The 288,358-nt window shown below is 44.4% G+C and overlaps 1 protein-coding gene across 3 annotated transcripts; it reads right to left on the bottom strand.

The window, feature by feature from the left end:
• Nucleotides 1-5,136: 5,136 nt before the first annotated feature.
• Nucleotides 5,137-234,156, bottom strand: NEDD4L (NEDD4 like E3 ubiquitin protein ligase). 3 transcript variants are annotated; one of them, XM_065889715.1, is made up of 30 exons: nucleotides 234,083-234,156; nucleotides 151,209-151,290; nucleotides 148,427-148,465; nucleotides 145,903-145,956; nucleotides 87,069-87,119; nucleotides 78,737-78,798; nucleotides 78,462-78,564; nucleotides 76,634-76,800; nucleotides 70,596-70,728; nucleotides 69,265-69,441; nucleotides 67,045-67,119; nucleotides 65,432-65,491; nucleotides 60,248-60,379; nucleotides 59,628-59,747; nucleotides 58,365-58,562; nucleotides 52,208-52,285; nucleotides 50,728-50,782; nucleotides 45,032-45,090; nucleotides 35,658-35,723; nucleotides 33,654-33,883; nucleotides 32,071-32,192; nucleotides 30,077-30,147; nucleotides 28,337-28,432; nucleotides 17,683-17,756; nucleotides 15,500-15,560; nucleotides 13,936-13,995; nucleotides 12,344-12,451; nucleotides 10,658-10,754; nucleotides 9,802-9,874; nucleotides 5,137-5,239 (listed from the first exon to the last, which is right to left on the bottom strand). In XM_065889715.1, the coding sequence occupies exons 6-30, from the start codon at nucleotides 78,781-78,783 to the stop codon at nucleotides 5,137-5,139; spliced, it is 2,565 nt and encodes an 854-aa protein (XP_065745787.1). In that variant the 5' UTR covers nucleotides 78,784-78,798; nucleotides 87,069-87,119; nucleotides 145,903-145,956; nucleotides 148,427-148,465; nucleotides 151,209-151,290; nucleotides 234,083-234,156. The 3 variants fall into 3 exon arrangements, with proteins under 3 accessions (XP_065745787.1, XP_065745788.1, XP_065745789.1); XM_065889716.1 differs by lacking the exon at nucleotides 65,432-65,491; XM_065889717.1 differs by lacking the exons at nucleotides 60,248-60,379; nucleotides 65,432-65,491 and having other exon boundaries at nucleotides 234,083-234,150.
• Nucleotides 234,157-288,358: the final 54,202 nt, after the last annotated feature.

Genomic DNA, 288,358 nt, shown 5'->3' on the forward strand with positions numbered 1-288,358 from the left:
AGGGTTAGTCAGATGAGAACTAGAGGTGAAATATGCCTTTCCAGGAATGGACTTTATATTACCACTTGGGTAATCCATCAAGTCATTAATTCTCAAATTTAATAAAAAGACATGGCTAATAATAGAGGTGCATCCCATTAAGCTCAAGCCATGTGTTCTGGGCAGCCTTTAATGATGTTTTTAAAGATGTGGAACTTCTAGGGAGATTAAGGAAGTGAACATACTGTCTATAAATCTGCAGGCATTTAAATAACCTCCCCGAGACAATCAAGGCGATGCGCTCACAAAGAAGCTTTAAATCAGACAACCCGTAATACTTGATGTAGAAAAAGTTCCAGCTTCCATAATTCTTTATTAAATATTTGACAAGTTGCATCACTTCTTTACAATGACTTCATTTTGTCACATTACTCTTTTGCTGTCAGGAAAACAATCCACAATTTCTCTTTAGATCTCCCAAGAAAAACGAAAAGCAAAAAGGATTTGTCCTTCAACTAAACGTTTTCTGTCTGTATCAAATTCAACCGTATTTTACAGCTATTCTGATTGTGAAAATGAGCATTTATCCATACGTTGTCTGTTAAAAAATTTCCAAGTTGTTTGGTTTTTAATCACTGTATCAAATGGTACTTGGCTTTATTTAGGAGGTGTGTTTATAATAAAAAGTTATGAAACATTGAGAATTCATTTGGAATGCTTGAAACTGTTTTTCACCTTAAAAGTCACTGTTTTTTCATGTTTCCTTTGATAATAGGTGCTGAGTTAAGAGATGACGGCATATTATATCATCTTCCTGGGGTGCTCTCAGACTCTGAGGGTCAGAATTCTCAGGACACAGCTTGGAGAAAACTGTAGAAGGGACTAAACTCTCACTCCCTTTCGAAACCAGATTCCTCAAGGTAGGTGTAAAAATGCTATACAAATATGTAAAGGTATATTTGGACAGCATATGTACGTATATATATTACATACATAGTAGTGAAGGAAGCACAAAGATATGCTAAGTTAACATGAAGGAAACCGTGACAATCTAGGTGAAATTAGTCTGAGAAAGAGGGGCAGACTGGTTTATGTAGGAGCACTGATGTGTGGACACAGGGTCATGGTCATGAGAAGGCTTACGATGCACTGATACAGGTTGAGAAGGTAGTACACAGAGGTCTGTCGCCAATGTTGTTATATTCTATCATTACTCATACAAACACAAAACCAACCAACACAAAGACATGCATCTTAAACATGCGTTGCTCTGCACCTAACACCTTTGACGAAGGGGGGCGGTCTAATGAGAGATTTTCTTGGAAAATTCCATACCAACGGAAAGCTCTCCTTTTCTATGAAACATACCAGCTCACGTCCTAATGCTACAGCTTTGTCTCCGACGCACTGAAAACACTTTTGGGTCCGGGTGTGTGTCTATGCAAATGTATATACACTGTTCATTAAGGCTTCGATAAATTAAAAAAAGTGGTCCAAAGTACGTCACATTTTCTTCCCAGTTTCAAAATCTAAAGTACAAAGTGGAGTCTATAAGGATTTTTAAAAAAACACATCTCAGCCCTAAAATTGGCAGTTTTGACTTGACTTATCAAGATGTACCCTGAAGTCTGAATAAGACGGAGGTAGTGCAGGACCTCCTGGGGGGGTCAGGAAGGGAGCAGGCCAGGCAATTACCCTGCACAGCAGTGCCCCCTACTGGCAAGGCAGAAAATGACACCAGAGTCAGTACAGGGGTGCAGAGTCAGGGTGAGGAGGAAAGAGCAAACAAAGAGAAGCGCTAGCACAGGGCCTGGGTAGGGGCTTGAGAATTGATCAACCCAGGCTCTCTTCATAGAGTGTAATTTCGGAGGTGAGCTACAAGAGCTAGGGAAATACTGGAGTCACGTGTGGAACAACTAGTAACTGTTAGACAACATGTACCACTGCTGTGTGGTCTTGCCAGTTCCAAACTGGTTCTCTTGAAGAGCAAGTTCATATGCAGCAAATCTAACTGTTCTGTTTAACAATGTGAGATGTAGAAAGTGGTTCAAACATTTTGCAAACCGTTTCTCTCAGAATCTGTCACTGCATCCTTATGTGGGAGGAATAATCCATGTCAGGTTGCTTTAAGCATCTGTCATCTGACCTTAGGGAGTATCTGACGTTAGCTACCAATGGGCCTTTGGGAAATAATGGCAAGTATTTCAGGAAAAAAGATAGAGCACTGAGACGAATGCCTCGCTGTTTCCTGTTCCAGAGGCAGCAGGTAGAAAAGCGGCACACTCTCTGAAGCTAAGCCCACTGGGTGGACTTTCCAAATTCATCTTTAGGCTGACAAGAGTCAGAAATAGAAATACCCAGGACTTTACAGGTGGCTGTGGTAACCGATGTTTAACATGCGATATGTATGTAAACCCTGGCACGCACTTCTTAACCTCAAGGCAAAATGGCCCATAACGACTCTGTTTCAGCGAACTGAAGAAGCTAGATTCAGGTAACTTCTAAGAAAGCAGAAGCTCTAAGAGACCCTGGGCTGCTAAGGACCAGATGAGGTGACACCGCCGTCCTGCCGTCGTCCCCCAGGCCCGCTGACCGGAGCAGGCAGAGGCCCAAGGGACCGCCCGGCAGCCTGCCCCCATGCAGTGCATTTTCCTTACTGCCTTCTGTGGTTACGTCGCGAAGGTGATGGAGAGTGGTCATCAGGGTTGAGAGAAAACAAGATGGGTGACTGTTTTAGACAAAGAGTGAAACGCTGAGAACTGATGAGAGCCAGGGAACGTTATTTGGATTAAAAAAAAAGAAAACCAAAACCCCCAAACAAACTCTAGACCCGGCACTTTTGAGCTGTCACTGAAATCAGATACTAAGGGATAGATGAGCTGGATTGTCATTCGCAGTTACTGCCTTTCAAGTATTCATGGGGGTCTATTTCGGTAATTCTTATCTGTCCTTGGCACAGAAATTATCTTAGGATGGGTTTTCTTTCTTATTTTCAATACTTTGCCTAATTTGCATTTAGTGAACATTCTGATTTTTTGGAATATACAGTTTACAAAAAGAAGAATCCCAGTTCTTAGACAAGAATCGTTGGATTTCTCCCCCTATAAATTACACACTCATTCTCAGAACCCATCCAAGCATACTGCTCTCCCAGGCTTTGGCATAAGTCATAAAAAGAAAGCCGAGTCTGGACTTGAGGGGCTACAAGAAGGGGGAGGTTTGCCACTGAGACATCTGTTACATTGAGTGATGGGAAAAGAATCCCACCAATAGGTAAAAATAATGAACAATATCGTTTTTTCGAATTACTCAATATCTAGGTTTTCTGATCACTACTGGATTTTTAAAAATCAATACGGAAAGGGAACAATCCTCAGCTCTGTAGAAATCCACCTTCTTTTAGACACGCAGGCCTCTGCGCCGCTTCAGAAAACTCCCTGACAAGCACAAACATTCGTGGCTTCCCACGAGCCACCCAGAGCCGGGGTAAATTGAGTTTGTAACGCTAAAAGATCCTAAATGGAGGCCCTGAAACCACGATTTTATTGTCTTATCTACAACTGGCAAGAGGTGAGACGGCTAGTGTCCCCTGACTGCCACCACGGGTCTAGGACAACACAGGTTAGGAAGGACAGCAGGATTGCTGGGCTCCCGCCCTGCCTCAGGCGTTCTCTCAAAACAAACATGACAGAATTCTGCAACAAGGACTCAGAAGCGGCCAAGAATCGAATCCCACAGAACCCTCCATCCCCGCCAGGACCAGCTGAAGAGCCGGACGTCAGGGGATCAGATCAAGCCTTCTCTCGCACTTCTAGTCCAGCACGCAACGGACACAACTTGGGCAGTACACGGTATGGAAGCATGCAACATGTCACTGGGAACAAAACCCGGTTAGATTAACTGTCTATGAATCTTTGCAGTGGCACAGAAATCACAAAACGATTGGTGAGGACAGGTCTGTAGGCTGAGCTTTACAGCCAGGCTTTATACACCAGCAGCCAGCTTCACAATTGATAGCTATTGCACCGGAAAGGCGTGTGCAGAGGGAAGAAATCAGCATCACAGTCAATGCTCATGACAAAACCCCCCCAGGAACCAGATGTGACCTCCATGTCGTACGTAAAGTGCCTTCAGAATTGGCGCGGTTAGAACAAAAGTTGGTTATTTAGCTACCGTCAGCAAATGTGTACAAACAGGAGACTGCACAGGCCTGGTGCCCACAGTTTCAAATCGCGCAGTGCCAAGTTTCGTTCAAGTGTCTCTACTGAGAACAGCAAAGAGGAAGACATGACAGAAGAAGGACTGTACAGCAGCAGGAAGGGTTAAGTAAATAACTTCTCTTACGAGAAACGATAGTCCGACCCTGCCTCAAGTGTGTTCTAGCACACGTAATTACCTCTAAGGAATAATGGTGTGATTCCTTCAAGTCAACACAAAGTTTGTCATGCTATGTTACAGTTCTCTCAGCCTGCAGCTATTATGCTAAATTGGTACAAAAAACGTAATTATCCAGTTTGTTTTCATTCTGAGCATGGAAAAAATCGTCACGATGCCTAATGTTATGGTTTAAATTCTCTCCAAGTATTTGTCTGTAGAAGGCTTTTGGACAAAAGTCATTCTTCCAATGCTAATCAGGTAGGGCGTGGGGCTGTCCAAGAACTTTAAAAATGTCACTGACATTAAACCTGGCGTGAAATTCAAATACAAAAAAATAATATGCTCACTTTTCCAAGTACATGAGACATCTTTAATTGTAGTGAAATAAAATCTGCAAATCGGTCTAAATCATTTTAAAAAGTAAACATGAGTTGTAATACTATACCTGTAGAGTGATTAATTCCATTCGCTGTCATTATAAAGTATGTAAAATATTTATTAAGGGCTTGGCCTACAGAGGCACAACATAAATAGAATAAGTCCTCCTAAAATGTAATTAGTATACACATCAACCAGTTGGTAATTTGTGGTGGAAAATGCAGGAACGCGACCTGGGACTGGGTTCCCATGTTGGCGCGTGGGCAAGTCGCGGGCGAAGGCTCTGCTCCAGGAGTCCGCGCCGTGCGCTGCTCTCTGCCAGCATCTCTGCAGAGTCTTAGGCGAATGCAAAAGTGCAAGCAGGACTTGCGTGAAGAACAACCCTCCCGAGGCAGGGGGCACTTAATCCACCCCCTCGAATCCTTGGGCATTTTCCACAGCCATGAGAAGCTTCTCTCGTAAATCTTCAAAGGTTTCATATGGAGGTAAGTCAAGGCGATTAAAGCTGCAAAAGTTAACAAGGAAGCGTAGGTAAAAAGCCATCATCACTGCCCTTTAGTTACCGCAGCACTTCCTAGATCTGGCTAAGGGGGCACTTGGTGTTCCAGCAAGAGGATGTCAAAGTCTCAACTCGCAAAAATATTTCTGATTATCGAAAAGTAAATTCCAGCGATGACACTGCCCACACCAAACATGCTACAGTAACCTACGGGGGAAGAGAAAGGAATTTTCTGATCGTCCGTGAACCCTCTCTACTGGGACCAAACGTGGATCCTGGAAAACCCTGCCAGGAAGGGAGACAAGACAGGCAACGTAACTGACATACACACAGAGATGTCAAAACCCTTGAAACACAAGGAACTTCCGCAGCGGGATGAACTGAGGCTGCATCTGTTTTTAACGCTCTCCTTCATTCAACGCTATTTTAGGAAGCCCCAGCGCTTCTCCACGTAGCATATCGCTTTGTTTTTAGCGCAGCCCTGTGAGGCACGTTACGTTTTCTCAGTCCTGCAGATGTGGGTCCCGGAGCCCAGCGGTGGGTCAGTATGCCCCAGGTCTCACCCCTGACAGCACCGCAGATGCGAGACCAGAACCCAGGCTGCCTGCAGCTCTGGGACCCCAACACTGAGCTACCCTCTAACCAAAGTCAGGCAAGTCATCAACACGTGGAGTGAAAAGCCTCACTTATAAGAAGCCCCTACATACCTTGAGGCTTTGGCAGGGGTGTTACAAGTCACCTCGGTGACAGTGAGGTCTCCATACACACATGTGACCTCTGTGAGCAAAGGACTGCACTTGTCCACGGGACTGAGTTCAAAGTCTGTCTCTGCCACCGGCCAGCTGTGTGACCTCAGACAAGTCGCCTCCGTCCCTAAATCTGTCTGCTCTTCTGTGAAATGGGGAGACTGCTGCAGAGTGCTGGGAGGGTCAGATCAGAACATATAAAGGGGGTCTGGCACACAGCAAGCCCCAGAGCCAGCGACCATTGCCATCACTCGCACACCATTCACCGCCGGCCCCCACTGGGCATGAGGAGCTAGAGCCCCAGACACAGAACTGGTGCCCGTGCAGGTGGGCTGCTGGCGGGCACCTGTCATGACGATAGCCACACGCACACACACACACGTACACACGTGCCTTCGTTCATGATGCTTTAGTAAGAGCTAACATTTGTAGAGCATTTGCCCCGTGCTAGAACCATTAAGGACTTTTCATCTATCACCTCAGTGAATCCCAGCAACCAGCCTGTAAGGTAGGTACTGCCTCATCCCTATTTATAGAGAAGGAATTCGAGGCACAGAGAGGTTGGGTAACTTGCCCAAGGTCACACACAGTAAGTGGTAGAGCCAGGATTCAGCCCCAGGCTGGCTCCAAAGCCCAGATCTGCTTCTCCTGCCTCAGTGCTCGCTCCTGGCACTGACACAGGTTTCCAGGCACGAGCAGAACAGCTTCTTATGTTTTAAAAGCTAATGATTATCAGCAGCAACAAGAAACGGACACGTGTCTATGGTGGGCCCTTTAACAACCCCTAAAGTATTTAATAAGACACACTGAGCTCTGAGATTTTTTTTTTTTTAACAGTCAGTCACCAAACATCAAAAGACACAGCAGAGCCGAACACTGTGCCTCTCAAAGCAGAGCCTCAGAAACCCAGGAATCCTGAAGGCGTAAGTCTAAAAAGTTTTCAATTTTGGGTTTTCATCATGATAATGATTTCAAACATCAATTTCACCAGTGACAGAGACAGAATTCCACTTCTGCAGGGTATACTTAAGAGAAGAGGTGGCTGTCGTCTTGATTTTAAGTCGGTGTTTCACAGTCCAGGGCCTGCAATCCCTGTGGGGTTTCAAGGATCTGTGGCCATTTTTTCCCTTTAAAAAAGGTCCATACATTATTCAAGTTTGAGAAATACTGGAGTAATGGAGAGAGAGAGAGAGAGAGAGGCAAACGGGAATGTTAAGAGCTGAGGTTTGGAATTATGTTAGCGCTCTGTGTCTCAGTTTCTTCATCTGTAAGGAGAGGGCAGTAATACGACCCACCTTTTAGAGTCGTCGTGACGATGCTACGGGTTAATATACACGAAGGGCTTAGGACGATGCCTGGAACACAGGAGTGCTTAACAAGTGTTCCCGTTACTTCTGACGTCAGGAGACAGGGCTGGCCTGCCACCAACTAGCTGTGTGACCTCATTAACCTCAGTGGCTTCAGCCTCCTCGTGTGGGCCAAAGGAGATTATTTTTAGGTGGGTCTGTGATTCTTAGTAAAGCGGAATTTTAGATATCCCAGCAGTGACCTTTGACAGAACAGAGGAGTGAAGCCCTTTAATGTTGAGACACTCAGCAGTTACATCTGAGAGTTTCATGAAAGCTCAGAGAGAAGCAGCTCCACCAGCCCTTGCTCTCCTAGTAAATCAGGTTTTAATTTTGAAGCTTAATTGTGTATTTTATATTTTCATAAAACATGGAAGAGATTAAACATACGTGTGGCTAGGTTTTATTTCGCCACACACACGGCTGTCGCTGTGAAGCAGCCAGCAAAGCGCCCGTTTCCTACGTTACAGCGGGAGGCGGGGCTGGATGGAAGGGAAGCCACAGCAGAGAAAACAGAGTAAGTCCCACCCCACCAGCCAGTGTGGCTTCAGTAGAACTAGCGCTCTCCTCTTGGTCGGGGGAGAGTATCATTGAAGGAAAAACTCCTTGAATGCTTTAATCCTGTGACACACAGAGAAGAAGCCAGGCTTTGGTAAGAGCTGGCGGGGTTGCTTTCCCCCTGTGTGTAGACCTCTGGGCTGCTTACGAAGAGCAATGATTCTACACCCTAGCTCTCCTCACCAACCGCCTGGGCAGCTCTGAAAACCCCACAGCCCAGATCACACACCAGGCCAACTAGGTCCAAATCTCTGGAAGTGGGACCTACCCCGGCACCAGTATTTTTTTTTAATGCTTTCTAGGTGGTTCCAACGTGTATCCAAGGTTGAGAACCGCTGAGTTCAGGGTCTTATCTGGGCAGCCCCGTATTTTAGTGGTGGCTCAGCACGTGAACTCCGAAATAGAAGAAGAAGAATCCAACAGCAAGATATCTGTCTATAGGGCCACAGAGGGTCATGGGATGAACACTCAATTACTCGGTTCTCTTTGAAGAGTCTGGAAAGGAAGTGAACCGTATCACAGAGGCAGTAGCTTAACTGAAGTGGTCAGGGGATCGGAATCGTGGCAGACCCGAGTTCAAATCACAGGATCTGGGAGCCTGTGCGCTACGGGATCACGAGGAAGCTTCCCAACAGCCCACAGGAATGCTAACAGTGTACTTCAGGCTGCCAGCAAGGTTGAGGGTCTGACCCATGCAGGACAGCCGCACCCAGTGAGGCAGCTGTGCCTCCAGCTGAGTTCGGGAGCGCTGCCCCCCCCATCCCGCCAGTGCTGGGGCTCGGTTCAGTGCTGGCTGCCTTTCAAATGAAGGCTACTGAGCCCGGAAAGCTACACCTGACTGATTATCGTTTGGAACAAAAGCTCCACGGCCAAAACGTTCTACCCCAAGAATAAAGGCAGAGGATCAAGGGACACTGCCTGCTCTGGCGATCGGCCAGTTGTAGCGAGAACCAGCCCGCTCTCCCAGTGCCAGCGGGCAGGGACCGCATCCGTTCCACTCAGAGTCCTACGAATGGCAGAAATGGGGAAAAACGTGCTTTCCGGCGAGACGAGGGAGTCAAAGAGAAGCAAAAGGCCTTTCACAGCCCATTTTCCACAGACGCACCTTGATGAGGCCTCTCTCCTAGCTGTGCTGAGCGGCCCCGGCAGCCCCAGTTCCCGCGGGAAAGGAGGATGCTGGGTGCTGACCAGCCACAGGGCTCCCCCTCCACCTGCTTCCTAAGAGCAAGAAATCAAATCCTGTGGGGTGACCAACCCCGGGGACACGGGAGCCCGAGTGACAGGAGCTCCAGGAGAGCTCCTGAGGTCATCTCTATGCTGGGTTTCACGAAACTCCTGGGGTTTCCCTCCAGGAAGGCCTCCTTCCAGCCCTGCACCCGGAGGCCTTCGGAGTGCAGCCGCGCCCCGCACGTGCCTCCCCGAGCAGGGGTCCTTGGTCGGACCTCCGACACTCCTCTGGCCACACGCACGCTGCTAAATCTCAGACTTATGGGTTCTGGATGGCCACGGGAGGCCTTTTAAAAACTGTTGTCAAAGGGAATTTCATCCATGGTTCTAAACCATTTAAGGTTGGGGTAAAAACTCAAATCTGTTCAGAGGCTGGGAGCGGTCGTATCCACATAGGGGGAATATATAGTGAACTCTCTGCTTCCCAGAATAATTAGGGAAGGACGGGGTTTGGAGGAGGAACTCCCCTCAGGAAGCAGGAACGGGGATTTAACCCTTCACCTATCAAAAAAACCGGGCCCATTCAAATCCAGCATCCCTGTACGATCTGTATTTTTGCCTGTATCACTGACAGTTCATACGCTAAATGCTGAATGGTCAGGGAAAGTAGCGCTCTATAGCCCAGCATCATCCACAGCTAAGTGTTTTAAAATACTGTCTGTCAACAACTGTGTGGTTTTCCGTCACTCACCATGTGTGAGCTCTGGGCAGTTTTTCAGGACTTCCCCATTGCTCTATTGTAAACAGCTGAGGACCATTGGAACCTAGACGAAAGAAAAAGGAAGAAAAAGAAATGCTAAGAGTGCTCAAGGCAGTAGAACAAGACGAAGGAGGGGCTGAAGGAAAGGGAGGGGTGGGCAGGGCGGGCCTGGGGGTGAGCCTTGGGACACCCTCTGTGGCTGGGACGTCACAGTCAGTACTTAACAACGGGGGGGGGGGGGGAGGGGGGGGGACGCAAAGGGTCTGCACGACCTCAGGACACAGACTCCGTGTCGCCATCAGAATGGAATCGCACCAAGCTGAACAGAGCCGACACAATAACGTAAGGATGTGCAGACAACCACAGCCTTTCAACCCAACCCTGGAAGTTTAAATTTAAAACTACTTCCGGGGGAAAAACTGAACCGTGATGACCTTTATATGTCGAGCAGAGCGTGACTTTCTCATCTATAGTGAGCCCTGAAGAATTCTGCCTCGTGGAGGGGAGGAGTGCTTTCAATGCTCAGTTTACAACCACGTGGATGATTCTGCAAAATCTAGTTGTTTTTTGAATATATACCAGAAAACAAAAGAGAAAGAAAAAAGAGACCAATCTTATGGCTCTCTGTATAAAAACAAAAACAACCCCCTGCTTTTATATACAGGTAACTGCACAGACAGCTGAGGTGATGGCACGCTGCCCCATCTCTTTCCGTGACGTATGTCTGTTGGGTCCAGGCGAAACCCACATGGCTAGAAGCCCAGGAGGCAGAGTCTTCTGGGGTCACAGCTGATGTCTGGGTAGAGACTCACGGTGGGAGGACGAAGTCTAATGGTACCCTGCTCACCGTAAAGTTCGGCAAATCCATTCATAGGGACTCGGGACGTTCCTGTGACAAACTGGAGTAACCGGATACGCTTTTCAGCGTCCATCAGCAGCACAGCCTATGAACGGAGGCAGAAGGTCATTACGCTCATGTAACACGAGGCACGTCTGCTGCCGTGCAGATGGGCAAAACGTCATCTTATTTATAGTGCAGTGGGAGACCTAGACAGTTGACTCTGCAAACTTTTTTTTTTTTTTTATGGACATCACAATACCAGCCTCTGCAACCTCAGACTGAGTGATCACAATGTCTCTTTCTTCTTCTGCCAACTGGTCAAAATAAGTGGTAAAAAAAAAAGCACACTTGGGACTTCCCTGGTGGCGCAGTGGTTAAGAATCTGCCTGCTAATAATGCAGGGGACACGGGTTCAATCCCTGGTCCGGGAAGATCCCACATGCCGCGGAGCAACTAAGCCCATGTGTCACAACTACTGAGCCTGTGCTTTAGAGAGCCTGCGTGCCACAACTGAAGCCCGTGCGCCTAGAGCCCGTGCTCCGCAACGAGAAGCCACTGCAATGAGAGGCCCGTGCACCGCAACGAAGAGGAGCCCCCACTCGCCGCAGCTAGAGAAAAGCCCGCGCATAGCAAGGAAGACCCAACACAGCCAAAAGTCAACTAAAAAAAAAAAGCACACTTGTTGATGGCACCGGGCTCATGTTTCTGTATGGGAGGCCTGACGGTCCCCCTGAGCCAGTTAGAAATACACACGGTTTGAGAGGGGGAACCCAGGTTAGGAGGCAGGATATTTGACTGTAGCTAAATTCTCTAAAGACAACATTTTAGAAAAAGAAAGAAAAACAGAGGCCAGGCTAGGCTTCTGAAATCATCTGTGTATCTTACATATCTGAATTATTCTAAGAATCGAGTTGGCTTCACTGGTAAAGTTACTTGAACTGATATTAAAAAAAAAATATCCAAAATCAAGGCTGAGTGAAACCTGGACTCAGATGTTGGGATCTGAAGATTCTGCTTTACTTCCTTCTCTCTGCTTCTCTGCTGTGCTTGGAATATTATTAATAATAGACATTTGGAAATTAAGACAAGGTCAATGATTTCTTATTTCTGTAAGTAAATAATCAGCGCTTTTTCCCCTGTAATTGTTCTTTCAAAGTCAGTTTACTGCCCTCCTTTGGACCCGCTCGTTACTATTTCACTTCTCTTCTGCAATGAAAAGGATGTAAACACTGGTCTTTAGAGAGTAAATCAGATTTCATTTGCATCTTTGATTGAAAGATGTAAAGATCAAAGTGTTTGTTGGAATTAACAAAAAAAGTTGGGAGAATGGTTTTTGAAACCAACACGGCATCTTGGAAAAGTCAGCCCCAAAGCATGCTTTTGCCCTGAGAAGCCTCCCATTCCTATTCCCACTCTGGAGGACTAGTTCTAATTGTTGAATCCAATTATCTGTCTTTCAGGATCGTCCTACTCAGTGGTTTCCTCAAACAAAAGCACTTTAATAGGCGGTCGAGGAAGACAGTGTAGCCTATTCAAGACAGCCATCCACCACAGTTACAGAAAAGCAGCGGTGAGGGCTGCTTCTGGCTCGGCGGGCCTCTTCTCTCCCCCAGGAGGCCAGGTACCAACACAGCCCCAAATGCAGCAGCAAGACCACGGGAAGACAGCACAGGACCCGGACTCTGGCCTTACCTTCCAGAACCACTGAATCACAGGGTGGTTCGGGCAGTAGCCGTTCTTGTAAATAGAATGTTGTCGCCAGTCGTTCACATCCACGTCGCCAAGGCCGCACATCAGCAACTGGGAGGGAGATGGACCAGATTTACCCAGAGGTAAACAGGGCACACCGTGAAAGCCGAAGAAATACACCGGAGAAAAGGCCTCTTCTCAGTGCCGGCATCACGTCACGTGCAAAGCAAGATAAGCCAGCGACGCATAAAAACAAATGCAGGGGAATACGTCTTCCACATCCTACCTGCCCCTGCAGATCAGAGACTGAGGGGTAACGAGGGAGACCCGACTCTAAAGCTTGTACAGGCCACCACGTTTCATGCTGGAAATTAGAAGTCCCAATCAATCACCTTCCCCGCCCCTCAAATCGCAGCTCGGTGCTCGTGGATTTTCTTACGCTCCATTTACATCTGCTCTTTCGTTACCCTGGCTGTTTCCTCTTCTGAGAGGTTATCTGTCTCAACAGTTGAAAATAACCTCCCCACCCACAGTAGAATTAGTGCTTTATGACAGCAAGAACTCATCTTCCCGGACCGATCCACCAGGTGAGGGCAATCACCTCACCTGCCTGGTGGCCCACGGCTGCAGACCTGTCCTGGCGCTATAATCGCAGCTCTGACTCACCAGTCTTGGGTCCACTTTTCTTATCACCTAACCCTCCTAACGAAGGAATGGTACTCCCGCAGAGGTGCCAGCGTACAGTGGAAAAAGAACGAATCCAGAGGCCTGAAAACCGGGTTCATGGGCCTGACTGTGACGAGACCCTGTGAGGTCATTAACCTCTCCCTGCCTCAGTCGCCCCACCTGCCAAACAAAGGGCTTCCTCTACGTGATGTCTGTGACATCGTCTATCTGGATGTTTCCATTTTAAGGTAAAAGAACAAAAGCCAGTCTACGGGAGACACGTCACTGGACAAATGGCCGGAGTCCTGTCAACAGCCTCTCAGCAGACAAAGCCTTCCTCCTCCTGTTTCTCTCAACATAAGGCGGAGAGACTCCTTTGCTTTTCAGGTTCCAAGTTCTCATCCACACCGACACAAAGAAGCTGGCACCAGCTACCATGAAACCACCTCCTGCCACTACCTTCTTGCCTCTGCCGGGCTTTCACTCCGCAGCACGGAGTTCAGGGTCTTCCACTTCGATTTCACGGAGCCCCCTGCTCTACAGCCCCTCGGGGTCGCCCACCCCCTGGCCGAGTCCCCACTCGGCTGCCACGGTGGGTGCGTGGAGGACCGGGGTCCTCAGCCAGCCCCACCCTGGGAGCAGGGTGCTGCCACCCCAGCTCCAGGCTGTGAACCCAGCTCAGCGAGCCTCCCCCTGTCTGCTGCGTCCCTGATCTGCCCTCTCCCGGGCAAGGAAGCTACAGGTGACTATTTCTGCTATCCCCTGGTCCCTGATCGGCAAACAAGCAAGCCCCTAAGAGACCCGCAGGAGAATTCACCTAAGCTTACTCGCTAGGACATTATGGATCAGAGAATACTAAAATACCAAGTTGGGAAGTAATGAGATACTTTAAAAAAATCTCCTTTACAGAAAATGTTTACAGTACAAACCTCCAGTTCATTTTCATCAAAAATTTTAATCAAATCAATAGGAAGCAGTTCCGTGAATCCCTGAAAGAAAAAAAGAAAAGCACGCTCAACACCTTTTTCCTCGAAAGAGACAAATTTTACAGGATAAACAAGCTTATTTTGGTTAGCCAGGAAAAATACACCGTTCACTGACGATTTATATGACAGTATTCAGTAATTTTAGTTCAGATAAAAACAGCAGAGTCACAAAATGAAAGTTTAAAAAGCAGTAGACTCCAGAAGATCCAGGTACTTGAGTAATTTTTGAAATGTTATAAAAATATGGGTTGCTGCAGGCAGGCGGATTCCAAAAGCCACTTATGACACGTTGCTGTGAGTCAGGGTGTTCTCAAAGGCACAGGCCACAGACGCGCAAGCGGACCATTTAAAAATAAGGCAAAGATGAAATACGAGAGGAGGCGGTGTGATGGGTGGAAAGGAGCCAGGGAGCACAGACAGCCTGCCCCGGTCCCCAGGCTAGGCACCACTGACTAGTCAGTGACCTAGGACGGACGCTCCGTGTCGCTGGGCCTCGCGTGTGGCCAGTTTCTGAAAGTGTGATCACCTGGGACAGGGCCGGGTAGGTTTCTCGTGTAAATACAGCATGAACCCTGCTGTTCTCCGGCGCCTCTAACTCACACGTTTCACCCTAAGTCCTGGAGTTTTTCTGAGTGTTCTGCCTGGGCTGGCGCTATATTCACCACGAGCAGGTAACTGAACTGGGGTGAACTTTAGAGAGCATCGCCCAGCGAGAGCCCTGCATCGATCGGTTCTTGTAATGTGCAGCTGGGACTTGTTCGCTTTAAGTAACTAATATCCATTATCAGGATTTAAAAAGGAATTGCGCTTTGGGTCAAAGGGAGCCGGTTTTTAAAACGAGGAAGCCCCTATTCTCTGCGAGGGGCCTCCCTCCTCAGGGGCCTGGGAGTATCACTGACATTAAATACTTGGGTCTGAGTAGTAACCACTTCACACTTTAATAAGGTGAGGAATTATTCAGATAGCCACGAGGAAAGGGCAGGGGATTTAAAAAAAAAGAAAAAAGAAAAAGAAGTTCAACCAATGAGGCGGAAGGCATTATCACGGAGGCATGGCGTGACTGGAAACTGTCCCGAGTCCTCGCATTTCTTAGAACCCGTCACTGCAGCAAAAGGCAGAGATGCTCCCAGCCTTCCCCGGGGACCACCAAAAGCTGCAGGATGATGGTTCTAGCCTCTGTGGGGGAACCTGCCCTTCTGGGTCAAGTCTGTAAAGATTTCTCTTTCAAAACAGTTAAGGCAAATTAAAACAGAAGAGCAGCAAAGCCGGAAAACACTGACCAAAAAAAAACAGACGAAAAGGTGGCAGCGCAGTGGCTCAACGCTCCTGCCCTGGAGACTGGAGATGCTGTCGGCAGCGCAGGCCTGACGTCCCTGCCCTGGGTCCCACACCCACGCCTGTCTCTGGGGGTGTGATCGCGTCTAATACCCTCCTTGCCCCCCAAGGAGGAGACCCGTCCTCTTTCAACCTAAAGGCACAGGCAAGACTCCCGGAGAACACGACTTACCTCCAAGAAGGCGTTCATTTGCTTTTGGACCCTGTTCACGAATCTCCACTGGATGACTAGGCTGTGGGAGGAAAACGGACAGCCCTTAACCATGTTGCTCATCACTGGTGTGCAGTTCTTTCCCCCCAGCCGCGACTGCTTCTCGTTAAGCGGGGCGGGGAGAAAAGCCCCACGGCGGCCAAGGAGAAGGAGGGTATATGCTGTGGTACACGCTGCTCGTTCATGGACTCTTTCGAGAATAATGAGCACATGTGGAACCTAAAATCTCACTGAGGATTTCAGAAGAAAGACTGATTTCTTTATTCCCCCCAGATCGAGGCTTCGTTTTTCAAAGCTGCTTTATAAACGTGACTGTTTGGAGAAAAAGGGAAAATGGGGTTTGAACACATATGTATATGGGCATAATGCGTGCGCGCACACACACACATATGTACACACCCACATTCATGTACAAACATGTACATATTTTTAAGGGGAATACCCACTACAACGTATTTTATCATATGATAATTCATTCTAGTATTCAACGTACTGATTTTCAAGGATGACGTATAATTTATCAGTACGTTACCACGAATACTCTTATACCAACACTTGGAGGATTAACGGTAAAATCTCTGAGTCACAGACAGCCACTGAAACCACATTCCCCGTGACAACATTTAGTGTACAGCAGAATTTACTGCCAGGCGAATCCACTCTGGATTCCACCTAAGGCGTCCTGTCACGAAATAGCACAAGGACCCCGTCGTGGAGGGCTCTCACACTCGAGGTGGCACCATGGCAACGGCCCTCGAGGACCAGCCTGCTGCCCACTCACTGCTCAGGGTATCAGGTTTTACTGGTTGTGCTTCACTCAGCAGCCCGACAGCCTACTTGCACCAGAGGATACGGGTGGCAGGGAGCAGCCGGGGATTTCTGTCCCCTTTTTGCAGTGAAGCTAGTGGAGGCGCCCCGCGATTTGAAACCTAAAAGAATTAACTGCAAAGAACGACGTACAACGTGTATCACAAGGTGCAAATACTCAGTCTTTCAAACCCAGTCACCCTGGGGTGTTGTTAAAAATCTATTCGAAGTCTACACTTTCTGAATGAAGACAACGGTGCCCGTCAGGACGTCGTCTGCTTGCTGAGACTGTCCAAGCTCAGCACAAGCGCCAATTGAGGTGAACAGGCAAGAAATGTAGTATCTTACTTCTAGTTTTTGATTAAGTGTAGCAAGCTTTCAACCTGCAAGTGGAGAGGTCCACGCTTTGTCAGGGTCTCTAAGTAGAGACGCCTGATTAGAGAGGAGAGTAGGTTTTTTGTTTGTTTTTTTTTGGCAGATGCTAAGGAAGGATGCTAAGATCCTCAGCCAATTCTCTGAATTCAAGTCCTGTGATCAACTATGATGAGAGAGGACGGAACCCGGCTTGTTGAAATGGAATTCTGAATGCAAACAAGGAGCCCAGGCCATGGCTGTAACCCACTAGATGAGCAGAAACTAGGATCCGGGAGCCAACCACCGTTAACGCTGACCTCGATCCTGTTTGAGGGCTAGCAAGGGCAACCTGGCAATCCTTGGAAGATACCAGAACGGTGAGCTCGAGGCATACGTATACACCAAAGGAGAAAATGTAAGCTGTCCAACTGTACCTTCTGACCAGTACAGACCCCTAGGGTTACCCAACAGCTAGATTTCCAAGGGGCTCAACATTTTGTCCCACCAAAGGACGCTGAGATTAAGAAAATTACAAACAGCAGGAACAATTCTTCATGTGTCCATGTGCTGAATTCTCCATATCCATTTTAACTCTTCTCCTACATTTTCATTATGGAAAAGAGGTCAGGAGAGAGATGGACTATGTTCTCTTTGGTTGTTCCCAATTTTACCCCACTGCTCCATTGTTGTAATCCTCAATTTTAGACGAGATGCCCACAGGCTCCCAGAGTATTTGCCAAGTTACTCAACAGTGGCCCCTTTCTCTCCTCCCACTGCTCCTCTGTATGGCAGCAACACGAAAGTCATGACGCAAGTCAAACTTTGCATCCCATAATTCAGCTTCCTATTAGGCCAAGCCTGAAAGGAACTCATACTGTTAAAAGTGTGTCCATAATCTGCACGAACTGTTCTGGCAAAGGACGGCAACCGAACATGCTGTTCAGTTTAATAAAAGAAAAGGCTGTAAGTAAGTGTGTACGTACTCAATGTATTCCCTTTTGTTTTCATTTGTTACCATTATTTCTGACCCATTGGGCTTCAGATCCACTTGATATGTCTGTAATTACAAAGATAGAACAACATCACCATCATGAAGTTACTGTGCATATCATCACTGAGTAATAACGTCTTACTGTAAAAGGAAGATAAGTAAAATTTATTCAGAACTCTTTCCCAGCAGATGGGCTCTGTGTCCAAGAGAATGTCTAATGAGGCTTTTAAATTGTTAAAATGCTACACACTTAAAGATGTTATCATTGAAGGCAAATTATTTTATGGTTATTTATGAGTTTTAATTATTCTTCATACATTAGCAACAACGGAGAACAACAATTTTTCCATCTGCTATTGACTTATCAAGAAATGTAATTATCTTTAACAGAAAAGATAGGATACAACCATCAAGACTGCAGAGATCCAGATTTGTTGCTGAAAATTAGATTTTATAGCCATAAAAAAAAGATATGTGGAATTTCTTTCAAAGGAGCAAAACACAGGGACTTAAAAAAAGAAAGATGCTGAGAAAGTCAGGCTGAGGGATGGATTCACCTGCCACCCCTGGGAACCTCAGGCTTTGATGTGCATCCAGACACCACCTCCTGGCTCATCAGCCCCGAAAGCCCCCCCCCCCCCCTCAGAGTGAGCCAGGAGTGAAAAGAGCAAAGCAGCTGAACTCGAGGCACAGCCTTCTCCTCTGCTCTGAGCCAGCCCTGGCTTAACATCAAAGTGTATAAAGCAATAAGTAGCAAAAGGGAAGGGAAGGGAAGGAAGAGGCCTACTGACCTAACAAATAAAATGTTTACTCTCATGGATATTCCAGGGAAATAAAAAGGAAAAAAATACCACTCACAGCTCCCCTATTCAAAGGTAACCACATGTGTGTTCTGGTGGGATTCCTTGTGGTCTTTTTTCCCACATCCACCCAGCTACATCTGAGAGGAAGCCAAGCCAAGCCTGAGGGAGAGGGTTCTCCAGAGTAAGCATCCAGGCTGCATCCATCACAAGGGACACAGATTCAAACCTGCAACAGATCTCCTGCTTTGGCAGAGGTCCCTTTTCAGGGACCCCTCCCCAGCCCTGCCACACACGCGCGGGACAGATGGCCTCTCTGGCCTCAGTATCAGATCCTGTTCCTCTCCGAACGTTTTCTCTGATGATGCACTTGATTACTGTTCCTTTTCACATGGAGACAGCCTTTTCAATCAAAGCCCACTGATCCTCTGTCTCGGCCCTTCATATTTTCTTCTCTGTCCTTTTTTTTTTGTTATTCGGGAAGGGATCTCGTTTCCCTCCCACGTGACTGAGCTCCACTTTCCACAACATCAATTCAACGTTTTTACTGTCTGCAGTACGGACTTAATTTTTTTATTTTTTAACATCTTTATTGGAGTATAGTTGCTTTACAATGTTGTGTTAATTTCTGCTGTACAACAAAGTGAATCAGCTGTATGTATACATATATCCGCATATCCCCTCCCTCTTGCATCTCCCTCCCACCCTCCCTATCCCACTCCTCTAGGTGGTCATAAAGCACCAAGCTGATCTCCCTGTGCTATGCAGCTGTTTCCCACTAGCTATCGGTTTTACATTTGGTAGTGTAATATGTCAATGCTACTCTCTCACTTCGTCCCAGCTTACCCTTCCCCCTCCCCGTGTCCTCAAGTCCATTCTCTATGTCTGCGTCTTTATTCCTGTCCTGCCCTAAGGTTCTTGAGAACCAATTTCTTTTTTTAGATGCCATATATATGTGTTAGCATATGATGTTTGTTTTTCTCTTTCTGATGTACTTCACTCTGTATGACAGACGCTAGGTCCATCCACCTCACTACAAATAACTCAATTTAGTTTCTTTTTATGGCTGAGTAATATTCCATTGTATATATGTGCCACATCTTCTTTATCCATTCATCTGTCAATGGATATTAAGGTTGCCTCCATGTCCTGACTATTGTAAATAGTGCTGCAATGAACATTGTGGTACATGGCTCTTTTTGAATTATGGTTTTCTCAGGGTATATGCCAGGAAGGAGGCATGGAGGGAACCTACCTCAACATAATAAAGGCCACATATGACAAACCCACTGGCAACATCATTCTCAATGGTGAAAAACTGAAACCATTCCCTCTAAGATCAGGAGCAAGACAAGGTTGTCCACTCTCACCACTATTATTCAACATAGTTTTGGAAGTTTCAGCCACAGCAATCAGAGAAGAAAAAGAAATAAAAGAAATCCAAATCAGAAAAGACATAAAACTGTTACTGTTTGCAGATGACATGATACTATACATAGAGAATCCTAAAGGTGCTACCAGAAGACTACTAGAGCTAATCAATGAATTTGGTAAAGTAGCAGGATACAAAATTAATGCACAGAAATCTCTAGCATTCTTATACAGTAATGACAAAAAATACGAAAGAGAAATTAAGGAAATACTCCCATTTACCACTGCAACAAAAAGAATAAAATACCCAGGGATAAACCTACCTAAGGAGACAAAAGACCTGTCTGCAGAAAACTATAAGACACTGATGAAAGAAAGATGATACAAACGGAGAGATATACCATGTTCTTGGATTGGAAGAATCAACATTGTGAAAATGACTATACTATCCAAAGCAATCTACAGATTCAATGGAATCCCTATCAAAGTACCACTGGCATTTTCCACAGAACTAGAACAAAAAATTTCACAATTTGTATGGAAACACAAAAGACCCCGGAGAGCCAAAGCAATCTTGAGAAAGAAAAACGGAGCTGGAGGAATCAGGTTCCCTGACTTCAGACTATACTACAAAGCAATGGTAATCAAGACAGTATGGTACTGGCACAAAAACAGAAATATAGATCAATGGAACAGGATAGAAAGCCCAGAGATAAACCCACGCACACATGGTCACCTTATCTTTGATAAAGGAGGCGAGAATATACAATGGAGAAAATACAGCCTCTTCAATAAGTGGTGCTGGGAAAACTGGACAGCTACATGTAAAAGAATGAAATTGGAACACTTCCTAACACCATACACAAAAATAAACTCAAAATGGATTAAAGACCTAAATGTAAGGCCAGACACGATAAAACTCTTAGAGCAAAACATAGGCAGAACACTCTATGACATAAATCACAGCAAGATCCTTTTTGACTCACCTCCTAGAGGAATGGAAATAAAAACAAAAATAAACAAATGGGACCTAATGAAACTTAAAAGCTTTTGCACAGCAAAGGAAACCATAAACAAGACAAGAAGACAACCCTCAGAATGGGAGAAAATATTTGCAAATGCAGTACGGACTTTAATTGCTACTATATTTTTACTCTTCTTCAAATCTTTCCCTCCTGCCGGGTGCCCCCTTCCGGCTGCTGTCTTCCATTCCATCCAGTTGCCCCCCGTGGTGACCTGCTCCTGTCCTGCGCAGGTCGTGGCACTTTTTTGAAGATATTAAACAGTTCCACTTAGGGAGTGGGATGGGAGGTCTCTTATAGTAAAACATCTTTAGTTCTTTGACATTTATTTGGAAGTCTGTAAGCAGTACTCATTTACACTTTTGTAGTCGATTATCTGGGGGTCTGTAGTCAGTATTCATTTACACTTTTGTAATATTTTTTAATAAGACAGTTTTTCTTTCTCCCCCCATTTATTCCTCGAAGATTGTCTTGCCGTTCCCTTCCATGATGAGATTTTTCTATCAGATCCACACCAACTGACAAGTTAATAAATCCAAGCCCGGTTCTGGATTTTGAGAGGCTTTCAGTACAGTTCAGCTGTGCTAGAACAGAATGTTTTCTGGGAGCTGCAGTTTCCAGAGCTACTGAATGAGAGGGTCAACCACAGATGAGACAGGGTGGGGAGGGGAAAGGAGAAAAACACTTCTGGCGCCTCCAAAAGCAGCCCCTAGTGATGAAAACTGGCAGAATCAGCCAGCACTGCTGAGCGTAGAGAAACGGTTCTTATCAGTGCTGGTGGTGAGGATCTAACTGGTTCAACCTTTTGAAAAGATAATTTGGCAACAGGAGTCAAGATTTTAATGTGCATATATGCCTCTTCCTAATAATTTCTCTCTTAGGACTTATACCAAGAGAAAGAAATTGGTCAAGTGTACAAAACGTATATTCCAGGATTATACTCATCGTACTGTTTACAGAGTGAAATACTGAGATAGCCCAGATGCCGACCACGAGGGCACGGTTAAAAAAGGTACAGTCTGTGAAACGGAATTCGGTGTAGCCATTAAAATGGTATTTACTGACATGGAAAGGTACCTACAATATATTAAGTTAAAACTGTATACACTGTACAATTCCATTTCTGTTAAAAAGATAAAACCTTGTGTGTGTGTTTACAGAGAATCATTCTGGAAGATACAAATCAAAATTTTACTCGTGATTTTTCTCTAGGTGGTAGGAACTATGAGTGACTTTAATATGTGTTTATTGTACTGACTTTATTTTTATTACTAAGATTAATATTTTGCAATCAGATAAATAAAATTGTTTTTGAAAGAAAAAAAGAAAAAACAACAAGACCGGACCATACTCTCTGTGCTGAGTAAGGAATCGACGGCTGGGGCAGCCGTGGGTCACATGGTTTCTCCGGGTAGGCAGGGAAGGGGGCCTCCAGGCCTGCTCCCTAAGCTGCTCCCTTAGAGGAAATCCTCCCCAAGCCCTAGGGGCCTCTCAGTCAGGCTTCCGCTGGTGTTCCACCCCCATCTCCCTCTCCTCACACACCACTTGTGGGCTGCTGTTCAAATTCCACTTTTTAAATTTTTTTTTGGCTGCGTTGGGTCTTCGTTGCTGCGTGCAGGCTTTCTCTAGTTGCGGCGAGCGGGGGCTACTCTTTGTTGCGGTGCGCGGGCTTCTCATTGCGGTGGCTTCTCTTGTTGCAGAGCACAGGCTCTAGGAGTGCTTCAGGGCTTCAGTAGCTGCAGAACGTGGGCTCAGTAGTTGCGGCACGCAGGCCCTAGAGTGCAGGCTCAGTAGTTGTGGAGCGTGGGCTCTGAGGTGCGCAGGCTTCAGTAGTTGTGCCACACGGGCATAGCTACTCCGCGGCATGTGGGACCTTCCTGGACCAGGGATCGAACCTGTGTCCCCTGCACTGGCAGGCGGACCCTTAACCACTGTGCTACCAGGGAAGTCCCAAATTCCACTTTTTAAATATAGTTCTCGTCTTGTGTCTGAACTCCTTCCTCAAGGACCCAACATGAAGACACTAACCCAGTGCCTGGCACACAGAAGGGGGTTAATAAGTGCTCGTAGAAAAAAACGGCACTTTCTTGCAGTCTCCTGGCCCAAGTATGAACTCCTCTCTCTTCTTCGTAAAGACCACAAAGATCAGAGGAAGCTCCGGGATGCAGCTCTCACAGAACTGGACCCCTCTTCTGTGGCAAGTGACAACTTCAGATTCACACACACCTCCCCGATCTTCCTCAGCTGCTTTATGACAAATGTCTGAGGAGTCCACCAAGAAACTGTCTAGGTCAAATCGGGTATCCTGGACCCAGGCAGAGGAAGGCCTGACTGCTTCTGCTCGTGTTACTGGGCGCTGTCCTCATCCTCCCCAGCCTCTCCCAGCGGCCGGCCCACCTTTCTGCTTTCATGCTTCCTGCAGCTGCCACCAGCCCCACTGCCTTCACCTGGTCTTTGAGGAACTACCTCCTCACTGGGGTCTTGGTCTGGTTCTGTCCAGCTCCAGCCACGACCTCGCTCTGCCTCTCACCTCTCTCTCCTTCCTACTTCCAGTTTCTGCCTCTTCCCTTATCCCTCTCCCCAACTCAGCCTTTTTCCCCATTAATTACCCCCCAGGAGCCTTTTTAGACCCCCCAGTTGCCCCTTCCCTCCCACGCAATCTTACCAAAGAGACCCACGGTGCACCGTGTTATGTTCTGTGGCCCCCTTGGAGGACCACAGGCCATTGTAATGGCTGAGACTTCCTGTCCTCCAAGACAAAAAGTTGTCCAGTTTTTGCCCCCTAGCGGTATCGTCTCCCCAGTTGAGAATGCATATGCCTTCACCCAACTCAGGCCAGGTCCTCAAGAATTTTCCGACAGGCTGCTGCCCATTCTCTTCCCCGCCCTACTGCACAGCTTCTTGGAAGTCCACACCGCTAGCGCCTCTTCAAAGCAACCAAATCAGGCGCCGCTCTGCTGACTGCAGTCAAGAACTTCTGCTTGGCGCGGCTCTAAAAGGATGTCTCCTCCTGGTGGGGCATGCGCGTGCAGGGCTGTACGTGAGTGTATGGTTGATTCTTTCTGGCTGGCATACGACGACTGTTCAAATATTGAAGTTTGTTCATCTGAAACATTGTCAGTCGGCCCCAGAAACCAGCAGCTGCGGATTCTCACCAACCAGAAAAAAAGCAGACTGGAAAACAGCGGCAACAGCTGCAATTTCATTACATGAAGTGACAGCTGCCACCGAACGTCATGGCCTGGTATTTCTAATCATGGAATGAGAAAAAGAGCGCCTAAAAGCACTAAGGAAGGCCGATTGCACGCACATTTCACTTCTGTGGTAACTTCACTCTAGTGAAGAAATGACTTTATCTTTTTGCACAAGGAGGCGTGGGCTTCCTCTTGGGTTAGAAAATGGCAATGCACGGTCAGCAGTTTTGCAGAGGGCTGGGGGAGGGGGAGGCCTGCACAGGCCTCTGGCTGACGTCCACATTTTTGGTTCAACACCTCTATTTTGAGTGTCTACCCTGTACCAGGCACTGCCAGATGGTGAGTGCACAATGGTGAGCAAAAGGCAGACCCAGGGCAGCCATCACCGAGACTGAGTCTGACGGGAGAGAGAGAGATACTAAACACATAACCATACAAATACATGCAAAGTCACTTATGGTACCTGCCATAGGGAGACACGGAAGATACTCTGAAGTACTATGGTCCTGGGTCAGAGCTAGCTTTGTCTGAACTGACGATGGGAGTGTGTTCCCCACTGAAGGAATGGCATGTGCAAAGGTCCTGCGGCAAGAAGGAGCTTGGTGTGTGCAAGCAGTCTCGTGGGACCAGACCCAGAAAGCATGAGGGGCAGCACTGATGCAAAATGCACCTGGAGATGAACAGGCAGGGCCCAGCCACGCAGGACTTCATGAGGCAAATTAAGGACTTGGGTCTTTATCTTGACAGTGATAAAGTGGGAAATCTCTGCATGTTTTTAGCAGAGGAATGGAATGATCATTTCACATTCTGAAAAGACCACTCTGCCATTGTAGGAGGCCAAAGGTGGATATGAAAAACCAGTTAGGAGTCTACGAGAGAAGATGGTAGCTTAGGCTTGGGTACTGTTGGTGAGACAGACAAGGAGAACAGAGAGAACTGAAGAATAGTCAAAATGAACAGGGCCTGGTGATGGATTGGATGTGGGAGATGAGATCAATGTATGGCTGCTTAATTCACTCTACATTTCCTCCCAGAACGCAAAATAGATACGCTAGTTCCTCGTTAATCAGGTTTCGCTTTCGAAAAAGGAAAGCCAGTAATTTCACAAGTAGGGCACCTCATTATCTTACTCATCTCGTGAGTCTGTTTTGATGACTGCATTTACTCTACCTGATTCAATCCAAAGTCAGAAAAACCCACATTAAATGAGGAGGTTTAAGAATTGTTTTTAATGAACCATAGACATGAGCTATAACGACCATCAGAATCTTTATTAGAAGTCTACTTAAAAAATGCAAACATCTTGTGTGGTTTGTACTTATTAGGTGGAAATAGTTACATTTAACTGTAACTAAGGAAGGTTTAGTCTGCTTCTAACTTTGGCATCACTAATGTCTTCTGAACTGTGTTAAGTTAGTCATATGGATTTCTACAAGTGGATATAATATAAAGAGACCTTTTTTTTTTTGCATTTGACACCCAAGACTGATTTTACATCTTCCTTAGTTCTTTATCTCTACTCCTCCCTACATGTGTTAAAAATGCAAAGAAGACACAGTTCTAGGATGGTTAGCCATGTGTTATCCTTTGAAAATTGGCAGTTAAGACCCTTAAATATGTCCAGCTTAAAAAAGTCATTGCAATTCCAATTATTTTGTTGTCTCACACTTGGAGCTTCCATTACTTATAACATGAAAAAAAAACCTAGGCAGCATGATTCATTCCTTTGCTCACTAAGCATTTAGCAGCCATCGCTACACACCGGGCACTGGAGAAACCAAGGAGCCCTCAGGGGGCTCACAGCGGGCGGCAGGCCGGGGATGGCTAGAGGACAGAGCATTATGGCGGGGGAGGGGAGGATGGGTCGGCAAGGAGAGGGTGCCACGCAGCCAGTGACAGGGCACGGGGCATCCTGGGGGACGCCGAGGCAGGCACCCCATGGCTGTGAAGGTGAGAGGACGGAGGTGTTGGGAGGGAAGGTAAAGGTGGGCAGCGAGGGGTCCTAAGCCATGCAGGAAAGGTTTTAATTCACACTGAAGTGCACAGGCTGGCCAGTGAAGAATGTGTGTCGAGCAGAAGAGTTACAGGTCCAGGTTTGCTCTTTAGAACCACTACATCCGGAGCATATGTGTGGAGGCATCAGAGAACGGACTGCAGCGAGGGGCGACGTAGGGACCAGGGAGACTGCTACACGACACAGCCAAGGAACCGGCAGAGCCTCAACAAGGGAAGGGGGCAGACAAGGGGAGCGACGAGCAGGCTGGGGCTAGAGGACGCAGTGACCGGCTGGACACGGAGGGAGAGGGACGATTCCAAGGGGACTCCAGTTTCAGGCCGGAGGGGAGGGTGTGGCCACTGGTTAGACCGGAGTGGAGATCGGGGGTCGGGAGGACAAAGTGGCTTTTTCAGTTCGGGGACCTGTGGGTCTTTCAGGAGACACAGCTCAGGAGGCAGCCGAAGCAGGGGGAATCTGGACGCTAGAGGAAGGGTGTGGGCTGCAGGTAAGAGGCTGGCGGTGAGCAGCGCAGAGATGCGCAGAGAGAGGCCGCCCAGCGAGCGAGGGCAGGACAAGGAAAGAAGTGGGCAGGGGAGCATCGGCGTCGCGGGGCCAGCAGAGCAGCAGGGCTTAGGAGAGGTGGAAGGAGAAGAGCGGAGTGGGGAGTGGGGGGAGAAGGGGTGAAGTGGGGGTGACTTGCAGGGGCTTCAGGGGAGGGAGCAGTGGAGGAAGGAAGCAGACAAGGGCCAGAACCCATTTACATTCAGTCCTGGGCAGGGGGGCCACCGCTAACCTGGAGGGGACAGCTCTGGGCGTGGTGCAGAAGAGATTTCCCTCCCCCACCCCACGACAGGACTCCCACAAGGACAGCAGTGTCCATCGGTCTGTGAAGGTTTGGGGGCATGAAACACAGTACGGAGCGAAAAAGGATGGGGAGGGCAAAATGAGATTGTTAATGGACTCGTTGATGATTTCCATTAATCCCAGGGTCTCTCTCATTCCTGGTGCCTCAACTCAACCAACCAGGAAGGAAAGAAAACACAGACTCCCTGAGACCCACCCACTTCTGGGACTCACACGAGTGACGGTTTCCTGGCCTGAGCGGATGTAACAAGTGATTTTGGTGTGTGTGATCACGTTCCTTCGCAACAGTTTTTACCCCATGTGTCATTAATTTCTTTGTATCCAGCGGCACCAGCTTCTTTTTTCTGAGACTGCGAACCCAAGAGGGCAGGGACCTGATTTCCTTACCTCACCTATAAAACTGAGCACAGCATCGTGAAACGGCAGCCAACGTGAGCACACTTTTTGGACAGCAGAGCCAATCAATGTCATGTTCCATTAGCAACCCTTAAAACGGGCTCCATGGTCTCATGAACGCCAAGGCCACGTACACTTGGTCTGGTAGATGGGAACTCTCTCTGGGCTTTTGTGAAAGGACAGGTACCAGGGGTTGGATAATCCTGAGAAGTCCTTCCCAAAAGCACCGTTATCACCGGGGGACAAATGAACCAAAGGTTTCAGGTTGAAGACAAACACATCCTACAGAACTTGAGGATGATGATGAGAATTCCAAGAAGGCAACTTTATCTTTGAAATTGATCTTTATGGTTAATCCAGCCTTAAAGACAGTATTGGTGCAAAGCAAGAAGGAACATTAGAAGACCCTGAGCCTGCTGAGCCCCCAAAGACAAACTTCACCATGACAAGGGAACCATTAAAGCAGAGGGAAAAAAACCAAGGCCCTCCCCAGGCATCACCTACTCCTGGTCATGTATTTATAACACTAAGTAAACATTTACACCATTTTTTTGAAGTATCTAAAATTTAAAACCAAGGCACAGGGCTTCCCTGGTGGCGCAGTGGTCGAGAGTCCGCCCGCCGATGCTAGGGGACACGGGTTTGTGCCCCGGTCCGGGAAGATCCCACATGCCGCGGACCTGTGCTCCGCAACGGGAGAGGCCACAACAGTGAGAGGCCTGCGTACCGCAAAAACAACAACAACAACAAAAAACCCCAAAAAACCAAGGCACAAACATTCACATTCAGATCTGCTTTAGATGTGAGAAGTAGGTGCTACTTCACACACCAGAGGCCTTAGAATGTCTCTAACTTTGCAGGAAGAGAGGCAGTTGTAATTGGGACTTGGCTTCCTGGCATGACAATAAGATACTGATACAATCAGATGATAATTAGCAAAGACTCAAAGAAGCAAAGACTCTTTGAAAGTCAAGGGGGAGCTCGTGGGGTTACCCACACATACCTGCCCGAAGTTTTCTTCATCAATGCAAAACATAAGGTCCAGTTCAGTCGGGTCGTTTTCTAAGATCCATTTCAAAGAGTTGTAGTATTCACTATCCTACAGAAATGACACAGAAATTAAAATTAAGCGTTTTTCCCCAAAATACACACTCACTTCTTTAAATAATTATGTCCTTTAAATGTAATTCCATCCAGAATCTCAAGAAATGCCTGAGTCACTAATATGTTTCCAGCTCTACCCCAAACCTTCTCTTCCACTTTAATTTAAAAATACAAACTAAAAAACTGCTTTGGTAGTAACAGGGGTTTGTAGTTGGATCCTGTCCTCTGTCAAGAGGAAGCAGCCTGCTCTGGATGGCCGTCATAACATTACGGAACTGAACATGTAGAGATGAACATACTCCCCATCTTTTAAGAGTGAAAATATCAGAGGAAAGGAGGAAGGATAGAGAATGCTCTACCTAAATACCAATGGTTTCAAGTTACGCCCCTTCCTGTGCTTCCAGCACTCTCTGCAAGTCCCTGTGAGCAAACAGGAAGAGGCTGCCCTGGTGTCAAAGCCCAGAACACAGGCCCCGAGAGCCTGGACCCCTCTGTCTCTTGGGCAGCCCCAGGGCTTCGACGAAGACCAAGCAGAACGTGTGCACCGACTGTCAACATGGCGAATAAAATTACTTTAGACTTGGAGAGAGATTTTTATACTCCTAGCTTCCTCACCATACAGTAACAAAAGCATAAAGCCTACGCTACAGGTAAAAGCTGAAGGGAAACTCGACACGGGTACCATGGATACACAGAGCTGCCCGCCCGGGGAAAACCCAGCTCAGTGGACTTGTGTGCACTGCTGGCCTTCTACTCTCCTTCCACACCCAGAGGATGAGCTGTGAGGGAAGGGTACACAGCTCATATAGCCAACTACACAACACGTACAGTCAACACGGCAGCGAGGCTGAGGGGAGGAAGATGCTTTCTGACTCAAGTGACAGAACGTGAAAGCAGAGCTGCAAACACCCCAAATGGACGAAGACGCTTCCTGATGGCCCCGTGTGTGGCTGGTGAATGGTGAGAGGTGCGAGGTGAATGGTGGGAGTACAGGTAAATTAAACGAAAAACGGAAGCAAAAGTATATCAGGAAAAGAGCATCAACTTTTGTTCTTTATAGAAAAGCCTTTCAGCTCTAAAATGGTCAGCCTAGATTAAATAAGTTAACTACGGCATGAAAACCCTAATCAAAAGCTAGCAATTAGTTTCTAACTTTTCATTCCTCTCCTACACTGTAGTAGTCCCTTACCCTTCTTCCGTATCTGGGATGAGTATAAATAGTCTTCCCTTCATCTACTGTTTTGGTCTGGCTCCCTGCCATTCTTTGAGGTCAGAAAACAGAGCGATAGCAGATGAACCTCTAAGTGTGCAGTATTAGCAGTTTTCCATGGAAAACAAGGGCAGCAATGAGGTCTCCAAATGACCCCTGGATTTAATTTGGTCAAACCAGTTCCGAGTAAGCAGAGGTAACTGAGATGTGGGTGTACCCACCCTAAATACCACGACTCTAGGAAATGTGAACAATGATTTGCTTATTAAAAAATTCAGGGAGATCAGTTAGCCTCTTGAACAATCCCTGTTGTCCATACTGAATGGCGATGCCCATAAAAATTGCTGTGACTACAGCATGGTCTCAGCTGCCTTCCCATAATGCACAAGCTGCTGGTGCGGCCCGCGGGAGTGACCTCTGTTTACTCACCACAGACTCCATGTCATTCAGAGTTATCTGCTTTCCCAGCATCATTTTGTAAAACGGTCGAATGAAGAAACCTAAAACGCGGTGAAAACTGAGTTAGTTTCAAATCTTTGACGATGCCGTGCATCCGAGCATGAAATAGAAGATTAACCTGCTTTCATCTGAATGAGAGACCAGGACAGAACAATTGAGGGTTTTCTCCAGTAAGGTGAGGGCCTGGTTTGGGGCGGGGTTGGGGGAAGGGGTTTAGGAAGGCACCTCCTGACACAGGTGCCCCCGGAACCTCAGTCCTCCCCCTTCACCCTCAACTCCCATCCTCAGCGCCCCCTCCAGGTCTAACTAGCCACCCTTGCAGCCCGTTCCCGCTCCCACTGGCTTCAGTGTGGCCCTGCGGCTGAGGCTCAAAGCCCCTGCTGTCTGGGGGGGTGAAGCCACAGAAGGGAGTAGGGGCTGATCTGATGTGCAGCGTGTCTGCTCTGCCTCCAGGGCCGTTCATGGTCCCGGGAAACAAAGACACTGCTGGCCACACACCTGGGGGGCATTCGGGCTCTTCTTCTTGCAATTCCCGAGGACACGGTTACCTCCTATCTCCTTTTGCAGCAGGGACCTAGATGCCCCCATCACTATTCCAGGCAGCCTTGACTCTTGGCCCGTCCTTGCTCTTCTGAAACGATCCCAGCTTCTAAGTGCGCCAACCCCACCACAGCCTCCCGGCGAGGCTAATGCCGGTAAAGCGCTCCCCGCCAGAGACCTCCGTGTGCTCCCTTCTGCTGGACTCTGGACCCATGTTTCTCGTACCCTCCCTAGAACATCGGTCCCCTGAGGTCAGGATCTCAGCTTAAACTTCTATTTCCCCTGTAGCAACTAAGAACGTCTTCTTTCTCGGCGGAAGGTACATAACGGCCGTTCTAATAATCTATGGCATGACTTCAGTGCTGCAAATTAAAATACATTCACTGTATATACCTATACAGAGTGAGACCAGCTTCCCCCAATCAGAAAAAAGAGTGTTTACTCCTGCCACCAGCCCCGCCCCCCGTAAAAAATACAGTGTTGAAATTAGAGGATCAAAATCAGCTAGCCATTACCAGTAAAAATTTATTAAAGGAGAAAGTACACAGGGTACATCAACTAGCATAGTTAAGGTTCCACAAATGCAATTCACATAATTCTCCTGGAAATGTCTCTCTACAGTAACTGCAGTGTCAATCTTAAATCTTGATCTGTCTTCTACTCTCAACCATTTCACACCTAAATTCTTCAAAAATATTTCTGATTCTCTTTCCTCACTGATGATCTCTGTAATGTTCTCTTAAGGGCACTACTTGTTCAATGACCAAATCCATAAGGAGTCTCTATTATAAGCCTATTGATTCAGCCAGGGAGGGGGGTTTCACTCCTGACTTCCAAGGTACCTTGAAATTCTTGGTACTTTGCATGACTTACGTGCTTTAGATAATAATGAGATTATTCTGTGCCATCTCTTTCAGCAGTGATCCCAGGGGTCAAGGTCTTAGCTGAGTTATAACACTGCTTTGAAATTATTTACAGTCTCTTCACGTTCAAAAAAATGGTAATTTGGGGACAAACAGGACAATGGCAGGATACTGGCCGAATCAGACCATTTTAATGAACTTTTCAATCAACACTTTCCATCTATCATCAAATCTAGTTCCTGCTAAAGAAATGTTATTCTGGAAAACATAGAAAATGCACAAATACAGAATGTTCTGTGTTTCACACTTAAGTTTTTCAAAAAAAAACCTTTTTCAAACTGTGTGTAGACACTATGTCTTCAGTGATCAGATTAAGATGACACCAGGAAAAAAAAGCACCTTCATTATGGACAAAACATTAAAGAAACTACTGATTTACAGAGGGAGAACCAGTGAAGCACTTTTGCTTAAAACCTATGATGTGAAAGATAAGACACCTGATAAGAGACCACAGACAGCACTGTCCAATTTTTATTACTTCAACACTTTTTAATAACTTACCATCTAAAAGTTTCCCATGAAATACTGCCAGACCAGCAACTCTTCCAATAAAAGTGAAATAGGACAAATGATCTTCATTACAGAGGCCTGAATTGGGATTGATCTGAAGTGTGTAGTTGTCCCTTTTTAGGGAGGGAGAGAGAGAAAAAGAAAGGTGGTAAATAAATGCAATAAATAAGACATGCAAGAAATTGAATTTTCCAGTGCTGCCCATCATTAAGCTTTTACAGCGTGCCTACAAACATCCTGTACCTGACAGATAAGGCATAAAAGCTAGACAACGGGGCTTATCTGGTTAGCCCTTTTCCGTGACCAAGGACGGAGGTCTACTAGAGCTGGTGAATATGCCGTTACGTTAAACCGTGAGAAACTGGAGATCTGACTACTGCTGATCGACAAAAATCTCAATTTCACACGGTTCAGCCAAGGATTTTGGGAAGCTGAGAAGCCCCACATACCAAAGGGGCTGGACATGGATTCCCAGCTATGTGTGAGTGCAACACGTTGTCTCTGTGAGAAAGGGGGTTAACTCCCTTGAGAAGCTTTTGGTTCGGGGATTAAAATTTTTCCCAGGGGTCCAACCCCTGATCCATCTGACCAGCATTCTGCCCTGAAAGGCCTGGAGGCCACTGGTAGCAACATACGGCTGTCCCAACAGTGCAAACCTCAAGATGTTGACGTGCACCTCATCGCCCTTCGTTGATCTCACCATCAGGAGGATAGGTGGTTTGCAAAATGGGCTCCGGGGCCAGATTCTTCTGGGGGCAGCTTTGGGGATGTGGGTAAGAGGTGCAGATCTCGCCTCTGGATCCTCCCCTCCACTTCAATGGCTTTTATCAATTTTACAAAATGGGAAATTCTTGGCCGGAGCATCGGAGAAGAACACTGAGACTGCCTTCCCAAAGAGCTCCCCAGGAGACCGGCACCAGGGGGAAGACATGGGAGAACCCTTGTCCCTGCAGAGCACAGGCTGCTTTTCAAGGTCAACTGTTTTACTGGGGGCTCGGGTCCTGCCTAAGCCTTTGGAGAAGCCACAGCCTGGAGGAGGAAAGGGTGGCCTTGCAAGTAGCAATGTTTGATTCCCGAGAAAGCAATGGACTCTGCCTCGGTCTGCATGCCTGGCAGTGATGAAATCCTAATGCAAGGTGGGGTGGGCATGGTCCTTTGGATCCTAAAGGACGGGTCCTCAGTTTGCCTTTAAGTAATTTGACTTCAGAAACTATTCTTGTTCGTAAGACAACAACCTTCTGAATTCTGACAGTGACAAATTCTCCTAAATTAACATAACGTTATGAATGAAAATTGCCTTGTTCCTTACCGTTAAGTACCCAACACATTTTCAATCTCAGTTACATGAACACAACAGACAAGAGAAGAATTATTTTTAGGTGTTCACAGAGTACGTGAGTTCACCATGTGGAGTCAGACCTGTTCTGGACTTATAAGGGCTGGCGGGGAGGGGCTGAAATCAGCAGTGTGAATTCACCTCTGAGTGAGCTGCTTATTCTTTCATTAAGTTTAAATTCACGAAGAATAAAACTGCTTCAGGGCGGACACCTTCTGAATGCACTCCAGACACTTACGTTGCAGAGTACTCGAACAGACCGTAATAGGGGTTGAACATCTCTTTGGACAGTAAGAAGAACCATTCTCTGGCCACGCCCCCGTAGTCCAGACCTTTTTCTGATTCAAATTCAATCCACAGCCTAGCTTTCAGGACATCTGGTCTTTTCACAGACATGATTCTCCGATAGGACTCTTCAAATATGTTATTTCTGTGAAGTTTCATTTCAAACCTATTTGGAATATCAGCCTAAAAACAAGAGAAAAAAAACCCCCACACACCATCAGACAGTAAATATACACCTTACTTCCTAACAGAAAAAAAAACAAAAACAAAGAGCAGAAATGATGGCAGCCTTCAAATAAACAAGCAATGATGAATGGTTCCAACCGAAACTCTCTCCTTTCTAGATTGTTCTTCACACAGACAGAAAGCCTATGTCAGGAGGAGACACACAGCATCCACCAGCAGGTGTCAGACTGAGCCAGCAACACGCGCTGCAGAAGAAACTATACTGAGTGAAGACAGTCATCCTCTCTCCCTTTTATAAGCAACTGTGGGGCACTTATCCGCCCACTGGCAACTGAAATATGGTCAACTCTGTACACTGTTTTAGTCAAAGAAAGGGACTATAGTCCAGGGGATTAAAACCCATAGACAATCCCCACCTGGCCAGGCTGGGACGACCCTCAGCCCTGGTAGGGACTCCAGCTGGTAGCTGTGACCATGATGCCTACAAGCTAGTTCTGTTGCCATGGGGAGTGGGACCCTGATTATCACGGCCAAGTTGTGGGAAAGCATCCCAAAGGCAACAGTTACTAAATGTGAAAATAAAAAAGCACTTGATTGAAGTTGTGAATAACTGCTTCCTGGCAAAACAGGTCCAGGGTCAGCTTTGCCAGGATGATGGATCTACAGAGTCAGTTTCCAGGCAGAAGGTACCACGGTGCAAGTGCCACGAAGTGAGACAGCGTGATATCTACAGTCATCACATCACTGGAGGAAATGCAGGCGACTCACAAAGAAACACTGGAATTCCACAGGTTCAAATTTGAGTCATTTCAGAAGGAGTTATCCAGGAGCTCCTTGAGTCAGGATGTTAGAAGAGAGAACAGAACCCGTAAGGGGGAGCTCCCCGAGGCAGAGGCTGTGTTTCAAGCGTCTCTGCATCCCCAGTGCCTCCTCCATAGCAGAGGCCAGGAAAATGAGGCAACAGCTGAGGGAGTGGAGCGCGGTGGGGGAGATGGGGAAGGAACACAGGCAAATGGGGGTGATCTGAGCTGCAGCTTTCCCCAATGAGGAAGCCAAGAAATGGCGACGGGAACAAAAACACCCCCAAAATAGTGAAGGCACAAACTTAGGAGAAAACTGGTAAAATTTACACCAGAGAGGTGAAATCAGAAAGTAAAACAGAAGACATAGTATTAAAGTATCTGGGGAGAGATGTCAGTAGAAAATATAATATTGTATTTTAAAACACTGCCTGTAAAAAGCCTTATAGGGTTTCTCAGTTTTGTCAGAATCTTAACGGGTTTCCTAGTAAGAATTTTAATCTGAAAATTACACTTGGTCTTAATATGTCAAATATTATAAATTATATTTTTGTTGTACATATCATCATTAAAACTGTATTTCTGAATGTAAAGGGACTGGAACATTTTTCGAATTAGGATCTAGGTTTTATTAAATAGGATAGCCATAACTGATTGCATAGGCTTCTCCACATTTTTTCACTAGTTCCTGAATTATTTTATACCTCATAAAAATCGTTTCTATTTTTTAATGTATTACATAAGAAATTACCTTCAGGTGATTTGATATGTAATACTAAGTTAATCTTCACTTACCATGTCTGTTAAAAAGAAAATTCAGATTGAAGATCCAGGTGGATCAAAGTGCAGTGAGAAAAGGAAGGTCATATTTTTAGTATACACGTAACAGTAAGAAACGAGTTGTTCTCAGTGAAGTAATTTGGGTAACTTACAAATGACTAAAACGGCATTTTTGGAAGATATGTACTCACAGGTTTCTTTAATTTCTTCCTAAAGTAGTCATATTTCTGCTTAAATTCTCTGGAGTAAGGAACAGCCTGGAAGACAAATGTATAAATATAGATAATATGAACAACATGTTTGAAATTTTATGTGTACTAAGCCAACATTCAGAAAATTTCATGAATCATGAACCTTAAAATCGTCACTCTCCATATAACCACTGAAATTTACATAATGTCTATGTAGCACATGCGAACGTTCTAGAAATGATTAAGGTTAATCAGCACTGAATAGGGCTTTCACCCCTGAAAACAACAATACAGATATTCAAGGAATCATTTAGAGGTATTATACATAAACCGAATAGACTTTCCATGTGACTTCTGTCTGAATATGCATCAGGGTACATTGTAATCTTTTTATAGGTTGTAGTTTAGGTAAGTTATTGGCTATCATACTTTAACACACAACTCCAAATGACCTACACTGTTGTTCAGAAAAGACTAATTGTGCTTTAAAAATCTTTGGGAGATGAATAGCCAAAGCAATCTTGAGAAGGAGAAACGGAGCTGGAGGAATCAGGCTCCTACACTTGAGACTATATTACAAAGCTACAGTAATCAAGACAGTAAGGTACTGGCACAAAAACAGAAATACAGATCAATGGAACAGGATAGAAAGCCCAGAGATAAACCCACACACATATGGTCACCTTTGATAAAGGAGGTAAGAATATATAATAGCGAAAAGACAGCCTCTTCAACAAGTGGTGCTGGGAAAACTGGACAGCTACATGTAAAAGAATGAAATTGGAACACTCCCTAACACCATACACAAAAATAAACTCAAAATGGATTAAAGACCTAAATGTAAGGCCAGACACTATAAAACTCTTAGAGGAAAACATAGGCAGAATACTGTATGACATAAATCACAGCAAGATCCTTTTTGACCTACCTCCTAGAGAAATGGAAATAAAAACAAAAATAAACAAATGGGACCTAATGAAACTTAAAAGCTTTTGCACAGCAAAGGAAACCAAATAAAACGAAAAGACAACCCTCAGAATACGAGAAAATATTTGCAAATGAAGCAACTGACAAAGGATTAATCTCCAAAATTTATAAGCAGCTCACGCAGCTCAATATTAAAAAAACAACCCAATCCAAAAATAGGCAGAAGACCTAACTAGACATTGCTCCACAGAAGATATACAGATTGCCAACGAACACATGAAAGGATGCTCAACATCACTAATCACTAGAGAAATTCAAATCAAAACTGCAATGAGGTATCACCTCACACCAGTCAGAATGGCCATCATCAAAAAATCTACAAACAATAAATGCTGGAGAGGGTGTGGAGAAAAGGGAACCCTCTTTCACTGTTGGCGGGAATGTAAATTGATACAGCCACTATGGAGAACAGTATGGAGGTTCCTTAAAAAACTAAAAATAGAACTACCATACGACCCAGCAATCCCACTACTGGGCATATACCCTGAGAAAACCGTAATTCAAAAAGACACATGCACCCCAATGTTCACTGCAGTACTATTTACAATAGCCAGGACACGGAAGCAACCTAAGTGTCCATCGACAGATGAATGGATAAAGATGTGGCACATATATACAATGGAATATTACTCAGCCATAAAAAGAAACGAAACTGAGTTATTTGTAGTGAGGTGGATGGACCTAGAGTCTGTCATACAGAGTGAAGTCAGAAAAAGAAAAAATACCGTACTGTAACACATATATATGGAATCTAAAAAAAAAAAATCAAAATTGGTTCTGAAGAACCTAGGGGCAGGACAGGAATAAGGACGCAGACATAGAGAATGGATTTGAGGACACGGGGAGGGGGAAGGGTAAACTGGGACAAAGTGAGAGAGTGGCATGGACCTGTATACACTACCAAATGTAAAACAGATAGCTGGTGGGAAGCAGCCGCATAGCACAGGGAGATCAGCTCAGTGCTTTGTGACCACCTAGAGGGGTGGGATAGGGAGGGTGGGAGGGAGACGCAAAAGGGAGGGGATATGGGATATGTGTATACATATAGCTGATTCACTTTGTTATACAGCAGAAACTAACACAACATTGTAAAGAAATTATACTCCCATAAATATGTTAAAAAAAATCTTTGGGAGAAAAGTAACAAGCAGAAAGGCAAGCGAACTGATACACTTGTCAAGGAAAAAAACTGGGTAAACAGCATGTTGGAAACGTCCTCATTTTAGGAGTTGACTATTTAGAGGTCGTGGGCAAGGATTTCTTTAAATCTGGAATGCTGTATCTATGGAGCAGAGTGATGATACCACAGGAGTGAGCTCAGTAGCTGAGCTAACGTTATTCATAAGTTCTGGAATCTCTTCAGACAAAGTAATTACATTTTTATAGTCATTTAAATATTCGGTACTTGCTATGATGTCAAGTAGCTTACAGTATCCGAGAGTCGGAGCTGTGACTTCAGGCGATGGAAAAGGCTTACAATTTTTTTATGAAGCAGAAAGGATTGCTTATGCACACACCTGGATGTAACTGTGACAGCCTCACAGTCAGAACAACTCGTTGCTTTTTAGCGCACAGTGTGAATTTGGGCAAGAATACTTCTGCTGATATCATTTTGTGCTATATTAATAAAATACTGATCCTTTGCAAAGTGTCTCCAGACTCGAAACCTTACACCTTCACCATGCTTACTCCTGACAGGAAAGAGGAGAAATGAAGAACAAAAGCTTCCTCCCTTCATACTGTTTTAAGACTTGGTCATACAACAAATAATAAGTAAGGCAAAACAAAAACATGTTACAGGGAGGGAGACGCAAGAGGGAAGAGATATGGGAACATATGTATATGTATAACTGATTCATTTTGTTATAAAGCAGAAACTAACACACCATTGTAAAGCAATTATACCCCAAAAAAGATGTTAAAAAAAAAAAGTTACTACTCTCATAGAAAACAATGATCATGTCAGTATTTTGCTTTGTAATTCAAGAGCAAAAGACAACATATTTAAGTGTCTTAAGAACATTCTAAAGACAATACTACCTACGGTCTGTTCTTAGTTTTTAATTTTTAAGCCAGTCTTCATGTGCCTCTTCACTGAACATTAGATTTGACTACATATCGTATTTATTCTGGGCAGTGTTTAGTCTGATGAAACACTGTAAGAATTCTGATTCCAGAAAAGGTAGACATTTTATCACTATCTGGACAACCACCAACCTAAGGAAAAGGATACAATGGTCTGACATAAGCCAATAAAGGCATTATCATGCTTTTTGCTCTGTAGCTTTTTTAGAAGCTATTGTGAGCAACAGGCAATAAGAAATAAATGAATACATAGTGGTAAATGCTAGGTGGAAAAATGATAGAGTTCCTCAGTGGTTGTTTTACATGAGATGGCTGGGGAAGGCAGCTGAGAAAGGGAAATCTGAGCAGAAACCAGAATGACAGGAGGGAACAAACCACGACAGGAACAGTGAGTTCTCAAAAGAGGAAAAGTATTTGATGTTCTTAGCTATGATTAACTGTAACAGAAGAAAATTAAGCTGAAAAAAAAAAAAAAGGTTTCCTTTTATTATCTCATGCCAGCTTCAGAAGACATGACTTCCAGGGCAGACTCTACTGCCAGCTAGCTCTGTGATATAACTTCTCCACTCCGGAATTCCTTCACAGTTAAGCAGAAAGACTTGACTAGTCAAATTTTAAGGCTCTTCCCTTTCCAAAAATCTGTGATTCCCAGCAATTACTTTTTGTTTTTATTTCCCTGCCTGAAAACGTTGAAAAAAGGGTTAAACATTCATCACTGTGAATGCAAGTTCAACTGTCTTAAATGACAAGTTTCCCAAAGAATATATTTCAAAGTGTTGCCCCCCGCCCACGGGATCTCTGCCTTTGTCCGCGTGTAACCTGGTGGGTGCTGACTAGATGTCGGTGGAAATCAGTACTGAGATATTTCTGGTCTTTCTTCTGGGGAATGATGCGTGAAAGTTCAGAAATACCCCTCCTCCTCCAATACTCATCTTTTCTCTCTAGGGATCGTTCTTATGATGGCCTAAGAAGAGTAGGTTTTTATATTCTTCTCCTTTAAAGATTCCAACAACATACCAGGATAAAGACATCCATACGTTGCAGCCTCTGAAGAGAATTACATTTCTGCATTGGACAGGCCAAATTATTTATTCTCTCTTGAAAATCTGGCATTTTATTTTCTTACATGCAATATAATGTGTAAGATAAGCTATTTAAAGAATTAACATATCTGTTGATTAAAGTTGCTCTCTATTAAATATGCTTTCTTTTTTGAACAAAATGAAAACCTGACATTGTGTAAGTGGGGTCTAAAGGTTTTCATGCCATTATTGTCCATTACGGACACTGGAGCTCCTTGCAGAGAAGGGCTCAGGCCTGACACGGAGACATCGGTAAAGCCAGCACATCTGGGGCTCTGGCCTGGATTCTGACATGTGCCAAACTTTTGGCAATTAGCTTTCTGAGCTGCTGACAAATTGGGAATCCCAACTTCTTCCCCACCATACTGAGAGGATTGCTGTGAGTTTCAAAGCAGTTGATTATAAAGTTCTTGAATAAGTACAAAGTGTTACACAAGCATGAGATAGTGTTCTTGAGTAGCAACTACAAATAGCACTTCACGTTTTTAATGCTTTTAATGGTGATGCTTGTCACACAGACAGCATACTGACTCACAGTAATGCCACAGAAGGGTCCCCTCTCCCCTAATATGTAGGTACTTTTAAAACTTGGGAAAAAAACTCTAGGTACCAGATATGCAGAAAGACAAAATTAAAGAAGTGGGCTTTGGACCTAGACTTGGGGCTTGGGCTTGGGTTTTTAATCCTCACATGGGGACACAGAGCACGGCCTACAGTCTGTAATGACCAGGGGAGTCAGACAGAGTTCCCTGCCTAAGACCTACATCTGAACAGGGTTCAAGAAAATTCTACTCACAGGCCTGGGAGAGTTGCAAGGAAGCTTCCCTTCTATCCAGGATGGTAACCGGAAGAAAAACAAACAAAAAAACCAGACCTCTAATAAATTCAGACTCCCAAGCCTACACCAACGTAAGTAGGAGGTCCATAGTTAGAGTAACTAAGGGGGCATAAACCCAAGCTAAGAAGTTAACAGTAAATACAAGTCAGGATGTATAAAAGCCCCATAAAGAAAAAAAATGAAGATGAGCACACACACACTTAAAAACACAAAATTATAAACTGAACTAGGCAATCAACTACCACCGAGGAGAGTCTACAGACATAACAAGTGGGAGATTTAATGCCCCTAGAAGCAGAGATAATAAAATAATCTAGAAGAGGCACTGGAACAAATATTTTAAGAATGATTAAAAAGCTGTAAGTACGAATAGAAAAATAAATAAAAGGGAAGAACAGGACCAAATAACAATAACTAAAAAGACCAAGCAAATCGAAAAAGACCAAATAGAACTTTGAGCAATTAAATCCAGTCACTGAAATAACAGACACAATGAACTGATAGAGTAGATTATAAAAAGCTTAAAAGATAATTAACTGGAAGAGCTGAGCCCACAATACAGCAATGAGAAAGAAGATCGGAAAGCTAAAAGATAAGGGAGACAGAATGTAAAACTGAATCAAATACCCAATAGGAATTACTGATGCAGATAATAAAAATGGGAAAGGTACAGTAAGTGAAGGAATAACTGCAGGGAATTTTCCTGAATAAAGGAGAGACACCATCCCCATGTGGAAGAGTCACAATGAATCCAGAGCGGAATAAATAAAAAGAAATCCACACTTAGATTCATGAGAGTAAAACTGTAGAAAATCAAAGACACAGAGAAAAATTCAAAATCACCAGAGAAGAGAGATTTACTCACCAAAAAAATGACAATTAGAGTGACAACGAACTTCTCATCATCAGTAATGGAGGCCGGAAGAGACAAAAAAAAAAGTCTCCAAAGTACTGAAGGAAAGAAATTGTTGACTAAGGATTCTATAATCAGCTAAACTATCATTTAACAGAGAGGTAGGTAAGCCCCCCTCTCTCAGACCCTCACTGAAATTGTCACCAGAGAAGAGGTTCTCAAACTTGAGTCAGCGTCAGAATCCCTGGGAGCGTATGTTAAAACACAGACCGCAGGGCCCACAACCAAAGTTGCTGCTTTTCAGTAGGTCTGGGTTGGGAGACCCAAATTTACATTTCTAGTAAGCTTCTGAATGATGCTGTTGATCTATAGGCCACACTTTGAGAACCATGAACTAGAGATTAAACTTTATTAAGGAGAAAACTTAACCTGGAAAAAAGTAGATGCAAGAACCAATGGTGGGGACGTGGAAGCAACCGAAGTGTCCATCGACAGATGAATGGATAAAGAAGATGTGGCACATATATATAACGGAATATTACTCAGCCATGAAAAGAAACGAAATTGCGTTATTTGTAGTGAGGTGATGGACCTAGAGACTGTCATACAGAGTGAAGTAAGTCAGAAAGAGAAAAACAAATACCGTATGCTAACACATACATATGGAATCTAAGAAAAAAATGGGTTCTGAAGAACCTAGGGGCAGGACAGGAATAAAGACGCAGACGTAGAGAATGCACTTGAGGACACGGGGAGGGAGAAGGGTTAGCTGGGACGAAGTGAGAGAGTGGCATGGACATATATACACTACCAAATGTAAAATAGATAGCTAGTGGGAAGCAGCCACATAGCACAGGGAGATCAGCTCGGTGCTTTGTGACCACCTAGAGGGGTGGGATAGGGAGGGTGGGAGGGAGACAGAAGAGGGAGGAGATATGGGGATATATGTATATGTACAGCTGATTCACTCTGTTATACAGCAGAAACTAACACACCATTGCAAAGCAATTATACTCCAATAAAGATATTAGAAAAAAAAGAACAATGGTGGGCAAAGGAATTTGTTTACATATAAGTAAATTAAACAAGCATTGACTGTTGAAAAAAAGAGAAAATATTAATGATTATTTGGCAAGTTTAAAGACAAGGTAGTTTTTAAATTCCACTGAACAATGGAAAGTAGGAGTGGGAAGAACAGCACTGAAGTTCCCCAAAGTCATATATTATCCAGGAGAAGAGTAGAGAGTGATTAATTTTGACAACGGTCAAGTATATTGGTTAAAAATTTTAATGTGAGCACCAAAAGAACAGAAATAGAAAATACAACGTCCAAGCAAGTATAGCAAATGAAAGAAAATAAAGAGTACTCTATCAGTCCAAAAGAAGGCAAGAAAAAAGATAAAACAGAGATAGTTAAAGGACAGGAAAGATATACTAGGCAAGTACTAGTGAAGAGAAAGTGAACATAATGACTGACAAAGCCACAGTCACCATGGGAGATGCTGACCCAGCTGACTCGGTTAGATAAAGAAAAGCCAGGAAAAATGTTGTCATGGAAATGGAAAATTTGAACACCATAGGCCTGATGTAACAGACATATATAAAGAACTCTATACCCAGCAAAGACAGAATACACATTCTTTTCAAACACAAAAAGAACATTAACAAAAAATGGCCAAGCCTCCAAAGACGTTTCAAATGTCTGATAATATTCCATAGACAATGTTATATGACCACAATGCGATAAAATCAGAAATCAGTAAGAAACAGGTAAAAACCCTCTCACACTCTCAGAAACTAAAAAGCATATTCTAAATAATTTATAAGTTAAGGACAGAAAGAAACCATTATGGAAATTACCAAAAATTTAGAACTGAATTAAAACGAAGATTTAACAGATTACATCTACACTAAGGTAAACAGATTACATCTACACTAAGGTAATAATTACCTAAATACACATGCTCTTATTGAAAGAAATACTACCAATAATAAAAAAAAAGAGTAAACAAGGCTCTTTTGTTAGTAGAAAACAAAGAATCAGCTTTCTTCAGGGCACATCTACCTGGATTTATGATGCTAAATAATTTTCAATAGTAATTATAAAAACTAACAGTGTTGCATGAAGACATGATCAATAAGCAGTAGAAATATTTGAAAAGGCTTCATCATTGTCAAAAGTCTTCTGTTGCTTGAAAACAGCATCGTTTCTTGAATTTACCTTGTTTCTCATGATGGAGAAGAGAAAATACTACTCTAACTTATTGTGACTGTGAAGGTAACAAAAGGAGCCGTGGTAGTGAAGCAGGTGTTTGTTAAGCTACATGCAGAGGAGCTGACGCCTGTTTTGACCCACGTGGCATTGGGCACTTTGCATCAACCGCTAAGCAAAGCAGCTGGACAAATCCAAATCCAACAAGTAACTAAAGGGATGTCAGGTATCAAGGTGCGTTTGCACTGTCAAGTTTTCAAATGGACCTATAATTCAAAATGTAATTTGAACCAAATCAGATTAAAGCCACAAAATTCGTATTTTAAATATACCTATTGGTGCCTTAGCTCAGCACTTGATATAACAAACACCCCTTCCTTTAGCTCCTCCAGTTATTAAAAGATTCCCCAATTTGCAATCTTCTGCTCATCCCAGTACAGGTCCTGCAATTCCAGAGTCTCTCCTTGAACTCACGTAACCACTGACAAAAGACTCTGGAGTATTCCACAGACTCCTTTCAGGTGTTTGATACCAGGTGTCTGCTGACCAGTGCCAGGGTGTCACTCTTCCTTATGAACACACATAAGGGGACTATGAGAAAGTTAGTGGGTCAGCAGAGATAAGATTCTTAACTGCCAGTTCTGGAGTGCAGCTACCCCCTCACCCAAACCTTTGCAGAGTTTTAGAGCTGGAAGAGATTCCAGATCCAATTTAAATTTGTTAGCATACATATACTACCCTTGGCCTCAAGAAACGTTAAAACTCTACAAATACAGGACAAAGTTTTGCTTCATATAAAAAGGAAGAGAGGTGGGCTTCCCTGCTGGTGCAGTGGTTGGGAGTCCGCCTGCCGATGCAGGGGACGCGGGTTCATGCCCCGGTCTGGGAGGGTCCCACATGCCGCGGAGCGGCTGGGCCCGTAAGCCATGGCCGCTGAGCCTGCGCTCCACAACGGGAGAGGCCACAACAGTGAGAGGCCCACGTACCGCAAAAAAAAAAAAAAAAAAAAAAAGGAAGAGAGGACATTTTGTTTGTTATACTTTTAATCTACCCTTTTATAAAAGACAAAAGAGAATGTTTAGTTTGGTTACCACTAGCAAACCATTTTCTTTTCCTTTATATTGAAAGCCCTGTGAAAAGGCAAATGTAGCTGTACCTCACCCAGAAATTCCGGGAAGGAGGAGACGGAGTAAAGCTAAATTCCTCACGGACACCAGTCAGGCCCTTGGCATCAAGGTAAGCAGGAATATACAAGAAATGTGTGTTTAGATGAAACCAAAATATTATACTGAAGAGTCAGAACTTGAGAATACTAACCGGACCAGTAATAGCTGGATTCTGCAGTCTTGGGTCTTCCCACTGAGTAATTTTGCTATCTGGAAATATTTAAAAACAAACACAAAAGCCGGCTTATTAGTTCAATCTATTTCATGTCCAAAATGTTTTAGAAAGAATTATTTCTGGATTTTCCAAAAGTTCCCCCAGTTCCTCATCCTGACTCCCAAGGATAAATAACTTAGTATCTCAGGGTTAGAAGAGAACTATACTCTGTAAGGCAATCTGCACCACAGCCCCCCATACTGTTTAGTTAAAAACAATCAAAAATGCACAACTAAAGTAAAACCATCTATTCACACTGTTTTGGGCAAGCAATCTGCTGAAATTTCAATTATAAACCCCTGTACCTTCAAGGATTTATAACTTGAGGTTGACTTTCATTTAATTAAAGAAAAGCATAAAAGATTTTAGTTCCCCAAAAGTTAACACACACACATGATTTTTTTCTCATTTCAAATACTCTTTCCTTTGCTTCTGGTGTTGCAAACGGCTTTCAATTAAAAAGCTTAAGTTGAACAAATGAATAATCCATGACATGTGTCACTCATATGCACACAAAAATCAAAACAGCTAAGGCAGTCCAAAAAGTGAGAACTAGATACCACAGAGGAGGATTCCAGAGAAAAGTTTCCCTTTTGGTCAGGCTGGTGAGAAGTGGTTCTTTCTTCCAAATGAGTCAACGTCAATAAGATTAGTAAATGGCACCTATACCACTGCTTCAATGGTGTAGGTGGAAACACACATTAGCTACCTGGATCACTTGGGATTTGTGACCGTGCCTTAACTGAAAAGACTTTACGCTACTGTGTGTATATATGGGGGGGGGGGGCGCGCAGGAATGAACTCACGCGAAAGATATGGGGAGGGTAGACGGGGAAGAATAGGTTTCTCTCTGGAGTGTTAGGAAATCTAAGTTGGTTTGTAAAGAAGGAAATGATCTGTTTGAGAAGAACAGTCTGTTTTTTTCTGGTATACTTCGTAAGTGGACTGATAAGAATAACTAATAAATTTGGTTTTAATGACTATCCCAGGAATTTTTCGAAGTCTGGTATGATAATTATTTTAACAAAAGCAGTGGTGAAGTTTTAAAATTAAGCTACCAAAGCACATGACGATTCTAGATCCACGCTGGCAGAAAAGTTACAAGAACTGTTTCAACTGTTTCAGAGAACGCTGATGGATGAAGCAAAAGGTATTTTTGGGTCCCTTACTTTGAAGACAGAGGTTTTTGGAAATTAAGAGCTGTTGCTGTGATGCAAAACAGGAGAAAAGGAAATAAAAGAAAAAGAATATAGCTGAGTAAAAACTGCCTTAGACTATATATAGACTGGGTACCATCATCAAACCAGAAAATAAATTACCTACTACCTCCATATGATGGCCCCCACATCTGTCCAAACCAGAACCTCGAGCTCCATCCTTGACACCTGCACCTGGATTTCCCCTGGGAAACACCTCAAACCCTACTCTGTCAGAATCTGACCCATAATCTTCCACTACCAAAATGGTCCATACAACCCTGCACTCCTCAGCAACAGCACCACAGGCCATCCGTCCACTGTTCAAGACGGCACCTGCCATACCTTCCATCCTCGCTTACCTTTCACTCCGGTGGTCACCACCTGTCCCCACCTCTCTGAAAAGGCTTCTTTCCCGAGCGCTCATCTTCTCCCTGGACTACTCTCTAGGTCTCCCTGGCCTCAGTCTCACTCACCCCCATTCAAAACTTCCTTTGAAGCTCTGGCAAGGGGATCTCACCCCCGGGCCGAGGGCCGGCGAGCGAAGCCTCACCTGCGGCTCCCCAGCGCTCGCAGCACCCCCGAACCACCCCTCCTCCCCCACCCCCATCCGTGGGAAAACTGTCTTCCACAAGGCAGGACCCTGGTGCCAAAAAGGCTGGGGACGGCTGCTCTAGAGCACAAACCTGACCGCGTCAGACTCCCTTCTGCACCATCCCTTAGGCGCTCCCGCCTGGCTGCGGAAGGGACCCGAGTCCCCGTACCAGCAGACTCCCTTTGGCCGTTTGCAACCCCACTGCGCTCCTCTGAACATGGTGTCACCTGCACAGCTTCACACACCTGCGCACGCTTTCTCCCTCCTAGAATTGCTCTTTGCTGGGCGTGCCTGGCTAAACCTCACTCATTATTTGGGATCCACCTGAAAAGTTCTACAAGGCTCTTTTGCAGCCTTCTTCCACTGCTGGAGCCCAGACACTCAGCAAGTATTTCTACGTAACAACCGGTTCACTCCCCTAAGACAACACTTAAATACCTCCTGGCACTCCCTACTAGAACCTAAGCCCCTTGAGGACCAGAAACTGTGTGCTGTTCATCTCCACAGCCCCCTCTCCACCACTTAACACATTTCCCAGCATGTAGCAGGAGCCTGACTTTTTAAATGACCAAATGAAGCTGATGGCGAAAACAGATTCTTTTTAAAACAGTCTAGGCTTTCAGAACCACATATGGGTCTTGTATGATTACGATAATGATCAGTTTTGCACTTAAGAATTATCGACATATGACTGTCGGTGGCCAGTTACCCATTTTGTCCTAAAACTTTTGAATCTAAACTTGCTTTTTGTCTTTGAGACACAATATTTCAAATAAAGGGGCGGGAATGAAGTAGAAGAATAAAAAACTCAGTCCATTTAGCTACTATTAACAGGTCTGGTAAGACTGCTGGCAGGAAAGATTAAAACAGGATCTTACAGCATCCCTGGAATTTTATTTTCTAGCTCTGTATATAAACTGCCTGTGGCCAAGTACTCAGTGGCTGGGCATATCGGGTCTTTAAGAAGAACTACGCTATTCCTAAGGGAGGTAGGGATTCAGTTCAAGACCTTCCCACACCCTCTGACACCATGCTTGAGACATAGGAGCTTTCTGATAAATGTCAATCAAATGAATCTAGAAGTCTAAAGAGCAGATTAGTATTGAGCATTCATGCTCTTCTGAAAGTAAATCTTTAACATTTTTAACCTTGAAAATGTCTCACTTCTCAAGAATTTTTGAAGCAGAAAATAAAAAAAACCTAATGAATTAGGAGACAAGCGCACTGCTGCCTTTTATATTCAGTGTGCAGTCACGTGCCCCAGTGAAGTGGAAGACGGATGACTGAGCACCTTACAAGTTGGCTACTCTCACGGTCAAATGGTGTAGTAGGGATGGCCTGGCTTCTGTCCTGCAGGCAGCAGGAGAGCAAAATGAGATGCTGAATTTTGCCAGAAATAAGATTCGGGAAAAACGTTTAGAAGCAGAGACTCGTTCGGAAGGTAAGGAAATTCCAGGTAATGAAACCCATTTTGGAGTGGGTTTGAGTACCTGATACAGCACCTTAAAAAAGATAGATATGCTTCATTTTTCACAGACTGGAATTTGTTTTTTTAAAAAAGGCATATGAATTGAACTCTGTTTCATTGATATGTACACCGCTCTATTGCTTTCCACTGAATAAACCTTGATGAATTAGGGAGACCTGGCAGAAATGTTACATTGTCAGCTAATGAGGCTCTCCTAAACAGACCTTTTTCTTACACAGTCTTTGGTTATTTAATTTACACTGTATTTGGTTAAGAGAACTTTTCAGTATAGTTGAGCAAAGGCAAATGTTAATCTCCACGTAAAGGATCATAAATCTCACACTGGCATCGCTCAGATCAACAAGGCTCTGTACGTGGTCTATATCCTATCGTTTGATTCCCAGGAGTGAAGAGGGGGAGCCTCCCAAGTGCTGTGTGGTCTGGAAAAGAGGAATGGGGGATGTCTGAGATGAGCTTGGAGGGACTGATTAGGAATAAGGGAAACACCCAGGCATTTAGCAAGGAACCGCCCTTTCCCATCGCCTGGAAAACAGGAGCTGGGCAGGCCTGAGGCTGGAGGCACGGCTGCTGTTGCCTCTCAAGGCAGGTTCTCTCCACTTTCCAACCAAGGGCATCAACTTCCTAACACAACACCGGCTCCACTGGCCCTCCGTGAATGGACTCCCAGTCACCATTTAACAAGCGTTTACCACATATCACACTAGGTCTACGCACGCCTACAGAAAAACAGTCCATGATTTTTCTAATTTCTAATGTATACTAGGATGGCCCTTTGCAATCGTGTTTTTCTTGTTTCTGGGTCCTTACAGTACATCAAGAACATTTCATAAAGTTCTTTTTCAGGTGGACCTGACATCAGACCACCAGCTGGAACATAGCCACAATGTTGTGTGAAGTACTCTCCGTGTGGCGGACCAAGGCTGTGTTACCGGTTAAGACCTTGCTTTAATAAAATGCTCATTATTACTCGTACCTCTCTTTGAAAACTGAAATTGTAATGCATGAAAAAACTGAAAAGGAAACTTTTGTTTTTAGTGGGAAAAAGGCAGTGTGACTCCTCTTCTGTTTCGGCAACTTCTGCTGAGAAAGAGGATTATAACTAGCACAGGAAGGAAGGAAGTGGGGGCACCCGCATATGGTAAAGCATTCATGGCAGCAGTGCTATGCTCACTGTAAAATTCTGGAACGTAGGCAAGAATCAGCATTTTCACCGGTCGAAGACAAAAACTAGGCCTATGTACTTTGAACTATCTAATTTTAAGCAAGGGTAACCCACACCCCTAAATACACCCAGGACTTCTACTTTGGTTTAATTCTGAATTGTTGGGCTTCTTGCTTACTTCAATTTCTAAAAACCCCTCAATCTCCCGTGCCTGAAAGCGAAGGTGTCTCTACCATGCACTGGTCGCTTAGGAACCCAGGAAGAGGCCCTGAAATGAGAGACAGTGACAGGCCCCACCCACATGAGGACCCCTCGAGGCCACGCTTCCCAGTCAGTTCAGCGACATGCTTAACTAACCAATGCAATCAGTTAAGAAAACGTGAGGCTGGGAAATCCGGTGTAGACTTAATGCTCATGTTTATGAACCAAATGAAAACAAAGATAAATATATTCCACCAGATCACACACGTATGTGAACTTTAAATCTACTCGAAGACTTCTTTGCAATATACATTTTCAGAAGTTTTAAGGGATATACTAATATGATCCCATGGAGAAAATGTCACTTCAACAAGGGGGGAAAAGAAAAAACAACAACACTGGCTAAAAGCAAACCTTTATTAGTTTAACTTTTAGTTGGCGTGAGAAACCACACGTTTATTCATAGGAGCTGGAGCAAATGTCTGCAGCAAATATAATTTCAAGAAAAGAACCGCACATGTATTAGTGTGTTGGGTGCAGGGAAACATGCTGTGAATAGAAAATAAGTCAGAATGGGCATCTTGCCCTGAGACCTCTGAAGGCAGCTTTTAAAAAATGTAGCGGCTGCTTCAAGCACTGCTCATACACAGATTTCTGACATAATCATCGCTTCTAATCTTATTTTCTATTACCAGAGTGTATTTATTAAAAGCGCAGAAGTCAAGGGGTCATCAATCAAAAAAAATTTTTTTAATGAAAAAAAACAGTTAATAGGTCACAAGGTCAAACTGGAATGGGCTACTTTAAAGCAAACTGGGCTGAATGCACAGTACCGTACGAGGGCACTGAGTCTCTGGTACCATCCTCGCCACATAACACCTGGCTGCCTAGATGAACAGTAAAATGACACAGCTTTCACTGTCACATCTGAATTACCCTCATCCTCCCTTCACCTGCAACACCTATGCGTCCATAACAGCACCTACTTACTATGATCAATGTAAAACGTTCGGCCATCCAAGTGAATTCTTTCTTCCCAACCAGGCTGGTATCAGGGGAAGAGAGGAAGAGAAGACAAACATTAGCCAGCAGTTCCAAAATCAAAGGCAAAAGGTAAAGACTCTAGGACACCTTCTTACTCTTCTCCCCTGGGGTACATTTTTACATAAAGAATAAACTAAATAGAAACATTTCAAATGGACTCACTCAAATGACAACACCCAGCAACACACTTTAGCACATGTTCTACAGTCTCAGATGCACTCACTGTATGATGAACAAGAAAAACAGGGGTTATTATTTCAAAAGCTTCAAAGGGAAACTCCACACACTGTGAAAGTTGAGCCTGGGGCTGAATAGCTCATTTAATTAAATGAGTATTTATTGAGTACTAAAGGGAGGATGAAGGGTGATATAAAATGTGAGAGACTGACGCTTTACTCATGTCATCAGGTGGTTGAACAATCGAATACTGAAATCCTCTGCTGTGAACTCTCACTACTCAGGAACCAGACTTGGATAATTTTTCCAAGATCAGGCTGGTACGCTTTCATGATCTGAACTGTGCCTACTTGTTACCTGAAAGTCAAGAATCCAACAGATCTAGACAACCTGCAGTCTTTCACTTACTAAACTCTCTCTCCAGTCTCTCCCCAGTCTCCTTCCATCTAAACCCCGGAGCCAAATATTTGGAGGGTGTGGGGTATTTGTATAACCTGATGAATAAAGACTGCACCCTGATCTTTCTAGCTTCAAATGTTGCTGTAATATACCATACACCAGGCAACAGAAAGGTTCTTGGAAAACAAACACCAAAAAAATTCCCAGCACCCTTCCATTTCCATCCCACCTTTCTAGCCTGTAAGGGTTTTTAAAAAACTGGGGGTGGGTCAACACGAAAGCATGTGTGAAGGTTCCATTCAAAATCTAACTTGGAGTAAATAGCTTGACTCTCACTCAGGCCCCAAAAGAGAACAAACTAATAAAAAATTAGATTTATAAACAGTCACTGACAAGGGAGAAAAATTTAAAACATCTGCTGGATAAATGACTTATAGAAACCTTCTGTGATTACGTACGCCCTTTACTTCCACTTTTTAAAAAAAATTTTTGTTCCTATGACTAAATCAGCAAGCAATATGGATGGAAATTAGCTGGTTGCGAAGTTACAAAATAAATGTGTGCTGCTTAAACTGTCACCTGTAGAGAATGCCTCGTCCATCATCCTAGTTGCAAGGTCTACCTCTCACTAGCAGTCAGCCATTCAGAAACCTCTTTCAGAAGAGCTAGGTGTGGTGTGAACTGAATGAGCTATCAGTTCAGTCATGTACCCGATTCTATTAAGAAACGACAGACCAAGGGGATTCAAAACGTCTGGAGAAAGAGAAGGTCACAGGGCTTCCCTATCAACACTGGGCCCATGAACGAGTAAACATTTTCAGACTGGTCCGTGTGTCTCCAGTGTACTCACAGGAAGAGGGCCGAGGTCATTGGGGTTTAAAGATGCCTTTGACCGCATATGCACTGGAAATTTCAGGCGTGGGTCTTCCTGCAAGAAAAATGTTAAGAGGCAGATGTTAGGAGTGATCTCTGTGAGCGGTACTTGTCCTCCCCTTCTGGAGGTGTGTGTTCCACAGCAAGCAGGTTGCCTGTGTATTGCGGCGGGGGGGGGCTGCTGCAGTGGGGAGTGGAGGACCCCACCTCCGTACAGGAGGCCTGGCTGACCATCTCTCCAAAAAGATTCTACTCTTCCTCCTTGAACTTGATGAAAGGAGGAGAGTAAGAATGTTTAAGTAAAAGGTTAACCATTTCCCCAAGACCCTGGGCAGGTGAAGAGGAAGAGGGTTTCAGCAGTGACATTACCATGGAGACCAGAGTAGAGGATGTCAGTGAAGATAAGGAGGATCTACTCCACGGAGAGGGAGTGAGGACAGGTCGGACAGCTCCCTGTGGACCCTGAGCTCGGGCTGAGGGCAGCTAGCCTGTTAGAAACACCCATTCCATCAGCGCTTGCATCCGCTGTTGCTCCCTTCCACCCTCTCTTGAGCCGAAGCCGAAAATCTGAATCTGGTTTGACTGTCCAGGCATGTCCTGCCCCAGAGTTAGTCGGCAACATCCCAGAGTGGCATCCCGATGAGAGAACTTTACTGGGATTCTTGATCAAGTTCCACAAATTAGATCTTAAAAGTTTAGGGCTTCCCTGGTGGCGCAGTGGTTGAGAGTCCGCCTGCCGATGCAGGGGACACGGGTTCGTGCCCCGGTCCGGGAAGATCCCACATGCCGCGGAGCGGCTGGGCCCGTGAGCCACGGCCGCTAAGCCTGCACGTCCGGAGCCTGTGCTCCGCAACGGGAGAGGCCGCAAGAGGGAGAGGCCCGCGTACCGCAAACAAAACAAAACAAAACAAAAAGTTTACAAAATATTTTTCTTAAGGGATATGCTTCATAAGATACCACACAGAACCAATGACAGAAAAATACATACTCTGACATCTTGGGTCATGCTTTATATTTATAACTTACAAAGAACAGTCAGGTGTATGATCTCGCAACCCCCCTGTTATGGGGGTTGGATACGTAATCTCTGCTCCTTTAGATGAGGAAACGGAGTCTCACAGAGAACAAGAACTTGCCCAGAGGTTCTGGTTTAGAGTCTGGCAGCTGTCCTTCACTTCTACAGACCCAATTAAAATGCAGTGTAACTTAGAGAACCCCTATTTGAAACCCAAAAGATTAGAAAACAAAATGATAAAACTCAGAATAACACATTATTAACCAAATAAGCCTAAGATAATAAAAAACAAAACAAAAAACCCCTAAAACCTTAAAAAAAAACCCCTTTATTTCATTAATGTTAAAGCCTTTGTTGCTGTCAAACTACTAAAAGGTTTACTGCCTCAGCGTTTTCCCAAGTCAGCAAGAAAATGAAATAGTTGGTATAAAACTGGGAAAATAATAAAACTCACTTTTGTTTGGATATGAAATTACATATGATTATATACCAAGACTATATTAAACATCCCCTAGATTACAGAGAGTGACAGCTAATGGGTATGGGGTTTTCTTTGGGGGTGATGCAAACGGCCTGAAACTGATTATGGTGATGGTGGCACACATGTGTGATGGTCTAAAAATCATTCAGTTGTATTATTTTAAATGGGCGAACTGTATGGTATGTGCATTATACCTCGATAAAGCTTTAAAATTATTTTCCCCAAGTTAACAGTCTAAACCATTAGTATCAAGGGATAGTAACAAAGTGATAGATTTCTGGAGCTGGCAAGAACAACAAGAATCATACACATACAAATCAACCTTTGCTCATTAGAGGCATAAAATAGTCCAGTATTCTGTAGTATACTGGAACGCCTACAGTGTAAACAGATATGCTAGGTAGATCTAGGATTTAGAAGGTCTAAAAAGCTGATAACCTGGTAAACATCTGTGACCGCTTGGCCATGGACCAAGGAAAACCTTAGAGCCCCGAACCCCACTAAAGCTACCTAAGGCCATCTCTGGGCTGGCCCAGGTAATGCCGCCACTGCAGGGGAAGCTTGGGCAGACCACAGCCACTGCTCACGCTGGGATTAGAGAAAGGCTGAGGCTGCTATTCCACGGGTGAGGACAGGGGCTTCTGCATGCTGCGTGTGAGGGCAGCCATGCCTTGGAATCACACACACAGGCTACTATGAAAGACAATCGGCCCTTTTGGTAAAGAGCTGGTGATTGAAAGAAAAAAAAAAAAAGCTGAAATTAAAGAAAAGTGACAGGGGCGTAGGAGAAGGAGCATAAGGCATAAAGTAAATTCAACTTCACAGGCCTGCTAACGTGGCCTTGCACGGAAACCCGGAATTCATAGAATGTGAGGGCTGGAGGCCCCTGGGGGTCACGTGATTTTACTATACCAACAAAAATCAAAATAATGGCAGCAGCTACCATCCGTCAAGCTCTGCAGGCTGAGCCTGGGGGGCAGCACGGAACCCACCCTCCCACGGAATCCCGAGTGATGGAGGGGCAGCTAGACGAGCGGAGATGGCAGCCAAGGCCCCACAGGACTTGGGACAGCTTTAGGAATGACAGTCAGCTGGAATCCTAACGAGGTCTCAAACGATACAAGTGTGAATGAATAAAACACACACCACACGTGGCTGTTTCTCCCTTTCCTCAGCACAGTAGGGGCACTTCTTCGCAGTTATGTCAGTATCTCACAACTGCTTCCCACAATTACAGCTGAAAGCGTTTTTAAACAGAAGGCAAAGATCAACATCTTATTTAATTTCAAAAAAAAAAAAAGAGGCTTTGGGGCTTCCCTAGTGGCTCAGTGGTTGAGGGTCTGCCTGCCGATGCAGGGGACGCGGGTTCGTGCCCCGGTCCGGGAAGATCCCACGTGCCGCGGAGCGGCTGGGCCCGTGAGCCATGGCCGCTGAGCCTGCGTGTCCGGAGCCTGTGCTCTGCAGCAGGAGAGGCCACAGCAGTGAGAGGCCCGCGTACCGCAAAAAAAAAAAAAAAAAGGCTTTGGGGACTTCCCTGATGGTCCTGTGGTTAAGACTCTGCGCTTCCAGTGCCGGGGCTACGGGTTCGATCCCTGGTGGGGGAACTAACATAACACATGCTGCTCAGCACCGCCCCAAAAAGTTTTTTCGCGGAATCATTTAAAAATATATAAAATATGGGCATGCTGGCTAGCTGAAAAGACAACTGTGCTTTTTCGATCCTGGAAGGGAACAACCACCAGGGCTAGACTACAGTGAGTTTTATTAGTTTGGACCTGAATAGAAAACAAACCTGAAACTTAACTGAGGTATAATCTTTGTTGCCACAAAAATAAGCCAAGGCTTTGTCCTGTAAAAGATATAAATATACTCTTACACACATGCTTTGAGCTGCTTCCTCAGCAGAAGGAAGGAATGCATGAGCTGAAGCCCTCCTGTAATCTCTCCCCAGCTCCCCCAGTGGCCTCTGCCGTGCATCCACAGCCCGCCTGATCCAGGTGGGGACAAAGTGATGCTCGTTTGCTGTGTCAGACTTGATTCCTGATAGACGGCTGGCACACGGCCTCCACTATTTGTGTGTGCGAGAGGCCGTGTTTTATAAATAGACTTCAAAGGGAATTTTCCTCTATCAATGTATACGAGGGAAATGCTGGCCTGAACATTTTCCTGCTCTGGTTAGTGCAGGAATCAAGAGGACACAGGGTGCTGGGGGAAGAAGTACAATTTTCCTTATTCTCAACCTGTCTGACCAATTTTTTTTTTCCTTTTCCTATGAGAATGCTCAAATCTGAGAACAGCTGTTCTCTCTTATTTGTTCTCTCTTTAAAAAACAAAGCAAACCCCAAACAAACTCAACGCAGGTTTTAAGCCGAAAATTATCTTTACAGTTCTCTCCATCCTTCCACCTTTTGTCAAAATAAACAAGCAATTTAGAGCCTGCGTTCCACGGTGAGAATTCTGTATGGGCCTTTGTTTAGCAGGGATAACGCGGCTGTGTCAGCACATCCGAGTTTAGAGGAGAAGCGTGGCGGTTTGTGGAATTCCCGGTTGTTACCTTAAGGATTTTCAACGACAGCAGCAGCAACAAAATGTTGTTTTAACCAATTAAAAATTTAAATCAGTGAATCACAAGTATCCGGTGGAAAGGGGCAATTGAAAATTCAAACTGGGTTTCATTCAGCACCAATGCAAGGCAATAAATAAAGCTGGTGCTATTTTAAATAAAATCTGCCCAGCTGCAATTACACTGCAGTTGTGGTGTGAAAGGCTGTGAAAAGGTTAGGGGATTTGATTACTAAGCTAGTTCAGATTACTAAAATCATAGCTTATGTTGGCAAGCCACAGGGGCTGCATACACGAATCCAGCTACTTTTACAATATTTACCCCCTATTTCTGGAGCTCCCATTCCTGGCTGAGGAACAGAAATCCCAGCAGTGCTGTAGGAAGTAGAAATGGGTACACTAGCAGGACTGCTACAGGTTCTATGTCCACGAGGGAAAAAAGGTTTTCACACCAATCTCTCTCACTCTATTTCCCAAGGAGCGACCTATCTTTTACTCTCATCTTGCCAGAAACCTGTAATCTTATCTTCAAAGCTACATGTTATCATATATGCCTTAGCAGCAGTGACGCGTTTACCAAATGAATGTTACCAGATCTGGATGATAAATTCTCTTGGCAGGTTATTCCTTTACTTCAAAATTGGAGTGGCTCTCACTACGGGGTGTTGGGAAATGCGTGGGAGCTTTTGGGTTGTCACTAGGATAGGGGTGGTGGGGGGCGGCGACAGTGGCTATTAGGATGCAGTGGCAGAAGCCAAGGATGTTAAATGTCTTGCAAATAACAGGCACAGTCCTGCCCCAAATGCTAAGATTGTCCTCGTGGAGACACACTGTACCACGATCCATGAGGTCTGAGAGAGTCTGCTGGGCCATCTAATCCAATTCTCAAGGGACTGAATTACCATCACACCACGGGCAAAGTGTAAGTGACAGTCCAGACCATTTGGGTCCAGGTCTCTTCCTTAACACGATACTGCTGTTCTTTCAACTGGGTATACTTGGTGTCTACACTAGAAATGGGAATTTAAAGCATGTGTTCACTCTTGGTCCAAGACCACAGAGCTAGGGCCAGTGACAATCGCCAAAACTCAACCAGCTTTCACATACCATCAGTTCTGAGCAAGTAGCCCAGAGGACAGAAAGACTTGAGTTACGCGCGGTACCCAGACAATCAGATGGGGATATAAGGGAGAGGAAGGAAAACAAACCTTCGGTGGTATCAGAAATAGAAACATGAGGACGCATTTCAGGCTAACCATTGGTCTAGAGATCGCTCAGTAGAAAACTACCACTGACTTTTAAAAGAACTCTATGTTACATTAAATGAGCCACCACTGACTCCCCTGTAGAAATGAAGAGTGAACAGAGGAACATAAATATATGCATATGTACTTTTCATTAATCTCATTTTTCTCAGGTTAACACAATACACGGATCCTCTCTCATGCATGATTCAGGGGCACATGGAAGAGCCCTGTGATAAGGAATAACCAACCGTGATAAGATGTTCACAAAAAAGAGCTATCAAATTTACCAAGTCTTTAGTATACCTCCTGATCCACAATTAAAAGAAAGTAATGTAGCACAGAGTATAAAATACTTATCTGATGTAAACAGTAAAAACTAAAATGACACATCAAATAAAAATAAAGATGGGTAATGTCAACACAGTTGCAAAAAGAAAGTGACAAAGAAACATCATTTCTAAAAAGATTAGAATTCCTAATAAGGTTACAGCATCCTGAGATGGGAAGCAGTAACATCAAAATCCTAGCTATATGTAGCACTACCTTTTTTATTCCATATATGGTAAATTGTCACAACTGGAGCTTTCCTGGAGTGCTCTGAAGAAAAGGCACCAGTACCAAAGGTGGCCATTAGCCTGTGCCTGTAAGTCACCTGTTCCCCGCCAGCCCCCATGTGCGGAGTCTAGACCAAGCTGAGAAGACCCTCTGGGGACATGCTTCACTGCCAGGAAATTTCTCTGCAAGAACCATGGATACTGGGTAAGGAAATAAAGGAATGAATGCCAGACCTCAGGATGAAAATGGAGCCAAATAAAAGTAGCGACCTTACCCATGTTGTAGTCTTTGTGTTATGGTCAATGAAGAAGGGCCGGCCGTTGGGCGCTATCCTCATTTCCCAGCCGGGCGGCAGGAAGCTCTGTGTGACTTTGTGTTGTGGTTTGGGGGAGTTGTAAGGTGATGGCTGTGGGGACTGTGGATTGGAAAGGGTATCTTTCACAGCCCGACGTATGGGTGAATCCTTGGCACCCTAAGGAATAATAATGAGCATTAGAAGTCTTACCAGGTGCTAGTCCAGAGGGGTCAACATGTACCTGGGGGTCATGGAACACTCCTCTTTGAAGAGGGACAACGGGGAAGCTCCTAAGAAACCTGCTTGGTTTACTTTTAAAATTAATCTAACTGTAAGGTGTTTCTACTGGTTAAACACACAATATGAAGTACGTATAACCACCATCCTTTGACAGCTACTTGGTATGGACCCAAAATACTGTTCTGTAGTGAGCATTATGGCTGGAGATTTTACAGAAGGTGGAGAAGGACATGCCCCTGCTCTTAATGAGCTCACAGTCTAACGACGATGGACTGGCGATCTTCAGAGCAGAAAAGAAAAACCCCTATCAACCGAGACAGCCACCTGGAATTGCATAGTTGTTACCCAGGACATTTACATCACAGTTTGGAGGAGATATCGCCCATTCCCACTTATCAACATCTTCAACCCGGGCATGGACAAGCCCGCAGCCATCTCTAAGATGCAGTCACGTTTAGAACTTCAAAGCTTTCGTCTCTGGTATTTGTGATGTTAAGGGATGTCCCTAAAACCACACAAACAGGAGGGCGCAAAGCAGATGCCCAGCAGTGACTCAGAGACGCAAACAGGCATCAGAAACTCGGAGGCTGATACAATGGAAGACCTCACGGTCGAAAGGAAAAACAGATCAAAGCAACAGAGATGTTTAAAAACTCAACGTAAGCATTGGTATTTGAACCAATACGAGTTATTATGCGAGTCTCATGAGGTAACAGGCAGTAAGGAGTGAAACACAACACGAATGGAGAAAGTTCTGAAAAGGGGAGCCCATGTCCAGTACAAGCCACCATGGCCTCAGCCCAATGAGAATGAGGATCAGGTGAGTCCAGGGATGGGCAGCATGGAGTGAGAACGCACGAGGACACCCCTCACCACGAACACAGAGACTGATTATCAGAGCGAAGGTGGCTGCAAAACCCAAGTCCCAGTTCAGAGAGAAGAGAGAATGAGGAGAAGCCACAGGATAGACGTGACCCCAGTTAGATGACGTAGCCTTCTCACCTCCAGTGGGGCAGATAAAGTTACTGTTGGCGAACTGAGGCTACGAGGCCGGCGGATCTGAGGCTCGATTAGATGGTTGTTACTGTTTGTGGCGGATCCGGATGCACCGTCTTCTGCAAGCTACATTGGAGGCAAACACAAGTTAGCTTCGTGTGAGGCTCTCCCTGCGCGCGTGACTGGAGGGTGGACTCAACAACACAGCCAGCGATGATGAGAGGTCTGGCCTGTTTAACGCACGGAGGAAATGACTACGCATAATAATGGGGGGAAGGATGGGGAAACACTCCAAGGAAATAAAAAATGAATCACCGGCCGGCATAAAAACCAGCCTCAGAAAAAAAGGGGGTTCGGAGGGATGCCACCCATTGTAATAAGCGGGCTCTTACTTTGAAAATACCCTTTCATGTCACATTTTTTAAATGGACCATCTAGGGAGAGACTGAGTCAGGGACCAAATTCTTCGTTCGGGCAAATACTATGTTTAAAAGGAATGCATTTGCGAGAAAAATTTTCTTAAACATGGGTTCTTCAGAACAACACATAAACATCGGGACCATGGGATTCGCGTCCGCTTTGGCTTCTACTGCCTGTGACCATAAGCTGTGTGGCGATCTGCATACCTGCATGATAGGTCGAGTCCAAGTTGTGGTTCGATTGTTATGATTGACATAGTATGTGCGTCCCTTAGCATCTTTTCTTTCTTCCCAGCCTGAAGGTAGGCCCGGCGTGGTATGTACATAGGCCACTGATGGCTGTTTGTGTAAGAAATCATTATTATTTAGTATCTTGCATTTGTTTTCTGATCAACTTAATAAAGCAATACGTACCCAGAGTTATTTGTGCTAGACAAAGTGAGTTAATTCTAATGGTACCGAAAACATGAGTGCCTGGAAAACAGCAATATGTTTCCAATAGCTTTAAACCTACTGTGAAATGAACTCCCACCCAAGCCACAGGGTCAAAAATCTTACAAAACTCAGTTCCAGGCCATGCAGCCTTCAACATAAAGGGTTGCCGCCAACGTGATCATAAGGAAAGAGAATAATACGACAATTCGTTTTAGTTGCTGCATTTTACTGTCAAACCACGTAGAGCCTAAAAGGTACTTCAAATTATTAAATGTTACCGACTCTGAGAGGGATGCCCTGAATATTGTTTCCTCAATCTAGCTGTCACAGGGATGCTCTCCTAGCTTATTCCTAAGTTCTTCACCAGCTTAGGGCCCTTACACTACGTAGCTTTCGGCACGGGGTGGGGACGGACACACACACACACACACACACACACACACACACACACACACACACACACACACACACACACACACACACACAGAGTCTGCTCTCTACGAGGCCTGCTTTCACGCTAGTGACTGACCAGAATATCTCAACTATTCCAGCCCGGGACGCCACCTGGCAATCTGAGGCCAGAATTCCAAAGCAGCGTGATAACTGAGGCTGTATTTCCCCCCGTCCTCCCATATGGAGTTTGTCTCCTTAAAGGGTGAATGGAGCACAGGTAGCTTCTGGGATTAGAGACATGTGCAATACAGAGTGACTATGGTTGGAGAGCTCAAAGTGGATTGCAACAGGTTTCCTGCGACACGTTTGCTTGTAAGAAGCAGTCTGAGAAATGCAGGCGGGGTGGAGAGCTGCTGGAAAGCAGGGTGTCTCAAAGACTCACGGAGGCAAGGGGATGTTTGCTTGAGGCCAGTGCCGTCCAGGACGTCCTGGACGTCGGGGTGCTGCACATGAGATCTGTAGCTGGGAAAGGGCTGCTACTCTAAGGAAGGGGGTAGGACCAAGAAGCCAACCATGACTACCAAGGCTCTCGGGAGAGCGTAAAAGAAACAAGAGGCCGAACGTTAGAAATAATCTCTTACGTGCGGTTACAAAAGGAAACCACTTCTTTTAGGGTACCGTCTTCCCTAATTAGGATCTTCTGAAACTCCAGACATTTTACCAGATGCAGTTTTCTTGATTAGGCTGAAGATGTCAACCTCTTAGCCCAATCTCTCCTTGTACTCATCCCATCTTTCGTGTTCTCTGCCAACAATGTACCTTGGCAAAGAGGGTCCCCCAGTCCACTGCAAGACCTTGAACTGAAAAGCAAGATCAGGGATGCAGCCATGTAATTTGGGGACTGCAGGCAACGAGGCTTAATATCTTACTTCATGAGCTCAAATAGCACGTTCCAGAGAAAAACAGACCAGGTAGCAGCTGCCTTGATGGTTATTTCTAAAACACATTTACCCAGCAGGGCAAGTGCACTTATCTGAAAGACAACTTTCTGCTAGAACTGCAGCAACTATTTCCTTGGCATTATTCCAGATAAAGTCCCCAAGGCCCCATAATGGCAATTCCAAGACTCCGAGTACATAGAGTCCTAGATCTAGCTGTGGGGATACAACAAGAGTGGAAGAAACATCAACATGCAGACCTGATCCTTCCATGAGTATTAAAGACAGATGAATCTGTCTACAGCTGAAAGCTCTTTCCACCCTCCTCCTCTCGCTGTGACACCCACACAAAGGAGCTATTTCCAGGCTACTTTTTATCTGGGCACTACAGCAATGGATTCTGCTGACCCAAAGGACTCTGTAACCTAAGTTAGTGGTTGATTAGTATTTTTGGCCAAGTACATGCTATCAAGCCTTGACATACTGTCTGTTTATACGAGGACCAAAAATGTTTTAGCTGAATGGAATACTAAATGCTAAATGCTGCTTCTCGGCCTCCCCGTTGAATTATTTTCTGCGGAAAGGCAATTACATGTGCCCTTAGAAAACTCCATTTTGGAAACCTTAAGGATACTTTTACAGTTATAGTATCCCTGGAAAGGATATTTACAAGGAGGCTAATAAACTAAAATAACTGGCATGTGTCATGGATAATCTCAGCACTGAGTTCCAGCAGAGTATTCCAGCAACCAGGTCACTTTCATAGATCCACAGTTAATAGGGCTAATCAGTTTATGGAAAACTAGGAGCGTTGTAGAGAACACTGAATTTGATTAAAATGTTCCTTCTACCTTCTATTGAGAATTGAATTGGCAACCTACGATCTAGTTCCATTTACGCAAGATGGTGTTATTAAGATGGTTCTTTATAGGGTTCTTTCCAAATGTCCATGAAGAACAGCCTGTGCTGATGATTCCATCTGTGACTCAAAACACCACCTCCCACAGCTGGGGAGGCGGTGGGGCTCGGCTTCTACGAACAGACCATGGCAGGGGCGCAGACCATGGCAGGGGCGCAGCCCTGGAGCCAACGTCAGCCTTCTCCTGCGGTGTGCGTGGAGTGCGTGCGCTTCTGCACACGTGCATTCCTTACCACCTCAAGAACATGTGAATTCATCAGGAGACAAGTTAGAGAACGGCCAGTCAGCTTAATTTAACACTTCACAGCTTTTCATCTGAATTCTACCGCCGTGTTTCACAAAGCCAAGGAGCCATTTAACTGCAGCTTCATGGTGGCTCCATTTATTTCATTAAAATGAAGAACTCAATTACATTGGAGCTGTAAAAGTTTCAAAATGCTTTTAAAGACGATAAATGTTTGGCGCTATCACAGACTCTCCAAGATTCACTCAAATCCTGCCACACTCTTACCTCAGTGTATTATTAGGGTATATATAGCAAAACCCCCAAACTGTGCTATGCTTCTCAGCTTCTCTCACAGAGAGGGCTCATGCTTAGCCAGCTGGAAAGTGGCACCAGTGCGTATTTATTTGTCATACATCAAAGGGTTGCGGCGGCTCCGCAGAGGAGAATCGGGGCTTGTTCATTATACCGTAGAAATAAAAGCACTACCATGGAAAGAGAGCAACACCAGGATGGTTAATAAAGCCACATGGCGAGCAGTGCCCAGGGGGTGGAGGCTGAATTTCTTCGATGTGGGAAAATTATATAAACTGCGGTGCACTCACATCACTGACTACTATGTAATAATTAGTATGTCCCGAAAAAATGACCACGAGTGAATAATATCAAGTTGATAATTAATACGTATACGAGATCCCACTTGTGTGTGTGTGTGTGCGTGCGTGCGTATGTGCGCACGCGTGCATCCACGTGTATGTTTACGAGAGCACAGAGGAAGGAGTGGGATGGGGAGTCCCAGGGTAGCTTCAGGATGACACAGCACACTTCAGTGTTGCGGCTGACAGGGAGAAGGTGTAAAAGAGGGGAAAACACATGGTAGGAGATGGAACTGGAAAAGCAAAAGTAAAGGCTATTCGTCACGAGGGATGGTGAGGGTGCAAAAGAAATAGACGTGATAATTTCTAATGCAGCCATAAGGTAAGTTTGCTTATTCCAGGTGAAAGATTACCAGGTATGTAGAAAGCATGAGAGTAGATAAAACATTTAGGAAATATTACTACCCAGTCATTGAAAATAGAAAACAAAACCAAATTCCTAATTTTAATTCATTGCTGGGGGAGGGAGAGAGCACAGGCAAGAAGAAAAGCACAGTGGCAGGGCCACGGGGAGCTCATTCACATGGATCACTTCGTCCTGCCAGGAGATTCTGACCATGGATCCCAGGACGATCATAATTCAGTTTACCCCGTCATTTAATATCATCAGCTCTCGCAACACGCCAACACTCACATCAGGTTCCAAGGCCAACAAAATGCAAAAATGATAGTAGATGCTCATCAGCCCTGCACTCTATTAAAATCATTTCATGAAGTGATCTTGTCCGCCTTGCAGCTCTACTCCCATGGAAATTACTAGCGCACAATAGGAAATATACGAGTTTATCTGAACTTTCTTGAATTCTACGGGAGGCTGAGCCTGGCCCACCCAACACATGCCCTTCACTGCAGCTCAATACTTTAAACTGGGCTGATTTTTGCGGACTGCCACTTTGATTTTCCAGTGTACGAGGCTGAGCAGTAAATTCTAACAATATAACCAAATTGTTCCTTTAAATCAACATCCTACAGGAGTCAGCAATCGTATATGTATTTAAAGGTGTTCTCGAGTAATAAGCAGTTACAACAAACATACAAAGTTAAAACAGTAAGGAAAATTCTTCAAATAGCTACAGCAGCTCCAAGCATAAACTATCAACTAGCCTGTCTTTAGGGATCAAGGAGAAAACAGGCAACTTAGTACACAGTCATCCAAGTTACCCACAAACATGAATAGTAGAAATTACTTAAAATAATGAGTAATAAGAGTAACAGATACTTGGCTTAAAAACACCATTTTTCTAGATCTTTTCAATTTCTTAATTATACTCTTTCCTCTCTCCTCCTAAATTATATGAACACTTGTTCATACCTGTGAACCTGTGAGTAGGGGCCCCTGGTAGCAGAGAAAGGTCACTGGTTCACGCTTGTGATACAAAAAATCGAACCCAGCCTTTGAAACGTGGTACGGGAAATGTATAACTGAAAATTCACATGTATAATTGCATGCAATTCCTGTGGCTTCCTTGATTCTCCTCCAACCAAAATATTTTACCCAAGTCTTCTAAACACATGGGAAAAGCTTATCAGGAGTACAAACACTAAAAGGCAGAAACAGACTCTAAATGATCAGATTAAAATGCACTTTAAACAAAGCTTGACAGTATTCCTCATAAAACTATACGGGACTAAAAATCAATTCGTTTTACCCAGTACCTTCAAACAATGTGAAAGTGAGAGGTTTAAAATAAGAAGCATGCAGCTCCGTGGCACATAAGAAGCTGCTCTTATCAAAAAAAGAAGAAAAAAGTGTATATTCACCATTACCCAAAATATTAAAACCAACCCCCAGTTTGGCCATTCATGTCTGAACGAGGGTATCATTACCGTTGGCGCCTCACCACCCGTGACAGTTGATGAACGTGCTCTCCCAGCTGGGGCACTGGGCTGTTAAATGATAATTTACATCAGTGAAACGCATTTTGGGAGACCACCCATTGCTTATTGAATCAGGAATCAGTGCTGGTGCAGCCAGTAAGGCAGGTGACATGAATCAAAATCTGTGCAATCCACCCGGTCCAAATAAAGTTGAGCAACCACTGATGACCAGAAGGAAAAGAGGAACACGATGACCCTCCCATCCAGAGAAGGCTCAGGTTGCAGCCCTGACCTGGGTAAACGATGAATTGACAACCTCAACAATGTGAGATGTCTTATGGAAAAAAAATGGAAAGCACCACTATCGTGCCCCCACTGTTAAATAATGAGCAGATTATTAAATCTGTCAAACTCAGAAATTCAAGTAAGAGGCCACTGGTGATCAGTGAGTTCACAGCTTCACGGAGCACAAGGAAAGAGGAAAGAATCATCAGTTTTCAGGGAAGTGAGCTCTTTTGGCCAATAAAACTGACACTGATTTTGGAAAAGGAGAGAAAGCACCATTAATTCATCAAGGAAAATCACAGCGCCATCTGAAGAGTATCCCACTAGTCCATCACAGCTGACTGTTCTGTTTTGGGGGAGGCCTGAAAGGATCCCAGAAAGGATGCTCTTGTCAAGCTTCTGACCTACCAGCCCTTTCCATGTATGTCACAACTGCATCTACTATGTTGATTACTCAGTTGACTAATGTACTATTCATTCTGTAAACATAAAAGACTTAAAGCCTAGGCAAAAAAGATTCTTTGAAGTTGAGCAAAAATGTACACAATGGGGAAGACACTATGATTGCAAAAACTGTTAAGTGCAATCTTTCTTTCCCTTCTTCAACTTTATATGCAATAAACAATGATCATTTCATTGCAAACAATTTCATATGCAATAAACAAGCGCTACCAATGATCAAGGATTTGTCGTAATACAAATTTACATAAAATTTACTTTTAATGTGTTTATTAAACATCTCCCAAAGCAGTTCTGGCCTGCTTTCCAATCAGAATATTCCTTTTTATTTATGTGCTATGTTATTAAATACCCTTTACACTTCTATATTTCCTGCTAGTTATGAAAACTGTGGGAAAGTGGGAACAAATTATAGCCAACTCTTGAGTCAGTAGAGCGGCTTTAAAGAGAAGGGACAGAGCTTTGTGGGTTAAGAGCTTAGGCCGTTAGTAATGGAAAGGACTTCTTGCTGCCCACCCAGAAGAGTTCTTCCTATGTTCTTGAGATACAGGTCACTCAAACACAGCTTCAGGGACCAAATGAAGTTTTTTAAACAAGGAATTGTTAATGTTTAGGTCAAGTAAGCACATCAGAATTGGTATTAATTTGGATGGAAAAGCAAAACAATGGAGTTTTTAGCATTTCAGAGACTTTGGTGACAAGGACAACAACTCTTCGTATTGGAAATTCACTCTCCTTGGGCAATTTGCTAGGACATTTTAATGTCTTACGTATACGGTAAATGGATTGGCACAGGAAAAACTCTTCCTCAGTAGCCCAGATGATTTTAAATAAAAGCCCAAAGAGCCAATTCACGGCTGGAAATGAGCATGGGTTACCGGTGGCAGATGAGCCTGCTCTGCGACTGCGTCGGTGACACTGCAGGACCTCAACCTCGAGGAAGGCTCTCTCTGCTGAAGGGGAGGAAAGGACGCGGAGCATCAGGGACACATATTCTGAGAAACGAGTTTCACTGGATTAAAAAATATATCACTCAAGCCTAGTCACTGCTCTTTAATATTAGAAGGTATAATTAAATGAAACATCATCTTTTCGGGGTAATGCGAGTAATCTTTTAAGGAGTCAAGTATCTTCCACTGTCACTTTCAAGTGTCTTAAGCAGATGGGATAGAAATAATGTTAAACATAAGAGGCCAAAACAGGAAAGGGGGCTCCACAGATGACATCTGAGTGCTGCTCTAATAATGGAAAAGAGAAGCTAGAAGTCCTGAATTCTGCTTTGAGATGCAACCTCTGGGTAAATTCTAGTGGAACACGAATAGAGGAAGAGATACTGACATGCAGTTATTAAACATTTATTGACTACTGTGACCAATGACAAAGAATCAGTTGGATTCTATTTCCAGGGGAACTCAAATATAGTCTTCGGCTACTTCTGAAGGGTTAGGTATTTATAGCTTCAGCTTCTGAATGGAGTTCAGAAGTTGTACAGAACAGGAATGAAGGAAAATAGGTACGGTTAAACTAAAAAAGAAAAATCTATAGAGTGCAATGTATAATATGTTCCTCTCACTTGTTTGTATTAATCTATATGGTTAAAAAAAAAAAAAAGGACCACAGGTCAGCAGCAGGTCACACACACACAAGGCAGGGGTCTAATTAGCAACAGGTCTGTACATGGGACAAATCTGTAGCATCTCCTCGCTTTTAATATTTTGCAATCAGGAAAATGGGGTAAGGTCAAAGACAGACCCTGCAGCAGTAAATGGGAAGCTTTTCAAGTCTTTTCACAACGCTTAGCATGAAGGATTCATCCTTTAGTAAAAGTTCATGCTGTTGTCCTTGAATACAGAGTGACCTTGACAAGCAAAACTGGAGAAGAACCCCCTACTCCCCTACTTCTCTCTTTCCTAGGCACTGTTATTTAATAGTTGAACCAGACTCAACATGAACTTAACATAATTCCGACACTTGCACTTGGATCTTAAAGATATTTTATGAACCTAGAATGATTAATGCAGAAGCTCCCTATACAAATAATAAGAGATGATAGTTTAATATCAGCGCTGCCTAAAACGATGGCTTTTCACTTGGTAGACTAAAGGTGCACCACCGCTACGCTTCCGGCAGTACTTCCTTCCTTTTATAATGTTTAAAATATACGGCTTCCTTGCTTATGTTGTTTCCGTAGCAACAGTTTTATCAATTCAAATATCCCATATATGCAAACTCTTTTTTTCCCTGCCTCTTCAGTACTAAACTTTCGTCTCAGTGATATTTCTCTTTCTGAAGAACATTCATAGAATTTTAATACAAAAGCACATTAACTGAGTAATCAGTGCAACTCATGATACGGGCCAATGGTGTCTTTTAAAACAAAAATACATAACTGAAGGAGTAACAATTTTGTGAGTACTTACTGGCTTTTACATTTTATGTAGTCCTCCTATTCATTTACATTTGATATGGCTGTAATGATGACTATTTTTCTAGGATGCCACTTGCAGCAGAGGGACTACCATCGTTTACTACAGTACATCTGTAGGTTCAATTTCTCAAGAGACACTGAGACTGCATTGCTTCTCAGTTTTATGCATGAGCAGGAACTTTCTGTGGGCTTTTTCTGCAAAGCTTTGTGTTCTCAGACACAGGTCTTCATGGCTGATTCTGTCGGTCTCATTGGGGCTTAGCTCCACCTGAAGCGTCTACAATGAATTTCCCTGATGGTTAAGAACCCAAGTTCAAATGCTACCCTGGTGACAGTGTCACAATTTCACAACCTTTCTCAAGGATTGGTACTCTGGGACTTGGGAGATGTCTATCTATCTCCTGTTCTAACCTTGTCTTGGATGGGTCACTTAAAATCACGTCTTCATCTGTGAAACGAGAATGGTAAAGCACACAGAGTATGACGTAAGAGGATTAACCTGGAGACCCAATGTCTCCCAGGTCCCAGTGCGAACACCACCTTTATGACAAAGGTACTCTTTATGAACCTTTGGCTGGGAAAAGAAATTCTACAAGGTTAAAGCTGATGAAACACAAGTCATAGATTTGAGTTTTTTTATGCATCAAGAAAGATTTTCACTATTACTTACAATCAAAGAACCAAACTGCTCCCCGTTGGAGTCCGGAGTGATCTGAAGCCGTCTGCTCAGTTCCTCAGACAGCTCCTGGGGGCTGGTCCGAGACACAGGCGAGGCTGGTGGTGGAGGCAGCACCAGGCTGAGGGAGTCTCCACTGATGCTCACTTCTTCCGAAATGGTCTCCCAAGGCTACCAAGGAACAAGACGCTGTGGAAACTGCTAGGACGAGGGACCCTCTCATTCCCCGCCCCAGTAATAACCCTTATGATAACTGTAATTCACATTTACTGAGCACTCAGGAGGCACACAATATTCTCAGGATCCATAAGGAAATAAAGACTACTACCCTGATCAACAGATGCGGACACTGACGCAGAGGGAATAACTTGCTCAAGGTAACAGAGCTAGGAAGTGGTGGGGTCAGGACTTGAGCCAAGGAAGCCTGGTCCCAGGGGCCGTGCTTTTAGTCCCTTTGTAATAGCGCCTCTCTGAGCAGTGCTTTGCTTCTAGCACTTGAAACTACCTGCATGGGTTAAAAAAATACTCTCAGGCATTTGTTTATGATTTTTGTGAATTTTCTTTTGACTCTAACCGTTGAGGATTCACAATGAAAACAGCAGAGATGCTATAAGCTGTAAGTAAGCCCTGGTATGAAGTAACTCTTAGTGAATTTATTACAGCATCATTCATGTTGCTTTTCTAATTTTGATCACTGGAACATTTTGTGAATGATCTTCCTAATGCAATGTTTAAAAAGAATGGATTTCTAATAAGTAAACAGAGTTGCTAAGGCAGCATGGAAGTTACGGTTTGCTGCCTTGCTAATTTGCTGTTCAATTTATATACATTCTTCCACAGTAATTTACCATAAGCATTTAAAGGTTAACTTATGAACATTTCTATTCACCCAAATTTCTATTTTCTTGGTAACAAACCTCTTTCGCTATGTCAAAACTACTCGGTAAAAACTTGTATTTGGTACCCAAACAAGTTACAGGGCTACTTCAACTGCTCAAAGATGATACCCATGTTGCCATTTAACAAGAGATGGTTAGACTCTGGGGAAAAATAAAGGATAAAGTGAAAACATCTTAAGATTTCCATGCTAAAAATAATGTCATTCCCTTTTGTAGTAATGGAAACTATGTGTACTCGTCAAAGATGGCTTTTGTAAGCACTTTCTAAGTTAATAAATATCTCGATGGTCATCAATCAGCCACGAGACCATGAGCCTTCGTTTTTACACAGATTTACTGAGACAAGAAATTACAACATAGGATCAACCTGGAGAACACGGAAAGGAGGAGCTCCAAGGAGTGTGCAGGCAGAGCGGGAAGTCCTACCTCAGGGCCGTCCCCGCCCTCGCTGGGCTCCAGCTCCAGATCCTCGCTGATGTGTCTGCGTGAGCGGAAGCGCCGATGCGCTGCCTCCTGGTTGATCTGCCGGATGTTGCTGTCGGACTCGGAGGACACATCCCTGGGAGCGCGGGGTGAGGGTGGGAGTCAGGAGAACCGGTACTGACACCTGGCCCTTCAACACCAGCCAACACCCACCAAGGGCCTGACGCCTAATACAGTGTCACTGCTCTCTCGCGTAACACTGACGATCAGCTGGCCGTTCAGAGAATCTGCCACCATCTCTTGGCTGAAGCATTCTCCTAGGTCCCTTTCATTGAAATACACTCTTTAAATGCATCTGTCCCAATATTTCTGAGTATCTTTCAGGCATATACTGCAGCATGTACTTTAGTGTTTAAGAAAGAAGAGAAATCAAAGTCCTCCATCCATCTGCCCCAGTGACAAGGGAGGCCTCTTGAAGGAGAGGTGACAGGTAAGCTCACACTCATGGCCAGTCCGTGGTGACCCCTCTCTAGGAGTCCAGCAATGACAGGGCCACAACTTTTGGTCACCAACAATTAACCAATGAGTACAAATAGTATAAACTCAAAGCTGGGGTCTGGGGGGAAATGCTCCTGACCCAACGTGAACTTTTTCGGCCTCTGAGGATCTCATTTTGACACTCTCAGATGCATGACACTGCATTTCTCCCCATTCAACTCCTTTTTAAAATCCACAAACATCAGGCAATAACCTCCCAAATCAACTTGCATTTGAGGAATGCTGCAACTTCATAGTCTCTTTTTTTGGGGAGGGGTGGCGGGGGGGGCATCATGTAACTCTCTTAATTCAGGATGTGAAAAGCATTGAGTCAATCTTGAAAACTTTTGCACTAAATTACAGGCAATTCTCCTTTGGGAGAAATACTACTTGGAGACTTTTAGAGTAGAAGTTTAAAGGTCAAAATTTTTTCAGAGAAAACCCTTACAGACTCTTTCAATAAGACGCCATATTCAGTTAAAAAATGACGCTGCAGGGCTTCCCTGGTGGCGCAGTGGTTGAGAGTCCGCCTGCCGATGCAGGGGACACGGGTTCATGCCCCGGTCCGGGAAGATCCCACATGCCGCGGAGCGGCTGGGCCCGTGAGCCACGGCCACTGAGCCTGTGCGTCCGGAGCCTGTGCTCCACAAAGGGAGAGGCCACAGCAGTGAGAGGCCCACGTACCGCAAAAAAAAAAAAAAAGACGCTGCAAATTAATATTTCAAAATATTTGAAAACATTATTTCAGACTAAATGAAATCCAATATTAATCAAGGACCCTCATTATAGACTCTTCCTAAAACATAGGTTTTAAAACATTCTAATGACTCTCAAGGTAACTTATACTATTTTCCTATATTCCCCCCAAAGAACATGCTGGGCCCCTGTAACAGTGAACAGTCTGCAATAAGCAGTGCTGTTTGCAAATAAACAGGTGACTCTTTAACGCCAGTTTCCAGGAGAGTCTGAATATTTCCACCAAAAATCTTTACATTTTTTAGCTTTACTGGTAAAGGGACAGTATGAAGGTTAGCTTTCTTTAATCCACATTAAAATAAAAACTCTTGTTATTAAGATCTGAATGAAGTTTTACTGCCCAATATACAAATTTTTAAAACCTAACAGAAATATACATTTTGCGTACTTTCTAGCTGTATTAAACTATAACTGGACTAAAAATAGTATGTTAATAGTATGTTAAGCAGGACTCCTCAGAAAAAAGTCGCATAAGGCCATAGAGAAACTAATTAAAATCAAGGGACACACAAGTATACTAACACAATTTCTGAAACCACCAAAACAGGATGATAAAAAATAACACTCTCTTGGATATGTTAGAAAATATAATATTGTCTTTGTGATTTTATACTGCTGCCGTGATTTTTATAGGACATTCAATTCAATTTCACTTTATAATGACTGGCCTTACTTTAAAATATTGTATATAGAAAAGTTTCATCAAAATTTTAAATCTTCACTTGAAATGTCAGGTGTCACTTAGTCAATACCGAATGTGTGTTCCGGGTTATAACACACACTTGAATTTTTACAGGGATTTCGGAGAGGTTGAAAAGAATAAGGCTTTAATATTGCTATGTTTGCATTTTCTATCTCTCAGAAGTATATAAAAATTCCATTATTCTGGAAGGACTTATTTTTTTTAAAGGGGCATTTAAAATCAATTATGCTAATCCTCCTTATCCAACATGCTTGAATAATCAGTAATCAGTGCGAACCAGAAACAACTAAATAGCATAAAGAAGAAAGATATCTCTGATTCTGAAATTCCAACCCTGGGCTTTTTTATGGTCTTTAGTGATAAAATGAAAATGTTCATACAAGGGAGGCCTTTTGCCCTTAAATAAGCAATTGAACAAGAGGGCTGCTGAAACTGACAGGAAGTTTAAACGGTCACTAATAGGAAGATGAACATTTAAAAATATGTCTGAGCTGGCAAATTAAAACAGAAACATGATTTTATTAGAGGCAGGGAAAAAATTTAAGAAGTGGCCATTTCAATTTTCTTCAGTCATTAATTTCACATATATATTCTTCATTTGACTTTCATGGGAAACATACAAATTAATAAAGAGAAGAAAACCCATAAATTTATCAAATTCAGTGCCAATTAAGATCAGTGTGTCTGATCACTTACATTCATATACATCAGTGACTAATGATGACCGGAGTCATTAAGATATGATTAAATTACTGCTAAGATGGGAGACTGCCAAAGTGGTTTAGAAAGAGAAGTACTGAAAAGAGTTTAAGTGTTTTGAGTCTAACAAGTTCATCTATAGTCTTAATGCAATTCCTTCATGATTTTAAACTTGCGCTTTTAACAGTAAAATGTTTACAGTTTACGTTTAAATAGGATAAGGACTATTCTAAAATTAGAGGCATTATAAAGGCCACTGTCTGACCTGAGAGGGCTGGGGAGTGTTCTGTAGCTGCCTTCCATCTGAGAGCTCTGCATCCAGGCCTGGACAGTTCACTAAACCACGTGCCTGTACCCACTTTCAGAAGTGACTCATCTGTAGTCATTCGTTCAATTAAAAGCTCCTACCTTGTGCCAGGTGCTAGGGGTTGATCTGTGAGTAGGAAACCACAGTCCCTGCTCATACAGGCAGTAAGAGTATTATGCGCTGTGTCCTGACAGGGAGGCACAGGGCTCTCAGAGAGAGACCGGGACAGAAGACGTCCGGTGCTCCCAGAGGAAGGGATAGTAGGGTGACATCGGAACGTTACCTTACCAGGGGAAGGGGCACGTTCTGGCTTTATTTTTTTTGCGGGGGGGGGATTGGGGGTTAGCACATCCATGGGGCCAAGAAGAAGAGAAAGTAATCAGAAAGCAGCTATGCATGCATGATCAGACCGCTCTACGTTTCTGACTGTGGCTGGCAAGAGGCAGGGTGAGGAGGACCCTGTAAGAACAGCCTGAGGGCAACGGGATGTCAATGAGGACTTTTCAGGGGCTGAAGTCTGGAGTGCAAGTCTGCAGCAAACCGGTTAAGAAATGAGAGTCTCCACTGCAGTCTTAATTCTCTGCACAGCGTGTGATCGTCACTTCTCATCTGACTTCCTCAGATGTAGCCTTTTAATAAAGACCCTTCTTTTTTTTTTTTTTTTTTTTTTTTTTTGCGGTACGCGGGCCTCTCACTGTTGTGGCCTCTCCCGTTGCGGAGCACAGGCTCCGGACGCGCAGGCTCAGCGGCCATGGCTCACGGGCCCAACCGCTCCGCAGCATGTGGGATCCTCCCGGACCGGGTCACGAACCCGTGTCCCCTGCATCGGCAGGCGGACTCTCAACCACTGCGCCACCAGGGAAGCCCATAAAGACCCTTCTTAGCATCCATTCCCCCCCAACCCAAACTTGCAGTATTCTGTGAAAACTGAGTTACACAAAAAATCATTTTTGAATTAAAACAACACATTAAAATAACCTGGAGGGCTTGAGGGCTTCTGGTCAAGCCAAATAATGTTAAGGAAAAACACCCCCAAATTCTCAAACAGTTCAGACGGGATGAGGAGGTTATTGTGAAAACCGAATCTTTTTCCTCATCTAACTTTTCTCTTGCTTTCTAGAAGTCATGCTTGGTGGAAAGGAGGTACCTGGCAGGTCCCACCCGGAGCTCTGCAGACGTCCTTCCTGGCTCAGCTGCCTCACTGATGTGGACCACCATGCCACTGATTTCTCCCTAAACTACAGGTGAACATGAACTCGGAAGAACCACAGTTTCCCTACTGATGAGCCAGCATTTATACAAGAGAGAGCTTGTATAAATTCCCTCATTAGAGTTTTCACAACTCTGTGAGGCAGAGAAAGTAGCAATTGTCCCCAGTTCCCTCCTAAATACAGACTTCGGCTGCATAATTATTAATGAAAGTGAACCTTTTTCTGTATATGTACTGGTCATCAGTCTTTCTTTGAGAGCTGCTAGTAGTCACTTTTCTACAGAGGTCATGACACTGTGGTCCCCAGAGAGTGCTGTTTTCAGGTATTCCTTTCCTATGACCTTTAGCAAAGGTAGATAAAGGTACTTGGCTTAGGGTACTGCTACCAAGATTCTTCTGATCACTACACGTAACCAAGCCCAAGGTGGTTACTTTGTTTATTTTAAACTACAAATAACTAGAGTAGTCAAATGGCTTACAACAGTTTTAACAGCTATGGTCATTAATCAAAGGGAAATAGTAAAATAATAATAATAATAAATAAATTAATTAATTAAAGGAATCAACTAAACCATTTCCATTTATATTTCTGTGGGAAAAAATTACAACAAAAAAGAGTTCAACATCATCTGGATGTTGGGATATTTATGCTGTCCTGGGAACAAGGAACTGATGCACACACCGTGTGGTCCAAAGCTGACCAAGGACGGCTGATATTCACGAGAACCCACGTAGGGGCTTAGGAAGGATTGGCTATTCACTGCTGCAGATTCTGCTTTTTCTCTAAACCAAACAAAATCTAGACTATACTTCTTGGCCACCTTTCCCACCTATGCAGGTCATCTTTGCAATCTCTAAAGATAAAAGGGTTACTGACAACACCATCCATCCCATTGCTGATACCCGCTAAAAACCATCATTAGCAAATTTCCTTCAGAGTCTGGGTTAAAGAGAAAATTATCTCACCTCATATACTTGCTTTTATTCATATTGAAAATTATACAAGTTAGTGGTAATTACCTCCTTGTCTTGACTGCTAGGGAGGTCATGATTTCTAGGACAATTTTTTCCTTTTCTGTTTTTAATATTTTGTTTTTGCTTTTTATTGTATATTAATAGTTTTAGGTCTTGCTGTATACTATCACTGAAAAAACAAGCTGCTTCAAATCCTTTTTTTATAGTACTTGAGGTTTAACCAGTGTTTATTTGCCATCATTAGACCAAAAATTGTCGAGTGAACAAAACAGTAATCAATTCACTGTATCCCTGAGGCTGGCAAGGGATTAGAACAAACTGTAATTACCAATTGTGAGTTAGCAACTCTCCCATGTGCCTGTAAGTATATCAAGGGGGTGATCTATATATTTTCCAAAAACGAAAAGAAAAATTTTGAGAGAGTTTCCAAATCAAATAATTATGGAATAAAAATGCAGAAAAGTTAAAGAGCCAGTATGTTTGCTATTTTCCATGACGGGTTAGCCAGGAGAGGAAGCTGAAGAAGGGGAAAGTGATGTAATCACCAAACATAAGATAAACCAAGGAAAAATAACCCCTGCTCTACATCTCACGAATCTACATAAAGAAGTCCTACAAAATAGATTAGCGCATGTTTACAACAGGAGAACCTGATACGAAGGCAAGAGCTTCTTTACAACCTACAAACTCAGGCTGCCACGCTCTGTAACTCCACGAAGAGGAATCCTGTTGTTGCACAACCACGTGCGTTCACCGGTACAAGATGTACTTCCCAACCTCCTCCCAAAGCGCTGCCATGTGTGCACCTGACTGCAGAGTGTGGGGACACGTTCCTGACCATCGACGGTACTCACATTAGGCTGGGTCGGTGCCACTGGGTGGTCCGGTTGTTGTGGTTGACATAGTAAGTGCGACCCAAGTTGTCCACCTTTTCTTCCCACCCGGGGGGCAGGGGAGGGGGGGGAAGTTCCTCCTGGTGCTGAGACGCCGAGTCATTCGAGTCAACAACTTCCCAGCCGGGCTGTGGAGCACAATCAGAGGGGAGATGGTAAGGCTGCTTTGATGGCTACAGAGCATCTGTGCCCTTCGTCCTCGCTCCTGTGCTCTCCGGCTCTGACGGTGGCTTCCTGCGCCACATTTAAAGAAATTCCCAAAATAGGGCAAAAAAAAAAAAATCAATTCTAGGAGCGTCTCAAAAATATTCTGAGCCATGGCCAATGAACTGTGCTGCCCTCTAAGAAGATGACACTGCAGGGTGCCACTCGGATGGGGATCTGCACAGGCTGTCACGTTACCTAAGTCACGTTACACTCTTTTCGTATTTCGTGTTTGTTATTTTGACCTGACGGCCCCCGGGGCCGTACAAAACCTTGCCAATGATACGGGTCACGCTACAGCTGTCATCTTTTCAACACCTCCGTAAGGTAAGAGGGAGCTGGGAAGATGAGCCCTGCAGCATGTGTGTTCTCGCAGAATCCGTGGCCTGCCCGGGCATCAGGAGGCCCGGGGCGCTCTCGCTCCCCAGGGAGGACAGCATGGAGGCGGCTCCAGGAGGAGGGGAAGCTCCTGGGCTGTAGGAAGCACGAGCTGCCAGGCAGCCAGGAGCAGCCTGGAAGCTGCCGCTTCCTACTCAGCCATTCCCCACCTGCTGCCGTCGCATCAACAGGCTTCCTGGTACCAGAGTCAGAGGTGCTTTTTCTGCAACACATATTTTCGGCGTTAAGTATTCCTTCCTGACATTCCCTAGTAAAGTCACTGGAAAATTAAGTAATTCACTGATTATTACAGCTGGAAGGTTGGAAGAGTGTGAAAAAAAAAAATTCCTTGGATTTGAGATAAAAATCTGTGGATGTGCTTATGAAATCTTAACGTTCAAGACTGCCTACCACCCACTTCAGTCCTTCTCACAGAGAGAGATGAAAGCTTGCACATGAAAACACTGCCTGGTAATGTGACCTCTGGGTCTGAGGGGGGGTTCCGTTAACTTGCCCATAATGCATTATTCACACATCATGTATATGCAACAGCTGCAAACAGATGTGCAAATAAGCCAGAGAGGTCTTGTAAACGGACATTTTCTGAACGATACGAGAATTTGTCTAACAAAACAGCACCATCTGAAGCCTGAGCTGAGAAGGTACCCATGGTAGAGGTACGTGACTGGAGAGTTAAAAGGTGGCCTTGCCAGGAGGGAACAAAAGAAAATTCCTCTGGACAGCTAATTTCAAAACGGCATTTCTACCTCATGCACGCTCTCACCTGTGGGTCAAGTGAGTAAGAAACCTGGATGAGTCCCCTAAATTATTTTAGCCACTTGAAGCAATTCCAAGTGCTAAAAGGAATTTACAAAGAGCTGCAAGTCCAAAGAAGTAAGAGCATTAAATATGTGGGGAGAATTTCACATGGCGGTGGGCTGTTAATAAAACAGGGGTATAGCAGTTTAGAAAGAGACCCCTCTTCAATGATTAGTGTTATAACATGAAATGAAAAGTCTATCTTTTTTGCTAAAAACCAAACACATCGGTAGATCTGTCAAAGACGTAGATTCAGGGACACATTGAAGTTTCTTCACATTTAAGCTTGATAAACTTTTATTTCCTTAAATTATAAAGTCTTAGAGTGAAACATCAATATGCTCTTAGGCAAGGAAAACAGACCACGGCCCGAAGCCCTGTAGCTTACCTCCATCTCATCCCTCTGCTCGCTGTTTTCTTCATCTTGACCTCCATTTTTGGGCATATAGGCCATTTTCAATCGCAAAAATCCCTTAACTCGAGATTTATGACTGCATGATGGAAGAAAATCGGTTATAAAGGATGTGACTTGGTTACATCTTTATGATGGTTCATATTTATGATGCTTTAAAAAAAAAAATGCAATAGGAAAAGAAGTTGGAATTCTCCTCAGAGAAAACCAAGAGCCAAAGCATAAGAAACGGCAGCGGCCCGAAGTCTCACCTTCTTGGTCGGAGGAGAAAATCCTTAAATGTGTAGGGTCGCTCCATCGTTGGATCTTCTGTCTAAAGGAAGAAAAAGTAAGTTTCAATACTCCTGATAGTTTCGTATTTCAGATACACCCGAGTGGATTACAGAGAATACATGTGCAGGTTTTAGAACGTGAGCCTGGCGAAAACAGAGTTGGTTCCTTACCCCAGTACTTGACAATTAATTACACATTTCATAGGTCACAAAGCTTTACTCAAGATCCACTAGATGTCACTATCAACACCCATTTTTAGGAGCCAACCTCAGCCTGAGACAAATGACAGAACTGTAGTCGTCATTGCCAAGTGTAATTTCTAACTGCTGGGTGCAGGGCTCAATCTCACACTGCTGGAGAACCAGGGGTCACTGGTACCTGCCTGCTTGTCCCTGTGATTCAAGAAACCTAAAAATGCAGTTAATAGGAAAACATGCGAGATCAATCTGTGAATGCAATTTTACTTTACTTTTAACATTAAAATATCATGTCATCTGAAAGACGGTTTCCTCCACAGAGACTGTCCTAGGTGGCGTCATCCATCAGCCTTTTGCTGGTGCTTATTTCAAGAAGCTATGAATGTAGTGGTGGTACTTATTCATTTTTGAAAGAAGTCAGTATTTTATTGTGCAAAATCAGATGGTCAAAGCAAGCAGGCAACTGGAAAAATAAATGTTACTATTTCATTAATTTAAAAATACTATGTGCAGTAAAACTTCAAATACCTAGACTCTTTAATTAAACACAATTAAGAACGTTTACTTCGGGCTTCCCTGGTGGCGCAGTGGTTGAGAATCTGCCTGCCGATGCAGGGGACACGGGTTCGTGCCCCGGTCCGGGAAGATCCCACATGCCGCGGAGCGGCTGGGCCCGTGAGCCATGGCCGCTGAGCCTGCGCGTCCGGAGCCTGTGCTCCGCAACGGGAGAGGCCACAACAGTGAGAGGCCCGCGTACCGCAAAAAAAAAAAACAAAAAACGTTTACTTCTGTAGCAAGAGAGACAAACCACAAAATGATTTATTATGTATCAGAAGGGTATGTGTGTATATACATGCATTTATATTTGTAACATTATCTGTTTATGTCACTCTCTGCTTTAAACTCGCGATGGCTTCCTACTCTGCTATTATATGCTGAAAATTCTTTCCTATGGACCTATAAGGTTAAACATGATGTGGTTCTTTTTTTTTTTTTGGCGGTATACGGGCCTCTTACTGTCGTGGCCTCTCCTGTTGCGGAGCACAGGCTCCGGACGCGCAGGCTCAGCGGCCACGGCTCACGGGCCTAGCTGCTCCGCTGGCATGTGGGATCTTCCCGGACCGGGGCACGAACCCGTGTCCCTTGCATCGGCAGGCGGACTCTCAACCACTGCGCCACCAGGGAAGCCCTGATGTGGTTCTTAATTACCTATAACCTCACTGTGAACCAGTCTCTCCACTGACCCCACACTCCACCCGTCCTGACCTCCTCTGTCCCGCGTGCACATCACATCTAATCCTGCTCTGGCAGGTCCTTCAACTGAACAGCTCTGGCTCCAGATGGCCACAGCGGTCTCCACTGTGTCATCCAGGTCTGGGATCCCAAGTCACATCTTCAGACACCACATCCTAAATCGCCCCCACAGCCTCCCTTTATTATCCTCTGTCACAACATCCTGATTTACACCCCCTCTTCACCATCTGAAATTATCTTGCTCATTTATTTATTAACTAGTTTATTAACATCCATCACCTGCAGAATATAACCTCATGAGATCAGAGACTTGGATTTGCTTGCCACTGTATTCTGAGTGCCAAGAGCACTGCCTGACACAAAGTACCTGTACAAGTAGCTGATCAACCCACCTGATCTACAGTAAAGTACCGAGGCCACAAAAATTCACCATCACTCAAGAAAGTCAGTTATATTCTCTAGACTATTTTCTAAATTCAGACAACAACAAAAAAAATCAGAGAACTTACCGGGACTCTAAAAATGGAACTGTCCATACACTACGTAGTTTAAATGACAGACACCACACACATCAGGAGGCAGACGTCCTGGGTCTGTGTCTTGGCTTTGTTACCTAAGAGCCATGTGGCCAAGGACAAATTCCTTAGCTCTCTGTGCCTCAGTGCCCTCATCTACAGAGTAGGGCAGTAACAGGATCTTACAGAGGTGTGACGATTAAACCAATCATCTGAGCTGGTATCAATACACAGCAAGTTCTCACAAGGGTTCCTGGCAACTTAACAAATGTTGGCCATTGTCATCATCAGCCAATTCTACATTTTCATGTCACCTGTGAGCACTGCCAACTCAACACTCTGCGAAAAGGCAGGGCGTTACAAAATGAGAATTCACCTCCATGGACATTCTCCAGTGTGAACAAGACTGTTATCTTGCAGATCACAACGGGATTCTTCCTGGCACTACTCAGGCTCCTGCTGGATCCTATTCCCTGGAGAAAAGCCCAGGGGAGACTCCCAGGACAGCCCTGAGATGGTAGAAAGCCATCTCAAACAGGTGGATGCTAACAGTATTATCGGCCAAAACAGATGCTGCAACCCCCTGTCCCTTTTGAATGTCCTGTGAGCATTCAAAAGAAAATCTTCTGGTTACACAGCAATTTCATCTTAAAAAGATTTGTTGCTTTCAACAGAACTGCAGTTACTTTGACATATATGTAATGAGGTAAATAACTTTGTGGGCAAGTGGAAGGGAATGGCCTTATCAGGACCTTAGACTCGAAACAGGGATGCAGCAGCTAAAACCACCCAGGCCTTAGACTGAGCCCCCCTGCCCCCTCGGCCCTTGACTACACCACAGATCAAGGCTGAAGACCCAAGGTCTGGTCAGCCCTCTGATCACTAGGAAAGTCAACTCCCTCTCTGGGCCCAGGTGTCCTCGCCCGTAGAATACAGGGAGTGGATAAAGGGTCTTTAAAGTCCCTCTAAGGTCTATGCTACTGAATCCTGTACACGTGAGAGGGAACCATTACCCTGGTACCAGCTGGAATTATAAAAGGGGTGTTCATCATCTGAGTTACGTTCAAGCACAATTAAGGTGCCAAATAATATCACCACCACCCCAAAAATGTCTCACTGTAGGAAAACTGAAATTTTTTCAGTTGCCTTGAGTGGCACTTGACTAAAATAGGAGAAATTAATGTTTTTAAAATAGCTCTCTCAACCCCAGCGTGTTTCCCATAGATACAGAGATTTTGCATCTGGTAGGGGTAATGCGCTGGGACTCAAAGGGCAGGGGAGACGCGACTGACGGACGAGGCAAGGAAAGTTTCCGAGGCATAAAAGGCAAACACCCACCAGAAACGTCATTCTGTTGTTAATACGAGTCTTGGAGTTATTTTTGTCTCTAAGTAATTATTAAAGACAAGTCATAAAATCCTGTATGAGCTTCTGGGCAATGACACAGGATTATCAGACAGATGTAAAAATGATAGTGTTCTTTAAAAGAAAATCAGTAAGAATAGGACAGTTACAGGGACTTCCCTGGTGGTCCAGTGGTTAGGACTCCACGCTTCCACTGCAGGGGCACAGGTCTGATCCCTGGTCGGGGAACTAAGATCCCGCGTGCCGCGCGGCACGGCCAAAAACAGAGTAGATCCTGAAATAGGAAAAGAAAATGCTACAAGAACAGGACAGTTATAGCTACGTTCACTTCTGGTGCCACACTGTAAAAATAAAATAGAGGAGCTCAGTTTGAGTTGCACTACAGACGTCAGGCTGGTGGGACTACCTTGCTTAAAATACAGTCCCCACCTCCTCTCTCCTCTACGTGCCTCCAGCTCGTCACACTGCCCAAGTCTCCCAGGTAACAACGTATGTCATCACAGTCGCCGTGCCTCTGCTTACAGCCAAGGTGCTGTTTCACAGAGCTGGATGGAAACTTGGTATCATCTATGTGTATGCCCTCATTTTATAGGTGAGAAAAACAGACGCCCGAAAAGGATTGCTAACTTATTAAGGTTACCAAGGCAACCTGCCCATCTCCAAGCTCGGAGTCAACTATTCCTGAGAGATCTTTTAAAGCTTGACATTTGGAGACTTCCGTGAATATGAATCTATGTTTTCTTAATTCTCAGATCTGCATAAAAGGTCAGATGACTAACCTTATTTACTCTCCCTCTTCCCTCCTCATCTTTTACTCACTCCCATCCACACTCAATAATAAATAAAATGGAAAAAAATATTAAAGACAGGTGGCATATTTGGAAAAGAAGCAAAGGAAATAGATCCCTACCATTCTAAATTCCTTGGGTCTAATTTCCTATCCTTTTTCTTCCACAAATAAAACTGGGAAAACTGGTCTGAGGGCCAAGAATGAAAGTGAATGGCAAGTCAAAATTATTTTCTTTCATCTGGAAGCGTCTGATAAAGCACCGAGGAACCCATGATCGAAGGGGGAAAAAGAAGTTTCTTTTCTTTCCATTATCACTCTTTACTCTTTCCTGTTTAAAGGACAAAAACCTAGCCAACACTGGCCTCCTCGGTAATCGAGGTAGTGAGGCTCCAACGCGCAGAGGGCACCCCAGCTTCACACAACCCTCCCGGCCCCGTCCCTCTGTTCCAAGTGGCCTCCTTCACTTGTCTCCCTGGCAGAACTCCAACCCGGACGGTCCCAATGCTCACAAGGGCACACAACTGTCCAGAGACCCAACAGTGGGCAGTGGGCCGAGAAGGACCCGTGGTGCCCCAGTCTGAGGGGTTCAAGTGCCCTGACCCTCTGGCTCTTCCTGGTAGGCTTCTCGGGATCAGGGACTTTATAGCTGCAAGTAAGCACAGCTTAGGAGAGCCATTCCTAAGATTTTAAGAGCATGGTTTGATACTGCAAATGCCACTTTCCACCAGCAGCTGCACCCACAGGCCTCTAGGACTGCAGCAAGGGAAGAAGGTTCTTCAGCGAACATCAGTTACTAGGTCTAAACTATGTTTTTCAAAAAGCACACCCAAAACCCACAAAGTAGGGTATTTAAATGATTAAAGATAACTTCCTAACAATCGGGAGAGGTTACATTAACTTCAGTTTTGTGGTCTTGAATCTTCTCCATCAAGTTCCTGATTTAGAAAAGAGCTTCATTCAAATGCTGCAACTTCTTAGACCAGAATCAAGGCAGAGATGACTCTTTTCTAAAGGAAGAAAGGTTCATGCTATCTTGGGGCAACAAGATAAAGCTTAAGATGCCTTGTAGTAAATAAGTGTGTATATATGTCAAGATGGAAGTGCGCTAATATAGATTTTAAAGATAGTAACAAAAGATTGCTTCTCTTCTTTATCTTAATTTCTATGATTCCAAATCTCTGGGCCTTTTCTCTACCTAAATTAAATATTCTTGGCATATTAAATAGGTAGAACTACAGAGAAACAGCCTCAGGTAGAGGAAAAAAGCTGAATGAAAACTCACCACGTAAAACTTGGTGTGGGAATCCCTCCACCCCCAGTTCCCTCCAACAGCCAGAATTATTATCTTAGGAAAAGGGCATCCAGAATCGTGTATTTTTCACCTAAGCCAGAGAACTCTGGTCTCATCTCACCTGAGCCACCTAATAGGGTGCCATTTGCCACGTGTGGCTTTTTAAATATAAATTTTAATTAATTAGAATGAAATAAAATAGATAAATTCCGTTCTTCTGTCACTTTAGCTACATTTCAAACGCTCGACTACCACATGTGGCTACGGTGATGGTGGCCCTGCTAAGCCACGAGTGAGGAAACTGCTTCACGGATTCTTCATCAGAGAGCAGAATTATGCCTATCAGTAAACGTCTGTTCAAGGAATAAATTCTCTATCAGCAAATGGGGCTGTAAAGAGTTAATTAATAACCAAATACCCAGTCCGATGTGTTAAACCTTGAGAAGGCTTGGAAGGGTGGGCAACGGCAACTTCACCACACAGGACTGCTCTCCACTACCTTCTCTCATTATTAGTAAGACCTAAGTTCTTTAACCTAAAATTCGATGACATCAAACAATACTGAATCCACAGGCCACATAGCCATGTATATATAAACTGCCTTGACAGTGGTCATATGGCTATCAAGAAAAGAGCATCCATGATTTATCCACAAATTATATTCAAATGCTAACATCCATTTTACATGCCCACACTTGTGTTATCATACAAAGTTAACTGTGCTATCTTCCCATGAGTGTCCTACATGTATGATCAAATATACATATGAGAGCACCTCAAATCTTGGGACCAAAGCCATATATCCACTCAGAATATGCCAGTTGGGTTCTCCTACCACTAAGAGGATAAAGAATGCACCTTCACCTCTCCTTCTGCTCCCTTTGTGGTCCATCTTGGAGACTGCAGTGGGCTCCACAAAGCCAGTCAGTTTTAAGGAGGAGATATAGCACTCCAGTGTAAGCTCATCTGGGGACAGACTGAAAACTGGGAGGCTCCACTTCTCAACCGGCTCAGCTCCTGTGAAAGTCCTCAGTCCTCTCTGGTCTCTCCCTCTTCCACTCTTTTTTTTTTTTTTTTTTTGTGGTACGCGGGCCTCTCACAGTTGCGGCCTCTCCCGTTGCGGAGCACAGGCTCCAGACGCGCAGGCTCAGCAGCCGCTCTGCGGCATGTGGGATCTTCCCGGACCGGGGCACGAACCCGCGTCCCCCGCATCGGCAGGCGGACTCTCAGCCACTGCGCCCCCAGGGAAGCCCTCCCTCTTCCACTCTTTAACCGGCTGGCTTCTATTCCAGCCTGGAGCCTCGGCACCGCTTCTTTCTTTGAAAGCTCACTCTTGCCTCCACCGAAACCCAAAGGTAAAATGTTCCCTCTACTGATGTGGTCTCTGAAGAGGAACACTCTTCTATTCTCTGTGAGTTCCACTCAACCTTTCAAAACCAATCTGCACTCAATCACTCAAGGGATTGTTGGAGCAAGTTGTTTAAAAATTTCACCTACACCTCTTAGAGTTAATACATAATTTGCCTTGACTGTGATGTGGTTTTCATGTTGGGGAAAAGGGAGGTTGGGGACACCCATGAAAGAACTGGCCAACCAGCCAACACTGCCGAAAAATGTGAGGCGGTTACAGCTTCAACCTGAACAGCATGAAGAGAAGACCCACTGATGTAGAAATACGTGAACAGTCTTCCTGCACAAAGGCTGAGACATCCATACGCTATCCACGTGACTTTAAAAGAACAGTCAGGGCTCTGACGGCTTATGCCATCAAGCATAAGCCCACCTTCCACAAGCACCTTGGAGCTTCAGGTTTTTATATAGAAACAAACAAAAATATTCTAATGATACTACTTTTGCTTCCAATCTTTTGGAAGGGAAGGCGCTTGAAACCTTTCTTCCTTAACAGCTCCCCTGAGTAAGCAAGAACACAGTGCTTGCCATCGCGTTCCTTCCCAACAGAGCTTCACAGCTTCCTGGGTGAGACAGTCTTTCTTGGTCTTTAACAGCCAATAGCTAGAGCTTCAACACAGCAGGAGGCTCACACTAGGTGGTTTGAGTTCTTTTAGTGTATAGGCTACTTACACTATTTGCTCACATGAAGCGTTTAAAAACATAATAAAATGCCCTTGGAAGGCAGAAATGTGTGACTTATCCTCTCTCAGGTGCTACTTTAGACACTTGGTGCTGCTCCGGGGGAGGAGGGCCGGGAGGTGGAGCACGAGACCATCTACCTCTCACCAAGGAGGTCTTGGACCCCCATCCTATCGATACTGGAACGTGCGAGAATCACCTTTAAGCTCAGTTAATGTCAACAGCCCCAACTGTTTTGCTGCTCGTCTGAGTGGAGAGGAATGGTAGCAACGCCACACATGCTAACCCAGTACAACTTCTGAAGCCAGAGTGGGTGTTTCCGGCTGACAAGTTCACTCAGTACCAATAGCATCTTTTCTTTTGTCTCTGTGCCGACTGAGAAAGGCCATGGAAACACTAGCTTGTATAGATGTAGCCCAAGAGAAACAGCAGGTACCATTCCAGACAAAGGGAACAGGCGTTTGATTAGACCCAAGAGGTGAACTTGAAAGCAGGGACATTCCAGTGACAAGGAGAAGGGGTCTGACAGAAGCAGGTAGCTGACAAAGGAAGACAAACTAAGGAGCAGATGAGAAAGCAGCCAGTGACGCTGCCAGGCATCCGTGGATGGCTCAGATGCACTTGATTTTTACAGTTAAGCTATCTCCTATCCCCTTGAAAGGACCACCTTCTAGAAAGGGCCAGGGCCAGGGTACACACGCTTCTCCACTGTGTTGAGGAAATGCCGCCCTGAAAATACACCCAAACTGCAGACGGTTAGAAACTGCTGCTCAGAGCACGCGCTGTAAAGCAGGTGACCGTTCTTACCGGGAGATGACTAAGGGGTATGTCCACCTGTCCCAGGAAGTCGTCTCGTGTCTGTTGAGAAGAGAGAAAAGAATTAATGTTTCCGTCTATTTGCTGAGTGTCAGCATTCTTAAAAGTGTTTCTTTACAAATAGAGAAAGGTCCAGGGCCTGACATGGGAGAGCAGGGGGGATGGGTTGAAGGCAGAGACCCAGGTGAGGCACAGACAGCCGTCGCCTCGGAGACCAGTGAGCCCAAGGCCTCACACACCTGACCTTGAGCTGCCTGAGACTCTGCAGGGCATCTACACCCAACCCATTGGAGACAAATCCTCTCTCGGACCTGGGGAGCATGCGATCAGTCAGGGAAGGGACACCTGGGACCCCAGAGGGTTTGGGGTCACAGCTTGCCCAGTTTAAAGAGAAGATGGTAAAGAAATGTTGGGACCATTTTCACGAATATTTATTAAGTGCTATAAACAAAAGAGCTCCTTGAGAGCTGAGAGTCTTGGGAAAGAGTCCAGTTATTAATATACCTTATACATTACTTATTAAAAAATGGCACGGAACTTTCAGTCTAGTAAGTACACTGCTTCAGAATCCAAGATCACGCATGAGCTACTGGTTACATTTTTGGACACACTTTGCTTCTTCCCCTCTTCATCTCCCACACAGACCTCGATGAAATGCACGTGGAGAAGCTCACAGGTGCCCTTTCAGACTCTGGGAAGCACCGGAAGTCATAACTCAGGGTCAGGGGTCCCTGGTCTAGACCACGGGATGTCCAGTAGGTCATGCTGACACAATTTCCTGCTGTAGGAGGGCTTGTGTCAGAGCCTCTGATGCTTAGATGACCTGCGATGTGAACCAGAAGGAACACGACGACTTCTGTTACCCGTAAAAACACGCAGTTGCTTCTACCACATTCAAAATGCCTACTATAGCTGGAAAGTTCTTCAGACATATCAGACGTGTCCTACTGCTAGCCTGGGGAAAAGCCCAAGAGACAATCCTGACCTCCTCACTCCGGATCCTGGGCTCTTGTTTTCACTCCTTACTGGTTTCCTATGAAATTTTCTAATTTATAAAACACGCTTTTGAAGCACACTTGAAAACATTCTCTTCTTGCATTTGAAAAGCAGCAGCAGATAAACGTGAACAAGATTTACTGAAATGATTTGCTCCACGCTTAGAATTTCCTTTTATGTGATTAACTAGAAAACGATCTGTGTCCTCTAAACAATACATGAAGGATAATGAAAAATCAGTTACTACTGGCTGAGCGTGCACAAAGCAGGAGGAGAGCCCCCATCCTTCTGACAAGACTCCGCTTTCTTGTATTTTCTCAGCTACGTCTGCCTCAGCCCACCATGGATACCTCACCGAGCATATGGCCGTCAGGTGCCGACGCTGTATATCTTAACAAGCAGCAGTCAGCACAAGGCCCAGAAAGTGGACATCTTCACTGTCCAAAGAATTAGGGAGCAGTCCTATTCTGAATTTGTCTGATTTAACTGTAAAGCCAGTGTAAATGTCAGTTAATTCCACGATCAAAAACACAGAAATGGGGACTGCCCTGGTAGCGCAGTGGTTAAGAATCCGCCTCCCAATGCAGGGGACACGGGCTCGAGCCCTGGTCCAGGAAGATCCCACACGCCGCAGAGCAACTAAGCCCATGCGCCACAACTCCTGAGCCTGAGCTCTAGAGCCCACATGCTGCAACTACTGAAGCCCACGTGTCTAGAGGCTGTGCTCTGCCACGAGAGAAGCCACCGCAATGAGAAGCCCGCGCACCACAACGAAGAGCAGCCCCCGCTCACCGCAGCTAGAGAAAGCCCGCGCGCAGCAACGAAGACTCAACACAGCCAAAAAAAAAAAAAAAACCACACACACACAGAAATGTCTGATTCCTGACCATAAATTGTGTGTCCACCTAATGAGAGTAGTGAGGTCCTACCACTTGTCCCCTCTCCCCTCCTGCTACTGGTACTGATGCTGTGAAGGAACAGGACACGGGGGTGCAACCATCAGAAGAAGACAGTCTTACCTGAAGCTCCGTTTCATAATCTGCTCTGTTTGAATAGCTATCTATCGATCGTTAACCTAAGTGCATTTTAACCAAAATTCACAAAACATCCATGTGCCCGTGTTGTTTTGCTTGGGAGATGTTAGAGTTCTAAACCCATCAGATGAGTTCACCATCTGAACCAAGAGACAGGCCCCTGCTGCTCAGGGCTACAGTAGCAGAGCAAGTGCTATGGCAAGGCCTCATCTAATCCTCACGGCAGCTGTAGTAGGTGGGCACCATTATTATACCCATTTTACAGATGGGGAACCTAGAGACCAGAGAGGTTCCTAGCTGGGTAGACTGGTTCCAGAGTCTGGGCTCTTAACTAATACACTGTCCCCCATCTCAATAATGGGCAGGAAAGCGTGGCTGTGTACCAGCTGTGGGCTTCTCATCGGGATGCTGGCTCTCAACAGTGTGGATGAGAAGGGACTCTGATGAGAGCACAGTTTATGAGACTTCGGGGAAGGGGGTTCTGCTAAAACGCTCATCTGGGATGTTATCCTTAACACAACCTCCTGTTCCGAAGTTTATGGGATCCCAGTGGTACTCACTGCAAAGCTAGGCGGCTTCACTTGTACCTTCACAAGTTTTCTCATTACACTGAAAAAACAACTCCTAAAACAGACGAAGACGGAGCAACCTCACCCTTAAAGTAAACAGAAGGCTCTTATTTTCTGGTTTACATCAAGGGCGACTGTAATAAAATCATTTTAAAAATAAAATAGGTATCAAGTGTATAGAACAGCACATGGTCAAGAGGTACTGGCTTAAAGAAGTGATTCACCAGTCAGTGGAACATGTTGGTGAGATCTAGGTTTCAAAACATCCCACTGTTGCCAAAAGCACAGACATTTCAGGCGATGGAAAATATTTAGGTTAGTGACACTACACCAACATTAAATGTGCCTTCAATACCACAGAGGAGATCTAGGAGGGACCAGAGGGCCTACTAGTGGCCTTGGCACCAAAATGAGAAGCTGGAGTATTTCAAGGCCACCTGGCTGTGCTGATATGGCAGGATCCCTACCTGCGGGCCCTGGAGAGCCAAGGTTTGAGGCCCTCAGAGCACCGTGAGGTCATCACTGCCACAGGATGACACCTTGCACCAATTTTATAAAAATACATTAATCAAGTCACTTAAATAATTTCCATTACAAAATTATTTCCATCAGGCATGTTAACGCTAAGAGCTTACAAAACACCAAATCAGTTTCAACTCACACAGTAGGTACTGGCGTTTCTTGTGCTTATTTTTAAGTGGTAACTGTTGTCAATTTCAACCTCAATTACCTGTCACACTATCCCAGAGGCTGAAAATGTACAGGTTAGTACACAATTATAAATGTTCCCTTCTGACAAGCCATCAATATTTTCCCAACATAATGACAATGCAAAATGGAGCCCTTGAAATGTGTCACATAAGGTGAAACAAAAATCTATATTCCATTACTGGAAAAGTGAAATAAATATACCAAACAGTCTCTCTCTTAGAGTTTGTGTTCCAAATGACGATTAACTACATTCAAGACCATTCCTCCGAAGGAAAGGGACAAGTGTGTGCCCTTGAGAGGCCATGGAGAGGTATGTGAGAGGTATGTGTGAATATCACCGGACCCCAAAGCCTGGGGATGATCACAATAGCTCCAGTGAAACCCTAACACAGCCCTCGGGCATTTCTCATTGTGCGCACCGGGCCAGAGATGCCAGCACTGAAGTGGACACCAGGCTTAGCTTTCCTCACAAAATAAACAAGAGGCAATTTCTCAAAGAACACATCCATTCAAGAAATACCACAGACTTTTGATCTTTAGGTTAGAATTCCACTCGAAGGATATGATCTGAATCTTACTACGTACTGATGCCCACAGAGGTCACTGTGCAAGAGCTAGGCTCGGACTCTGTGCGTTTCACATCAAAGCTGCACGGAGGAGGGAGACTATGTGGGGAGCACATCACCAGAAGTAAGGGGTGCTGGCACGTAAAGCTGGGGTCGTGAAGGCTCTTTAGGAAAGGTATATCAGAAAGGACGGGCGATTCTTGGAAGGTAAAATGACCCGTGTGTAATATAGGAGCTATACATTAAAGCAGCGCTTTTTAAACTGTGAGTTGCAATCCCACTAGTAGTTCACAAGAAGCATTAAAACAAACTAGATATAATGGAATAAAAAATATTAGAGCCTCACATGAAATGTAAGTAAGTACTGTTTCGAGGAATTTCTTTCAATTACATACACAGGTGAGTGCGTGTACTAAGTTGTGATGTCAAATTAATTTCTTTTTGCGTGTCACCATCATGAGTTTAAAAGCCACTTAACTCCAGCAAATGATAACCATCCAGTGCTACCCATGTCCTAGAAAGCATTAAGGAGCAACTTCCAAGTAAATTATATCGAGAATTTCTCAAGACAAATGGAAGAGAAGTACCAGAGGCATTAGAACGTAAGCCACAGAAAAAGAATTTAAGAGTAAGGACATGGAATGATTACATCTTCATGTATTACAAATCAAGGTAAATCTCCCAACTCTAAACAGAGAGACAGAAGAATAACCTTTGCTTTGCTGCTAAACCAGTAACTGCTTCTTCCTTGCGAGGCACGCAGCCCACACTCGGGCACCAGCACCGACCAGACAGGGGAAACGGGTTCTATTTTTAGAGTGACTTTGGAAGCATGCACTCTGAATTATCTAAATAATGAATGGCTTGAGAAACTTTTGCAAAAGCTTTTAGACAAAATGTTATAAATATAGTGACTCTTCAACAGTCTACTGTCTGGAGAGTCACCTGGGTGTCGAGATGCACTTAGTTTTAGGTGCTGTCTCATTCCTCAAGAGAGCATGAAGGCAGCTTTACCATCACACACGAAAGGACGGAGGAATATTCTTTTTCTCCGTCCATACACTCCAGCCTGTCCTCCGACAGCGGAGCTGCTGCCGTTCAGGAGGAGAGCATGAGTTTGGCCTCCACCCACACCACCCATCGCATAATCCAACGTCTTACCACCTGGTGCCTCTGGCTTTTCAAGGTGAATTGTTTCAAAACGCAATGTCAAAATTACCTTAATGAAACAGCCAAGTGGAATTCCACTAAAAATAAAGAAAAAGGTCCAGTGATGACATCCTCTGAACGCACACGCTCTTACCAAAATCCACTTGGGTAAGCGCCAGAACACGAAACCCAGACAAAATTCAGATACTTTTTTTGCAAAACACAAAGAGCTTGCACTCCGCCAGCCTCTCTGCCATTTCGTTTAGAGGTTAGGGCTGAAACCTCCCATTCACTGAAACGGAATAAGGTGTGTCCTGGAGACACCGGCTGTTATTTCTAACAACAAATAAGACCTCCCTGTCAACAAGATGTCAGAGCAAACTCAAAGGACAGTTACAGGCTCTGTAAAATCACGCTGGGTAGGCGGGCGGAATGAAACCATGCTGGCTGGATGTGTGATCATGAAGGCCTCTATTTTAAGGGACACTTGGCTTGAAATACAGAAGACAAAACAGAAGGGGTAGACAGAGCAGAGAACCGTCCTGCTGGCAAAGGCTACGGTAGCTCGGCAGTAGCCGCCAGGGTTTAACCAGGAGCATAACTAGACCAGTTCAAACTGGGCTGTGAGAAGCCAGCGCTCTTCAGGTTCCAGGGGAGTCCCCACTGCTCCAGGTGTCCTGCTACCACCTCAGGGATGAGGTGCGCTTGACGCCACCTCCTCCCTCCGGGTGGGTGGAGGAAGCTCCAGGGCACAGTCCAGACCTCTCTCCCCTCCAAATGTAAGCATCTTCCAGGCCAGGGGTCAACTGAGGGCCACAGGAATTACAGCCTTCTGCCAAGCTTGATACTCTGAACTTAAGATCCAATGCAAACACTGGGCAAGAGATTTGGGAACCAGACTCACAAAATGGGAGCCGCACTGCTGAGGTCACTGGCTTCTTCAGGCAGGGGGTCACCCATAGGCAGATGATGCTACACTGTGTCCGGCCTGAAAGGCACAGAGACTAGGTGCCCTCACCTCCTAGGGGCGGAAGCTAACTGGCACTGCACTAGATAGAGACATGTAACACGAGCCACATCTAGAACTTGAAAATTTCTAAGTCCCACAAAAAAAATAAACAGGCGAAATTAATTCTAAGAATATATTTTAGTTGACCCAATATAGCCAAAATATTCATTCCAACATGTAATCAATATGCAAATTATTACTAAAAGTGTCTTACATTCTTATTTTTGTGCTAAGTCTTTGAAATCTGGTGTGTGCTTCTCGCCTACAGCACACCTCGCTTTGGACCACTTGCGTTTCAAGTGCTGGATAGCCACAGGTGGTGGGTATCTCTGTACAGACACTGACCATGACTGCCACATCTCAGAGGCATGAACAGAATGCTGCAGGGATACAGCGGGGGGAAGTGACTAATTCTGTCCAGGGTCAAGGGCAGGCATGACTTTACGAAGGATGAAGTCTTCACGCAGGGTCATTTCTTCTCTGGAGAAGTTTTACGATCAATTTTTCTGCAAGCAATTTTAATGATAGATTAAATGTATAAAGAACGAAAGAAAGTAAAGATACCTCTAGATTCTGTTGTTTATCTGTGAACTCAGCTACCAATAAATAGACTTTAATAATCTGAATGAAATGATCCACACCAGACACGTTTAGTAACCAGAGCAGGGTAAAAGAATGATCGAAGGATGGGGAAAAGGGCACCTAGGGACACCATGGGTTCAAAGTCATTTTTATAGTTTGATTTCATTAACAGGTTTACTGCTAAAAGCTCTTCCTCACACTTCAAGGCATTTGAGACTAGCAGCCCATCTCCTTGTCTCGCTGGACAGTAGTTTGGGTGTGCGGAATATCGTCCTCAAGCAAAAACAGATCACGTGTAACATAAATGCAGTATGGTATCATTCTTGGAATTTTAATGAGTGATGACTCCGAGCTACAAGAGGTACTAGAGGTACTGGAGCTACAAGAGGATGCTGACTGACTTTTCAGAGGAGCTTTGGCATCCCAGGTAGGTCCTGATAAGTCTTTTTCTGCAATGGCTGTGTTTTGGCTGAAACCACATCTCTGGCCAATGGCCTCTATCAAAGTTTGCTGGGGGGAGAGCTCCATCCAGCCATACTCTGGTAAGAACCTCAAGACCGCAAAGAATAATAAGCTTACGAGCAGCTCACCAATCGTGTCTCAGAAACCTGTTATTAGCAGGTTAAGAAACTTGCCCAGGGTGACTGAGTTAGTGAACAGCCGCCACAATGAGAACGCAGGCAGGCTGGCTCCAGGGTCCATGCTGTCAGCACCACAGAGTAACGTCACACTCCATGGACTTCAAAACGAACATTAACAGGCTCCCCCTACCCACAGAAGACTCCGATGTGCTGCTGACCCCACCTCCACATCCCCTCAGGTGACACTCGCCAGATACAGTTCTTGCAATCTGTAAACTCCCATGGAACATAATCTCAGCACTGTCTGTCCTGTGCATATTCTTACATGTGTCCTTCTTTCCTTACCTGTATATTAATACAAAAATGAAATGAGTGAAGTATACGTTTGAAAGAGAAATGAAATGGAGCTAAAGACTTCTTATTCTTTGATTAATCCCCTCCCCCTGCCCCAATATCTTTTAAAGCTGAGCTCTTCAAACTGCAGCAGGCAGACCTCGGAGGATAAACAAAGACTTTCCAGGGAACTTGGGCATGCGAAGTTTTAAAGAAATCATTTTCTAGACCCCTCCGTAGGTCCTCTTCCCTAAGCTCGATGTGCCTGAGAACAGAGTCTGTCTTCTGCTCCCTCGCCTTTCCTAAATCACAACCCCCTTCTCCCACTTTCCAGAGAAAGGTGTACTTCTCACCCTTCCTAATCTCACCACAGTGCAGTTTTCTGGGTACAGTTTGAAAAGGCACAGCTCCCGAGCTGAGGGGACACGAGACAGACTCTTACTTCCCCTGGACGACAGGCTCATGGAATGACAATGTCTTGCATATTTACCATCCATCCAACTAATTTTGTTATTTATTTGATTTAAAAAATGAGGTCAGATTTTTAAATGACAGGAAATAAGCCTGATATGGCTGACGTGTTTTTAGCAATAAGGACTGATTTGGTTTAATTCAATTTCATGGCAGATATTTTCCATAAAATGAGCTGTATCTGCGATCACAAGATAAAAAAGAACCAAAATACTGGATATGTTATGAAATATATTTAAAGCACACACAAAATACTCAATACATTAAAAATTACATCTTTTGCAACTATTGGACTAATAACTTATCAAGTTACTGATAAATTAGAGATGTCATCTTAAAAAAATGTGTGAGAAATGGTTCTTCCAAATTCTTTATAAGGTTTACTGAGCAGAGACGTTTGGAGACCAGAGTTTAAAGCACACAATCGATCATCAAGTCAGGTCATTAACTGGGTTGTTATTAAAAAGTTTCCCTCAAAACTCATTAAATATTTAAAGCTTCCTCCTCCAAGGGACAGGGCTGCAGCCATGAAAAGGAAAGGCTTCCCCTTTCCACATACTACGCTGGTGAGAAAAACAGCCTGGAGAGGAAACCTTCAAAGCTTTGTGAAAAATTAAGCAAATGATTCCATGCACCTTCAGACTACACCATTTAAAATAAGGAATTTGAAGGACGAAGAGGAATGTCAGTTTCAGATTCCAGCAGGTGCAAATTTAAGAGCAGCAGCGAGTGGGTCCTCTTCCACTCCAGCGCCTACGAAGGACACCCTGGGAAACAATGGCCCAACACCTCCTCCTTCTCGGCTCTTTAGGACAGATCAACATCCACGGGTACCTGAGCGCAATTCTTCTGAACAGAAGCAGCAGGACTCAAGTGTGGAGGTAACCAGGGGCTCCTGGCCTGGCTGGACGTTACGATCTCCTGGGAAGCTCTCAAAGCGCTGCTCTACCCAGGCCTCACCTGAGACAATTAAATTTCTGGTAGAGAGGCCCAGACCCATGTGTGTTTTAGAAGCTCTCCAGTTCATGCTTATCTGAGGCCCGGGTTGACAACCAGTGAGTAAACCCTCTCGGTTTTCCTTCTTCACGAAAGAGCAACTGTGACTACCTGTTAAACTGGTAGAATTATACTGATTAGCAAACTAATATTAAATCGCAGCCTCTAAAGGTATAAAAGAGTTCGTGTTCCCTGCGTCCCAACCCCAGAGCTCCCCTCCTTTGTGCCTCTACTGTCCTCCCAGAGGAGAACTAGCTGGACCCATTTACACGTGTTGGTAAAAATAACTGCCCGGGCCCGGAATGTGGATGAGATGGGGGAGGGGGACGATTTCTGGCCACCCCTGTTTGGAACCCTAGCCCTCTGGCCTGATAGGGCTGAGATATTAATAGGACTGAGACTCACAGGTGCACAGACAAAGCACAGAGATTTCACTGGTCATGGCCAAGGGCTATCTGCTTGCCATTCTAATACCAGGGCTAAAAAGACAAATCCCATTTCAAAATAGAATCAGAGAATGTGGTCTTCAGGAGGGACCTCAAAAGTCATTCAGTGCAAAATATCTGAGACTCCTCTCTCTGTCCATCCTTCAAGTGGGTGCTCACCCCGCCTAGTTTTAAGCACCATCAGTGATGGGGAGCTCACTACCTACTGGGTCAGGAGAAAGGGTATAGGCTTTGGACGCATATACGCCTAGTTTAAAAGTCCCATGTCTATCTAGAAACAGCTGAATAGCTAGAGGCAAGTTTCTTAATCACCACCAAAGGTTGATCATCTCGTCTGTAAAACGGGGATAGAAACAACTTTATTTTGCACGGTCACTGGGTATTAAATGGGACAACTGGATTCAATAAGCATAATTCCTAACCCAGGGCTTTTTACCCTCAGCACCACTGGCATCTGGGGCTAGATAATACTTTGTTGCAGGGGACCGTCTATGCTACGCATTATAGGGTTTTAGAAACATCCGGCTTTTATCCACAACATGCAAAAGCAACCCCTGCCCCTCAGTTATGATAACCAAAAATAGCTCCAAATACTGTCAGATGTCTTGTGGGGGGGGGGGGGTCGGGGGTGGGACGAAACTGCCCCCAGTTGAGAACCGCTGTCCTAATCCACTTCCCCCCCTGTACTCCGTAAGGCGTTCATGGCATCTTTGGGCAATTCTGTAAGAATGTTCTCGTGATCTGGTGTTCGTTTTTCTTTCCCTCCCACCCCCCGAAGCACCAGGGAAGAAGGAAGCGTAAGTTAAGTTTCTGCACCTCGAAAGTGGCAAAGCTGAGACCTGAACAAGAGTCCCCCTGACTGCAGCACTTAACATTTGTTTCTACAATACCACGTTCTCTTCAGGGCTAGCTAATCTCTCACAGGGGGATGTGAGTGGCTTAATCGCTCATTTGAAGAAAGTTCCGTCCTTACCAGTTCTAGCTGGTTTCCCTCTCCCCCTCCCCCCACCCTGCGAGCAAAGCTTCATGCACTGGACGATTTCCTAATTAATGTGTAAAACAGAGAGTGGGACAGAATTCACTAGATGGCTGCCAGGAAAATCCCTGAGAAGCTGAGACTGGTGGCTGAGCTCCTTCTCCGAGTGAGCTGTGTTTAAGATCAACAGCAAGAGCTATGCAGTTATCAGGAAGGAACTGAAGCTCTGGGCCAAAAGCGTTTCCAGAACAAGGAACCGCGCTGTAAAGAGCTATAACTGAAAGCAGACAGTTGGGCTGGCGTCCAAGCCAGGAAGGCCCAGGAACATGGGAGAGAGAATGTGCGCGTACTTTAGATAAAAATCACAGGGGAGAAAAATGCCCCCAATACTCCCTTCCATGTCGCATCAAAAGTCTTGAACAATCAAACCAACGAAGACGGGAGTTAGCATCACGGGCACCAAACCTTAAGTCTTCAACTGATGTCTCGAAACACAAGGCAAACCTGGGAGAAGAAAGCTGTGACTTTTTCTGAGAATCGCGGGGCACTAACACTCAAATGCCCACATGCGGTGCAAGAAGTGGTCGAATATCCATGTTATTTGTGAACCCCACTAGCACTGGAACCAGGATGAGGCCAGCGAGGCCCCGAGAGCAGAGCTGCTTATGCTGATTTAAGTGCTTACTTAAATGCTGAACTCCAGATGCCTCTCTTGCTCCCCCTCAGTCCTTGCCCTGAAGCCCACCTTTGTTGCCATGTATGCCCTGCACCAATGACTCAAAGGAAGGGGAGGTACCGCCTTTGAGAAGCACACGGCCTAGATGCACGGGTTCTGAATTACAGGCATGGACGTGAAGTGCGCCAGGGAAAAGAATCCCAGAGGTTGGCCCCTTGGGTGCTAGTCCTGGCTCAGGAACCAACGAGCTGCATGACCCTGGGCACTAAGCCTTCCCTGCACCAGGTTCCTCATCTGGAAAATGGGGCAAGGACCACCTGTACTTCCTGTTTCATAAACCATCACACACCTCAAACGTCAGTGTGTGTGGAAGCTACTGTGAATGTGATTAAGCTGCCCTATTAATGAATACTTCGAGAGTTGAGAAATGGGAGGAGGCGGGAGGATCCCTGCCGATAACCAGCCAACTGTAAAGCACACGGCTTTTTTAGAAACTCGATGGTTCAATCAGTCTGGTCGTCAATCAGAAAACTTCTTGTATTGCCAAGAGCTCAGCACAGACAGTCTGAGAAACCCTGTTCCATCCTGAGGGCAACCCACACGAAAGAGCCTTAAAAATGAAATGAACTGTTGTAAAGTTCATTATCCCTTAAAGAATAAATACATGAAAATGGAATGTAATGTCAAGGACTGAAGGAAGACTAAATAAGCATAAAAAGGTTAGTCTAAGCTTCGAAACGACTTCTTTTTTTTTTTAAAGATGATCTGCAGTGAGGCTATTCAACAACTTTTAAGAAGCTACACAAAAGAATCCATTTATGTATATGTTGGTTGTGTGGAACATGAAAGCTATAATCCTAAAGAAAACTGTATCATAAATAGTGATCCCAAGGCTAGACTACAAAGGCTCAGGACATCTATGAAGTGACCGGAGCGTGAAGCAGCACTCACCTGGGGGCTTCAATTACCCTCTGCCTCCACCCTGAGCTTCTCGGCTAACATCCCTCACTAGCTGGGGCGACATGGGGCCAGGATGAGCCCCTATCGACATCATCCCACTGTCACCCCTCCAACTTGCACACTGGTGGGCACTTCGTAAGGCACCTGCAGGGAATGGCAGGGCGTGGGGGCAGTGACTCTGACAGCAGAGGTGAGTCACCTCCGGAGCTGGGTTTGGGGCCAGGGCAACAGTCTAGGTCATCTGTTAATGAGAACTCTGCATTACCCTCCATCATATTTCCATGGCTTATTTTAATAGGAGTTAAAATTTCCCTACAAAAATCTTTAAGTAAAACTAAGGTCATTACTTTACCTTGGGATGTGCAGGTACCAGCTTGAAAAAGCATAGGCTGCATCAGTGACTGCAGGGACCCAGGCACAACTGGGGAGCACTGCTCTCTCTCTGACCTCGAGCGAGCTACTTAGCTACTGGAGTTGTGAAAACAATACGTGCAAAACTGGCACCAGACACTGAATAAAGGAGATGCCTGACAAGTAAGTTAAACCGTTGTTATTCTACAGTATACTTCCTTTCCCAGAAAGAAAACCAGGAAGTCACAAATTGGAGACTGCCTTTATGAGCTGGTCTACGTGTTTATAGCCATAAACTGTACAGAGGTCTATACAAAAAAGGCACATAAAAATATAATTACATTCCCATGTAATTCTTAACCTTCTCATTGATCAGAGCATCCGACTGCATCAAAATTAAACTTCTAGTGACCACCTTCCTGGGCCAAACATTAATTACTGGAACACTGAAGTGGGTGTCAATCTACAGCAATGGCCCCGGGAATTTGAACGCTCTCAGGTAAACAGATATAAGGTAAACACTTAAATGAGCTTTAAACTGTCATTCTTTTTTATTTTTTTAATGAATGAATTAATTAATTTTTGGCTGCGTTGGGTCTGTTGCTGCACGCGGGCTTTCTCTAGTTGCGGCGAGCGGGGGCTAACTCTTTGTTGCGGTACATGGGCTTCTCATTGCGGTGGCTCCTCTTGTTGCAGAGCTCGGGCTCTAGGCACACGGGCTTCAGCAGTTGCGGCACGTGGGCTCAGCAGTTGTGGCTCGTGGGTTCTAGAGAGCAGGCTCAGTAGTTGTGGCGCATGGGCTTAGTTGCTCCGCGGCATGTGGGATCTTCCCAGATCAGGGCTCGAACCCGTGTCCCCTGCATTGGCAAGTGGATTCTTAACCACTGCGCCACCAGGGGATTCTCCAAATTGTCATTATTTTATCTATTTTCTTACTTGAGTTTTTCTCCATACTTCAAAGGAAAAAGTATTGAAGGAGTTACCTGGGGCCCTAACTCATCATGGATCTAAGGAGAATTCTTAGATTTCTATGCCTTATTATCTCCATTATAAACTACAGTAATTCTAAGGCTCTTTATGTGTGTACAAGTCCCAGAACTTAACAAGATAAACTTACTGTACCAGTCTGTCTTGTCTTTAGTGACAATTTTGGATAAAATATTAACTTGAAAGTTTCTATAGTAATCTGTAAATCAAGCAATATGCACCTACTTTCAATTTAGAAACTGACAGAAAAACCTAGAACAGTAGAGAGAGTGGCACATGGCGCAAACCCTGCCCACTGGAACCTCACACTGCATCATGGTGGAGCCCCTCCCACCCAGCAGAGCCCAAAATACACTGGAATTCAATCGTGTTTATTACACTGAGTGGAGCAGGGGCTGTTTTGACTACCACGTCCAAAGAAACTACAAGCATGACTTCTTCCACAGACCGAATTCTTTTCTTCTCCTTCTGGCATGACTCTGAGGACCAGACACCTGTGCACGGCAGCACTGAGAGAGGGTGGCAGTGGCTCTGTCTCTGACTTTCACTCTACTCCCAGCCCTGCATCTTATTTTGATGGTGACTTGATGCAGTTACTTAATCTCTCTAAGCCTCAGTTTCCTCATCTGCAAAGTGGGGATGATAATAGCAACACTGAGATGTGGTGTGCGAACCAGCAGTAACTTTCATACGGAAAGAGCCCAGAGAGTGTTAGCTGCATCAGGACCAATAGACGGAAGTGGGTATTAAACCCGAAAATATTTTTTCAGGTACAAAGCGCAGCAAAAACTTATTTTAAGCTGGGGGTAGTAACCCTCCCGAATGTGTGCATGACACAATGCCTTGAAGCTGTAAAGCAACAACGGTTAGCACACATGGGACACTCACTCTGTGCCCAGCACATTGTAAGTGCTTCACGTAACTCACCTCCCTCTATCCTCCCGACAAGCACATTACGGACACGCAGACTAAAGCATGGAAAGGCTAAGTAATCTGTCCAAGGTCAGACAGCTGGTAAGTAGCTCAGCCCAGATCTGAACTCTCACCCAACACGTACAGTCTCTGAAGAGTCACGCAGGCTTAGCTGCCTGTATTCACAGTAAAATCCCCAATTCTTATGTCCTTTGTTTTCTTGCTGGATAAAAAACTCTTCTTACCCAGGCACTAGCTCATCTTTGCCTGTTCCTTCAGGAGCCCGTGGGACATGTGGCAGGTCATTAAGGGACCCACTTAATTACATTTTGAGAATAAATTACAAACTTGAGCCTTACTTTGGATGCCATTCTGAGAAAAACTGAGAAGAGTTACAACTATGACTCTTAAAATCGTATGAACGCCAGAGAGTCTTTTCTAAGCTCTCCACCACCCTCATCCCAATTCATCTCCAAGAAGGGCCAGTGGAGGCAAGGGGACTGCTTTTCTAAGCAATGTATTTATGAAATACGTATAACCTAATTATAACTGTTTCAGACCCTGTCTGTTAAAAGCTGTCCACGTTTTCTCTACCCACCCAGAGAAAACAATCTCGGGCGTTTCAAAGCCACAGTAATGGAGACTAGCTTTACAGTTAAATTTTCAAAAAGAAAACAAAATATATCCAATTTATACAAAGGCACTGGAAAATGTTTTTGATTCACTAGTACATATTGTGTTTTTCTTTTTAGGCATCAATGTGTCAAAAAAAAATCTTGGTATCTTGCAGTCAAGAAATCTAACAGCTTTTCATATCAGTCTATGCCTCTCTCCCCGCAAAGGGGACAAAAAATGGTAACTGAACAAAGGCACTGAAGTGGCACCTTCCCCAGTCGCTTATCATGCAGGGTGCACACGCTGCATGAACCATCAGCGCCTCTGTGTGGGAGGAATCTTTTTATTCTGAAAATTCAGGTAAGAACTTTAATAAAATAGAATGATCAACTCCAGAACGACTTTGTTCAAAACAGACCAAACTGTGCCCAGCCACATGCTTTCTTCAACCTGATCACGCACGGGGGGGGGGGATGCATGTGCGCACACACGCATTTTAGAAGCAAAAGTACACGCACACCTTCCAGAGACTTGATTAAAGATAATGTTTAGAAGACAACTGTCATGGCTATCTAATCTGCAATCATGGTACGAATCACTCTTCGACAAAGGCTGCAACGGAACCACTTACTTATTTAATTTTGATTTTTACTGGAAGGAACATGCTACGTTGCAATTCAAGAAGCCCGGGGAACAAAAATACGGGGAGACGTTGTCATATAAAATGTAATTTAGGGACTTCCCTGGCGGTCCAGTGGTTAAGACTTCACCTTCCAATGCAGGGGGTATGTGTTCGATCCCTGGTCAGGGAGCTAAGATCCCACATGCTTTGCAGTCAAAAAACCAAACACATAAACAACAGAAGCAATACTGTAACAAATTCAATAAAGACTTTAAAATGGTCCACATCAAACAAAAATCAAAAAAAACCAAAGTAATTCAGAAGCCTGGTTGACATCCAAGGTGAAACGGTATCCCAAGAAATGTTCCATTTGTCATCACGTGCCTGTTGGAAGGGACCAGGTGGGGCAGTGTTTGATTACTCAGGGCAGTGCGCTAATCAGAACCAGTAAACTCGCCCAGTCCACAGACATTTTTTGGAAAGGAAAAAAGGGGAGAGAGATGGAAAAGACAGACTTTAAGGACATGTTTTAAGCACTTTATATGCATTATCTCATTTAATCATCCTAATAACCCTGAGGGAGGTACCATCCTTAGCCCCGTTTTGAAGATGTGAGACCTGTGCTTTAGAAAAGTTCAGTGACCTGCTCATACCATCTGGTCCACTAAGCAGGGCCAGGATCCAGGTAGTGATGGACCCAGGATTCACACTCGGGCTTGGCTCATCTCTCCATGTTTTGTCTCTGTGGATCTAGTTAAGATAACCAGGGTCCCACAGATAAACTCAACAGCAGATAGCCCTGGACTCTTATCAAAATCATGAATTACAACTCAGAGACATGCAGCTTCTCTTAAAACATATATACAGAAAAGATAATCACTTTTCTTTTTAAAGGGATATTATCATAGTTTTCACCAAGATATGTGACATTCATGTAGACAGACTGAGCTAGGGCAAATTCCAATTACCCCAAATGACAGTACATGATACTGTAACAGATTGATTCTACTGTAAAGTTAAGTTTCCTAGATTTTATTCTTCTGTATCACTGATTCACAGAAGAGATTCTATTTGTGTTTGCTAGCACAGAGGCATTACCTTCAAGAATCTGAACTGCTATTATATTGGAGAAAGAGACACTGAAGCCTAGATAATGGCACCATCAAAGTACAACAGGAAAGAATAAGACACCCAGGAAGGCACACTTGCAGGAGGCAGCTCTTGGGAAAAGACCTGGAGACAGCAGAAAACAATGCAACGGGGAACGGTCAAGTGGTGAGTTGGACGTGATCATTTAAATCTCTCCTAGGTCTAATGTTCCAGCACACAGAGCCATCCATGCCAAGCACACAGGCTCAGGGCTGGAACAACCACTGTTGGTACCACTCCCTGGCTCTCTGGATCTAACCATTTTCTTATGACTCATTTTACACGTACGTCTTCCCTTCCAGCAAAACCACAAGCAGCCTCAGGACAGACACAGTCTTATACATCTTTGTATCTATCTCCCACTGTGCCTAGGAACAGCAACAACACATAGTACGTTCTCAATAACTGCTTGATTTAACTTCAAGAGTAAAACGACCCCTGCAGGATAGAATCTGAATCCTTTGGCTTTCTCTGTAAACTGTCCCAGGTGTTGAAAATGGGGTGTAGTAGTCTGAGTAATGGCTTACAAAGATATCAGGTCCTAAATTCCTGGAACTTGTAAATGTCAGCTTATCTAAAAAATGATCTTTGCGGATATGACCAAGTTAAGGGTCCTGCGATGGGCAGATTATCCGGGATTATCCAGGCAGGCACTAAATGGAATTACAAGTATCCTTATAGGAGAAGTACAGAGGGAGACTGAAGACAAAAGAGGAGGTGGCAATGTGACCTTGGAGGCAGAGACTGGAGTCATGTGGCCACAACTTAAGGGATGCCACGTCCACCAGAAGCTGGACGTGGTAAAGGACTGATTCTCTCCTCGAGCCTCTGGAGGGGCACAGACCTGCTGACATCTTGATTTTAGCCCAGTGATTCCGATTCTGAACTTCCGGCCTCCAGAACTGTGAGAGAATTCATCTCTGCGTTTTTAGGCTAAGTCTGCAAGTAAGTTGTTACAGCAGCCACAGGAAATTCATACATGGGCAAAGACCAGTCCAAAAACCTGTTTTAGGAGAAGAGAACCGGAGGGCTAGGAGGATGCCTCACCCTTGGACCGACAGGGATGTTTTCTGTGAAACTAGCAGAGACTGAATTGCCAGAGGAATCCTGTTTGAACCCAAAGAACTTCCTGACCAACAGCCCTGTGAGGTTCCATTCAAACCTTTATCCTGGGCACCACCAGAAATAAAAATGCTATTCATGGGCCAAACTCAGATTCCATGAGAGCGATCAGGGGACCACCGAAGGTTGCCCCCCAACATTATTTTACAACTGACTCATTAATCGGGTTGAGATGCACACACAATACATTTCCCCTGCCCTGCCCAATGCTTCCGGTCTGTGCTCACACACCAGGAGGTGCTTTCTTCCTGGAAACACGAAGACGACACAGGCAAAAAGGAAATACCTTTCTTTTCCAAACCCCTTCAAAGTCTGCTTAAAACAACTATTTCCCCCCATAAAACCTAAAGGATTCTGAAGAGAACCTCTACTACCTGCCAGTAATTTCCTGTCTCAACATCCAAAATCCTCCTCCATTTTTATGCGCCTGCCCTGAGAGCCCAGGCACAGCTTGGCTGATTGTACATCTATTTACACACACGTCTGCTGCAATCGTCTTTCTTCACAGTGTTACACAAAAGCGCGACGCAAAATGCTGTAATATCCCTCACTATTCTGAGTTCATTAAACTGTGGTTTCTGAGGCCACACGATTAAGTGAGATATTTAAAATACTGAAGTACTTAAATTTTATTTGAACTACGGTTTCTTTTAAAATAAAGCTCCACTGGCCATCCGAATGCTTGAAGGTTTTGTTGTGGCTGCTTTTACTGCTGTAGTTTTAATACTATTTAATAATTAGTTTAAAACGGAAGACAAGTACACAGTGTGAAACCTCTCAACTGCTTTTACCTCCGACCTCAAAAGTTGAAAGGAAGAATGGAAGCTGGTCGGGCAGTTTAATCCAATGTCTCGCGATGAGAATAAACCTAAGAAAGTCCAGCACTTGTGGCACAGAAAGCGCGTGCCGGCAGCTGCTAGTTTTTGACAGAGCAACCGTTTCTGTTCATTTCAGAACTGCCATATTTTTATTTAGCCACTTGCTAAGAAATCTGTGTCAACAGCTGCTTGGTTGAAAATAAAAGACTATCAACTCTACTTCCATTTCTTTAAAAAAGCAGGGAGATAAAAAAAATTCAAGAAGTTGAATTTGGAGCCATTCAGTGAAAGTGCTTTTTCCCCCCCCAATCCCAGATGCAACTTGTTCTTAAAAAAAGGTGAAACCAAAATGAACCCACGTCAAACCAAATTCAACAGGCTTGGTAAGACATCCCACCGAGGATTACAAAAGCTTCCTGGCTATCCTGGTTATTTAAATTAAATGAGAAAATATTACCAGACGGTGGAAGGAAGGAGAATCCTTCAGTTTATTTTGGGAAAAAGCAGGAAGTGTGGTGTGCATTGCCAAGATATTGATTCATGATCAGATTTCCCACGTGCTAATGTGAAGGTTGGTATAAAGGTTACAAAGGTCGGTAGAACACAATTAGTACATGAAATATTTCCTAATACCCAAACCCTTACTCAGAGTAAGGAGATCTTATAAACAAATCCTGAGAACCCATTATTACACATCAGAGAATACATGAGTCAGAAGCAATAAGATGTTTTGCGAAGACTAGGTTATGTTAATTAAAACTTTAAATAAATAACGGCATAAATAAAAAGCAGTTTATCATTACATGATCAGAGCACACAGCTGATGTATGCTTAAAAAGTAAGAGCTCTATTGTACACAACCTGGGTTACTAAAATTACTGTGCTTTCTAATGACATCTAAGCACACAATAATAACCCCATATCAACAGCTGACACCTTCTTACTATTCCAAAGGGGTATTTATTACTCTTTTAAGATAATTTGTTTTTTTAAATTAAAACCCAGCTAGGCTGGTGCATTAACTACACTGGCACTGCTTCTGCCAGGAACAGAACAAGCCATTTCTCATCTTAGCTTCATAAAATAATTTTATTACGAAACATGATTCAACAGTTAAGGAAGAATCCAAGGATGCAATTACCCCCGCGAATGAAAAACAAACCCATGCACAGCATGTACCAGGTAACCATCAACTAATTTTTCTCTGGCTAAGTACAATTTTTCTTGTCTTGTTTGACAAGTTTGTCTGAACCACTAGTCTCAAATTCCTGGACATCACCCAGTTGGATATGAAATAACCCAGCAAAATGATTTCAGAGAAAAATATTACTTTAGGTACACCCTTCTCCAAAGTCAGTGTTACCTTCAGGCTCCCAATACACTAAACTTATAAAAGAGAATAAAAAATTACACGAGGATCAATTCCTTTGTTTTTAAGATAAATGTTCTATGGGTCAAAAGATCTCACTTTTCAGAGTAAATTTTATTGGGTTGGCCAAAAAGTTCGTTCGGATTTTTCTGTTAACAGCGTGCCAAAAACCCGAACGAACTTTTTGGCCAACCCAACATTTTAAGCATTCATTTACTAAGTACATTGTATGTAATCTAAGCATGCAAAGGATATTAATAATGGTGAACTAACACTCCATACACTTGTTTGTACTAAAAACTAACATGATAAATTCATTCAATACTTAGTGAGCATTTAATCAGATATAAAGCACTATACTAGACAATAAGGGTATAAGAAAATGCATAAAAAAATCCTTGACCTCATAAGAGCTTAGAGAAACGGATGTAAAGGGAGAAATATATATAGAAATATCTATGACTGCAAGATAGAGTGTAATACGAGCCACAAGCAAGGCAAGAATAAAGCACTGACTTGGGTGGGGATGGCCCACGGGGCGCTGAGGGGTGAGGCGCCCGGGGAGAAGAGAGCAGGAGGGAGGCCCCGTCTCAGGCAGAGCCAGAGGAGGGTTCTGCAGATCGGGGAAAACCCAGGAGAGCCCAAGGGAAAGTGCTACCTCCAGGCACGGTGACCTGACGGTGGAAGGCCTGGAGCACCAAAGGCATCTGGAGTCCAACTGGAGGGAAATGGGGAGTCACCGAGGCAGCAGTGAGAAGGCAGGACGAGGTTCAGAAAATCACTCAAGGGCAGCTCATCTGAGGAGTCCCGGCGGACCCTTGGAACCGAGGGGGATACACTCCTCAGTTTAATTTTCTGTGTGCCTTCACGGGTGAAAGCCACCGGGTTCACTGGTCGGCACCCAGCAACTACGAGTTCCAGCTCTAACTCCGCTTTAGAGCTGTGAACTGAGGTGCCTCTGGTGAACCCCCAGACCTGTGATCTTTCATGTTACTTTCTGCACTTGGAGATGATAGGCAATTCACGGCTACACGGCTTACTCACTCTAGCTTCTCAAACTGGTTATATCCCAGGTAAGAGAAGACAACTTGGATTGCTTCGTTCTAAATAAGCAGGTCGCGTGCGTGCACGCGTGCGTGTGTGCGTGCGTGCTGTGGTTTGAAGGAGAGGAGGGAAGGGGAAAATTAAATACATTTTAATTTTATTATTTATTTAATTGTTCACCGTATCCACGGGGGCAAAAAAAACCCCTGAAAATTCTTGTTTCACTTACCAACGATCATTTGCGGCACTTTTTGTTTGGTCCTTAGTTTCACCCAGCTACGCTCTAGCTTTAAAAATGGATATATCAAATTAGCTTACCGGAAAATACCAAACAGAAATGAGTGCTGCCCTTCTTAGGCAAGGATTCTACCACGGGTCAGATTCCATGCATTGTATGCCAATTAAGTTGGTACAGTGGGAAAATGAACCAGATCCATTATTCTCAGGGCTCAGGAAATAGCCACTTGCCATGGACTTAGACAAATTAAATCAGTCCATTTAAACCTGAAAAACATGGTGCTGGATTTATTATACCACACTCTCATTAACTGATTTTAATATGAGAATGTTACTCACCAATTGCAAAAACCGCTCAGCACTGAGCAGTTCTCTCTCCTTCCTCGACACAGAGAAGACTACGTTTCTGCCTCAGGCAGAGCCATATTACTAGTTTTGGCCAGTGCACTCTGAGAAGAGGTGACAAGTGGCACCTCCGAGTTGGGCTCCTGTGCAGCCTCCTGTCTGTCTGGGTCTCCGAGTGACCACGTGGATGGGCATGCCTGCTGACCCATGTTGGCATGTAGCATGAGTGAGAAATAACTTGTAGTGTGTTAAGCCAGTAAGATTTGGGGGTATCCTAATATACCTCTCTTTTTCAAGGACCATCACCACCAGTGTGTTTCTCAGTGGACATCCAGTGGAAAAACAGGGTGCCACTTTGTGGGCAAGGGACAAGTCTCCATGGGACAGAATATTACATGTCTGCACAAACAAACAGTTTTTCATCAAAGAGAAACTGGCTACAATTCTGCTCCACATTCCAGCAGTGTTAATCCTGTGCTTCAAAGTCACATTAACATACTTTCTCGCTCTAAATTGTAAAAGACATTGCCGGGATTCTTTTCTCACACATCATTTCTAATAATGTTGCCTTAACATAAACACTATTTTCACATGCAACAAGATAAGGGATTATCTATCTATTTTTAGATGCTCTACCAGCTCTGAGCCTGGCCAAGGTTGTTTATATACATGTGGAGGAACCTCCAAGCTTTCATGCTGGTTATTGTTTCACATTTGCCAAGGGTGGGATTTCGTCAGCAATAGCAGTGCATCATGCAGATGACGGGAAGTATAATCTATTTTATCCTGCGTTTATGAAGCCCAGTCAAACAATGGGTTTGGATCTATTTTAGACTATCCAGCCAAACAATGAAGGTGGATCTATATTTAATAACAAATCCTTTGCACTAATAAGATTTGCAAAAGAAATCTGGTCACTGTACTTCCCTACTGAACTTCCTGATTACTAAACTGTACGATAAGTGGTTGGTCCATTAGTCATTTCTTTGCTTCTTCATTCAATCATTTATTCATCCGACAAATATTTATTTAGTGCCTGCTTTGTGCCAAGCATGTAACAGGCTCCAAGCAACCAGAGTCTAACGCCAATCTATGGGTTTATAATAGTATTAATTTATTAAAATATCTATCTAGCTAGCAGTTATGGATGTTTTAATAGTACAGAGGGATGCATATTAAACATGCCACTTTTAATTGTTACGTGGGAAATTGACGAATAAGGAATGAAGTACATGAAAGTCAATTAATTTTATTATGGAAACCATGAGCATCATTGGGATACAGTGCTACGGGAAGACCTCAGGTTCAGGAGAGCAAATTCAGGTAATTTAAGGGAGAACCTGAAAACTCGCCAAGAGCTGAACAGATATTCACACTTAGCACATACAGATTTCAGGGGATTTTACAACTCCGGTAACCCTAAAACGTGTAAAATCCGTAGAAGACACTCTCCTGCCTTGGACACTGAGGACTCTCAATAAAGACTTGGCGGTGACGAGGTGTCCCGTGGCGGCTTCCTCCCCTCCTCACTAAAGGCTTCTCTTGCTTCAGCTGCAGTCACCATCAGCGGTTACCGGAGCTGAAGGAACAGGCTCTGAGTGTGCACGACTGATTCATCTTATACCTCGAGAGGCGTGCTCTGCACACTTCTGCCAGGAAACTTATTTTAAAAGCACTCGGAAAAGCAGATTCTAGTCATTAAAATATTAAGAATTCAGTAAATGGCATGCTTAGGCTCACTGGTTCCTGACCTTTTTCCCTCTCCAGACCTGACGTCTTACTGGCCATGCCTCCCAGGGACGCAAGCCAGGAGCACCCGGAGTCATCAGCAACTCCCCGAGACAGAAAGCTGCCCCTTCCTCCCACCGCTCTCCAGCAGAGCCTTCCGAGACACACCTGAGAGTGCAGTGACTGGGCCCAAAGCCTTGAATCGGAGCTAGCTGACACGCAAAGCAATCACCTGTAACCATTAGCAATCTGTGATGTTTACTTGGGAAAACATTCGCAACGGATCTAGCACTCATCACTGCGGCACCGTGGGCCACTCATTCATTTATTTTTACATGCCATCTAGATAAATGAATACGTACGTTAACGTAGTGGTACTGCAGCAGGAATGTTTCAATTGTCAGAATAAAGTAGCTAACGTTTCTGATTGTAACTATACCTAAACCCAGGATGTGGTGCCGAATCATGGGTCCGGTCTTTTGTGTGGTTCCTTACATTTGTACCTCTAGACGCGCGGTGCAAGGAATCAAGCTGAATCTACGCTGAGAACACGGCATAACTGGAACACTGCTCATTGGACACTCCGATTTTATAACTGGACAGGGTACAAGCCAGTCATTAGCTGAGCCTTTCAGCTATTTTGGTGGCAAGTTAGTGATATTTATCTAGACTGTGGAGAAAGTGATGCAGCGAACGTTCAAGGTTTAAAACACATTTTCACTGGGACCTCAATATTAAAAAGCCCTCAACGGTGCTGTTGGTATATATTTGGTTAGCATCTATCATAGGGTTTTGGAAATAAAAATCAATATTTAACCAAAACATTTTATTTTGCAAGCAGCAAACCAAAGGTCTAAGTAGACACTAAACTGTACAACACAGTTAAGTCTCTCCCTTTTCTTTCCTTCCTTATAAAACAAAATTCTGTCATAAAACTAGTACTAAATCATGTTAATGCCCACCTCACGGCCTTACATAAACTGCCTGATACTTCTCTCCATAGTTTAGTGCTTTTAAAATTTTACTGTACAGGGACTTCCCCGGCGGTCTAGTGGTTGAGACTTTGCCTTCCAGTGCAGGGGGTGCGGGTTCAATCCCTGATCGGGGAGCTAAGATCCCACATGCCTCGTGGACAGAAAACCAAGACATAAAACTGAAGCAATGTTGTAACAAATTCAAGACATTAAAAAATTTTTATAAATTTTTACTATACAATATGAAATTTTATGGTAGGTTTTCTTAAACTAGGAGACTACTCACAATTACTCACATTTCTATTTTGTGTATTAAAAAAATCCTACAATCAAAAATAAGGAAGAAAATCGAATCCAAGCTTTTCAGCACATGTTTTCCCTCTCTTGAGGGTTTGGCAAATAGATGTATATTCTCTTTTATTTGTTTATGATACCTTAAGATGTATCACTACATTTTCCACAATGAACCCAGAAATAACAAGTAACAGGAGGGACTTCCCTGGTGGCGCAGTGGTTAAGAATCCGCCTGCCAATGCAGGGGACACGGGTTCAAGTCCTGGTCCAGGAAGATCCCACATGCCGCGGAACAATGAAGCCCGTGCGCCACAACTACTGAACCTGCGCTCTGGATCCCACGAGCCACAACTACTGAGCCCGCGAGCCACAACTACTGAAGCCCGCGTGCCTAGAACCTGTGCTCCACAATGAGAGAAGCCACCGCAATGAGAAGCCTGCACAGCGTAGTGAAAAGTAGCCCCCGCTCGCCACAACTAGAGAAAGCCCGCGTGCAGCAACGAAGACCCAACACAGCCAAAAATAAAAAAACTAATTATACAACAACAACAACAACAGAAGTAACAGGAGCCTTCTCCACAGCCTACTATCAAATTTTTCTCAGTCACAGAAGATCCACAAGACCTCAGTGAGAACGACTGGGGTGGGCAAATTAGTCAAACTTGAATTAGCCAAGTTCTACAGTAATTTGATTTTAAAGCCTATTTCCTTGTAATATTCAAGATGATGCTCAGCTGTAAGTGAATCTGGAATATGAACTAGGCACATGATTATTGCCTTTTTCTTGCGTTATTTTGCTTTGTTAGCGGTTGTAAGAGTTTTCTTCCCACCATCTGTGTTAGGAAGAGCAAACGGGTTTTGCCCTTACCTTACTCATCGTTCTTCCAAGCAAAACCCAGACATGGGCGCGCGCGCACACACACACACACAACTTATGTAACAGGACACTCACCACAATTAAAACCCCAACACAATGAGTCAACTGTCTACCAAGTCTGATGTTTTCTACTGGACAAAACATAATGCATAAGGAAGCCAATGGAAATTTGCTCTACAAAACTCTGTTAGACCTCATTCTGCAAAACTATATATCAAATATTTATGTGTAGCCTAAGAACATGAAAAGCAGTGTGAACAGAGGTTTAGATTCTGCTATGTAAAGTCAGAACTCAATTACTTCAATTTATTCAGATGCCTTATAGTATAGACGTGAACTCATGGTCATGAGGGCAAACGTCACCTTGCAGGGCTGATGGCCCCTGTAAGATCCCAACCCCCAATTTCACACAGTGGACTCCATGGGCAGGAAGCACATACTGGAGGAGATACGTATATTCCACTTTCTTTCCTCTTGTGGATTTATTTTACATAAACTTATTTCCACTCCATATTTTAAACACAATTGCTGATCAACGCTTTGTCCTCTATTTGTAAGTCAAGCAGGCAGTTGTCTGGATTCTTTGGCAGAGGGCAAGCGAAAATAAATGAGACTGGAATTTCATGCTGGGTTAAGAGCTGCCTTTTTGATCATATAGACCTTTATTAAGCTCCTTAGCATTTGTACAGGATAAAGTTAAATGAGGACAAAGTTAAACCTGAACAATGTCAAACCAGAAGTGTCCAGTAAAAAAGCCATAGAAGGAAATGTTTTAAAATAGCTCTTCTAGTTCTTCAATTAAATATTATCGGCACATTAAATTCCTTTTGTGTAAATGTTAGCCCGCAGTTGCTCATTCTGGGCCAATAAAAAGGCTATATCATTATGGTCACAGAACAATCCAATGTTCTCATATTATATGCTTGGACTTCTGGGAAAACTTCTATTGGCCCCCATACGTGACCCTCAAACCACGGAAATTTCCAAATGCAGGTGATGTACATGAGGAACAGCTCATGTTTTCATCACTGCAGCTCCAGTGTCCAGCAGAGCCCTTAGTGGTGTCCCATATTCGACTGTTTACCCAAACTGACCTGTCTCAATTAGCACTACCGTGTGCGACGCATCACCAAGTCAACATTCCAAGCTGCTGGGACTATCGTTACCTTTAGGAAACCCTCAGTGTGCTGGGCTTCACTCTTCCACATACTGAGACAGGTTGTTTTCTGCTAGGGGTCACTATGTCCATGAGATAAAGAGTATAGACTACATAAGGACTGTTAATTATTTTCATAGGATGCCTTTCTCTTTAAGACACCATCCACTGACAGAAGTCTGTGACAAAATTAAGTGCAAACAAGTTAACAAAATTAAAATTAATTAATTTTATGTGAAGTATATAAAGTATTTTTTAAATACTTTATATAAAACTCATTTTTCAGAAAAGGACAGCACTTTTTGCAGACGTCAGATTGACGCCTCAAATATGGCACCTTTACTGGAATGTTGACCACACTGTTGAAACATTGAGGAACAGGGTGTATCTGCTTACAGTCTGCAGAAGAGTACTTCTATAGGCATATACTCAGTGACTGTTAGTAGAGTTCATTATATATACCTAAATTATGACTATGTACTATTTTTAAAACTTTAGAATTGGATATGTAAAGATTCTGATGAATACAATTTCTGTTCTTTACCACCTTATCTTATACTTAAATATACCTGTGGTGACTGTAAACACGGACCCTGTATGGGCAGGAATGTGCACCTATATGCAAAATATTCCAATATTTCTGAAATATCGTATAAATAATTAAGAACGTAAGGTATGGAAACTGTGTATAGCTACTTATAAAAGAAGTTAAATTTTTTCAGAGGCGAGGAGACTGCACCTTAATAAATAATGTTCTATTTACTGTGTAAGCAGGAAAACAGCTTATTAACACATGTTGTTTGAATAAGATTTAGAGGGTAAAGGGCTGAAAGAATGAGGTATCGAACCACTAGAGATACAGTTCTTCTAATATTTAATTTCTACATTCTGCTTCTGTAAATTTGCTTCATTAAAAATATTTGATTCTTGGAAAGAATCATTTGAAAAAGGAGGACAGGTTTTAATATCTATGCAAAACTGACTTCCCCACTTCCAGAAAAAAACTGGACTGATCTAGAACTTCTCCTAAATAGGAGTTAGAAACATCCAGTATGACTGAATGGGACGGAATGAGAGCTGACTATTCATTCCATCAATTTTACAGGTAATCTATTATCAATTTTTCTTTCTATCTTAATTGAGCCTGGTCTCAGGGAAAGGCCTCATTGAAGGGGTGGAAAGTAACCCTAGGTTAGAAAAACCTAGAAGGCAAAACACGTAAATTTGCCTAGTGGACTTTTTGCCCTAACAATCCGGACAATTAGGATTGTCCAAACATTCCCAACAGACAACTCAGAATACTGAACCCCATCTAGCCAAGGAGGTACACCTACTCCTGACCTTCCTGAAAACAAAACAATAGCAACAACTATATTAAGTCCTATAACACGGCAAAATGTAGGCGTTCGCAGAAAAACCTGCTAATATACAAGGCCATCCTCCCTGGAACTGACAAATAATAAGAGTTGAGTTTTTCTATTAAGTACTTCAGGCATATTTAACTCATTCATTCAGTCAACAAGCATTTACTGTCTATTACCTTCAATACAAATACTAGGTGGTAAGTGATGTTAAGTCTGAGCAAATGAGTGAAAATGAGGCAAAGAAAAGGCAAGAAAGAACCAACATATAACCCAGAAAGTCACCCAGCATCTTCACAAACACCTTTTCCATCTACAAACTTCTTTCAAGGTGTGGGCAGAATAATGAAAACAGAAATATGTCTACTGTTTCTAACAAGAAGAAAGCTAATTGGAGTTCACCACAATGACTCTGCCATATCTAATAATGTGATCAGAGCTGGATTAAGGGGATTCAAAGGGGCCCAGAATTAGATGGAAAAGAAAAAGCAGCAGTGTTAAGAATCATTACGAAACTGAGATAAATCTAAAGAAATCTGGCGCGCCTGAAAGCTGTTACCCAGCAAAGTAAGAATGGAAGTTGGTGAGCAATTCGGCTAACTAGAAATTAATTCAAGGAGCCCCAAGTAACTATCCTCTTATGACTTCTTCTTAAGACCAAAAAAATTAATGGGAAGAAAACTACAGAGGGGAGAGTGGGGATTTAATACATCCATAGGCCAACCAAACAAGGATGTCATCTTGAGGATATTTCTGCACATGACCAAAAATGACACAGGAACTCTGCTACGATCAATCGGATTGCAAAGAGATGTCCACAGGCTTACTGGAAAGGGAAGATATAATAAATCAGTATAAACTCAAAAAACCAAAAACTTACAGCTGTCGGGAGAGCTGTTTATAAAGCTCTGGTAACTTACTATACTATGAATTGAGTTTCTGTATTTTTTCCTCATCTATTTTAAGTAAACGAGAAGGCTAAGAGTAGATTTAAGAGCACTCATTTACTCTCATCGTCGAGGCAAAACTTTTTCAGGGTATGCCTTAACCTGCTTTTCAACACAGGTATATACACATATTCAGCCTTAATTTTAATAAAATTCCAAAAACAAAGACTTATTATCTAATGTTTGTCTTATCTTTTCAAACAGCATGTGCATTTCTTGATTGCAGAGGGCATTTATTCAACTTCAATTCCCCCCATCACAGCCATTAGCAGAGCCAGACACAGGGAAGGATGTTTAGAAATACTTCATGTTAGTAAATCGCTCATGACTTCTCTGCTATGAAAAATGCAGTGAGCCACTCAAAGCTAGAATCCACTGTGTCCAAAACAGCCTTTCCAATGGCTTAAGTTTCATATTTTGCTTCCCTTACTATATTGCTATCCAGATCAATTCAGAGAATTTCTAAACAAAATAAAAGTGAAACTTAAGGAGCAAATCGCAGTTCTTTGAATCAGCGTCTAGAGTAAAGTAAGAATGCTGATGAAGAACTGCTCATTTATGACTGAAGTAAAAGCCTTCCCCTGTGAGCGTGCGCGGTGTTCCTTGAGCAGAGCAGCTTCGTAACAGGGAGATGGCTCTACTAGTTGGTTACGTAATGGGAACAAACAGAGAGAAAATGGAAAAGCAAGTCAACAATAAACCCAAGCAGTCATCTGGTTAGAGAAGAGAAAAAATTCTACAATCCTTGCTACATAATAATCCACTAGAGATACATGAGGCAGAAGCAGGGCCTCCCTGGAAACCGACATGATGATGTCAGGGCAATGGTCCAAGTTCACTGTAAACAAAGAGGATGATTTTGCAGGATCAGTCATGGACACACGTGCCCAGGGGCAACCACCATGTAGTGCCAAAAGAAGTATGCGAAAACTGTTTAACTATAATTCCGAACAATACTACAGTATCCGGAGGAAATGCTGCAACGGTGTAAGAACAGAAAGTTCTCTACTTCTCAAAGCAAACAGATTTTAGAATCCCTAAACTAAGTCAGGGGTAGAAGGAGAAAGGGCCCATCAGTCGTTTCGCTGAGATTTTGTGTTGAAAACCACCCAGCCACAGACCTGCAGACCAATTTTCACGTTAGCTGTCAAGAGAAACTCTAAGAGATGATCCCAAATTACAAAGAAATGGCTCTCTGATTCTTTCCAGTTATTATTCTGCCACTTCCAATCTCGACCTGAATCTTTAAGTCAATTTTTGCAACATGACGGCCAAGAGACGCTTTGCAATTAAGTTTCAAAAGCAGGATAATTATGTTTGCCTAAAACGGCTCCCTTCCAACGAGTTCAAGTTCTGTTCTCACTACTCTTTAGCAAAAGATGAACCAACTTGTAGCATTTATTTAACCCCTGAATAAGAAATTTTTTCAAAAAGTATTCTTGCTTTATATTCATTTCTTTGGTGGCTATAACGAAAGTCTGAAGTATTCAGTCAGTTAGAACAAAGTATTTCAACAACAGTTTGGGCAGCATATAATTTCAGGATAATGCATGTATCCGCAAAAAAGACTAGAATTTACTAACTTTAAAACAGTTAAAGGATTTACTAACAGAACAGCATGTACTAACTTTGAAAAGCACTTATGGTGGTTATGCAAACATAAGCAGATATGACTTGCCTTTTTAAAAAGATCCAGTAAAATAAACAAACACAAATCTTCACAAAAAAAGCAAGGTATCATTAGAACACATGCGGACTTGAATATGAATTCTACCATTTTGAAATTTTAAAATTTCACAGCACAACCAATCTGTGCATAGAAGGGCATCAAGAATGCATTAGACTGACGTGGATGTTTTGTGCTTCAAAACACACCGGCGTACAGCATTTCACTGGTGAGTTGGCTTCTCAGGAACTCTCTGAACGGGTCTGTTTACTGGAGACATAAACCACTTTACCACCCGTCCACAGGCCTCAGCACCAGAAGCATGTGGTAAGCGCACACACAAAATCTGGGGTTCACAAGCAGTAGGAAGGGGGAAACTGCAAAAAGGATACCTTGGCAACCGTTTAGCACCTTCTTTGCTAGCACTGATCAATTAAGAAAGCCTTTGCTTAAAGCATCTACTCAGAATTGTTTAAATTATATAGTTGTTTTTCTTTTTTGGGGGGCTGCATCCAGTCTTAGTTGTGGCGTGTGGGCTCAGTAGTTGCGGTGCGCATAGTTGCCCCGAGGCACGTGGGATCTTAGTTTCCCGACCAGGGATTGAACCAGCATCCCCTGCGTTGTTGCAAGATGGATTCTTAACCACTGGACCACCAGGGAAGTCCCTAAGATTATATATAGCTCTTGACTCTGAAATATAGTAGCATGTGTGCAAGGGACAGTGTGTGTGTGGGTACGTGCACGCACGTGTGTGCAGTGCATGTACAGAAGGGAGAGCGAGCATAAGAACGCCCCGCAACAACACACACATGGAGAAGCACAGCAGATCACCAGCGCCTACAAGTACCAGCCTGGTACCCAGCCACGCAGCAGTACCACTCACTCACTGAGCTGCCCATAACCGAACAACGTCCACGGCACTTTTCTCTATGGCAACAGTGAAAAAGCAGGTCCGCAATTAAATAAAATATCCAGACATATGGTTTAGCAAAATAGTTTAAACTGGAAGCATCAATTATATAAAAGTTTTTCAAAGCAATAAAATTAAGTATTCGACAAACCATCTTTACTGAGAATAACAAGATGATGCAAAATCACCCTGTCCAAAAGACCAGATGTTGCCACAACAATGGAGATAATCACTGATGGAAGCTACCGGCACGTCTGCGGATATACAATTCTCCCTTCCCCATCACTGACAAAAGCAATTCCAGTTCCCAAAGCTTTTTATCCCACAGGAACTTTTTCTACACTGATAACCACCGGCAATGGTATGATTAAGATAGATTCTTCATATTGCTACTATCATCCCTAAATTCCTCTTCTTCTTATTAACACGGAGTTCCTGCTAACATATTTTACTCTTTGCTTCCAGGGCTGAGACACGAGAAACATTGGCTAAAAGTTACTTCCGAGATGGGGGATCGAGGTTATGCAAACAGAATTTCTCTGTAAGCAGCTTCACACGTCATCTTGGCTAGAATTCATCCAACTTTCCCAAGGTGGCCCTTGTTCTGGTTTCCCCAGTAGGTCTGCTTGCCAGGCCCAGGAAGAATTTTTTTTTAAGTATATTGATTAGTGAATTAGTTTGCTAAGGTTGCCATAACAAAGTATCACAAACTGGGTGGCTTAACCAACAGAAATGTATCGTCTCATTGTCACAGAGGCTGGGAGTCCAAGATCGAGGTGTCAGCAGGGTGGGTTTCTTTCTGCGGGCTCCGTTTCAGGCCTCTCCCCAAGCTTCAGGCGGTCTGCTGACAACCTCTGGCATCCCTGGCTTCTGCTGCATCACCCTGAGCTCCGCCTTCATCTTCACATGGCATTTCTCCCCGTTTGTATCCAAAGTTCCCTTTTTTATACAGGTACCGGGCATACTGAATCAGCGCACACCCGATTCAATCTTAACTATGGCTGCCAAGACCCTGTTTCCAAATAAGGTCACGTTTTTATATTCTCGGGGTTAGGACCTAACATATCTTTTGGGGGGGACACAATTCAGCCCATAACAAGTAATAATGGTGAGATGGGTCGGGAAGCCACTTTCTCAAAAGGGATTTCTCACAAGTCAAGCGTATGGTGTGCAACATCAACAGCTGGCTGGGGGACTGACTGCTGGGACCTTTGTAAGAGGAAGGATTTTGCTATTGCCCCAAAGCCTCATGACCATTAAGGTGGATAAAAGGCTAGCAGCTGAGTCCTAAAGGCTCTTCTCCAATATCCCACTTCTCCTCCATCTGGGCAACGGCAGACGCGCGTTGCTTCGATGTGAAGTTGGGCACAGCCAACACGACTTGCTTTAGCCGACGAAGTGATGTCTGCGGCTTCTAGGCAGAGCCTTTAAGAGCAACGTGCAATTTGCCGTGCTCTTTTCCCCCGTGGCAGGGGTGGAGGGAGCACACCATCCCGGGGGTTACCTGTCATCATCCTGGGGACTCTTGGTGACCACACTGAGCACTGCTGCCCTGCTAACAAATGCTGGACATCGATCATGAGCAGAAGTAAATAAATACATCTTCACGGTCTCCGCCACTGAGGTTTTGTTTCTGCGGTACAACCCAACCTGAGACAGATGGGAATTTCCTACTTTGAATTCATGCTCTCCAGAGTGCCTTGGGTTTCTCTTTTTTATACGTAACCAGGAGAGGGACATCCATTTCATGAGCTCATATAAAGTTAACAGGCCTAACTGCAGAATGTCACACCAGTCTGAGCTACTGTGCCCCAGCCACTGGGAGTGTTCAAACTCAACTGAGACACCAGAGCCTGCAAGAGAGCTACAGAGACCCAGCCCGTCGGGGCAGCTCATTGACATAAGCTGCACGGAGCAAAATTCACTTGTTCGTTCATCTGACCTTTCAGTAGGTGTAACTTTTTAATTTAAATCCACTGGACTGATCCAAAATGGACTGACTGACCTTTTATTTAATTTCAATAACTGCAATTAATATTTCACAAACCTTTTTTTTTTTGCAATTAATAACCACGCTCACTTAAATTTCTTGGAGTATAAATTTCAGTGGCATTTTATTTTATTTTTTTTCAGTGCCATTTTAAAATCAGATAGATGAATAATGGGCCACATAAGATAATGAGAAGTAGTTCAATCCTCCTTTTTAAGAAAGAGTTCCTGCCCCTCTGAGGTGGCAGCACCAGATTTACCAGCTAATGGACAGCATTTTAACCAGGTTAGAAAATACTCCTTATTGCCAGAAATGAGAGGATCAGATGGAAAAATAAGCAAGCAGAAACTATGTACTACTCACATGGGTATACTGTTGGAATTGTAAAACAGACACGTCTATCAACTTTACCTTTTAATTAAAGATTATGTTTCTTAAAATTCTTAATTTTAATATTGCTCCAATAGGTCAGTTGTAATATACTAAGGGGGAATAAGGCTTTTTTATTTTTCCCCTAAAACAATTTTCCAAAGGTTAGGGGAAATTTTTATTGACTCGTTTATGAAACATGGCTTATCTATAACATTGTAGGCACGGAGAGGAGGAGAACTCATTACCTAGTGATGAAAAGAGACTGCATAATATAAAGAAGGGAAACATGAGGGTAGAAGTTGAGAGAAAAACATGATGGAAAATGTGCCACAGAGTGGGCGAGTCACAGAACAAGAAACAAAGGCCACTTCAGAAGGTTTTAACATTCTGCATTACACAGCTGTGCTAACGTATTCCACTGTAAGTCTCACCATTTCCATCGGGGCTATTCCTCCCCGATTTAAAAAAAAAAAAAAAAAAAAGAATTGAATTAGAGCAGAGTTCAGGAAGTGGCACATAAGTGGAAAGCAGTTAATTATGAAAGAAGTCATTTTTTGATTATCCTTTTACCAAATTCCTCTGTTCACCTTTTCAATGCCTCTCACATAGGTAGCAGAGAATAAACAGTGATTATCTCTGGTGGTGGGACTACGAGTGATTCTGTGGGTTTTTTTTTTTTTTTTTTTTTTTTTACTTTTACTTTTGAATGTTTCCACGATTAACATATATTAATTGTGGTTGAATACAGGAAAAAACAATGTACCTACAATAAGTTGAAAGGACTGTTTCTCAGCTTCAGCCCTCATTTCCAATTCCCTCCGCCGCCCCCCTGCCCCCATCCCTGGCACTGGTAAGTTCCTAGTGAAAACACACCAGCAACTTTCTGGAAAGGCTGCAGAAGTCAGCCTGTCTTAAGGAAAAGTCTACACGATTTACCAGCCCCCAGAGACCTATCTTATTTGTGCCTCCTCGATCCTTGCCGTGTCAGGTCCTCCCACCCAAGCTACCTCTCTGCAGTGCCCGCCAGCTTTTCACTGTTTATTCAGATTAAACTCAACGCTACAGCCCAGCTCAAACCTTCCCCCTTTCTCTCCACTTACCCTCCCCACTGCCCCTGCCAGGAAAGCTTTCCCAACCAGGCCAGCCCCACAGGTCCTCTTTTCATTACCCAGGAGAACAGGCAAACAATCACACTGTAAACACAGAGGCATACCTAGTACACCGCACACTCCGAGTTGGAGGAGTTGAACGGGAGGCCTGTTTGCAGGGCAGGCTTCAGGGATGGAGGGTGCGGAGTCCTGCCAAGAACACTTCGCCCAGCTTAAAGCAGAGACCAAGAAATTCAGAGGCTTTCTCTCCACTCGAAATGTGTGTATTTCACAACTAACAGTATATAATGCGGTCTGTTCTAAACAGGCTCTAAACAGAGGCGTAACATATTTACTATCTGGCCCTTTACAGGAAAAGTTTGCTGACTCCTGATTTAGAGCATAAAACAAATTCTTATTAAATCAAGCAGAGTCAACCATGTCATGTGTCACGGCAACAATGCAAAATCCCAGCCCTCACGTGGCAGAGACGGAATCCCCCAGACCCCGCACGAACGAGAAATGCCTACTGACACCCTAGCAAATAGCATCTACGCACCTGCTTCAACCCAGCTCCACTTCCTCTCTACTCAGCCACTCACCTAACCACTAACACAGGCCCACTTGCCTGAGATTTTTCTCTCCTCCAAGCCGTCTTGCTAGAAATGCCCTCTCTGCCTGCCGCCTCAGCCCCACGCATTCTTCAAGACCCCATTCACCCCTCTCTTCCTTTGCAGCTTTCAGGCTTTCTCGATTGTGGGAAGCAGTAGCTTTCATCCATTTCTGTCTTCCACTTGGTTTGAACTCTTACTTCCATAATTGGTACATACTGTCTTGCATGTATCTTTTCCATACCTGTCTCTCTCCCTAGACTGTAAGCTCTCTGACAGCAAGGGCCAGATTACTTTGGACTCCCTCACGTTGATAAACATTTTTAAAGTAAAAGAAGCCAAGTATATAATCACTGTGTGAACAGATTATTCTGAAAATCTGTCTTTGAATTTAAAAATTTTCAACCTTGCTTGAGAGAAGACAGATCTGCAGACATATGCAGGTACGAAGGCGGGGGTAGAGGAAACAGTGCAAGGGAGTAAAAGACGTGTTAGCCAGGGACTGTCAGGAAAGTGGGGGAGGGCATCCTCGAGGGGCAACGGGGAATAAAGGTCTAGAGAAGTGCCCTGTACCTGGGAATGTTTGAGGGGGGTGGGGGGATGGAACCAAAGAGATACGTAAGGTGAGAAATGCGAGCAGGTTGATGGACTAGAAGAGTCAGTCTGGAGGTGGTTTTAACCATCTAACCAGTTAGGACACTACTGCCCTGGATAAGAAGTTGGCCACAGCAGTGGTGGGAGGGCAAGAGGGGAGGGGTCACCGCAGGAGGCAGAAGGGGCAGGGCCTGGCCACCGGGTGGATGTGGAAAAGGGTACAAGGTGCCTCCAAAGTTTCTGATCTTCAAATGGCTTTGGCCATACGGAGAGGTCAGACCTCCAACTCCAGAACGAACTACATTATACACTGTTAGTTGCAAAGTACATAGATTTCCAGTGTATATAATGGAGAGAATGCCTCTCTCAATTTCACAGGCCTACCTGAGGTTCAGTGCTCTCAAAGAACTAGACAGGATTATGAACACACTTCAGCATTTTTTTGGTTATGAAAAAGAAAGCATGTTTGATATTTCTCAAACAATGGCTTTGCAGATGAAAATAACTAAGCTAGGGAGAAAGTATTTCCAAGGTTGTCAGTTCTGAGTGAGGCATCATTCAACATCTCTCAGCCTAAGGTTTCTCAAAGCAGGTCATGGACCACCTGAATTGGCATCACCCTTGATGCTTATAAAAACTGAAGTTTTTGACCATAACCTGCCTAGCCAATTCAACCAGTTAAGATATAACAATAATCCAGAAGTGGTTAAAAATAAGCCAGCAGGATATGCCAATGGATTTCACACAGAACATAATCTCAGAATATAAAACCTACGGATATTTTTTTTTTGTTTTTTTATTGCAGTACGCGGGCCTCTCACTGTTGTGGTCTCTGCCGTTGCGGAGCACAGGCTCCGGACGCGCAGGCTCAGCGGCCATGGCTCACGGGCCCAGCCGCTCCGCGGCATGTGGGATCTCTCCGGACCGGGGCACGAACCCGTGTCCCCTGCATCGGCAGGTGGACTCTCAACCACTGCGCCACCATGGAAGCCCCCTGATAAGATATTTTATCTCACACATTTTGTATGTTTGAATTTATGATCACATTTTCAGAGTTGTAAAAAGTTAAAAATAATAAAAATGACATTTAGGTGAACGTTTGCAGAACCTCAGAATCAGCCTTGGGAGCAAAGTTTAAAAGCCATAGGTTTGAATTATCTCCTTTATACCCACCAAGAAACAAGCCAAAAATGCAAATGTAACCAATGATCTAGCCAGCAATTAACATCTAGCAACCACCTATTGGAGGAGGACAATCTGTCACAACCCCAACTCAAGATCTACCATGTGAACAAGAGGCCTGGTCAACAACCTTTCCCTTCCCTGCTGCCAGGCTTCCCAAACCAACTCGACGTGCCCAGAGTATACGACCCCAGCCAAGCGTGCCCACCCCCAGGAACCGAGCTCTTGACACTCAGCCTAGAGCCTGCCTTTCTCTGCTGCCTCAGGGATCACGCCAGAATTACCATCCTCTATTTTATTTATTGCTTCTGTTTTCACCGAAGCATTTTTTCTTTCCCCTTCTTAATGCTCCTTCCCCTCCCCCCCTGGAGGGAACCCACAGGATCCAGTGCTCAAATCCAAGCCCCCAGGGCAAAGTGGGCCCAGAGATGCCAAGGCTAACATGCTTCCCTTTCAACAGCCAAGTCCCTTTTCTTCTCCTCGTCTAGTGTTCTTACCCAGACCTGCCATAAATTCCCCCTTATGACCTGGCTGCACGTCTGCCAAGCAAAAAGCCGAGGGTAGTACAGCCAACCTGGAGCCTGGCACTAAGAAATAAATCCTCTCCAGGGAAAAAAAAACAATTCTCTCTACACAGAAATGTTTAATAAACAGCAGGACATGGTCTACTCCAGCAAAATGCCTGAGCACAGTGATATCAGAATTGGTGACCGTGGACACCCAACGCATTCCAACAATTCTGCAGCCAGCACCCAGCCCTATACACAGTTCAAACCAAAGACGTTGTTCGTTACATCATGGGGCCTTCCTTAATCACTTAATTCTGAAATCCTTCTCAAGCCATCTTAAGGGGGAAAAAGATTTTTTTTGGTATTTTTTCTAGTAAGCATTTTATCATTAATAATAATATAATCAACCACATTTGTACAGCACTTTAGCATCGCCAGAGCTCTTAAAGTTACCTCATTTATTCCTCACAGAAAGTCTAATGCAGGTACTGTCATTTAACAAATAAGGAAGTGGGTTCAGAAAAGTGACATGACCAGGGGTCACAGAAACTGTCAGCAGCAGAAAAAGGGCCTTAGGGCTTCCCTGGTGGTACAGTGGTTAAGAATCTGCCTGCCAATGCAGGAGACACGGGTTCGAGCCCTGGTCCGGGAAGATCCCACATGTCGCAGAGTAACTAAGCCTGTGCGCCACAACTACTGAGCCCACGTGCCACAACTACCGAAGCCAGGCGCCTAGAGCCCGTGCTCCACGACAAGAGAAGCCACCACAGCGTGAGGCCCGCGCGCAACAACGAAGACCCAACGCAGCCAAAAATAAATAAATAAATAGATTTATAAAATAAATAAATAAAAAGAGGTCCTGTCCTCACCGGTTCCATCCTTCTCGAGATGAGGTCCCTCTGCCCCACAGTCTGGGGCAGGGAATGGGTGAGGGGTGTGGCCCAAGGCTGCTGAGGCTGCAGTGACAGAAACGCTGGCGGTCATCAGCAGCCCCCATAACGTGTAGGTGATTCAGGCCCCGGCAAGGGGAGGGGCTGACACGACTGCCAGGCTGTGGTTTCCCTCGAAATGAGGACTTGCACACAGTCGTGCTCGGGATGGTTAATTTGGGCTTTGTATCTTTTCAAATCACTCAAGAACCATGAAATGCTTTGCACGTCTAATCTGTTTTTTGGTCTGAGGGTGTGTTTGTGTGTGTGGTCGCAGGCACACATGTGTGTGTAGTGGTTAATCACAGGACACGGAGAAAAAGCCACCGAAGTGCGCAGGTGGGCTTTGTAACAGACGTCATTTGTTGTGATTTTAAACATAGCAACAGATTTTGCTTTAGAGCGAACTGAACTAAATTACATGTAACGTGAATCAAATTACTATGGAAACTAAACTGATCCCGCTTACTGAGCACCTGCTACAGAAAAAAACAAAAACAAAAACACTTCAGCAACTGCTATGACCACAAGCGCCTACAGGACAAGGTAAATGAAATTTTTCTGGCCCCTGAAATTCACCAGCAATTCAGAGGGAAGAAAATTGAGACTGTCATCCTATATTAAACCATTCTTCATTATTTGGAAGAAGTCCTTCACCACCCACCTCCTAAACTAGAGTTTAACAAATAACTGGATCTTGGTGCAGGGCCTAGGCTAAGAATGCTTCTCTTAGTGCAACTTCTAGAAACGTGATGGATTTCTTTAAACTATACATCTTTTCCCCTTCAAGTTGAATAACTCCATTCCTGATAGCAAAACACCCACTCTCCCCACTCCTTTGGGCCGCTGCAGTTGTCTCTCAGCTATCTGAGCAAGTGCATCCCTGAGCTATTTGGTCTGCCCATCGTGTGCGAGGCTGCCCTCCTCCAGCTTCCGGGGAAACAGCTGTCCAAGCACTCCATCACCCCACGCCCCGCCGAGCTCACCTACGGAAGGCGGCTCTGACAAACAAGCAAGGTTTAAATTCCCCACGACTGAATATCAAGGACGCTGTCTCTTTTGGTTATCTACTGCTAACAAACCACCCGGAAATTTAGAGTCTAAATCCCACCAGAGCCATTTAGATGGGGACTGGGGCTGGAACGTCCAAGGCTTCACTCACCTGTTGGGCACTCTGGTGGGGATGGCAGAAAGCCGGAACTTTTCTATATGTGGCTAACTGAAGCTTCTTTACACGGCAGCCGGATCCTGAAGGCACACACTCCCACAAAGGCAGGAAACGAAAGCTGCCAGGGCTTTCAAAGACTAAATGTAGAAGGACCCCAGCCTCACTGCCACTGCATTCACAGGGCCAGCCTGGATTCAAGGGGACGGGAATACACGCTACCTTTTTTTTTTTTTTTTTTTTTTTGCGTTACACGGGCCTCTCACCGTTGTGGCCTCTCCCGTCGCGGAGCGCAGGCTCAGCGGCCATGGCTCGCGGGCGCAGCCGCTCCGCGGCATGTGGGATCTTCCCGGACCGGGGCACGAACCCACGTCCCCTGCATCGGCAGGCGGCTTCTCAACCACTGCGCCACCAGGGAAGCCCTACACGCTACCTCTTGATGGGGGAGGGATGAAAACATCTGCAGCCAGCCTTGCTCCGCCACACTGTCTTCCCATGTTCACTCTAAGAAGGATGTGCTGATATAATCTCTATGGCCTTAGGGCCAGACCTAAAATCTGTGCTTTAAAGTCACACAGCCTACCTACCATTTTGGTCTGAAACAGAGCACCGTGCAAGGAGCTCACTGAACGGATACATACATCAGCCCAACTTGTTACGAGGTCACAAAGCCCTGTCTGCAACACCCAACTGTCAACGACCACACAGCGTCTGATGAACCAAAACCAAACAAAACCAGCTTACGCTTCTCTGTCAAACATTTCAAGAGTGAAGATGGAATCTAAAGACACGTAAGGAAACCTTTACGTCCTCACACATTCCTGTCTGTCCTGTCTTTATATCTCAGCAGAGGCAAAATATGTGACACAGAATTTTGAAAAGGAAACAAAAAGTGCCTTCCGGGGGGTGCGGGGGAGGGATGGAGTGGGAGGCTGGGGTCAGGAGGTGCACATTATTATATGCAGAGTGGATACACAACAAGGTCCTGCTGTATAGCACAGGGAACTATAGTCAATATCCTGTGATCAGCCACAACCGCAAAGAATAGGGAAAAGAATGTATACACACGTATAACTGAATCCCTCTGCTGTACGGCAGAAATTAACACAACACCGCAAATCAACTATACTTCAGTAAAAAAATTTTTTTCTAAAGGTGCCTTCCTATCATCTGTGAGAGGAACAACTGGAGGGAGGGACCCTTCATAAATCTCAAAGGTGATATTAGAAGCTGATTGTTTTTCCTCTAGAAAATCAGATGCTTTGTACTTTTAAAAATAGCGACTTTATTTTCCTAGGCTCCAGGGAAGCTGGGTTAATTCAAGTTTTGTATCTACCAAGGTGGCTCCATGTGATTTACAGACAGGACATATTCTCTGATGTGAAAGGCCTGGGGTCCTGGCATGTCTTGCGACTCCCCCTGGGCCAGTACCCCCTTCATTCTCTACACTCCAGCCTCATCATGATCCCTTAGTTCCTCCAATGCACCCAACTCCCTTCCCCATGCAGGACCTCCGTGTGCACGGCGCAAGGTTCCTTCCTCCTGGACTCCCTTCCATCCACGCAGCCCACACCTCACACATCAGGCCTCGGTCATAGCTGGCTCTTGAGAGGGGGTTCTCCTGATCACCCTTCTTCAAGGAGGCCTCCCTATTACTTTCTCTGTCTCAGACTCCTGTTTACGTCCTTTGGCATATTTATGGAAATAACTATTTAGTAGTGTCTTTTTACTATTTATAATAACCACAGCAGCTAGAACGTAAGCCTCCCAGAGCAGTGGCTATGTCTCTCTTATTCAACACTTGCATCTCTAGAACAGCACCTGGAATGTTAAAGGAATTCAGAAGGGTCACTTATCCTTGCTGACCTTCATGTTCATAAAGGAAGCAACAGCAGGTAAATCACACAACCTCTCTGGAGTTAATTATTTTTTTGTTAAAGCAGGGGAGGCTGCATTAAATAATATTAATTTCCTGCCAGCATTACCACTGAACTGTAGCTTATTCCACAGCTGTCACCGAGAGACTTGGGCTTAGTAAATAAACAGCTACTATTTCATCCGTAAAGATTTGTTTTCTAGTCTCTAATTTCCAATAAATTTAACACTGCAAAACCTTAACACGAATAAAATGTCTGGGGTGAAAAACTATCCATGATATTATGTTAGACTTTAAGTATCTTAAAGGCATATAAGAAAAGTCTAATATATGAAAAAAATATCAGAAGTAATGAAGTTGTTGTATCTTTCATACGTTTGGAATTTCTCTTCTACACCAGGGATGATGTCCAATCTATAACAAACCACAGTCCTAGGTTTGAAGTTGTAATTTGCTGACAATCTCATTTCAAGCACATCCAAAATTAGCAACTAATTCTTTAACACATACTTATTAATAGAGTCCTGAAATTCACAGATTAGATTAGAGAGAAGCACACTTGGTGTGAAGTGTGGAAAATACACAAAAAGAAAAATAAAGACTGATTTTAATTATTACCAAACAAACACGGTATCCAATGAGGGAAACTACTCAATTCCTACATTTTTATTCTACTCAATAGCAAAATACACAGTTAATATGTGCAACTACATAACTGTTGATAAAACCACTGATCTGTAATCAACTGTACATTTTGGTTTATAATTTGGTTTTCATAATTTACAGATCTAAAGGGTAACTTTTAAATTATGACAACTCTGTTTGGGTTTAATGAGAATCAGAAAGAACTCTTCCAGAAATACCTCTAGGGGAAAGGTAGCCACTGTCATAAAGTGATCTTGGTTTGGCCTTTAAAAAAGAGAATAAATCACTTTGCTATACACCAGAAAGTAACACAACACTGTAAATTAACTACACTTCAATTAAAAAAAAAAAAAAGGCAAATAAACCACTAGAGCCCTGAAAGTCCTTTTAACTTAAAGTCTAAAGTTGGCTGACACCTGGTAGTTTAGTGAATCATAAAATCTTTTTTTAAGAATACTTTTCATTGATTTTTTTTCATAGTTCTTCCATACAGTCCAGTAGAAAATTCATTAACTCTAAAAGAATAAGGACAAGACCCAGGCAGCACTAATAATTAAGATGAACCACAAACGTGTTTGCCGATATAAATTCAGCTGACAGGTTTGCTGGGTATCCAATCCTTAAACATCTGTGAAGAACTTTCATCTTCTTCAGAGGGAATAATAATAAAAACACCTAACACTGATTAACCACTAAGTGCCAGGAACTATGCTAAACAGCTGGCATAGATTCTATCCCACTGAATTCTTAAACTTAAACCATAAAATACTCTGATTCCAGACATGCTCCAAGGACAAAGAAGAATAAAACAGGCAAAGGGATTGGGGAGAAAGACAAAAGACAGACCAGTGCCCTTTATTCAAAAAGAACGACTCAAATCCTTACTCTCAGTCCATTTAGTCTCAGTTCATAAACAATCCTAACAAATGTCCCTAAACACCTTCTAAGTCCTTAGCAGGTAAGAGGGAGGCGGGCTGCTATACTCACAGCTCTAAGAAGTGGTAACTGATGAGCAAGAGAGATGAGAAATCAACAATAAGCAGCAAACCCATCTCAGAGATGATGGACATCTTGAGAACTTTAATGACGAAGCAAAGTGTATTATAGACCTTATTAAGCCCTGATAGCAACATTAATAAAACATTTCCATAAAGAATGACTAGATCATACAATAATCCATGGCTGTGAGGGTAACAGTGAGTCCAAAAAAAAAAAACCCCACTGAGATATGCTTAGAATGTTCTACTTAAGAAGGCATGAAAAGGAGTAAGAGAATCATGTGAACCACCCCTGGACAGTTCGCTTGTAAAAGACCCTTTAAGACATAGCCGGAGTGTAGCAGGGAGAAGGGCGGTTCCGGCATCAAGCCGCCTGGTACTGAAGTTCTGCTACCCTCTTCCCGTGTGTCTCTGGACAAGCCACACACTTTCCTGTTTAAAAAAATGAGACACTGGCCCAGGTAACCTTTAAAGTCCTTTGCACTTCTGCTTTTAAACACTACAGGGAAGTGTGCACCTATTACCACTTCTCTGAAATTCATGAAAGTCTGACGCCCGGTCAACACTTTCAAGAAGCGGAGCTTTCAAAAGCCACAAAAATGCGCTCAGTTAATATTTACAGAAGGAAGATAACTTCTGTTGCCTGGAGAAAAGTCATATTTGCAGGTAAGATACAACAGGACAGACCGGTCTTGCCGGTCTACAATTAGAATCCCACTTTCACTTGCTTCTTGCAGCTGGAAACTGAGGAGAAAACTACTGCTTTCATTTCTAAGCTATTTTGGGAGAGAAGTTTTTCTCCATATACATGGCAAATATCTAACTGGAACACTCTGTTGCTCTTAACATAGGTATCGCACAGCCTCCTTTGCACGGAAACTTACCTTGTGGGCTGAGCCACAGAAGAACACCCCACCTCCAGAAAGAGCCACCGCAGGAACAAACAAAAGTGAAAGAACATGTGAGAATAAATGCGCTACATCAGTATTTACACCAGGGGTTACTGACCAACTCAAAGCCCAGGTTTAGGCTGTCACTAGCATCAACTGCTTAAACTAGCTGTTCTCAACCTTGACGGCGCGTCAGAGTTACTGGGGTGCCGCTCTCCCCCGAACAGTCAATCCACTCCTAGCCGAGGGGTCCTTGAATGAGCTGAGCAATCAGAATCAGTAGGATTCTCCTTACCCAGTCTGCGTCATCCCTGGCAGATTCCATTCCATTAAGAGTCAACCGATTAATAAGCAGAAAGGGCAATACATTCAAATAAAATTAAAAATCTGATAACCAGTGGCTTAATTCTTCCTGCTGTACTGAGCCATTTAAACCCCATTCTGAATGCAGGGTGGGAAATGAAAAAGAGGCCTTCAATAGGCCTGGAAATGCTCGCAGGAACCTAGGATGATTTTTGAGAGTTGTGAAGCAATGACTTTTTAAACCTGTGTTAGACCCTCTATTCTGCAGATAAACACCATTTAGTCCTGCCCCGCCCTGCCCCCAATACAACCGACCTTCCCTGCCCCCCCTTCCCCCCACTTCAGGCAAATCTTCCTGCATCTGTTTTGCTTGGCAACACACACCAGCATTCCAACACAGGCCACCTGGCCACTGAGAGAAGATTGCGACACATTCGGCAAAATAAGAAACCTGTTCAAAAGGAAAAACTATCTGGAGGGAGGGTTCTGGGAGCAAAGATCAGCGGATCGCAGGGCTCCACTTAGTAAGGGAGGCACCTCTGAACCACTTCGCGTCCTGCCCTGACCCTTTCCTGGTTGTAACGTTGAGAGACTGTTCCCAGGCCCGCTCTCTCCAAGGAAACTTTACACTCTCCGAGGACTCCACTGGCTTCTCCAAATCCAGAACCTCTGCACAGGCCTTAGTAGGTCAGTTCAAAGAAACGAGGATAAATGGCTGTGGCCGCCTTCTGATGCCCACAGGAAGGACATCAGTACAAAAGCACGACATCTGGTATTTCCCTCTGTCTCAATCCACATTATCAGGGAAATTGACAGTGGCTGAGACAAAGGAACATCAATTTCCTTAGCAGTGACTTCAGAATTCTCTCCCCTCTCTGGTGTCTTCTCCATGAACCGAGACTGTGACCGTGTTTCAAGGCCTCAGCCCGTCAAGGAAACACACGATGAACCAGAGGGCAAAACCAATGACCTCAGGAATCGGGGGAAAAGATGCAGAAACCCCTGCTCCCGGACGCCACTTCTCTTCCCGGACGCCACTTCTGAACGGACTGCCTGTCTCTGAGGCTGAGGCTTGCAGAATAAATGAGCTATTTTAAAAGCTGCATATCTCCTTTGTAGCCCACACATTATTCATCAGTGGACAATATGCCTTATAATAAATGCAATCTGCAAATCAGAAGCAGACTCCCTGGTGCAAACCTGCAAAAATAAATCCGCCCACATCCTGCCGTGACACAGGCTGCAGAAAGCATCTTGAGATAACACTTGCTTAAGGAGAATAAATGCTTCCCATTTCCTAGGCGCTGCAACATGAACATGACAGTCTAAGTACTAAGGTTTGACAGTCTAAGAATTGAGGTTAGACTAACTCCTGAGAAAAGTGATGACTGTTCCTAGGATCTGGAAGGATAAATGTGTGGAACAGGGACAAGAGCCAGGGCCAGGGCTCGGGCTCTGCCACCCTCTAAGGTGACATTTACGACTACTGTGACCTCGCTCCTCCGACTTTGCAGTCCCCGTACAGGAGCCAGCGTGGGCCATGACGATATAAATGGGATCACGTCCATCACCCCTGTGCTCACTGCCTGCCAGCCTCGCATCCTCACAGCAGCCTTCTCCCTCCGTGCCATACCCACTCCATCACCACTGGCTTCAAAGCCTACACATCTCATCCCACTGCGCCCATTTTAGCCACGTTCACCTCCATGCTGGACCTCCTACTCTCCCAGCAGATGCTCAAAGAATAGCTCTGTGGAAGGAAGGCAGGCAGGCAGGCAAGGAAGGAATTCATTCAACTCCACATTTGATGCGAAAGAAAGGAATTATTCATGCCAATAACCATACCCCCAAGTTCCTCAGCCACATTTCACATTAAAAAACAGTTGGCTGAAAGCTGCTAATCACGATCGAGGAAATTCTTGGGCAAATACAGAAACCACATCACTGGTGCTTTCTACCTTCCGTCTTTCAAAATACGGTCCCTCCCACTGACCCACTAGGACAAATCTTAGTCATCTTTCCAGACCCGGTTCCAATCTTCCCTTTGCATGACATCACTCCTGTCCATCATGACCCATGGTATCCTGTCCTGTGTGTAAGCATGCCTTATAATGTTGGAATATAAAAGGTTGGGAAACCTGGTTTGTATCAATAGAACTTTCTGTTCAGTGGACACGACGGCTCAGATGAGGCATGCGTATCCAGCAGAAGCACTGATTTCACGAGAACAGGCACCATGCAAGCGCTGACACCCAGCAAAGGCAGCGGGTGACAGGCTGCTGACAGCGCTTCACATGCTGTATATTCAAAAATAATTATTGCACACTTGTGAGATAAAAAGAATATTCTCTGTAAGTGTGAAGATGATGCCCTCCGTTTCCTCATCTTTAAACTGGAAAGGAATTGGGCTACATAGTTCCTAAGGAAACTCACAGCTCTAAGTTTATGAGAGTAAAATAAAAAATGGCTCCTGCATACATTCGTTGGAGAAGAGTGCCATACTGCAGAACACAGGAGTATCTCTTGCTAGTATAATTTCACCCTAGGGTGCAGGCAGGCCCTTAGGCAGGCTGGCTGTGTTTATATAAAACTATTTTCATTGCTTTGTTCTTTGCTGCAACATCTGGGCATCCTCACCATATATGCTAACGTGTAGAATATCAGGATTTTAAAAAACAGTTTCTACTATGATAAGAGATTAAATAAACTTAAATATTAAAATTGCGTTAAAATGTTTAAAGTTATACTACAATTTAGTATCTCTTTTTTTAAGTGGAAAAGCATAACTGGTAAGTACATAATGAATACATACTAAGCTTAAGGCACTTTTACTCATGAGAGAGAGAATGTAGGCTGTTAGCATGCAGTGCTTAACTCAGCCTAACTCCTTAGGAAAGTTAAAGAAAGCTGTCAGTCCTACAACAGAATTCCCGGCCTGAAAAACTCCCCGCTTTGAAGAAGCACTAGGTTCTCTGGTTGGAGCTTAGTATACGTGTTTCAGTATTTCTTTTCCACCTCAACTCTTCTAGTCAACTCAACTGGACCACAGCAGCTTTTTTGTCCTCCTTGAAGAGTCAAATACCCAGTCGTGTATTTTAAAAGAAAATGGAAAAAAAAAAAACCTCAACAAGTATGATTATGAAGCTTTAAAAAGTCTCTCAAGGAAGTGGATGAGTTATGACATATGTGGGTCATTAAATATATTTTAAGTCTGTCTGTTCTGGATTGACCCACAGAGTAGGAAAGAGAAACTGTAAATCTATCAAACTATTTGAATCATCAAATACGGAACGATAACGTTCCCTACCCCATCCCAGCCCCCAAGAAAGAGGTAAACAACATAAGAAGAGGACGGATTGAAAGCCGATTCCTCAGAGTTATTACATGAGCAAAGTAAATGCCACCTGACTTACCTTGATCTATAAAAATTAAGTCCCAAATTAAGTCCCAAAAGAAGGCTGTGTAAATTCTGAAAGGCAGATTTGCTTGGGGAAGCACTGCTCTTGTCCTCCCTGGAGGAATTTCCTCACTTTCTGCTTACCAAGTACAGGGAACAATACGCAACACTAAAATAAACACGGAGTTTTTCAAAGAATAGGTAGTTGGGGCAGCCACCTAAAGGAACCAATACAAAGTATTTGTAACATTAAGTGTGGCCACAACAGTCAACCCAGAGAAGGCAGGCAGGGTCCCTTCCGACTCAATTTACGTTACTTTGATTTTATTTTATGACCTCTCCCTTCACACGGAGCACTCTATTCAAAAGTGTCAGAACAGTCCTTGGTTCTAAAATGATCAGGGATTAAAAAGCAGCCTTCTTGAAATTCAATCTACTTCATCCTCCACCCTGAAAGCTAAACTTCCTGTTAAAACGTGGTGATGCCTAGAGACCACCGAGGTGTCAATCCAGGACACAGCACAAAACAGGCAGGACACTGACAACTTCATTCGGGCCCACTAAGGCAGGCCACCTGTTTCACTGACTTACTTTCTTATATTCCCTCTGCATCCCCATTTGCCCAAGTAAGCTGTAGCACAAAAAAAATAAATAAGTAAACAAGAGATTTAAAAAGGAAAACCCATTGGGAACATCCGTGATGCATAATGGGTCAAGATAATTTCTAAAAACCTTTCCATAATCTCCATCTACCCAGAAAACTCACCAAGCTCTTGCAATACATATTTTAGCTAATATTTTCAACACTCTATCCTTTTAGCCCTTTTTCATCTTTAAACTGGAGCTGGGTCTACATCGCGGGTGGACTGTCTTGGCGTCCTCTCTCGTGTGGGACATGGAGTATTATGCTGCTGGGTATGGATCAAGGGAACTGGATGATCGCAGACAGGATACTAAACCTCTCAATAATCACCAGCCAATTCTGGACTGGGCTTCCGGAGCTTCTTTTGGCATTTAGAGTGGAAACTTAGATATTCTGGTATTCGAGCATTCAATCAACAGTTTCAACACCTTCCATGAATTTGCAGCTTTTTCCTCATTTTTGCAAATCTCTTGGTAGTATCATTAGGAGTTAAAAAAGGTCAGTATATTTAGGCATTAATCCATCTCACCAGTAATAATATGCAGTTAATTAGTTTTATTAAAAAATCTGCTTATAGACTACCATTTAGATTAGCCTCAATTAATTTTAAACTATCAACTATACAGAGACAGCCAAGATTTATTAAATTTAAGATAATTCTTACATGGAGTAAATTTCTTCTGGTATTGTGAACTTTTATGTAGAGATAACAATTTTCTTATTAGCACATGTTATAAAACTGTAGTTTTATTTCAGTGCCAAGGAACTCTGCTTCCAAGCTTAGCCAAGAGAAGCAGCTGCAGCATTTATGAAAGCCCTCTAAAAGTCAGTATCTAAAAAGGCCTATTCCCAAATCCTGTCCTCATTTGTAAACCACATAATGTGAAAATTTTGTACAGATAACATTAGATTGCTGCTCAAAAGCCACAGCCCATAAGAAGGAAAAGTAAACAACTGGAAACATGGCATGGAAAAAAAAAAATATATATGTGTGTGTGTGTGTGTGTGTGTGTGTATATAACCAAAATGGCATGGTAAACAAATAACGTGTCTGAAATGCCAGCAGAAATAACTATTTTTAAGTTTCAAAATTCAATAGCGCAAATACAACTAAAGGTCCTGTTCTACGACGCACAGCTCACGAATTAATTGAAGTCTTTTCAAGGACCGCATCGTCGCAGGGCAATGTTAAGGCTCTGTGATGCTGATTATCCAAGGGGCAAATACTCAGGAAAGATGAGATGACAGCAGAAAGGAGATCAAAGCCCATTACTGAAGTAAGCTTTTCCAGGTATGCCTTAAATTCATGTTGCCTTGCGTCTAATACCCTGTGATCAAAAACCAACTGTTCACAGTTAACCTAATTACCTTCCTTGGAGAATGATTTGTACATTACAGAGACTTGGGTAAGAAGGGAAAAAACAACATAACACCTCATTTAAACCTCACGGTAAACCTGTGAGTTGGACGTTTTTAGCCTCCTCTTTCACTGACGAGAGAGAACACACAGAGAGGGAGTCTTAACTCCCCCGGGACACGTCAGGAATCTGCACAGTCCAGTCCATTAGGCCAGTGCTCCAAGGCACCAAATGGAGGGGCCATCTCCAAAATTCTCAGCATTAAGACGTCACATCACAGAACGCATTAAACTGCATTTTGGCTACACAGGCTTCTAAACTGTGCAAAGATACACATATTTTTTAAATTCCTATTCTGTTATATACGCAAAATGATAGAATGTGATACTGTCATGAGTTATCACACCGAATGATAGTATCACATACCTTGGTTGGAAACAGTAAAGTAACACTATTTCACGTGATGGTTGGGAGTTGTCACCTGCAAGCCCTATGTGTTTGTGTGTATACAAACCTACTGATGTCATCACCTACACTTTTCAAAACATCTAAGTTGAAATTTCAAGGTCCAGAATATTGGAATGTGCCCGTACAGAACCACATTAAGAGAGATAGCCAAGAAGAAAAAGTTTACAGAATCCAATCAGAGGCCAAGTCAATGAAAGGAATACTAGCTTTTTTTATCCACCGCATTGTTGTGATGGTGCTTTTAAATAAAGGGGTGGTTTATAAATATTTTCCTAGAGTTATTTTTTAAGGTAAAAAAGAGACAACAACTAATACTAATTTCCAAATTGTTCTGTATAGTCAAATCACCTTCTCTGAAAGAGATTCAAACTAAAATTCCCCCCCCAAACAAAAATAGTTTGGGTATTCCTTTGTCGTTCAGTGAAATGGATTTTTAATCACAGAAGACTACCATGCTACTTCTGGGAAGTGTAAGTCCATGGAGAGGGCACAAGGAAAATTCAGAGAACCTGGGACGAAGGAAAGAAGGCACACTCCTTCCCTGTAGTATATGTAGTGGGTGTCAGAATATGTGTTTTTTGCCCCCGCCGTGGGCCCTTCTAACTCTGTTTACATTATGAATTTTGTATCAGCAAGAAACTGAGACAGTCCCAGAAACTTTCCAAGGACCCAGGGTAACGTGGGATTAGAAAACCGGCATGACAGCATGGTGAAAGGGGACACAAACGCCTGGTAAACAGTGATCCCACTTCCTCAAAATAACTGTCATGCAGTTAAGAAGCTTATAACCAAACCAAGGAACCCAAAAACTAATTTAAGAAAATAACTAAATTATTCGTAAATGACCACTAAAATGCTACAAACTGAACTGATGAGTTGTAAGAATTCTGAAATATTACAGCTGATTATAACTGATAACTCTAAAAAGCAATTCTACTTTACAGAGGTGTCAGACCAGGTAGAAAATGATCACATGGGATCCCAGGAATCTGATCAGCATTTTTTAGAATCACGTTGCATTTTAGATTTATTCACGACAGTCATGACAGGATGTTTGGGAGGCACAGACAGAGAAAATTTCTCAACAAGGTAACCTTGTAATAAAGTCTAAGGCGTAGATCATGACATATGAACACATTCGCAAAAAGAATCTTGAACGGTTTTCTCCGAGAAAGATTTTTGACATCAGTCAAAAACCAGACTGTAATCGATTTTTCACGTAAACTAATAATGAAATGCCCTTCTGTACAAAGCAGCAGATATTTGAAACGTCAGAAAAGCTTGGTGGCAGCCAGACTGTAGACGCCCAAGTGAATGTTTTCCCTCAAGATAAATAAGGCTGTGGCAGCTGCTGTCTACACTTACCACCCCTGCCCATATGAAACACGTACAAAGTGTTGAATGGAACAGACGGTTTTGTTATGAGACAAGTTTTGTTTTTGCTTCTTGAAGAAACAAGTTTTCTCTTAAAAGAAAACCAGCTTCCTACCAACCATTTACAAATTTCTGTAAGTGTACAAAAATACAAATATGAAAATAAAAACTACTGTGCACAAATGGAACTTACTTTCCAAGAAAAGCTCCTTATTCTATAACTTGCATTTCCAAATTTGAAGAAATTTATTTTCCACTCTAATAGCCCTTGCAAGTTAGAATGGTCCTTGCATGTAAATTGGTATGTTCTATTTGTTTTTTAATCTCATGAGAAACTTCAAGCCAAATGAGACTGGAATTATATAAATGCGTTTGTCCTCAACATCTAACTGCAAAACGATTTAAATTCTGATAACTGAACAGTTGTCAAAACTTTAGGAAATGCATTTCGTCAATCTTCATGTGGTAGGTGGTCCAAATTCAGCATGGAACTGTGCTGCCCATTGAAGCCTACACCTGTTGTGATGGTACTTTCTTGAGTTGAAGGATAGAAGCTATTATCAAAATTTTATTGAAATTTGTACCACTGTATAAAAACGGTATTGGTTCAGCCCAAGACAATGTGCTCAGATATTTCCTAATAGAAGGGCTAGAGATGATAAAAGGGTTTATAGAAGGGAAAAGAAGAAGGAACAGTTATATAACACCAAGAAAAATATAATATTTGCATTTAGCTCCTGATTACGCTTTCAAAATGGTGAAAAACAATGATGGAGCAGTGATAAAACTTACTCAAGTGGCGCACAATATTTCTCAACACAAAAGGCGATATGATTCCACAGTCATACTCAGTCATCCACTTTGGAAAGTCACCATTCACAACTGAAACCCAAACAAAAAGTCTCCTAGACATTTCATTGTTGTATCCTCAAAACCAGCAATCACAGGAAATTCAAAGAAAAAAATCCAATTCAAAATATAAGGAGCTTGTCCTTTTAAAAAAAAGCACTCGATGGCTAGTGACTACTAGTAAAAGAAAGCTAACTGATGAAACTTTTCATCCCACGACAAACGACGAAAGCTGCAGTCATCATTTGCCGTGGTGGAGTTAGCAGCTGTCTTTCTGTGCTCCATTTCACTGAAAGGGAGACAGCAAGAACACAGGAGCAATAAAGGCCAAAATCTGTTGCAGGGCGTCTGTTTCCACAGCTGGAGACAGGGCACTTACTATTCTATATACAGCAGTCCAGCTTAGACACTCAAGTGGGCCGTGTTAAATTGCAGGGCTGTGCAATCTGACCATTAACAAGTCCCCAATCAGTTTCGCCTTGCCTTGGCCCATAAGCCAATCTGCTTCAAAAACACATTTCCTCCTGTCCCACGAGTGTGACTATGCTTGTTCAGTATTACTTAATGGGACAAAAAACCAAAGACAATACATTATATAACAAGGGCTGGCCCTCTACAGCTAAAGGCCATTAGGAAGAACTGGTCCAACTTGACATAACACTCAATTATTAAGAAACTAGACAAGTTTAGCGTGAGATTCTCTCACCTTCATTAGAACTGATTATTTTTTAAAGGCGTGTGTTGTCACAGGCTGTATCTGCAAGCAGTTTTTAAATGCATTTCCAACGTCAACACGTTGGGGCACTGCAGATTAACTTAAAAGTAATACATTTAAAAAATTCTTTTATTCAGAAGGGATGAAAGGGGGGGGGAAGGGGTTGTCTGGATTTTTCAAAACAGTTATTTGACTTTGAGGATATTTGCTAAAACGCTAATTAGTTTCATGGACCTCCACCAAAGGCTGGACCACAAATCATGGTCCCAGAAGCCGGCCAAACATTAAGTTACACTGACCCGAAACAGGGAAACTCCCAGGAGGGAGGAGGATGGAGTTTATTTTAATTACACTGGAGAATAAGCTTGCTGGGCTTGAATCAGTCCCTACCGACCGGCCGGCACACGGAAACGCGCGCTCACTTACCGAGGCGCAGGCTCCCGTGGAACCAGGGCTGGCAGTGTTATTCTCCTCGGGACTCAGAGGGGCTTCCTCTGGCCCCCGAGTCACAAGAATTCTGAAATGCTGTTGCCCCGCATTTTGATCTTGCCTGATCTTAAACGTGCAGCCCTGACCCTGTGGTGTCCTTTCCACGGAGTTGGTCCTGTGGATTTCGGGAGCCACCCTGCGGCCCCGAGGTGGCGTCTCCGGGTGGCCGCGCTCTTCCGTGGGGCTCCCATGCTCGGCCCGGGGCTGCGTGGGGTACGAAGTGCTCCTCTCCAGACGAATGCGGGGATACCTCACCAACCTGTCCCCCTTGGTGCCAGTGAACCCGAAGTTGAAGTCACCGGCCAGCCCTGGCGCGCCGGCTTGCGGCTGCTGCAACTGGAAGACAAAGCACCGCTTCCCGGAACTTCCAGAAGCATCTGGAACATGCTGCAGGGACCAGCGCCTGGGCTCCGGCGCCGATAGGCCGCTCTGGCCGTCGGCCCCGAAGGGCGTCAGCCTCACCTGTCGCACGTCTGCACTGGAGGCGCGGTGCTGGATGCGGAGCCCACTGCCGCCCTCCCAGCCCCTGACGGCCAAGGGCTCGGCCTCCTTGAGGCCGTCGGGGGCTACAGGGCCCGGCACTTGGCGGCCACACATACCATTGACCTGCGGGCCCAGAGCCCTTGCCGCTCTGGGAGGGGAGCTCTCGGAACTCTCGGGCTCCGGGGGCTCCGGACAGCCGCCCCGAGGCACCGAGCCCGCGTCGCCGTCCGGGGCCTCGGGCGGCCCGCACCCGTCAGGGGCCCCGTCGGCCGCCTTGCGCTGCAGCGAGATCTGCACAGATGAGCTCCGGGTGGGCCGCGCGTCGAAGGGGCTCAGGAGCTGTGGGATGAACATGGACGTGCTGCGCTTGAGCGCGCCCATGCCTCCCTGCAGGCCGCCTCCGCCGTCCTCTGCTCCATTCGGGGTGAAGGGGTGAGGGCCGCTCCGCCGCGGGAGCGTGTGGAATGCCATGAAAAAGTCGTCTTCTCTCTCCTGGTCTAGAATCTCTGATTCGGGGGCTGTGTTGCTGCGACCTGAGCCAAAATGAAACCGAAGCCGATGGGCCATGGTGCCCAGAGGGCCAGGGAGGGAGAGGACGAGCGTCAACAAGAAGCCTGGTGCTGCCAGAAGTCAAAAACCAAAGTCACAAACTCCAAGAAAAAGTGTCCCATCTGCCAAACCGTTAGCACTGCAGCACCAAGAGCGACAGATAGCAGAAATAACCCAAGTGGCAAGCGGCATTCCAGGCATGATTGGATAAGAGCAAAAAGCTCTCATCCACACTGTGACAGAGGGTAGGATGGCCAGAACCACATGACTGCGGTCTCCCCCTCCAATGCCAGCTTGTGGACTTAGTGGAGTTTTCCCCCCTCTCGCTCTCAATTTTTTTTTTTTTTTTAAACAGCAAGAGCCTGAAACAGCACCTTCCCAGCTGCTGCTTTTCCATCAGACAGGAGTGGCCCCAGCAGGGAGCTCTCACAGCTGACTAAGGCAGCAAACACACTCCAAGCCATGCTGCTATAAATCTAACCGCACGGTGCTCACCGGACAGTTCTTTCCGAACCAAGCAAGGCACCGCGACTCTCTCTAACCAATGTGAGAGAAACCTGGCATCCAACACAGAAGCACACGCAGTATATCCGCCCACTTCCCCACCACCTTACCCACTGAACCAGATAATGACAAGTAAAAATGCCATGGCCGCTGGAAGACTCTTTCACGAGCAATCGGATGTTATGCTCCCCTGTTATTTATGATGTCACCACACTACCATGATGGAATGCAAACTCATAAAATGTACTATAAATACGATTACACACCCCACAGGATGAGTGTCCCTTTAACACGAAATAATTAGACCATGATCTACAAGTAACAAAATAGCTAAATGGAGGGGGGTACAACTTACAACACTGCCAGTTAAGGTCTGCCTCTGGCTACTACAGCATTTTTCATTTAAAAGATTGGGGGGGAGACGCAATCTCATACATAATATGATTCTCAGACATGGCGGTACCAGAGGAAAGGAGCTCAGCTGGAGAAAACATTCTCTCCCCTATGCCAGACAGGAAAAAAAACAACCACCCTTGTGCCACCACTGCACCCCCCCCCCCCGAAAAAAAGGGGAAGGAAAGTTGAAGAAGGGTGGGCATGTGGAATAAATTAACTTAAATACCATGCAGAAGAAAGGCTGCCTGGAGCTGACTGTTTTCCGGTAAGAAGTCAGTATTATCACCCCAGTTGGGATACAAACATAGAATCTTGCTGTTTTTGAAGGACCAAAAAGGACCTAAGCAATAAAAGTGAAAGTCCACGTTCAAAAAGCTGTCATCGGATTTGTAGCTAACTTGGAATATATTCTGTGTGTTTTAAACATACTCTTTTCCATGATCCAGAAACATCAGTTATTTAACAAAGAGGTTTATTTAGGAGGGAGTAAAAAATAGGGGGCGGGGGGTGGAATACCAAGCTGCAAAGAGTGACAAAAAGTTTATTTTAAAATCCGCAAAGCATGACTGTGTCAACAGCTCTGGAGTCCAGGGTGTGGAGCATTAACCTGTGTTTACATACATCCAAATCTGTTTTCTAAAGGCATGTGTTTTAAATGCCAAAAATGATCTCTATGAGAGAAGTGGAAGCCAGTTTGTTTAATGCGAAAACCGCCTAGCACCACTACAGTCAACTACGGTCACGGATAGTCTTAGCTGGGTTAATAGCCAACAAAGAAGAAACCACTGCCAGCAGCATTCGCTTCATAGTAACAACACTGCAGATGGCCTGGGGCAAAGCTAGGTACATAAAACACCACTTTTCAGATAAAGTTTATATTCAAATGGGATTTCTTAGAGCTCTGCATTCATTCAAAGCCCTCTTGGGCTTGGAAGTATAGTTTAGGGCTCATGGCAAGGTCATCTCAACAACACTCATTCTTTTAGATATTGGAAAACAAAATTTTTACAGTGAATTTCCTTTAATATCAGAAAAATAATGAGTTAAAGCCCATATGACAAGAGGCAATTCTTCCTCAAAGTTGACCATTTCTTCACCTTGAAGTGTTATTATGCTCAATAAATGAGAGAGTAAGGATTAGTCTTGTGGCTGCATCTATGTCTCCAGGGACTTACTGTTACTCTGCTGAACATTGCTGAATTCAGTGTTTGCTGGATGAAAGATGGAGTGCTAAGAACTGCACCCTCAATCAGAATTTCTTATTCAATTTAACAAGAAAATAACTGCATACACAAAGCAAAAGTGATTTTAGCTACTCAGTACTACTAAGTATCACCTAAGGTACAAAATGTCCAGTTCAATGCAACCACCGAGAATCCATATATTTTAATAGAAAAGCTATCAGGATGGTGGGCCAGCATCTATTGGCTTTCTAATTTGGAGAGTAACACAAGGCATAGGAGATCAAATATACCCCCAAGTTCCCTAAGGGTTGAAGGCCTGGCTATTCACCACCACTGGCCTGAGACTTAGGAGACCAGCAGTTACATAATTACATAAGGGCTCTAGACCTCAGTTCTCTTTCTTCATTTGCAAGGACAGAGAATTAAATGAGTTAACATTATAAGGTTCCTCCAGACCAAATATTCTATTAAACTCAAGCTATTCAAAAACTTGTAAGTTTCAGTTGAATTCTGCAGAAAGAAGGGTCCATAAGAACATTTCTTTTAAGCAAATAATATACGGTTGGACCCACCGTATCTGCGGGTTCCACACTCATGGATTCAACCAACTCGAATCAAAAATATTCAGGGGAAAAAAATTCCAGCAAGTTCCAAAAAGCAAAACTTGAATTTGCCTCATACAGGCAACTATTTACATAGCATTTACATTGTATTGCGTATTGTAAGTAATCTAGAGATAAATTTCAAGTATACAGGAGAATGTGTTTAGGTTACATGCAAATATTTCGCCATTTTATATTAAAGACTTCAGCATCCTTGGATTTTGGTATCTGCAGGGGTCCTGGAACCAATCCCCCCATGGATACTGAGGGACGACTGTACATAAGTTTCAGGGAAAGCAAATTTGAGTACAACTGACTCCACTGAGTTATAATACCACTTCTGAGAGTACCTTAAAACATTATACATATCATAATAATATTCATTTTCATAGTTGGAACACTTGGCTCATAGGTATTTGATGTATACATTCTAGGGAGTTAAATCTGGCAAAGTGCTTTAAGCCAGATTTGCTTCTGAAACTCCATTTCTAAAATGAAATGTAAGTTGTATCAGTTACATACATACACATATGTATACCTACTTACCTATCAATCTATATAAAATGCATGTACCAGTTTTATGCCTCAGGCATATTTCTGGTTCTTTGAAGTTACTATCTATGAATTTCCCTCGAGAAAGTACCACTTTTAAAAAACAGCTTAATTTTACCTCCTAAATATAGATTCACTTTTTGCTATATACTGTTAATTAGATTTTTGTTTTCCCAGAGAGATTCATTATTGAACATGTCACAGTCACATGGTCTGGCTTATACATAAAAACCATGAAAGGTTCATTTACGTGAGTAATGGTGGCGACAGATTTGCCTATCGTTTGCATCCCCAGAAGAAGAGCATAAATACATGGTTTGATAAATCACCAGTGTGACTTTCACAAATATTAACTACGATACAAACATACACATACACAAATTAATTGTCCTACTCATATAAAAATGTTTGAATTATGAACATTAAATTAGTAATGGGACAAAAATGGTCTTATTGAGGGACATGTATACTGGCAGAAGTACAACATAAATACAGGTTTTTAAAAGATGCTGCTCTAAAAATTCAGGTTTTGAAAAAATGAAGCAAAAATTAAAAATTGGGACCCACTTACCAGTCTGTTTTCATCAAATACTTCAAACAAGAGTCTGTGATTAGATGGGTTTACCTATGAGGGACAGAAATAATATTTTTTAAATGGGCAGAAATAATTCAAGGAATGAAATAAGAGACTGAAAGAATAAAATGCTTTATAACACACCCAAATCAACAATATAAACAATTAACTTGCTCTTTCATCAACTAAATCAAGTTTTCTATTATTGATTTCTATTATTATTCTATGCCTAATATTTAGACATATCAGAAGAATAAAACGCTTAATTTTAAGCTGCTTTTCTAACATAAGAAAGGATAATTCTAAGTAGTTTTTAACAGTTGCTAAATCTCCCCTAAAAAGGCATCCTCGTGCCTGTACACCAAAGGCTACACCCTCGCAAAGGTCTACGCCTGAGGAAATTTCTTAGGTCTAATAATAAAAGCAATGATTAAAAAATAATGAAGAAAATAGTAAAAAGTGGCCCTTTACCATTGTACGAGTACTTTTTAGGCACTATCTCCTTTATTAAATATCAAAACCACATGATCTCGTTTATTCTCAAAGCAGCCCTATGATGTATAACTGTCACCCCAATTTTACAAATGAGGAGCTGAGCCCAGCAGGGGAAAGTAACTTGCCCAGGAGCTGGTTATGCAGGGCAACCAGGAGCCCCACCAGGTCTGGCCTGTGAGTCTCCAGAGCCCATGGTTCGAGCCATTAGAGAGACAAAGAAATAAAAGATGGCCCCTCTTCCAGCAACTGTGGGGTCAATGTCAGAGCTACTGGGCTTTCGATGTCTTTTTGCTTCTTTCTGTCTCTTTACCCAAACCTCACTGAAATAGCAGAAATCATCCTTCGGACTCAAGTATTCAATATCATTTAGTTAAGGACCAACCATGTGTGGGACATGGTGGGAAGTGTTCTCATTTCTATCATTGTATGTAAATCCTGGAAAACAACCTTACCAAGTGAGGATTCCTCTCTCCTAGTGAGAGACAAGGAGCCTGTGGGGAGTGTGAGTCCTTGGGGCGGGGGGGCTATCTCCAGGGTTGGAAAGGATGTAAGTGGTAGGACCCAGGTCCACCATCACTAAGTAGAGAGAGGGAGAAGGGAATGAAATAACATTTGATGGTACAGAGAACACGACTTGTGCTTCTGACCCCTTGGCTTGCTCTTAGCCTAGTGATGGAGCAGGCAGGTGGGCAGGGGGCTTAGTGTCTGTTTGAAAGCTCAGTGAAGGGTTGTACTGCTGACCAGTGCATCCACAGGCTGTTGCAGAAGCTGGCATACAGTAAGCACTCAATAAAGATTTGTGCAATGAATACAACAAAAATGTTTTTTTTAATGACCCCCCCCAAAAAATAGAGTTTACATATATTTAGAGCTTATATAAGTTGAAAAAAACCTTGGATGTACTAAAATTTACAGAAATGCGGCCAAGGTGTTAAACTGAAAGAAGTCTAAGTAATTTGGAGTATTACAAGTGGAAAGCTGTATCTGAGAGTTAGCTACGGGCCAATAATATCTATCTGCCCCCATTACTTTTTCAGCCCTTCATGAAGTAATTTAAAATACATCTGGTAGAGGCTACACATAGGATCTCACCAAGTATTAAAATATCCATGCCATATTTTAGCTCTGAACATAATAGAAAACAGATGTCGTATATAGCGATCTAAGTTCGGAGCACATAAGATACCATTGTGATTGAAAGGAAGAAATCAGGACCAATTATAACAAGTCTAATGGTAATATTGTTCTTTGGGAAGCTACACGAATCAGAAGATCTTATTTAGAGCATTTCTGGAAGTAGAGTAGTTTTTAATATCACAACTATACAGATGATAAAAATTAATTCATCCTGAAGAGGAAAAAACCCTCTTTTCCATTAAATACTTGAGCAGCTTAATATTTTCAAAATTTCAGTACAAAAAAAAAACAACTGCAAAAATTCACTGAATAGTAGTCTCCATTAATTCACAGAATTCAGTCTTTCTACACATAGCTCTTCTAGATATTAAATATAAAAGGTTGAGGAAATCTACCTAATTTGGTGATATTTAAACTCCAGAAGTAGTTTTATATTACACACAAACTCACACTGAATCTCTGAATTGTAAAAATTTTCTTTCCTAATTGGAACACGACTGGCAACCTTTAGGCTTCTTTTTAATCATGTTGCTTCTACTGGGTTCGTGTCTCATAGAAATAAATAAGCTCTTGTTTTAATTATATTTTACCTTATTTTTTTTTTTAAAGAAAAACTTGCATAGAAAAGCTAAAATATGGTATTTGGATGACTTTCTTTTTGTTTCCCTCAAACATCCCAAAATGAAACAAGTCCAGATTTTGTTACCACTAGTCACAGTCTTTGAAAATTTGGGGCACATTAGGAAGCTACCCAACCATTTCTCCTCTTAAAAGGAATTTCATAATAAAAATTTAACAGATGTCACTCAATGTGAGTCTGTTGTGATAATATATCAATCTAGTTATCAATGACAATTATTATCCGCCCCCCAAAAAAAGAAAAACTTACTCTAAAATAAAATTCTTCATTCCACTTTGGGTTCAGGGTCTGGAAGAAAAATCATCTTGTAATTTATTTTACAGTCTTTTGAAACATTAACAGTTACTAGTACAATGCAGTCCACACAGTTGCTTAAACTTTTTCTTCCCCCCCCCACTAAAAACACAGCTAAGAGATTTTCAAAATGGCAACAGAGGAAGCATTTAGTCAATTATCTGAGACTATTCTATCAATCAAACTAGATGGGGATGGGATGTATTTATGAAACAGATGATTCACAGGTAAGAAACCATAAATTTCATGCTATCAACCAGAAGGAATAACGTCAGGGACCTAACAAAGAGCCATCATCATGAAAACAAAGATATTCTTCAAGAAATTAACACTGATATGATTATTCTATCAAGAAGGAAATGAACTTTGCTTATTTCCCTCAACCTGCTACAAATCTGTCTTGGAGAGCAAAGAAGCAGGTGGCAGGAGGGTGACAGTGTTCACTATTTATACAAAAACTGAAATCTGAAGACTATTTTATAAAGAACAATATTGATGATCAGATTATATAACATGAAAAAACTCTGCCAGTTATAAACCAAAAGTGAACTCTTTTCCCCCAAATACCCAGGTTTAAAAAAACTCATCTACCTATCCTCCAATCCTCCTCTCTACCCATCCACACCCATCCATCCATCCATCTCCACATCAATCTATATAAATATACATCTCACAAGGACATGGAAAGATACTTTTGTCCTCAGCTTGGATAAAAGATGGACCACCAAACAGCCTTTGAAACTAAGATGAAACATACTATGGGAGAATACATTTACACATGTGTTTGTGCATTTGGACATGCATCACACTCTGAAATAAACACGTCTCTCAAAAATTCTATGTAAAAATTTGAGACTGAAAAATCACCACCTCACCAAGGACTACAGATATTTTAAACTTAGAATGCTATTTGTCTTTATCAATCTTTTTCCTTTAAAACCTAGTGCAGGAAGCAGCAGCAAAATAAAAGCAACACAAAGCACCATAAAAAAATAAACTGAATTTGTAAAACACTGAACTGGCATTACAGAAAAAAAAAATCAGCAATTTCCCCACCCACAACTCAACGGGGCGTTTAACCCTAAATAAAGGGGTTTCACACTTCTAGCTGTGAATCGAGCCGGGGATGGTAACGAGTGAGAGGGCTGGGGGGAGGACGGCGGAGAGGTGGGAGCAGGCCCAGGTCCGCCATGGGCTGCAGCCGGTCCGGAGCCCAGCTTCATGGAAATGCAGAGGGGGAGAGGCAAAGGACAGGTGAGGGAAGGAAACAGACAGGTGAGACCACAACACGCATGAAGGACCAGGCACCCGGCCACGAGGAGAGGACGATGAAAACAGTTCTTAAACCCCGGGCGCAGCACAGAAATACTAACCAGGAGGCTGGCTGCCGAACGAGGCAGACAGCGCAGCCCCGGCTACGGAGCGACACCCTCTACCGTGGAGCGGAGGGAGGAGGACCTCCCCTCGGAAGGAAACACATTTCAGTATCCCCGATCGCCGGCTGTGGTGGCTTTGGTGGCTTTGGTTCTCTGCTCCCTCCGTGTCTGGCAGGCAATCAGGTCCCCGACTGCCTTCCCTGCAAGGCGGGCCTCCCGCCCCGCTGGAAACTCAACCAGCGGCAGCGCCCAACAGGGAACAATGGCCTCCGTCCTTCACAGGAATCCTCCCCACTCATCAAAATACCGGCTCCCGTTCGCTAAACTGATTTTCAGTGCCAGTCGGAATGCCAGGTGGAAGACACGCTAGACTGCTGTGTCTTCCTTACAGAAAATGACCTGGCCGCAGACCCCTGGCGTCGTCTGCACGATGGCAGGAGAATTACCATTTTTTAAAAGCCATCACGCTCTCCAGGAACTGCTTATCACATAGAGTGTTGAAACTGTTTACCCCGCAAAGGTGGGGAGGGAAAGATAATAGGAATCTATAAGTAATACTGAAGCACAGATAAGAACAGTACTTCTGATAGAAAACATGCATCTTCAATAAATCCTCCAAATATGGAGTAAATATGTTTTAATATATTTTATAGATAGATATACAGAAACATGGAGATAGATGAATTAAGATGTAATTATGGATATAAATCTATGTTCTAATATATTTTATAGATGTATATAAAAACATGGAGATAGATGAGTTAAGAGATAATATGGATATATGCTTTAGTATATTTTATAGATGTATATAAAAATATGGAGACAGATGAATTAAGGTATAATTATGGAAACAAATCTTTAATGAAATCATAGGTGTAAAATTTAGAAAAGTGAAACATACACACAAAATGTGTAGTTTTATTGTTAATATTTTTTATTTGTTTTTGTGTAGCTAAGCAAGTATTTTGCTTCCTTTGGTAATACCTGTTTTAAGTTAAACCATTCCCTTTGTGACTACCAAATCCATAAGCCACTCCATTTCATTAAATGTATTTTAAATTGCTTTAACTTTCTTTTCGTAAACTAACAAGCCAACAAGAACAAGTCCTTGTTTTGCTTTATTCTTTGCAGGGAAAAAAAAATTCTACTTGTAATCATGCATATTTTAATACTGTTTTTATAGTCATTTAACTAAAAGCCAAAACCGGTATCTTGGGTTAACACTGAAAAGTCTGAATTGAATTTATAGAATTAATGCAAATACGGCCATCTTAAAATATAAACTTCTACAGAGCTCAAAGACATAACTTAATGAGATTTAATTATGACTTAAAAGATGTTTAATTAAGGATGGACCTTACCTTTTTAATTGTTTTTGTCTGTACCAAAGCAAGTTCTCTATTCTCATCTGCTACGTACAATGAAAGTTTCACATATGGATCACTGTAAGAAAAAATAGGATTATACTTTTCATTTTAAAAATACAAAAAGGAAAGTAGCCATAACCTAACTGAAAACGCAAAAATATCACTTAATGACCAGCTTGTATAAATTTCACAAACTAAGCAGTAACATTTTTAACATGCTTATAACTAGGTAAATATACTGAGGAAAGTTTCTATCACCTAGAACCATGGATGTTTATTTAAAAGCAAAACCAACATCAAACTCGTATTCTAATTTAAAAGATCATCTTCTCTACTCTTAATGCAAAAGAATTAATCTCCCATAGTATTTTTTCTAAGCACAATCAGATTCTGAAAAGATTACAAGAAAAATTATTAAAAGGCATATAAAATTTGTTCAGACTAGTAAAATCTAGCTAGAAAATTTAGTTTGCATCTTATTTATATTCTGATTTCTATTACGTTGGTAAAAATTACTTTTCTTTCAGTAGAGGTAAAACAGGCATTGTTCATCTAAGTCAACATATATCATCTTACACATTAAAACAAAAACATACACACAAAAAATTAAAGCCCAGTAAGTCAACAGAGTTGCCCAAAGTTACAGATTTTAGTAAAGTCTTGATTAAATTTCAGGTTTCCTGACTACAAGTTCCAGAGTTCCTATCATTTCCTTGGGAAACTGAAAACTTTTAGCCAGAAGTATATTGAAAGGATTACTTAATGTGAATTATCTACGAAGAGCTTGGTAAGTCCACTCCTCACACGTTCCGGAGTTGCTAACACTGGGAGAGCTCAAATCTAGTTAAACTATAAGAATTTGGGATCCAGGTTCTTCTGTTTTACACTTGAGATCCTTAAAGTCATAGGAAGGGCCTTCGTGTATTCAATCCCCAAATTTTCACTCATCTAATTACCGATAGTGGATGATTTATTTCTATCCAATTTGAGAGTTATCCTTTAGTAGTTATACATACCACAACTATTAACCCTTATTTTGCAACTTCCAGGGTATTTCTAAAGATTATACAGAGTACCATAAAATGCTTAAGACTATATTTGTGTTTATTAGATAGCTCAATAAATATGCCGTGAAATCCCTTAAGGAAAGAGAATGGTGTGATAAAATGAAAAGTTTAGTACTAACAGGACTATACTTGATATCCAAAAAACAGAAATCAAAAGTCAGTGAAAAATACTGTTGGTGTCTATGTGTAGTATTTATTACCCATAAGATGCATCTCAGTAGAAGTTATACCCCCCCATCTCCTTAAACAAACACACAAAAAAACAATAGAATTTTCTCAGTTATATTCTGAGTAAATATTTTTATTTTTAACATTCTGGTTTAGAAGAAGGTATTAGTCAACCCTCTGTCACTTAACCATAAACCACAGATTCTGTTTCACTAAAGAACATCTAACCAGATGCACCTACTTCTCCTTATCTGGAGATCACCCTCAGCCTCAGAATAAAGATGAACCAAGAACCAGAACCTAATCTAGGTCTAAAGACCCTAAGAACGCCTTCCTAATCAGAGCCATGGTCTGGGTGATGGACCAGGAGTATAATTCTAGGTCAGTGGTTCTCAGATTTGAGCATATCACAACTGCCTGGGGGCGGGAGCAGTTAAAACACAGATTGCTGGGCCCCAGCCCCAAATACCCGCAAAGGATCTAGTAGGTCTGGGGTAGGACCATAGAATTTGCATCTCAAATAAACGCCCAGTGATGCTGGTGCTCTTGAGTCAGGAATCACACTCTGAGAACCACTGTTCTACATGGTATTTGAAAAGAGTATTTTCTAGTTATAGAAACCCATTTTCTATTTCCAGCCACCAAGCTATTGCTAAAAAGAGCTCACGGCCTGATATCTGTTATCTCAATAGGCTCCCAGTATGCAATGGAGGTGATTGCACGCTCGTACACACACACACACACATACACACACATCACAGAGAAGACAAAAAACTCTGCTGACTGCCATCTCTTCTTTTCATGCCCCCTGGCTGTCACGATTGCTGCCTGTTATATAACTGCAATAAAGAGCTAGGCACTCACTTTAATGAACATCCACATTCTTCCTCTAATCATTTACTGACCTCAGTTTATATCCCCTGAATAGTTCACAATGAGTGACACATACAGTTGGGGTTTGAGGGTGGGGTCTCTGAGGACATTGTCCCCCAGCTGTGACAAGGAAGGCATGTCTGGGCCTGTCTTGAGTGTTCATCCAGGCAGAAGTAGGTACTACGGTGACGATGTGAAAGATTGACCAGGAAACTTCCTGGAAGAGAATTCAAGGTGAACAGAGAACCAAAGGCCAAGGGTGGGAGCTGGTGAAAGGACAGTAGGAGCAAGTTCACGGGAAGGGAGCACAGGGCTTGGGATGGGCTGGTGAAAGGATGGTAGGCTGTAAGTTCAAGAGTGGTGGGGCTGGAGTGGGGAGGGGAGCCAGCTGTCCAGATCCATCTCCCTTTCCAACAGTACAGCAGTACCACTCCAATCAACAAATGTTTACAGAGCACCGACTACACTCCCAGGAGTGGGCAACAAAAAGGATTAAACAAAAAAGGATCAGGGGCTTCCCTGGTGGCGCAGTGGTTGAGAGTCCGCCTGCCAATGCAGGGGACACGGGTTCGTGCCCCGGTCCGGGAAGGTCCCACACGCTGGGCCCATGAGCCATGGCCGCTGAGCCTGCGTGTCCGGAGCCTGTGCCGGGAGGGGCCGCAACAGTGAGAGGCCCGTGTACCGCAAAAACAAGCAAACAAACAAACAAGTGGTTGGACTAAATTAGTGGTTTTCAAACTGCTGACTCGACAGAGCCTTACTTAGTTCTGCGTAACTATCTCAGGATAACTACAGGCTACCTTTTCTACCTTAATCTGTTTTATATATGGGTTGTTCATGTTAGAATATTTTTGGACAGGGCTCTATAGCTTAAAAAAATGAAGTTTAAAGCCAGTAGACTGGATGATTCCTTTTGGTTAGGATATTCTGAATCTCAGAATAATTCAAACTCACTTCTCTTCATTCGTAATAACAATAGCCCAGCCCATCCTAAGTAAATACGGATTGGCTTCCTAAAGATATGGCAGGAAGAGGGAATAACACCCTATCCTCTCCACCAGGGAATGAAGGGTGAAGCCCACAGTTGTATGAGAACCCCCCCACCTTGATCATCACTGGGCTGGTATTTTCTTATACACATTACCAGCTTTAACCAACTTACCTATGAGGTATCAAGAACATATCACCTGAGCAATAACTGAAACAAAAGGCAGGCAGGTGTGCATGTGTGTCAGGGGGAGGGGCAAGGCTGAGGGACAGCAAGCCTCATCACCAGCTTCTTTTCAAAAGCTTGCTTGTTGTTCTAACCCCTGACGGCCTTCATCTGAGTGTGATGCTCCGCAGAAGTGGTGGGAGGAAGAATTCAGTTCCCAGAGACTTTTTCACACTGACTTGAGCTGTCTGATAGAGGCAGCAGCTCTGGAAGAAGCTTCTGCCCTCTGAAGCTCTACTTCTCAGATCTCACACTCTCCACACCTTTACGACGAAAGGCCGGCCAAATCCTGAGGTCAATGGTAGGTTATGTTCAAGACTTACCTCCCCCCAGCTAGACCACCAGAAGGTTTAGGAAAGACACATAAAAAGCTCATCAGGGGCTTCTATTATGGGGAGTAGACACAGGGTACAGCTATAGGGGCAGAGGTTCCGGTTTTCATGTTACTCCCTGTACACTGAAGATTTTTGTTGCTGTTATTAACCAGTAATACATAATACTTTTATTATTTAAAAAAAAACCAGGAGGGCCATGGAGGGAAGTAGGCAAGAAGACCATCTATCTCCTCAGCTGGTACTTCTTCATTTGGTGCCCTTGACCATCTCCACTGGAGTCTCAAATCTCAACTTCACCAACTCTCTAAGTGACCTTCAGTCACTTAACCGCTCTTAACTTAACCACTCTTAACTTCAGGTGGTTCATGAATGAAACGGGAATAATTCCTAACTCAGAGCATCACTGTGAGGACCAGAGAATATTATGTATTAATATTAGTAGTCACTTCAGCACCAAACACACAGTATGAGAATGACAGCTGTTGTAACTGAAGTCTGTTTTTTCCTCTCTTTCGAGACTTTTGAGGTTCTCTGTTGCTCCTTCCAAGCCCCCTAACTTCTGCTGTGATTGCTGATCTAATCTGACACTGATTACCTTATAGTATAAATTGGGTGCCGGCCAACCACAGCACACTAAGTGTCCCATGCTCCCTCATTATTCACGCTGCGTGGAAGCCCCATGGGGATCTGGGTGGAGATGATCAAACTGGTAGTATTATTTACAACCGAACTCAACAGGAGTCACTCTTGGCAACCAGTTACTGCCCTAGTGGCTGGTGTTCAGTGCAACTCATTAACATTACTCTCTAGGAAGCTCAACGCTTTGTGGATTAGAAGAGAAATGCTGTTTTCCAAACCTTTTGTTTTCTCTGCATAGTGAAGCTATTTGGGTACTACATTCTTTCTTTTCAGCCTTTATAAGGAGACAAACTGATGTTAGGATTCAAATAACATCCTAGTATTAACTGAGTACCTATATTCCAGGCAAGGACACAGGCATCGGAAATAAAACGACACTGTCCCGGCCCCATTCGAATGGGGCACAGAAGCAAAGCGATGATTGTGACACACTGTGCAGAGTACCCTGGCACACAACACTTCTAAGAGAAAGACTGCAGAACTACGGGACTGCGCTGATCTTAACCTGGCTTCAAGAATTCAGAGATGGGTCTCATTCTACCTTCGTCACCATTAAGCGAAAACAGTACAGACAAGGTCATTTCTTGGGAAGAGGTGGAAATAAGATTTTCTGGGCTTCCCTGTTGCTCAACCTCCCGGGACACACTGAACAAGGGCAGTTAGTCCTGATGTGTCATTAATAGGGTGACCCCCTCCATCGGAGTCACCCAGGTGTTCCATGACAAACAACTACGTGGAGAGGCTAGTCCTTTCGCACTGATCACTCATTTTCATCAGACTAGTCTTTGATGAGATTGGTGTACTATTTTCAAGGAGGCAGGGCAGTGAAGGGGGAGGCAGAGAGGCAGGTGGAGGGCAGAGTTGCCTCCACAGGCAAAGTGTTCAAGGGGGATTACGTTCAGACTGCGGCCAGGCTGGAATGGCACTGCCTCGTCTACCAGCTGTAAACCTGTCTTTCCAAGAGACTTGGATGTTATGAGAACAGTGAGAACGGTCTTCCTTTTTCAACCGTGCCTCCTGAGGGAGTACTCCGCCATCACCTGAGGGAGTACTCCGCCATCACCTGAAGGAGTACTCCGCCATCACCTGAAGGAGTACTCCGCCATCACCTGAGGGAGTACTCCGCCATCACCTGAGGGAGTACTCCGCCATCACCTGAGGGAGTACTCCGCCATCACCTGAGGGAGTACTCCGCCATCACCTGAGGGAGTACTCCGCCATCACCTGAAGGAGTACTCCGCCATCACCTGAGGGAGTACTCCGCCATCACCTGAGGGAGTACTCCGCCATCACCTGAGGGAGTACTCTGCCATCACCTGAGGGAGTACTCCGCCATCACCTGAGGGAGTACTCCGCCATCACCTGAGGGAGTACTCCGCCATCACCTGAGGGAGTACTCCGCCATCACCTGAGGGAGTACTCCGCCATCACCTGAGGGAGTACTCCGCCATCACCTGAAGGAGTACTCCGCCATCACCTGAAGGAGTACTCCGCCATCACCTGAAGGAGTACTCCGCCATCACCTGAAGGAAGCAGTCATTCTTTCCTATAAAATGAAGCTGCTTAATGTGCTGCTGGGACAGTCTGTGAAAGGATTGTGTCTTTGTTCCCTGTGAGCAAAACGCAGAGGTCCAATGTAGCATATCACACAACACTATAGGGGAAATTTTATTTTCACTACCCCATGTATGACACACTAAACCTTAGCCAACCCAGAGAAAATTTCATTGGAAAACCTGTTTTGCTGAAGGTTTCCTCATACCTTTCCACTTTTACTATCATAGTTAGTGTTACATAAATTACTGGTATCTGTAATAAAGAAATAATGCAAAACACTTACAAAGCAATAAGAAAAAAAATTACCTGGAAAGTGTGAGAGAATAAAACACATGAATGTATGTGATAACATCAAAACTGAAGTTCTCATCTAACAGGTGGTCCCAGATGCGAAAATAGCTAACACTTTCTAAAGAGAGGCAGACGTTTTAATACCCTACTACCGCAAAGAAATTATCACAAGTGTTTCTGGAAAGCAGTATGACAGGAGGTATCAAAACATTCAAAGAATTGATGCCTTTGATTCAACAAATCTATTTGTAAGGATTAATCCCAAAGAAATAATCAGAGATGCGGGCAAATATTTATCTGCAAAAGATACTCATTACAGCATCATATATAAGAAAATACTGGAAACAACTTTCCAGTCCAAGAGAGAAGTGATTAAATTATGGTATAATCAGGCGCTAGAATATTATAAACCATTAAAGCATCTTTTCAAAGAATATTATTAATATTATTTTATTAATTATATTATTATTTCTCCCAATATTATTAATTGGGAGAAAATATTCATAGTATAACATTAAGGAATAAGCATGATCTAAACATGTGACTAATTCTATATAGTCACTTTTTTTGTTGTTGTTAGTCAATAATGCTATTGTTAATAATATTGTAAATATTGTTATAATTATATTATAATAATAATATTAATATATATAATAATAATAATAATATAACAATAATATTGTTATAATAATATTGTAAATAATGTGATTTACGTGGGTAGCACTTAAAATCTGTTATGCTTTCATGGTTCCACACTAAGCATATATATATACAACATATATATATATAACATATATCTATATAAAACATATATATGTAACATATATATATATATACACGCACGAAAGCCACTGACACATAGCTAAAGTTAATAGTTGTTCTCTCTAGATTACAACTTTATGAATTAGGTTTATTTTCTTCTTTGTGGTTTTTATTTTTTTCTAACTTTTCTACTGTGAGCAAGTACTACTTTTATAAGTACAAAAATTATGAAAATAACTATAGTTACACATACGCTACAACTATAACATACTCTTCAGTGAGCCATGGAACCCTGTAATTTCATGGCTAGCCTAAAACCTTAATAACAAACACAAAAGAGCTTCAGATGTTTTTTCTACCCAGAAAATTGCCTTAAATGGGTGACTACGGAAGATATTTGAAAGAAATATGCACATATATTCTAGCCCTTGACATTTACCGAAAGGCATGAATTACACTTTGAAATACATCACTTGTCACCAACACTGACAATGAGTTGCTCATAAATATGTATGACCTTTCAACAAATGCAAGAAAGCAATGGGTCTACTACAGACAGAGGCATTTTTACCTTTGTCCAAAGGTAAAGAGGCATTAAAACTTTATAGCTTAGGTGGAGGCATAACCCTCCCAGACTTCAAAGCTCCAGTAATCAAAACAGCATGGTACTGGCACAAAAACAGACATGTGGATCAGTGGAACAGAGTAGAGAGCCCAGAAATAAACCCACACACCTACGGTAAATTAATCTTTGTCAAAGGAGGAAAGAATATACAATGGGGAAAAGACAGTCTCTTCAGCAAGTAGTATTGGGAAAGCTGGACAACCGCATGTAAATCAATGACGTTAGAACACACCCTCACACCATACACAAAAATAAACTGAAAATGGCTCGAAGACTTAAATATAAGACATGACACCATAAAACTCCTAGAAGAGAACATAGGCAAAACATTCTCTGACATAAATTGTAGCAATGCTTTCTCAGGTCGGTCTCCCAAGGCAACAGAAATAAAAATAAATAAATAAACAAATGGGACCTAATCAAACTTACAAGCTTTTGCACAGCAAAGGAAACTGTAAACAAAACGACAGTCTACGGACTGGGAGAAAATGTTTGCAAATGATGAGACCGACAAGGGCTTAATTTCCAAAATATACAAACAGGTCGTACAATTCAATAATAAAAAAACAAACAACCCAATCAAAAAATGAAAAGGCCTCAATAGACACTTCTCCAAAGAAGACATACAGATGACCAATAGGCACATGAAAAGCTGCTCAACACTGCTAATCATTAGAGAAATGCAAATCAAAACTACAATGAGGTATCACCTCACACCGGTCAGAATGGCCATCATTAAGAAGTCTACAAGTAACAAATGCTGAAGAGGGTGTAGAGAAAAGGCAACCCTCCTACACTGTTGGTGGGAATGTAAATTGGTACAGCCACCATGGAAAACAGTATGGAGGTTCCTTAAAAAACTAAAAACAGAGTTTGTATATGATCCTGCAATCCCACTCCTGGGCATATATCCGGAGAAAACTGTAATTCGAAAAGATACATGCACCCCAATGTTCACAGCAGCACTATTTACAATAGCCAAGACATGGAAACAACCTAAATGTCCATCAACAGATGACTGGACAAAGAAGATGTAGTACATATATACAATGGAATATTACTCACCATAAAGAGTGAAATAATGCCATCTGCAGCAACATGGATGCACCCAGAGGTTATCATACTAAGTGAAGTAAGTCAGAGAAAGACAAATACCACATGCTATCACTTATATGTGGAATCTGAAATATGACACAAACGAACTTATTTACAAAACAGAAACGGGCGCAGAAAGCAAACTTACGGCTACCAAAAAGGAAAGGGGGTGGGGGAGGGACAAATTAGGAGTCTGCAATTAGCAGATGCCAACTATTATATATAGAATGGACAAACAACAAGGCCCTACTGTACGGCACAGGGAACTATGTTCAATATCCTGTGATAAATCATAATGGAAAAGAATATGGGAAAGAATGTATATATAACTGAATCACCCTGCTGTACACCAGAAACTGACACAACATTGTGTATCAACTATACATCCACTCAAAAACCCCAACAACTTTACAGCTTCGGCACATTCTGTGAAGCTGCTGAAAATATACTTTTGGATATTTCAGGAATGACTTGGCTGTTTGGAGCAGCTTGTGGTTTGCCCCTATCCCAGCACCTTTGCAGTCACCCAAGTCTTAAAATGGCTAGTCAGGACCAACTCTCTCCTTGTCCTCTGCCATCCGCAACCAGTCACTCGGGGGTCCCAACCCTGGGTCCTAGAGACCCTTTGGAGTCGGGGGGTGGGAACACTGCATTGGGCATCTGTTTATCTCTGACACATAAATACACAGTTCTGTTTATATCGATGTAGATATGCAGTAGCCCATGAAAATATTTAAGCCAGAAGAGTTTGTTTTTAAAACAATTCGAATTAAAACCAATGTTTTCTTATCTTCTGCTAGGATAAATATCATTCAGTCACTAATAGGCAAAGGTCCACCTACAAATTACTAAAACGTTCACACAGCTGTCAAAGGAAGTGATAGCTGTGACATGCCTTTGTCTCCAGCATTTTCTATCACGTGTTTTTCCTGTATACATGCAATCAGCAGAGATTAAGAAACCACTTTTCTTTTATGCTAGTAATAGTTTAATAGAGGGACTTGCCCAGCGGTCCAGTGGTTAAGACTCCATGCTCCCAATGCAGGGGGCACGGGTTCAATCCCTGGTCAGGGAACTAAGATCCCACATGCCGCCCAGCGCGGCCTGAAAAAAAAAAAAATTAAAAAAAAAAAAGAGAGATAGCAACTCACAAAGCCATAAGGAAACAGGGAAACCAAAAACTGCTCCCTTATCAGAAACTGTTCGGTAATTAATTCCTCCAATAGGGTGTCCACCATGTGCAAAGGACTGTGGTGGACACCAAGGGGGGGAGGTCAAAAAAGTGGGGGGCAGGGGGATAGAGGTAAACAGATGCTGCCCTCAAAGAGGCTGTCTACCCCTGCTCCAGAGAAACCAAAGTCAGACAAGAGTGAATGCATATAATATGCAGATGTCGCCTTTATGAAAGTTGGCTATATACATATATTAAGAACTCAAAAAAGTCATAAATTTTTATGTTTATTAGATGATCTGAAATGCAGGGACCATCTTATGAACAGAAATAATAACTTCCATATCATTTATTAAGCACTTTCTGAGTTCACAGCATTGTGCGTGGTGCCTTATGTATACACCATCTCTGATCTTCAGAATAACCCTGGTAAGCAGGATGTTAGTAATCCCCATTTCATGGATAAAGAAAAGATAATATCCTAGTACATACGTGCACATGAAATGCTATGGAGCCATTAAGATGGTATTGATGAGGAACTTGATGTAGTTGCCTACAAAGAAAGTTGTTTACAAAGAAAGTTTAAAATTTTTAAAAAGTTTAAAAATTTAAAAAAGTTTAAAAATTTTTAAATTTTTAATTAAACTATATTAGAATTAAACTGTAAAGGCATATACACCTACTGCATTATAAATATACCAAGCTATAAACTAGTGTTTATTACCGCATTTATGAGACCATGAGTGATTTTTTTCTTCCTTTCATTTCTCTCTATATTCCAAATGATAGAGATGGTCACTATTTAGGCTGGAACACTGAGACCGCAAGGTGACATAGGTAGTCCCTATGGCCAGCCTCTCTGCCCCTCCCCACCAGGGAAGTCTCACTGGAAATGGTCCCAAATGGCAACAACCAGAAAATTCAAGTTAAACATACCAGACTTGTGCTGATAAAGTACAGTGGGATAAACGTTATAAATTTACCATCAATTTCTAATTGAACCACCACCTTCCTTTTCAAGTAACAAGGTCAAGACATCTCAAAGAGCCTTTAAAGAAAGGTATATAAACACACTCAGTGGAGTAAAAAGGAATGCTCTTTCTTAGTATCCCTGTTAGTATCCTGTTGGTGAAATATGCTTCATCACCACTGGAATAGTGTCTATTTGTGGGACCCCTGCCAGTGAAGTGATGTTTAATTACCATGTCCCCACTCAGCAATTCAAATCATGCACTTGTAAGAGAAATTACCAATTTTCCAAATTGATTAGACAAGACTGCACGAAAGCGTATCTTCTGAAAATACAGTTCAGAAACACATCACAGCACGTGCACATACTCAAACCACATGCACACAGACAGGTGTTATTCAACAACCTGAGAGTGTTTACAAAGCTTAGAGGGTTTTACTGCCTGATGTAGGTGGAATACCCAAAAGTAATCCATGATGAGATGCTTTAAATGTGGATTTCTCTGATTAGAAATGGTACAAGAAAGGTAAAACTACTTTGCATGACTCCTCATGTAGTATAGTAGTCCTGTCTCTTAATATGCAATAAACATTATGGACATTATGGAAATCTTCAGCCAAATGAGACCATTATAGCAAATACTATAATTACATACGTCATTCATTTCAAATTGCTGTAGGATAGTTCAGAGGGAGGTACTTCTATTTATTTTTTTTTTTTAAGATTTATTTATTAGTTCTCTATTTTTATTCTGGCTGCATCAGGTCTTAGGTGTGGCACACGGGATCTTCGTTGAGGCATGCGGGATCTTTAGTTGCGGTGCGCGGGCTCTTTGTTGCGCCACGCGGGCTTCTCTCCAGTCGTGGCGCGCAGGCTCCAGCGCGCATGGGCTCTGTAGTTTGCTGTACACAGGCTCTCCAGTTGAGGTGTATGAGCGCAGTAGCTGTGGCGCACAGGCTTAGTTGCCCCGCGGCATGTGGGATCTTAGTTCCCTGACCAGGGATCGAACCCACGTCCCCTGAATCATAAGGCGGATTCTTTACCACTGGACCACCAGGGAAGTCCATCAGAGGTACTTTTACTCACTTTCTTCAACCTTTACTCGAGTAGTCATGTTTGTTACCTTCCGAGGACTAGTCCAGCATAAAGTAGTAGGATCCGAACCCATAGGATCCCTACTTTAAGCACTCAGGATAACTAAAACCGCAGGAGTATATACAGGTACTCACACCAAGACTATGTAGAGCTCAAGTTCACTTTATATAAACTTTAAATAGTCCTTAAAAGCTCTGGCTGAACAAAAATCTGTATAATGAATCATTTCTGCATTACCTCCCACCACAGCCCCACAGACATGGTTTCACGAACAGAGATTTTATCTGTAAAACAAGTGTTTTTAAATACACGCACATACATACACACAAACACACAAGTCCTACTATTGTTAGTTAAAAGAGCATTTGGTCTTTGTCAATACATTTACCTGTGTGCATTTAATTCATTAAGAAAAGGTCCCAGAAGACTGTCCAATGGGAAATATATCCACAGGACAATATAGAATCAGTATAATATATGCACACTTTCAAATTTACCACACAACTAAATTCTTATTTCATTATCAGCTTTTACTGATCTTAATTATTTAACTGGAATAATTAATATAACCTCAAAGCTGTAAGTTTTCAAACAAAGACCAAGTTATGCCTAATATACTTGTATATTCATTTACCAAATGCTCCACAGACTTACTGTAATTCTTGCCTAGAGAAGGGTTATCAGCTGGAAAATATTTATGCAAATTGTTTAGCACAAAGGGTAATAAACTTCTACAACGCTACATAAGTAAAACCGACAGGAATTCCAAGAGGTAGGTCAGGCAGGAGCTCTACAGATGAGGCAAATGTGTTAATAACAGATGCAGAAATGGCTATCAAGGAAGAGTTCACTGTACATGGCTCTCCCATATCACCATCAGAAAGGAGAGCCACACCCTCTGCCAATATTTTCCTCCAGGTCCCACCCTGGCAAAAGAATCCTGGGCTGGCTAACAACAGGTTTGAATCTTAGGAGTCCTATGGATCTGAAATGACTGTTGGACCTAAATGCTAAATCTTCCCTAAAGACGTTCTTTGAAAACCACAGAGCCCAGTTCTACTGTTTACGTAATATGTACTCTATCCTCTAGCAGAAAGAGAAAGGACATGTGCTCAATCTATTAACTATCCAGGCCAGAGAAGGCAATCTACGTGGGGCACAGGCAAAGTCACCACATCAGAAGTCTTGTGTCACAGAGACTACGAATCCTACGACAAATTATGAGGTTGAATAGATTTATCATTGGAACTTTTTTTTCCATTGAAGTACAGTTGATTTACCATGTTCTGTTAGTTTCTGGTGTACAGCAAAGTGATTCAGTTATATATACATATAATAGTTTGCGACTGTTAATCCCCAACTCCCAATCCTTCCCCCCTCCTTGGTAACCACAAATCTGTATCATGGAAACATTCGAATATTCCCCATCAGCGCCCCTCCCCCTTCTTAAAACAGGCTACTGCTCACCTTTTCCCAAATACCTGTTGAGGGCTTCATTCTTACGTTCACTTGGCAGGACCTACACTCTGATGGTGTTTGCTCACAGTAATGATTAACTAGAACAATTCAGAACACCTCCATACACCCTCCCCGTTGTACGTGCACTAAGACAAGGATTCTGCTGCAGTGCAGACGTGTGGATTCCAGCACACGGCATCACCACGGTGGCTGGACTGCCTGCAGAAGGCCTGCAGACGTAAGGAATTCCCGTGCAGAGGTTCTCTCGCTGTGGCAGGCATCAGAATCACCTGGAGGGCTAGTTAAAACACAGATTGCTGGGCCCACCCCCAGAGCTTTTGATTCAGATCCGAGGTAGAACCTGATAATCTGCATTTCTAACAATGTGCTCATTTGGGCACCCCACTTTGGGAACCACTGAGACTCTGTCTTTTCATCTTTCTTTCTCCAGGATCCAGGAGAATGAGCTCATTCAACTCAGTACTTGTCTCCACTATCCAGGCCATCACTCCTGAGAGGATGGGAGGAGGGTGCAGACAGCTCCTATCTACTGGATGCCCAAGACTCTGCCTCTCTGGGTGGGCTTTCTCTGACCGCTTGACACTGCCCACATTTACTGGGGTCATAGAAAGGGCAACTTACAAGGCCTACCTGTATTTACAATTTACAATCAGCACCACTTTGTTTATTAGTTCAATGCGGTGCGGTGGGGCAGCTGAGTAAAGGCAAGTCAGTTCTTGTCTATGTTTTAAAAACACTGTCTTGTAATAAGAGGACAGTTGCAAGTACCCTGTAATTATAAGAGCCTATCAGGAACTCAGTTCTGAAGGAAATAAGGCAAGGGGACAAATTCTGAGATGTGATTATCTCATCCGTCTCTCTTTCCTGACATGAGTCTGGTGGGCACTGATACCCACTCATCTATTTCCCTCATAGTTAGAGAAGTCTAGCCAATTCAAACTTCTTGTGAAGATACCTTTGTAACTGCTCAATTATATTTCTTTCTTTCTTTTTTTTTTTCTTTAATAAACTAGCTCCCTCCACTCCCCCAATTTATAAAGTCGGTAGCCTAAAAAAACAGGTACGCAGACACATTATCACACTGAAATCACCAAGTACAGGAACAGACTTCCAAAGTCATCACTCTAACACTGAAGCCCATTCCTCGGCTCATCTCACCTGTGTTCTTAGGGTGGAAAAGAAGCAACGCTGCTCAAGCAGAGGAACTTTGACCTTGATGCCAAAGTGGAATCAACACCGAGCTGTGTGGAACCAGAAAAGAGGGCAAATTCTAAGGCACAGAACTACTCAGGGAATTCAGCCTTTATTAACTAAACAGGGAGAAAAAGATGCTTTTAATTAACTGTGGAAGAGCGGTGGGTGTCCAGGGCACAGCCTGCGTTCGACGTCTACTGTCACTGCGTGCTCTGGGTGCGAGGACTGAAGGCGGGCGCAGGTTCGGAGGTTCTCAGGGGCCCTCAACAGCAGCGATGGACACTGCTGAGACCTGCAGGGCTGGCGCTCAGGAACAAAGGTCTCCAAGAAGGAGCTGCCATGCAGATAAGTAAACAACAACTATGCTGAGAACAGCCTTATAGGACCAATACTCCTGGGTATACAGGGCAAGTGGTGGAGAGAAGAGGAATCCAAGGACAGCCCAGGAGACAGGTCAACAGCTCCTATGCACACCAATAGCGACCTCTCTACCTAAGTGTTTACTACGTGCCAAGCACTGTCTTAAAGACTTTCTGCACAATCCTTCCTTTAACGCAGGTAGGAACCTTCTAGACTTCTCAGGGATGGGAGTGATGGTAGTGCCAAAGGTACCCAGTCCAGTTTTTTTTTTTTTTTTTCTGCGGTACACGGGCCTCTCACTGTTGTGGCCTCTCCCGTTGCGGAGCACAGGCTCCGGACGCGCAGGCCCAGCGGCCATGGCTCACGGGTCCAGCCGCTCCGCGGCATGTGGGATCCTCCCGGACCGGGGCACGAACCCGTGTCCCCTGCATCGGCAGGCGGACTCTCAACCACTGAGCCACCAGGGAAGCCCCCCAGTCCAGTTTTCAATGCAAGAATCTTTCTTCTCACGGGCAAGATTCTCTGAGGGGAAGGGATTCCTGCCCTACAGGAGGTTAACACGAGATGTGGCAACTTCTCAAATCTGAATAGACAGCTCCCGAGTGACAGCCATTCAGTGAAGCAGCTGTCAGGGCACCAGGAAAGTCAGGAGGCAAGGGTCTCGAAATCAGCACTGGTCTGAACACAGCAAGAATGGAGCAGCTCCTTGTGAAACCATTCCCTGTGTTACGGGCTCCACTGTGTCCCCTCCAAACGATATGAAGCTCCAGAGCCTTAGAATGTGACCTTATTAGAAAAAAGGGTCATTACAGAGGTAGTCAAGTGAAAATGAGTTCATTAGGTTGGACTCTAATCCAACATGACTGTGCTCTCAGAAGAGGGGAAATTTGCGCAGACATGCGCACAGGAATGAAGACACAGGGAGAAGATTGCCCCGCGACCGGAGGGATGCTACGGACTGCTCCAACACCAGAGAGAAGAGAAGAGGAAGTTTCCCCTAGAGCCCGGGGATAGCATGACCCCACCAACACCTTGATTTCAGCTCTGTAGCCCCCAGAACTGTGCGACAATTCATTTCTACATTTTAAGCCACCCTGTTTGTGGTACTTCAAATGGCAGCTTTAGGAAACAAGCCACCCTTTATTGGAAACACTTGCGGCCAAATGTGTTCCAGAACTCTGATTTTTTTCTCATTTTAGATGGTCCTAACTATTCCAATTACTGCATAACATTCCCAGTAGGGGCCTGGGGGCAGGACCCACAGCCAACATGTACAAATACTTATCTTAAGTGTTTTAGATAAAACCAGAAATACTCCCAAGTCCACTGAGGTCAGATTTTGCCACCAAATGAGTTAGTTTCCTACAAACCTACAACAATGTTTTCTTTCCAGGGCTTTTTGGATTTTCCAACTGCATGGGATTATGGGCCCGTATTAGGTTGCAGAATAATACTTAAAATATGTTTACTACAGATGCCGCCCTGCCCAGCACGTTCACACTGCTCTCAAAAGCGCAAAAAAATTGCGTGTGAAATCCTAGAATTGCTCAGGGAAACAAAAACATCCCCTCAACTCTTAAGTAATTGGTCAAATATTTAAAGTTTTATCTTCAAGACTGTTAAACACACAAACCACTAGACACTTGACCTTCCCATTACGGCGAGTTCTGTACTATATCACCATAAGGGTTTTTAGAATAGAATTTTAAAAGAGAGGCGCCATCAATTATGCTTCACAGCATTATGGCAGGAAGAAAAAACTATGATCAATAGAAAGAGGGCTGGGTTATGATAAAGCTCCACCCCAATGGCAGGAAGATGAATGTCATGGAGCACTTTTTTTTTTCCCAGTTACGCAGATAAATACATGGTAGGTACATTCGGATCTCCAGGACCCACATGTTGTCAAGACGGGAATTTACAGAAGAAATGAAGCCTTCATCAGCATTGAAACTCTTGATTGACTTCCTCACCAGTGTGAAGAGCAGAGTCCCTTACCACATCTTCAAAGTTGGATACACCCAGGAGATTTCTCCTTGCGTTCAGGTATTTTTAAATCCTCCCTTAAGTTACCAAGTTGGATGAGACTAGATATCAAAGGACTTCTAAAGAGAGCCTGGGGTAGGTTCTAGAATTACAGAAGGTGTGTTTCCTACCCACACCACCCCCACCTTGTAAGGGTGTTACAGTTTATGCTACTAGATGACTTTGTTATTTGTTGTTTTTTTCTTGCGGTACATGGGCCTCTCACTGCTGTGGCCTCTCCCGTTGCGGAGCACAGGCTCCGGACGCTTGGGCTCGAACCCGTGTCCCCTGCATCGGCAGGCAGACTCTCAACCACTGTGCCACCAGGGAAGCCCTAGATGACTTTGTTTTATGGATATATGTGTTTCTCCCTGTCCCTGCGACCCTAAAGGAGAAAGTGTTAAATAATCATGGGGTAAGAACACAAGGGACAGATTAAGACAATTTACATAGAATAAAACGTGCCTTTCCCATAATAACTATGGAGGTCAGACCTCTGGCACACTTAAACACAACACAGGATCCTTGTTTTACTTTTGCCCTATGCTTCAGAATTTCTATTAGGCAATAAGTGCAGAATCCAATTAAACCTCCTTGTCAGTAACGGCCACATGTGTTTGATTCCCCAAATATGCCTATCTACCACCTTCAAAGTTTTCAGCCCACTCACCCCTGGTGCACACTCATTTGTCGGAGATCCCTTCTGTTCTCTCCTCTTCCTCCTGTGGAAATCCTCGATCCTTCCAGGCTCCAGGCAGCCAGCACCTCCTCCTCATCTTCCCAGAACAAGCCACCCTATAATAACCAGCCTCTCTGTGCTCTGCGTTCCTAAGTCGTGACTACTGAGGCCACTCCTCTGCTGCTGACTCACGTGCCTTTCTGTATTGTTTGTCCTTTTTCAAGTGTGTAAATCTTAATATTATACTCTTAAACTAGCTGCAAGTCACTTACAGCCACTGTCTACTTCTTGGGCAAGTCTGCCTTCTCCATAGAACTGTGCAGAGAACACGCCCTGAGTAAGTATCTCTCCACTGCTTGACTTCTCACTCATCATATGATAGGGTAACTTCTTCCCAGGGTCACACATTTGGAACCGTCGTCTTGCCTGAGTTGCCAAAACATGGAATGCTCAACACATACCTGATACTGATCAACTAGACACAGAATGTATTTTCGGTGCAAAGCTCATTTTCTTACACTTCCTTCATTTTCTTCACTTTTCCACAGGGTGGGAGCCACAGGGTCATTTCCTAAACTGTTCTGAGTTATAAGCTCAAGTAAATGCAAAGAAATAAGAACACGAAAAAAAAAAAAAAGCTTCACAGCAAACCTCATTTTCAGCAATATTACCTAATACCCCAAACTAACATTATGAGTCACTTACAATTAACAAAAGCAAAAACTTTTTAACAAATGACTTACGGAATTCACACACTCTTGTGTGAGAAACTTAAATATTCAAATCTAAAGGACACAAAAAATATTAATGTTTGAGGACTAAGGGAGAAAATAACAGAACAGTTAATTCCAGATACCTGATTACACTGTTGATAACCACTTAGAAACAGGAAAGGGAGTTCAGACTTTTAAAATGTATCATTAATTCAACACCCATTTATGATAAAAACTCTCCAGAAAGTGGGCATAGAGGGAAACTACATCAACATAATAAAGGCCATATATGACAAACCCACAGCAAACATCATTCTCAATGGTGAAAAACTGAAAGCATTTCCTCTAAGATCAGGAACAAAACAAGGATGTCCACTCTCGCCACTATTATTCAACATAATTTTGGAAGTCCTAGCCATGGCAATCAGAGAAGAAAAAGAAATAAAAGGAATCCAAATTGGAAAAGAAGAAGTAAAACTGTCACTGTTTGCAGATGACATGATACTATGCATAGAAAATTCTAAAGACGTCACCAGAAAACAACTAGAGCTAATCAATGAATTTAGTAAAGTCACAGGATACAAAATCAATACACAGAAATCTCTTGCATTCCTATACACTAACAACAAAAGATCACAAAGAGAAATCGAGGAAACAATCCCATTTACCATTGCAACAAGAAGAATAAAACACCTAGGAATAAACCTACCTAAGGAGGCAAAAGACCTGTACACAGAAAACTATAAGATACTGATGAAAGAAACCAAAGACGACCCAAAAAGATGGAGAGATATACCATATTCTTGGATTGGAAGAATCAATATTGTGAAAATGACTATACTACCCAAAGCAATCTACAGATTCAATGCAATCTCTATCAAATTACCAATGGAATTTTTCACAGAACTAGAACAAAAAATTCTACGATTTGTGTGGAAATACAAAAATCCCCAAATAGCCAAAGCAATCTTGAGAAAGAAAAACAGAGCTGGAGGAATCAGGCTCCCTGACTTCAGACTATACTACAAAGGTATAGTAATCAAGGCAGTATGGTACCGGCACAAAAACAGAAATACAGATCAACGGAATAGGACAGAAAGCCCAGAGATAAACCCATGCACCTATAATAGGTCACCTAATCTATGACAAAGGAGGCAAAAATATACAATGGAGAAAAGACGGCCTCTTCAATAAGTGGCGCTGGGAAAACTGTACAGCTACATGTGAAAGAATGAAATTAGAACACTCCCTATCACCATACACAAAAATAAACTCAAAATGGATTAAAGACCTAAATTTCAGGCTAGACACTATAAAACTCTTAGAGGAAAAGATAGGAAGAACACTTTGACATAAATCACAGTAAGATCTTTTTTGACCCACCTCCTAGAGTAATGAAAATAAAAACAAAAATAAATAAATGGGACCTAATTAAAATTAAAAGCTTTTGCACAGCAAAGGATATCATAAACAAGTTGAAAAGACAACCCTCAGAATGGGAGAAAATATTTGCAAATGAAGCAATTGACAAAGGATTAATCTCCAAAATATACAAACAGCTCATGCAGCTCAATATCAAAACAAAAACAAACAACCCAATCCAAAAATGGGCAGAAGACCTAAATAGACATTTCTCCAAAGAAGATATACAGATTGCCAACAAACACATGAAAGGATGCTCAACATCACTAATCACTAGAGAAATGCAAATCAAAACTACCATGAGGTGTCACCTCACATGGGTCAGAATGGCCATCATCAAAAAATCTACAAACAATAAATGATGGAGAGGGTGTGGAGAAAAGGGAACCCTCTTGCACTGTTGGTGGGAATGTAAATTGATACAACCACTATGGAGAACAGTATGGAGGTTCTTTAAAAAACTAAAAATAGAACTACCATATGACCTAGCAATACCACTACTGGGCACATACCCTGAGAAAACCATACTTGAAAAAGACACATCACCCCAACGTTCACTACAGCACCATTTACAATAGCCAGGACATGGAAGCAACCTAAATGTCCATCAACAGAGGAATGGATAAAGAAGATGTGATACACATATACAGTGGAATATTACTCAGCCATAAAAAGGAACGAAATTGGGTCACTTGCGGAGATGTGGATGGACCTAGAGACTGTCATACAGAGTGAAGTAAGTCAGAAAGAGAAAAGCAAATATCGTATGAGAACGCATATGTGTGGAATCTAGAAAAGTGGTACAGATGATTTTATTTGCAAAGCAGAAATAGAGATACAGATGCAGAGAACAAACATATGGACACCAACGGGGAAAGGGGGCTGGGATGAATTGCGAGATTGGGATTGACATATATACACTATTGATACTATGTATAAAATAGATAACTAATGAGAATCTACTGGACAGCACCAGGAACTGTACTCAATGCTCTGTGGTGACCTAAATGGGAAGGAAATCCAGAAGAGAGGGGATATAAGTATACACATAGCTGATTCACTTTGCTGTAACAGTAGGAACTAACACAACATTGTAAAGCAACTACACTCCAATAAAAATTAATGAAAAATAAATAAATTTAAAAAATGTATCACTAGCTCATTATGCACCACTATAAACTTTTATTCCAACTGTACAAGTTCTCACTGTCTTTTTTCATGCTTTTGTCGTCTGTTGCTGATCTTTTCCCCAAGCCTGAAAAGGTTTCCTTTCAAAATAAAGATGTGTAAACTTCATCGTAGATGTGAATTTTCACATACCAAACAAACTCTTAAACAGCCCTTAATAAAGGCACATCATTGAGAAAACATTCATTGTAATTAACCTCAAAATTTTTCATTGAAGTATAGTTGACTTACAATACTGTGTTAGTTTCAGGTGTAGAGCAAAGTGATGCAGTTATATATATAATGTATATATATATACATATCCTTTTGCAGACTCCCTTCCATTATACGTTATTACAAGATATTGAATATAATTTCTGTGCAGCTGACATGGATGAAGGTACCATCCAACAGTGATCATAATTACATCAAATATAAGCTTCTTGGGGATGTGGCCGGTGTCACCACAAAAGTGAGATGCAATCTCTCTCTTCACTGGGTCATTTGGGGGGAAAGTGTGTTAGATGACCCCAAGCAAGTGAGCATACAGGTAGCATGCCTGTTTGCAACGAGCCTCCTTATAAATGAACACAAAGCGATCAGAATGTGAGAAACAGCATGGAGAGGGAAAGCTCTGCATTCTAGCCAGATGCCGCTTATTAGCTGCTAATGAGATTTACACTCTATATATTCGACAGTCTGTAATTTTGAGAAAATTTTAAAAGGCAACTAGGTCCTCCTATGGAGAACACAGAAGAAACAAGCCCCCTGATTTTATGTGATTGGGAAAGATGTTCTACAGCAGGGCTTCCAGCACTTTGCCATGCATAGCAATCACCTGAGGATTGTGTTTAAATGCATTCTGATTAAGGAGGTGTGAGGTGAGCCCCGAGAATCTGCATTCCTAACAAGCTCCCAGGCGATACTGCAGGTGGGTGTAGCAAGGCTCTAAGGGTGATTAGAATACAACTCATTCAGGAGAGAACCGCAGGTGTGGAAAAGTGCACGGATCTCACATAAAGAGCGCAGACTGGGACGTCCAGACCGGAGAAATACAAGTTTATATGTTGGTGCTCCCCAAGGCCTTATCATTTTTTTTTTTTTTTTGCGGTATGCGGGCCTCTCACTGCTGTGGCCTCTCCCGTTGCGGAGCACAGGCTCCAGACGCGCAGGCTCAGCGGCCATGGCTCACGGGCCCAGCCACTCCGCGGCACAGGGGATCTTCCCGGACCCGGTCACGAACCCATGTCCCCTGCATCGGCAGGTGGACTCTCAACCACTGCGCCACCAGGGAAGCCCCTCAAGGCCTTTGACTGCTTTTCATGCTACAATGCTCACTGGGTGGGCTCACATCCGGCTCCTTTTCCATGACTATGAACTGCTAAGTGGCAGCCACGTTGACTCCAGCCAGGACCCTAAGCTTGAGTACCAGAAAAGCAAAGAGGGACCCTTCTGGCGATCCCAACCCGGTGATGATGCACCCCAGCCGCAAGCCCTCACGTCCTCTGTTCCACATCTTCTTAATGCAGCCAAGTATTAACCTAATCACCCAAGCCAAACACATGGGAATCACCCACTCTGAATTGGTTCTTTGTAACCTCAAAGATAGAGTCCAGACGACTGTGGCATCCAAGGTCTGCCCGGCTCTAGCCTCTGCTTGCCCCTCCGAGGTCATCTTCCATGTGCCTTCCACACTTAGCCAAGGGGGAACTTCGTTTAGTTCTCCGATCACACCATGACCTTTCTCCTCTGCTGGAAATGCCCGGATCCCACGCGGTCTGCACTTGACCCTCACTCGACCTGAAAGAGCAGCTCAACTGTCTCTGAGAAGGGCTTCTTAATGCCAAACCCCACGCCCGCTGGCAGAATCCGCCCAGTACAGCCGTCGTTTACTTATGTGTCCGCTACTGCGACTGGCCTAGAAGTTCCTTGAGAACAGGGCCATGGCCCGGTCACTTGTGTACACGACATTCGGTCACACAGTAGGTTCCCACAAGTAACTGCTTTACAGGGTACGGTGATGGCCCAAGGGCAGGTTAGGCACGGGGGGTAGTGGTGATGGTGGTGGTGATGTGTGGTGCAGTGGGTAAACCTCCAGCTCCGCGGTAAACAAAGACTGGAAAATATCACTAGACGAATCACGGAACACCCAGAATTCACATGCTGGGCAGGGGCCGTCTCTATTATTTGCAAGCATAATACCGCTAAGAGAGGGATAAATCGGACGGAAATACAACAGCCTCACTCACAATTTCTTGGTTCTTTTTCTCATGTCATGGCTGAAACCAAGAAATCCAATAGTAATGGAGCGGAAGCTGAAAGTGAAGGCTTATTTCCTCTGAGGGAGTCTGAATGAGAGGCAATTAATAAAGGATTAAGGCTAAGTAAGACCACAGTGGAACATGTAACCACAGCACGCTGAAGGCCGAAAACCAGAGTGGCAATTAGGCAGGGAAAACCCACGATGGGTAAAACCCTCGCCACGTCGAGGAACAGCTTGCAAGGAGCCCCACGGAGCCAGTCCCCTCTGTGAGCAGAGCTCTCTGTGTGACCGAAGACGGAAGCTCGACCCTGACCTGTGGAGAAAGTCTGTAAGAAAGGTTGGCGGTGAGACTTTCCCCTCAGGGTCCTGAGAGCCACCCAGCCAATTCCATTCTACTAATGCTTAAAGGTGGGGCGAGGCCACCTCCAGACAACTCACCTCAAAGTATGGACGACTCAGAAGAAATTACAGCCTCCTGATTACCCAAGTCAGGACCACAAGGGCACCCGGTGGCTCCCCTCACGGCCCCTCAAGGCTCAAGTGTCTGGTTTCCTCTGCGGATCCTTCCCTCAGTACATTCAGAAGCACCTACTACGTCACAGACACTGGCCTAGGCCCCTGAGATACACCAGGGAAGAAAACATGTGAACCCCCTACCTTTGCGGACTTTCCCCGCTCGCAAGGGGAAACAGGTGGTAAACATACAGATGACACACACTAAAGAGAAGAGAAACACAGCAGGCAAAGGGGACTGACACTGGAAGGTGGAAGGGGGCACTGGTTGCAGCTTATTAGGGTGGTCCCGGCACCTGTCTGAAACAGCGATTTTTGAATGACTTGCAGGAAATGAGAAATCATTAAGTGGAAGACGCTCACAAAAATTTAACAGTTGCACATTTGACAAATATAGGATTTTTTTTCCCTTCTTTAGTGGCTGCCTTGGTTTACTTGATTTAGGGCAACACAGCAACGTCACTGAGGGCATGCATCCTGGAGTAAGACGCACCAAGTTTGCTTTCTAGTTCCGCCACCTGAAACTGGAAATAATCGGATGTCATGATGGCTATCAGTTAATCTCATCAAATGGTAAGGGAGGCCTCCAACCCTTTACTTCAGTGCTCAGTGAGCTGCAGGTGTCTGCAGTCGTCCCACAGCTTCCCTGCCCCCGAGCACAGCACGGGAACTTGTGGCCGTGACGACCTGAGAAACGCGGAACACAATGTCTCATTCTCAGGGATGCTGGATTAAGTGCGGGAAGTATGGACGGCGTCTCATAAATGTACTGTTCTACGCGTGTTCACATTCACCCGTCCCTCGCAGTATTTCACCTATACTTTCAAAATAGTAACAAGCCATTCCAAGGCTTGGATCCATAAGTTGCTAAAATAAATTTTGACTTCAAAAATGAGAGCTCAATGTTGGAGGTCACGTAACTCAACATGACTCCATTTGACAACTGACAGAACTTGTGTCATGTCAACGGTACAGCCCCGAGTTCAACCCTCTGCCTCCGTATCTAGGCTGCCACACCGCTTAGAAGGCGGAATAATTCGTTCATTCTGGGCTACTCCATAGATGAGCATGTGCTTGGCTTCCGACATGCATGAGATGAGATAAACATGTCTGATGGGCAGAATTTTTTTTTTCCAGGAAACATCTTTTCATTCTGCTCTAATAGATCAGTGGTGGATTTTTACCCTTCTAGGTATAATAATGCATAGCTTTCTATGGGAAAGATGTTTTAAAGGCCTTTTATTTATTTATTTATTTTTTGTGGTATGTGGGCCTCTCCCGTTGCGGAGCACAGGCTCCGGATGCGCAGGCTCAGCGGCCATGGCTCACGGGCCCAGCCACTCCGTGGCATGTGGGATCTTCCCGGACCGGAGCACGAACCCGCGTCCCCTGCATCGGCAGGCGGACTCTCAACCACTGCACCACCAGGGAAGCCCATAAGGGTTTTTTAAAGCAGGTTTTCTAACCACTATCCTAGAGTCAGCCACAACTTTCAAATTAACCAAAAACCAAGATGTTAGAATCTACCATATGAAAGAAAAGGAAAAAAGGCTTGTCCACCCATGCAGTTGTTATTCCCATGCTTGGTTGGTTACTATTGGCTGAAGCTCCCTGCAGATGCTATGCGGCCCAAGGGCCCGGGCACCGATGGGCACTTGGCCTCCCCAGCACCCAGCTCCCAAGTGGCCCCCCGAGGGGCTCCAGGGCACATTTGTTGAATAAATAACCAAGCCTCGCCTCAAGAATGGGAGGCCGTTTAGACCCTTACTGGTGTGCTCTTCATCTGGAGCTCACAAACTGCTTTTTATTTTGTTCTCTGCCCACACTTCTCCCCTCCCCCACAAAAAGCAGCCAAGCCAAATATAGATTGTTCACAAGCATGACAAAAGGGTGATTTAATTATGATGCGGTTCATACCTAGGATGGGGCAACTGCAGGAGGCCTGCAGCTCAGGGCAGATGCCAGGGAGGGCCGGGGTGCCTCACCCACAAGTGCTCTGCTGAGTCTTGCTGGGGAGTCTGTGGGTCTCAGCCTTGAACTGGTGGTTATTGCTGGCTTTGTCATCAAAGCTCTCTGTACTGTGTCATGCTCAAAATCTAATTTTCATGGCAACAGCCCTGCAGTGGGTGATGCCTCATCTCTCGGGATTTGCAGTTCCGGGTGAGTGACAGGGCCCTGGTTTGGTCTTCCCGTTCTCACTCACTCTCTCTTTCTCTGACAGGCATACCTTTCAGCTGACATAATCCTTCTAGCCATTAAGTTCTTTATTTCCTTTGGAAACAGAGTTCCACTGGCACACACACACACACGCAGGGAAAATCACTCCATCTTCAGTGTGTGGCCTCCCGTTTATGAACAAAAAAATTTAAAAGAAAAAAGTTTTTTAACTAGCTAACGAAATTAGGGGACATATTTTTGCCAGTTTGATTAATCTCACCCATCAATTAAATCATAATTGTCTTTGATTGCCATCCTCACTCAGCCCCAAGCTTAAGGGCTGTTCAAGTATGTGTTCAAAAATAAAATCTAAATAAAATCAAGTGAAAACAGTGAGAGACAGGGGAAGAAGCAATCAACCTTTTAAAAGAATTTTAGGTCCACAAAAACTGCCAAGCATAAGTGAAAAACAGGTACCCCTCAATGTCTAGCACAAAGATAATAAATACTCAGTCACTGACAGACTCAAAGAATAAGGAGAAGACGAATTATTTCAAAGTAACGAACACAGTATTACAAATGTCCTCAATAACCTTGTCGATGAGTTAACATAGTCACACACCCTATTCTCAGACAGGACAGTGTCCTTCAGACATATCACTCACTAACCTCACATACAATTATGCCCTTGAGAAACCTCAACACAACAGGGCAAGGAAGAAAAAGTGAGACATGTTAAAATGCCTTAAAGCCCGCCACACCATTTCCTTTAACGAAGCTGGAGACTTCCTTGAGTCTCAGGCTAGTCTACTTAGCATGGCAGATCTCGGCCAAAATCAACTCGCCAACCCTGTTAATTGAGTTGCACGTTCAAATCCCTGCACTGGAAAATGCTCCCACAGATCACAGCTGCAGGACTGCACCTGGCCTCTGGTCCAGACTCTGTGACCAAATGCCCTCCACAATGTGACGGGGTTTCCAGTCACTGACCTGAGTCAGAGGTGCTTTATGATCACATGTGACCCAGTTGCCTGCAGCGGCAGGATGAGTAACAGTGCAGTGAGCAGGACAGCTTACATCATTGCAGGTGGTGCTTTTTTAATGGGTTCCTATTCAACTCCATTTACCCCACCGGAATCTATCATCTCTGAGTTCCCACTTAGTGTGACGTGACACCGCTAACTGCCTCTGGGAGGTGACGCTCTGTCACGTGTCCATGTGCTGTTCCAAAAATTTCCACGGACGTGTCCGTCCTCTAGGAGAAGGAGAATCAACGCTTTGTTTTCAGGGATAATGTCAACCGGGAGCTGGAACGTTAACCTTTTTCCCAGTAACTACTCTTCTAAGATGAATAAGCAGCTCGCAACTCGTCAACAGCTGAGGGTACAGCTGGTGGTTATCTGGAAAGAGCTCGTGATTCTTTTGGCTCACACTGTTTTGGCGACAACACTGAAGCAGGAAGGATTTTCTCTACGATCTAGACCTCAGGCCTTTAGAGGAGCCAGGAACAAAGCCAGCCATCTTTGACTCCAGGAGGGCAGCTGGGGGGTCTCAGCCAGGCCTGACCCCCAAGTCCTGGCCAGCGGGCGGGATGGCACGGGGAGCTGCCTACCTGTGACCCCGTCTACCTGGATACAGAGAAAACCCAGCCAAGGGTGGAGGGCACACAAATATTGACTGTAGGTGAAGGCATGCCAAGTGAGCCTCGGTGGAATTCTGAGCCACTGAAAACATGGTTGAGATAGGTTTTGAAAACACCAGGGAACCTGTGCTTCTGCCATCACCGTGAAGGTGAATGAACTCAGATGCCCCTGGGATCCGAGGGGAGAGGCCGCAGGCAGGCTACGAGCCTACCTGTACAACGAGAAGCCCTCGACGTTGCTAGAGCACTAAATCATCATTAACTCCAAACACACAGGAGGGAAATCACAAGGCGGAACAGACTTGTGCCAAGGTGAGAAGAGTGGCAGCTCCTGAAAATCGACTCGGAAACGCCCTCAGAAGTACAGGCTGATGTACTACCTCGAACGAACCACAAAAAGTCAGAACAACCCTCCCGCCCCAACGCAACCGTCATAACCCCCAAAGTCTTATCAACTGCCTCTAAGATGCTGTCAGTAAGTACAGAGGGCTCCCCATACCCACCAAACAAACCACTTCAGAATAAAACTCTTATATTCCTCAAGTAACAAATTCCCATCATTCTGTCCCTGCCTTCATTTGATATCTTTAAGTTACAGTCCACGGTGATAAGAGAATGTCCTAAATGTGGTGTTTTCTAAAATCAACATTTAGTTGAGCTACAAGACTGCCCCCACACGCAAAAAAAAAAGCCTTTTTAAATTAAAAAAAAACACCTGCAACAACTGTACATGAGAATCGTTCCCACTGCTTTTCTCCTGTCTAAATAGAAAGAATTTCCTTTTCCTGTCTTCTTAAAAATTTCACCATCATCTTCCCCAAATTCCCATGGGAATGAAAGTTCACCTCTTCCTCACAAACATTTAGAAAAGGTGGTGGGGGGAGGGAGGCACTACCACATAAGTCCTTTGAACTCCGTCTTATAGTTTAGTTGCTTGCTTTTTCTTTGATGGGCACAATCTAACTTGAACACGTGTAAACAACATACTTCACAATGTGAAATAAAGAATAACTCGGATTTGACCACAGGCTTGGATATTTCACCTTGCTGATACCTTTTCGTCATCATTTGACATTAGGAACACTTTTTTGAACGTAATCTGGCTCGTTAATGTAAAGGTGTGACCTGCACTCCAATCCATTTTAGCAACACACAGACATACACTAACTAGTTAACAGTTTTTGAATCATCATCAAATGAGACAGTAAAGAAACAAAAATCACGTGTTAATCGTAACGCATATCCATACATATGAGCAGTAAGGGTGGGAAAATGATAAGAAAACCTAAAAGGAAACCAGCTGAATATGTTCTGGGCTTAAACTTTTGCTCTGTTCAATCAAAAATAACAATAACACTAATAATAAATGCATTTAGAATAAGTCATGTAAGTCAAACATTAAAGATTTCTATCACTACCAACCAAAACTTCAGATATAAACCATAAATCATTCTCCAAGCAAACCATTTCATGACCTAAGATGTTATTTCATCTGAGGCCAAGTACAGCTGGTGTCTCCCTCTTCTCCAGTGAGATTGTTAAGTCAGAAATAGTCAGAGAAAACAGAGATCCAAAACAAAACAGGAAGAAAAACATAACTGTTTCCTCCCCAACCAGTGATTTCTAAATCAGAGAACAACATTCACAGAACTTAAGTGGTCGGCATTTTCCATTATTTCCAAAAAGAAAACAAGAGTACCCACGGTGCTCTCATCTTCGGAATCAAAAGTGTACCTTTTTCTAAATAGCCAAGACAGAGATAAGAAAGCTGAGAGGAGAATCAGGAGAATTCAGACCACAGTTCTTTTCGAGTTTCATTTTTTGCTGCCATCCTGTCTATGTATACGGAGAGCAAAACTGATCAACTACAGCGAACTCTGAACACCAAAAAGAAGTAATTTACAAAGGGAAATCTTGCGCTAGAATAATGCCACCGATACAAAAAGTACATCAAAAGCAAACTCTGTGCCAACAGCAGACGTTGTGCATTCATATAATAAAAGCAGACAGTGGAGTCTTTAGCCTTACCTATAGCTGTCCTCAAGGCTCATGAAAAGCAAGCCATCTCTCCCGCTGGAAAGCGTCTGGGGGGCTAGTGCTGCAGTCACAGTTGGGACTCTGCCTCCACGACCCTTGGGCTCCCAGCCCCAGCTTCCTTCCCGGTTTTGAAGGGCTGCCCACTCACACCTCTGCTGATCCTCGGGAACCACCACCAGCAAGTTTTAACACAACTGACGAGGAATGCCCCGGAGCTGGCTACTTATAATGATGATTCACTTCAACGACAGCTAGAAAGAAATGCTTGTTGGTGGAAAAGGAGTTGAGTCAACTCCACCCCTACCGTAAGGATTAAGTAACTCCACGCAGCTCAGCAATTAGCTTAAACAGCCTCCAGGTGCCCTAACCTGAGATTACCCGCAGCGCCGCTTCTCCCCGTGGCAGTTCTCAGCGGGCAGCGAGAGGAGCCCAGGGCTACCAAACAGGACGGGCAATAACGAGCGTGCACATGGTTCCGTGGATAACTGTAACTTGGGCTAGACTATTTAAAGCTGCTCATTTAATGCTGTTTCTGAGTTTTCTGGGAAGACAGGCAGTAGAGGTCTGTCCTTCACCTTCTACAGTGAACTCGGCTTCTCTCCAGTTCCCGCGTGGGAGGCTGCGCACCAAGCAGGCGGAGAGCACGACCTGCTACCAGCCCTACCGCGCCCACCAAGAACTTAAAGTCTTCGTGGGGGAGGGGGGGAGCAGGGCAGAGTAAAGGTAACTATGATGCAAACGACAACAGCAAACACAACTGACAGGTTGGGGGCATTTGGTGTCATGAGAGACAGCACCACTCCGTAAATCCACCATCTCTGGTGTGCAAGCCCATCTTCAGATGAACTCATTGGGTGCCCTACGGTATAGGTCAAGGGCAGAGTGAGGTCGGCAGAGCTCACCTGGATACTCTTCAGCACCGTGTCCTCCTTACGGGGTACAGCTCAGCCACCTGACCACCCTTTAGTGAACTCCCGAGGCCAAGTTAAGACATGTCTTATTTCCTAGGCTGGTGACCAGCACACCAGTTACACCTCTGGGCTCTTACTGGAAGCAAGTCAACTCCCACTCTACAACCCCAGCAGGTGCAGCTGCGACAGGAAGTGCTCCCACTTGTAGCAAAAAGCTAACTTTCCACATGAACCCAAACGTTCCTGGCATGTCAGCTGAGAAACGATAATCTAGACTTTCAAGTTCCCACAGGTGTTGGAAGGCTGGGATTCCCAGAGGTGCTGGGACGACAGAACAGGTCACCAGGGGAGCCAGTGACCTCTAGTGGCTGGAAGGATCACTGAAGGCTTGCTGGAGAAAGTCCACACCTGGTTATCCAGAAACCCTGTCCCCAAACACACCCTCAGAGACGCAGGCTGACAGGTCCAACCATTTTCTGTAGAACTTTCTAAACAACGAGAGAAATACCCTGAGTTTTTAGTACTGAGCAGGTGAGGACACACAAGTGCAAAACAGTGTAATTTAAGAGCAGGAACTCTACCTTCCTTGACTAAAATTAGTATCTAAAATTATAAAATTAAGAGGTTTTACATTCACACACTGACTGGGAGGTTAAAAAAAAATAAGAACCACAATATAGTATACAAAAATATACCTAAACAAGCTGAATAACAATTTTCCTGATGCCTTAAAGATAAAAGGCATCTATACTTCCCATGAAATATCACCCAACTGCTACAGGCTGAATCGTCCACCCACAGATTCTTATATAGAAGTCCTAGCCCCAGTACCTCAGAATGTGACTATGTTTGGAGGCTCTAAAGAGATAACTGAGCTAAAATGAGGTCATGAGCATGGGTCCTGACCCAGTATGACTGGTGTCCTTATAACAGAAAACTTGGACAGATAGGTACAGCAGGAAGACAATGTGAAGGGACAGGGAAGAGACAAGGCGGCCGTCTGCAAGCCAAGGAGAGAGACAGAGCAAACCAACCCTGATGACACCTTGATCTCAGACTTTCAGCCTCCGGAACAGTGAGACAATAAATTTCTGTTGTTTAAAGCCACTCAGTCCGTGGCACTTTGTTATGGCAGGCCCAGCAAACTAATACCCTAATTAAATGATGATTGCATTCCAAGTGTTCATACAAAAAAATGAAGATAGAATTCAGATTTCTGAGTAACGACCGTTCTCCTTTTAGTGTGTGTACTCCCTCTGGGTCCACAGAGGCTCTGCCTTGAAAAGTGCATAGAAAAACCTTATTCTGGACGAAGCGGGTAAAAAGCCTACACGCCCTTCAGACTCCACTTCTGCCTCCTCGATTTACAGTCAGGCTCACCGACGAAGTGGTCTCCATCCGCATCTTACTTACTCCCCAACGGACAATCAGCTTCTGCCCAATCTCCACTAACAACGCAACCAAACCTCGGCAACTACAATCCTGGCACTGAATTAGGAAAGGCTAACAATGAAGGAAATGCTAGAAGTCTCTTTAGTTCAAGTCCTTCTGTCTAGAGAAAGAAGTGAGGACCCAGCCAGAGCAGCACCACAGTCTCGGAATAAACGCTAAAGCAGATTCAACCCAGACGCGCAGTCCTAATCCAGCGTTACTAGCCCTCATTCTGCTACACTATTCACTGAGGACAGCCTGAAATGATCAAATCTCTCCAGCCCCACAAAGAAAAACCACTGCTCCACGGAGCAGCTGTAGTAAAGAGGATGCAGACAAGGATGCAGACGCTGGATGACAAGATGGAGTATGACCAAGGTCACAGACTAAGGCTACAGGCTTTCTTAACCTGGGCTCCCCTGACATTTGGGGTAACTCTCCACTGCAGGAAGCTGTTCTGTGCATCGTAGGAGGTTTAACAGCATCCCTGGCCTCTACACACTAGATGGAAGCTCTCCCCGGTGTGACAGCCAAAAATACCTCTAGACATAGCTAAGTGTGTCCTGGGAGGCAAAGTCATCCCTAGTTGAGAAACACTGGTTTAAAAGGACAGAACCCTGTGCAGAGCGAAGGAGTTGGTGGCCTTGGAGAAAGAAGCAGGGGGAAGTAGCATCTGAGGTGATACGGAGGAATAAAAGGACAAGCGCTGCTGCAGACACACCAGGAAAAAGGAAGAGGGAAGGCAGGGTGTAGTATTTCCCCAACGAGGGTCTTTTTTGTGTTTTACTGTTTTGTTTTTTCCAAAGAAGCAGAAGACTGGGTCATAAGCTGAGGGTAAGGGGATTAGAGATTGAGTTGGTAATATCCAGGTCTGGGACCACCAGAGAGCAGAAAGGGTGCAGAGGTGGGGCTGAGGCAAGGATGCCTAAGGGAAGACAATACCATAAACAGAGTGGCCCCAGCAGGCACAAAACTGAAGGCTCCGACTGCAGTCAGAGGATCCAGAAAGAAGGTGTGGAGGCTGGCTAGATGAACGTAATTGGAGCTCCTCAAGGGTTATGGACACAGTGCCGCAGATGTGCTGTAGTTTCCAAGGTCACTGTGGTCAGCAGTGGAGCAGACCCAGCATCAGCTGAAGCTGAAAACAGGGAAACCAGCTAGAATCTGTTGCAATAGAAAGCCTAAAGACGGAGTATCACTGAAAAAGAAATTAAGAGCCTACTGACAATCTAGAGGGCTAAATAAACTCATCCCCTTTGACTTAATTCCAATCCACGGAATCTTTGCCAAGGAAATAATCAGCGGTGTGAGTTGAGCGTCAAGAAGTTCACTACAGGGCTTCCCTGGTGGCACAGTGGTTGAGAGTCTGCCTGCCGATGCAGGGTACACGGGTTCGTGCCCTGGTCCGGGGAAGATCCCACATGCCACGGAGCGGCTGGGCCCGTGAGCCATGGCCGCTGAGCCTGCGCTCCGCAACGGGAGAGGCCACAACAGTGAGAGGCCCGCGTACCGCAAAAAAAAAAAAGAAGTTTACTACAAAAATAAAAACACTAAGCAACCTTAATGTCCAACCACAGAGAAAATAAATTACAGATATCTATATGCTCACGTCCTCAAGGAATATTTTAAGACATGGGAAAACATTCACAGTATAATGTTTAAAAATGTGAGCTATTAAACTATATATGACGTAGCCCAATTTAGAAACTGTTCTTATTTACATGAACACATTTTTAAAGCACCTGAGTCAGTCTCCACCAAAGCAATAGAAGTCATTATGAGATTTCCAAGGTTAACAAAAAATCACCAGAAAATGGGATTGCGGTCTTGGAGAAGGTGGTGCAAGAGGAGGAGTGGTCAGAGAGGAAAGGAGGGGAACCAGCAGCCAAGAAAGACAAGGGTCAAGGGCTAATAAGGTTAAAGGGGAGTGTGCTGAGCAAATCAGGCTCTCTGGATTTGATGAACAGGTAGGTGCTGGTATCTTAAGACAGATACATGAGTTTCACAGTGCTGGCAGGATGCAGTTAGCGAAGGGAGTGGAAGGGACAGCAGTCTTAGAATTCCCCACAGTCCTTACTGACAAGGAGAGGCCGCGGAAGGCACACCTGTGAATGACGAGGTGTGGGTCTACCAGAAGTCTGCCAAGAGGAAAGGCTGCTTCCATCCCTTGGCATTTCTTTTTTTTAATTTAAAATTTGAAATAATGTTAAAACTGCATGGCAATTCTTTAATTCTGTATTACCTTCATATGGCTCCTAGCACTTCTGATATGTTACCCCCAAATTTTGCTCACTATCGCTTACTACACTTAGAAGACTGGGATGGTTTGTAAGATGGGATTTTATGAACCACCGCAAAGGGTCACCTTGGATCAGTATGTTCCAATGGAAAGGGGAGGAAATACATAAAAGGTAATTAAATTTTAAGTTCACACAAGCAAAAAGAATTTTAAAAAAGTACAAAGACTGACTTCCTTCAAAACAAGATCTTATTAAGAATAGAAAACCTGAATTTCAGAGCAGCATTCCAAAAACTTCAGAGTTTCTACTTTGTTTGCTTTTGGTTTTAATCTTAGGAGGATTTGTCAATTACTGAGGTCATCTAGAGATTTTTTTTTCCCCATAAAAGCCAGTATAAATTTACCCATACTCTGCAGCCTTTGAATATTACTCAGCCATAAAAAGAAACGAAACTGAGTTATTTGTACTGAGGTGGATGGACCTAGAGTCTGTCACACAGAGTGAAGTAAGTCAGAAAGAGAAAAACAAATACTGTATGCTAACACATATATATGGAATCTAAAAAAAAAATTTTTAAAAGGTTCTGAAGAACCTAGGGGCAGGACAGGAATAAAGATGCAGACACAGAGAATGGACTTGACACGGGGAGGGGGAAGGGGAAGCTGGGACAAAGTGAGAGAGTGGCACTGACATATACACACTACCAAATGTAAAACAGATAGCTAGTGAGAAGCAGTCACATAGTACAGGGAGATCAGCTTGGTGCTCTGTGACCACCTAGAGGGGTGGGATAGGGAGGGTGGGAGGGAGACGCAAAAGGGAAGGGATACGGGGATTTATGTATACGTGTAGTTGATTCACTTTGTTATACAGCAGAAACTAACACCACAATGTAAAGCAATTATACTCCAATAAAGATGTCAAAAAAATAAAAGCATGCTTCTAAAAATAATACAAGTTTTTATAAAATGTTCACTGTAAAATATTTGTTAAAAAGCTTCATTGTAAACAATACTATAGCATTATTCCAAATACATAAACTATTTCCATATGCACATATAAATACAGCCAAAGGACTAGAAGGAAATAAAACAAGATGGTAACCAACGACCTCTCTCGGGCTATTCAGATTACAGGTGGATATTGTTTTATACTTCATCTTTTCCAATGTCTAATTCTTTTATAATCAGGGGAAAAAAGAATTATTTAAAAATTGCTAAGAATATACTATCACTCATTTATAAAGAATGAGTAATCAAATGAAGACTCCAAATGCTGGGGAACAAAAAAAAAAACCCAAGTTTCTGTTTTGTTCAAATCCAGCTACAGTTAGAAAAGAAACTAGGACACTTGGAGGGGGAGGAATAAATTGAACCAAACAAGGATGACATGACACAGGCAAAAATCTTTACATAACACAGGCAAGGTTTGGTGATTAAAACACAGTCTTGAATTTCCTCACAAGGTCTTAAATCCTCCTAACTTGGATTAGCCTTTTCTTCCAACGCCTTACAAAAAGAGGATGATGTGGGTTTACATGCTTCACAGGTTAATGCTGAGAAGCAAGCACACAATTAATTAACCATTAACACATGCAATCAAGTTGCTAGTGACTTTATCAAAACATCTGAAAAGAAAACTGTCTCATCAAGAAGGGGGAAAGGTCTCTTGAATCTTTAAACATCACTCAGTAAACATCGTATCCTGCATCTACTCTGCTCAAGGCGTTAGCCAGGACCCAGTGATTTGTATCCTCCAAGCGTTTATAAGCTGACAGCTTACAGACACACATGCCCAATTCATGAAGCGCTTGTGGTTCCTAATGTTCATTATTTTAGGGCAGTTACTCAGGAACCTGAACACGTTTTCACATGGAAGAAATACCTCATCCTTTATGATACAGTCCACGTCCTTTGCTGTAAAGACCATCTAAATGCAAATGACTCCTCCCCAAAACCTATGCAACCCTGATCTCTCTCTTGAGCTCCATTCTCATTTACCATCATCTCCTTCACATGTCCACTCGGAGGGCGAAGAGACCTAATGAGCTTGTGATTCAGCCTCCACATCTGTTCCCAGCAAACCCTTCACATCTCGGTGGCCACCATCCGGCCAGCTGATCAAGCCAAAGTTTCCTTGATTCTGTTCCTCTGTGTGTCCCTCACACACCAGTCCATTGGCAGGCCCTAAGGACGCAATGGCCAAAAAAAATCCCCAAACATCCCCTTCTCTCCATCCTGGGTGTTAGTTACCACCCAGGTGTTCAAGCCATCCTCTCTCACACAGGCTACTGCAACCGCCTCCAAACTGGCCTCAAGGGCCACTCTTACCTGCAACAGACAGTCACACCAAGCCACTCCCCTGTCTGTCTGGCAGCTCTCTTTGCTGGCTTTCCACAACCTTAGGCATAAAATGCAAATTCCTCACAGTGGCCCACAAAGCCCTCAAGAGCCACGGCTCCCGCCTGCTCCGTTCCTCTCCAAAGCCCCACCGGCCATAATGCTCTTCCTCAATCTCTGAAAAAACTCACTTCCACGTGAGGCCTTGCATCACGTTGGCTGTGCCTCTTTCTGAAGGCTCTTCCCCTACGTGTTCAGGCTGGTTCTCATCTTCTGATTAAAGTGAAGTGACAGTCTTTATGCTGAAAGAAGCATCAACTGGTACCACTTTGCTTTGGGAAAGCAAACTGGTAATACATATCAAAGTACTTAAATCCTAACATTCTTAGATTCAGTAATTCCATTTCCAGGGAGGTATAGAACTTAATCCAACTTAAGAATTTTTGCACAGATATTCACTGCACCTTTCTTCTCTTATATGAGAAATGAGAAATTTATTTCTCATTTAATCAGAAATGATTAATTGATTAATGATTAATTAATTAATGATGGAATTTCTCTTAATCAGAAATGATTAAGATACTGCACAGAGAGAAACTGGAATGCTGTATACCACATATGGGGATGTTAAGTGACCAAAACAAAGGCTATAATGTCTACCTACATTATGATGCTAATTGTGTAAAAATACACATTCCCTACCAAAAGACAACTAAAAGGAAAATGCCAAAATATTAAGAGTGGTGTTCTTTCTGTTGCTGGAAACTTTTTCCTTCTGATTTCTTTTTTCAGATTGAGAAAAATGTGTATGCGTAACTTTCACAATTATAGGGAGAATACCCCTTGTTTTTAACAAAGAAATAGTGCTATATAAACAGTTGTTAGCTTTCCAGGAAACCACAGAAAAGGCATATTTAAAAGCACAATGTTAAAATGGAAAGCTTCTATATAAGGTATACAATATTTCAAAAACATGTGTAACGTATCACAGATATGGAGTTAAACCCCCTATTCTTCAAAGACTTCTTACAAATCAATGAAAAATTAACAACCTTAAGGAAAAATGAACTAGGACTGCAAATTAGCACTGAATAAAAGAGGAAATACAAACATATGAAGAGATACTCAACCTCACTGATTAAAGACATAAAATATTTCTACCTTCCATATTGGCAAAGATTAAATGATTGATAAAATGGAGTAACACTGAGGATGGGAAAAACTGGTACTCTCATCAACTAATGGAGCCAGGGAAACTAGTATAATACTTCGGAGGGCAATTCCTCAATATCGTTGAACATCATACTGTATATGTTCATGTCCTTTCGTCCAGAAATTCAACTGTAGGGATTTATTTACAGAAACACGCACACATAGATACATCAATAGACACCACAGAGCTTTTAAAACATGGTGTTGGATGGCATCATGGATATATTAACTGGGAAGAAAAAAACATACTGAAATCTGGTATCTCTATCATGATCCCATTTTTTGAAAATAGCAGCAGCTAACTTTGATGGAATTGTTCCTACAGGACAGGAACTGCTTTAAGCCCTTTAAGAGCATCACTTTTTTTTTTTTTAATTTAATAGTGTTTATTTATTTTTACTTGTTGACAGTTTGCTTTATTTATTTACTTATGGCTGTGTTGGGTCTTCGTTTCCGTGCGAGGACTTCCTCTAATTGCGGCAAGCGGAGGCCACTCTTCATCGCGGTGCGTGGGCCTCTCACTATCGCGGCCTCTCTTGCTGCAGAGCACAGGCTCCAGACGCGCAGGCTCAGTAATTGTGGCTCACGGGCCCAGCTGCTCCGTGGCATGTGGGATCTTCCCAGACCAGGGCTCGAACCCGTGTCCCCTGCATTGGCAGGCAGATTCTCAACCACTGCGCCACCAGGGAAGCCCGAGCATCACTTATTTTAATCTTAACAATAACCTTTGGAGATAGGTATTGGTATTATCCCTGCTTTACAGAGGAGAAAACTAAGGCTTAGAGAGATTAAATAGAAGTTAGTATCCAGATGGCCCTCTGACCACACATTCCTACCTCCCCCTCTTCCATCCAGACTAAATACCACATCCACAAACGTTCTGGGGAAGGAGGAAAGACTGCCATCACTATTTTTTTTTTTTTTTCCGCACCACGTGGCTTGCAGGATATCTTAGTTCCCCGACCAGGTATGGAACCCAGGCCCCCTGCAGTGGAAGCGCAGAGTCCTAATCACTGGACCACCAGGGAATTCCCCCAGAAAGACTATCATCAGATGAACATAAATGGGATGGGTTGAATGCACAGAAAAACAAAACCAGAGCCATCGAGTGCGCAGGAGAGAGCCAAACTGGTGGAAATATTTCTGGGTGCCAGAAATTCAGCAGTCAATTCATACAAGGGACTGGAGAGACCCTGGGCAACAATCAGGGTGATTAATCAGGAAACTCCGCTTCCTCTAAGCTTCTATGGTCACTGCCTTCTTATGCAGGTGAAAACAGGACAGTGGTCCTAAGTCTGGAAAGTGCAGGTAGCTAAAGAGGGCCAGGAAGCAGCCATACTTAAGAGGCCACCTGCTGCCCGTCCACCAAGTCCTACCCAGGGCCTCAACCTGACACACACCAGTGCCAGGCTCCTCAGATGCAAACGGGGCCAACAGGACTCACAAATGCCAAGACCAACAGACAACCCAGAATCGTCAAACACGTGAAGAAAACCAGGCCATGAAACACCAGGGGCACGAGCTTGCATAGGGAGCACGCAAACAGAGTCGGAAAAAGAAGAATTTTAAATATGCATAATTAATATCCTCACAAAATCCAACAGGGCACCAGGGCATGAAAACCAACACAGGCTGGTATGAGAAAGAAAAAGAATTAGAGGTCTAAGAGAAGGAACCAGGATTTTTAACTTCAGACCGCAGTACGGTTCAGCTTGCTCCACAAGGAAAAATATGAAATGTGGTTAACACTTAACCGCAGGTGGGATTTTTTCCCCCGCTTCCTCCCAACCCACCGTCATCCACACCAGCCTCCACTCAGCCCCTCTTGACTTGGAGAAGGAGTGCTTTCAACGGCTTCCCATTCAATAGCCGCATAATATGACATTGTACAAATATTCCATAAAGCTAGCCATTTTTCAAGCAACGGGCACTTGTGTTTTCAAATCTTGCCACTATGATGGTACAATAAACAGCCTTTTACATATGCCTTTGTGTACAGACACTTTTTTTTTAATATTTTATTTATTTGGTTGTGCTGGGTGTTAGTTGCGGCTGGTGGGCTCCTTAGTTGAAGCATGTAAACTCTTAGTTGCAGCATGCATGTGGGATCTAGTTCCCTGACCAGGGATAGAACCCGGGCCCCCTGCATTGGAAGCTCGGAGTCTCAACCACTGTGCCACCAGGGAAGTCCCTAGACACTTCCATTTTTAGAAGACAGGTATCCAGCAGAAAGGCTGCTAAATTAATGTTTGATTTTAATATGCATTTTACCACTTGACTTTCCAAATAAAGCATGATCATTCACATTTCTGTCACTATTATGAGAATACCACTTCTACTATCCTTGCTAGCAAGAAGTGTCTCTTCTCTTTTTTTTTTTAACCAGTCTGATGAGTTTAGAGTAACTTCTCACTGTTGTTTTAATCTGCAAATCCCTAGCAAATATGGATTGCTTTTCACGGGCTTCCTGGCTGTCTGCATTTGCTCTCTGGGAATCGCCATGTTTATACTGTTTGTCCATTTTCCCCGAGTCGTGTTTGTCTTGCCATTTCTCAAGAGTTATAGACAGTAACCCCTTGCCTGTCATACATGTTACACATTCCCCTCCCCAACTGTCTAGCTTGCAGGTACTGTCTTGCTTAAGAAGTTCTTCCTCATTCCAAGATCATACAAGTCGTCTCTTATATTTCCTTGTAAATTTGAATTGCTTGTTTACATTTAAGGTTTTGAAGATTCCATAACTTATGTCTGATTATACTATAAGATAGAGGCCCATCTCCCCCCACTCCATAAAGAGATGACTGTGCCAACACCACTGAATAACTCGTGCATTCTTTCCTCAACGGTATTGAACTGTCTATCTTATTATAGATTAACTTCTCTTGCTTACAGATACACAGTCCTGGATCCTCTGCTCTGTCCCACTGGACCATTTATGCAATCCTGTATTAATAACACACTGATTTGATCACAGACTCTCTTATTAGCATATTGTGGTCACTTGTCAACCAAGTTTGCCCCCCCTTCAATGGTTTTATTTTCCATATTTGAATGTGCTCTTCACAGGTATTATGCATTTATTTTTCTACATACACTTTAGGATTATTTCATTTAGTTAAAAAAAAAGAAAACAAACAGGAAAAACTTACTGCTTTGGAAACTCTAAAGGGAATGGCAATAAATGTATTAATTTGGGGATAACTGATGTATACATGGTATATATTTTTATTTCAAATCCTTCACTGAAAAGGATATAGGCACCATTCTTGGTCAACTTCTTCCTAGGTTATTTGCTGCTATTGAGAAAAGAGAGGTTTAACTTCCATTTCCAGGTGCTTGTTTTCAAAACAGAGAAACAATCAATTTTAGAGACTTGTTTTTATCCAGCTACCATGACAATTTTTCCAATTGACTTTAGATTTTTTTCCCACCATAGGCTCTTGCATTTTCTAGACATGCAAACATTTCACTGTCTTACAACATTTACTAGAACCTCTAAGACAATGTCAAATAATTGTAAAAGCAGACATCCTTTTATAATTCCTAATTTTAATTGAAACAGTGCTTTTTGCCTTTTAGAAAATATTTATTGTTGGTTGGTTTTGGGGGGGGTAATAAATAGCCTTTAAGTAATTTATTTTTATTCCTATTGGTTTTATTTATTTGTTTGTTTATTTTTGGCTGCGTTGGGTCTTCGTTGCTATGCACGGGCTTAGTTGCTCCGCAGCATTTTGGATTTTCCCGGACCAGGGCTCGAACCCATGTCCCCTGCATTGGCAGGCGGATTCTTAACCACTGTGCCACCAGGGAAGCCCTTCCTATTGGTTTTTTAGGTTATATTAGGAATGGCTGCTTAAATTATCAAATGGCTCTTCAGCCTCTACTGACCTGGTCATAAACTCTCTCCTTTAAAATGCTGGGGTACAGAAGTGGATGATGGTGATAAGCGTCCTTAACACTTAATCACGCTAGCATTATTGGAATAAACTATTGAGTCTATTTGTTAATAAGTTACTTTGAATTTTTGCATTTGCTTTCATAAATATTGGTCTGTAACATTTTCTATTTTTTAAAGGTCAAATAAAACTCAGCTCGAAACCCATGGAATCCTAGTGCCTTTTTCAATAGTAATTTTAACCACGTTTCCTACCTCTTCTTTATTAATTGGTCTTTTCACATTTTCCATGCTTCTTGAATCAATTCTGGTAATTTGTATTTTACTGAGAAGTCAACTCGGCGTTTTCAAATGTGTTTCCAGAGGGCTACATGTAGCGTTTTCCTGCACAGTTAATTAATCCCTCCTGTGTCTCCCTTCTCATGTCTGTTAGCTATTTTTGCCTTTCCTTTACCTCAGTTAGGATGATGGGAGTTTAGTGTATTGGTCCTTTCAAATAAGCAGCTACTGGATTTACTTATCCTTTAAAATCTTATCTTCTCTTTTATTAATTCTAACTTTTATCTTTGTCACCTCTTAATTCTCCCTTCCTAGTTCTTCATTTTTGTTTTTTTAGTTGGGATTTTTTTCCCCCCAAATTTCCTATGATGCATATTCTTTTATTTTTCATCTTCTTTAATAATGAAGGTAGCTTTCCCTTTCTAGGTGATATGTTCCTACAATATTTAGAACATTCATGAAGAATAAGAAATAAAAATAGCTAAGATGAAAATTTTACAAGCCACAATACAAGCAGGCAATGGAACTAATCCACTCGCTGACATCTGACGAGCAGAGGGTTAATAAACCAGTGAAGGAGGAGGAAGCGTCATCACCATTTCCTTAACAGAGGCAAAGCTTAAACAAAATTCTATCATCTCCCTTACTGGCAGGTTTTCACCCTGCATTTCACATTTTGGGGAAAGTGATTTGATTCATATACAGGTTTTTTTAAAAAAAATTACGACCAGAATAAACGTTTCAGTCAGTATACATTTAGCCTAATACTAAAACTTCTATCTGTAGTCAGAACAATGTTCCAAATCTAGGGCACCACAAGATCCTGAAGCAACAAAGATCTGTCATGATAGCGAACTTAAGTAATGCAAGAATGCGGCCTAACACATTTGAGCTGCATCTTCAGGACAGGTTGATACAAAACTCTCAGGTGATCAGAACTAATTATTCAGAACCCACTCTGTGCCCAGGTTCAGCAATGTAAGAAGCAAACTGTCTGCGTGACTGCTTCAGACAGCAACTCTTAAAAATCAATGCCGAAGGGACAGAGAAAGGGTCTGCTTATCCCAGGGTGAGCGGCTCTGACCTAATTAGAAAACTGTCTGAGGCCAGAAGCAAAGCAGCTACCATTTCCTTAATCGTCACTACAGGGAACTTTAGAAGACTTACAAGGTCCCAACATGGCTGGGGGAACTTGAAGATGACACTCAAATAAAACCACATTCATTTATGCTCTACTAATTCAAAATTATTTTTATGTTCTGGAAAGAGTCTGGACTCATGTTTCCACTTTTAGACCCTAGGACAACAGGCAGAGAAGAAGGCTCAACCTACTTATGGGAACAAATTTTAGAAGCTCTGACTCGTGTCAACGACCAATGTGCTAATAATTTATCTGTTGGTTAAAGCAAATACTTCTATTTGGGTTGCTACCCCTAAGTCCTGGTAAGGACCAAAACCCAAAAGAAATTTTTAACATGTTCTCTGTTTAATTTTTTTCTTTGTTCCTAGATGTTTTCCCCAGTGAATCCCAGTAAATAAAACGCTACTATTAAAACCCCATTATAACAGGAACTCTTTGATAATAGGAACCATTTAATGTTCCCGAGGGTCTCTGAAACCAGTGAGGAAATAATACATCCCTTCCCTATGCACTGCTTTCGGGGAACGGACCACAATTTCACCTCATATAACAACCTGTCTAAGCGATCTGCATATCCTGATCAACAGCCAGATGTCGAGACACCAGTGCCTGTATGAGTACAGAGGCAAAGGCAAGGGTGTGCCTGGGTCCCTGAGAATATTACAGGGGGGTTGGCATGGGAACCCCTGCTACTAAGTCTCAGATGTGTTAAAAAGGTGCAGTAGGGACTTCCCTGGTGGCGCAGTGGTTAAGAATCCCCCTGCCAATGCAGGGCACACGGGTTCGATCCCTGGTCTGGGAAGATCCCACGTGTCGCGGAGCAACTAAGCCCGTGCGCCACAACTACTGAGCCTGCGCTCTAGAGCCCGCGAGCCGCACCTGCTGAGCCCACGTGCCACAACTACTGAAGCCCGTGTGCCTAGAGCCTGTGCTCCACAACAAGAGAAGCCACCACAATGAGAAGCTCACTCGCCACAACTAGAGAAAGCCCATGCACAGCAATGAAGACCCGACACAGCCATAAACAAACAAACAAATAAATAAAAAGTGCAGGAGGGCTTCCCTGGTGGCACAGTGGTTGAGAGTCCTCCTGCCGATGCAGGGGACACGGGTTCGTGCCCCGGTCCGGGAGGATCCCACATGCCACGGAGCGGCTGGGCCCGTGAGCCATGGCTTCTGAGCCTGCGCGTTCGGAGCCTGTGCTCCGCAACAGGAGAGGCCACAACAGTGAGAGGCCCGCGTACCGCAAAAAAAAAAAAAAAAAAAAGTGCAGGAGGTCTTGGGGGCCCTAAGCTATCAAGTCTACATACCTGTCCTGTGTGCACATAACCCTGCCTGCCTTAACCCATCCTTCAGGAGGGGATACTACTCCAGAGCTATCAGTCATAGGTTCATATTTAAGGCCCAGTACTGGCTATAAACAAGCAATTGTCTTCAGTTCTCCAGAAAAAAATCTTTAAAATGAGGTCTTTGGTTGGCCGGCTCTTTTCTGCACGGCATTCTGGTTTCCATGGGTCAAAAGGAAATGGAGTAATCTGTGTTTGCCAAGTTCAATGGCAACCAGCTCCTTGTCATGGTCAAGGAATAATCTGACTGAGCATGTTGGAATTTCCAGATATTCTCGTATTATCTTTTGAAGTACTTAAAATTCACTTTCTGGCGGAAATACTTCTGTTTCTATTCTTAGCAAACAATTACATGCTAAGGCTTAAAAAGAAGAGAGGAGACAGCAGAACTAGAGTGTATTTTCATAGGGCAGAGGGCAAGAGGGAAGCAAGGCACTTGGAGGGGCTTTTTCTTGGGCAGGGAGGGGTGGGAGGACTGTATTTGAGGGTCGCCCCATCCTCCCATCCCATCAATGGGGACGGCGGTGATGATGTGCGAGGTGCCCAGGTGGGAACGTGATTGCTTCCTGCAGGCTTGTTAGTGCTGCTCTGCGTGCCTAATGAGGCCAAGGAGAGATGGACCCCCCACCCCCAGGCCTCCCCACAAACATATACACCCATAACGCCTCCAGACTAGCCAGCAGTTCTGCTGTCACCTCAGTGGTATAGCCTGTCCCCTTGCCTCTGCTCTCACTGTCCTCTCTCCACTTTTTGGTATTATTTCTCCCACAAATCTTAAACCGTAGCACCAGCTCTCTACTCTCGAATTACTCCATCAGGCAAAGATGGATTCATCCCCTCCTCTAAGGACTGAGGTCTGAAGACAGGAGGGTCTGTCCAAATGGAAAACTTGGTGTAACCTTTAAACTGATTTCACCAAACTCAACTAACCACGCTTATGCTCCAAGTTTCAAGGAATCCCATACTCAGTGCATAGGGGAGCATGATTGATTCCTGTGAGAATCGCCCTATTTCAATTATGAGTAATGAAGAGAATTCCTCATAATTCTTCATACAGAAGAAGTTGGTATAGGAACTGGGGCTCACCAGGTGAGCTGGGCTCAGACACACGGGAGGGGGAGGACCTGGGGCGTAGCCTGAAGAATGGCACAGAGGAAAAGAAACTCAGGACGTACACAGGGAACGCAGGCTGTTCAACCTGCCAAGGACAGAGTGGAAAAGAGGTGAGAGGGGAATTGGGCTGGACCAGAACTACATTCTACCTGAACACCAGGAAAAGGATATGGGACCTTTTTTTGCAATAATTTTCTTTCTTTTCTTAATTACTGGTGGTTTCCATTATTTTCTTCTAAGTCTTCAACTAATGACTAATGCAAAGCCCTGAAATTTCAACATTTTACTTCCCACGTTGTTTTCTATTCTTATTCGACACCAATTAACTTAATCATCTCGTTTCCTTCTCCCAGCTGACAAATGCCACAGTGCCTGTAGCAGCTGCTCCTTTCCTTCTCTCCCCGTTCCTCTCTTACACACACCCCTCCTTCTAGGCAAAATAACCCAAAGCTACTTATGACGATAAAACAAACTTTCAAATATTTTTCCCCAAAACACTTCTCCTACATATGACTTCCATCATTTTGAGAAAGGCCAAATATCTTTGCCAGATGACTGTATTTATCTTTCTTTAATCTCTGTTATTCCTCTGGCCATTTGTGAACATAACAGATTACCAGAAGGGTTAGTTAGCTCAGTGTTTTAAGTACTAGCTAGATGCTGGTGGCCATAAAACCACCTTAGTTCACCAGCAATTAAAGAGGACTAATGATCTAACTAGCAGAAAGCACAAATGGGTCGTAGTGAATGAGGATACCTACCATTGAGTCTACATTACTCACTATACTGGATCTTAGATCATCTTAGAATATCTTGAGATTACTCATAAGATAATACGTATTCAAATAGTTTAACTCTCAACCCAAACATATCGAAGAGCTCACAGGCTATTGGATATTTGCATCTGATACACACTCTACTTGATATAATGTTGAGTTCCTCTCTTTCCTACTTTTTATCTTTTAATCTATTTTTTCTTTTCTTTCTTCATTGTACTCTGTCAGAGTTTACAGTTGGAGAGTTTCATTTCATCTCACAAACTATTTGAATTTGATCTCCTTTCCAGTGTTTTAGTACCTTCTTCAAATTTTACATAACTGACTCTCACAAAGATGTACAATACTCACGAAATCTTTTATGTGATGAATGTTTAATGCTATCAACATGATGGAAATTCTTAACCTAATTTTCAAAACACTAGCTAAAGCTCAGAAACATGCAATTCTCATACATCACAACCTGTCAGTCAACATAATGTCAAATATTGTAACAAGAGTAACTTTCATCTATTTAGATGCCTATTCATTTACTTGGCTGGAGTGATCCCAAGATACCTTGCCCAGTGAAGATTTTAAGGTTTCTATTAGTCTAAGTATCTAGAAGTCAAAGGACTTAATCCTCTTTGTATTCCAGATAATCACCTGTCACACCAAAAGCAAAAAAACACTTGTGAAAAAAATGAATCATCCTGAACTATTTCATAAATGTACTAGTACCTAAAAAGTGGAGTGCAGATGTTAATAAGGTCACCTAGGCCTTTGAATTCAAAAAAGGTGAAATTTTTTTAAAAATTAAAAGTCATTCTTTGACACTGGTTATCATCTGTGACTAGAAGCAACGACTTTTTTTTCACAGCAGCTGACTTGAACTGGATTCACCTAAACCAGGATCCAATTTACTAGTACAAATTTTAAAATACTGAAAAATTTTCTTGAATTATGCCCTTATAAACTGCAGTACATGGTTGTTATTTTTCAAATGCTACAAGATTTTAGGGTCTGATTCACTATCTCCTCAGACAGTCTGGCAAGACTTAATTTATCTGAGAGATCAACTACTAAATGGAGAATTTCATTTAATTATATAAAAAGTAAAAAGAATTTGAAAAATGTTTTTACCAGTCATAGTTATTTTAACATTTACTAATTTGAGTGCAGCTGACATAGTTTAGAAAAAAAGATCATCTGTTTCTTAGTATAAAAAGCTGCCTTTAAAAAAAAATTACTTATTCTTGTACATTTACCAACACTGCGTATTATTATACTAAAATCTTTCCTCCGGTGTACTGAACCTCAGCACTGAATCTAGATAAATTATTACTTCCACTTTCCAAAAACTGACCTTCCAAAACTCAAACGTAAGAGAGACTGGAAATAGTGAATCCCACAGTAGGAGGATCTTGTTTTTATTCAGACAATGATTTCACCACTTGTAGTCACTGTAGCTGCCAACTCAGTTTGTGGATAATTTAAGGAGTAATTTCCAATTAAGTGTATCAAGTATGCATTGAGGCCAAGTATCAGTTATAGTTATAGGTATGGATATAGATACACACACCCCACAGCAGTAGTAAAGTGAACAAATGGAACTAATAATGGTAACAATAACAATACAAATAATGGAACTCTTACACAACAGCAAGCATTTTAAAGCCCTTAACAGCAGTAGTGAGCAGATGTACACGAAACTCAATAAATACACAAACTAGCATGAACAGAGTCCTGAAACAAAAGAGCAGTTTCCTGACATGAGGAGCTGAGAGAACAGAGGTAAATCCAGAACAAAGGTTGCATGTGAAGGGGAAATGGAAGCTGAAGAACCAGAAAAGACCCCGCCCCTGAAGAGATCAATGCTGAACCCCTTATAGGGGGCGGGCGGGGGGGGGGGGTCAGTGTAGGGCAGGGACAGGCAGACGGGAGGGGTGCATCAGGAGGAGGGGGTGAGTCTACTTGTTGGAAATGACCTGTACCATCCCTGTTGATAAACCACAGCTGTGTCTGAAGGCAGCTACCACATCAGCATTCTCAAACTTGACTGTTAGTCATCTGGGAATCCCATTAAAAGTAGACTCTGATTCAGTACATCTGGGGCAAGGCCCGAGATTCTGCATCTCTAGCAAGCTCCCCAGTGATGCTGCCGGTCCGTGGACCAAGCTTTGAGTAACACTGCCTTCAAGGACAGCCTGGCCAATGGAGGGCAGAGAGGAGGAGAGGGGGGCACAGGAGAACTGGGCTCAAAGCTCTCCCCTTGCTTTCTGGGTCTCTGGTTCTTCATCTGTTAACACAAGGAAGATGGGCCCGTCCCCAAGGTCTCTTTCTAGCTTCAAAAACTTGGAGCAGGAAGGGAGGTTTATAGCCTGAAGAGCTTCACCTGTTAAATCTGGTATCAAAGGGGAGGCCAGAGCTGGAGGGAATGAAGGGCTATTGAGGAGCTATCCTTCTACAAGACAAGAGAAGGAATTGATGTACTTGCCTCTTTCGTCTTATCCCCTTGTCCCTACTGGAATGTGTAGACAAAAATACAAAATGACGTGCACACAAGGCTATTTATTGCAAAACAATGGACAAGTCTAGGAACAACCCGAATGTCCATCAGTAGGGGACTGACTGAATAAGCTCTGGTATATCCATATGAGGGCGTACTAACACAGCTGGGAAAAACACAGGAAGTTCTCTATATACTGAGTGAGCTCTAGGATACAGTTCTAAGTTAAAAAATAAATAATTCGGGTTCAGAACAGTATATATATTCTGCTACTTTCTGAGTAATAAGGAATACAAAATATACTCATACATTTGCTTACATTTGCAAAAAGGACAATGGAGGGACAACCCCAAATCTAACAAAAAATGGTTACCTGTAGGGGGATAGGGATGGAAGGCTGACTTAATACAACTAATATTATAGTTATGACTCAGTCAATTAGAAAAGAAAATTAAACTTAGAAAAAAACAAAGTGGAACATATAAAACCAACAATGTATCAAGTTGGTGGTGCAATCATACAGAGAAATATTATTTTACTTGCCTTTGAAACATGTTTTTAATCTTACATCCCTAATGGGATATAATGCTAAGGTTAAAAGAATTGCAAAGAAATATTAAACTGCATTCCATAGCAATAAAAATGGCAAAGTGTTAATAACTGTTGAAGTTGGGTGATAGGATTTCATTATGCTGTTTGCCATCATGTAATTTTCTCCATTATTGTATATGTTTGAATAATCTTTTAAAAATCAACCTTCTAAGTAACCTTCTTTATCCAACATTATTAACACATGCACACCAAACAAGAACGAGAGAGAGCACGGGCTGGCACCAAAGCCAACCTTTGTCCACCGAAGTGAATGCCAACGTTCTTAATATGACCTCTACCTACAAGTGCAGAGGGAGGCTGCCTCTTACTATTGTATAAAGTAACATATTCAGCATCTGTACAGATCTTACTTTATGCAAATGTATCTTATCTCATTCTGTTTTCACAACAAAATTGCAGGATGACAATTATGCCCACTTATAGCTGAGCAATCGCCTCAAACCGATTCAAAGTCAAGTCTGTCTATCTCCACATCCAGTGCTTTCTGGACTGTCCCCAGCACCCACACAACAGAGCAGTGGGGTGGTGGCTACCACCTGAGGGCCTGAGGACGCTGCCACCAATTTCAGGCAGAACTTTAAAAATTCATTCTAATTTTTATTTACTCCACAATATACCCATGTTGGTTTTAACACGAAAATAACATTTTTAGTGACTTATCAACTACAATAGACCCACATATATATTTAATGGCTTGATGAACCCATGATTCCTTATTCCAGTTTTAGAGGCATTGAGTTCCACGAGGCTGCAATGAGACAGGGACATCTGTCACCCAGATGCCTTTGGAGGCCCAGCAAAAAAAAGAGGACACGTCCCACTGTCCAACTAAAGCACATTGCTGGTAGCATTCCCAGCCAATAGTAATTCAATTGGCACCTACAAATACACTTTCTGTTGATGCAATTTTTTAACCTGAAAATTCTGTCTAGTCTTTTAAATATACCACCTAGAAATGAGTCAGTGCAACGGCCGGCAAATTAAAATCACATGATATGGTTTGAAAAGTTGCTCAAACTGATGTGGGCACATTTTGGAAAGGGGCACTTCATGGCTATCCTAAGCAAAAAGCTAAGAGGCAAACAAGGAATTCAACTTTGTAGCAGCAGTCTATCCCAAAGAAAAATGAAACAATAAAATTTACTACTTTATCCTTTAATAAAATGACAGCAATTTTTTTAAAGATAAACTTTTAACCTTAGAATGTTTTACTTACAGAATTATTGCGAAGATAGTACACAGAGTTCCCACATATCCCATATCTGGTTTCTCCCATTATTAACAGGTTACATTAGCCTGGTACATCTGTCATAATTAATGAATCAAGGTTAATATATCATCATGAAAGTCCATACTTTATTCCATAATGTCCTGTTTTTCCCTAATGTCCTTTTCCTGTTCCAGGATGCAATTTTGGTTTTCTTTCAATTTAAAATTCAACCATAGGAAGGCTAGTTAAGCAAATATAATAAATACAAGCATAAAAGACTAAAATGATGCTTCTCAAGGCATGCTAAGCCCAAGAAAAATGCAAATATTGGATGAAATCACCATCAAGACTCAGCTCTTCGACAGACCAATCCTGATCTATAGCTACAGTAACCACCATCTTAAGAGAACCTACATTCATCAAATACATAATGAGCTTCCATGTATGAAAAGTGAGTTGTTATATGAAAAACACCAACCTGAAAGTGAGTTCTAGGTACTAAGACTGGTTCAGTCGCCGCTAAGCTGGGTGTCATATAACTCAGGACAACAAATAGCTTCTTGGGGACTGAAACTTACAAAACACTTCTCTGAGTGAGTAAGCCATTGTCCCATTCCTAAGGTTAGTTTAATCTAATTAAGGCATCAAGAAGTAAACACATAAAAAGTTAACCTTGAAGTTTTCAAAGAGCAAAGGCAGGATGACAACAAAAGGTGCCGAAAATGAACACATGACTAATGGAAAGTGAATTCAATAAACAGGCAAAATTTTCCCCAAGAACTGAATTGAGGGAGAAACCACATCAGAGTGATTCGAAAAGGGAAGTTAATCTTTCTGGGCTAGAGTTTATCTCGAAATACAAGGTGTTAGACTAAACTGACTCTTAAGATCCCCTTCTGTATCTAAAATTCCACAATCCTTTCTTATTTCAGTCTCTACAGCGAGGTTAATGCCAGGGATATCCCTATACCATCTCTGGCCACAGAGGGACTCAGACAACATGACCACAACAGGGTCCTCCCACCAGCTGCCATGGAGTGATTTCCACCACAAATGGAGAGCGCTTTTCCTGCCTGACAATGAAAACTAACCCTCCATTCAGGTCGTTCATATTAGCAAACTACCAAGCAACTACTAAATAAATTATGTTAAAATAAGACACTGGCCAATAATCTGAACTTGAAAGAAATGTACTACATCACTGCTATGTTATATAATCCACATGCTCCACTAATTTGTTAATTCAACCTGGCCCAACTGAGCACTTTTCGCAAAAATCAAACGTTTACTCTTTATGAATAAGGCTCCTCAGAGCTCTCAGATTTTCCATGGCATTTCTCATTTTGCACATTCCTTAAAGCAAGGTTGGACAGCCTTGCCACTACTGAGGCTGGCTGGATACCTGTTTGTAGTAAAGGGCTGTCCTGTGCACTGCAGAAGGCTGAGCAGCATCCCTGGCCTGTCCTCATTCAAGGACAGTCAAAAATGTCTCCAGGGCTTCCCTGGTGGCGCAGTGGTTGAGAGTCCGCCTGCCGATGCAGGGGACACGGGTTCGTGCCCTGGTCCGGGAAGATCCCACATGCCGTGGAGCGGCTGGGCCCGTGAGACATGGCCGCTGAGCCTGCGCGTCTGGAGCCTGTGCTCCGCAACAGGAGAGGCCACAACAGTGAGAGGCCCGCGTTCCGCAAAAAAAAAAAGGCTCCAAAACACTGCCCAATGTCCCCTGGGTGGGAGGAGGCCAAATCAACCCTGGTTGAGAAGCAGTGCCTTGAAGCAATTCATGATACATATAAATAAATAAATGTAATATTATTTCAATAGCAATGTAAGACTTCAATGTGGATTAAATGGCTTCTAAAAAATCTTTTATTAGACCATATAAACCAGTATTTGTCTCAGAAAATATTATCACTATGGATGACCAAAGAGGCAAAATTATGTTTTTTTCCCCTCAACTGTTACGAGTTAGTATTTTTAAAACCAAAAAAAAAAAACAAAAGGATTTGATAATTCCCTAGAAACAAGGGTTAGAGATCATTCTTCACCCTCTCCATCCCAGGATTCTAAAGTAAACATCAGATTCTACAACCAGCAGCCAGACCAGCCAAGCACAAGGCAGAAGTTGGTCTCGGAAGGAGGCCAAAAAGGACAACTCATGACCACTGGGCGCCACCCAACCCACCCACATTCTGCCTCCGAGGACCACGGCGACACGCTGCCCAAGGATCATTTTGCCACCAGCAATTAGAACACACCCCACTCCCTAGAAGAAAATTAAGGCCAGGGAGAGAAGAAAGATCTAATGGGAGTAGGTGCTTTCCTTATAAATGCTTTCAGCAAAAGTGTCGAGGTTTTTTTTTATGTCACTGCTTAATTTAGGGGTGGGCTGGAGAGGAATATTTTATAAGCAACAGTGGAACTGGATGAGTAAGTTCTTAAGGGAAACCTGAGAGATTGCGGGTTGCTGTCACTGGATTTATAATAACTGGTTTTAAAAGTTGTTTCTTATAATAAAAAAGGTCATTTCTCATTTTTCTGATTATGAAAGCTGATTTCTTCTCTTTCTGTAGGTATCAGTGTGACCATGTAGAAGTCACCTCCACAACCTATTTAGGTCAGAAGAAAAGGGCTAACTCTATCCACCCTGTAAACTGCATCCAAATGCCTCCTTCCTTCATGGAAGGATGCCAACGGGTGTCTTAACAGAAAGAAGCTGGGAAGCACAGATGGTTGCCAAGGTGACTTTAAAGGGACCCAGGCAGTCAACATCTGCGGCTGGGAGATGCTGATCACCCAACATCACCACCACCTGGACACAAGTCCCTAAAGCAGGCTCCTTGGAAAGGCTCACAAGGTCAGCTCTGGATCCCAGAGCCTGAGAGCCAGCCGGGAGTCCTCCGTCACGCAGGGCGCTCTGCAGCTGATCCTTCTGCTGAAGATCTTTGGTCCCACCTCTTCTGGCTCCCACCAAGTCCCCACCCCCATGGAAAGAGCACACATCAAGGGAGAACCGGCTGTGCCCAGCTCCCCCAGGTGGGCAGACGGCGGGCAGAGACTCAGTCACACAGAACGACCACAGAGTTCAGCCCGTGGGGCACTAACCAAGCTAAATGCTAATCATGGCACAGAATCATTCATATTAAAGATCATTAACCAGGCGCCCGGGCCCCTTGGCAGGGATGAGAGTTCACACAAGTTGCAAAAATTCTTTTAGATAAAGTTACAGCCTCTTGTTGTCAAACACCCGGTTTGGGTCATTTCAGAAGGGCACCGCGATAGCACGGGAGGGGCAGAGACAAACGGGGGCGTCTCAGGAGGGAGGGGGGCATTTCTTGCTTTTCTTCCGCCACTGTTCTCCATCCAGAGCCGCAGCTCATTCTCTAGGGTTTACTTCCTGTTTTCTTACCCCTCATGAGGTGCAACTGTCCCCTCACATTCAAGGGAGAGTACAGGTGAGGAAGTATAAACAGGTGAAGTCTGCGGGGTCTGTGTCTGTGATTTCCCATTTCTCCAGGGAAACATCTCCTTTTAAGGTGATGGTTTTGACTCTAGAGTTGCCAGTCCCACATCAAAAGGATGGCAGGTCCCTCTCGATTAGAGTGGCTGTGCTGCCTCTCCCACATCCAGGGACCCAATGCCACTCAACTCTCAGGTACAACAAGAAGTTACCATCAAACAAACAGGGTCAGAAGTTCAAGTGCAGATTTCTGACAAGTGTTCTTTCCGACATGCCTCAAGCTTCTGTACATGCTCCTTCCTCCTTTCATGACTCAACAATCAGCACCAGCTCCTCGTTCATCCTTTGTCTGAGGCAGCCCGAGTTTCTCGTCGTTTATGGATGGACTCACCCTAAAAGAGCAACCACTGCTCTGGTTTTCCATTCCGGTATTACATAATGCAATTACGTGTTCGCCGCAGAGCCTTATTTGTGACTGAAGTGTAAAAATGTATAACCACACTAATTCCTGTTAGTGAGATTAACCTCAAATGGAAAGACAATAGGTTCCCGGAGATTCATTTCTTTTAATGACGTTAAACCCGAGTACTCTTTAACTCAGAGCCTAGAAAATGTAAGGGCTGCTTTTCTTTTCTCTTAAAGGGAATACAAGTTTCTATGCCTGGAGGTTGAGGAACGTGGGGAAAAGACAATGAACAAGGATCTAATCGTCAAGCACCTCATCTACAATTTTTTAAAGTTCATAATGGAGTATCCATATAAGAGCAAAAGCATGTAATCTCTGAACACAAGTGAAAACTAAAGTTAGGAGTCATGTGACATCCTCAAGCACTTCCTGTGAAGGTTATAAAATAAACAAGGAAGGTGACTGTATCCCAGGAGGTAAATCTAAACCAATAAAGAGGCGGACACCTGTCCTACCTCGACCTCGCTGACTGCATTCGCTATGCTTTAAATTGAACTTGATACACAATGAAGTCTAAAAAAATGTTTTTAAATAAAAGATCTGTCCTCATTTCACCTGGGGTTTTGTACCAAATTTCCAAACTCTGCTTGACAGATCCCTTCCACTGCGTCTATTTTTGACATTTCAGGAACACAGTGATGACAAACGCAGTAAGTTATTCATAAAGGGGTGACGGGGGAGGGAGGCACCAGCGCAGTAGCTGTATAATAATTTTTCAGCGCACTGAAAAGAAAATAGGTTTCAAACAAGATGACACAGGTTAAACATAAATAATTTTTCACTCTATTTTGATTTCTGAATCATGCAGAAAAATGTTTAATGGACATGAGAGACAGAGAGAGAAAGAGAAAAAGAGTGAAAGAAAAAGAAACAGAGAGAGTGGGAAAGAGAAAAAGAGTGAAAGAAACAGAAAGAGAAAAAGAAGGGAGGGAGGGAGGGAGGAAGAGAGAGAGAGAGAGAGAGAGAGAGAGAGAGAGAGAGAGAGAGAGAGAGACAAGGAAAGAAGGATCAAACAATTCCCCAAATCCTGGCACACTTAGATTAAAGCTAATGGATCTATTATAAGAGAACATTTTCTTGATGTTAACCAAGGAAAACAGAATCCTTTGTGGCACTTACCAGATGCCAGGCAGGATGACCTCACTTTAAAGGGGAGAGGGATAGAGCGAGGCTGGTCTAGATGCAGATGGCTGTTGGTTTCCCCTGACAACAGCAGCAGCGAGGAGAAATCCTGGACTCAGCCCGGTCCCCCTGTCGACAGGTGATCAACAGCCTGGAACAGGAGGTGCCGCGTCTGAGGGAGGGGCGAGGGGACGGCTCTGCGGCAACTACCGCCCAGGTAGGGCCCTGCTGAGAGCCGCCCACCCCAGACGCCCCAGAGCTGTACCGGTCGGTGCCAGTGCCGTGCTGCAGCCGGTCTGGTCTGGGAGCTGCTGCCACCGCCGCCTCGCTCAAATGGGCAGCAGATTCAGATGCGGGGGAGATAGAAGCGGCTCATCCGAGGCAGCAGAAGTAGAGACTAGAGGGGGAACTTGGTGGGTTCAAGCAATGCCAGAAACAATTCAAGCCGCACCCTACAACGCTGCCCCCGCAGCAAAACAGGAACTTTAAGAGCCAACTCACAGGTGACCCTGGAACCTCTGGAACCCCAAGGCACACAGAATGTCCCTTCCTGAAAATTAATGGCATTTCCTCCCCGCCCCAAATGTTCATGCCAATGTTGAAAGGAAGGGCATTCCAGGAGAGAAGAAACCCTTCTGGTTACTACTGTTTAAATAATGGCTCCACTGTCATTATATATACGGAATGAGCATATGTTTTCATCAGACAAAACTAACTAACTAAACTACCACCTTACTAGCTGGGGGACACTGGGCAAGTTCCTGGCCTAACGCACCTCTGGCTTCCTCATCTATAGAAATGGAGCCTTGAAATGTCCTTCCTGGATCTGTGAGGTATCTGATCAGCCCTCAGCAGCAGAGGTTCTAAAAGGCTGTCCTAAATCAACCAGACACCCCGTCACCTTCCCTGCGTTGAAAAACCGATCCAATGCACGGCCAACAGCAAATGATGTTTCTCCTACTATTTTAAACCGATGTCTCCAATAGGTTAGGGGGGCCAATCTTAAAATCACTTTTGCATGCAACAGTCAAAGATAGGTCATATAGGCCCCCAGCCCCAATCCTGCCAGGGACACCAAGTTGCAGCCCACATTAGAGCAGGTTTCTGTCCCCAGTTCCCTCTAACTTCCCACTTCAAGGCCAAGAGCATGCCCACGTTTGAGAGCAAAGAGTATTTAGGAAAAGAATAGGCTCTTAACTGAGCCCAAAGGTCTTTTTTTTCTTTAACGTTCCCTTTAAAAAGGCAATTATTTCTCAAAACGGAACCCCCAGGTTCCTTATAAGACCACTCTTTAATCTGAGCGACAGACAATGGCAGAAGCACCTGTTCAAGGCTATGCTTTCAGAGACCTTGGGGGAGGGGGAGTGCAGAGCCCCGCTGGGCCAAAAAGCCGCCATCACCCTCTGGTGGTGGCTCGTACACACTGCAGTTGTGAGACGCACACGTCCCCAGTCCATTCTCCAAGAGGCAGCCCATCTGAATCCCAGCTGCTTTGGCCGCTCTAGGACCACCTTTGTTCTTGCCAACCCGAATCATCTTCCCAACCTTCCTCATTCACTACCACCTCATTCCCGCATCCAACACCCAGTGATTCAGGTGGAAAAAAGAGAAGCAAAACACCAGTGTGTCCCCAGAACATAACAGCCAAGAGCCAATTCTCATGACAAATTAGGAGGAAGGCACCTCTACTACCAAAGTGAACAGACCAGTTGAAGATCCAGGACAGATCAAAGAAGAGATGGCCCTGACCGGTGAGCGAGACGTGGGTGGGTTCCCGGAAGAGGATCTCTGCAGCTGGAGGACAGAACATGCTGGAAATCAGGTCACACACAAAGAGCTACCAAGCAGGTGACACTGCCTTGAAATGCTCTTAACCACTTCACGCCTCCAAAACCTTCATCCATCTTGGGCAAATACATCTAAGTCCAGGGGGCCCCGAGAGCAGCAAACAACCTTGGGAAGAATTTGCCAGAGGAAGTGAAGGTCACGGAGACAGAAGAAACGGGAAAGTTCACAGGTAAGCGGCGTCACTGGGATACGCTCTACAACGCTGCTAGCGATTTCTAAGCAAGTACTGAGGGGGAAGACAACACACGTGGGTTTTACAGGCAGCTGTGAAAAGGCCTGAGTGACCAGCTGTACCACAGCTGGCAAATCTTTCTCCATGTAGTGGCAGCATCTGCTTGGCATATAAGAGAAGAAGATGCCTCTTTCAGTAACAAAAGAACATACGAAATTTCAGGACTTTATCCTACATAAAACGTCCTGCCCTCTTCACCCATATTACCCCAAGATGATATTTGCAACGACCATAAAATTAAGTGTCTGATTGCTATTTGGTTCAGTTTTATACTAGACTCATTCAAGAGGTACATTTTATTTTTTAAAGCGGTAAGGTTTAGTACATTCTGTCTTTCCATCAGATGTACACTTTCGTATGTGAAGTGGCTCATACATGAAATAGCTTGTATCAAAAAAATACAGGCCACACGGGAGCGCCCAACCCCCTCTACCCCACACACTGGCCTTGCTCTCTTCTTAGGTCCTTTACTTTAAAAACCTCTGCAAACAACTCAAGCACACCGCCAAGGCCACACAGGCTGGTATGTCGTAGTGGAACATGACAATATCCGACTTGGATGCCAATTCCTTGAAACAATCAGAAATTAGGCAAGCAGGCAGAAAGACAACTCTATAGCCTAAAGGATCTCCCTGGCCCCGACCCCCAATCTAGAAATCTATGGCCCACGTTCAACGGCCAGGCTGAGCTCAAATTAGTAACTGATGGTTAGTTTCTGGAGGTCCAAGCTGCTGTGTTCTCCTGCTGCCAGCACAGCACCTTTCAGCACGAAAAGACGGTGGCAGAACTCCAGTGGAAGACAGATACAAGCACCTGTGGGCTGTATCCCCACAAACCAACTGAGCAGAAAGCACTGAGGTTTGCATCGGGCCAGGCAGGGGACAAAGGACCCAGGTGGACACTTCAAAGCCCATCAAGGCAGCCTAGGAAAAAAAAAAAAAGACAGCACAGCGGGTGGTCAACTGTCAGAGGACTAACCGGAATCATTAAACTGAACTGGGGGAGTCAGGAGACCTGAGAATCGGCCCTAGTGATGCTACCGACGACCTTCTCTGCTCTATTTAAGGCAACTCAACATCTTAACCTTTCCCAAGTCAGCAAGCCTCTGACGGGAAAGTCATCAAGGAACGTGCCTGCCACTTTCTCCTCTTGGTACTGAATCAATGGTGCACCTGACGCGCAGTCAGCAGTGTTGAGAATCGGGAGTCATCTGTGATCCTGGACCATTCATTTAATCTTAGTCTCAAAATGCTTGTATGTAAGGAACACCTTCTCATCCTGCAGTTACATGATCCGGGCTTATGTACACAGGAGCCCAGGTTTGAAAAGCCAAGTCAGCAGTTCACTCGGCAAGAATTTTTCAAGCTCTACCGTGTGCCGAGTACCGTGCTGGCTCTGGGGTTTCCAGGGTGGAAGGGCTTCTTGCAGACGGCCTCTCACTGCCCATCCAGGTCTTATTTTTCTGAAATAAATGTCACCTGTGCACAGCTTTTCCACTGCTTACGCACGAAGCTCAAGCTTACTGTAATTGTTTTGTAATGAGCTCACGGCACCAGTAAAATTTTAAACTGCTACGGAGCACGGCCAATGTCTTCTTCAGTAATTTACCAATTACTTTGGAGCCAGCCTTCTTGGAGACAGCCTTGGTCCAGGCAACTAAACTGCAAAACCTCAATAAACACAGAACTAGCTTCTGAATTCTGAAATCACAGGCACCATGGCCAGGCCCGCGGGCTCAGAGCTTCACTTATTGTAACACCATTCTGAACAAGCTTCATTATTTACGATGAAGCTTCTAATGTGCAGTAAGGTTTGATAAACAGAACTGTTGTCTCTCCTGTACAATCCCAAACGCAACAGAAAAGAAAAAAAACTACTCATTGATACAAATGGCAATTAAAAATCTCAGCCATTATAATTATCAATAATCCATTCGGGAATCCATCTGCCAATTTAAGCTCACTGCTTTAATTCTCTTGAAGGTAGAAGAAGATGGATTTAACAATGGGGGTAAAAGGTTGACTATGAGTTTAAACCACAGGTTCTCACTCAGGTAAAGAGGCAATTTTCTAAAACTGAAATTAACTTTCCCAATTTTCATGACAGCTATATTGATTCTTTACAGAAAAATTACACACACACACGCAAAGGAATAAAATAAACACAGAGGAATCCCGTTCTCTGAACACTATTAACAGATCTTTTATATTTTAGATCTTCTATATTTCTACGTATGTGTAGAGCATATCTGTAAGATCTCTTACAAAAGAGATGGAATCAAATGATACAAACCAATCCAACTTACTTTTCCCCTCAATGTTATAAAATGTTTCCATATGAGTAAATATTTCCAGGCAACATCACTTTTAATGGCTTCATACTATTCCATTTTAGACATTTACCATAATTAATTTAGGTTGCTTTAACTCTTTCATTATGACAAACAATGCTTCATCCTTATAGCTAAACCTCTGGATATATATAAACATACATCCTTCAACTCTATAAGGATATAACAAATTCTTCAGTATTCTCTCAGGATGAGTTCAAGTATGTGAGTTAGATCATCAGGCCCACACATTTTTCTTTCTCTGTATTTGATAACATTAATATATTTATAGAAGAAAATTTAGGAAATGAAAAAAGCAAAAATAACAGATAATCTTAACCACCTTGATATGGTGTTGGGATTTTGTTATGCACCCTTTCCAGTCTTTTCTATGTCTATGCGTATATCCTTTTTTAAAAACAATTAAAAATTTTTTTTGCCTAAAGGAACACTCAGTTTGGTTTTACTGAAGTTTTGATTTTTTTAGAGAGAATTCCATATAAAATATTCAATTCGTCTGCTTTAAACTTAGCAACGTGAATCATAAAATTTGTATTCAATAGGAAATACAAAAGATATTGAGTTCTCCTGTATGGCCCCCTAAGGAGATGGGGAAGAAGGAAGCAAGGACGGGGAAGAGGTGGAAAAAATGGAAGAAAAGGCAAAAAGAGGAGAGAGGATGTAAAACTGCCCCCACCACTGCCCTTGGGTAGCGGGCTTCACTCTGAATCATCACTGCCTTGAAAGTCACACAGTGACCTTCACGTAAAAAGAAAGCCAAAACCCCTGGCCAAGGAGGAAATCACCCCAGGCTGATGAGAATGCGATCAAGATCCCCCTCAACACCTTAATCCTGTTTTGTATACAGTTTATCACCGAACTCCACTAAAAAATAATGCACAGCCTAAAAGTTGAGAATTATGTTTTTTATTCGGTGGACTTTGCTGAGGACAAAAGCCCGAGGGGCAGCCTCTCACATGACTCTTGAGGGACTGCTCCGAAGAGGTAAGGGGGGAGCTGGGATATATATAAGAGTTTTTGCAACAAAAACCACAGAGGACATCAAAAGATTACTGTTAATTAAAGAAAAAAGTTAGTGAATTTAACTTGAGATGTTTACGTATGGGACGATACAAGAGTCTGGACTCACTGAAATCATTCCTTGACATGCACCTTAACTATTTAGGGCCAGTATCCTGCTTTTCTCCATCCTGAATCCCCTCAGGGTGCACAGTCAGGGCGGCTGCAGTGGCCCAGGGCTCGATGATCACAACATCCTTTGTTTACTGATATGGCGGGCAACACTCCTTCAGCTCATAACCATCGGATGGACCTGTCCTGAACTTGGACAGCCCACCAAAGAGCCCAAAGCTCAAACCAGTCTCACTGAACAGGTTCAATACAGCCGGGGCTGATCAAGACAGACCAACTCATACTCATTTTAACTCAAGGTTCATTGTTTTGAAGTAGCTTCCTTCCCCTCAGTTGTATTATTTCAACTGCTCTGGTGTAAAGGTCATCACCTGTGGTTTCGGTTTTGGTCAGAATGAAGAAAGAAAAGATACCCCAGAGCATTCCAGGGCTTTGGGGTTCAGATGGGGAACTAGCCAGAGGTGCTGAACTTTTAAAGACAAAAGATCCCGTTGCCATTCAAACAGCAGGCTTAGCGGAGAGAGAGAGAAAGGGAGCAGAAATCCAACGTGGGCTTTATATACAGTCTAAAAATAGGCACCCGAGGCAGAATGGTTTCTTTCCGCGACAATTTTAAAGATTCCCAGGAGGTATCGGGTGTTGAGTAAACATCAGACGAGGATAAAGGCTCTCTGAGTCACTGGGGGTGTACAAAGCCCTGGTCCAGTTTCCTCTGTCTGGCACCCTGGACAGCTGAAAGAAAAGTCTTTTATCCCAGCCCTGCTGCGTAACAAAGGAGCCTGGGAGGGAAGATCAGGGTTCGGTCTCTGATACTGGAGAGCAGTTCAGAGAAAGAACTAACACCCTGCTTCTATCCTGCCACACAGACCGACTGGAAGAATATTAGGCTGTGCAACCATTTTCATTAGAAAGACAATGAATGAATTAACCCGCTTGCAAGACTAACACATCCTGATTACTTGTGAAGAGAGACCGTCTTCTCCTCAGTACAGGTCTAAGTGTGCCTTTACTCAATTTCCACCATTCAAGAGTAGGTGTGAGAGGATGGTGGGCTTGCGCACACACCTGCCCAGGAGTGTGATGCCGTTTGGAAGGTCAAGAGCAGGGACTGTGGGACTTGAGCGACACAGACCTGGAGAGGGCCCTGGGGCTGGACGCTATGCCTGCTGTGGTCACTGGAATACAGACCGGGCACGGTCAGGAGGCCCAAGCCCTCATCCTGCCTCTACCTGCAATTCCAGGCCAACCGAATGAATGTCTCCAGTGATCCCTGACACCAATATATTTTTGGAGCTCCTCTAAGGTACAGCCAGGCTGAAGAACCCCTGGTTCTAAGGTCTCTTTCAACTCTAAACTTCTATACGTGTATTTTGACTTACATCTCTTTTTCCCCAGTAGGGTTAGTGAAGCCCTGTCTGAAAAGAGGAGAAAATGCTACTCATCGGATGTAGGTCCTGGCTTTGACTGGACCACACAGCCTCTGTGAGCATCCACCTACGGAAAGTATTAAGTACAACGTTTGTACGTCATGAAGCTCATTCAACTTAAATCCTAATCATGTAGCTTTTTAAATGTCCGCTTTATTCCTCTTCTGGTTTACAGTGACAACTAAAAGAATGTCGCACGCAATCTGGTCCTCCAGGAATGAAGTCAGTAGCCTCTGCCATCCCTGACCTTCACACTCCCTGAAAGGAGCTCAGGACAGGACACTCTGTGCTCTGGGAAATCTGGCCAAACAGGCCTTTAGATAGATATTTTCAGGAGAAGATTTTATGAACCCAATTTCTTGCATCTTCTCCTGCCCAGAACAGCACTAAAATCATTCATGGAGACACCTGCTCACCGTGACAACCTTCTACCCAGATGTGGGCTGGGCTGCAGACCTATCTGAGAGGCTATCTCCAGGGCTATGGTCCTCAGTAAGGCCCCCCAAAAAACTGAAACTCACAGCTCTCATGTTGTGCATTTTTTTTCAACTGACAACAAGAACCCCAAGAAAAGACTTTTTCCTAACCCTTCCCCCAGTCCTCACCCCGTGTGTCTGATTTTCCATCCAGAAGCTGCACTTCTCTCCCAGTTTCCTGTCCGCCACCCGCCAATGTGGTTGAGTAACTTTTCCAGGAATGAGTGCAGAAACGTAATGCCCAGAAGAGGACAAACGTGAGGACGTCACAAAGTTCTTCCGGGTTGGGCTTCCCTGGTGGCGCAGCAGTTGAGAGTCCGCCTGCCGATGCAGGGGACGCGGGTTCGTACCCCGGTCCGGGAGGATCCCACATGCCGCGGAGCAGCTGGGCCTGTGAGCCATGACCGCTGAGCCTGCGCGTCCGGAGCCTGTGCTCCGCAACGGGAGAGGCCACGACAGTGAGAGGCCCGCATACCGCAAAAATTAAAAAGAATCTGCCTGCCGACACGGGAGACACGGGTTCGAGCCCTGGTCTGGGAGGATCCCACATGCCACAGAGCGACTGAGCCCGTGCGCCACAACTACTGAGCCTGCACTCTGGAGCCCACCAGCCACAACTACCGAGCCTGTGTGCCACAACTACTGAAGCCCACGCGCCTAAAGCCTGTGCTCCACAACGGGAGAGGCCACAACAGTGAGAGGCCTGCGTACCGCAAAAAAAAAAAAAAGTTCCTCCAGGTTCCCCAGGCCACCTGGAGCCACCTCACGTGAAACTGACAACGGCTGACCAGCGAAGGCCGCCAGCCACACACACAGGGAAGAGAGTTTTTTCTAGAACCCTCACAGCACTGGGCACTTATGCCCAGTCCCTCCTGCCTCAGATTCTACTTTCTTGCATGAAGACAGGCCTGAGAGTGTGAACAAGAGCTTTCTGCCTGGAAGCAGAGAACAAGGGGTCTGAGTCCTTTGCCACGTGAAGACCATCAGGGACCTTCATCCTTTGCTCGTGGCGCAGACCAGTGGTACCCAGCTCATTCCAATCCCCTGGGGGCTGTACACACCGATGCCCAGGCTTCCCCTCAGACCAGCTGCATCAGACTGTCTGGGAGCCAGGCCAGGGTGCCCCAGGTGCTATACAGGCAGTGAGGATGAGAACAGAGTCTGTGCAAACTGGGGTGGAACCCAGCTCTGCCACTTCCTTGCTTTAGGCAAGTTGCTTAACCTTTCTGATCCTCGATTTTTCTCATCTGGAAACCGCAAAGAATAGTTTCCACCTCCTACGGTTGACGTGATGATAACAATTTAATTATAATGCATAAAACCACAATGTCTCAAAATACAGTACGTCTCGGACTCTGTTGCTTCATCTGTAAATGATAACAACAAGGGACAGAGAGACCCAGGAACACGAAGAGGAAATGAAGACAGGAGGGCGTGTGACTCACTGGGCTGGATTTTTTCTTTAATATAAAGGAGTGATTTACTCCACAACAGGTCACTTTAAAGAACATTCCACTCAACAGCTCACAGGTCGGGGGTGACCCAATAAAAGGCAAGTCCTAAACTTTGCCGGGGCCACCCTCTCTCTGCTACGAATGTGAGCCCAGAGCTTCCATCAAAGAGAGGAAACCTTGCTGAGAATAAAACCAGCAAAAAAAAAAAAAGAAGAGGAGGAGGGTGGGAAAGCACAGCTGAGGCTGAGGCTGGAACACAGGAACCAGCTGTTTTTTAACAGACACTTCAGTTATTTCTAATCTTTTCTGATTGTATCAACAAGGGAATGTGCATTCTTGTATCCCGATCACTTCACACATGTGCAAGTGTATCTTTTGGATAAACTGGCAGAACTGGGAGTGCTGGCTCTACGGCACTTGTCACTTTGATCAGCATTTCCAAATTGCTAGAGGTTGTACCCACTTCAACACCCTCCAGTAACAGGTCAAAGGGGAGCCATTTCCTCACACTCATATCAACATATTGCAATTAAAAATTTTACTTTTTGACAACATGACAGCTGAAAAAGGTTTTTCATTAGAGCTTGAATTGCCATTTCTTTTATTGTAAGTGAAGTTAACTACCTCAATACGTTTGTCACTGGTATCCCCTCTTCTCTCTCTATTTGTACTCTCTGATGATCATTTTTCAATTAGGTTGTAGGTCTTTATACTGGTTTGTAGGTTGTCATTTTATATTAAGCAAATTGGCTCTTTCTCTGTTCTTAGAAACTGGCAGTATTATCCCCAGTTAATCTTTCTTGAATCTTTCTGGCGTATTTTTGGCCATGCACACTCTAGACATAATTCAGTCTGGTCGTTCATAGCTTCTCTAATTTTTTGTTGTCACTGACATGAAACCACTTTGAGCCTCTTTTGAAAAAAAAAAATCTTAAGATTTGTGGATACTGTTAGCTTTAAAGCGTATATTATGGGAAACGGATCATTCCTTTTGAAATCTGGTCCCAGCAACTCTTCCTAACTCCAAGGCCCAGAGCAGAAACTTCCAGGGAAGTGAGTCACATTTGGGCCACAGACTGGAGTAACCTCACCCCAGGGTCCTCTCACAACAGGCCTACCCATCACTCCCGTGGCGCCAGCATGAACCTGTGCTCCTCGCTCAGGTGCACACACGTACTGCCCTCTAACACAGGTGCCTTGAGACCGAGGACCATCATTAATTAGCATCACTGATTAGCGACCACTACTCAGGGCTGATTTCCTGTTGCGGGAGATGGGTGAGCAGGGCTTTAAAAAAGGACACCTTCTTGGACCCAAAAAACCAGACTCTGAAAAACACTTCTGGAAGACACGTGCTAATCCTTGAGAGAAACTTTAAAGATTGACCCTGCTCCTCTAGAAAACTGTGAGCCACCGTCCCACGTGCCCCACAAGGCCTCCGAGATGGTCCAGGCAGCATCCCCAGCGAAGCCTCAGCTCCACGTTCAAAACCACCCAGGAGACTGCTGGCTGGGAAATCAAGAGCGAGGAAGCCCTGTGAGAGGGAAACCCACACCCGACCCCAGAACCTTCTCCCACAAGAGGCAACTCTGCAACACGGCAGGTCCTCAGAGATGGTGACACCAAGGCCAGGCACACCTACCCCCTCCGCTAAAAGTCCAACAGTCTACTACCAACATACTCAATCCTGAGGGCCGCAAAGCACAAGCCTCCTTCCCTTCGGTTGTGGTTTCTCCTTTTATAACTCTCGTATAACTCATTGTTTCTTTCGGTAAATGAACCCGGAACTCCTCTGACATCCAAAGTTGAAATGACTAAAACAGACGGTGAAAAGGGAAGAGGGTAGAAGCAAACTTTTTTTTTTGAAAGGAAGTTCTTAGGTTAAAAAAGGTTTTTGCAAACTCAGAGTGAGCCAAAGTAAAACGTAGGTCATTCACATTTGAAGAAGCAAGCTTAAATAATACCCACAAGGGCAAAAAATAGTCAGCAGTAGCTAACAGGCCCATGAGTGCGGTAAAGAGCTTTAAAGGGAATACTCAACTCAATCAGCCAAAAAGGATGCTCCAGAAAGAGCTCTCAGCAAGGAGGGGCCACAGCAGGGTGAGAAGCTGTGGCTCAGGGTACAGGTGATGGCGTTCATCCTACCTAGAGAGCTTGCTGGAGGATGGCACCGCCGGGGACTCCCAGCTAAGGATTCACTAAGTCCTAACATAAGCACACCTGTCTGGGCAAGTGTTCACACCAAGGGTGAAGGATGCCTAACAGGCAACCTCCATCTGGAGCATTATGTAGCACCAGTAACAACCAGGTTACCAGGAATGAGAGTCCTCCAGCCAGGACTCCCAGTGGCAAGGGGTCCAGGGGTGAAGGTGGGGAGGTGGGGGCATCTTTCACGGTGGCTTCCTCTGCAGTTGGCCAAAGACTTCGATGATGAAGGGAGTGTGGAATTTAAGCTCTGAGTGGGCAGGGACCCTAAGTTCTCCTCCTACCCAGTGCCTTTCCCTGTACGTGGAACGTTGGAGGCACTCAAAAAAATACCTGGAAAATCAAGGTACGAACTACAAGAGTCCAGCTATAACAACAGTAAGGGCCGCTGCTGTCACTTCTGGCCAAATGAACTAGGAGGCCATTGCCAAGCCAAGTCCTGGCTGCTCTGGACCTGAAGAGATGGTGACCTGCCCTTCAACTGACTGGCTCTGCAGCATTCTCAGACTCTACTTGGCTAAGACAGAGATATTTATGGTGACCCGGAAACATTCCCACAGTGCACTGGGGAGTTAAAAACAAGTTAATAGGATCGTACAGTGGGACTCTCATGCCCTCCCTCCCCCATCACACACACCAAGATGGGGGGACGGGGAGGCTATGCTCAAAGGGTCAAAGGGTAAGCAAGCCTGGGGCAGAAGGCGGAGAGGGGCTTTTAATTTCCTCTCTCACGTGTCTACTGAGATTTCCACAATAAATACACACCGTTTTCTATATCACGTCAATATGTAAATACCCCCCCATCCGCCTTTCTCGTTATCAAACTGGAAAACTATTGATCTTGTGCTGCCCATTGGCACTGTGGGATTTTTCTTTTTTGGAAAAAAAAAAAAAGATGGAACAGAATTGATCCATCTCTCTCCAATGGACTGCCACACTTTTCTTTAATCTGTACATTCTTATCATTTCAACCCAACTTTAGGCCCTGCTTACAGGACGTACCAGCCTCTCAGGCGCGGCGATGTTTACTTTCCCATCCTCACTGTTAGGAGGGACACTCTACTTAGTCCACTCCACAGAGAAAGCCTCCGATCCACCACAAATGCCCAGGAGGATAAAATGAAGCCAGAGGCGGGCAAAAGGCAGGCAAAGCTGAGTGAGGCTGGGACCCATGGTGACCAAAAAACGTCTCCTGTGATAACGGTTAACGCCCTCCGGACGGCTGAACCTCTCTCTGCAGCCCGTGGAGCTCGCATCACATCTATCTCTCACGCTTCTGAACCGAAAAGAAGGACCATTCCACTTAAGCAGCATCTTCTCCTCAGCTGAGATGATTCTAGGATTTTTCGTTGTTGTTGTTGATTCACCTCTTCGCTTTGGAGGCTGGCTTTTTTCAGGGGGAGATGTCACACAATAGACCTTGTATTTGTCTCATGTCTCAGCACTCACGAGCTGTCACATGAGAACATCATCTCATGAGAACCCTCCTGACAGCCCTAATAAATCCAAATGTCTTCAACTGAAAAGAAATTAAACTATTTTAACACCGTCGCAAACTGACACACACTTTTTTCTCCCTAGTACCTCCCCAATTTTTCTGTCCCACTGAAAGCCCTCATGGTGTTTTGTCAGTATTTGCAGACATGGAGAAATGGCAAAGGGAGAAAAGAACATTATCGCAAAATGAGTAGAGAAATGACCCGTGCTGTTTTCCTCTGGGGGTGTCTGAGCCACTCCCTGCTGTTTAAATAAGCCCTTGACTGTAACCTACTCACTCAGGCAGGCTGCCCATGAAGACTCATGACCCCTTCCCCTGCTCCCAACAGGATTTTATTCAAAAAACCCCAAGCATACCTGAGAGAAAATTAGCCAATCTTGCATTTAAAACAATTTAAATTGCTGCTACTATTGTTCTTTGAGGGTCACTGTCATCAATCTGAGAAGCACTGCTGTCTACATGCATCTTTAAAAATTTAGCTACACAGAAGAGATGACAAGAGAAAAATGGTAAAACCTCTCTAGTCTTCCCTGGCTCTGTTTTTCACGTCATGGATTGCTTTCATTAGCTTCTCTGTAATGCTAAAAACTCCCACAACCTCAGACAGAACCATATTAAAGGATATTTTTAAATTTCCAAAGCCAAATACAATTATTTTTGAGACCATCCATACCTGTTTCCCATATTAGCGTGGATATAGCTAACTCTTTATAATATTTTTCTATATTAAGAATGTCAGCCTGGAAGTTCCTTTCATAAAGAAAACGAAATGTGTTTTGAAGCTCTGATCCATTAAGACGTGAAACTAAAAATGCATTAAATTCATTTTGTCTTTGGGCCCATACTGGACCCTCACTGGAAGAATTTCATTTCTTCCCAATATTAGTAAATTATTCCTTTGTAGTTCGTGGCGTTTTATTTTGATGATTCTACAAGTTTAGGAAATTATTTGGCAGGGGAAGGGAAGGAAAAAGGGGGGAAATAAAGTTTAAATGGTATGCACTGTCTACTTTAAAACCCAACTGTGTAAAAAGTACGGGATGCTTAAAGTAAAATTATTCATTCCTCTGTATAAGTGTCACTACTTGAGAATGATTTAAATACCTGCCAAAACAAACAAGATTTGAATTATTTTTAAAATTAAAAAAGAACTCCAAAGAATTATTAGATTTGAATACCATTTTAAAAGTCCAGAAAAAAATGCACCTGATGATCTGGCCACCAGAGGGAGCTATAATCCCCCATACACCCGAGTGGACCCTTAACACAAGAAAGCCCTTCAGAAGCCTTGATGGTTAGGGACGCTTCACAATTCCTCTCCTCCAGTGAACTTTACATGGACAGAGGGGTTAAGGGTGAGACACTCCTTAAAGTTAAAGGCAATTGTGGTAACTTCAAAGTAGGAAGGAGCTAAAAGTAATGTGGTATGTGCTGGTAGAGACTTTTTATATTATTAAAATGTAATAACCTGAGTATTGCAAAGAATGAGGGGCTTAACAATGCATACAGAAAAATAAAATTAAAAATTATGAGATGAGAGGGTAAGGAAAATAGGGGCATGTACAAGTCACTGGGAGGGTACAAAAGCAGGAAAAATAAATTCAGCCTAGTGGCAGGGAGGGCTCTGAGAACCAACTAGGCCGTGAGGAATGCGCGTGCACCATAGTTTGCCAGGTGCGTTAAAAGGGGTGGGAGTGTGGGACCACAGCGGGGTGCGGAGATGATGGTCTAGCAAAGTCCCAACACCGTGCAGTGTGACCACTGAACACAGTGATGTGCAAACGAAGCTGAGGCTGCACACCGGGGCGAGGTGGGCGCAGAGACAGGGAAAGCTGCCTGCAGATCTCACTGGGAGGCACGGACTGAGCACGGCTGCTGGGGGAGGCGGAGGCCAACGGCTGCCCAGGAGGGCGGTGGAGTCGGGGCTAAGGAGCCGGGACCTTGATCCACCGCAACGAGTGGCCGCTGGAGGGTCGGCCAGGAGCGGAATACGGTCTGTTTGAGAGGGAGCATTCTCTGTATGCCGAAGACAGACGTGAAGGTGTGACCCCCGCTCAGGAAGCCCTCGGCACAGACACGGAGACCAGGCAGAGCTGGAGGGATGAGACAGCCGAGGACAACTCCCGGGTCCCTAACCTGGATGCCCAGACAGACGGTGGAGTCACCGGCTGGGAAAGATTAGTCCAGAGAAAGACCAAATATTTTGACATTTCAGGCCAAGAGACTGGTTTTGTTGTTGTTTTTGCAGACAAAAGAGCCCGACTGAGGTATATAGTCACTCAAATCTCATTTCTAGCACACCGACTACATACTTAATAACAGAGAGGAAATGAAATCACACTGCAGGGAGCCAGTAATCCATCTTGGAAGAAAGGAATCTGCATGTTTTCTTCTGCTGTCCAAACTGCAGATAACATTGAAAATCACTTCAACAAAATTAAAGCCACTGTGTGCAAGGAACTCCCAAGGGTTTACAAGTGAGAGTGAGAGAGAGCGGCTATATAACCGACACTATCATTTTCTCACTAGCGAAAAGAAAAAGAAACTGCAATAAAGTCATGATTCATCCATTTTGATTTCACAACCAGTTGCCCTCAAACTTGAAACACAGTATTTCTTTCAACTGCTTCTCTACCTTCCAATCTTGAATGCCTAATTTCGAGCATCTAAAAATAGCAGAGACTTTGAAACAATAATCAGTTCTTCAAAAGGGGAAGCACAACAACATACCTGTAACAACCAAAGACAGACCTGGAAACAAACCTTGCAGTTTATTTATTCCCCATCCCTCTGCGCAAGCCAGAAGGAATGTTAGCACATACCCACTGGGGCAAGGCATACTTTGCATCACTTGTGTTGATATTATACAGTAGGAATGCCAGTTCTTGTAATAATTTACTGAGGAGTTACACATTGCAGACTCCTTATTAAACATTACTGGCAGTAAGGTCGTAAGTTTAAGAAATATTTGGTAGAGAAAAGAGGCAATATTTTAATGGCCACACCCTAAGTTAAACGATGTGCCTGCATCTGCTGGGATGCATATAAATTCAACTTTATTTCTTACTCATGTAGTTATATACAAAGCACTGAGAAATCATTTTCTCTAAGACAAAAACATTTTTCAGTTGTATTCATTTGCAGACTTTAAAATCCGCAGTGCCTATGTAAAACGTTTCATAAGCTGTATTGTAAGCATGCAGCCCTTGGAGAGCAAAGGAAAAAAAAATTAAAAGCTACTGCTGCATCTAGGAACCCTACTCCCTCATGCCCAAAAAGTCAATACTGGCTAAATTCCTGTCTGTCACTGACCAACCAACAGCTCAATGACATAGTTAATCTGGAAATCATGACCAAATAATACTGGCACCCCCAGTTCTAAATACATATGTTATAGAGAATCAACAGCTTATACTCTCAGGGGTGGGCAAACTCTGTGGCCCACAAGCCACTGGTATATAGCCAAGCCCATTCATTTAGATACTGTCCTGGCTGCTTTAGTACTATCTTGAGAGACTGTAAGTCCTGCAAAGCCTCAACTATTTACTCTCTGGCCCTTTACGGAAAAGGTTTGCTGGCCCCGATTCAGACTGCCTGCAAGCAGCACTTAGAAAAGGTTGTCTTTACCACTGGAGAACCTGCCAGCTTGGTTAAACTTCTAAGGCAGTCTGAAAAACTTCATTTCCTAGGTTCCTGTCCTAAATATAAACATTAAATAGAAATAATTTTATGAATGTTTCTTAGAAGATGCAGTAATCCAACATACGAGATTTGGATCTGAAAAATAATATTTTGGGGTTCCAGAGAGATACATCTAAAATGGATTTTTTTAAAAAAATTAGGGTATAGTTGTTGTTTTACAATGTTGTGTTAGTTTCTACTGTATAGCGAAGTGGAGTTCCCTGTGCTATACAGCAGGTTCTTATTAGTTATCTATTTTATACATATTAGTGTATATACGTCAATCCCAATCTCCCAGTTCATCCCACCCCCGCTTTCTCCCCTTGGTGTCCATACGTTTGTTCTCTACATCTGTGTCTCTGTTTCCGCCTTGCAAACCAAAATGGATGGTGGAGTGTGCATTTTGAAAAGCAAATGGGAAATGCAATGTTGAAAATTTTGAAATGCAAATTTCTTTTTAGGTGTAATGATTTTTTCACCTTCAGTGGTGCCGTTTTTGTCAGTGCAGGTGCACAGCGAGCCCACCCTCAAGGCCGCCTCCAGGCTTCACCACTGAGAATGAGCTGGAGAGTCAGCCCTCACCTAAAACACTGGGGAACCGTTAACAGACAGAGGAACGTCTCCCTTATTCCTTTAGTGGTGAAACTATAGCATACACCCTCCGCCATCTGAACGCCAGACCTCTCTCCATGCAATACCTACTGGCTGTGCTCCTGAAGGCTCCATTTCTGTGAAATAAATATTATCTTCATTGTCTTACACATCCCAAAACACTTTCACTTCTGACTCATCTCAAGTTGGCAACATTCCCTTCCTTATAATACTTTAGGCTCCTTACATCCTTTCCCATCACCAAAAGGGGAACTTCTGGGAGACAAATAGAGAATAAACTTTAGGATCAAGCAAGGGTGAGCTGGGGGGACGCAGGCAGCTGAGGAATGAAAGAGAGGAAGGAAGGAAGGAGGGGAGGGAGGCAGCCTGGCCGGGGTTGGGTGGGTAGACGGGGCGAGAGGCAGAGGAAGGATGCTGGGGCCCCGGGACACAGCGATGTCAGGCAGAGGGTCCAACCTCACCACTCCCCAGAGGCATCCTCAGACTTCCAACCCCCACTGGTGCCCTCTGTAATTCGTTATGTTAGTGGATTAAAATACTGCCCACGGCTCTTCAGCTGCTTTTTAACTTTTCCATTTTCTCAGGCTCCACTGTGACCAGATGAACAAAATTTATCAAGCAACTGCTACATGCGGGGCGCCCTCATCTTCCTAAAACGCATCAAATTCCCTGCCCTAGAGACTCAGGGACCAGAGCATCGTCCATCACTGATGAAGGTAAGGGTGAGACATCCTGCAATTTTCCCTCCTCTCTGTGTTAAAGCAGGTGGCAGAGCCGAGGCCCTTTAGGTGACAGATGCCAACACATTCATGTGTCAAGAGTTGAGGCAAAGGGGGGGATTCTGAACAAGGGATTCTCATTAACATAACAGCAGGGAATGGTACATAAATGTGGCCCGTCTACTTCACGCCCTTATTTACCAAAACTGGAAAGACACAAAGGCCAGTCTATATGGGTATAGTTTAAAAGTGATCAGATAGTCCCTGAATTCTGAATCAGCGCATACTCCAGCATGGCCTCTTCAGGGAATCCAGGTCATTCTAAACATCCATTCTTACAGCACTGGCTCTAGGACAGCAAGCCTGGGGCTTAAGGCAGGATGGAGACGTGCTTGCCCTGCGCACTGACCCATCTGCCACTCCTCACGTTTCTGTCTGGGAAACCTGGTGGCCTGAACAGTGTGCAAACGGTGATTGACATATTTTAAGATGATGTTGCAGGGACTTCCCTGGCGGTCCAGTGGTTAGGACTCCGCGCTTCCACTGCAGGGGGCATGGGTTCAATCTCTGGTCAGGGAACTAAGATCCCAAATGCCACGTGGCGTGGCCAAAAAAAAAAAAAAAAAAAAATTAAAAATTATTTTTTTTATAAAAAGGAGGTTGCATCTGTTCATCCATTCAAAGACCAGGAGATAAGCACAAATATATAAAAAGCCGTGCGCCTGCTGCAGAATCAGAAGAGGCCTTTATTTGGGAGGAAAGGGTTAATACCTTTTAACGTCATTTCAGGGTCTGGGGGTCGGGGAGAACAATGAGAATAAACAGTCTGAGAGCTGGGTGCTCTGTGCTCTGGCATGACTAACTCTAAGAGCTCTTAGGTACAAGGATTTTAAGACAGATACTTTTGTCTTGAAGTATGCCCAGAGGCCATTAGTGTTGCTGTTGTGATTCTCAGCAATGCCCTAGATAGCTAAGGCCGCTCCAACAGGCCTCCAGAGGGAGAGGGAGCTTTGCGCAGAGCTGGCAGGTCACAAACAGGCCGCTCCAACAGGCCTCCAGAGGGAGAGGGAGCTTTGCGCAGAGCTGGCAGGTCACAAACACAGTGTCAGCAGAGCGTAAGGGGCCAGGTGTGCCTCAGGGAGGCCAGCTCAACACGCCGAAGACCGCCCAGGGCAGGGTCAGCACCCAACGCAGGCGGTCCCTCCAGGGACCTCAGGGCCAGGTCAGTGGGGGATACCAGCCACACACAACACAGCAGGAGGTGTGGGGTCCATGGTGACCCCAAGGGCACGGCCCTACCCAAAGGGCGCTACCAGCACACAGCTCCAGCCACGCGGCCTCACAGGAACACGGGCCAGGATGTCTAGGTCGTCGAGATTCTCCAGAAACCTAGGAATCTGGTTTTTTAATACAAAGTCTCCCAAACGTTGGCTCAAATTTTTTATTTCTTTGTTTTAGTGTTCCACGGGCCAAAGAGACACACCTGTGGGTTCAGTCTAGAACCCACACTATACAAACCCTGACACTATACAAACCCTGGCCTCATCGTGTCCTAGAAGTGCTGACAGTTAGCAAGGGGACCCTCAAGGTACTTATGGCCTCAACGTTTCTCAATCTGTAAAAGGAGGAGAGTTCTTTTGTGCGCTGTTTTCCAAAAGGGGCAAAAGAAAAAACAATTTCTAATCCTTTGGGAGAAAAAGCAAATTAGTGTTTAAAATTTACATGTATCTAGTGCCAAACTATCACCTCGCCCATTTCTTGCTGGTCCCCTGGGGGAAAATGTAATTTAACAGTGGAGGGAACAGACTTTAACCCAGGGATGAATTCTAGCATCATCAGTTACGGGACAACCAGATGTTGGGTCCCTCCTGATCAAACAGCATCCCCCATTCCTGTCTTACAAACTTCAACTGAATTTGATCAACCTTTTAGATCCAACTCCTAAGGTACAGGAAACCCAGGAGAAAGAAGAACACATTATATGATACCACGGGAAACAATCAAATGTGGTCAGAGAGACAACCTACTGACCCCTCAAGGTCATTCAAAAAGGGGAGCGAAGACTGCTCTAGATTAACAGGGTCTTAAGAGACCTCACAGCTAACTGCAATACATGATTCTCAACTGAATTCTGGTTTAAGCAGCCCACTTGTAAAAGGCATTTCAGGGCCGGTTGGGGGAATTCAGATAATGGACTAGGTAATAGAGTCCAGCGGGCAATTATCGGTAATTTTGTGAAAACTGCATGATGGTTAGGAAGGAAGAGGGTTTTTGTTTTTTTCTCCTAGAGACACAGGCTGAAGTATTTAGGGGCTAAGTGTCATGAGGTCTGAATTATCACTTTTGAATACTTCAGGAAAAAAAAGATAGATGCAGCCACTGTGGCAAAATGTTAACAACTTAAATGTAGACGGTGGGGACTGGAGTAAGCTGGTGCCACAGAGCTATCATTAGGTGGCATTCAGTCCCCATCAGTCTCAATTACTGGAAGACAGAAGGATTTTTTTTTGCCACATCCCTCCAATGCCCGAGTCGTATGTGTTTTAAATTTTAAATCACCAGCTGCCAAAAGAAAAAATGAGAGCAACCCAAACAGGTCTAACTTGAGGCTCAACCCACACAATAAAGAAGCAACTGTGAAATGTGGGTCCTGAAACTTTCTGCACGAACGCATCAAATTCTGGACTTGTTCTGTCTTTGCCAGCATTGCTCAATTTTAAGGAGCAGCTTTATATAGTCTCAAAAGCATTCCACCCGCTGTAACCTCGAATAAAGACTCTGATCATAATTAAGGAGGAAAAGGGGGGAGGGTAGATCTAAAACTTGCACTAAAATGATCCTATTCGGTTACCACTTCAGCCTATGACAAAAGGTTAGATGTCTTAAGATACGAGCTTACCTGAAAAAGAATACAGTTTGAAACGCGAAAAGGTATTTTAAGTTTAAAAAAAAAACAGATCTTACTTATCTATTCGAAATCTAATACTTGATGATATTCACTCACAATTCTAGGCACTTGATTAGCTGCCACCACACACACTGGCTAGTTCTTTAAATCTGCTTTTTAAAAAATGCCTAGTCATCCAATCTAACAGTCACCTAGGCCAACGGCCCATCCAATGGCTGACCCTTGGCCGTTCAAGATGAGTATTAACGCACCATGGGAACGAGCTCTGAAGTCAGATAAATCTGGACTCCGCTGGTCCCACCACTCACTACAGAGCGGTTTCATCCTGGGCTGGTGACAATCTCTCTGAACCTCAACTTCCTCACCTAAAAATGGAGATAATTATTCCCTCTTCATAAAGGCAGATTCTGATGACTTCAGAGCACGTTCCATGCACTGGGCCAGCCAACCTGGAAGCACTCAAAGGAGTCTGTAAAGAACTTGAGAGCCTAGGCTCTCAGTCAGCTTAGCTCACAGCTCTAAACCTTACTAGTGGAATATAGACTTTGCAGCCTAGGCTCTCAGTCAGCTCACAGCTCTAAACCTTACTAGTGGTAATATAGACCTTGCAGCCTAGGCTCTCAGTCAGCTCACAGCTCTAAAACTTACTAGTGGTAATATAGACCTTGCAGCCTAGGCTCTCAGTCAGCTCACAGCTCTAAAACTTACTAGTGGTATATAGACTTTGCAACTTCTCTTTCTTGCCGTGTTTTCCTTGTCTGCAAAATGGACAGAAGAATAGGGCCTGCGGCATAAGGGCTTTGGGGAGAATCAAACGAGCTCCTGTGTAGATAGGTCAGGCCACGCCTGGCACGTAGGATGCACTCAATAAACAGGCTATCGTGACTCGCTCCCCTCCTTCCTTATACCCCATTTTAGGAAAGCATGACTCATGGACCCCAAACTGCACACATCGTTGTGGCCAAACAGCAGGACTCATCCCTGCCACATCAGAAAGTACCTAAAAGCCTCCCTGGGAACTGAGAGTGGTCCCACCGACCCCACCTGTAACTGCCCGTGAAGAGCCCGGCCCACTGCCTCTACCTCTCCTGTCAGGAATGACAGCCATGTGCTCCCCAACCCATGACTCGTGCCAATGGCTCCATCCTGACCCTAAGACTAAGTGGTTGCTGCAGGGTCTTGACCTTCTATGGCAGCCCCAGCTCAGCCTCCTGCCCCCCAAGTAGAAGTTTCTATATCCACCACCACAAGCAAATGGGTTCCCTTCAGTGGGCTTTGAAGCAGTGATTCTGCAAAGACATCAGCATGAAACGGAGACCCTTCCTGCCTGCCATCCCGCTGGCTCCCCGAGATGCTTTTCTGACACCAGCCTTCGTGCTCGCTTCCCTCAATCCCTCCTCCACGCTCACCTTTTATCAGAGTCCTAGGCGGGCCTCCTCCACTGGTCTACACAGACTCTTTGTGAGAATTACAAAAAGCACCTGCCCTGGATGGCAGGGTGGGGGTGAGGGAGATGCCTGATGAGCTAAGGGCACCTCTGAGAATTAGAAAAAAGTGACCCTTCCTCCAGGCTGGCGACCCTGCACCAGAGCTTAGGTTCTATTACTAGATTCTACTATTGAAGTCAACTCAAGCAGGATGCCATGTGCCCGGATCTCTCTGGGCTTACAAACAGGAACAAGAGCTACAGCCTCCGAGCTGAGACCGGGGCTGGAGGGAGGGGGAAACTTGTGGAACCAGGACAGCCTAGGCACAAGAGTTGCTTTCTCCTCTTGGGCTGGGGAGCCCAGCAGAGGTGCTGCCACATGAACTGGACCTGGAGAGCTGGGCGAGCAGTGCCAGAAAGGATATAAGCAGACTCCAGGCAGAGGGGGAAACCCCCGCAAAGGCAAGTGCACTTAGGCACGGTGCACTTAGAGGAAGGTGAGTTTTCAGTGAAGGGGCAGGAAAAGGAGGGAAGGGGGGAAGAGATGAGGTCCTCGTTCACTCTTTCCGTAAATATTTCTTGAGAATCCACTACGTGCCGGTATCGTGTAAGGCAGGGAGAGTAAAAAATAAATTAAATAAACCCTAGCTGTCAGAAGCTAAAAATGTAGTCTAGGAGAAAGAAATAGTTATAATCATAAAACAACAACAGAGGGACACATAATACTTCCGGGTTGTAGGGCATATGAAAGACAGGAAGTGATCTGCTGGGGAACTGGGAGGGACCAGCAGAGATGACCGGCAGAGCTGCCTGGCAGGTGAGGGTGAGGCCAGGGGTGCAGAGGGGCGGAGGGAGCAAAGGCAGAGTGTGCTGTGTGTAGGGATGGGGGGGCGGGTTGTGAAGCAGGCAGTGGCCAGGGTGGGACCAGAGGGGGAGGCAAACCAACCAGAGAGGGCGTGGCACACTGCGTTACAAAGGGATGTGAAACCTCCACCTTAACAGGAAACTGGGATTTCAGCCCACAGGCAAATGCAGATCAAACAAAGCAAGGAGGGGATGAGGGGATTCATCTGGCTAGGTCTGCGCCTCAGCTCTAACGCTCTGCAGCAGGCTTGAGGGTGAGAGGTGTGGACATGTTGGTGGGTCATCAGAAAGCGAGTAGCGACAAACCATCCACCAGCACAGCATCCAAGGGACCTCCCAGGTGGCGGTGTCACCTTGATCCCCTGACGCTGCACTTTGTCTCACGAAGACAACCTGTTTCCAAAATAGAAATGGGTACCCTCTTGTATGCGGTGTTTCCAGCATGATTTTACTTCCCTTTTGATGTGTTATTGGCATTTTACTCTTTGAAAGAGTCTGATTTTCTTTGGGCCAAGCTTAAGACAACAACAAACGCTCAAAACCCTTGCGCAGCATTTTTTTTCACAGTATGGATCTTAACAGTTGGGTGCCTCTGACCCAAGCTGACCACCGTCTCCAACTATATCCCATGTCCTGACATCCCATTTGATTCAGCATGTCTTGCAAACAAAAGTGTCCCTTGTTTAGATGACAGATTATAGGATTGCCCTTCTCCACCTGAAGGTAGGGTCCAAAAGATAAACATCTTTCTCTACTGCCGCAATTCTCCACACAGACCAACTGCTGAGAAGTTCCAGGGGAGCAACAGCTCAATTATCAAATCTTCTTCCAATAAAGGCTCTTTTTTTTTTTTTAAATAGCTGCACTGCGAGGCTTGTGGGGTCCTAGTTCCCCGACCAGGGATCGAACCCAGGCCCCGGCAGTGAAAGCGCCAAGTGCTAACCATGGGACTCCGCCAGGACATTCCCAACAATAAAGACTCTTTTAATAAAGTGAGACTTTGCTGGATGGGAGCTGGAAAATGATCCTGTGTCCTCAGCACTGGATTGGGACAGAGAGAGCAGGTAAGGAGAAGGGCATTTCAGGTGCACGGTGAGTGGAAAGTTTCTTTCGTTTTTAAAAGCTTGGGCCAAAGAAAGTCAGACTCTTTAAAAAGGTAGGCCATGTGCAAAACGCCAATAACACGTCAAAAGGGAAGTAATACCATGTTACAAACACTGCATACAGAAGGCACCCACTTCTGTTTTGGAAAAGGGTGGTCTTCATGAGACCAAGCTGAGAGGTAGGCCTAGAGGCCAGGGCCCCGCCCCGCCCCCCCCCCCCCCATGACAGTCCTCAGCGCTGGAGCCTCAGGCAGCCTCTGCGGGGCAAGGAGCCCACCCAGGAGGGCACTGCTCTACCCTCCAGCATCGCCTACTCCGACCAACTCGCCGGCCCTCCCCCACCCTCAGGCCACGTGACCCAGGCAGCCTCCTTTGACTCCAGAGACTGTAAATCCCTCTTCCAACACATCCAAGCCTCTATCTGATTTCTACCATTTCCAAGTGCCTGACGCTGCTGCTGAGGAAGACTGTCCTTCCTCCTCCATCCATCAGGGCTCCCAGTGCCTACCCAGCCTTCCTTCTGTGAAGGGAGAATCAGGGTCCTGGAAGACACGGAGGTGGAGGGAAGATTCAGTGACAGGCTGGGGGAGAAGGGGGACCTGCCGGCCTTTGGTTCGGAAAGACACGGAGAAAAGGGTCTCACTCCAGGGGACAGCGCAGAAGACATTACAACACCTGCCGCACTCACGGCTACTCCCCCAGGACACGTGAGCGCTGCCAGCCAACCAGAGTCATCTTGGGAGTTCTCCCTGACCCCGCCCACCGGTGACGAGAAAACTGCTCTCCTTGCTTTCTGCTAACGTACTGTGACAGAGGTGGGTTGCAAGGATGTGCATGAGACAACTTGGAAGAGACCGCGGGTCACTGGGCAAAATAACGAGGCAAGAACCGGCGCCACTCTCCAGGGAGATGCCAGTGCGGCGGGACGCTGCATGGTCACCTGACCCTCCGACTGGCACCCACTCACCGGCAAACGGGTGCTTTGAGCACTCTGGCCCCTGAGACAGGGGGAGAGGGAAGGAGGGAGGCAGGCAGGCAGGGGTGTGTGTGTTGAATTTATTAAGCTAAGACAGTGAAGGGCAGAACGCAGATTCAGAGCTTCTGGCTCATTTTCTGGCACTCGGTCCATGAAGCCACAACACTATTTCTCTTTCCACTGAACATCCTGAGGCATTATCTATAATTCCTCTCAGCCCTGCCCCAAAGAAGTGACTCTTCCTCTTTTCATATAAATGGTAACAATTCAGATCTGCTCGGCTCTTTTACGATTTGGAGCCCAATTCCGCTACCAATCTTAACCTCAGAGCTTCTGAAGAGGCTAAAAAACACAATCTGAATCAATTGCATTTTTTTTATGAAGAGTTTTGGACAAAACGAAACAAAAATGAATCGAAGGAAAAGTGACTGTAATATTCCAAATCCAACTTCTTCCTTCCAAACTCTAACATTTGATGCAAAGAGCCAGTGAGAGCAACCGGCATTTCTGAAATAAGAGCACAGTCTACTGGCCAGCGTGCAAACACTGAAATTTAAAAACCAACTGACCCAGTCCTGTTCGTGGTGCTCTGTATGTTAAGCAGTAGAAGAAAGATGCTAAAAAGTAAGATGTCTCTGTCTCCAGTAAACGTCTAATTTAGTAAGAGGCAAGTGAAATGCTAGAGCATTAGCGCAGGCGCATGGTAAACCGCTCAGGGCGGCTTCACAGTCAAATGAGAAAGAGCCTGCAGGTGGGATGTGCCTCCCCTGCCCCTCCCCACCCTATCACCTGCAGCTCAGGCTGATGGCAGTGCCCCAAAGCATGCGGTTTCCCAGTGACATAACTCAGAAAGCTAACCCTCAGTTCGTCATCTGGGGCACACGTAAGCATCAGAAATTTAAAAAAATATTTCCCTGATATTGAACGTCCATCAATTTTACTTATTTACAGACAAACCTCGGAGATACTGCAGGCTCAGTTCCAGAGCCCCGCAATAAATCGAGTATCACCATAAAACGAGTCACACGAATTTTGGGTTCCCAGTGCATGAGTTATGTTTACGCTGTACTGTAGTCTATTAGATGTGCAATAGCATTATGTCTTTTTTTAAAAGTGTAAATACCTTAACTTAGAAATACTTTCTTGCTAAAAAATGTCAACCGTCATCTGACAACACAGGATTGCCACAAACCCTCCATTTGTTAAGAAACAGTACCTGGGAAGCGCAACAAAGTGAGACATGCCTGAATTTTTTTTTGCTCGTTAACGCAAATCACATTAGTAGCTTAACTGACTTCTTTGCTAGACAAAACTCAAAATGGGCATGGTAACAGGACAGAACATAAAAGAGGTGTGCCGACCAACGGCAGACAAGGGCTTCTGCGCGGTGTTGGGAGGACGAGGTTAGCTGGACAGAACGAGGCCTCATCACTCAGGGTCTCCAGTGTCAGGCTGAGGCCCTGAACCCGAGCGTCACTACGGGCAATGGTCCCGGAGACTCACGGGATGACCCAGTGTTCCAAGGTGGTGACTCTAGCGGCCAGCACGGCTCTCTGGTTCAACCCCATCAGGTACCCAACTGGAAGAGGGTGCTGAGCAGGGACCAGGGGCCTCATAAGTGACTGGATTTAAATAGTAACCTTTCCCGTTTCCATTCGACAGGGAAGTTGGACTACATCATCTCTAATATATCCTTTAGGTCAAAAGTTCAAAAGGGCTTTCTTCTCCGAAATCTGGTTCAAATCCTAGTTCCAAGTAGCTCTAATCCTCACTCTGCTACCAGTCCAGCAACTTAAGGCAACACTGTCAACAGCCAGTAGGGCTGACTGAAAGATACAGGGATACCAGGTGCTACACGCAAAATAAAAAAGCTACAACAGCCAGAACGATTAGGCTGTGAGTGCTTCCGTAAATGCCACAGAAATCACCAAGTCTCTTAATTCCAAAATTACACATGCCAAAAAATATCCACTTCTCCCAGGAGCAAAACAATACTTTGTTTCCCTCAGCTAGGGTTGTTTTTTTTTAAAAAAAACCAAAAAACAGGAATATATTAAAATGAACACAGACATGTTCTCAAACTTATTTTTCTACTGTGGAAAAACAGAAACATCTGAATCTAATTTCCTCATGAAATCAACCCGTAGGAAGGCCAAGCCCGCTAACTGCCGCCGTTACACAAGGTCTACACCCCTGCAAGAACGTGGTCCCTGAACCAGCTGCAGCGTGAGCATCACCTACTCAATCAGAAACTCGGGAGGCAGGGCCCAGCAATCTCTGCTTTAAGAAGCACCGCCCCGCCCCCGCCCCCGCCCTCGCCCCCGCCAGGTCATTCCGATGCACCTGAACTTGAAAAGCGCTTGCTTAAACTCTCTTCAGAAGCCTACCAGATAACAAAGCAAACATACCTGGCTCCGAAGATGTCCTTTTTGGCGAGATCAATTCCAGAAACAACCTTCACTCTGAGGATACGGGACTCTCCCTGTTGGAGAGGGAAAAAAAGTAGTTTACAAAATGGACTTTCAATCGATCGTTGTCTCAGCCAACATGCAAAGTCAATGATTACTCTTTACGCATAGGCGATCCTTCCTTACGCTGAAGTTCAAAAAGCAACATTCCAGCTCTGAAATCCTACAACCCTAGACATTTAGAGCATCCAAGTTAATTAAGCTCAAGTTTAATTCAAACTAGGTCATGTAGATCAATGATTCCGCCACAGACAGTAAATATTTCCCAGCTGTACCAAGAACACAACCGCACACATGAAACCACCTAGATAAATGACCAAGTGCAACAACATACCATAAATTTCATAAATAATTCCTCCTTTGAAGTTAATATATTTGTGTGTGTGGCCTGAGAGAGGAATTTCACATGGTAAAATATTTCCTCAAAATTACGGTTTCAAAATGTTGGTGCTGGCAAACAAAAAAAATGTCTCATTCCAGTAAAAAGAAATAAAAAGCATCACCCTAAACGGAAATCACCCCAAAACATCTCAGAAAACATTCATTCATTCATCCCATCCACCTGCTTATTTATCCATTCCAATATTTTCTAAGCCGCTCCTATGGGCATTGAGCTTGGACGTGAAATATAGACATGAATATGCTGACAGTCTACTGAGAGTGATGGGCAGACGATAGCACAGGACCCTGTGATGGTACCATGCCAGGAGAAGTCTAGTCTAAGGGCTAAGACATTCAGGAGAGATGAGATGGCTTAGGGGGAAGGGCAGGCAGAAGTCCAGGATAACTCTCAGATTTCCAGTTTGGGCCAAGTCTTAACATAAATTGAAACAGAGGATCCAGTTGAATTCAAGGTGCCCTGTGAAACAACCAGGTGGGAAAAAAAATGGGATAAATGGGAGAGAGATCTAGTCTGGGCCAGAGACTTGGGAGTTATCAGTGTAGACCTGACAGGTGGTAGGTAGAGTTCAAGATCTGTGAGAAGTTATCCAAGACGAGTGAGAAGAAAAAACGGCTAGGGATGGAGCCCTTGGGGACCCAAGTGCTGAGGGGCAAGAGAGAAGTAATAGGAAATTCATCTACCCAATGTGTTTAGTCAAGACATAGGTGAGGGGAAAAAACCCTAAATGATTTGTAGGTTACGTCCTGTCAAAGGAGATAAAGGCAGGGTGAAATAAAACATGGAGTGAAAAGGGTGCTGAACCTTATCAATTAGCCGCCCAGATCAAGCACACATACAGGCAATCGGAACCCATGTTTGAGAACCTTTACTTTCCAGGATCCTTCATCCTTCCAACCATCCACCCCCGACACAAGGCTGCCCACATGCAAACACAACAAGGGACACAAACACGTGTGTGTTTATAATTCCCTTTCAAAGGAGGCCCGCATTCAAGTCTGGCAGGATTTAATATGTTTGGCAACCTTCATGAAAGGATTCAGCCAAGCCAGAGACCCTACTAAACAGGACCTAAAACAGGACCCTACGACACGGTTTACCAAAGCTCCCAGGGTTACATGCTCTTCCCTTGGTCCTTTAAGCAGGTGCTGAGTGCCTTCCCCTTGCTCTTACACACTCAGCTCACCACCCGTCACCAGGGATTCTTTCTTGGCACCTTATCTAGGCTAAGGCTCTTTTCTGTTTCTCATAGCAGGCTGCACCCCACAGCCATCATGTGACAGCTCCTATGGCCTACTCAGCTCAAGGAATGCCACAGTTGAAGCATTTTTACACGTGGATCAAAATTCGGCAACACACCTGTGGACAGTTCCTAGCACACCTGGGAAGAGCTTATGACCCACTAGTGCCCGTAGCATACCAATTGAGAACCATGGGTTAAAATGAAATCCTCATGTGCAAGGCGAAGAGGTTAAGACTTTACTTGGGGGAATAAGGAATCATTCAGAAGAAGAAATGAGGAAAAGGAACAGCTGGAGGGGAACTTACTTTTTATTGTCTCCCTGCCTCCCCCATCCCAACTCTCTGCCCCGCTCACCAATGACAAACATTGGAAATCAGCAATTCTCCCAGACACCACCGTGCAGAAGGGGGACAACGACTGCAACCCCCGGAGGGTGGATACTGTTAAAGGAAAGCGCTACATCTCCAGGCCCGTCCTTGATGCTGGCTGAAGCAGATGTGTGATCTGGCGACAGAAGGGTGAAAGGACCTTTGCGGAGGAGGATGGAGGGTCTACAAAGCAGTAACTCTTCCAATGACCAACTCAAAGCAACACACCTAGTCTTGCGCTTGTGACTGATGTGGGAGCAATAAAGAAGGGACGGTGTGATGAACACCAAACTACAGTCAATCACAAGTCACGGAGAAGAAGACAAGAATTCTGGTTAGAAATGGTCTCTTTGTCTCACAGCCCTTGGGATTCTCGGAAATCTGGGCAGAATCCTGAACTTTCCACCAACTCCAGAGGGGGCTCAGAGGAACCTTGTCTGGATTCTAAGGAATAGGGTGAGCCCAGCTAACACCCAGTTCCCTTAGGTTTAACGCTGGGTGCGTGTTCTTACATTGGACAGACCTACTCTGCAAAAGCATACATTTTAAAAGTCAGGGAACATTTATACAAATAAATGAATAAAAATAAATTTAAATGAAGGGATACCTAGAATTTTTTATGGAAACTGATTTATTCGTTTAGTAAACATGAACATCTGTTCTAAGATCTAGGGATACAGCAATGAAGACAGACAAAACTCCCACCCCCTACCCCCCCCAGCCCACCTTCCAGTATTATTGAGAGTATGCTATACCAGACCCCTCAACTACATGGGGAAACAAACCAGGAGGGTCTAAACACCTTAATATTTTGTACATACACCCATTCAGTAAACAAATTCTCACCTAGGAATCAATCCTAAGAAAATAAAAAATCCATAAAAATCCCCCAAAACTAGCTAAACGGAGTCATCAAAACATTTTTTTAATTTAAAAATGTAGGGGCTTCCCTGGTGGTGCAGTGGTTAAGAATCTGCCTGCCAATGCAGGGGACATGGGTTCAAGCCCTGGGCCAGGAAGATCCCACATGCCACGGAGCAACTGAGCCCATGCACCACAACTACTGAGCCTGTGCTCTAGAGCCCGTAAGCCACAGCTACTGAAGCCCACATGCCTAGAGCCCATGCTCCGCAACAAGAGAAGCCACCGCAGTGAGAAGCCCACACACTGCAAGGAAGAGTAGCCCCCGCTCGCCGCAACTAGAGAAAGCCTGTGCTCAGCAACGAAGACCCAATGCAGCCAAATAAATAAATTTTAAAAATAAATAAAAAGCCACAAAAGTAGACAGTTAAATATTCACAGCAATTCCGTGCAATGGGCTATAACACTGTCATTAAAAATACGTGAGAAACCATAAACAAGACGAAAAGACAACCCTCAGAATGGGAGAAAATATTTGCAAATGAGTCAACGGACAAAGGATTAATCTCCAAAATATATAAACAGCTCATGCAGCTCAATATTAAAGAAACAAACAACGCAATCCAAAAATGGGCAGAAGACCTAAACAGACATTTCTCCAAAGAAGACATACAGATGGCCAAGAAGCACATGAAGAGATACTCAACATCACTAATTATTAGAGAAATGCAAATCAAAACTACAATGAGGTATCACCTCACACCAGTTAGAATGGGCATCATCAGAAAATCTACAAACAACAAATGCTGGAGAGGGTGTGGAGAAAAGGGAACCCTCCTGCACTGTTGGTGGGAATGTAAATTGATACAGCCACTATGGAGAACAGTATGGAGGTTCTTTAAAAAACTAAAACTAGAATTACCATATGATCCAGCAATCCCACTACTGGGTATAAACCCACAGAAAACCATAATTCAAAAAGACACATGCACCCCAATGTTCATTGCAGCTCTATTTACAATAGCCAGCACATGGAAGCAACCTAAGTGTCCATTGACAGATGAATGGATAAAGAAGATGTGATACATATATACAGCGGAATATTACTCAGCCATAAAACGGAACAAAATTGAGTCATTTGTTGAGATGTGGATGGATCTAGAGACTGCCATACAGAGTGAAGTAAGTCAGAAAGAGAAAAACAAATATCGTATATTAACGCATGTATGTGGAACCTAGAAAAATGGTACAGATGAACCTGTTTGCAGGGCAGAAGTTGAGACACAGATGTAGAGAACAAACGTAAGGACACCAAGGGGGGAAAACCGCGTGGGGGTGGGGGGGTGGTATGCTGAATTGGGCGATTGGGACTGACATGTATACACTGATGTGTATAAAATTGGTGACTAATAAGAACTTGTATAAAAAATAATAAAAATTTTTTAAAAATGAAGCAGAGGTCCTTGGGGAAAAAAAAAAAAACGTGAGAATCTGTCAAGACCTTCATTCATCCCACAAGTATGTACTAAGTAGCCACCGCGTGCAGGACTCATTATCTGAGGGCACAGATGGGAGCAAGATGGAGTTCCTCCCGCCTCAAGGAACCCACAATCTAGAAAACAGAAAGATGGATTACAAGCATATACAAACAAACAAGCCAGATGATTTCTGATGGTGGCTGAGTGCCTTGACAACAACATGACAGTTAAATAGAAGTAACTAAGTAGAGCGAGAGGGGAGGCTATCTAGGACTGGTGGTTGGAGAGGTGACACTGAAGCTGACGGGTGATGGGGTGGGGGGAGTTTCACTCAGGGACGCTGGCAAGTCCCACCGCCTGCAGAGGGCAAGTCCAAGAGGAGAGGCCAGAGGGCCAGCAGAGGGAGGGAGAGCAGCATGGCCGGTGGGGTCAGAGAGCCGAGGCGCCAGCCTCATTAGAGGGTGGGCATTAATGCAACCATCTTTGGAAAGTTTCAAGCAGGCGAGTGATAAAATTTGACTTCAGTTTTTAAAAGACCCCTTCAGCTGCTGGGGGTCAGCGACTACAGGGGAACAAGAACAGAAGCAGGAAGACCAATTATAAGAAGATCTGGCAAGAGACGGTGGGGCTTCACATAGGGTAGAGATGGAGAGGGAACCAGATTTTGCACACAAAAGCATGTTCGAAATAAATGATTTGGTTTCTTTTGAAAGTTTCAAAACGGTTTACACAACTGAGTTAGAGAGCAGCTCGTGGTTCAACAGACTGTTTCCCTTTTTGACTCAGACCTGCAACTAGACTACGTTTCCCAGCATAAACTGCAGTCATGTGACCAACTTCTGGCCAATGAGATGTGGACAAAAATGATGGACACATTTTCCAGACAAGGTCCCCCCACTCACCCACCTCCATTCTCTTCCCTGTCCCCCCTGCTCAATGGAGAAAATCCTGAAGGCCAAGAAGGGGGAACTCCATGAAAGGAGGGGAGTGGAATAGAGCATCCCCTGCCTCACCCTGCCCTGTCCACCACCACCTACTGCCCCTTCCCAGACAGTGAAGCGGAAATAGACTGGTACAGTTTATTCCCACTGAAAACTGAAGGTTGCTTTAGCAGTTAGCCTGCCCTCGCATACGATACAGTCTCATTTTAAAATAGATCTGCTCGGTGCTTTGTGACAACCTGGAGGGGTGGGATAGGGAGGGTGGGAGGGAGGGAGACGTAAGAGGGAAGATATGGGAACATATGTATATATATAACTGATTCACTTTGTTATAGAGCAGAAACTAACACACCACTGTAAAGCAATTATACTCTAATAAAGATGTAAAAAAAATAAAAATAAATAAATATCAATTACATATATGTACAGGAAAAGCCCTAGAAAGGATGATGATAAAGTGATTACCTCTGGATAATGGATAACATCTTTCTGCATATTTGCATTATTTTCCTTTTGAAACATTAAATATTTTTGTTTGGAAACTACATTTTTGTAGAAACTTCAGGAAATACATAAGAAAAGAAGGAAAAATTTAAAATCACAGGCTTAGGCAAACAGACTTCCATATTTCTAAAATGAATAAACCTTTTCTGTCATAAGAAAACACAGCTACATGTTGTATTTTAGCCAACTCACAAAGGTATAGAGCTGTCTATTTGGAGGATGTGAAAAGGGTCCTCGCATGTAATATGGAGGCAACGGCTGGGAGATAAAAGGTAGAGAGGGCCTTTATTGAGCGCTTACTATTTACAAGCAGCTCTTGCAGGAAATTTCACTTTGCTCCAATATTTAGGCGCAGGACAGCAGGAAAGAGAAGGCTACTCTATAAAAATAGTTTTTTACACGTGGGTTTCAGACATACAGCAAAAACTTCTTATCTTTGTTTCCTCCAAATAACAAGGCTGCACACAGATAAGCAGCCATCGTCACTGTGAGGAAACACCTGACCAGGTATGTGACTCATTTATCAGATGCAACGGGCCCCACGCCGTGCAATTGTACTCTCTGGAGCATTTTATTACTTTCCTAAAATCTATGCGTGACATTTTGGTCCCTGGCTATGACTCTGTAGAATTAAATATTTAACTAAGGTGGCTTATGACAGTGAAAATATTGTTTGGCAATGGACTGTATGAGGCAGAGAAAGCAAGGCAGAGAAGAGGTGAGGCCAGATAGCCACAGGCTTTCCCATGACTTTGAGGGGCTCCTCCCATTCTAGTCATCAACTGCCCTGCATTGTTATTGTGTAACAGGGAGGATTCTCTGCACTTGACAGGTGTTTTTCTTTCCCACTTAATTTTCTAATTCTTCATCAAGACATTAAACAAGATACAGTGCTCAAACCATAAATGAGTGGCACAGAGGAAGTCCGTAAGCCGGGTGGTATTCCAAAGGCTCATTTTGTAAGTCAGTTGTTTGCAACTCGGCAGCCTGCTCACATAAACTGTGTGTAAGTGGTTACCAGATTCCCATGCCCACCCACAAAACATATTAAATACATAATCTGTCAAAATCGTTCCTATGGTAAAATAAATCTCAAGTGCAACTCAACACAAGGCACTAGAATTTACCCTGTCTCCTGTGAATCTGCCTTGAGAAGATTAACTTTTTTTTTTTGAGAAGATAACTTTTATATTGATATTTGATTCCCTATTCTTAACAACGGCAGATTCCCCCCACCCCAAAAAAAGAAAGTTGATATCTGGGCTGGGAACTAGTGTTGTTACTCCATAGGGATCCACTGTGACCCCATGTATCACACACACACCAGCTGTCCCTGTGGATGAGGAAGTCCTAAGCCAGGGACTTACATCTTGATTATTCTCCTCTAAATTAATTTATGTCTTTACCTTCCCAATTCTACAGTATATTTATAGTTCTAGTTATTACCCATGACACTTGCAGTAACCACTCTCTAGATTAAGAGAGATAATTGATATTTTTTTGTACCACTGAAATATCTAAGTTCTATATAAGTCAACTAATTTTAGTTGCTTTAAAAAATAAAACAACATATGGGAAGTGTCCACATAGTGCCTGCTACCCAAGAGATACTGTTAATCTCCCCATTCCTACCTGGCTCTCGCCCTAACTAGGAGACAAGATCCTGGGCCATACATTTTTTAAAGTTTCCTACATCGACCCATCTTCCCCAAATCATCCCACATTCCTGTCATCTCCAACTCTTGTTATATCCTGTCCTCTTTATCTTCTTTCTGCCTTTTCTACCCCAATTCCTGCCCCCTAAACCTTTTCCCCTCTTCACTCTCTTGAGGGGTTTCCCAACCTTACACTGCTGGTAACTTTTCTCTCTCTCTCTCTCTCTCTCTCTCTCTCTGTGTGTGTTCTCCACTTTGACCTAATGACACATTCAACCAAAAAAAATGTGTTGAGTGATTTATGTTCAAGGAATTTTTGCTAGCAGAAAGGAGGAGCTCAAAACTGAACAAGATGCATTCTTCTCTGCCCCTCGGGGCCTTACAGTCAGCTACAGAGGTTAGTACACACACACCTGAAATATGCCTATAATACGGGGTGAAACAGAGGTGTGAGATACGTGTGGGGAGAACAAAGATAGAGGATGGAAAATGAGAGCAGCCCAACACCAAGGCTACACATCCAGCTCAAGCTCAGATAACACCAATGACAGCAAACAGCCCGTACCTACAGGACCGTCCACAGTAGCTGTTACCACTGTCAGCCCAACACACAACATCTGAAACTAGTGGAAGTCCCAAGGATATCAGTTCCGGAAAAAGCTACAGAAATATAGGATTCTGTGCAACCTAAATTTCTTAACCTCTACTAGATGACAACCATTCTTAACGCCAAATGGAAAAGTTAACAAACGGGAAGAAGTGAAAGGATGGGCCTCCAGAGCAGAGTCAATTTTAATGCACAAGGTGACGGACTTTCAGAAATGATGTTGTGCGGCTTTAAAATAGGTCCATGAATTCTTGAAATTCCGTTCTTCAAGAGGCAGGGCTTAATTTCTCTCCCTTGCTGGGGGTGGATTTGGTGACTTCTAACAGACTGTGGAGGAAGTGACGGTGTGTAACTTTGAAGACTGGGTCATAAAAAGCAAAGCGTTGTGTCTCACTCCCCCTCTCAGATCACTCACTCTGGCGGGGACCAGATGCTGCCATGTTGTGAGGACGCTCAGGCAGCCCGATGAGAAGAAAGGTCCATGTAGTGAGGAACTGAGGCCTCCTGCCAACAGCCATGTGAGTGAACCGTCTTGGAAGTGGGTCCTCCAGCCTCAATTAAGCCTTCTGATGACAGCATTCCCGGCTGACATCATACTTCAACCTCATGACAGATCTTTGCATGCTATGTGCCACCAAGGCATGAATCAGAGCCACCCAGCTAAGTCATTTTTGATCTCTTGACGCACAGAAACTGTGAGATAACACACGCTTGTTGTTTTAAGCTGCTGAGTTTAGGGATAATCTGTTACACGGCAATAAAGAACTAACGCACGTGGAGAATCCCATGCAATAATTAATGGGAGCCTGATTTCTCTCTTTGCTAAATTGAGATTTTCCTGTGCATTAGGACAATGTTTCAATACAAGGAAAAAAACACCAGTGAGAAGAAAGACCATTGCCTGTATTTTCTATCACGTAACAAGCAGTGACATTTTTAAGGCAGGATTAACAGAATTTGGTTGACTTGCTCAATATAAGCGCATCAGCTATATTATTTTAAGTAGTATGGAACCCCCATGCCCTGTTAGTACAGTCAAAATATGAAACTGGGACAACTCCAGAAAATTTCAGATATATGATCATAAGTATGACATTAAAAACAAAAATTCCAGAAAGAATGGTGATAACATGAGTGTCGCTGTGAAACTTACATTTGTCTTTAAAAACCAACACTCAGGGCTTCCCTGGTGGCGCAGTGGTCGAGAGTCTGCCTGCCGAGGCAGGGGACACGGGTTCGTGCCCCGGTCTGGGAAGATCCCACGTGCCGCGGAGCGGCTGGGCCCGTGAGCCATGGCCGCTGAGCCTGCGCGTCCGGAGGCTGTGCTCCGCAACGGGAGAGGCCACAACAGTGAGAGGCCCGCCTACCGCAAAAAAACAACTCATTTAAATTCATCCCGTTTTCTTCATTCGGCAGCCTCAATTTGAGTTATCACTAACAGCGGGATGGTCCGTCAACCAACTAACATAGCCTCAACTGTTCCTTCTTCTAATAGTTACTGGGTGCCTGTTATGTGCCCTGCTCTATGTCCTTGCCGTTGATGTGTGGCAGCTTCTCTCGTCCTAATTCACCTGCCACCTCACCAGCGCAATCTTTCTAAAATGTCTGTTCTCCTTGCTCCAGTGGGACCTCCCCACGGGCAAATGGACCCAATTAAAACTCCTCCCTGAAGGGTCACCACAACCTGCTCTATCCCCAACCTACCTGTGCTCTTCATGGGAACCTAACTGCCCTCCCCTCTGCACCTGCCCAGACAGCACCTATTCACACCCCATGGTCTGCTCAGGTCCACGTGGTTGTTCGACCAAAAGTGCTTACTCTGTCGTGAAAAAAGTACAAGGAATAAGGAATCAATAAGACAGTTCACACCCACAGAAATTCACTGTCTATGTATCAGGAGAACAACATACACATGTAATTACAAGATGACACGGTAAGTTTAATGAAAGCAGTGGATGGTATTCTGCGGGAACTCAGAGGAGAAAGAAGTTACTGTTCATGTGACGGGTGGGGAGAGGGAAGTAGACTAGAAGGCTGAGTAAAGCCCCAGATGAGTAAGAATGAGGAGAAGGGAAAAGCATCCTTTCAGACAATGAGAGAAGCATGAGGGCACCTCCAGACGGAAAGAAGGTTAGTGAGCAGGGCTATGGGGGAAGGGAAGAGTTGTCCCGGCCTGGTTTCATCCTCTGTGCTGTGCAAGGCAAACACGGTTAGCAGGTGAGGGACAGGTTCGCCAGGTGACAAGCAGAGGACAGAATGAAGGGAGGTGGGTCCAGAGAGAAGGACAGGGAAAGCAATGACATGGGCTGCTACACTGTCTGACAGGTGAGCAGCACAGTGGCCCTGGATGGAGGATACGGGACTGGTTCCAAAGCTATTGCTGGGGGAGCAGCACGGATTGGTGACAGACTGGCTTTGCAAGACAAGGAGACGGCATCAAGTCAGGTTTCCAGTTTCGGTGCTAGTGGGGGAAGATGCAGTCAGATGACAGAAAACAAAGGAAGAAGAGCGGGTCTGAGGCTCAGACAAATAAAAGGACTTGGGTTTCTCGATCTGGGGTTATCTTCCCAGCGTGCAGGTAGAGATCTCCAAGAGGCTGTCAGAGGTCAGAAACCAGAGCTCAGTCCAGAGGTCAGAAGTGGACCCCCAGTGTGGGAGGCCCTGCCTCTGAGCCTGCCTTCAGACTGGCCATTTATTCTGGTACTTAAGTCATAAATCACTGTCGTTCTTTTTTTGTTGTTGTTAGGTAAGTCTTATTTTCTCAACTAAACCCCACGGTTACATGGTCCAATATGGTAGCCACTGCCTACAAGAAGCTATTTAAATTTAATTAAAATCAATTAAAATTCAGTTCCTTGGTAACATCAGTCACACTTTTAAGTGTTCGACAGCCTCATATGCCTAATGGCTACTACACTGGACAACACAGAGAACATTTCCATAATCACAGAAAGTTCTACTGGACGGTGCTGCTCTAAGGGCACCAACTCAAGGCAGGAAGGTAGCAGGTTTTGAATTATGTCTCGTGAGAGGGAAGATTGGAAAGAAGGGCAGGAGGAAGGAAAGGACCCCAATTATAACTTAGAACAGTGCAGAGGAGTTAAACTATGGAACACAGTGATCTGGAAATGAGACAGGCGTTATGGTAATCACATGTTCTAGGATCAAGATTTCTTCTCAAAGATTAAAGACCAGCATATGCAAATTATGTACCTATAGATTAAGAGCTGAGAAGACTAATAAAGCAAATACTATGCAGTACAGCATGGTCTCCCTGCGTCTAGACATTTACAAAATCGTTCTATACATAGGAGAATTGCAGAGATGGTGACTTCATAGCGAGTGTGATAAAGATCTGGGAGTTTTCACTGATGAGGCCAGTATCCTAACAAGGTTGCTAAGTCCTGCAAAATATTCACAGAAAAAGCATTCAGGAGGAAAGAAAAGAGGTAAAATTCCAACAGGGATTCTTGGTCCCTTTAAGAGAACTATGGATCTCCTGGACAATAGAGGCAAAGGGCTGGTGGAACTGAAAACAGCTGAAGGAGCGGGGGTGGCCGATGACCTAGAAAACTACCCAGAGGGAAGCCAGACCAGGCCCACAGGATGACCCGCAGGAGGAGACCGCAAGCGCATGGGATGGAACAGTTCTATCTGGGCAGACTGGCTGCGACCATGTCCACCTGCTCCAGAAAAGCACGGCTGTCACAGAAGACAAATTCCACGAGAATCACATTCGAGCATCCATACAATTTCCGTCACTTCTAATGCCAGCTCTGCATGGCTTGCCCCGAACCACGCAGGTCTGTCTCATACTCTCCTTTCTACCCCTCCGACCAAATACTGTGTTGACTGTTTCGCCTGAAAAGTGCTGGCATTACATTTCTTTCTTTTGGTGACAGCACTGGATGCCTCTGTTTCTGACTCAAATAGAACAGAACCATGGCATTCCCAGCGGTCACTACGAGTCCTTTGCGGTTATCACTAGTCTATATCCTTTCACCTGGAAATACATCCCTGAAGAAGCGATGGAGGAGCAGGTGGGCTTAGGGGTCAGCGGTAGGCTGAGGAGTTAGCAATGGGTGATGGCCAAGGTCAGTCACAGGCTAAGTGGCACCTGCATTTCCACAGGCCTCACACCTAACATGACTCAAACATACACCTCGGCAAGAATGCAGATTCTTCCACGTATGGATAGGTTTTTAGACTGGCTCTCAATTAGAAATGTTAAATCCTCAAATGCCAAGAATCCATAGCAATTCAGTGACAATGGGGAGGGGCGGGGAGGGTACCAGTGAACGATGTCCACGAGACGGCTGTGCTGGCAAGAGTCCCAGCTTCCAGGACATCGTCACTCTCCTCCACTAATTCAAAATTCTCTTCGTACAGTAAGAGTTGGTAAAACTCCATGTAAAAGGTCTTCAAAGAATCCATTTATCAATGGTCTTTTTGTTCCAAACCTAATCATAAGACAGGAAACATTTTTAAATTCCTTTGAGATGGCTAAGACAAGAATTATCTTGTGTTTCTAGTTCTAAAACTGATAATAAACAGCTGCACTTTGTTGAAAGCCAAAAATCATAGCTCCAAATCTAAAATTACATATATATATATTTTTTTTTTTGGCCATGCCACTTGCAGGATTTTAGTTCCCCAACCAGGGATCGAACCCAGGCCCTCGGCAGTAAGAGTGCGGAGTCCTAACCACTGGTCCGCCAGGGTCCTAAAATTCTGTATTTTTCATGGCAGTCATAACTCTGACCTCTCGCAATAAAGTGAAATCTAGGTTTCTGGGGGGAGTGTGTAGTTTGGCCAGAAGGAACTGTAAGAGGTCTGAGTTTCAGGAGGCAGGGACTCCCAAGGGTCCCCAAGAAGACATTCCCCAGGTGAATTCCCCATGGCTGAGAGAAATTGCCAGTCATCTCAGAGAAATTACAGACAAATATCAAGAGATGGGCAAAGGTCCCAGCATTGAAAGAAGTTACGAATCCCGTTGTAAATTATACGGACGGGGCTTATGGCAGTTCATCCCTCCACCAGCACCACCAGTTGGCTGTTTTTGCTTAGATCTCTTCCTTACTTGTCTTTAGGTGTCAGTTTAAGTATCATGTTTTCTGAAAATGTCTATCCAGGGCTCCTAGATTCGTTAAGTTCTCCTGCAATAAGCTCCCATAGGACCCTGTATTTCTCCTCTCACCCTTTTTGGTCACTGGCTTTTTAAATTAGCTATCATGGCCAAAGACGAAGCTCTCGGAGGGCAGAGGCTAGACATATCTCGGGAACTGACAAGAATGGTCCATGGGCAGCCGCCCAATGCCAGAGAGACACAAGGCAACCACTCCCCTTGCTCAGGACTGTTCTCCTAGAATCTAGCAAAGAGCTGGGCACCCCATGTTTCAGGGGGAATGAATAAACGATATTCATCCAAAGCAATGTTCTAGAGTGAATCACTAAATGTGTTATGAACATTTAGAAAAGCAAAATCTCCAGCAAAGGTTTGCTAAGAATAAAAGACATGCACACTTATTCCCTTTTCTGAGAAGGTGAAAAGTTCAAGGGCATGTTGCAGGACGTGGACCCTGGCCAGCTTACAACCAAAACACACTGTATTCTTCTAGACAAGATGATGAGGTGAAGGTGAAGTGATGCTAAAGTGAGGTGGGGCTTAGCTGCACCCAGCTGCTCACTCTTATCCAAAGCCTAATCATTAGAAAACTCCAGGGGTCCTCCGGGGGTTCTGTCACAGGGCTCATGTCATGGAGCTCCATGATTAGCTCCATCCTGGGCCACATTGTGAGCCAGGAAAATCTGGAGGGGGTTATTGATGGCAGGCTAAACCAATTTGTAGTTGATACATACAACCAGATAAAATGTCAGATAACTGGATCAGAATCCAACAAGATTTCATCAGAATGGGTGATGGGCCAAATCTCATAGGATGGAGTTTTATAGTGGTGAGCGCTGTGTGTGCTTAGCTGCCTGAGTCAATGCCGAGGGACGGAAGAAACAGAATGGGAGAGCATCAAAAGCGGGGGGGGGGGGGGTAGAATTCTTGGGGTTTTATTTCATCTTTGGTGCAATATGACTCAACTCTGTGACAGTATAATTATTCCCAGTCCAGAACAGGGAACATCGTCACACTGTGCTCTGGACCAGCATTATGTGCAAACCCAAGAGGCATGACTCCCAAGAGGGAGGGAGGTGGTCGTTTTGCTTTGATTTTTTAAGTAAATAGGACAAAATCTATATAATAGAACACTAAGCAACCATAAGAATGAGGATGTTCTCTACGGACAGATTTGAAAATCCAAGATGTACTGTCACATGAAACAGCTAGGTGGAGATGTGGGGTTAACGCCATCCTTTACATAAAAAGGAGATGGACGGACACGTGTGTACGTGGATACACACGGATTAGGTGTTTGCGTGTCATAAAGTAAACTTTGCAAGGACATCAGAAACTGGTACCACTGGCTGATGCTGAGGACAGAAATTAGTTGGTTAGGGACATGTATGAGAGAGGAAGACAAGCACACACATATATCACTGTATGGCCTTTTTTATGCTTTTAATTAAAACCATTTACACGTATTAACAACTCAAAAATATTGTTTTTAAGTAGCCAGGATAGTTAATAAACAAACATCACTGGAAGACTAAAAAAAAAAAGAAAAACGGGTTAAACACATTTCTACGAGCAGATTCTTTCTGCAGGAAGTGGGTGGGTTGGCAGAAACCAAGTCATCTTCTCTTATGAGGCCGCGGAGGACAAACCCCAACCCCGGGAGTGAAAGCTGCAGGAAGGCAGATGCGCCTCACTGAGGGAAGGAACTTCCAGCTGTTAACCCTGGTCAAACACGGAGCAGGTGGCCTCCCGAGGCAGAGAGATGGCCGGTTAGCCCCAGAGAGAGAGAAAAGATCAGCACCTGCCAGGAGTATCACCAGGGAGGAAGAAAATGAAGCAAATGGTCCCTGGCACCCCTTCCCAACTCTGAGATGCCGCGATTTTAGAAGACAGGCACGTGGGGGCGGGGATGAAGAACTCGTCTGAAATTTATGCGAGATCACACCCCGCCAGCAGAATGGATACGTGTAACTTCTCTAAGACAAAACAAAGGAGTAAGAATCACAACCCCCATCCACCACACACTGAAACACAAGACTATTCATAAATCAGGATGCTTCCTGACTCTCAGCCACTTTCAAAACATCACGAATGAAATAACCATTTAGAAATGAACTAAGAGCATTTGTAAACAGTATTTTTTTTGGTTTGTTTGTTGTTCTTATTCGATAAAGGATTTACGGTGGCTGACTGGCTCTATATGTGATGTTTAAAATCCCTTTATGAAGAATGGCAACGCTTCTACAATGGGCTGGTCTTAGAATCATTTCAAGAGTTAACACAAGGGAAGGACTAGGTAAGAGGGCAGGAGGTCACTGATTCAAGGAGTGGCTGAAGTTAGCTTGAATGCTGCAGGAAGAGCTAAACTCAAACACCACGGAGGAGCACAAGCCTCAACTGCAAGGGGAGAGTCAAGATAAATCTCACCCAGGGAGAAGCTGCCAACAGAACGGAGGTGGCCCATCAGAACTTCAAGAAGCCACGGCACCCGGTGCCACAAACCTAGGAGAGCTGCAGGCATCAACAACAGGACAGCGGATCCTGGCGGGGGCGGGGGGACAAGGATAATGGGACCAGAGGCCCAGATAGCAACCCTTACTTCGACCCCATCCCTCCCTCCTCACTCCCCTTCTACCATCGTCTGTGGCTGAAAGCCAGCAGTACACCGTGAGTGATGCTCACCTGTAGCTTATCTACCAGGTATCTGGACACCCGAGGCAAAACCTTCAGGGTCACTGGCTTCACGATGAAAAGGAGACAAGCATACTGGCTATAATAATCTCATGTCAGGCAGAACCACTGTTTCTAATAACTGTACTTCCTTAAAATGTGCAAATGTGTGTTATCAGATTTCATATTTCAGCCGAGCCTCATTACCCAGCAATGCCACTTTATTACAAAGACATAACTCATATCAGCAACTCATTAATGAGATAGTGACTCAAAAATTCTATTTCCTAATTCATCAGAATTGTGCTAAATTATTTTTTTTCCAGTTTCTTCCTAAAACTACATAAGATAATTTTAAAATCAGTGCTTTGACTTTTTTTTATTTAAAACTATCAAAATCAAGTTTTCTAGCCCTTTTTTAAACTACAAAATAATCTTATCTACTACGTGGGTGTGTGCTGCTTCCAAAGAGAGGTATAGTGAAGTAACACCAGAACTAAAATTACAAATGTGTTACTTCCAAAAGAACATTCGGAGGAAAAAGAAAACAAGAAGGTTCAGGAAATATTTTTCAGACAGCTGCAGGAGGCTAGATGGTGTTACGGAGCAAGTTCTCTGAAAGACCATGTGAAATACATTTTAAAATATTTATTCCTTTCACAGTAATATTTTATGACGTTTTGATTACTTTCGAATGGTCCTAATATGGATTTCACATAATATAGGAGGGGAGAAATTCCAAAAGGAAGTAATCCCTTCAAAACTGCTTTCATTGTTTTTTCCACCTACAAATGTACACACACACAACTCCCTGTATCTGAACAGCATCTGAAACATAGGAGGCCCTCATCAATATGTGATGGATAACTGAGTATCATGAATAATATTTGGGTGTTGCACTGGCAGCAGCTTCTGAACATTTGGCAAACTGTTTGCAGCTTCCCGGTTCCAGATGGGGGCTGGGACTCAGCGGGTATACAGAGTTAGAGCTGTGATCATCACCTGGTTAGGCCCCTTGTGGTTACGGCACACAATCCCCTATCTTCCTCTGCGCCCCCCAGTCCTTGCTCTCTGAAACAGAGTTCAGAGGCAGGCTTCGCTCTGCACAGAACTGAGTTTAGCTACCACAGAATCGGGCAAGGTGAGGGCCACCTGTGTACAGTGTTTTCATTTTAGGGAATTTTTTTCTTGGACTTAGGGCCTTTTTTAAGGCCCACGTCTCCTGTCCATTTCTTACTTCCTACGAGTTTTCTATTGAATACTGCATTCATTTTATTGATCAATTTCTATCCGATGCTATTTCTTTCTATATTTTGAAATTCATGTTTAATTTTTTCTTTTTTCGGCTGCACTGGGTCATCGTTGCTGAGCGCGGGCTTTCTCTAGTTGCAGCGAGTGGGGGCTACTCTTACTTGCAGCGCGCGTGCTTCTCATTGCGGTGGCTTCTCTCGTTGCGGACCACGGGCTCCAGGTGCACAGGCTTCAGTAGCTGTGGTTCGCAGGCTCAGTAGTTGCAGCTCACGGGCTCTAGAGCGCAGGCTCAGTAGTTGTGGAGCACGGGCTTAGTTGCACTGCGGCATGTGGGATCTTCCCAGACCAGGGCTCGAACCCATGTGCCCTACACTGGCAGGCAGACTCTCAACCACTGAGCCACCAGGGAAGCCCTGCACTTGGTTTTGACGGTCAATATTTCACAAAGTTTTACCAACTTGCTTCTCCTTTGAATCTACCAAAATGCCAGCCTAGGCGACGCCACGTCAACCTCTTCCCGCTTCCAAGTGCGATCTCCTCCCCTGCAGCGACACGTTTTATACCTTTCACAAGGCCTCTGCTGTCCTTCAGGACCATCTATAAAGAGCCTGTTATGTTTATAAGCATGATTTTAAAGTTTTTAAAATTATGATCAAGTGAGAGACTGTAGAAAGACAGGAACCAACCATCCATCCAGAGGATGATAAAGCTCATGAGATATAACGGGTCCACTCCAAGGAGCCTTTGAGCCAGATCCCTTCCACAGCCTGGACCAGCTCATTCCACCTCCCCTCTCCCCAAAGCCCTGAGGATGCAGAGAGCATCAGCCACCCACCCTTCAAGTGGCCGTTCACAACCATGGAATCTGTGCATTTCCCACACTGGACCGGTGCTACTTCCCTGCAAGAGTCTATGCAGGAAGAGGTGCCAGGAACCCACAGGGCCGGCATGGAGCATCTTCTTGGAGTACCAATTTTTCTGGAAGTCTTGATGAATAGGACAGTGGTTCTCAGAGTGTGGACCCCCAACTATCAGCAACAGCATCACCTGGCACCTTGGTGGAAATGCTGGTTCTCAGGCCCCACCCAACACCCCAGAACCAGAATCTCTGGGGCTGGGCTCCAGTGATCTGTGTTTACAAGCTCCCAGCTGATCCTGAAGTGCAATAAAGTTTGCGAAAGAACATTATATTAAACAAAGCATCATGCAGCAAAATGGGCAATTTGCACCCGTTTTTAAGATCTCCCATTTGCGGGGACAAGCTTAGTCCCCTCTCCCAGGGAAAACTTGGACAGAAACGTGTGAGAAGCGCCAACAAAATTTCTAAATGCAGGGACCCCAGACCTGCACCTGCAACCCTAAGCCCTCCTCCCGCATCCCAGCCCTGTGTCTCTCTCTGAGCCAGCAATGCCGAGAAGAGGAGCTGGGATCTAACCCAAAAGTGAACAGATCCTCAGCGCTCACCTCCTCCCTCTGACCTGACGCCGCGAAGCTTCCCAATGACTCTTACCAAGAATCACTCTGTGGGAGAGAACAGACGCCAAAACATTTCCAACGGTTCCTCTGGCACGGCAGAAAAAGTGACTGTTTCACTTTGAGTGTAATTCTCCATCATGCCTGAATTGTTCTGTTTATCTTTTCTTTATTTCTCCAAAGAGCATTTATTTTACTTTCAAAATGAGAAATTAAACTGTTTTCATGAGGAGGTAGAAGCACTTTGTGCCACAACAGTTTCTTTTTATGTCATCCCACGTTTACCGAATCTTGCCGATTCCTTCTATCCTATGGTATAGATGATTTGATACTCAACTTCACCATATATATATAAATAATATATTTGAATCGACCTCCTCCCCTCCCCCCGCCTACTGAAGGATCTCATTCTCTTCCTGTGCTGACGCATCAACACGCAGGCAGCCCTGGTCACCATCAGTCTAGGAATCGCTTGTGACCATGGACCCCCATTCCACCCTCTCTGCTCTCTAACCCCAGAGTCAACTCCATTACTATTAACAGTTGACCCTATGAGTCCAATATGACTCAAAATACTAACCAGCCTAGTGCAGGCGGCCCCCCCCACACCTACACACACACACACACACACACACACACAACTGAGTCCCGTCACCAGTCTACAGCCTTCCCTTTCACAACCATCCCATAAATGACCATGCTATGGTGATTTCTGTATTTTCACACACAGAAACCTTCATATTTAGCGACCCTCATTGGGCACTGTGCCAGAAATTTACATTTTGAATGACCGCAACTCCCTCCTGACCTCCTGCAACAAACCATAATGCAAAGAAAAACCATCAAAATATATGGGCAAAAACAATGGAGCCTGGACAAACTGCGGAGAAAGAAACAGGAAGAGAACAGGTGGGCCAGGAGGACGGAAACCTGCAGAGCAGTTCTCAAAAGGGTTTCTCCCCTCCCGTGTTTTCTCTGGGGCAGAAGGAGCAGTTCCTTTCCCACAGCCCGGGTCCCAACGGTGTGTACAGACAGGCATCATTTTCAGAATCATTTTGGGAGATGCACCTTTGGCAAAGGAAGGGCTCCCCAGAACCAACGTCGTTAGTCACCAGAAAATGACCCTCAGGAAAGTTATGAAATCCCCTGGAGAGGTTTTTAAAAAGGAGATGAGATTCCAAACTCTCTGCCTGGTTGAGGCGGGGCCTGCGCTCCCTAACAGAGTTCAAGTTCAAAGTCCTTCTGCTGCTGGAGGAGGCAAGGATTTACAGTAACTTACTTGAGGGAAGGAGAGGAGAGGGGAAGGGACGGGGCAAGGTCACAGTAGACAGGGAGTCCCTCCGACTCCCACCCCCACTGAACCAAGGTCCCCCCATATGGAAAACAGTGCCCTTGGCCTTGGTGCCTGCCAGCTCCGGGCACCAGGCAATGACGGCCAGCAAGTGCAGGCAGGCCAGCTCGTAAGTCGTCGGTTACACCTGAAGGAATGAATGCCTTGTGCCCGCCTCAGAAAAGGAGCTGTCCATGCACCCTCACTCCCACCCCTCCGTAAGTAAAAACTCAAAGCAATCTAACCGTCTGAAGTCTAAAATGCATTTTGTCAGCCCGAGTAACTGGTGCTCTCAATGTTCTCCTTCTAAGCGCTAGGAACAAAGATTTCAAATTCGTTAAAATTTATCAGAAACATAAAGGAAGGTGGCACAGGCCAGCAGGGCAAATAACAGGTAAATGGATGCACTGATTCCAGAATTAAAAGGCACCATCCCTTCACACAGAATGCTATGTAATTCAGCTACTTATATTTAAATCTTCATCAAATCCTTTTAATAGGCAAATAATGGAGCATCACAAAACCTAAAAGAAAACTCATCTTTCTTCCCCAAAATGATTTAACATTTGTACTCAATATCCAGCATCAGAAAGAGCCTTACCCAGGTAAACTGCATAGAAATAAATTACCATCCCCAGTAAAGCTTCATTTCTCACTATACAATTTAAGAGAAACATTTCACAGATGCCCGTTTCTTTTTCCTTCGAGAAAACAAAAGTCATAACTTTCATAATGTTCATACATTTCAAAGCCATTCATTTTCTTGATTTTTTTCCCCAAAGCAACTTCTCCTTTAAGAAAAACCTATCAGGCCCATTGAGACTTGCTTCTAAACAAAAGTTCACAACCCTGAGTTTGAACAAAATCCTTTCAGAGAGAAGTCAACTAGATCAACTGTGTTAGAGTTGAATTACTGGCTGAAGAATCTCAAGGTAATGTCAAACTACTATGACTCTGGATGAATAGGCAGAATTTAAAAATGCCCCAGGAAGGTAAAACGCCTTACCCCTCCAAAAAAAGTCTCACCGGGTGGCATTAATTCCTTAAACGCAAGACGTCCCGTTTAGGCGAATAACTAAACATTAAAGGTGACATTAGCTGAAAAACTCAAGGGAATGGGCAGTTCCGAAGAGTATGCGGAAGTGCTGGCTGCCACCAAGGGTAACTTTCCACTGCCAGGTGACAGGGAAAAGGACAGTGGCTTTAACTTCCCTCCCAGCAAAGTGCAGTCCAGGTGTGGGCCTCTCTGAGGAGCCCTACTCTAGTCCCACCTCAGGTCACATCACCTAAGGAACCTGCCCCCACTTCGACACCACCATTCAGATTTTCAGAGCCCCACACATGACCTCTTTAGGAAACGTAATGACTTAGACGCAGAAAACTCCATGGTCCGCGCCCCTCCATCTTGGGTTAATGCTTAGGGGTACACCCTGTCTTCAAGTAACCCTTTTAGTGTCATCTCTTCCCTGTGCAAACACTCCTCTTCTGCCCCTGCCCATTTATGTAATGATACAGCTGGACGGAGGTTTCTCAGGAAGCATCTGCATGGTTTCACTCAGGATAAATGTCAGTCTCCTTGTATGTGCAACACCGTCAGCAGTGTTATCATCCGGTCAAGGGGCATTTAAACTCTTAGCAACCTCTTAAAGCAATCCATCAGATGACGAGATCTTCGAATACCCAAAATACGGATTCACCTGTCTTCTAAGAAAGATCTAACAAGCTGCTGCACATTGGCCTACTGTCACAAAAAGCATAAAATTAAGTCGGTGTTACGGGCTGAACTGAGTGTGTTCCTCCTCCTCTACCCCCGCCCCCAAATCCACAGGTTGAAGCCCTAACTCTCTGCCCCTCAGGATGTGACTCTATTTGGAGATAAGGCCTTTAAAGAGGTGATTAAGTCAAAATGAGGCCTTGAGGGGAGGGCCCTTCTCCAGTCTCACTGGCATCCTTTTTTTTTTTACATCTTTATTGGAGTATAATTGCTTTACAAAGGTGTGTTAGTTTCTGCTTTATAATAAAGTGAATCAGTTATACATATACATATATCCCCATATCTCCTCCCTCTTGTGTCTCCCTCCCTCCCACCCTCCCTATCCCACCCCTCCAGGCGGTCACAAAGCACCGAGCTGATCTCCCTGTGCTATGCGGCTGCTTCCCACTAGCTATCTACCTTAGGTTTGGTAGTGTATATGTCTATGGCATCCTTTTAAGAGGAAATCTGGACGTGAAGAGACTCCAGGCATCCACACACAGAGGAAAGACCACGTGCTTCTAGCCTCCAGAACTACGAGGAATAAATTTCTGTTGTTGAAACCATGCTGTCTGCCCTATTTCAATACAGCAGCCCAAGCAAACTCACAGAGTTGGAAAGAGAAAATTGGAGTTAAATGACCAAGTAATTAAGCAAGACACCAGTACAAGACATAACAACAGGAAAAATGATATTCAGATGGGCGATTCTAGGGGAGAAAAATGGATGAACCCCGTGGGTCCTGGGTCCTTCCCCGGGGGCACATGGCGTGACCCACAAACCACATCCTCAGCCTGGCCCCTCCAGCAGCGCGGCCAGAGGGCAGCACCCCCGCCCTGTAGACAGGATCTGGCAGGTGAGGTGGGCCCAGCAGGATGGGTGAGATTGGCTGGCAGAGAAGAAGGGGTAGCAAGGAGAGGCCACGTGCATTCAAAACCCCAACTGAGAAAACAACAACAACAACAAAAATTGAAAAAAGGGCAAGAGGAATCAACCCGGCAACATATAATCAGCAAATTCACATGTGAAATACTGGCCCATCTTCCTCATCACCATATTCAAGTTAAAATATGTGATTTAATCTCTTCAATTAGGAGAAATTCAAAATTTTAACACTCAACGCTGTTTATGCAAACACAGCACATTCAGAGCATGATAATTCGCAAACAGGAGCGCTGATGCTTGGGGGTCAGGGGGAGAGAGAAGTGACCTGACCAAGGTCATGGGCTGTGAGAGGCAGAGGTCAGGCAGAAACTCAGGTCTTCCTAGAACAGTGCTTCTCAACTGGGGTGACTGCCCTAAAAGGGAAATTTGGCAATGTGTAGACATTTTTGATTCTCACCACGCGTGGAGGTGCCACTACTCTCTACTGGATAGAGGCCAGGGATGCTGCAAACATCCCACAATGCACAGGTCAGCCCCCGAACACAAAGAATTGCCCAGCCCAACAGTTGACAGTGCCACCCTGAGGAAGCCGTGTTCTAGAACTCAAGCCAGTGCAACTACAATCTTGCAACCTTTCCCTAAGTTTGAGATCATTTTTTTTTTTAAAGTTACCAACTGGACTTCCCTGGTGGCGCAGCGGTTAAGAATTCGCCTGCCAATGCAGGGGACATGGGTTCGAGCCCCGGTCTGGGAAGATCCCACATGCCGCGGAGCAACTAAGCCCGTGAGCCACAACTCCTAAGCCCACTTGCCACAACTACTGAAGCCCACCCGCCTAGAGCCCATGCTCCGCAACAAGAGAAGCCACTGCAATGAGAAGCCCGTGCACCGCAACGAAGCGTAGCCCCCGCTCGCCGCAACTAGAGAAAGCCCGTGTGCAGCAACGAAGACCCAACTCAGCCATAAATAAATGAATAAATGAATGAATGTTACCAACACACACCAAGGCATTAGAGAGAGACAGAGAGGCGCGAAGTCAAAGCTGTCGATCACAATGCAAAACATTCCGTTTTCAATCAAGAGAAACTTCCCAGTCCTCGGGCTTCTGGCACCAGACTGAGCTCACACGGGCTCCACCTGGATCCTGAGACAGTGAATCCCAGCCTCTGACCACGCCCACTTGGTCAACTCTCCCCCCCACCCCCCACACATCTTTCTGGACGCTTACACAACATGTGGGGTCCAGTGGAAAACGGAAATGTGGGCCCTTTGTCCGAAACTTTCAAGACGGTGAAATTTCTAGCGCATTACACCAGGCGCAGGGCATCACCCAGTCAGAAGGGCGGGGCCCCGTGTGGTTACAGCGACCCTGCACCAACTCCACACCCTTCCCCCGCCTCGGCAGCAGGCCCACTGGGACCCCCTTCACCTGCATCCTTTTCCGAAGTGCTCCCACCACGTCCTTGTCACACCTGAAGCGTGGCTCAGCACGGAGGACAGGCCCGGGGAGGCCAGGACTCAGTCCTACGCTGGAACTTTCCACCGCAGCCTCCATACCCCTGGTTCTTCCACTTGTCATGAAGAGCCCTCCTTGCCATACTGTCCAAAGCCAACCTGGCCAGTCACTCAACGTGTCTCTGTAGCCCCCTCCCCCCTTCAAAGGTGACCTGGAACTTGGGTCACCACCTTCCCCCCTGGCTCATATCCTCCATGATCCTGCATGACGTAAGGGCCCGGGCCCACAGATGCCCTCCGTTCCCAAATGGCCTCGCGAACCCCAAGCATCCCACCCACATTCTACCTCAGCCACCCATCGTCATGCCGGACTTCACCCCTACTCAGGAATGCTCTGTCTCTGAAAACCCTAACCCCGGAGTCCCCTCCTCAACCCTCAGGTCTCTCTAGCTCACCTTTCTGAGATCAACAGACCAACAGTGGGGTGGGAGCTGAGGTTAACTCAACAGGAAACTAGAAGGTGAACTACCAAAAGTCTGGCACTGACTCAACACTCTTACGTTCTCTTAGTCCTTACCATAACCCATGAGACGGGCACTACTCCTACAATCCTGTTTTCCAGAGAGGAAAACGATGCTGAGAGTGTGAGGAAATTGATCTTGCTAGGCCAGCCAGCGAGCAGTCCAGGCCTCAGGTACTTGATTGATCACAGAGCAGAACTGTTGCCACCTGAGTCTGGGAAAAACCTTCACACTCATCAATAACCGAAAGAATGCAAATAAAAAAACAAGAGGAGGGCCTCCCTGGTGGCGCAGTGGTTGAGAGTCCGCCTGCCGATGCAGGGGACACAGGTTCGTGCCCCGGTCCAGGAAGATCCCACATGCCGCGGAGCGGCTGGGCCCGTGAGCCATGGCCACTGAGCCTGCGCATCCGGAGCCTGTGCTCCGCAACGGGAGAGGACACAACAATGAGAGGCCCGCGTACAGCAAAAAACCAAAAAAACAACAAAAAAAAAACAAGAGTATATGGTTTCAACCCAGCAGATGGACAAAGTGCAAAAAGAATAACCACACCCAGACTGGTGAGAGTGCTGGGGACACAGGTACTGATAGAAGGAGGATTAAAAACTGATGTAAGAGTTCTAGAGAACGATTTGCTAAAGTATATGAACAGCCCAACCTCGAATATAGCATAGACTTCAATGAGAACAGTCCACTTTTTGCAGAAAGACCCAGACAATTGGGTACAGATGTATTTCCACGAACATTCATGAAGGCAAAAACAACACAAATAATTCATTAAACATCATCTGGGACTGACTGAACTGAATAACTCTCATTACTGTTATCGTCATCGTCAGCCAGGGTAAAGCGCTAGTATTTTGCCATAATCTCATTAAATCCTCACAACTTGGTAGATTTTACAAATGAGGGAAACGTTGCCTAAATCATTAAATAAGCTGGCCAGTCATACATTTAATGAGTAGTTCAGCTGGAACCTGACTCCGGAATCTGTGCCACAGAGAAAGAGGATGTAGAGCTGTATCTATTGATACAGAAAGATGCCCATGACGTATTATTCGCAGTAAAAAATGTAAATTACATTAGAACAGAGCACAATTGGATCCAGATCTAATTCTTTAAAACGACAGACAGTGCTGGCTGTTTACTATCTTCTCAACTCCAAACCCAACCTCTCCCTTCTCTGCCCTGCGCTGCTGGGACCAGCACCCTATGAACTACATTTCCTGGCTCCCTTTCTGGCCAACTTCCTGCTGGGAGGAGAGGGACAGACTTCCTTCCTGTCTTGGTCAGTGTCGCCCTGGTATTACCAGTCGACCCCAGCTTCTCCCAGCCCCAGTCCTTCAGCGTCCCCACCAGACCCCACCCCACGGAGGTTCCACCGCAGCTGGACAACATCCCCTCCACAGGGGCTCAGCACCATCCCTGCTGAGTCTCCCACGGCCCCTGGTTCAGGCCACCCCAGTCCTTCCCTGGGTTCCCCCAGCCCCCAGGGGTGAGCCCCGTTTCCTGCAGATATTATCTCTGGGTATCGCTGGGTGAGCCCTTTTGTTCTTTCAGCCTACACCTGTGTGGGCAGTTCCCAGGGTGAGGTCCCCTCTGTTGGACCCTGACTGACAGCACTGCACATACGACTCAACACGTAATTACTGAGCCCCTGCCGTGCACCAGGGCCTCCTCCAGGTGCCGAGGACACAGCACCACCACGACGGGCTCAGCTCTGCCCTCAGAGCACCTGTCTCCCAACCAAGATGCTGATCTGCAGAGAACAAGGTCTAGATGCTACAACAGTGACTGCTCTTACCTCAGTCTAGTGAGATGCTGGGTCATTTTTATTTCTTTTTTATCCTTTCCTATGGTTTTTAACATTTTTTTTCAGTGAATATATACTTTTATAATCAGAAAAGCCAATAAATAATTTTAAAATAAAGTAGACAAACTAGCGGCCTCTCCAAACTCCATAATGCTTCAAAGAGATCAGTAAGAGGAGCTGAAGAATAACCTGGAAAATAAAAAAGACGCTGCTCTTAATATACAGTCATGAAATGATGTTTGGGGCAGAATATTCTCTGTTCTGGCCCCCCCAAAAAATAAAATCAAAAGAGATCCATCCCAGATACAATTCCGACAGCAAAAAAAAAAAAAAACCTACTGAAGCACCTGGTATATTTCTAAACAGAAAGCTATTACTTACTAACACGTCAAGTACTATTTTAGGTGCCTACTATCCGACCACAGGGAGAAGGCCAATTCTAGATAATGGTAACTAATTTCCCCCTTACCTAAGTGGAGACAGCACAAAGCCTCACGCTACTAGGACCGGTATCTGTAAAACCCCAGAGCTGGCCCTCAGGCTCTCTCTCCTCCCGTCCTTGGACAGCTGTAGAAGCCCTTTGGCTTGCCTGTCCCACAGCCCACTGCTGTGACTTCTTTGTAAGGGCCACTGGCAGGAAGGATTGATTCTCCTCCTCAATGATGCCTTCGTCCGTCACAGCCTCTGAGGACGTGAATGCAGAACACAGGCCGGCCTACCCATCGGAGTCCCTTAGAGCAGGGGTTCCCAACCCCTGGGCCACGGACCGGTAGCCGTCCAAGGTCTGTTAGGAACCAGGCCGCAGGGCAGGAGGTGAGCGGTGGGCGAGCAAAGCTTCATCTGCCGCTGCCCATCGCTCGCATTACCGCCTGCACCACACCACCCCACCCCCAGCCCCATGGAAAAATCATCTTCCACGAAACCGGTCCCTAGTGCCAAAAAGGTTGGGGACCTCTGCCCTAGAGCATAAATATCCCACTGAAATTCTGCCCCTCCTCTCTGGTTAGCTTTACTGTATGACCTTCAAACAGCACTGCATCATTCCTGGCATTGGGTCTGTAAAATACCGTAACCCAGAGACCCTTAGAGCCTGTTCCAGAGCCAGCTGTCGTCACTGCCGATAAGGAAGAAAATATGGAAGTAAACTGCCCTTTTTCAAGAATAATTATGAAAACTACAGAAATTTCTAGCTCAAGAGATACTACTGATGATACAGCCCAACGCTTTGGAGAGAAGAGGCAGCTGTGATCTCTCTCGTGAGGTTGAGTCAAGTGTTGTAAGGTCAAGAGAGGAGGGGTACTTTTCAGCTCCTTAACCTCGGGCACTATTAAGCCTCAATTTCCCTGTCAGTGGACAGAGATAGACTCCTTTATCTGGAAGGGTTGCTAGGAGGGATGATATGACACAAAGTAGCTAGGACAGTGCCTAGCACACAGGAGGACAGCAATATATGTCATTTCCAACTCAGAAGCAGGAGCCAGGACTCCTGAGCGCTAACCAGGTACTTCCCCGCCTTACATCTCTGACCCCATCGGGTATTCTGGTCTCCCCTCTCCCAACCTCCATTTCTAAAGACTCTGCCGATATTCACATACTGGTGGCTTGATAGTCAATCAACACCTGAGCTAGAGGGTCCTCTTAAATGGAGTTAGAAACAATTAGAAAAATAAGGAAAGGTGAGGCTTGTCACTTTCAAGCTTCCCTTTCAAGCTCCTTTTCAAGGAGATGTGAAATTAAATTCTCATTTCAAGAGACCTCATTATCTGGGCCTCAACGTCCCTTAAATATCTGGCATTAAAATGGTAAGTGGGAAGATCTTTTCCTCAACACACAGACTTGGTTGAGCCAGTAATGAGAAATACATTCAGTACAGTTGTGACTACAAAACAGAGTACAAGGTTAAGATTCCCAGAACTCCCTGTTTTATAGCTTGAGTTTCAAACTCTGCCATTCAGACACCCTCTAAGGGTTACTACATTGGAGCCCATCTGTTAGGCTATAACAAGTCACAGGAAACGGTCAATACCAGCTCCCTAAACATGCCAATCGGAGGACACAAGACTATTCCTTCTGAAAACCGAATAGAATCACAGACATTACATTAGAATCAGAATTTTAAAGCGGTTGATTCAAATTCAGTTAGAAATTTTGGTAGGGGGAAAAGATAAACCAGGTGCCTGCCTGCCAGCATGACATTCAGCTGAAATCTGCCATGACCACAGCCTCACACTTGCTTTCACAAAACAGGGCTGCACTGGTTTTCACAGCCCCTGCAAGCTTCATCAGACAGCAGCCAGCCAGGTTTTCTAACCACAGGCATGGGTTCTAGGATTATTTCACACTTTTAATTTGGAAATTGGGGACAAGCGATGGAAATTTTTCCAATATTCATATTAGCTACACTCAATCTAAGTGATATATATACAAACACATGGATGTATTCATAACACTAGTCACATGGCACACATTCATAACACCAGTCTAGAGGGAAAAAACAGAATTTCATTATATGAATTTCAATAATTTGTACATACAATCAGGAAACCTCAGTAAACCATCGCCAAATGATCTAGCACTTAAAGGTTTAAAAAAAGAAAAGACTTTAGCCAGACTCTTTCCAAGAAAAGGTCAATCGATTGCCTCATTTCCACCTCACCCCTGATGCTGTAGAGGAATTTTACTTTCTTCTCTGATTCAGGAGTACTCATTTCATCCTCTCCCCAAAACCATACTCGTCTCTCTGTGACAATACTGTGCCGGAGTTCCTATTTCCTCTAATCTGTATAATTCGTATTTTCTCTCCTAGCCTCAAGGTGGAGAGACAATAAAAGGTGCTTTTAGAACACACTGCAAAGTCCCCCGTAAGGTAACGGCCCTGTTAATCTGCAGGTGACCACTCATGCTGATCTACACCAACCAGACCATCGGCCCTTTGCTGGAGGCCAGAGATGTGACACACCTGGCCAAGACCATCTTCCCAAGCAGCCCACGAGGACAGCGTTACTGTCTTCCTCGTACAGAGGATGAAGCCGAGGCCCGGTGGGGGGTGACCACAAGCCTAAGGACGGCTCATGGTGGAGGAGTCAGGCCTTAATCAAACCCAGGTCTCTCTTCCCCATGGCACTCTCACGAGAATCATGGACCGCCAAGTGACAGTTGTCTGTAGCAGAGCGAAATCCTGAACACTTCCTCTCGGGCCTCCAATAATCTCAGCAAAGTAACTGACGACTCCGAGCAAAGGCAATGGCACCTGTTTTATCTCCAGTGGAGACCTGCGGGTGACTGAGGGCTGCACAAAGGATTCATTCATCGGAACTTTGCTGCAAAGGGGGGAATGGATGGATTACACGAGGCAGGCATTCCTCCTCTAAGAAAAAACACTTCAAATACACCACTGAAGGGGAAAGGAATCCTGTGCTCAGAAATGGACAAAAGAATCCATTGACTACAAAGGAACCAATCTGATTGGACATTTTACAGCACACGGCACCAATCTGCATTTTTGTCATATGACGAGGGAACAAAATGTATTTCCTCGTGCTCGTGGTCCTTTGTGGGGCAAACAGTGGGCTTTTAAAAAAAATTAAATTTATTTATATATTTATTTCGTTGCTGCGCACGGGCTTTCTCTAGTTGCGGCGAGCGCGGGCTACTCTTCGTTGTGGGGCGTGGGCTTCTCGTTGCGGTGGCTTCTCTTGTTGCGGAGCACGGGCTCTAGGTGCGCGGGCTTCAGTAGTTGTGGCACACGGGCTCAGTAGTTGTGGCTCGCGGGCTCTAGAGTGCAGGCTCAGTAGTTGTGGTGCACGGGCTTAGCTGCTCCGCGGCATGTGGGATCTTCCCCAACCAGGGCTCAAACCCATGTCCCCTGCACAGGCAGGCGGATTCTTAACCACTGCGCCACCAGGGAAGTCCCGAACAGTGGGGTTTTATAAGCTTTGGGAATTTTGATTCTAATCAAGCAAAAAAACTCATCAATCCCAACTTGAGAGGTTCCTTGATCTTTGCAGCTGAATTTTCACCCTTCACACTTAATGTTCATAATCTGCAGTAGGACTGCAGGCTGCGCGCTACGTTCTTAACCAGAGGGAAGCCGCCTGAGACCAGGTGTGGGTACCTCATCGCCCCATCCACCTTCTGGGTGCTCCAACCCTACCCAAGCCACCAACATCTCTCACCTGGATGACCTGGACAGCTCCTATCTCATGTCCCAGCCTCTGTCTGCCCTTGCCCTCTGCCGGTACATTAAAGGCTGAACCAGGGCGATGGAACCAAAATATAAATCTGATGTCGACACCCTCCAGAAAACTCTCCCACTCCAGGGGCCCTGACCCCTGACCTTTACCTGGCCGGCCTCAGCCCTCTCCATGCCTCCCACCTGACACTCCGCCTCAGCCACACCCCACTCTTGGGGGCTGGGGGAGCTCTACGGTCGTGTCATAGGCTCCCCCCTTCTGGCGGTTAGCAAGGAAGCAGATGTATGAACACAGCTGTTCCGAAGCTGAGCTCTCCTGACACATCTCCAATCAGCCAGATCTATACTCTCGACCAGAAAGCAGAGTGACTTTAGTTATTATCAAGCAACTAGACGAAAGACACCCTCGACCCTTAATCTGTTCCTAACAACCACCAGATAGAGGGGATTTTTCACTTTCTACTTTGTTGGGGCTTTTTTGTGTGTGTGTATTTGATTTTTTAAAAACAAACATGCATTGGTTTAAATATACTTTTCTGATTATAAAATTGATAGAATGGATTATCCTCTGAATACATCAGCCCCATTCTCCCCATGTCATCCAAAGTTTCAGTTCATGAAGGATTCTACCCCCAAGATAAACAGCCAAGGGTACTGAGAGGAATGTAATTGAGGGTCTGTTGTTCAGAGCGGGGGAGACAATGAGGAATCTTATCATCCTCTCCTTCCAGCTCAGCCCTAGGAAATCTGCAGCAATCACACAAGGACTACACAACACTACAAAACACAACCTCCCGTCTTTCAAACAGGATAACGGGAGCCGAATTTGCACTCTAAACTGGCCAAGCGTACTAAGTGAATGTAGTAAGTACGGAGCATGTCAGCTTTAAGGGCTCCATTAGGCTGTCGGAAGGCAGAGCACCTAGGCTCAGAAGAACGGCCAGAGAACCAGTGGACACTGGGCCGCGGTGACTCTCGGCCCCCATGAAACGAGCCAGCGAGGTGCTCCGGGGACTCTGGCGTCCTGCTGTCAGCCACACGGTGCCCAGTCCGGTACCTCAGCCAAGGAGGGAGAAGGGATAGGGTGAAAGTGCTTATTTCCCACATTCTACTAATTTATCCACAAACTAAGGAAAATGGCTTGTTTCTCAAGCCGGGCTAAGTATCACAACATCAGGTGGGCACATGCTGAGCCCTCAGCTTGGAGCACCTTCCCCCCACGCCACCCAGCACAGGCCCTAGCACCCTGCTCTGCCCCCGGAGCACCAAGCACCTGTCACCAGTACCGCGATGGCAACACTGCTGGGGTTGACACCCGCCCGCTGTTTATTTCCCCTGTGATTTCACCCAACCCATGGTTATGAAACCAACCTAGTGATCCTACTTATTTCCTAAAATAAAATAGAACAGAGGAAACTAGCACCACTGAACTAGAAAATACCAGAAGCCAAGAGAGAAAAGAGCCATCCAACGGAGACCCGGCTATGAGAGTGAAGTAAAGGCAATCTTGAAGGCCGCGGCAGGAACACCAGTTCGGGCTCGGGCAGAGGGCCCCCGACCAGGGTCAGCCACATCAGAGGGCTCTGGGAAAGACTTTTCACGAACACAGGCAGACAAGACAGACCACCTAGTGCGTGTGGGATTTACCCAGCTGGAGAAGAGCTGGGGAATGTTGAAGCAAACAAGATATAAGACAGGAAAAGGAAAGCTGTGCAGAGAGAGTAATCCCTGTGTACTACCCAGGACACATGTCAAGAGCATTTCCAGATTCATCACAAGGTAAACACAGAAAACCGACCTCATCAACGTGTGGCAAGGACAGAGGTGTGTGGGTCAAAGAAAGCGAATCCTTCTCTTTGCTTTGTGAAAGCCACTAAATATTGCTCCCACTTAAAATAGCTATGTTTTTGCCAGATCAGACATCATTCTAACCGTGATTTCAACACAAATACACAGTAGCGGGGACCAAATGTTTAAGAAAAACAATGTGGGAGAAATTCTTTAAATTTTTAAAAAATCTCCTCCATTTCTTTACTTTTTTTTCCCCTCTCTGTGAATTAGTAAAATCAGACTATGATTCCATTTTAGTGGCACAACCCATCAGCCATTGCACACAGCACTGGCTGGTCTGCTTGGGGGTTAACATGTTCAGTTTGGGGTTGTACATTTCAAGGCAGTTGATGAAACAGAAAAACGTGCCTGCAGGAAAGTACTAGTCCAGTGCTGGGTCTGGAACAGCCTCTCCACACATCCTCAACATCTCAATGCCCAATTCCCTGGGCTTCTCTGGGTCCTTCTGGAATGCCCTTGATCCTCTGCTTTCCATCTACCTTAAAGCTGAGGAGTTTACCCAAACCTCTCCTACTCCATAAACCCTTCCCTCACTACTTCAAACCAGACTCAAAGTCTCCCTCCCGGAAAGACCCCTGTAACCCCAGTCAGGAGCCCCAAGGTTCCCACCCCTTTGTTCTCCTCCCATTTCCCGACTTTGACCTCTTTGTGTCATCTCTGCCTCACCGCCAACCCAGCTTGAACTTTGGGAAGGGAGGGCATTTAGTAAATAAACAAGGGTCCACACCAGCCCCCAAGAAAGCAGACCATCTGTCATTAAAACCACTTTATCGGTAACTTAGTCAGAAGGAGACTATCTCCACTCGGACTCCGCTCTTACTTGAAACCCCACTTTTTCTGCTTGTGGAGAACAACCATCCCTGAAGCATTTTCTGTGCCAACTGATTAAGTTAGGAAACGGCTTCCCACGGAGAGCCAAAATTGTTACTAACAACCACAATAAAAACACAGGAAACACCCTCAGCAGATGAGCTGTTATCTTCATTATCTCCTTGGTTTACCCCAACACAAAAATTTCTGAGTTTCCACTTATAATCTCCCTTTGATTCCCTAGTGGATGCAGGAACTACTGTATTCCACCACCAGGGGGCGCAGGCATCTAGCTTCCTCGCCAGTCACTCCAGGGGTATTTACATCGATGAGCAAAATGAAAACCCGGTGTCTTCTTCAGGAAACCCAGGCAACGACCGTTTGAATAACCTGGGGTCTCCCTGCCAGAGACAGGCTTCCGTTCTTCCCATACCCGGTGCGGCTTCTGGCTTCCCTCTCATTAAAACTCTCATCAAAGACAAAACAGAACGATCCCACAAATCAAGGGGTGAAGGATATTCGAGCCCACGCACCAGGAATACCAATGAAGGAAACTTTGTCAATGTGGTAATTCCACAAGAAAAGCCAAGAACCAGTGGGGAATTTACTAGAAAGAGGTTGGCTGCAGCCATGTAGGCCAAAGGTTAGTTTGTGCAGAATGCCTGAGATCACAGCTTGTAATTTCACAGTCTGATTTTTATCTCTCAGTTCAAGGTCAGATGGCCTCCATCTCAATGGGAATTTACAATCAGAAGAGCAAACCAAAAAAGAAGGCACCAATAACACAGCTCTGCCCTGTCTCCAAGAGGAGATGCATACACTCATGCTCACGACAGACTGCAGTTTAGAAAGCGCATTCCCTGAATAAGAGAGATGTCAGTACACTACAGCATGAGGCCAGAGTCACTGCAGATCTCAAGATGCTGGGAACGTTCGCCAAATCATCACTCCTTTCCTCGACGTTCACTCCTGCCTTCTTTCACGTACTCATTCACTGCACTGCAATGGGCTTTTACTCTGGATGGACGTCATGGCGGAGGCTGGTATTAGACAAATAAGAAGGCCCGTCCCTGCCTTCGAGGAAACAGAAATGCAGAAGCAGGCAATCCCAATAAAATGTGAGACCCTTGAATTGAGGATACAAAGGGTACACTGCCATCACAGCAACCCTAGTTCTGAAAGGAAGAAAAAAAAAAAGGTGATTCTGAGATTTCACTTAGGAAGTGGAATTCCTTAGCTTGACCGGGGTGATGAATGACAGCAGAATTAAGAATATGAAGCTCAATTCTCTCTACCTCACAACCTCACACCCAAAAGGCAGATAAAAATTAATACCTCTCTCCGAGACTCGTTATGAGGATTATATGAGCTCACACTCTACTCATAAAGCGATTAGCACATGGACAAGCACAGAGGGCACGCCTAACACATTACCAACCGGGGTATTTTTGCAGAAACGAATGCCTGTGGCTGTAATACGTCTCGGGTCAAAAATGTGTTTACTTAATACAGGCTTTTCCATCTTCATGGTGAAACACAGATAAGGCAGTCTAGTGTAGATGAAAGGGAAATGATACCTTTGCTTCATTATGAACATTAGTATATTAAGAAAAAAATCAATTTGCAATTTAGGAGTTTCACTCCTTATTTAAATACATATACTTTTTCCCACGTATGTACACACACACACACACACACACACACACACACACACTCATTAATGCTAAGAGCATGTGATCCAAAGTAAAAAGATTTGCATTCGAGTCCTGGCACATCAGCTGTGAACAAGTTTCTTTATATTCCTCAAGCTCTGACCTCATCTATAAAAGGGAAGTGACATCCACCCCAGGGGCTAGAGTCAAGGTGGGACTGTAGGAAACCCTCTGTAAACCCTGCAGCTCTGCAAACGCTAGAGAAATGAAAAGAGTTGGCCTAGAAACTTCAGGAGCTCATTCTCCTAATTAACCCTTTGCTCAAAGCTTCAAAACTTTAAACAGTAACATTTAAGCATATAAAACCATAAGAATTCTATTGGGGTCAAAACCCCAGGATCTCCCAAATAAATCAGAAAAGACACCCAACTCTCAACTGTCACTCGTGTTCTTTCCATGCTTCATTCGACAGACGTTTACTGAGTACCACGTGCCAGGCGTATAAGAAGACGAAGCCACTTAGCACCATGAATAACTGAGGTGTGCGTTGAAAGAGGCCCCTCCACCTGGTTTGGGGATATGCACGATGGTTTTTAAGCCCACTATTAAAGTATTAACCTCCTAAATAGGAGTTAACCAACATTTCGCTACTTGAGTTGAATGATTTCCTGCTCAATTTGTCCGATCTCTCGATACATGAGGGATCTCAAACCTCTACCTCATGTATTAGAATCACTTTTCACAGACTGCCTTGTAACTCTGACGTTGTCCACTGACAAAAAGCTTTTAATCACAAGTAAATCACAGATACTCTCATCACCTTCATGAAACAAATCAAATCAAAACAAACCCCCCAAACCAGAGAATAACACCAACAGCTCACACTTCTCGACACTCAGAAAGGCACCTGGGATCAGCTTGAGGACTGGCCGTATGCCAAGCAGCATATATTTATTAACTCCTTAAATTTCATGACTCTAAGTCATATATGATTATGCCACCTTCTGGATGAGGAAACTGGGGAATATACAGTAGATTAATTAACCTAAGAGCATTCTGGAACAGGGTAACTGAAACAGAGCAGGACGCTATGGTCCTTACGCCCCCTCCCTTGCCCCCCCTCCAATGTCCTTACCTGCCTTTTGTCTATACAAAAACCTTAGCCAAAGAATAAGTTTAATCAGAGAAGTGAGAAAATGCAGAAACAAAGGGAAACAGTCCGACAAGACCAGATAATAATAGTTTAGTCCTTAAGCATAGTCAAGAACCTTTAGTTCCTTCTCAAGGGCTACAGATAATATTCTGAGCCGTATCCTGTGAGCTACCTTGTAGATACTGAAATGCCCACTAGGCGGAAGAAGTTAACTACATGATGACTGATGACTAGACTGTAGCCATGACATAAGCTGCCACAATTCTGAGAACTGGCCTCAAAGGAATGGGAACAAACTGACCCTGGAACTGAAGATTAAAACAATCAAGATGGCTCTGGTCAGACCAATGCATGACCAATATCAAGATGACTGTCAGAGCCAACTGTGCTGTTTCTGCCTATAGCTTCCTCCCTCCATCTATATAAGCTCTTGCCCACTGATTGGGGGGTGGGGTGGGGGGAGGAGGCCTTTGGACAGGAGTCCACCCTCCTCTCTCCACCCCGACCCCCCCCTCCGTTGCCAGCATATCCCAAACAAAGCAAACATTCCTTTCCACCAACCGTGCCTCTTTATGGGCTTTTGAGCGGCAAGCTGCCGGACCCCACCTTCGGTAACATAACCTAACCACTACCCAACCTGACTGCTGAGGGTTCAAAAGTAAAGACCCTAAATTATTCAAGTGCTCTTTGTTATGCAGCAACCAAACAGGAAAATGCTGGCTCCAGGGCAGTACTGTATATGAGAGTTAATTCACATCTGCAAAATAACCTAATTGTTTAAATACAACATCCCTTGGACCCGTTCCCATGTGGCTGCCTCACATTTAACTCATCCTAAGGAAGTTCCACAGGTCTTCCTCTCCTAATCCCCTTTCCAGTGGGTGGCAAAAAAAACAAACACTTTAACTGGTGAGAGTCGGGATAACGCTAAAAGGCTTTAGAACGCCTAGGGTTAGCTAACCCTTACCCTAACCCCAGCGAAGGGAGAACAGAACTTAGAAGACTTGTCCAATCAGCCCTGACTCTGTGGTTTCCATTTCCTCCAGTTAACGTGGAGCTTTTGGAGTCCTGGAGGCTTAATCCCTCTGCTCCAGAAATGAGGAAAGGAAGCCAGACAAGGACGCAGAGCCGCTGCAGGTTCTGCTGGCAGAAAGGCAGGCAGGCGTGTCTTAGAATAGAAAGTGGATGTTTTCTCCTACCTTTTCAGAATATATTTATACGAGAACATGTCTCAAATGATATAACCAAATTTGTTGAGAAACTGGTTCAAAATTCTAAGTTGCTCTTTCCAGAACTCTCCACGTGCACCTCAACACAAGAGTCCAAGAAGCAACTGTACGTGAAATACGAAACAAAAGTTCAAAGAGCGTGACCTGGTGGAAAGCATCAGGCCACTGCTCTGCCATCAGCAGTTCTGCTAACAGTGCCAAGCAAGTCACAGTGAGGCCACGGATGCAGGAAACGAATCCTGGACAACTGGGATCACAGGATCCACATTTGGGTTTGTCTGTGATGCATCTTTCAAGAGCTCTATGAAGAACACATACTTATAGAGCTTAATGAAATCAGCTGTGGATCCACTCTCCCTGCAGCTGCAAGAGATTTAAGACCCTAACACTTAATTCCTCCAACTGAGATGGGCCCAAAAGAGAAAGTGGAAACCCTAGTTGGGTCCTCTGTTTTAGTGGAGAAGCTTCTGGAATGGCAGGGCAGACAATGACCAAGTAAAAGGATGAGCCGGATGCACTGTGTGTCTCTATTCTTTTATCTGATCCCAGGACATGATGCACAGTTATACTCAAATTCCTGGGCAATACGTCCACATATGGAAGCCAAATGTGGAGGACTTTGTTGCCCATCCTGAATCAACTGTCCCGTTTCCCCTCACTGTTGATAACTGAACACGGACAAGGCCCAAGAAGGCCGAGGAGTGGCAGCCAAGGCTGGTCGTGAACTCGTCGGTTAGACTCTGTGCAGTGAGGCACAACGACCATCTAGACAACTTTCTCAGGACACTCTCCATCAGCAACCTGAGCTGAGCCAGCAGCGCGGATTCATGTTCAACAAGGCGACAGAGCACAAGGCTCTTTTTTTTTTTTAAATCTCTCACTTGTAATCTGGGTTTTTTTGTTTTGTTTTGTTTACTATTTTGCAAACACATGCCAGAAAGTCTTACCCCTGCCAAACACCCTCTTTTAAGAACAGAAATCCTCTACATGCATGACAGGCGCTTCATAGCTTGGAACTAACCACACTGTATTGGGCGCACGCAGCCGAGCGGGTTACTGTAGGTGGGAAATCATTAACCAAGTACGGTGACAGTGTGTGCCCAGTAATCCAAAGGCCAAACTCAGCCAGGAAAAACAAAAGCACCACTGCCCTCAACAGCCACGAGAGAGACTGCATTTGACGCTCCAGGCATCTCAACGGGCTGTTCAACCACAGTGTGTTAGGCAGAGAAAGTTTTTAATTCACTGAATCCCAACATTATACAATGGTAACAGCAAGTGCTACTGAGCCATACCTGCCTGCAAACCTGGAAAGGCCAGATCAGGTCTCCGGTCAAGCGGTAAGATGACAGAACAACAAAAAAGGGGGGGCGGGATCCGGTGAAGGAGGAAATGGCAACATGGCTGAGGTTACAATCTGTCAGTTATATTATGGAATCTACCATCTTTTTGGACTCGTTTTGGAATCTATCATTTTGGACTCAAGTTGTCCAGACCCTTGTCAGTATTATTTACTCAGAGGCAGCTGGACATATAAATTCCCATCCACCCCCACAGAAACCATTTCAGAGTTCGGGTTCTTCACCCTATTAAGTTTCCTGGGATAAGAATTTTACAACGAACCACAACCAGGGATGTTGAATAAATGAATTATGATGGGAAAGGTAACAGTATCTTGAGCCTTCGTGCAATCAAATAACTGTATTTAATATTAAAACAGCACCACCCAGCAGAACTTTCTATGACGCCGGGAATGTCCGACATGGTAGCTCTCGGCCACATGCAGCTACTGAGCATGTGAAATGTGGCGAACGCCAACTGAAGACCTAGATTTTAACTTTGATCTGGCTCTAATTAATCTTAACTTGACTAGCCTCACACAGCGAGCGCTTCCTGATCAGCAGGTGCAGCTCTAATTCCCAGGAAGTGGCAGAGGATGCCAGCATACATGGTGTCGCCAGAGAAAAAGCACAGCAGCGTCGGGAGTTGCAGAGAGAGGAAGGTCAGAAATGGGAGCAGCGAAAGTAGCCAGTCACCAGGCCTCACCCCCACCAGAAGGGCGATGGACAGAAGCTCACAGTCAACAGGAAGGGAGGACAGACAGGCTGGGTGGGAACCACGCTAAGGGGTTGGGGTGAGCGAGCACCCTCAGGCGGCTGAGATTCCTGAGAAGGGAGACAGGCACCCACAAGGAAATAAGCTAATTTCAGGCTGGGTAAATGCTACACAGCAACCTGAAAAGGATGGCATGACCCAGGGGAAAAACTTGCAGTTTGGGGGCAAGGCTTCTCCAGGCAGCAGACCTTCCCAGGCTAAAGGGAGGCAGGTCGTGAAGATCTAGGGGAAGACTGTTCTGAGCAAAAGGAACAGCAGACGCCAAGTTCCTGAGACCTGCAGGCAGAAGGGCTGGAGAGCCCTGTGCAAGGGGGTGGCCCCTAGCAGCTACTGAGCCCCCATAACGGGGCTGGCCCAAACTGAGACATGCTCCAAGGGTGACATACCCACCACATTCCAAACACCCAGCATAAAAAGAAAAGCATGTAAAAGATCTCATTAATTTTTTGTGTATTGATTCCACGTTGAAATAATCTTTTTGACAGAATGGGTTAACTAAGACATTAAAATTCACATCACCTGTTGTTTCCTCTGTCATGAGACTACTAGAAAAGGAAGGGTACACATGTGGCTTGCACTCACGGCTCGCAGCATCTTTTCTGGGCAGCGCTAGAGCAGAGCAGAGAGAGGGGAGAGGCGGGGCTGGGGACTCGGGAGGACCACGTAGGGGCGTAGAGCCAGGCCTGGGCTTTGGGACCCAAGTCTGATGGGGAAGTGACGCGATCTCATTTCTACTTTGGAGGATCACTCTGGACAGGAGGTGGGGGAAGATGGGGAGGGAGGTAGGAGTCCCGGCTGCAGACAAGGCTGGCCACCCTTCCCGCTGGGTTCTTGTTAAGAGCCCAGGCTTACAGTCACGTTGCTTGGACTCGAATCTTAATTCCAACACTTAGAAAATTTGTGACTGTGGAGAGACCACTTAACCTCTCTGTGTCAAACGTCCTCATCTGTAAAACAGGACGCTAAGAGCCTTCCTCTAGAGTTTAAGACATGCTTTTTCAAATGCTTGGAAACAGTGCCTGGCACATATGTAGTAAGCCCTCAACAGGTGCCTTGTGATGACTATTACTGGATGAGGAAAATGAAGGAAGACGGTAAACTAGGTTTTTAACTGAAAAACTGGGTAAGAGATGGTGGGCAAGACTTTGGGGGGTGGGGGCACACTTGAGAAGGAAAGGAATTAGTTCTGCTTTGGCCAGGTTACATTTGAGCTTCTCAAGGGCCATCAAGTGGACCTGTCCGATGGGAAGTTGGCTCTCTAAGTGTGAATTCAGAGGCAAGGAGGAGTCCAGGCTGGCAATACAACTCATCAGCTTGCAGGGAGGGCTTAAAGCTTTGGCCTGGATGAAACATCAGGAAACGGAGTGAATAAGGGAAAAAAGAGGATGGGGGCCGACCCCTGGAGCCTGCAAGATTTGGAGACCTGGAAGCAAAGGAGGAACCAGAGGGAGGCTTAGAAGGAATGACCCACGAGGCAAGGGAAGAACAGAGCCAGTGGGCAACACGGGGGACCAGAAAGGCTTTCAAGGAGAGCCAGTGGTTTCCAATACAGCTGAAGGTTTAAGGAAGACAAGCGCAGACCACGCGTGGGCAGGCTTTCCCAGGATGGTGCAGGTGGGCACCGATGGCTGGCATCCCAACCAGGTACCAGCCACTGGTCACCCTAGTCATCATTGGAGTAGAAAGAGACACAGTTGTAAGCTTGAAAAAAGCTAAGAAAGTAGACAGTGGAGAGTAAAATCTAGGTAAAAGGGTACCTGCTATCCAGTGAAGCACAAGGGGCAATGGCTAGAGAGGAACATAGAATTTTTAGGGAAATCTTCAAAGAGCAACATTATAAGGCCTAGTTTTTAGGCCATCTGGAAGAATCCAGAAGACAAGAAGAAATGAAGAATCCAGGAGCAAAAAGAGTGAGCTGCAGGAGAGACATCCTTGAGAAGGTGACAGAAGATTCCTTGCAGGGAGAGGAGTGACCTTAGACAAGAACCAGCCAATGCTTCAGCTCTTGTAGGGGCCAAGGCAGTGGAAGAGGATGCAGCCGGTGGTAAGAAAGACTGACCGCACGGCTTCTCTCAATGAAACAAGAAGCAAAGTCATCAGCTAAGAAGGGGAAGAGGGAGATGTGGGAGAACTGATGACCGATCAGAAGGTGTCAGACAGTTTTCTTGCAACTGGTGAAATTACCCCAAAAGTGGAGTAAGACAGATGCCCATCAGAGGTGGGTGGTCACAGATGTGATGAAGCCGGTTCACACAGTCTTGCAATAGTTGGAAAAATGATTTTAACCAGGGTGGGGAGTCTAACTGGGGCTGGCTGGGGTCTCATCAGGCAGTCCAAAGGAATAAGAGGATCCAAGTCGTGTGGCTGTTCTCAGGAGGGACCCATGAAGTCTAGGCTGCCATCTCAGGGCACCACGGTGGCAACGGGTAGTGAAAAGGAGATGGGGGTCCACAGACTCGCAGAACTCTGAATTCTGAAGGGAGAGTCTCACGTAGGAAGGACGGGCATGGAGATCTGGGAGGCGAATGCCTTAAATCACGATTCCGGATTCTGGAGGTTAATCAAGACAACGAGATCTAAAGAAGGTCAATAACGAGGTGCAGAAAGGTCACTGGAGCCAGGGAGGTCAAGAATTGAGAGGCCAGGTTGCCGGGTGGATGGACGGACAATGGTGGGTGGAGACATCAGAGGAGGAGGTGATCAGGAGACAATGGGAGCTGAGGTTTAAAACAGGGGGAAAGGTAGGTTAGCTGGAAGTGGCAATAGGGGAAAACTACTCCTTGAGGAGACGGTAAGGGAAGCAGGGTCCTCCAGGGACAGCCAGCCAGGTTTTCACAAGAGCGAAGAGGCCTGGGAACATTCAGGAGGCAGAGGACGTGGGGACTCTGCCGATGACAGGACCCAAAAGGGAACAGGCGAAAGAACGGTGTAGCCAATGCACATACTGTAATGGGTGGGCCCCCCTTTGAAACTGGTTTGGTGGAGAAAAATAAATAAATCAGCTGGGTATAAGCAATACCTCTGCACACCTCATGTGAAACGTCACCACAGGGAATTCCCTGGTGGCCCAGCGGTTAGGACTCTGCGCTCACTGCTGAGGGCCCAGGTTCGATCCCTGGTCAGGGAACTAAGATCTCGCGAGACACGCAGCACAGCCGGGGGGAAAAAAAAAAAAGTTACCATAAATTTTAAGCCTCTTACGGAGGGCAAGCTGGAGGTATAAAGGCGATGGCAACTGCAGAGCTCACGTGTCGGTGACTGAATACAGCCAAGCCTGTCACCAGCCCTTTGGGACATAGCCATCACCTCCACTCCAGCCCTACAGCAGGACGGCCGCTTTACACCAAAGTCAGCCACCACTAGAGGGCGACACAGTCCCAAGACTTAAGCAACTCCCAGGCACTAATTTGAGTCAAACGCTAAGCAGAAGCAGACACTGGTTGGAATCTCACTCAAATTCATAATTCACTTAGTTGAATTTTGAAGATGGAATACTATAAGAATACAGAGAGGCCATGTGTGTGGATATGTACATAAAAAGGTCTCAAAGGCTTGACATCAAACTGGTCAACAGTGGCTCACCTCTGGCAACGTAAGATATGGGGGTAGGAGGGGCTGATGCGCAAAAAAAGGCTTACTTTTCACTTTTCAGTCTATGTGCTGTGTTGTTTGAGTATTTTTCAAGAATGCATTCACGTATTATTTGTATAACTTTAAAACGCATTAAAAATGTAATGATACGATATATAGATAGAAAATGTATCACATTAAACAAAACCTTGTGCAAAGTAACTACAGAGAGACTCCCAAACAGCGTTCGTTCAGCAGGGATCGAAAATCCATCACATCTAATTCTATGGTTTTTTCCCAAAGGAAAATAAGCCCTCAAAAGATTAAGTAATTTGCTCAAATAACAGTGGCAAAATTAAAATAACACCCAACTCTCATCCCAGATCCTAATACATGGGACTCCTTTCTGTGTTTCATCCTCTATTAAAACGTTAGCGTTTATTCATCAATTCTCTACTTCTCCAGGATCTTTCCCACCTCCCTTCTCTCCTCTCCACTCCCCACACCCGCCGCCAAAAAGAAAGGGGCCGTGGGGAAACACTTAGAAATTGTGTACCTGAAACAGCATGTCTTTCTTAAGTTAAATTATACTTTAACAAATATTGGTTGACATTTTCATCTCTTGATGAAAAACATAATAATCACTCAATTAGAGGACAGTCCCACCTAGTCCTTATCTTCAAATCACCTGCAGTTTATTAAAACAGTACAAGGGGGCTTCCCTGGTGGCGCAGTGGTTAAGAGTCCGCCTGCCAATGCGGGGGACACAGGTTTGTGTCCCGGTCCGGGAAGATCCCATGTGCTGCGGAGCGGCTGGGCCCGTGAGCCACGGCCACTGAGCCTGCGCATCCGGAGCCTGTGCTCCGCAACGGGAGAGGCCACAACAGTGAGAGGCCCGTGTACCGCAAAAAGAAAGAAAGAAAAAAAAAAAAACAGTACAAGGGGAATAGGGTAATGTTCATCCAAGTACCAAGGGATTCCACAGGCGGTAAAATATTCCATCTGCTGGGCTGAGAAAAATGGTCCTGAGGTGAAAGGTAGGAAAGGACATTTTTTAAAGGGTGAATATTTGCTGAGTGCTTACTATGGGCTGAGCATTGGGCTATGAGTAGTTTTCCGTTACCAAATTCCATCCTCACAAAATCCTATGCAGTAACTACAGAACCCCCCATCCTCCCACTGCCCCCGCCATCTGCTGTTTGGCTTTTCGCTGTTTCCGTTACCTGCAGTCAACCGAGTTCCGAAAATATTAAATGGAAAATTCCAGAAGTAAACAATTCCTAAGTTTGAAATAGTTTGCCATTAGGAGTAGCATGATGAAATCTCAAGCCATCCCACCTGGGATACCCCACTGCCAACAACATTGTCTGCTCCCAGCATCCAACCATCAACATGGACATCATCGTGGCTCCAGGACCACTCAAAGCAGAGGACTGTCCTTCTGTAGTATGGTCGGAAGGGCAATCGTTGCCTAACACTACATTACAATGCCTGCATCATTCACTCACTTCATCTCATCACTTAGGCATTTTATCATCTCACTTCATTGCAAGAAGACTGAGTACAGTACAATAAGACATTTTGAGAGACCACACTCACATAACATTTATCACAGCATATTGTTATACTTTTTTTTTCAGTATTAGTTAGTGTTGTTAAATCTCTTACTGTGCCTAATTTATAAATTAAACTTTATCATACGTATATATGCATAGGAAAAAACAGTATATACAATTGACGCTTGAACAACATAGGTTTAAACCGTGTGGGTCCACTCATATATAAATTTTTTTCAATAGTAAAGACCATAGTTCTGCATGATCTGCGGTTGGTTGAATCCACAGATATGGAGGAACCATGGATACAGAGGGACAACTCTAAATTATTCGTGGATTTTTGACTGGCCAGAGGGTCGGCACCCCTAACCCCTGTGTTGTTCAAGGGTCAATTGTATAGGGTTCGGTATTACCCAAGGTTTCAGGCATCCACGGGGGTCTTGGGAGGTATCCCACAGGCATAAGGAAGGACTACGTTATCATGAATTTCCTTATAGAGGGAGGGGAAACACAGCTGGCCAGCAAGTAGCAGAGCCAGGATTCAAACTGAGGTCTGTCTAATCTGTACCTTCTCTAACTGCAGCCTTTGGCAAGTGGATCACATGGCACTTTCTTTACTGCTGACATGAATTTCATTCCATCCTTAGCCCCTCTCTGCCCTTGCTGTCTGGTTTTCACAATATTCTGACATTTTTATTTGCGTTGTCCAATTGGGCCAACATCAATGCAGGCAGAAAGATGGTTCATGGGCCTGGGTCCTAAAGAGAGCAGGTGAAGGAAGGGTCCAGAGACAGGCAGGGTCAGACCTTGGCAAGAAGAGTGTTTCTTCCTCAAAGGATCAGTAGGTAGAGGATTAAGGAAGATTGTCAGGTGTCTGATGATACAGTAGCCGACGCTCTGCTGTAAAGTGTGATTAAGGGAGGACCGGGGAACAGAAAAGACCTTGGTTCTCAACACTGGCTGCTTCTAAGACTCACCTGTGTAGCTTTAAAACACACCCACCAGTGCCCGGGCCTGCCTGTACTGAACCAATGAAATAGGGATCTCTGGGCATGAACAGGGCCTCCGTATAAGTTTCAAACCTCCCCCAGGTAATTCTTAGGTGTGGCCAGAATTAAGAACCACTGGGCCAAACCAACATCTGAGAGGACAAAACTTGGGCAGGAACAAAGGGTAGGGAGGCAGGACTGCAAACTCTCAGAAGTCCAGCCAATATGAACAGCATGCACTTATGATAAAGCTACACAACTTAGCTTGGTGACATTCACCAACGATTTTCTGCAGCGAGGGGCAGAAAGAACAGCACAGCAAGGTCTTCCAGGAGAGGTCAGTGGGTCAGGGGTTAAAGGGTGTGCAGTGGGTACAAAGGTACTGTGGCAGCAGCTGATAAAGGAGACCAGGCTGAATACAGAGACGAGGCCAGAATATAGCTGCCAGGCAGGGAGAATCCAGGGAGGCCAAGGGACCAGGCTAGGGACAGGCAGGGATGTCAGAATGGCTTGGATACCTTTTCAACATAGGGATGGATATAAGTGTCACACCTTCCCTCTACATCCCCACTATTCTGGTCCTCCCAGGTATTTCTGGTACCTCTGTCCCACTGAGACCACTGGGACAGAAGAAGGTATAGACAGGAGAAAAATGAAACAGAGAAGTAATGTCAGAGAGAGAAGACTGCAGAATTTAAGAGCTTAGAGGTCCAGCATCTTCAACAGGAGCAGTGGCTTGGATTAAAGAGAAATACTACTGAATTTACTTCAATAAGAAATGACGAGGCTAGTGTATGAGCCCATCCACAGGGATATCAAAGACCCTTAGGGTGATGCAGGGGCCTGGGTACGGATGAAAACCAAGAGATGTGGAAGTACGGCCCCAGGAGAGTGGTAGCAGGTGGTGTGAGCCGAGGTCAGGATCTTTAGAAGATATCCCGCTTGTATTGGGGGCCGAAGGTGATCTGGAATCAGCACCCTGGAGCTGGAAGAGGAGCCTTCATGGGAGAGAGGGAGGGAGCAAGGTCCTGGGGCCACAGTTACTATAGGTGAAAGAGCAGTAGCTTCCTTGGCTGGAAAATGAGCAAATCAGACAGGCTTCCCTTCAGCCCTAACGATCTACAGCTTGATAACTATCTCAGGAAATTTTGAAAGATTTGGTGCAAAAGATGATTTAGCCAGAAAACAGCAACAAAACAGAAGGAATACAAGTTCCCAGAGTCGTGAACAGGCCTGGAAAGCGGCAGGGCAGTTCTTACAACTAGTTGTTTGGGTTTTTGGTTGTTTTTTTTTTAAATCAAAGGGAGGGAAGATTTTAAATTAATCTTTCATAACAAGAAAATATGATTTTCTACCTATAAACAAATTTAGCACAGTCACTGATGAAGCAGAACTGCTAGTTATACAAGTAAATGAGATGAAAAAACTATGAAGAGCCCCAAGTTTGCTTCACCACCTCGGTTCTGATCTATTCATAAATTTTTTTCGACAGTGAACACTGGGTCAGCCGCTTTAAGGGCCCCTGAAAAGCAATGATTAACATTCAGGAAATGGGACTTCCTTGGCGGTCCAGTGGTTAGGACCCAGCACTTCCACCACAGGGGGCGCGCGTTCGATCCCTGGTCGGGGAACTAAGATCCCACATGCCGCACGGCACGGCCAAAAAATAAATAAATGTTAAACATGCAGGAAATGTTAACTGAATGACGCAGCACACAGAAGGGTATGTCCATGTTGATAACAATATGTTCCATAGAGTGATTTGTGGGATCACTTAAAAAAGCAGATGTGTTCTATGCCTCATGTAAAATTTTAGGCTTATTGGAACGTTTTGGTAATTCTTGTTCGAGCTTTGGGGAGTATGTCATGAATGAGAAGGGAAGTAAAGGGAACTAATTATCAATGCTGGAAGGACACAAAGGATTGTGGGCTGTGCAGCCTCAGGCATCAAGTATGTTCTTTCTGAGGGGTTGTCACAGTAAGTAAGATTGGAGAAGCTATTATTAAAAAGGAAAGAAAGAAAGAAAAGGGCGAGAAAAACACCTGAATAAATGAGAGGCAGCCATTAACCAGAGGCCAGGACAGTGTTACCAAAGAGAGGAAACGTTCTGTGTGGGTCACAGGCGAAGGCGTCAGGGCAAACAGAGCCCCACTCACACCACATCAAATGATCGGAGGGAAACACATTCAGAAGAATGGTTTTTCATACCTACGGACTTGGTCTCATTAGCTTAGAATTTTACCATTTCCACTATGATCTGGCTCCCCAATAAAGAGTGAAAAACGGCCGACTGCTTCCCCATAAATAATGATTAACGTGCAGGAGCAACGTGGCTGACATCCAAACTCAAACGTGTACTTAAATCAAATTTGAACACAATAAAAAAAATACACTGACTGCATATTATCTTGAACATAAATTATTCTAGGCAGTAATAAAGAAAGGCTGTTTTTCCTGCTCGAAGGCAAACAGGGCCTCCATCCTCAATAATATATGTGCCGATTTAAATTAGCATCTGGAAACATGGCCTTAAATATGCACCCAGAAAAAAGAGGCAGTTCTGCAAATGCTCTGGACTAGGAGAATCCCAGTTTTCACTCTTACTTCATACCTCAAATATTTACTAAGCACTTATGTCCCCCTAGGTATCGGGGGCTGGGCAATGCTTCCTTCCCACCCCTGGAATTCCTTTCTAGAAGGAGGGAGCTCCAAACCACTCCCTCCACCCAAGGCAAGAAGAAACGCCAGCTTTGGCTTGAGTTTGGATAAGAAACTGGCTGTGCCGAGCCAAGCCCCTTCCTCTGGCTCCTTTTTACCCACCATACAGAGATCTGTCCAAGGATGGACGCTCTACTTGGTGAAGCAGCCCAGGCCCGTGCTGGTCCTCTCCAGGGTGGGCATGAGGGGGTTTTAAGTCTGCCCAGTTCCACGTTGTCAAGTCCACGGGCCTGGCCACATGTGCCACGTCCTCCTGTGCCAAGCTCTGGCACAAGTCAAGATGATGCTTTGGTCCTCCACCCCGTCCCCTCACCCCACAAACTGTTCTGTTACTTCTCTGATGGGATGCGTTTACTGGACCCCCTTGAGTCCTAGCACTGTGCCGCTATACAAGGCAGAGGAGTTCGGGGGGGGGGGGGGGGGGGGGGGAGTGGCTCCAAATTTAGAGCACAAAGACTCATCTGGAGAGGACTGTTTAAAATGCAAATTCCTGACCCCTAGGCCCATGAATTCTGATGAAGCAGGACTGGGGAGAGTTCAGAAATCTGCACCACGGACAACCACAGCTTAACCAAAACCACCCTTTGAGACAGCCTTGGGAGCTTAAGACACACAACATGTTACCAATAAATGTGATTTTCCATTCCTGTAAATGAAACGATTTTCTGGCTGTTTTAGTGACCCATAGAAAATGCTCACAGGATAAGACTACAGGTGGCAAATGCAATTCTGAGCGTGCTAAGATCACCGGACATGTCAGTTCATCGCTGTGTTCAGCCGGATGTCAGCCTGAGCACCCGCAGCCCAAGGAAGGCGCACCGTGGAGGGTGCCTGGTCCGCACACCAGGCAGGGGCCGCGGAGAGGGGACACCGCAGATTGGCGGAAAACTCGGCGATCCTGGGTATGATCGAGTTACCTAAAAATGCTGAGGTCTAAACACATCTTTCCCCCAACAAACCCCAACCTCCAGCCCAAATCTGAAGTTCAGAAAGGTAGAGCGTTGTCTGATAGGGCCTGGCAAACAGACACAGCGCACTGATTTTTCTAACCTCTTAGCAGAGGCAAAAGAATCATATGCCAAGGCCTGTGATGTCAAGAGTGCACAAAATGCCAAGTTCAGACAAAACTTACTAACCTTGTATTAACAATATTCTCACCTGTGCTCGCATCTATCCCCATTTATTCACAGCTCAAGTCCCAACTGTCCCAACTGCATTGTTCTACACCCCCGTCCAGGACGCACGCTCACTCCATTAAAGGAGCTATTCAACAGAACTAACAATAAAAGCACAAGCCATTGCTTCAAAGTTCCTAAAATCATACCGTAATTCCTTGTTCTCCATTAGGACGGTGTTAGCCGACCCAAGCACTGGAAATTAGAGTCCAATTATTTCTCAAGAATTTCTACAATTATGACAAACCTTTAAATTAATCTTGGGAGGACTCCTGGGCTCCTCTTGCAGTGTTTTAATATCCTGCATTAAGGAAAAAAAGGTAACCCTTCATGTTTCCTAAACAAAATAGCCTCTGTGAAAAATCCAAACCTAAGCAGACTCCATCTCTCCTAATGATGCTTTAAAAACCTCTACCATTCCAGCTACAGATGAATTCCAGGGAGGCCTTATACACGTTCCCAGAAGGTAATTCCACTCCGTGATCTTAAAAGCACCTACTGTACGCCCAGAAGAGAAAAAAAATCTAAGGTAAACACCAACAGGAATCCAGTGAAAAGAGAAAAGCCAATCACTGGGCCAATTTCCTAACGTCAGACAGCTTAAGAGTAAGTCTACCCCCGAATAATGAAACCCAAAGATGATCACGTCCTAATCTCAGGAACCCATGACGACCTCAAGTCATAGAGAAAAGGGGGATTAAGGTTGGTCATCAACTGACTTTAAAATACGGAGATTATCCTGGATTATTCAGATGAGCACCATGTAATCACAAGGGCTCTTAAAAATGGAAGAGGGAGGAAGCAGGAGAGGAGAGTGAGAAGACGTGCCTATGAATGAGGAATGTTCAGAGATGCTACATTGCTGGCTTTCAACATGGAAGAAAGAGGCCATAAGTTCATGAGTGTAGGTTATCCAGGGAAGCTGGAAAGGGCAAGGGCTTCACCCTTGCAGCTCACGGACTTAACGCAGCCCTGACGACACCTTGATTTTAGCCCATAAGACCCACGTGGGACTTGTAACCTACAGAACTAGAAGATCATAAATGTGTATTGTTTTAAGCCACTAAATGTGTTGATTTTCTAAGCAACCATGGAAAACCTTTCTTCGATGGCCCAGAAGGTCTATGGCTCCTTTTTCGAGGACTAAAATGACTTCTGATCTATGGTAAGTGCTAGGCAAAAAAGACATACTGGCTTTTAAAAACCAAAAGGAGAGAAAGATAAAGGCTTTAAAAAAATCTCCCAAGTGATTCTGACAGAAAAAAAAACAAAAAAGCCAAACACCTTTACCCTACAAACACTGCCCAAACAGCAAAACTGTCACTGGGAGCCACACTTCAGCTCCCCATGTAAATAAATAACAAATTTGCCCAAGTGTTAGAAGCTTGTGAAAACACATTTTCTAATTTGGCTGATAAATGTTAATTATGGAAGGGTCATTCAAATATTTGCTTAAGAGAAAAAGCAAGGCCCTAAAAGCTCGAAGGTGGCTTCTGCCTTGTCTTTGCCAGTGGGTTTACAACAACAAATGTTAAAGGAGGTTATCTCCCTGCAACAGAAGCAAGCAGATGGGACCTACTTCTGGCATAAGAATACACATATCCTCTTGGAAAACGAAGAATAAAGCAATGGTGCAAGAGCCCCAAGTGCAAGGCTCGAGCCCCAAGTTCAAGGCTCAGCTCTGATGACACCTCTACCTGGGCTCCCAGGCAGGTAGATCCGATCCGCAACCTCCCTGCCTCAACGTGTAACGTGTATCCCTGCACCCCTTCCCTGCAGGCCATCACCCTGACCGCCCCCCTCCCCCACTGCAATCCATCTGACACACAGCAACCAGAGGGATCTTTTTTTTATGAATCAGATGACGCTACTCTACTTACAGCCCTTCAACGCCATCTCACATCATCTTGAATAATGTGCAAATTATCAGCATGTCCACAAGGCACTGGCCAATATGGCCTCTACCTTGCCCTCCTCTCTTCCCACGGCCCCCCACACTCTCAGTCCCTCTAACCTCCCAGAGCTTCCCCACCCCAGAAAGCCCCTTCCTCTGGGTCTCAGCTGAAGTGTCACTTCCTCACTGAGGTCTTTCCCAACACATCCCCCACCAAACACAACACAAACCCAACTTGGGAGCCCCTACCATTCTCCTGCAGAGAGATTTCCTTTGAGCCCTGTTTCAGTTTGTAACCCCATCTGCCTTTGTTCCTTAAGGTCTGTCCCCAAACCAGAAGACAGGGACCTCCATAAAGGCAGGGACCCGGTCTCAACACCATGGCAGACTAGTCACTCGATAAAGCATGTTGGCTGAATGCGTGAACTCTAGAAGGTTCTCATCTTTAGAAACCATGTGGTTTTAAAATATAAATATTCAAATATATACTGAAAATCCCATTTGGTTTTACCCATCACAAACTGAAGTTGGCTAAAGAAAGAAGACAAACAGGAGCCACCACCAAAGTCCCTCAATTAAGTGAAGTGACAGGGATGGGATTTTTGTGGCAACCCATGATTAATTCTCATTCCCGTTTAAGCTTGAAAGTTTCTCAAAGAAAAGCCATAGGACTTGCCACTTGGTTAAGCTGAAGAACCCAACACTGGACAAAATATCACATTTTAAACTGTAAATGTGGGTCCAATAATGGAAGGGAAGCACTTGCCTACCAAACATACATGTTGATAACACTGATAAACCTGTACAAAGTAATAAAAGCATGAGTTGACAATGGAAGAGAGGATGTGCAAAGAGAACAGAAGTGGGATATCAAAATTCCATGTTAAATGATTTAAAGCAACCTGTGCCACCTGCTGGGATGGCTACAATCACAGACAGACAATAATAAGTGTTGGTGCGGGCGTGGAGTATTCCGAACACTCACACACCACTGAGGGGGAGGTGGAACAGCACAGCTGCTTTGGAAAAATCTGGCAGTTTTTCAAAGGGTTAAATGTTGGGTTACCACATGACCCAGCAATTCCACTCCTGGGTATAAGCTCAAGAGAAACGAAAACATGTTTGCAGAATAGCTTCTACAAGACTGTACAAGAACATACGTGGACATTCACAGCAGCATTACCCATAATTCAAAAAGGGGAAACAACCCAAATGTCCATTAAATGACAAAGGGGTGGGCATATGGCTTTACAAGAGACTGTATTCCATACCATGGAATATTATTTGAAAGTAAAAACAAATGAAGTACTGACACATGCTACAACATGGATGAGCCTTGAGAACATGCCAAGTGAAGGAAGCCGGTCACAAAGGACCACATAGTGTATGGTTGAATTGCTATGAAATGTCTAGAACAGGCAAACCTATAGAAACAGAAAGCAGACTAGAAGTTGTCAACGGCTGGGGAGGGGATGTGTGGGAGGCCTGGAGAGGGGCTTTCTTTTCGGGTAATGAAAACGTCTTACAACTGTGATGATAACCATCACACAACTCTGCGAATCTACTAAAAGCCACGGGAGGGCTTCCCTGGTGGCGCAGTGGCTGGGAGTCTGCCTGCCGATGCAGGGGACACGGGTTCGTGCCCCGGTCCAGGAAGATCCCACATGCCGCGGAGCAGCTGGGCCCGTGAGCCATGGCCGCTGAGCCTGCGCGTCTGGAGCCTGTGCTCCGCAACGGGAGAGGCCACAGCAGTGAGAGGCCCGTGTACCGCAAAAAAAAAAAAAAAAAAAAAGCCAGGGGATTATAATACACTCTGGATGAATTGTATGGTTTGGGAATTTTATCTCCATACAGTCGTTTTTTAAAAAAGAGCATGTGCATCTCTGTCATTTAATTCATTAAACATACCTACAGCGGAAGGCTAACAGTGACAAAAGAAATGTTCTTGGTCAAAGCTACCTTTACCTACCGGTTTGTGCACTCACATATTCACAGGCATACACTGACAAAAGTGAGTTCAAAACCGATTTATAGTTTTAAAATTAGTAAGGTTCTTCCTCTTGTGAAACAACCCGAGTCAGGAAGGGCTAGATGATGCTAGAAAACCACCACTAACATCTCAAAATCATCTTAAAAGCCTAAAACAAAGGTTTTGTTGTCAGTGTAGGTCCATCACAGGCCGACCAGACTCCGGTCCATGCTGACACTGACCTCACGTGAGGACCCAGGCCCAGAGCACAGCTGGGTTGCCCTCCGGACCATCCCCAGGCACCCCAGCTGAGAGCACTCTTGTGAGTTCTGCTTTGGCACAAAATCTACCAGAGTCCCACCTGTTCATTTTCTAATTAAAGGTGGTCACATGACCACGCCTGGGCTCAGTGGGGCAGAGGGATGTAATTCCATCATCTATCCTGAAGAGGAAAGGTCCAAACATTTGTGAACAATCTTGACGACCCTAGACACCAAATCTCAAGCTCTATTCGTCGGGGCCAACCTTCCAGAAAGAGGCACTTGCATTCACTGTCCTTTCACATGTACACAACTCCAGACCCAGCGGCTGGCCGCTACCTATGGGAAAGAAGGACCTGTACCGTCCCCATGCATCTCCAACTCACCCAACCAAAGATCATCACAGTGGTTGCTCACCTGCCCTCCTCCCCTGCCTCTGTATGAACGGCTCCATTATCCACCCAGACACCCGAGCTCAACACCCAGCGTCACCTCCAGCCCAGCCACACCTATCCTGACACCAGCCACCTCACGAGCTCTGGATTCAGTCCTCTCCTCCAGGCTCCTGCAGCTGCCGCCCACGTTTAGGCCTTCCACCTCATCTGGATCATCACAAAATCTTTCTAAAACTCTTCTTCAGTCGGCACTTTGCCTCCTTGCAAACCATCCTGCGCCACCACCGGTTTCGTCTTCCTCAGCTGTTAATGTCATCACTTGCCCATTAAAATCTCTCAGCGGCTCCCCACTGT

Source organism: Phocoena phocoena, chromosome 13 (assembly GCF_963924675.1).
Source record: "Phocoena phocoena chromosome 13, mPhoPho1.1, whole genome shotgun sequence".
Taxonomy (NCBI): domain Eukaryota; kingdom Metazoa; phylum Chordata; class Mammalia; order Artiodactyla; family Phocoenidae; genus Phocoena; species Phocoena phocoena.

Excerpts from the sequence above, each read along its gene's own strand:
- NEDD4L (XM_065889715.1), bottom strand. The coding sequence starts at position 78,783 with ATGGAGCGACCCTACACATTTAAGGATTTTCTCCTCCGACCAAGAAG. Across the intron at positions 52,286-58,364 it reads ACACAAAGACTACAACATGG|GAAGACCCACGCCTGAAATT; the intron begins GTAAGGTCGCTA and ends TTTTTCTTGCAG. Across the intron at positions 17,757-28,336 it reads ATGAAGAAAACTTCGGGCAG|ACATATCAAGTGGATCTGAA; the intron begins GTATGTGTGGGT and ends TTGTAATTACAG.